At 37.7% G+C, this 279,169-nt stretch overlaps 11 protein-coding genes across 22 annotated transcripts; 4 read left to right on the top strand and 7 right to left on the bottom strand.

The window, feature by feature from the left end:
• Positions 1 to 15,352: 15,352 nt before the first annotated feature.
• Positions 15,353 to 36,992, bottom strand: pdxka (pyridoxal (pyridoxine, vitamin B6) kinase a). The gene is made up of 12 exons (XM_067443389.1): positions 36,884 to 36,992; positions 36,684 to 36,785; positions 36,433 to 36,487; positions 27,371 to 27,475; positions 25,705 to 25,788; positions 23,572 to 23,606; positions 23,309 to 23,394; positions 23,005 to 23,050; positions 18,509 to 18,620; positions 17,336 to 17,472; positions 16,252 to 16,318; positions 15,353 to 16,142 (listed from the first exon to the last, which is right to left on the bottom strand). The coding sequence occupies exons 2-12, from the start codon at positions 36,762 to 36,764 to the stop codon at positions 16,030 to 16,032; spliced, it is 921 nt and encodes a 306-aa protein (XP_067299490.1). The 5' UTR covers positions 36,765 to 36,785; positions 36,884 to 36,992; the 3' UTR covers positions 15,353 to 16,029.
• Positions 36,993 to 39,055: 2,063 nt separating this feature from the next.
• fgf9 (fibroblast growth factor 9) lies at positions 39,056 to 48,589 on the top strand. Its single transcript, XM_067444801.1, has 4 exons — positions 39,056 to 39,291; positions 41,133 to 41,227; positions 47,794 to 47,897; positions 48,401 to 48,589. Exons 1-4 carry the CDS (start codon positions 39,056 to 39,058, stop codon positions 48,587 to 48,589), a joined length of 624 nt encoding a protein of 207 aa, XP_067300902.1.
• tmprss3a (transmembrane serine protease 3a) lies at positions 43,259 to 85,826 on the top strand. 5 transcript variants are annotated; one of them, XM_067443382.1, is made up of 17 exons: positions 43,259 to 43,397; positions 47,528 to 47,657; positions 47,794 to 47,897; positions 48,404 to 48,532; positions 55,107 to 55,264; positions 60,273 to 60,522; positions 60,957 to 61,064; positions 65,814 to 65,927; positions 66,011 to 66,134; positions 68,029 to 68,157; positions 73,198 to 73,244; positions 75,548 to 75,713; positions 75,797 to 75,966; positions 76,178 to 76,273; positions 79,353 to 79,495; positions 85,077 to 85,229; positions 85,697 to 85,826. In XM_067443382.1, the coding sequence occupies exons 5-17, from the start codon at positions 55,160 to 55,162 to the stop codon at positions 85,739 to 85,741; spliced, it is 1,650 nt and encodes a 549-aa protein (XP_067299483.1). In that variant the 5' UTR covers positions 43,259 to 43,397; positions 47,528 to 47,657; positions 47,794 to 47,897; positions 48,404 to 48,532; positions 55,107 to 55,159; the 3' UTR covers positions 85,742 to 85,826. The 5 variants fall into 5 exon arrangements, with proteins under 5 accessions (XP_067299483.1, XP_067299486.1, XP_067299487.1 ...); XM_067443385.1 differs by lacking the exon at positions 43,259 to 43,397 and having other exon boundaries at positions 47,408 to 47,657; positions 60,960 to 61,064; XM_067443386.1 differs by lacking the exon at positions 43,259 to 43,397 and having other exon boundaries at positions 47,408 to 47,657; positions 75,548 to 75,707.
• A 709-nt stretch (positions 85,827 to 86,535) lies between these two features.
• Positions 86,536 to 100,769, bottom strand: pknox1.1 (pbx/knotted 1 homeobox 1.1). Of its 2 annotated transcripts, none has more exons than XM_067443387.1 (11): positions 100,633 to 100,769; positions 98,417 to 98,528; positions 97,376 to 97,506; positions 96,613 to 96,784; positions 96,347 to 96,517; positions 96,135 to 96,249; positions 91,829 to 91,926; positions 91,616 to 91,744; positions 91,450 to 91,526; positions 90,245 to 90,408; positions 86,536 to 87,281 (listed from the first exon to the last, which is right to left on the bottom strand). In XM_067443387.1, the coding sequence occupies exons 2-11, from the start codon at positions 98,468 to 98,470 to the stop codon at positions 87,091 to 87,093; spliced, it is 1,302 nt and encodes a 433-aa protein (XP_067299488.1). In that variant the 5' UTR covers positions 98,471 to 98,528; positions 100,633 to 100,769; the 3' UTR covers positions 86,536 to 87,090. The 2 variants fall into 2 exon arrangements, with proteins under 2 accessions (XP_067299488.1, XP_067299489.1); XM_067443388.1 differs by having other exon boundaries at positions 91,616 to 91,732.
• Positions 100,770 to 101,745: 976 nt separating this feature from the next.
• Positions 101,746 to 111,631, bottom strand: ndufv3 (NADH:ubiquinone oxidoreductase subunit V3). 2 transcript variants are annotated; one of them, XM_067443379.1, is made up of 4 exons: positions 111,521 to 111,631; positions 111,036 to 111,147; positions 105,372 to 106,550; positions 101,746 to 102,030 (listed from the first exon to the last, which is right to left on the bottom strand). In XM_067443379.1, exons 1-4 carry the CDS (start codon positions 111,563 to 111,565, stop codon positions 101,876 to 101,878), a joined length of 1,491 nt encoding a protein of 496 aa, XP_067299480.1. In that variant the 5' UTR covers positions 111,566 to 111,631; the 3' UTR covers positions 101,746 to 101,875. The 2 variants fall into 2 exon arrangements, with proteins under 2 accessions (XP_067299480.1, XP_067299481.1); XM_067443380.1 differs by having other exon boundaries at positions 111,042 to 111,147.
• Positions 111,632 to 112,884: 1,253 nt separating this feature from the next.
• Positions 112,885 to 126,565, bottom strand: si:ch211-140m22.7 (uncharacterized protein LOC570370 homolog). Of its 2 annotated transcripts, XM_067443374.1 has the most exons (8): positions 126,237 to 126,565; positions 125,864 to 125,924; positions 125,149 to 125,248; positions 117,391 to 118,224; positions 117,019 to 117,291; positions 113,628 to 113,691; positions 113,381 to 113,505; positions 112,885 to 113,208 (listed from the first exon to the last, which is right to left on the bottom strand). In XM_067443374.1, exons 2-8 carry the CDS (start codon positions 125,906 to 125,908, stop codon positions 113,180 to 113,182), a joined length of 1,470 nt encoding a protein of 489 aa, XP_067299475.1. In that variant the 5' UTR covers positions 125,909 to 125,924; positions 126,237 to 126,565; the 3' UTR covers positions 112,885 to 113,179. The 2 variants fall into 2 exon arrangements, with proteins under 2 accessions (XP_067299475.1, XP_067299474.1); XM_067443373.1 differs by having other exon boundaries at positions 117,019 to 118,224; positions 126,237 to 126,564.
• Positions 126,566 to 126,616: 51 nt separating this feature from the next.
• wdr4 (WD repeat domain 4) lies at positions 126,617 to 136,298 on the top strand. Its single transcript, XM_067443378.1, has 11 exons — positions 126,617 to 126,769; positions 127,752 to 127,820; positions 127,914 to 128,060; positions 128,726 to 128,882; positions 129,680 to 129,792; positions 129,877 to 129,937; positions 130,040 to 130,141; positions 132,745 to 132,809; positions 132,933 to 133,119; positions 133,202 to 133,274; positions 135,999 to 136,298. The coding sequence occupies exons 1-11, from the start codon at positions 126,687 to 126,689 to the stop codon at positions 136,184 to 136,186; spliced, it is 1,245 nt and encodes a 414-aa protein (XP_067299479.1). The 5' UTR covers positions 126,617 to 126,686; the 3' UTR covers positions 136,187 to 136,298.
• A 235-nt stretch (positions 136,299 to 136,533) lies between these two features.
• pde9aa (phosphodiesterase 9aa) lies at positions 136,534 to 176,859 on the bottom strand. 2 transcript variants are annotated; one of them, XM_067443376.1, is made up of 19 exons: positions 176,633 to 176,859; positions 169,540 to 169,610; positions 168,958 to 169,035; positions 167,191 to 167,234; positions 162,767 to 162,821; positions 162,533 to 162,603; positions 154,755 to 154,839; positions 151,948 to 152,008; positions 148,671 to 148,745; positions 148,227 to 148,313; positions 144,219 to 144,323; positions 143,687 to 143,769; positions 139,175 to 139,331; positions 138,960 to 139,073; positions 138,770 to 138,874; positions 137,262 to 137,390; positions 137,073 to 137,168; positions 136,935 to 136,990; positions 136,534 to 136,669 (listed from the first exon to the last, which is right to left on the bottom strand). In XM_067443376.1, exons 1-18 carry the CDS (start codon positions 176,693 to 176,695, stop codon positions 136,940 to 136,942), a joined length of 1,530 nt encoding a protein of 509 aa, XP_067299477.1. In that variant the 5' UTR covers positions 176,696 to 176,859; the 3' UTR covers positions 136,534 to 136,669; positions 136,935 to 136,939. The 2 variants fall into 2 exon arrangements, with proteins under 2 accessions (XP_067299477.1, XP_067299478.1); XM_067443377.1 differs by lacking the exon at positions 148,671 to 148,745 and adding an exon at positions 148,496 to 148,570.
• Positions 176,860 to 179,852: 2,993 nt separating this feature from the next.
• On the bottom strand, positions 179,853 to 206,269 carry slc37a1 (solute carrier family 37 member 1). Its single transcript, XM_067443367.1, has 20 exons — positions 206,137 to 206,269; positions 205,385 to 205,634; positions 200,515 to 200,596; positions 199,790 to 199,892; positions 199,616 to 199,694; positions 194,966 to 195,101; positions 194,082 to 194,158; positions 193,754 to 193,920; positions 193,600 to 193,652; positions 191,096 to 191,173; positions 190,880 to 191,008; positions 190,711 to 190,801; positions 188,179 to 188,241; positions 187,263 to 187,348; positions 187,094 to 187,142; positions 185,498 to 185,571; positions 185,309 to 185,387; positions 185,095 to 185,192; positions 182,107 to 182,171; positions 179,853 to 181,984 (listed from the first exon to the last, which is right to left on the bottom strand). Exons 2-20 carry the CDS (start codon positions 205,438 to 205,440, stop codon positions 181,969 to 181,971), a joined length of 1,581 nt encoding a protein of 526 aa, XP_067299468.1. The 5' UTR covers positions 205,441 to 205,634; positions 206,137 to 206,269; the 3' UTR covers positions 179,853 to 181,968.
• A 579-nt stretch (positions 206,270 to 206,848) lies between these two features.
• zgc:152951 (uncharacterized protein LOC569013 homolog) lies at positions 206,849 to 249,562 on the top strand. 4 transcript variants are annotated; one of them, XM_067443368.1, is made up of 11 exons: positions 206,849 to 206,953; positions 207,045 to 207,150; positions 208,213 to 208,460; positions 208,580 to 208,682; positions 217,120 to 217,193; positions 217,410 to 217,607; positions 217,697 to 217,834; positions 219,180 to 219,269; positions 219,370 to 219,513; positions 222,824 to 222,907; positions 249,445 to 249,562. In XM_067443368.1, exons 3-11 carry the CDS (start codon positions 208,221 to 208,223, stop codon positions 249,544 to 249,546), a joined length of 1,173 nt encoding a protein of 390 aa, XP_067299469.1. In that variant the 5' UTR covers positions 206,849 to 206,953; positions 207,045 to 207,150; positions 208,213 to 208,220; the 3' UTR covers positions 249,547 to 249,562. The 4 variants fall into 4 exon arrangements, with proteins under 4 accessions (XP_067299469.1, XP_067299471.1, XP_067299472.1 ...); XM_067443370.1 differs by lacking the exon at positions 249,445 to 249,562 and adding an exon at positions 233,137 to 234,481; XM_067443371.1 differs by lacking the exon at positions 249,445 to 249,562 and having other exon boundaries at positions 222,824 to 224,891.
• htr1fa (5-hydroxytryptamine (serotonin) receptor 1Fa) lies at positions 238,143 to 267,461 on the bottom strand. Its single transcript, XM_067443372.1, has 3 exons — positions 267,331 to 267,461; positions 243,230 to 243,357; positions 238,143 to 239,895 (listed from the first exon to the last, which is right to left on the bottom strand). The coding sequence occupies exon 3, from the start codon at positions 239,891 to 239,893 to the stop codon at positions 238,790 to 238,792; it is 1,104 nt and encodes a 367-aa protein (XP_067299473.1). The 5' UTR covers positions 239,894 to 239,895; positions 243,230 to 243,357; positions 267,331 to 267,461; the 3' UTR covers positions 238,143 to 238,789.
• Between the last annotated feature and the right edge of the window lie 11,708 nt (positions 267,462 to 279,169).

Raw genomic sequence — 279,169 nt, 5'->3', positions numbered from 1 at the left:
CTAAATTAACTTAGGCTATTATAGACAGTGGACTAAACGCTACTACAGTTAGCCGTCTCATTATAAAATCTTTTTGTGTGAAGTGAACATATCCCTCGCACTCAATTTTTCATAACTCTCCTGTTTGTATTTAATAAACCAATAAAAACATTTGGGGCGAGGTCGCCGCGTTTGCGCGCTCACAAGGTTTGCAAAAAGTAAACAGGCTAAAACACTCGAGGTTAGAGCCAGAGCAGACGACCGTATGAAGCGTCATTCCGCATAAGATGGGCTTACATTTGGAAATATAATATCTACATTTCAGTGGAAACACATAAGGTGTTGATCGTCTTTCTTTATTATTGTTAGCACTAACTTACCTCGAACTAAAGCGGCGTCTCTTCAGAGTTGTTATTTTCTTAAATGAGCCGCGGCAATGATTCAAATGAGCTCATAACGCTGGACAAATGCTTTTATTTTCAACGCGATCACCTTGTACCCAAACCATTTCGAAACTAATGAGCCATGGTCCTCGGATTACAAACAAGCTCCTCGGCGCCGCGTTTGCGGGACTCGCGCTGTGGGGGATTTTAAAAAAGTGACGTGAGGGGAAGGGAGGCGGCAGCGCTAAGACAGTGTGTGTGTGTGTGTGTGTGTGTGTGTGTGTGTGTGTGTGTGTGTGTGTGTGTGTGTGTGCGCGCGTGAGAGAGAGAGAGAGAGAGCGGGAGTGCGGCTCGCGGCTATGCTCCCAGCGCTTCGCACACACATTGCTCCAGAACCGTTTTCGGAACCGACACTCAGGAATTTCGCGCGGTTCCGGTATTTTTCAAAAATCAGTATCGGTTCTGCATAAGAACCGGTTCTCGGTTCCCAACCCTAGTGAATAATCAAAGACGCGATCAGAGAGAGTCGCCGACGAGTCGCCGACGCCCATGAGATATTCGGCATGCTAAATATCTGGACCTGTCGGTGATTGAAGCTCTGACTGAAAATTACATCGGCGATGACCGACAGCCAAATGAAAGAGTGAGATAGATGGCAGCGGGAGGTTCAGGGAGGAGTAATAGAGCAGAATATCAGTATTTTAATAGATATATTTACAATTCTATCAAACAGAAACAAAGGCCAAACATTTGCACATCCAGCCACAGCAGCAGCACATTACAAAATTATTTATTTACCTCAAACTGTCTTTGCAGAACACAATCCTGGCTCCCTCTGTCTCTCCAACAATTTCTTCCGCCATAATATTTTTTCTTTTTCTCCACAAATCAGCGCGCACACAATTTGAAGCAAACTTTGTGCAGTTTATTATTTTTAATAACAATTCCAAGTCTTGCACGAGAACTCTGGTCTGACGCACGTGTGATCTCGCGTGGTTTACTTGTCACATCGCACGTGTAATTGGGAAACGTAGTTTGCACCGGAGAGAGATGTCGGCGATTCTTCCTCTTGTTCAGTCATGCAGTGTGAACTCCTCTGTCGTCAAACCATCTGGCAGTGTGAACACAGCAGTGACTGAATGATACCCCAGATAGTCATGCAGTGTGAAAAGAGCAGTTACCCGACGAGTTCAAAAATCGTGCAGTCTGAACTAGGCTTTAGATGGGAAACTCTTGAGTTTTGGGTTTTAGGACAGCTGAATTGAGTTAGTTCAATCAACTCTGAGTTGGTTGACTCTGAGTTAAGTGTGTGCACCACGACTATGAAAAGCCATGCTCAGTGAGCTTTGAAATTATGATTCACCATGGCAACAGCACCCAAATAAAAGGGTAATGGAAATCAACATTTGAGTTCTTCTCAGGCCAGCCAAGAGCAAGAAGGCAGAGGCTCGCAAAACACTAGCACCACTGACGGATGAAGAGGGGATTGAGGAAGAATATTAAAATCCAACAGGAAAAACAATAAAGTATTTGTAGGAAATAAAGATGATCAAAGAAATTGTATATCATTTGTGTTTATTTAACAGCTGTTCTGAAACCCAAATTTAAAGAGTTTCCCATGTCAGGGTAAGTTAAAGTTTACCAGGTTAGGTTCACAAAGTAAGTTACCATGGTAACTGACTCTGAGTATAGGTTACCTCTCTTTCAGAAACGTACTTGACTTACCTGATTTCTCAGGTTTGACATACCTCCTATTCTGAAACATATAACCCAGAGTTTCCCTCATTTCAGGGTTACCATAGGCTACTCAAAGTTTTCACTTAACCTCCTTTGTGAAATGTACCTCTGTCATCACATGGCATGCTTTGTGTGTTTCCTGTTCCTTGTCAGTTGTCCTGGTTATTTATTTAATTTCATCATTATGTTCAGGTGTGTGTCTCGTCAACTCCCCTGTTAAGTTCAGTTTGTGAGTGTTTGTCAGGTCTCGTCCTAGGGCTGGGCACCGAACAACGATACTTTTATGGTATCGAACGAAAAACTGACACTATAAGTATCGCAAAATTATCTTTCGGTGCAAAATTTCGGTTCCAAAAGCCAAGCGGCTGTGTCTGTGTGAGCCTGTAGCATACTTGCATGTAAGGACCCAAAGCAGCGGTGATTGGCTGTCCACCACCATGTGACGGGACGATATCTGAAGATACTAGACACAACACAAGTGAAGTAGTTTTTTCTCATGTTCTACCTCGTTGTTTACCTCGTCTCCTCGCCAAAGAGGTCTAAAGTGTTGCTACACTTTATAAAAATGGTAACGAGTCAGCAAAGTGCAACATATGTGATAAGAGGCAACCAATGGCGGGGGTGCACACTAGGCGCTCTGAACTGTGCCCGAGCGCATTTGAGCCCCAAAGCCCGGTTCGTTTGACAAGTGTGAGCGCTCTGTTCCGTGCCCTGGGCTCAAGCGCAGTTCGCATGCAGTGTGAGTACTAACCGTGCCAGAGCACGGAACAGCTGTGCGCTACTGTCATCATTACTATAGCAAACACCAAATTATTACTACTTGGATACACTTTTCAATTAAATCAAGTATTTAGGTTTATAACTGTCCTGGTTATTACCTTATTAATTAACATGAATTGTAGTTTGCGGGTAAAGCTGTAAATTCCTCCATCAAAGTCAGCTGCCTCTGTAATAATCTTCTGATACGGCCCGGTATGTCAAGAGTGAGTGCAGGCCAGCGAGGGAGAAGGGAGGGCAATCATGCTCGGGGAAATACTTGACAGATAAGTGTAATTTCGCTACTTAAACCGAATGCATCCCCATAACGTTGACAGCCACTTTATGTATGTTAGCTTGCATATGGTATCGAAAAGGTATCGTTAGGAACCGGTATCGAAACTGAGATATCGAAATTGGCAACGGATCGGAAGAATTGGAACAATACCCAGCCCTAGTCTCGTTTCTGTTCAGTTGTGTTTTGGATGTGCCTTGTTAGATTAACCTCATTGGAATTAAAGCATGTCTACCCTCTTCATTATCTTGATGTTATTTTTGTGTTTAGTTTTTCCCACACAACCCTTGACACCTGGAAACTTTACTAGATCCACCATGGTCTAAAAAAAGCAAGCTCATTTCATGACACACACACACAAACACAAGATTTTGCTCAACTTAAGCCTGGGCACACTGTGCGATTTTGCCTACGATATTGCTATCTGAGACAAATTTTGCAAATCCTAAAAGATTCCTCTGATCCTAGGCTAAAATCTGACGTCTTTGGTCGTTAGTTTTGACATGTTCACCGGCAGCCGATTAGTGACCGCTGCGATCAAATCTTCTGTGTCAGAAGATTTGGCGCACAATCCTACAATGTGACTTCTCCTATGACGATCGTCAAATATCTCGTTTTTTCAAGACAAACTATGACCAAAACGAGAGCTAGAGATTAGGACATTTCAGTCCCGCTGGTAATGCAGCTCACTGTCACCGAGCGCGTCATTGATTGATGACAAAACTCTGGACAAGTTTTCTTAGGTGCGTCCATTTTTAGCACGCATTGACTATCATACAGTCTGACATTAATGAGAACTGAGATCTTACAGTGTGAAATGGCTTACATCGGGGATCATGTTTGTACAGTCTGTCAAGAAACATTCGCAAAGGATTTTGAAAAATTGCACTGTGTGCAGGGCCCATTAAGGGGTTAGTCACTTAAGCCTGCTTCGTGAGATATGACTCTAGTCTCAGGGTGATTTTATACTAAGTCTGAATTGCAAATGCTATTCAATAACTTTTATTTATTTTTTATTTACATTGTGTTTGTAAAAAAATATATATTTTGTATTAATTTTTACAGCCTAAAAATTACTTGAATATGTCTTGTGGAAACAATTAGTACATTTATTTCCAAAAAAAATTAATTCTGTCCTTAATTACTCAACCTCATGTCGTTCCCAACCCGTAAGACCCTTTGTTAATATTTGAACACATATATTTTTTTTAAATCAAAATATTTTTAATGAAATCCAAAAAATCCTTTCTGACCCCACATAAACAACACGACGACCACTTTCAAGGCCCAGATAGGTAACAAGATAACAAAGAGATTAGTCCATGTCACTCCAGTGTTCAACATTAAAGGATAAGTTCACTTCAAATTTAAAATTTCCTGATAATTTACTCACCCCCATCACATACAAGGTGTTTGTGTCTTTCTTCAGTTGAAAAGATATTTCGTTTTTTTATTTTATTTTTTTAGGAAAACATTCCAGGATTTCTTTCTTTACATAATGGACTTTGATTGCAATCAACCGGTCGAAGGTCCAAATCAATGCAGTTTCTAAGGAATTTGAAGGGCTTCAGAGGCTCTGCACGATCCCAGCTGAGGAATAGAGTGCCGAAGTTATGACGTTACTTTGTAGGCCAAAACGCGGAAGTGAGTTAGCATTTTAGCACTTCCGGTTCCCTCGCTCTAAAGTCTATGGGTTTTTTGAGTAGGTTTTTTCTAAATCTAAACTAGTTCTAACCTGCTTGTGATTTTTTTAAACTTTATTGTGTCTTACAAACGGCGGTTGCTAACAAGTTGCTAAAAGGGACTACATCCTTTGGCCGGGACTTTAGACGTCATCGTGACAAACAGGAAATCTCACCAGCCCGCATTTCATTCACTTTTGAATTCTGTAAGTAAATGTTTAATAAAAATTTTTTTTTTTTTTAAACTAGCCTGCATTTCAGCCTCACGTTCTTAGAAGTTTAACTTTCAGTTAATATACATAAAGTTATATATTTAGTCCTTTCAAATAGTAGTGTTTCCAAATATTGTTGTACACAGGAATCTGTGATATTAGGGTAACTGATTACCAGTTCTTCATTTCTGTGGAGAGACTGTAGTGTTTTGTTTTGTCCCGAGATGGAACCACAAGTCGTCGAATGAAAGCTGCGCTGTTCTACATGTCCAGATTTATAGTGGTTCTCTCCTCGATATGATAAACCGTCTAAGGAATATGACATACGATTGTAAATTGATACGGCTATAGCTTATATGGTTAACTTAGTGCTTCTGAGGTGGTAAAAGCATGTTTTTTTTTTCTGGCGAATTAGCAAATAGTATGCAAACATACAATCAAACAATACAGTGAAAGATTCTTCAAAAGATTCTTTAAAGTCTATTTTGGGCACGATGATCAGGCATAATAGCCTAATCTTAATCACAAAGAAAATAATATTAAGGTTTATATAAACTAACAAAATAATAAACGAATAAATAAAACATTAACAAACAAGAAAACAAATCTCAGAGAGGCACGCATAAACCCAATTAGTTTCTAACATTTTTGGAAAAAACGAGTGGCCAATATTTCTCATGAAGAAGTGGATAAGTGTTCATACACAGCGCAGATCATAATGAGCGAACGTGTTTTTTTAAATAAAGTTTGAGGAAGCTTGATGATGACGTAGATCCGCGACTGTGTGCTGTAGTCCGTTTATAGCCTACCGTTAGCATTTTATATCTGACGGCTTTATTTAGGCTTCAAACGGTATACATTTTGGATTCACTTGTAAAGATTATCTTGATAGACAAAACGTGTAAGGGTCATAACTCTTTGTTGAACACAGATCTTATTTTTTGCGTGCGAATTTCCAAAAGTCTATGGGGAAAATGCATAGGCTTTTGATCGAGGGAACCCATGCGCCGCTAACTTCCGGGTTGGCCTACAAAGTCACGTCATGACTCCGGCACTCTATAGGGTCTTATCTAGTATAAGACCCTATAGAGTTATCAGAATTACCACCCCAAGCGAACGTGCAAAGACTACAAACGTCCAAATCTTCAGCTTCAAAATAGTCAGACATTGTTGTTTTCCCCTTTTTTGCTAAAGGACGTTTGTATTAGTCCTCATGCGCTTTCTAAATACAGGGAGCGGTACTTCTGCCTACGTCTAGTGTGACCTTTCTGATGTGATTACGTAATTACTGGCATGCTGAAACAAGTTAGGTTAAACAGTATTTAAACTTTTTTTTTGTTTATTTATTGACGAATGGTTTTGCTAGATAACACCTTTTATTCCTTGGCTGGGATTGTGCAGAGCCCCTGTCAGCTTCTGAACCCCTTGGAAGCCTTTTGAAACTGCATTGATTTGGACCTGTTTGTTTGAACTGTTTGTTGCCATTGAAGTCCATTATGTGGAGAAAAATCTTGGAATGTTTTCCTCAAAAACCTAATTTTCTTTTCGACTGAAGAAAGACATGAACATCTTGGGTGAGATGTAAATTAACAGGAAATGTTAATTTTGAAGTTAACGAATCCTTTAATGTTATGACGCACTGAGAAAACTTTTTGTGCACAAAAAAAGAAAATGAATAAAAACAATTTTTTTAACAACTTTATTCAACAATGTCTTCTCTTCCCTGTCACTGTCTTACAGGTTTGGAACGACATGAGGGCGAGTAATTAAGTAATTATCTAAAGATGTATCCTAAGACTAAGTTGATAAGGCAATTTTTTTATTTATTTTTTTGAGTGTTTTGAAATTGAATCTGTTTGTTCTTTTGAGTTTTGAGTTCTGTTTGTTCTTTTCCTTTACCAAATATATTTGACCTGCTTGAAGTGTGATTTTTTTTTCTTTTTTTTTTCTGTCCATTTTGTGCAAAACCAAGCTTATTAGCCATGCTTTAATACATGGAAGTTTACATTGAAGTTCACAGTTTGCTTTGTTTTATCTTGTTTTGCAATGCAAGAATTTCCCTTCCGATTTGTCATCCGCCTATAGGTTCTGGAAGTATTTTTCCTATGTGGAATTTATTAAATAGTTATAAGCCATGCAGACTAAACCAGCAGACTTCACTTCCAACCCTGCTTCAACACAACTGCCTGTAACCCTAAACACCTTGATTAACATTAGGTCAGTGTTGCCAACTATTTTCAATTGAAAGTTGCTAAAGCTTGCTCAAAAAGACACTGAATGTCACAAGATATTGAGCCAACTGTTGGGAGTTTACTCCGTTTTCTACTCTAATCTGCTCACATACTGTATTATAAAGTAATTTATAGCCGGATATCCAATAAAGCTGTTCTCATTTACATTTACCCTGAACTTAACCAACAGCTACAAGCTGAATCACAATATTACCAACTTTGATCTGACAAAAAGACAAACGTACAAGACTGTGTTTAATGGTCTTTAATGAGGAAAGAACAACAATCCCATGAAGAAATGTGCATACAGTATATGTGATTATAATTTGACTAAACAAGATGATAAAAAATATATATATACACACACACACATACACACACACAAACTTGTTAAAAGACTGGTGAGGGAAGGATTTAAAGTGAAATCATTGAAGGCTTCAACTGACATGACGGGAGATTCAGATCACACAATACTGACTACAGAAGCAACCATAAGATATTAGATTAAGATGCTGGAAAGTACCTTACTTTTAATATGAAAGTGTAGTGATATTATATTTCAAGCTGCAAGTTCATTTTGAAAACCAGATCTGGCAAGCATTAAGCTACTTGGGTTGTACAACGTCACACACTGTGAATAAATAGATTTTAGTATTGCACTTTACATTTGGAACAAATCTCAAAGTGCTACAGTTAAGATATTTTAAGGATGGTAAAATACTGACAGATTTGATAGTTAAAAGTCATAAGTTCTCCTAAAAAGAAATGTTTTTAGTCTTTTCTTAAAAGTCTCAATAGCTTGAGGTGCCCTCAGATGGTCAGGGAGGGCATTCTAAATCCAAGGAGCGGCAGAACAGAAAGCCTGATCACCCATAGTGCTGAGCTTTGTCTTGGGGAGAAGGAGGCGGTTTGAGTTTGTTCAACGGAGTGATCGAGTTGTAGTTGAAGGTGTGAGTAGTTCTTTTAAATGGGGGGTGCGCAATAGAAGCAACCCACCAGTGCACCTATTTCCATAGATGCACTGGTGGGTTAGAAGGGAGACCTTATATTCAATTCTGGCGGAAACCGGAAGCCAGTGAAGTGAATGGAGAATGGGTGTGATGTGATCGTATTTTCAAACTCTCAACAGAATCCTTGCAGCACTATTCTGAACATACTGCAGTCTCTGCAAGCTTTTGTTAGGGATCCCGATGAGAAGTGCTTTACAGTAATCCCATCTGGAGGAGATTTCTCCATGCCCTCCCTTTCTGGAATAGAAAGTGTATAACTTGCCCTTAGGCAGAGACGTACCTGGCATAAGATCTATAGCACATTGACAGGGACGATGAGGAGGAAGAGAAGCAGCCCGGGACTTACTGAACACTTCCTTCAGGTCAAGGTACTCCATGGGCACGTTAGACAAATTCACCGTCTCCTCCTGTAACACAGAACTAGACAGGAGACACAAGACAAGAGGCATAACACTGATTACTCCAGGTAATCTTTATTGTACTACTTATCTGTATCTTATTCAGAACGAGCAGAAATTTGTGAGAAATATAACGACCATAAGACAAAAGAACCGATACAAAAGCTGTTATGTAGGAACAATAACCTTATGGCAGGAGCCGCGACAGAAAAAGCACAATCTCCACTATGCCTCAAGTGAGACCGTGGGACAGTTAGCTGCATGCTCTGAGAGGAGCGTAGTTGTCATTGAGGTTGGAATGGGATCAACATGTCTTTTATGTACTCAGGAGCCTGATCATGTAATTCTTTGTAAACAAACATTAATACCTTATACTGGAATCTATATTTTACCGGTAACCAGTGAACATATGTGGACATTTTATAAAAATGTCCACATATGTTGTTGACAAATGTAATGGGGTGTACTTGTTTCACATCACTGTAAGTCAAATTTGCACCACTGTAATGATAAGCTTTATATGCGGCGCCAGCAAAGGCCTCTGACTAACAAGCTTTAAACGCAGATGTGATTATTCAGAGCACAAGCAACTGCTTATCAGCAGCCGTTTTAAGATAGTAAATATAGAAACACAAGCAGCTCACCAGATAATGTGTCCTCAAACATCAAGGTCATATGGCAGCTACTAAAACAAACCTTATATATATATATATATATATATATATATATATATATATATATATATATATATATATATATATATATATATATATATAACTGGCAGTTAAATAGTATTGCATTCAAATGTAGAAATTATTTTTTATTTTTTTAAAGTAGCATGACTACCTATTCTGTGTGCTCCTTTCCTTTACTAAATACTGTATGTATAATAAAGTTTCACGTGTTCTCACTTACATAAAATTAATTAGAATAAAGATTATGCGTATTTGGCGTCCTGTCAGGGGGAGGGCTCCGGGCTCAGAATATGGCCCGAGTACCCTTTTCCTTTGTTATGTTAATTTTTTTCTAGGTATTGTTAAACTATTTCTAAGTCAAGTGTATTAGCATTTCTTTAAAGGTGTCATGAACTAGCTTTTTTATATTTTTACACTGTTGTCTGAGCTCAACTTAAGACGTTTGCATGTTTTTTTGAATTTTTGAAAGTGTGTAACTCAGGCCCTGTGTGCTCTAGGACCCTGCAGACACTTTGGGCTGCTTCCAGCATGTATAATTAATTTAATGACACTGGGAAATTGCATTTATATCACTATATATGGTGGTGGGAGGGGGTGGTGGAGGGGGGTAGCAGGGGAGGGGGAGGGGAAGGGGGGAAAAGGGGGGTCATCCCTTCAGACCCATTTGAATAAATCTTGCATACAACATGACACAGACAAACTTCTTTTTTCCACTATTTTCTGTAATTTAGTGGAAACAGCCCAAACTGTCTGCAGGGTCCTAGAGCACACAGGGCCTGAGCTACACACTTTCAAAAAATCTTTCAAAAATGAATTTATGGGGGAAAAAAACAAAAAGCGCCAACTTTTTGGGGGGAGTTATTACAGCTTAGACAACATATACTTACATGTTTTTCACTTTTAGCAGTGTTTGTAACTCTTTGTAACTTCAAAGGGTTTCCTGTAAAATGACACCACCATTTTGAACCTAGACCACTGTGTGTGTGTGTGCATGTGCTTGTGCGTGTATGGGAAGCTTTTCATTTTGGGTAGGCCAAATCCAGGCAGAAATCCCAAAAAAGGGCCCTGAGTGTAAGAGATTAAATAACCATCAAGTTTTCTAAAGTAGAAGCAAATAAAGTGAAATATACATATACTGTGTCTAATTGCATGCTATGACTTCATGTGTTTAAAACGTACAATAAACAGTTTGCCATTTTTTTATTCAAAGAAAACAGGGTTAAAACTGAACAGTCTTGCACTTAAACTGTATAAAGCAATTAAAATGCTCTGTGTTTTGGATTTATTTGTACTTTTACTTTCAATACTTAAGTACATTTAATATGAAAAATACTTTTCATACTTAAGTACAATAAATATCACATACTTTAAAACTTTTACTCAAGTAATATTCTAAACAGTGACTTTAACTTTTACCAAAGTCATTTTCTAGCAAGATATCTATACTTTTACTCAAGTATGGCTCTTGTGTACTTTATACAACCACTGGTTGGAAAGTACCACTTATTATATTGAGGTGGGGTCATATTTCAAGCCTAGGAAAGTACCTAAAGAAAACAATGACCAAGACAAAGAAAGAAGAGTAGATGCAGCAGGATCTAAATGCAAACAGGCCGTTAATTAAAGTAAGTAAGAGCATCCAAAACAGGTTAACTATTGAAATACAAACACAGGGAAACACTGACGTTTGCACAGAGGGTGTTTGCAAAGATAATGAGCAACCAATATGAACTGAAATACAGGGCTATAAAAACATACAGGCAAGGGGAACAAGACACACCCAGGGATACAAAAAAGGGGAACCAATGAGCTACAAAGGCACTACATACTAACACAGGAAACTAAGGCATGAAATATAACACAATAAAAGTAAACACAAAACACAGAAGAATCGTTGAAATTGACATTATTCTTGTATATGGCATTAAGTTAAATCCATAAAGCATTATGTTTTACAACATCAAACTTCACAATGTTTTGACATTTACGTCAAGTGAACACGTTTATGTCAGTTTTCCAGAAGTGGTGGTTTATTATTTAACTCTGCTGTCCTTTTTTGTGTTCAAGATTTACAAGAATTTACAACATGAATCCTTTTTCCAAACCTTTTTTTTTTACCCTGAATTATTATGGCACATGTATAATAAGAGTTTATATTGGGACTATTTTTAACAGGCCTGGTAGGAACTGCTGTGGAGGAGCACAGTAGACATAAACAGAGAGAAGTAGCTCCGGCTGCAATGTTCCTCCGCAAGACGTGCAAAAAGCTATGGACTGCAGCTTAAAAACATATATTTAAAGATTCGTTTTTCTCTCACACACCTATCGTTACACTTTAGAAGACAATGGTTCATTAACATACTATGGATTAACATTGTTTATTATCTGGGGTTTTTGAACCATTAACTTTAAAGAACCAATCCGTAGGATTGTTTTATGTTTTGCCATGAACCAATTATATGCCAGAGGCAATGTATACTGTGTTTTTTATTGGCTATAGCACGTCAGTACAGTTTATGCAAATTAACCATAGAAGGTTCAGTTGTGTGCTTGTGTTGCCAGAGAGTTAACTCTCATTTCACATACCTAAGAGAGTGTAATAAATCTTTATGTTCAAGTACGTTCTGTATGCTGTGCACCCAGGGCCTCCTTGTACACTTCATCAATCGTAATGTTAAAACAACATGGTGTCACAGTGAATGAATTATATAAAAGAATGGATAGCGCTGGAGTTCATGTGTCCACGATGTACTGGGAAGCAACTAATCTGCCAGAAGCATGGCGCAAGTGTAAACAGCATGCAGAGCTGTTCTTCTCCTATGGGTCAGAGAGAAGGGCCGTGATATTTTTAATACAAAGTCGCTGTCTACTGAAGGAGCAAAGATCATAAAGTCAAATTACGACAGATTCGCGTCGTATGTTGAGCCCAAAGCAAAAATGATATTTGCACGTTATAAATTCCATGAAAAAGTGCAGGGAGAGCGCGAAGCCCTTTGAGCAGTTTGTGACAGAGCTGTGTCTACTTGTCAAGGACAGTAATTATGCAATCACTGACGAGATGATCCACGATCACATTGTGTTCGGGATGCATTTACCGAAAGTGAGAGAGAAGCTTTTAAATGTGGGCTGAGCTAACGCTTGAAGAAGCGATAGATATCGCTAGATCTCATAAGTTGGCCCAAGCAGAGTTAAAAACCATTTCATGCAGCATGAGTAGCTACTTCACGTGAAAAAGCAGTGCATGCATAGACTGGGCAAACCCATGGTAAACCCAGCCTGATCTTCCAGCGATTTGATTTCGCACTGCAACTCAGTCTGGAAACCTCTGCAATTATTTCTACTGCGTCTGTTACACTTTTGCCAGGAACCAATCACAGACTGGCTTATCCACCTGGTGCGCTACTGGCGGGTTTAACACGATAACAGATAGAGAAACGATGGGTCGTTGCCTGTTGATAAAGCCTGACCCTGCCAAAGTTGCTGCTGTGAGAGACATGGATCCACCTAAAGGACGACTCGAGATAGTATAATTATGCTAGGTATGATTAATTATCTCTCCAAATTTGCACCTGGCCTCTCTGATGTCAACACGCCACTTCGACAGCTCTTGAAAAAGTAAAGTGAGTTCTTCTGGGATGTCCAGCAGGACAAAGCTTTTACGAAGATAAAAGAGTTTATCACATGGGAGCCAGGCCCAGTCTTAACCTATTTCGATCCTCTCAAAGAGAGCCCAGGTAACAAGTTGTGGTCTCCAAGTACAGACTCGGGGCAGTACTACTGCAGGATGGAAAATCCATTGCATATGCATCAAATTCCAGGCCTGACAAGCCAGACCCACATAAAGATGTTTGGTCTGGAAACTCACCATCGACAGGGCTCAATCCGAGGGGCGGGATAAACGGTTGTCTTTCAAACTCCCTCTGCACGCGATAGGATAGCGCTACAACCAACCAAAGTTGAAGGTGAAACAGAGCTCATTGACAGATTAAACATTCGCCGTATACGGTCGGCAAAACTCCGAACACATCTTCCCTTTTTAAGAATGACTTCAGTGCCGTTCTTTGTTCTTTTCTCAGAGAAAAGCTTAACTCCAGGTCTTCCAGAGTCGCAGTTAGAGCTGATTCGAAAGACTGCCGCCGTTCGCCAGTTTCTGTGTTTACTAGAAGCACGCAATCGCAACGCTGGCGTCATTATGTTAAGCCCTGCCCACCGACTCTATACACGATGTGATTGGCCCGGCAAGAGTTAGCCGTTTACAGCTCAGAAGGGTTGCTAGACGACAGTTGCTAGACGACACTCGCGGGCAGATTAGATTTGCTGCCGCTAGGGTGCATCTAGATTTCTAGGCTATCAAATTCCCTCTCTGAAAGTGAAATCAATTACGCCCAAAATGAGAAAGAACTCTTTGCCATACTAAATAACGACTGATGGGCCATTTTCAAAACAATGTTTCAAACGGTTATGAATCAGCGTATTGATTCATGATTTGGATCGCGTGTCAAACTGCCAAACTGTTGAAATCACATGATATTGGCGATCCGAATCATGAATCAATACACTGATTAATAACCGCTCGAAACATTGTTTTGAATCCGGCCCATTACGGTAAGTAATTAATGAGAGAATTTTCATTTTTGGGTGAACTAACCCTTTAATCTCCTGAGAAAGTACATACGTTGTAGCTAACATCAAACTATCTAGATGTGCACTTCATGATAAAGCACAAGTATATAGTATAAATAGTACCCAAGTATAATAGTCACTTGTGTTTGATGCATACACTCTGGAAGACCAAAGATAATTTCAGTGCATTTGAGCATTCACCAAATGCACTGTATCTGTTGTTGAAGATTTATTAGTGTTTTAAAATGGTATGACTGCCTGTTCTGCTTGCTCCTTTCCTTTACCAAATACTGTATGTTTGACTTCTGTTTGAAGTCATTTTCCTTTGTTCTGTCCATCAAAGTACTTCAAAGCCAAGCGTATTAGCAATGCTTCAATAAATGGAAGTTTACATTTTAACCAGTAACTGAAGGTTGTGTGAATGGCATCAGACTTAAGCTGTGTGTATCTGTAATATTAAACCTCGTCGCCTGTTTGACAACAATGAAATCTTGATTCAGCAACTTGGTTTGTTGTTAGTAAACTCTTTGTAATGTAAACTTTAAATAACATGGAAAAATTGAACTGCTAGCTGGCAGTCCCCCTGCTGTGGATCTCGTCTTTGACTGGATGAAGATTCAGCAGCCTTGAAGTATCCAGTCAATTTAGATATTTTTCTTCTGTATATCTTTAAGTTGTTGTTTTTACCTTTGTATTTTCCATTTTTGTGCCTCACTATCATACATTCTTTCTGATATTTTGTCACTATGCTGTCTAGCAATAGCAGTGATGTAAATGAAAATGATTGACATAATTTGACCAGCAGTGATTGGACATTATGTGACTTGCATCTATCCAATCACTTGCTTATTTTGTTTGTTTGTTTGTTGGGCCAGTGAGGGTCTTTTTTCATTTGCACTGAAGGAAATTTAAAATAAAAAAATAGTCTGGCCACATGTGCGGCCCCTAGACTTCAGCCTGTGTGTTAATCCACACCTGTGCGCAGCGCTGCTTCAAGTCCAACACACATATTGTGTGTGTAAATTCTTAATGTTTTATGTGGAAATGTATTGCTTATTATTTTTAGTATTTTTGATAATATTGATGTTAAAGGTCATTTTGAATTGTATTGTCAATAGCTACGTTTATTTATGTAGCCTATGTATAGTATTAATATGCGTTTATTTGAATTCAATTTCCCTAATGAGTTTTAGTTGGTTTGAACCCTGGCATAAAAAATGTTCATTTATACTATTAATATCGTAAATAAATAAATAAAAAAACATATATTTACACAGTAAGTACAGTATAAATTAAAATGTCTATGTTGCACCACAAGTATATTTAAAATGAAATTCCTGAATACAATGGATGAATATAAATTAGAAGGATTTTATTACAATATAGTCAAAATATGTTAGCAATCATAGCAATTATTGCTAATTATTACAAAGATTTAAAAAATGGTTTAATATTTACTACAGCAGCATTTCAAGGCACCTTCTTTGTCTTAATTAGTCTACATTCCTTTCATTTATATTATTTAATAAACATTTTCCTCAAACTTGGCCTGGCTGGGCTTGTAGAGTCATTCTGATGAAATAATAGGACTAACGGATCAAATAATGTTTAAGTATAACAGACTGAATTAAATCAAATGTTAGGTTAGACAACACTGATATGTTAAATACATTTTCTTAATTTGAATAAATCATTATAAAAGCTTAATTCAGACGGACACATGCAAATTCAAAGTAAAATTCACATTAAAATACTAGTAATTGATGGATAATCACGTGCACATTATGGCTGGAATGTGAACATAATAACATACAGTCACATGTTAGTTGTTGGACGCAATATGCACTATGGAGTACCAGAAGTCACAGTTTCAATTCTAAAAACATTTTTGTTGTTATAAAAGAATATAACACTAAAAATAAGAGTCGTCCAGCATCCACAGCGTGACAGTAAATACTGGCTGTTAAATATACTATGTTAAATGTAATGACATTCACATTGTCTACTAGAGAATGTAAGAGTAAAGCACTACAATACAACCGCATTCAAAACTATGGCAGGATCCTCGATGTCTGCTTTACTCTGGACCATCCGCAACTCGAGCTGAGCAGGACTGGGCTTTCGATCAGGACCGGCCACCTCTGAGAGATGAGCGAAGGTAAGGGATGAGTTACAGGAACATCATCTAGTACGGAACTAATGATTTGCCTAACAAAAAGGTCAGCTACCAAACATATGATACAGTCTTACCTTTTGCATAAGTAATAGTCCTCTTTATGACATGGTGCATGACGGAAGCCGTCTTCTCACAGGCCGTCTGTCAAAAAAACATCAAGGGCTATGGGTTATAATTCAACAACTTTTTCGAAAAGTAGATCTTATTAGTACATTTGTAGAGTGGCCCCAAAGTATTTACAGTTTAAGCAAAAACATGGGTTTTCAATAAAATCTGGCTGCCAATGTGGTAGAAAGGCAAAACAGTTGCCTTCCTTTTTGCTCAGTAGGTTGGAAAAATTCAACACTCATAATGCGATGTGCATGTAAACACACGTTGTGGCTGCTCCTGCTGGATAGGCTTCACCAGAGTCAAATACTGCCTTTGCCTGAGTATAAAATTCTGCTTAGCAAACTTTTAGTCACAATGACAACATATTGTTCCCGGGGCAAGTTTTCAAAGATGTTTGTCCGGGAGTGAGTTTCTTTCGGTTTCCAGTGAAGAATCCACTGTGTTGTAGGCAGTGGCTAAATATGGAGAGAACGCTGTCACAAAAATTTTGAAAATCTGTGTTTGTAGTCAACATGTCAAACAATGACTACGAACACACTGTTTTAGGCCAAATGAAGGGGAGAAAACTGACAGAAACTGTCGTTTCGTCACTTAATTAGGAAGAAAAGGAAACTGTTGTAGTGTTCCATTTTACCATCATGCTGTTTAAAGAGCAGACAACGTGTGGTACAGTTTTCAGTGATAAACCTACTCTTACAAAAACTGTTTTGTTAATAACCTATGTTGATCCGACTGTCCGTGGCAGGATACAAAATTGCGGAAATACAATCTATAGTTTTTACGAAAGCACTGGAGCTTTTTGTTCAACAGATGGACATTTGCTGACAAGTAAACAGGAATTTATCAAACCAGGTAACGGAGAGAAAGAGTAAACATTGTTAATTTACATCTACATTAATGACAATATAAAGCAGGCTGAAAATCTGCAAATTCAGATGGACTTTAATGGACCAAATGCAGCCACTGTATATAATTTGGCATAGCAAACTCCCATTATTCTTACTCTTGAGAACACAACTATAATTAGTGTGCCATTACGTTGTTTACCTTCAGATCATTTGGGTGGTGGTGTGTCCACGCCAGCAGCATCGCAGCAAACAGGTCTCCTGTTCCCACAAACACAGCATCTACCCTGGTGATGTCCATACGGATCTGTTGGGTCACTATGGTACCGTCTGCTCTCACTGAGAAACAACAGGAGTAAATCATTCAACTCACAAACAGCAAGAAACCCTTTGATAGAAAACATTGGTAAACAACCAATAGTAGTTGTACATTTACACATTGTAATGATGTATCCTCATCCCTACTTTTCAGCCACCCTATTTTGTATTTCCTATAGAGTACAACAGTGCTAGCCCACTTTTTCAGCAACATTGGTTTTCAAAAGTATAATTTTTCCCATATGGATTTAAAAAAATCTTGATCAATACATCATAAGCCATAAAACAAACCAGCATGGTGAAACACAACATTACAAACTATTTTAAAATGAGACGAGACAAATTCAAAAGACTGTACTTAAAGGGTTAGTTCACCCAAAAAAATGAAATTGATGTCATTAATGACTCACCCTAATGTCGTTACACACCCGTAAGACCTCATCTCTTCCGCGTTTGTTTTCAAACCTCAAATAAAGATTCAAACGGTTATGATTGATTCATGATTCGGATCGCGTATCAAACTGCTGAAATCACGTCACATTGGCGTGAATGACACAAATCATGAATCAATACGCTGATTCATAACCGTCTTTATTTGAGGTTTGAAAACAAACGCGGAAGAGAAGACCATGCTGAATAAAGTCTTAGTTTTTGTTATTTTTGGACTAAAATGTATTTCCAAAGCTTCAAGAGATTCTAACTAACTAACTGATGTCACATATGGACTACTTCCTCTTCCCCTATAAACAATAAATAAGACTTCAGAACCTGGCTGTGACATGTTCCAGGCAACACAGCATACTTTTTTTTAGCATGCGTGATCACAGATGTGAGTTTATCTTCCTGTTACAACAGCTTCAAAAACAGCTCATCGACTATTTATAAACAGAGAAAAGCTTGCGTGACCTTTGAACACGATATTCAAAATAAGGGCAATTGCAAAACTTCAACTTACTCAACCCAGACGATGATGATGAAAAGTATTAGGCAAGCATTGTAAAAGTTTCATTGCACTGGGCTTTATATTGTGTGGTGGGAATTAAAATAATAATATCACCTCTTTTCTGGCTCCCCAGGGCGACCAGATACTGATCCCCCAGAGGAGAGGGCAGGTCAGAGCTGGTGATGACCACTGTGTCTGGACCCATCGAATGCAGCATGTTCATCACCTGAAATGCAGAACAACAGTTATCCTTTCCATTTCAGTATGGTCTGTAGTTTGTGTTACATTCATTGCAGCTATTACAATTGTAGCTATTGCATTTGAAAATGAAAATTTTGGGGTTTGAGAAAAATTAGCCGTTTTATGTGTCTCCTTTAAATGCAAATAAGCTCCTGCAGTGTATGCTCTCAACTTCAATAGTTGGTGTTGAGCTACCCATACACATTATTTTCTATTTTCTTTTTTGTTGTTGTTGCTTTTGTCAAAAGACACTATTTGTCTTGATATTACATAATTATGAATTAATATAACGTATTCATTTTGTTTTCAGCGATGAAAATACTTATTTTTAAGTCTTTCTGCAGAAATTACATGGGCTGAAGAGTCACAAGTGTTTGTGTTTTATTTGTTGTTTGCGTGTTTTTTATTCAAAGTTTAGTTTTATTTTACTTAAAATCTATTATTTTAATGTATTGTATACATGTCCTTTGTGTTTTCATTCAGAGAAACATGTTTCATTTGTTCAAGGCCTTGTATTAAATAGTTATTTTTATTTGACATTTGAAACTTTGAAATGTCACATTCTGTGTGTCTAAGTATTATTTGTAACAACATAAACATGAAGACAATAATTGAATATACAGTCAAATGGGAAACGCTTTACAACATGTCACATAATGTATTTTTTTGTAAATAAAAATGGTGTATAATTGTAGCCTTTATCCATGAAGTATAAACTACTGTGTTTGAATCCATTTATTGACATTAATGTTTTAAAATTTTACAAATTTGATCATTGTACATCACAATATGCATATTGTATGATTATATAACAAAATCCATGTGAAAACAGCTTCTATTTAACAAAAGAAAATCATGTTGTATAGGCAGCACAACTTTGACTGTTTAAGCCCCGCCTCTGTTCTGAAACTACGGGGCTGCAGCTGGATATATCTTCTCAACTTGAGCACAACCTCCCGACACATGCGCACAGAGAGCTGGATGTCAGTGCATCCGTGAGTAGGCTATAAAACTAGACTAGTTCTCTTTCATGTGTGCAATAATTCACATGTCAAATCAAGTCAACTTATTTAGGACTTTTACAATGACGATTGCTTCAAAGTAGCTACACAGTGCTAAACAGGAAAATATTGCAACAAAATTTGATTCGGCTTGAATATGAAAACAGTTGGTCATGTCTGTGCATGTATGCAGCCAGTAAAGAAATCCTATGTGTATATTAGATCTGTGTAAGGGCAGTACAGTACAGTACTATACAGAAAGTAATATACAGTACCTACTGCTATATCTGCTGTTGACATCAATCAAACAACGAAAGAAATCTGAAAACAGAACATCACTCATTGCCCTTGACTGAATAACTTTTATACATGGCGTTCTTTGTACAGCTCTCTGAGGGCACGGCCTATGCTAATACTGAGGGCACGGCCTATGCTAATATAGTTATGTATATATATATATATATATATATATATGTACGGACTCTCATAAGGATGTTCTGGATGCATTGTAGCTTTTGGATATTTCTGCCAGAAATCCCACTGAAGAGACCGTTGCAGTAGTCCATCCTGGTGGAGATAAAGACATGGACAAGTTTCCCTGCCTCTGGAAGGGTTAGAACGGGACGAAGTTTGGAGATGTTTCGAAGGTAGTGGAGGGAGGTTTTACAAATGGGCTTAATGTGGTCATTGAAGGTCAGCAGGTTTGTGGCTGAAGAGGAGAAAGTGATGACCTGGCCATCAAAGATGAGCTGGGATAAGGGAGAGGAGTGGATCTGATGAGGGGTGCCAACCAGTAGTGCCTCAGTTTTACTGGAGCTCAGCTGGAGGAAGTTACTTCCCATTCATGCCTTAATTTTTATTTTTTATTTTTTATTTAACCTTTATTTTACCAGGAAAGTCCCATTAATCTCCTCAAGACATGTGGTGAGTCGTGACAGAGCTGTGGAGGGGCTCGGGGCAGTTTTGATATAAAGTTGCGTGTCATCAGCATAACAATGAAAAGATTTTCCATGTCTGCTGATGACAGGACAAGGGGAAGCATGTAAAGAATTAATAAGATTGGGCCGAGAACCGACCCCTGCAGAACACCACATGTAATGGGGAGCAGCCTGGACTCACATTCTCCTAATATAACACGCACAGTCCTGCAAGAAAGGTAGGACTGAAACCACTGCAGTGTTGCTCCTGATAGTCCAACTGTGTTGTGGAGGCGGTCCAGGAGGATTGAATGGTCCATGGTGTCAAATGCCGCTGTTAGGTCAAGGAGAATGAGCAGTGATGGTGATCCTGAATCAGCTCTCATAAGAAGGTCATTTGTCACCCTGAGCAGAGCTGTTTCGGTGCTGTGGGCCGAGCGAAAACCTGATTGAAAAATCTCAAATAGGTTGTTGAGATTTAGATGGTTGTGGAGCTGGGAGGCGGCTTTCTTCTCAAGAACCTTTGACAGAAAGGTGAGGTTGGAGATCAGCCTGTAATTAGCCAGGACCTAGACCTGGAAAACTAGACCTCCGGGTCTAGGGTTGGGTCATGGCCAGGGCCTGCGAAATGTGACTTCACTTTGCCAGGAATCTGCAAATGGCTTTTTCTGAGGTACTTAAGGTACTTAAAGGGTAGCTATTATGCAAAATGTAATTTTACATGGTGTTTGCACATAAATCTGTGTTGGCACTGTAATGGTTAAAATCCACCCACTCCATTTTTTTAACCATTATAAATAATAAGTAGCGTTTCTTATTATTTATAAGGGTTAAAAAAATGGAGTGGGTGGATTTTAACCATTACAGTGCCAACACAGATTTATGTGCAAACACCATGTAAAATTACATTTTGCATAATAGGTACCCTTTAAGTCATGTGGCTTCTACTTGTGTGCTGATCATGTAACTAAGGAGGTGTATATTTGCCAGAGTTACTTCCTGTATTTTACAATTGAAGACATACCCTGCATCCCAATTTGAATACTATTCACCCGATATCAAATATTACTAGTCACATACTAATTAGGATGGATAATATGCGCAGTGAAATGTAGGCATAAGCTATATGTGTGTTAAAGGGTTTCTTTTGTGCCCTTTTATGAAGGGTTTTGTTTCTGGGGTATACTAGAATATCCTTTCATGCTTGATTGTAAAAAAAAAAAAAAAAAAATCCAGTTTCAATGAAGCCCGCCCTTCCATAATACAACCTGTGCTGTGATTGGTTAGCTTAGCTGGTGTCAATTTCAAACCAATTCAAGCCTGGTTCAGACTTAAGAATGTTAACAAAAAAAAAAAAAAACTGGATTTCACTGACTTTGCAAGCACAGATTTCACTTTTTTTTTCTTATACATTTTAGATGTTGGTTATACACCTTAATCATGATATTTGTTGGAAAACTATGATAATACAAACAGTAATCGATCACAAAATCATGGATAATTTTCCAAAGGGGTGGTGAGCAGCCTTACAGAAGCGAACGCTTACAAAAGCTACAGTAAACAATGTATCAACACAAAGCTTTGCCCTTTGTTTACATCAAAGCAACTACATAAAAACGATTATTGGAAATGTTATTAGAAAACACAACTACAAATAATAAGACATACTTCAAGTTGTGATCCATAAACAACAGATTGTCCCAACAAAGTGGGAACAGATCTGTTTAAGGAGAAGTTTTTGTGTGTAGCCTGCATTGTACTCTCTTAGATTCTGGAAGCTGTTCTCCATAAAATGTGTAGAACACAGACCAATATTGAAGTTATAAGGAACAGTGTTTAAAATCAATTTTAACAACTATCATGAGCCTTAAGAAGGTCAAACAAATGAGTTTTGGAAACGGGGTGGAAAAAAACAGGTATTCTACCTTTTTTGTGTATTTTATGGACGGAGATTATGCTAATGAGTAACACTGTGACTTCTCAAGGTCCAGAAAAAAAATGAGCCGTTCGTTGTAGTTCTTGCAAAGTGGATTCTTCAATAAAATATCTCCCTTTGTATAAAACATCTTTCCCTCCGCACGCAAAGTTGGCCACATGAACTTTCTGCGATGCTTGTTTTGAAAATGACTTCTGTGTAAGCGACACATAATAGTTATATGTAACTGATTTTATAAAATGTAACCATTAAAAAAAAACTTTGATTGTAATAATAACCTTGATATTTGCCATAATCAACATTATGCCATAAATGATGGCATTTGAACATTAATATTCCTTTAGGCTGTATATTACAGCAACTGTAACAATGCTGTGAGGGGTGACAGCAGATAAAATGTAAGATTCCAGTGCCGTTATTATATCAGCCTTCTAAGAAAGCCACCATTAAGCCAATCAGATTGCTAGATGAGCAGAACTAACGGCTCAGTAAAGAGAACAGCTGATAGAAACTTACTTCAACGGCATCTTTTTCTGTACTTATGCTTCTACCAGTGAGGAGTCTGTGAGAGAAAAAATATTAAATCAAATATTTACATGTGTCGTTGGTTATGACACACCCAATGTCTTGTGGGTAAACCACAGCTGGGGAAGGCAGATACACTTTTTGAATTTGGTTTGAACATTTGTTTTGGGTGGACTAATCACAAATAGTTACAGGACAAACCTTCATGCATACTGATAGCATGTGATCAGACCACATAATCTAGAAGAATTTAGGGCCATTGACTCTTACACACATTGCACAACTGGACACTTACTCTGCTTCAAACTGATTTGGAGTGATTATGTCAGCGACTGGCACTACTTTGTTCCTGTAGATGGGCAGCAGGTTCTCAGGAACATACTAGAAATAAAACAGAAGGTTTTAGAGGTTTTAGTTTTTAGCTTTTAGTTTCCAAAAAGGTCAGCTGTTTGGCAACTTTAAACAAATATGAAGAGTGTTATAAAGATTCATATGTTCTGCTAAATAAGGGGTTACATATTGAATGTGAAAGCATAATGCAGGGAAATGTACGCTCACCATTGCACCGTTATCACCCAGTACCGGATCACACACTTGGTAGACAGGGGAAAAAAACAGTAAAGATAAGCAGAATGAACATAATACACTTTAGGTCAGTGTGGCCTTACAGGCTTTCTGGGTCTGGATTGGATCGTCACTCATGCACACTACATGACATTCTCAAACAATGATATTCTTATTATAGCATGTTTGATTCCGGTGAAATCCCTAGTGATCCATTTAGTGTTATGCTTAGTTCAGACTGCACGATTTTCAGTGTAGGTCACTGCTGTTCACACTGCATGACTGTACAAGAGGAAGAATCGCCGACAACTCTCTCTCTGGTGCTCAAACTACGTTTCCAAATAAACACGCGTGCAAGGTGACAAGTAAACAACGCAAGATCATGTGCGTCAGACTGGAGTTTTTGAGCTAGACTTGGAATTATTAAAAAAATATAAACTGCAGAAAGTTTGCGCTCCAAATTGTCTGCGCATTGATTTGTGGAGAAAAAGAAGAGATTATAGCGGAGGAAATTGTTGGAGAGACAGAGGGAGCAAGGATTGTGTTTTTGCAAAGTGTTTGAGGTAAAGAAATAATTTTGCAATGTGCTGCTGCTGCGGCTGGACGAGCAAATGTTTGGGCTTTCTTTGTAAATATATTAGGGATGGGCATTTTTGTCAATTTTTCATTTCGATCATCGATAGGTCTCAAAAACGAGTAATCGATTAACCGTGGGCGGGGCTTGTGCGGGGGGCGGGGCGTCTCCGCCATGGATATTTGAAACTATTTTAAGACTGTTATGAAAATGTATGCGACAAAAACGAGATGTCCATGCAAATATGAACATATGACTATAAAAAAATAACTTATATTATGATGCATAAATGTCTTAAAGAAAAAGAAACTAAATAGGCCTAACTGTCTCAAATAACCCAGTCAATGATATCGGGCATTGTATTTGAGCTGCAACTGTGAATACACCACCCTGCAGAGCTTTTCTAGAGAATTAATAAACTCAGTCAAACGCATCCTAAATGAGATTATGTGGAAAAGGACACGGATACACAGATGAACTTGACCGCGCTCTGACTCTGGTTGGGGATTTCCTTTATTAACAGCGCGTGCTGATCCACGGGGAGCTAAAGCACGGAGAATACAACATTATATGACAATCATGTTCTCATTGTAATGCTGTGTATGTGACAGATTGGCTGCCGCACATCTTGCTCTGTATTTCATGATCATTCACAGTGTTTCAGGCATCACTGCGCGCTTTAGTTTCACTTTATTTCGTGGTCTGGAAGGCGTGCTGTCTAATGCTAACCAATCAGACCTCAGTTACCGTCCAAAATGCCGCAATAACCAATCCGAAAAATATACAAATTATATACAAATATACAAATTTTTAAAGTCAGGGCGATCATCGTTTTCATGATCGATCGTCGCTGTCACGTTTGAGTAATCGAGTACTCGACCACTGTTGCCCATCCCTAAAATATATCTATTAAAATACTGATATTGTGGTCTATAACTCCTCCCTGAACCTCCTGCTGCCCTGTATCTCACTCTTTCATTGGCTGTCGGTCATCGCCGATATCATTTTTAGTCAGAACACATTTCACACAGCAGGAGTTTGAATCGCCGACAGGTCCAGATATTTAGCCTGCCAAATATCTCTCTGGGGCATCGGTGACTTGGCTGCGATTCTCTCTGATCTCCCTTAGATCATTCACACTGCGTGATTGTCACTCGTGTGCACGAGCATCGATTTGCCTATGATCTCGGGCATTTGTCTGCGATTTCCCAAAACTGTCAGCGAGTCAAAATAGGGGCTAAAATCGGGCAGGGTAAACTCGTCATTAATAAATGAGCTATTTAAACTCCAGACACAGCTAATGCTCCTGCTGCATAAATATACAGAAATAAATCCTATAACCAATCTAGGCAGATAGGTCCTGAAGCAGGACCAAAGTACAATTACCACTGAACCAGATGATTTACATTTTAGGGAAGCAATCTAATTGGCTGCAGGGCCATTATTTAGTAAATATTGAAATTAACACTAAGATTTATTAATATGTAGAAGTATTGTCCTTATTTAGTTAATCTTAACTAATGTTAACAAACAAAACTTTATTATTTACACACCATACACGAGGCTCGGGTTTGCTCTCTTCAGTTCCTGTACAATGTCAACCACCATTTCCAAAAAGGAATCATCCCTAGTGTATCCTGAAAAAAAATAGAAAACATAGATGAAACCAACTGACAAAAAGTGTTCATTTAATATAAATTATGTAATGTAACGTCCATTTACGCAGTATTTCTGAGTCTTGATTACTAGTAAAAGACTATTGATTTCTAAAACCCCACTCTTCAAAGCTATGTCTACCAACACTGCCTAAAATAACTGATAGGGAGAAAGCATTTCTGATTGGATAAAAAAAAAAAACAGAATGATGACACCAGGTCACATGATGACTAGGCGGGACAAATAAAGAAAGGAACTGTCTGGTCTGATGTCTTTATATCTGCTGTGGCTTGAACATTAGTCCATTTGTGGTAAAATTATATTTATATATTATATTCATTATAACGTCATAATCAAATATTACTTATAATACATGTTTTTTTTCTTTTATTAATGTATTTCTTACATTTTTAATTATCAAACGAATTTCAATATTTGTACATTACTTCTAAGCTCTTTATTTGCTAGAGGAAGAATAATCAATCAAATGAATCTACTGCAGCCCTAGACTTAGTGTCCAGTCCTGCCTCCTGTCCTGCAAATCATAATTGAGCAGGGTTGGCAGACATAGCTTTAAAGGTTGGGTTTTAGAAATCAAATTATCAATAAACATGACAGTAATAATAGTTATAAATCAAGTCATGCCACTTTTAATGATTTTGGACATACATAATCTTATTTAAACCAGCCTGGGTTTGTTTGTATTGAATAAAAGCAGACTCAGTTCAGTCACGTGATTGTTGCGGAGCACTGGAAGGCAAAACAGCCATAGAACTGAAACAAAGCCTGTCAATTTTCCATCTTAAAAACAAAAATATGTGAAAAGGACGCAAGTTTTGGGCACTTGTGGTGCATATGCAGTAGTATTTCAATCACTAAAAACAGCGGGACGTTCTAAGAAGCTTAACGTGAAAAACACTTAGGGTGGGCTGCATCAATAGTTAAGCAAAGTTTAGTGCTAATCAAGGATTGGCTGATCTGGGTTTTTATTTTAAACCGAGTTGTGTTGCACCACTTAATTTTAAATAGGTTATGTTGAAAGACCATTAAAATTAAAGAGCTGATTGAGCAGCATAGGCGGAGGGTGAACCGACATCAGGCTAAAATGCTTAGTCGGAGTAACCAAAAAAAAAAAACAACTGATATCAAAAGATCAAATTTAGTTCACACCTTTTTGAAGACACATACCAGGCTATATATAGGCGAGCAGATGAGCGCAGAATACAAACAACAAGTTTTTTTATAATGGGTTTCAACTGAAAGAAAGAAAAAAACTTGTGTTATATTTATATTCTATGTTCATCTGCTTGCCTGTACAAAGTATGCATCCTCAATAAAGTGTATATTAAATTTGGTATTTTATTATCACTGTCACTGACTAAATTATTAATTACACAAACCTGGTCAAAACGACAGGTGGCAACGGAGGAAATGGATTGCCCACCTGTGCATTACCCAAAATTTCCATTTCCATCTAGTTGACCTTGTTTTGCCCTCCAGATGGGCATTCTTAAAAGGTTGTGATGTCACATGAAAACTATGAATAACAGGAAAGATCCAAACCTGTCAAAACATAGTCGTAATGGTTCGTGTTGTTGAGCTTTATCCCCTCGTACAGGACGTGCAATTCATCCGCAGTCATCACTTGCCCTTTCCAGTGTTCATATCCTGGCAAGAGAAATAAGCTTTTAGAGGCCTCATTGAAGCAGCCTAGCCTGTGGCGTAGTCATGTATATAACTGAAACCCATGCTTTAGTGGTAAGGTACAAGAAGCTCTACCAAATTATAAAGGTTCACGCCCTGTCTGGATTACCATAATTATGAGATTGTTAATTATAAAATTATACATTCACATTTTGTAGAACTCGTAATTACAACTTGTTAATGCTGATACTTGCTCAGACAAACAGAATAGTGACATCAAAATGAGTTAAACAGTAAGTTTAGTAACGCACCAAACGCTATTATAGCAAACTAATCACATCAGACCATTCAGTTATATTAATTGCCTAATGCACACAGTACTGCACAAATTATAGTTATCACGAAAGGTTTTCAACGCGTTCAATCTGGACCAGTACAACACAAGGTGGAGGCTATACCGCACCCCATCAGTTAATTGGTTCTATACTGCCACCTTGTGGCGCAGTTGTGTAACTTAGAAAATATGAACTCGTGATCACGACAAAACAACATTTTTTTCTCGAGATCACCAGATAATTAACTCGTGATCACGACAAAACAACTTTTGTTGTCTTGAGATCACAAGATAATTAACTTGTGATCACGACATAACAAGACAAAAAAAAATATTATCCATGGCCGTTCAGGGCTTCCGTAGTTTCCATATAAATGAACAGCTCAAAAAAGCTTTATCTGGATTCACTTACAATTCTGAAGGGAAGAAGAACATTAGGCAATTAAACAAAATAACATGTAATAACATTGTGTTGGATTGAAAACTTTTAATGATTAATCGTGCAGATTAATCTACTTATTATGGTAATTAATTACATTATGGCATGAATGCAATAATCATGGCTAAAGGGTGTTGTCGGCCACGATGCCTATTCAAACATCAAACTCTATTTGTCTTATAAAAGAGTTACTATATATCGAAAACATTAAAGGCTCACATTTAAAGGTCCTGTTCTTCGCGATCCCATCTTTCAAACTTTAGTTAGTGTGTAATGTTGCTGTTAGAGCATAAATAATACCTGTAAAATTATAAAGCTCAAAGTTCAATGCCAAGCGAGATATTTAACAGAAGTTCCCTACAGCGAACGGCCGGTTTGGACTACAGCAGGAAGTGCAGGGATGTAATGACGTCACTAGAACCGTTTGTTGACTAACCCTCTGCCCACAAGAATATGCAAAATAGGGGGCGTGGTCTTGTTGCTCTCCCACGTGGAGAAGAGCACACATTCAGCACGCGCATCTCCCCGTTATGGTAAGAGGCGGGACCTTTCCGGGCAAAGTGCGCTAAGCTGCTGTCCAATTACAACACGGGAAGCGCTGGCCCAATCAGAACTCGTTAAATATTTCTAAAGGAGGGACTTCATAGAACAAGAAAATCATCAGGCCGTTTTTTTACACGCAAAACATGAACTCATGTTATATTGCACACTGTAAACACAATCAAAGCCTCAAAACACATGAAAAACGGGACCTTTAAATTAAAATGTTATCCCTAATAAACATTTAAGACACCTTTACCAATTTAAAGCTGCTGTCCGTAATTATTTTTGGTTAACAAAAAAACAAAAAAAGTATCGCATGTGAGGATGCTGTAGGTGGCGGAACATTTATAGCCTATTCTCACAGCAGCTGGAATAATTACATTTATAATTTTGGGAACCCACACAAACTCCTCAAAACATTAGATTCTTCCGCGCTGAGGGGCCAAGCCGATGCACAACCCACGTAAAAAAGATAACTCCGCAAATAAATGCAATTTCACTGTTCAAATCAAGATGGCGAGAAAAGCCCTATTCGGACGGTAATTGTCTCTCATGTGGACGTCTGTAAAAATATATTTGCATGCCACCTCAGTAAAAAACTTGTGCATTCGGATGGTGATTTATTCATGCTGGAGGAGCGAGTTTAGTGATCCTGGTTCCTGGGAACACTGCTCACATGGTCAGTTGAATGATCGTCTGCTGTAAAAATGTCATATGCTTGGAATAATAAGAATAAAACGTATTTAATTTAATAATAGGAAATTATTAATTATTTAAATCTCTTTTTTAAAAATAGGAAGAACTCATTTAAAAAATGTGGATATGAGCGGAAATAAGTTAATTCAATGCTGCAAATTTAACCTTTATAATGTATACTAATATACTATACTAATACTAATATAATATACTATACTATACTATACTAATAATGCTGTAAAAACGGCTCATTTCAAATGTTTACGTGTTTTTTTTTTCTCTTTTAATCAGAGATAAAAAAAATATTCTTGTAAATAACTTTCCAGCATTTCAGTAATAAAAGTGTAGGCTATAGATCTTTAAAATGCATCCAAATTACAGCGGTGCAATACGGTGCTCTGCAGGGGTCAAAAAGGATATAAACAGTGAATTTTGACGCAATCTCTTCTTGAAAACTCAGGCCCCCTCCACAAGCCCTCCCGGAGCTTTCCCAATCCGATCTTTTTTTCTTCCTCGTTTAAAGAAATATCTGCGTCCACACGAGATTACCGAAACCGACTAAAAACGATGTAGTTTGCATGCCCGGCCAGTGTGTGGCACTGTAATTCTCCCACAGAAATACACTAAAAACGGAGAAGAAGAGTTGTGGCTAGAAGGGGTATAGCAGTGGTAGGAGGTGTGGCAACATCTCACAATAAAATAACAATACATACATTTGCTACTTAACAGATGTGTTTTATTGCCTACACCTACCCCAACCCAAAACATACCCTTACAACAATGCATATACGTTAATTAAATGATGCGATATTGATGTGCGCATGCCCAGTGCCCGTAGTTGTATCCCTTAATGCTTTCACGTGCTGGACGTAGTGTGATGACATCACCTTTTTGCAAAATATACAGATTCGCTTTTCAGATTCATCCACTTTGGGACCCAGTTTCAAAAAATATCGGATTCATGCTTCCAAAACGCCGGATCCGTGTGGATGAAATGCTAATACGGTACAAAATGTATACGTATACAGCTAAACCCGTCTCTGTGTGGACGGGGCCTCAGAGATGTGGAATCGGACGGCCACATAAAATTAAATTACCACACAAGGTATTATGCCCAGGTATTTTTACGTGGATGGTGGGAGAAAAACACTGACATTCTGGATTCGAAGAGCAATAAAATCAGAGAGTAGCCTGTCAATGATGAAAATACCTTACGACCCTATGAGAAACAATTACCGTCCGAATAGGGCTAAAGAGGTCAAAATTACGGACTGCAGCTTTAAGTGTTTGTCCACATTTTGCCTTTATCATCAAATAAAGGCTGATGAAGCCATGAGATTTAAAAAATATATATATTAAAACTAAAACCATGGCATATGACCCAGAAAAAGTTCAGACATGTTTCCGTTTTAACACTACAAAATGTGTCAGTGATATGCTGTGATCACATGATGAAAAAAACTACAAGGAAACCTTCACAGATTAACTGGATAGTGGTAAAATATTAAATAAACACTCAACCGTTTTTAGAAATAGGGCTTATTAAATTGTTCCTTTAACTCTTTAGTTTAGAGACAGGTGACAGTTGAGAGAGGATATCAAATGAGCGGCTCCCCACAGACACACCTGCCCCTTAAACAAACATCTGATCATTGACAGCAATCCAAGCAAACAAATGTTAGACTGTGCAAATGCACGAAGACGTAATACAAAGATAAGCAACGCAAACACAACCAAATACGTGTTACAAGACCGGAGAATGAACATCAGAAGGGCAGGAACTTAAATATTTTATATCTATTCTGCAATGTTTAAACATTTGATGACAGATTATTTCATTTATTTGTCAATTTCTCAGTTGATTTCTTACTGGAATGACTGACTTCTCAAGTGATTATTATGTATTTGCTTCAGTCAAATTGGTGAACAAGTCATGATGGAATTGTTTAGGACATCTGTTTATTTCTTGTGACCATAAGCACATGACTAATCGTGACACTAGATCACATTGTCAGTGCAACAATGCTCAACATTTTATTTGACATTTAATAACAGTCCTGTTTACTGTCCAATCACCAAAATAGAGTTCCCTTCCTCAAGGGCATCATTCATTCTCTCTAACTAACAATATTATCATTTGCATGCTCAACAATAAACCCTTTTTTCTCTTAAATACTGAATGACCCATTCAGTAACTGATTTCAATGCTGCAGTGTTTAAACTGAGTCATATCCCACATTACACAGCCACTAAATAAGGGGATTAGAAACTATTTAGTATTTTTTCACTTCATTCTCACCTTATTTTTCTCTGAAGACTAATAAATTAAATTTATAATAAGATTATTTAAGATTAATTACATTTACTAATAAGAATAAATGAAAGGGTTAGTTCACCCAAAAATTAAAATTCTGTCATTAAAGGGGGGGGGGGGGGGGGGGTGAAACACTCAGTTTCAGTCAATCTCATGTCAATCTTGAGTACCTATAGAGTAGTATTGCATCCTTCATATCTCCGAAAAGTCTTTAGTTTTATTATATTTATAAAAGAAATATGGGCTGTACCGAGTCTTTCCGGAAAAAAAACGAGTGCCTGAAGGCGTATCGTGTGGGCGGAGCTAAAGAATGACGAATGCGCACAAAGCGATGACGTCCTCAAGTGTGGAGAAACCCATGGCTATCGATCCAGAATCAGATTCGGAGGCTGAAATAAATTGAACAGGAGAAACAGCAACAGCAGGACGTCCGTCTCTGTGGTATGTACTGTGTTTAGTGGCCTGTCAACATTTGTGTGTTTACTCGCAGTTTATGAGTCTATCTTATCAGTTTATGGACTATTGTATGCGACTAAACCTTAGCAGTAGCAAGCAAGACTGTTTTGCATGTCAGACTAGAGTAACGTTATATATAGAACAACAATGGAGTAACCGTTAGCGCATTTAAATGACGAAGCACGCGATCGTGTCGTTTACTGATGTTTACTCACGCGACGATAGCCAACAGCACAGACATTTGAAGCGGTTTTACTCACCGGCTGCTTCCAAAGCAGGGCCGAACCTTTAACGCTGGGACCGCTCCGTCAAAAACACACTTCTTTGGTATGATTTGGTGAAGTCCTGTGACAGCAGTGACTGTGGAAATCCACTTTGCGACGCGACTGAAGCGATGTTGTGATGCTTCCCGTCATTTCTGCGTTCAAATCGGTTCAAATGCAGCGCTGCCTTCCCGGAATGCTGTGCTGAAGCGTTGAAGTCGCTTTATGTCACTCATAGGAATAAAGTGGAGCGCGGCGTGGACTATAACGACATAAGTGTTCACGGACGACTGGATCTGCACCTGAGCGAGTGTTTATGGGCGTGCATTTCCTCTCTCGCTCTAGTAACGCTCGCGCACCCTACCGGGAGAAGAGCCCGTACGGTCCATACAAGAACCTTCCGCTCTGTCGACATCAAGCCGACCCATACTCGAAAAAAACTCTCCCAAACTTGTGAGAAACCGGAAGGAGTATTTTTGATACAGAAATACTCCATCAAACGTCCAACATTAGTTTTTGAAACTTTGTCTATGTTTAGGATGGGAATCCAAGTCTTTAACAGTGTAAAAAGCTCAGTATGCATGAAACAGCATAGTGATCAGCATAGACAACACTTTAGTGTCTTTTGTGGGTCTTGAGGGAGGAAATGACATTGCTGCCAATGGAGGCCTTTCTGAGACTGTGTTCCGAAGATGAACAAAGGTCTCACGGTTGGCATGAGAGACGTCTTTAGTGCCTTTATGGGTCTTGAGAGAGGAAATGACATTAGTGTCAATGAAAGCCTTTCTAAGGCCACTTTTCATTTCATTTTCAATTTTTGGTGAACAAACCCTTTAATGTACAAAATACCACACAGCACTCTGTGACCATTTTAAGGAAGAAAGAAAAGGCTTTTTCAAAGAGAACAAAATGCTTTGTGTGAGAAATTAGGTGTGAAGAACTGTAAACTGAGGAGTATGGGGAAAAAAAGTGAAAAGGCAATGAGACCGTAACCCTGAACCGTGGGAGAATTCTGCTCACTACAAGGAGAAGAAAAAGCAGTAGGACGGAAAGAATGTGAACAGCTTGAGCAAAGGGTTAAAAAAACACCCTTATTAGGGATTTTAAAAATTAACTCACAATCTTAATTGTCGATAATAAATGTCAATTAAGCAGAGCCATGCATGTGTGTGCTGCACAATCGTGAAACATTTCAAATGAAGGAAAAGCGTCCCACCGGGACACGAGATTGGGTTCACAATAACGAGACAAGATGAGATTTTTGCACAGTATTTTTAAAGTGCCAGTGACCAGAAGTAGCAGCTGATTTTAATTCAGTGCTGTGACGTATTTTCAAGTGAAACAGAATAACGTGATCAGAGAACTGCTGCTGCATTGTGTGCGACTTGTGCTGGATGAGCAGAGCAGACGTTTACAAAAGTTTACGACTGAAGCGACTGCTATCCAACTAAATGGATTTTTATTTCTATAAAAAAGCCAAACGACAGTGAAGAATGCATGTAATGTAAAATGCCAAATTTAAAGTCACTTTAAATCAGTTGAAAATATGATTCAAATTCTCATCATAAAAACCAAGTGTGCTGGACACGTCTCGAACGCCCCCAGGGGGCTGGTCCCAGGATAGGTTATAAACCCTGCACCCCTCCACGTATTCTAATGGGACGTGAGACAAACTAAACAATCAAATTACACTTCAAATATTTTTTTTCCAAAGATGGTTTCTATCATTTTAGGTAGTTTTTAATCATACTGATGTAAGTTCAAGAGGGTTTTTTTAAAAGGTTTTTTTTTTATAAGTTTGGTTGTAGTTTTTTGATGCTATAAAAACAGGGGTGTGGCATCATGATTGACAGCTGAGATTGACAGCTTCTCTAAACGAAGTAGTCACTGACGCACCAACTAACTTTTTGAGTTCCTCTGCAGGAAACTGTACTAATAGATACTGCAGGAGTGTGGGGCAGATTTTTTATATTGCGGCTCTACTTCTGGCCAGCTCACTTTAGCTTTTACCATAACTTGAAAAACGCTTCTCCATCCCCCCACTAACCACTTCTCCTTTTTTGCAACGGACACCCCATCTGGCTGCTAAAGTCACTGAATAAGCAATGCATTAACATCTTTGCTCCCCTCTGCTGGAATGTGGAATGAGCTGCCCACTCCTTTATTTAAATCCATGTATAGTGAATGTATATGTAAGCTGTACATTCTAAACAAAAAACAACTGACTGCTTGCTATTTTTAAAGCAGATATTAAAATGACTCAATTAAAAATTATAATAAACAAAAACACAAAATGTTAACTTGTATGTGGTATGAAGAACACACATTTACATTCAAGTCAGTGAAGAGTCCCAAGACTCGCTTGTTGTCAGAATATGCAAAGTAGAAATTTTACATGTTAGCATAACCATAAAATGTAAAGTATGTGTTGAGGAAAATGTGTAAGAGGCAGTAAACAGCACAGGAAGTTGACTATCCCTTGGGTGAACTATCCCTTTATATATATATATATATATATATATATATATATATATATATATATATATATATATATATATATATATATATATATATATATATATATATATATATATATATATACATACACACACACTTTCTTGATTCAGTATATTGATTTAATCTGTTAAATTAGTCTCACTCACTAACAAATAAAAATAACTTGTTGCCTTCTAATAACATTACGATATAATCTACAGAAAGAGCGGCTGAATAAACCACTAATACACAAACTGACAGCACATTGTTTGCCAGGTTTATTTAGGTAAGGTTTTATATTTACTTTTTCCAAGTACTGGTTGTGTCTCAATAAAAAAAAGAAGCAAACCACCATCTTGTTTGCATTGCTGAATACAGGCAACATGGAAAAAAGGGAAAAAGGAAAAAAAGCTGGGGAAATCATCATGCTGAGCTTACAGCTTTGCTTCACTGAATGGAAAATAACACTGCCACATGCTGTGAAGCACAAAAGCTAAGCTTTAACCAGTGACGTGATGAAACTTTTACACACCCAGAAGGTTAAACCAGATAAACTTATCCAGATGACATTCATTACATTTTCTTATTCTTTCCTTTAAACATTAACATGTTAAATCATGTTTTAGCAAACCTTTTTATGTGTGATTTAACAACTCTTATGCTGCATTTGATAAAAAAATTCTAAATATTATTACAATATTAAAAATAATAGTTTCCTATTTTAATATACTTTAAAATATAATTTGTTCCTGTGATGGCAAAGCTGTATTTTCAGCTTCCTTACTCCAGTCTTCAGTGTCACATGATCCTTCAGAAATCATTCTGATTTGATAGCATTTTTTAAAAGCCTAATAAATGTTGACATGAATATCTTTGAATTATACTGTAATGTTGAATGCCCATCATTAACAAAATACTTTAGTAGCAGTAGAAGTATCAGTGCTACTGGCCTTCAATCATAAAAAGTTAGCATTTCAACAAATATTTAAAACAAATACTGCCTTTTACATTGTTCCTGCATTCATTTGGAGAGTAACTGTGAAATTATTCAACTAAAAAACTGTTTAAACTTGAGTAGACTACTTTCTAAGTACTACGTAGCCTACTAAGTATATACAATTTTCAAAATCATAAACCATAGCTGCGACAAGTTTTTTTCAGAGAAACCTAGCCAAGGGGAGTCATTAGTAAATGCCTCATCAAAATATAATAATTTGAAGGTCCTTGATTACGTAATGATTTGATGGGAACAATACAACAATGAGGTTGTTGACATTTCAGGCAATTTCCGTCCTGCATTGTGACAATCTATAAATCAAATCACCATAAACTGTTACATGTTTTTAATCATCATTTGTCATTAGCATAGAGCTAGCGTTATATGGTATATCTTGGTGTTTAGTTTGTTCTTTAACTTTCATGACAGCAGCAGCTATTTACCTGTGTGATTGGAGAACTGCACAGAGTTTATAGAGTCCACTTCAAAGCCCAGCACCTATCACAGCAGTGACACATGTTAAGAAAACATGTTTTACATAATGACATGCATTGTAGTGGGAAACTAACGCTGATTTTAATATTGTAACGGCTAGGGGAGCAAATTAGCTTGCAAATGAGGTGCATATCGTTACGTTAAAACATTAACTGACGCTGCAGGCATCTACTGCACTGCAAAATCTACTGTCTCTTACCTGCAATGGGAACGATGCAGATTTGTTTCCCACATATCCTCTGACAACATGACTTTGAACTGACAGAACTCTGCAGTCCATGCTTTATGCTTATGACGTTAGCTTAAATCAAAACACAACTGGCTTTTAATAATATCAAAATGCCACCACCTTAAAGACAATAAAAGCGCTCAACCGCAGAGGATACAATACAAACACACTTCAGTTGACGGACATTCAACAACTTTCTCTGCGCAGTAACGAGTCACGGCTGGGCACTTTTTTTCTTTCAGGCGTTTGCCGGAGACACCTAAGAGAGCTCGCAGAGTGTTGACAAGAACTGACCATGCGCGTCCTTTGGAGATCAAATTATTTGAATGCAGAATTAAAACAAAAACCCTTAAAAAAAACTTGTTTAATAAAGTGTGTTGTGCACATTGCAACGACGATTATCATCACGCGTTTAATAGACTAAATAATTCATAATGTCATAGCATACTTTCTTCTTCAGTATGAGTTTGAAAAGTTGGTCAAACACCACAGGAAGAAAATATTTTAGCCTAAACTACAGTTAAAATAAATTAACGTAAACACGTTGTGTATCAAAAGCGTTCGTAAATTTAAAATATAAAATTTGAAAATAAAAACGCAATTCCTCAAGATAATTAGCTTCATTAATTAATGAATAATTATTTTTTAAAGTTCAGTCATGTATGTGTACAATTTGACGCGTTTGTTGACTGTGGGCACGTACATGAATTATGAATATTTAGTAAGTTGCATTAAAAGAAGATTCACCATCTATTTTCGTGCATGTTACGATCTTAAAGCAGCACTTGGCAACTTTTGCTCTCGGGGTCCCCCTACAGTTGGGAAAAAATAATTTCCTCAACTACTGTCGTAAGCTGTGTCATCCTACAACATGCCATCACGCGTGCATTCGTTGACATGACAACCCTGATAGCCCTGATAGCCCTTGGTGCAGCACTAACAGTTAACCTGAACACTGCAGGAGGAGTTCACATGCAGGTGTTCTTCTGGCGGCACGTGTGAAATGTCTTCATCCCAGGTACAGTCAGTGGCATATGTTTCAGCATGTCATATGAATATAATTTCATGGGTTTTATATTTTCAAACGCCAAATAATCACGATACTCACGTTTACAAGCCAGCGTCATTATAGTAGTCTATTTGTTACCGTTTTACAGAATCTATATGATACTTCAATTCAATGTTTGAGTGGTAGGTAATACACCATAACAAGACAGCATCGGTCGGGCACGCCTCCTTCAGCTCACGCCGACGAGCAAACGCTGGTCCAATGTTGATCCTCGCCCTGCCTTTAATCCCATCACTTTTTCGTTTCCTCTTATTGCTTTCCTCCAACAAAACCTTTTCTTTCTTATTTGTCTGTGCTGCTTCGGACATGACTATATTATCCGACGAACAAAGTTGGGCTCGCACGTCCGAATGTAAGGAAGTGTGGGTGTTGGTGGAAGGGACGTATATGCCATAAAGCAGTCGAATTTTGTAGTTCTTTTTGTTCTCGGGTTACTACCCGAAACCCGAAGTTTAAAAGTACGATTAAAACGATACAGACCCCATCAGGCTATGGCAGACGTGTAATTCAACCTATTGTAAGTCGATGTATCATCACAAGAGTCTTGAAAATATATTATGAAGGTTGAAGCTTTAATGTGTGAATCCATGTTTATGTTTTTTTAAAACATTTTTGATTCACTCAGTCACAATACAGAAGAAATGTAACTTTTTTTTCCGATCAGTCTTTTATTTCGATCAATCTGTAGGCCTATTTTAAAAACTCATATCCCTTTGTAACTTTGTAGTAGGTCTACAGCAAGTTTCCACAATACAACTCAATTCTACAGCTTACGCTTTCCATTTGTATAATAAAACAAATGGTCAGTGCTAATGTTGACAACTTGAGATATGAGGCTTATCATTTTCTTTACCATGATGTAAACATTTTGTGCTTTCAGAGAACAAAGAGAACATACGTCAGCCCCTGCTGTCTGAGGCCTTCGATTCATACACAACGAAACTGTAACATTATCATCACCCACTTTAATCTTGTCTCATTGGAAACATCATCATCACACACTAATCTCACAATCCAGTGGACAATGACAATCCATATTCCCATACAAGAAGCACTCTTGTAAAACAAAGTAATCTTTTGCTGTTTCCTTTGTCTTATATTTTATTTTTTATATGATATATCAGTCCATCCATAAAGGAAATATGTTTACATTATTAGTTTTTGACCAAACTTCTTGCTACCCCATTCCCATCATCCTACTAGCTCTTACTTCCTCCATTTCTGCTGTGGAGGAAGTCTTTACCGGGAAATAGCCAAAGCATGCCCTGTTGCTATGGGTCCACCAGCACCTTGTGTCTCAGTCGTGACTCTATCACCTACAGTGATTTACCGCGCTCCATTTCATGCCTGCTTGCACCTGTATGCCAGCTGCTGTCACCTTTTGATCACTGGACTCGCTGTACTACCATGCTTCCTGTGTGGACACCATAAACTCTTCAGCAAGGCTGTTGATCGGGAGTTACAGAACGTTGCTGGTGCCATACAAAACAGCACTGCTCAGACTTCGAGGTAAACCAACCCAGCAAGCAATAGCCATCATTTCACCACCCAGGTTAACTATAAACCCAATATAGTCCAGCTATGAGTAACTCACTTCAAGCCAAAATAACCTTGAATTTAGTTACATGTTGTTTTTGCCAAAATAATTTGCGATATGTATGATATTACATCATGTAAGAAAGGTCAACAGTGATTACAAGGTGTTTGGTTTGATTTCTTTGACATGTTCATGTTCTAGATCAGTGGTTTTCAAACCTGTCCTGGAGACACCACAGCTCTGCACATTTTGTATGTCCCCCTTATCAGACACTCTTACAGTCTCTACTAACGAACGAGCTGATGAGTTGAATCAGTGATAAATGAGGGAGACACAAAATGTGCAGGCCTGGGGTGTCTCCAGGACAGGTTTAAAAACTACTGTTCTAGATAACTAGTTTGGGCAATGGTTAGACGCCTGTTAAATTTTCACTGACAGCTCAAATTTTGCCTTGTTTTAGCCTAGACGTCAGGGCTGTGTTTGGATGGCTATTAGACGTCTATTAAACGCAAAAACCAGCAGGAAGCTGCTGATCTTCATCTCCAAAATAAATTAATAATTATATAACCAACTCATTTAATGCATGATTATATGGAAGCTTGTTTCTGCCTTGAAAAAAAGCAACTGTCACTTTATCTTTAGCGATTGCGAGTTTATATCTCAATTCTGAGAAGAAACTTGCAATTATCAGGTAAAACCTATAAGATATACATTTTGAACTGCAAGATATACGTAATCTAGCAACTGCAGGAAATAAAGTCAGAGCTAGATGTAAACTCATGATATTGAGAGATAGAAGAAAAAAATATTTTGAGATAAAAAGTTGCACTTATTTTTTTTATGCTGTGGTAGAAACAACAAACAAGCTTGGATATGATGTTCACTTGAGATGCAATAATTATCTCCACATTTATCTTTGCAAAACAGTGATGCTTATACCATAATTGCATGTATTTTTATATTACATTAACCCGTTGACGGTATGATCACACTGGTGTGATCAGTCTTAGCCGGTCCGTGGATCGTACAGTCACACCGGTGTGATTAGAACGTTCAGCGCATCATGTGATCAGCTGCTAAATTCAAATGTACTTTTGCACATTGGCTGGTGCTGTGCCAGAGACGGACGCACTCCGCACAAAACAGTACATTTAGAGTTCGTAAAGCCAGAATATTTTAAACTTACGTGTGAAAAGGTTAACAATAGTAGTTGTATAATTAGTAGTAGTGCATTATAGTTTTAAGTGAACAGAAAATTAGTTTATCACTGCTTTGAGGTCAAGTTAATGAAGTTTAAGTAAAAGAAAGCAATAACACTTTATGCCTGTGTCACTCTACAACATCACAAAGTGAGATGAGATTAGTATGCATGAATGAGGAGATATCGCTCTAGTGATAATACAGAAGATTTTCTTATACGGTCATGTACACAGACGCAAAAGTGTATCTGTGTGGGTTTGTTCGTTTAGTGAAGGTATCAGAGCAGAAGATATATGTATAAAAGATGGAGATAGGACGAGTGGAGGCACACTGACCCTGTTTAGTGTAGTATGTTTACACTGAGTCCAGAACACAATGTTCATCATAGTTTCACATCGGAAGAGGCTCTATATATCAGCAGACAGTCACAGCAGTGGTGATTTCAGGAAATAAACTGGGCCTCAGAGACGCTATCACAGGTGCCACTGCATATCAGGGCCTCACCTGGAGGTCATATGGGTATTTGTGAACCTCATGCCCTTGTCATGGAATTCCACCAGATGTTTTTATGCTTTATGTCAGTTATATTGTCATTTTGTGTACGCTGCAACAGCTCAGAAGAAGAAACTAATTTCTCAGATGATCAGGCAGGCCGCTTGAGACACATGTGGCTGCTCTCAATGAGGGATGCAAAGAGGAGAGAGAAAGGTAAGTGAATTCATGAAGACAAGACACCACGTGTGAATAGAGCAATATATATTAACTAATATCACCATACTTTTTTAAAGTGCTACTGAAGTGGAGATTTCTGGCTTAGTGCATGAGAAAACAGCCTTTAAAGATATGTATTTTAATGGAAATATATAGACATAAGTAGATAAACTATATTTTGGATCTTTATAGTCTGAAAGAAGAACCTCTCTTGGTACATTTGTTCTGTTTTAAAGCAAGGTCTTGTTATAGACATGCATGTAATAAAGTCTAGCAGACAGCTGTCATTTGTTCAACCGTCTAAAATATATCACCTGTGCAGCTCTCCGTAGGTTATTATCATAAAAGGTTTCATAAAGATGCCTACTGTTAGTCTGCTATGGGTAATAAAAAATTCATCAAGTACTGGGATATCTGGCCTGTACACTTACACGCATTATTTATGACACAAAATAAAGTGTCATGTGATATACCGCAATATCTACCTCAGTGTTCACAAACCTTTAGACTCTAAGGCCCCTTATTGTCCAAACAATATTCAAATGCTGCATGACTTTTCCTGTTGATTTACTGGATAAGGTTTAATGTTAAGGATTTAAAATATTACTATTAGTTTGTTTGTCTTATTTTAAATAATTTTATGTCATCTTGAGGTTCCCTTGGAAGTTTGCTGAGGGGCCCTAGTGGGCTCCGTCTCTGAGACCCATGGTCGAAATTCAGGCAAAATGTATGAGATGCGATGCTATGCTTTAAATACAGCCACAGTTAAAGAAAATAAGAGTGCAACACCTTCAGCCTTGACTATATCCACAATACAGCATGGCCTTGAGCGCAGTATCGCTCTTATTAAATTATTTACAGGTGCTATGGTCAAAACGTGCTTTGTCAAAGCTGGTACTGCATTATGTGTTACTATAATCAACAGATGTATTACCAACATAATGGTAGCACTTTATGTTTAAGTAGGTAACACAACATTGACAGTAAACATGCTATACTGTTGCACAAATTGGAAAATGTAGTTGGTCATCTAGGTATTCAGTGCAAAGAGAAATTATCATATAGTGCAGAGCATGCATAACATATACAGACACCTATAGAGGGAATGCACGTGACGTCATCGTCAGCTGGAGCGACTGTGATTACGCCCCGCTGAGTGGCAGAAAGACTGAGAGGCAGCACTGGTTTACAGCGCGAATGCAGCGAAAACACACACTACCAGGCCCGCCGCCAGAAGGGGGGTAGGGGGAGGGTTGGCCACGGATCGCATAGACATCGCTTTTCTGAGCTTGAGATGGACTTGATAATAATGTGTAATTTTCTCACTCAAACTACTGCCACCTGCTGCTGCTTCTGCTTTTAGAGTAAAATAACTGTCCATAACTGCTTGTCTGTGATCTGTAATTCTCTGTAAGAATTCATAATAATTGCATATTATCAGCAAAAAGGATCTAGCAAAAGATCCAGTCTGTATCTATATTTGCACTCGTCAAATGATTACATTTTCAACGTGTTTTCGCCTCGGTGAGTAATGTAGCCATGACATGTTTGTAGACTTCTACAACGGAATTGGCCAATCACAGTTGTTGTATTTGGAATCACTCACCGCTCGAGCATTTGTCCAGGTGCTGAGTTCAGTTAAACATGCGCGTCAATCCTCTGTAAGTGCAGACATTGTGAAAATAAGAGATTCATTGTATACCAACGTCACTGCAGAACTTTGAGAGATTGCGTTTATTGAATGAGTGACAGCTTTTAGTGAATATAAAGTGTATTACCACCCAAAACACTGACCCATCCACATATACATGCGGGATTTACTTGAAAAATGTAATGAATGACAGTTATAAACATTAATGTCGAAATGAGGCTCCTAAAAATGTCAGGAAAACACGATTCCTGGCTGCATTATCCATAGCCTGGATGCCAGCCGAACTTAGCCCCGCCCACAACATTTTTAGGTCGGGCAATTCGAATTGAGTATGACCATGTCAGGCTACATTATCCATGGATCACTGAATCTTTAAGTTGTAAGGATCGTTTGCTCTACTCGTGTTTTCCTCCATTAACTCCAGTCACGTAGCAGCTCTTCTGCCACTCACCCTCGGCTGAGGGGGTGTTATGGCGGGAAAGTGACGTCGATGCATTCCCAGTCTGGGACCATGATGTAAGCAACGCAATACATTTTGGGACTTTAGGTCACGGGAGCCGCTGTCGATACTGTGTTGTATAGGAAATTGATGCTTTTAGTTCTAAAAGTAGAACAAGTTCAGCTAAAAAAAAGTTACAATGGTGAACGCATGTTGTGTCATTAACTGTCATAATCGCACTCACGACCGGCGTGCAAACCGAATCGCAAATTGAGTGCGATTGTTTAGCTTTCCCTCCTGGAAACAGCACATTGGATCTAATTTGTGGACTTTAGGACACAGACACTACATTAGCGAATGTGTAGTAGTGGAGGTAGACGTAAAAACGTATGTTAGATATGTTAAAAACACATTCTAATGGTGTCCGCTTGCTGTGTTATGGACTGCTATAGCCGCTCTCATGAACTGAGGGGGGTTGGGGGGTCTTATTTACCATGTTAAATTATATTTTACGGCGCTATTTTAGTTTGTAGCTAGAGCGCATGTCGCATCATCTAAGCGTCGCGCCTAGCTGCCTCGAGATCTCTCACTGTTTTACAGCTCCTTACATAGAACGATGCAGGAGAGCAGCACACTGCAATCATGGACTTATTTACCACTTATATATTTTATTCTGCTATTTGTGTTTGTAATAAGAGCGTAAGGAAAATTACAACCATCTGCGTCGCGCCAGGCAAAACATAGCGTCACACCTGCCTCGAGATCTCTCACTGTTTTTACAGCTCCAGAACGATGCAGGAGAGCAACACACTGAGATCATGGACTTATTTACCACTTATATATTTTATTCTGCTATTTTTGTTTGTAATAAGAGCTTGTGTCGCGTCATAAGCGTTGCGCCTGTCACAACTTAGCGTTGCGCCTGCCTCGAGATCTCTCACTGTTTTACAGATCCAGAACGGTGCAGGAGAGCAACACACTGCGATCATGGACTTATTTACAAGTTATATATTTTATTCTGCTGTTTTTGTTTGTAATAAGAGCTCGCGTCGCGTCATAAGCTATGCGGCTGCCACAACTCAGCGCCGCGCCTGCCTCGAGATCTCTCACTGTTTTACAGCTCCTTAGGATATTGGAGAGCAACACACTGCGGTCATTTACTTATTTACCACTTAAATATTTTATTCTGCTATTTAATAGCACCTCAATGCATTTAGACATGTAGACATGGTTAAGGTACTCTGCTGAAGTTCAAACTGAGCATCAGAATGGGGAGGAAATGTGATTTAAGTGACTTTGAACATGGCGTGGTTGTTGGTGCCAGACGGGCTGGTCTGAGTATTTCAGAAACTGCTGATTTACTGCGATTTTCACACACAAACATCTTTATGCTTTTCAGAGAGTGGTCTGAAGTAGAGAAAATATCCAGTGAGTTGTGTGGGGGCAAAAAATTGTCTTGGCATCAACAAGACAACATTGTCTTGTTGATGCCAGAGGTCAAAGGAGAATGACCAGACTGGTTCAAGCTGATAGCAAGAAAACAGTAACTCAAATAACCACAAGATACAACAGAATTATAGAAGACTGGAAAAACACTGCCTGGTCTGATGAGTTTGGATTTCTGCTGCAACGTTCAGCAGTCAGAATTTGCTGTAAACAACATGAAAGCATGGATCCATCCTGCCTTGTAACAACGTTTCAGGCTGCTGGTTGTCACAGGGTGTTTTGGTGTTGGTTTCATGTTTTAAGGTTTTCATGTTCACTGTCATGTTTTGTCACGCACTTCCTAGTTTCGTCATGTGGTCTATTGTGATGTGATTCAATGCCCTCGTGTGTTCCTGCCTCCTGTTCCTGTGTCATGTTGTCATCGGTTTATGGGTTGATCATTGTTCACAGGTGTCCCTTGTCTTGTCATTAGCCCTTGTGTATTTAAGCCCTCGTGTTTGCTAAAGTCTTGGTCTGTTAGTGTCAATGTAACCCGCTGTTGGTGAGTGTTTGTTCATGTCAAGTAAAGCTCAGGTTGAGTCAAGTCTTTTGTTTGGTTTTTTTATGTTTATGATTTTGATTTATGTTAACTTTTCAATAAAAGTAACTGAACTTAGGTTCATCCAAACCCTGCCTCCATTAGACATTTGTTACACTGGTAGTGTAATATGAGAGAATTTCTTGCCGCATGTTGTTGTTCTTAGAACTAATAACAACAAAACAACAAAAAATGAATAACAAGTAAAAATATAGAATACTACAAACAATCAACCAACACAGAAAACAGAACAGAAACAGAGCTGATGGTGAACAGAAACAGAGCTGATGGTGAACAGAAACAGAGCTGATGGTGAACAGAAACAGAGCTGATGGTGGACAGAAACAGAGCTGATGGTGGACAGAAAACAGCTGATGGTGGAAGTCTCTGTTAGCTCCGCAGCACACTGTTAGCTCCGCAGCACACTGTGGTCCACTCCATGTTTCAGATTTCTCCCAGCGGCAGTGTCCCGATGACATCGCCGAGGCATGACAGCTGAAGACCAGATGATGGGTCTTCTTCATGATGATTCAAACGATGGGGATCGCTGCAGCACCATGCAGGAGGCAGAACATTCCTCCGGGCACTTCTGTGGACACACCGGGGCCGGCGCAGATGTCCAAGCCGCTCCACGGTCGCAATGCAGGACGGAACAGCGGCGCAGCCGAGAAGCAGAACATCCCAACATCATGCCGGACGCCGACGACGAGAGCCCGGATGATGCTAGCCCGGTGCAAACTTCAGCCACCATGCAGCCCAAGCCCAAGGGAGACCACCAGTGAGCACCCGCGGCGAGAAACATCAAATGTCCTCCAAACCAGAAACCAACCGCAGCAATTCAAACGTAAACATTAGAGAAGCGGTTGAAAACGGCGAAACGACGAACAACGACCTCTCAACGACCTCTCAGTGGCTGCCAGCAATCAGCAACAGTCCCAATTGTAGCTCTGACTGTTAGACTAGTCACAAACATAAGGACATAAAATAAAATGTAAATCTAATAGTACATTAACATGATTTGTTGTGGGTGGAGAAGCGGCGAACAGACAACGCCAGCGTCCTCTCCCCCACGTTGCCTAGCAACTACCTAGATGTACCTACACACAGTCAAAAAAAATTCTGATCACATCTAAATGTTCCGGTTGGCCGAAATGATTTTCTGTGAATTCATGCAATTGGGGCCTGAATTTTTTGTTTTTTTTGTAGAGTGCAGCAATAGTAACAGCAGTGAGGTAGTATGCTATTCCGAACATAGCCAAAATTCATAACTTTACACATTGTTCAAGTTTGTTCAAGTTTGTTATATGCATGACGTTTAATGCAAACATGCTGAAATCATAGAGATTTTCTTTGAGACCATTGACGTGTTCGCAGCATGGCAACAGTGACAAATTCAGTCTGTGACATCCATGCACTGGATCTTCAGCATACAGTATGCACAGCCTAGTAATCAAAGACACAAGGACAGATCTGTGACGCATGCTGATAACATTCCGCTGATAGCAAAAAAATGTGAGCTGCGTGTGTTGGTGTCAGAGTTGTTTCATTGTTTTGTTTTTCTTTCTTTGTTTCCCAGTGTATCTTATCATTTAGTTCACCTGTGGTCTTATTAGTTGACTCGTTAGTCTGTGTGTATTCTCCCGCCATCCATCCTTGTTGATGTTATGTTGTGTAAAGTTCGGAAATCTACCTAGTTTTAAACTGCCTAACAAATCCAACAAGATGAAGCCTATAAATATGTCCCTTGACCGTTTTCTGCATTCCAACACCACCCCCTCTCCCTCCCATCGGCCGGTTCCTATCCCAACCAGAGATATGGTGGGAGTAGCTGCTCTTGGGCCAACATTCCGAGCTCGGGGCTCTCCCCTCGGAAAGCACGGCAAATACACAGACCTTTTATTCTAAATGATTATTTTTGTGAACTCGTGAAAACACTTATTGTGATTCTCCTCCATCTCTGTGCTGCTTACACACGCAACCCCAGACAGTTGGCAGGGGAATAATTTGTACAAAATGATATGCATGTAATGATTACTGGTTTGTTATAACGTTATAATACTTTTATTCTCAATATATGACTAAATAAAAAGAAAACAAATGATCACAAAATATTTAAGAAAAAACATCACTCTCTTGAGTCAGCTGATTTCAGATGTTAATATTTTTGCTCTTTGAATATCCCAGCAGCCGTAGACGAGTCTAATCCAGCCCAAGGTCTCCCCACGCATCAGCTCCTGTATTGCCGTGTTGGGATTGGTTTTCACCTACAGATTCTGACAAACGGCAGTGTGTGGGGCGTTCATGAGCCTTCAGAGTACAGTATGATTTATATGCCTCATAACTCTCAGAGAAAATATAACACATTTGCACATATTTATCTTCTTTAGATTGTACCCATTTCTTTCATTTCTATTCAGTGAGTTTTTCTTCATTCTCTTGTTGTCTTTAAGGCTTGCTGAGAGTGTTTGCTATGAGGCCGGGCATAGTGGGTATCCGTGGTGTGAAGAGTGAGCTGTATTTGTGCATGAACCAGGAAGGAATTGCACATGGAATGGTGAGAAAAGACTTCTCATAATCTTATGTCTACATGAGATAATACACTATAAAAAAAAATTGTTGGTTTAACTTAAAAAAGTAAGTAAACTGGTTGCCTTAAAATTGAGTTCATTGATAATAAAAAATTGAGTTGATACAATGAAGGAAATTGGTTTAACAAATAGAAACTCAAAATATTATTGTATCTGAACCGCATAAAAATGTGATGAATCATAAAAATAGCACAATTTGGCATGTTTCACTGCGTCATCAGAAATAAAAGACACAATTACCCAATATGCTTACAGCATCTTTTAATAATATTTTAATAAAGGTTCAAGTTCTCAAAAATGTTCATTGTATTAACTCAATTTTAAGGCAACCAGTTTAAGGCAAAACATTTTTACAGTGTAGTAATTTAGGCTCTTTGAAAAGTATAATCACATTGCTTTCAAGTGCAACCTGAAAAAATGAAACCTTTACAAAAGTAAACGTAAAATTTAAATATCTTCTTTGTCGTAGAAGAAGTTCTCAAATGAATGCCTGTTTAAAGAGCAGATGGAAGAAAATCACTACAACACATACTCCTCTCTGGGCCACCCTGGGTTTTTCCTGGCTCTGTCACAGCAAGGGAAGCTGAGAAAAGGCAACAAGGTGGGCCGCCACAAGGCCAGCACACACTTCCTTCTTCGCAAACCCTTAACACACTAAGGCCATGTTACACCTGGTATTAAGATGCATTTTGGTCGATCGGATCATAAGTGGACGACACTAAATACAGGTGTAAAAGGGGTTTAAAACTTTTTAAGCTTGTCCGCTTCAACCAGTGGTAGTGAGAAACACATTAACCAAAATGCTTCCATAGTGTAGATGCTCATGTGGCCGAATGTGTTCGAACAGCCACAAAAGACCTGACCTAAAATGTAAACATTATAGGAAGTGTGCTAGCCAGACGGGATTTATCCTTTGTCGCCTGGGAATCCAAGTTTGGTTTAAAGATGAAAATGTACCAAGTACAATGGACTTGCGGAAGTCACTTCAAAGTATTTCTGAGAAATGAAAACTGTGACCTCGCCTATATATAAATAGGCTTTGTAAACCCCAGTGGTGGCTGGGCTAATTATGTGGCTAGTAGTGTGCGCTAGTAAACCCGCTGAAATTATTTATAGAACATGTTAGCACGTCCCTTTTTTTGCACTTTTTTTTGTGTTAACTATTCTGTCAACAAGTGTTATTTTAAAATGTCACCCAAGCTTGGGATGTCATAGAACTTGCCTGGTAAAAGTAGGCTGGGAATTATGCACAAGTCATTTATTTTTAACATACTAAAAAAATGTTTTTACACATACTGACTATACTAATATATTGTTTAATTATTTCAAATTTAAATTGAAAAATGACCTGTGAATGTGACATATTTATTATGAAATGACATCTATTTTTACATAATTATTGTATATAATGAATGTATAAATATTTATGTATGTATTTATTTATTTATTGTCTATCTAATTATATGTTTAAAATTTTAATCTAATGTGGGATATTGATTGCAAGAGACTGGAATGGATTCACTGCTTCTTGTTGGTCAAATTAGAGTACAATGTCATTGTGATATAAAGAAAATTACAAGCCTATATAAATATAAAGTAAATTTACTAAAATTAAATATACTCTATAATGTATATTTAGCATTTTATATACTCTATAAAGTATATTTACTGTATAATGTAAAATGCAAGTGGACTACTGTAATAGCATTACTGTAAGTGTACAGGATTAGTGAGCATTAAACAGACAAATTGTCTGTTTACTAATCTCTGAATGATTAAGGACACGCCATTTCGCCTGCCTCAGCCATTTTAAGGTGACACTTTAGAACACGGTTCACAATAGTGGTCCTTATTACATCAAAAACGTATACAATCTTTTCTCTCTTCCACTGTTTTGCCTCCGTAACACTGCCACCGCACATTCTTACTCCTCTTCATCTTCTCAGCTGTTGAACCGGTTTGTTTCCTTCTTGTTATTCCAATGTCAGAATTTGTTTTGCTTGCCAAATTATGCTTCATGAGATGCACCTGTAAACTTTTTCAGAGAACTGGTGGATCATTGTTTGATCTAGACCTTTACATTTTCCTTTATTAGTGAAATTCAGAATTCACCTCTGCAATTCATCAATTCAGGACACATTTACCAAAAAAAAGTCTAATAGAAATGTCTCTAATACTATGAACTACTTGAGAAATTAGTTGAGGGAACTAATGCCTAGATCAGGGCTATTCAAATCTTACCCTGGAGGGCCAATGCGGTGCAGAGTTTAGCTCCAACCCTAATCAAACACACCTGAACTTGCTAATCAATGTCTCCAGGATCATTAGAAAATCACAGGTGGGTGTGTTTGATCAGGGTTGGAGCTAAACTCTGCAGCGCATTGGCCCTCCAGGGTAAGATTTGAATAGCCCTGGCCTAGATGATTTAAGGGGTAAGACTAGCAGAGAACCAATACATTTTGATCAACATGACATAAGCAATTAATAATGTAGGAAACGGCAGGAAATTCTACATAATCGATTGCATGAATGTACCAAAGGATTTAAAATTTGCTCAAAATAATGAGAAATTGATTTTATGATTTGCAAATGTTACTATGATGTGGAGGATGTACAGGTTTTGAGAATTTCAGGTGTGATCTGAGACTGTTGAGTGCACAAGGTTAATATAACATTCAGCCTGCATATATTCATATCTGTTCATTATTTTTAACCTAAAAAAAGTTGCCATGTCAACTCTCAAACTTAGTTTTTTTTTCTATCAGCATTGTGCTCAGATTTGCATTGTGTTATGCAAATGTAAGTGAGATTTAACCCACAAACAAATGCTGAAAATAAACTCAAACAAATAAGTAATACTATTTTGTTCACTTTTCATTTTTCTGGTCCTGGTCTTTGCAAATTACCCTAAAATATCAATATTAATGTACATTTTCATTTCTTCAGAATTAATCATTATCTTTTCAATTCAGTTCAAATTACTTTATTATTCATCCATAAGTGATTTGTTGATGGAAATGTCTATATATTTTCTTATAAAGGCTCACATATACCCAATAAAAATTACACACATCAAACAAAACAAAACTACTCTAAGAATATGTAAAAGAATAAAAATAAACAAAAACTAAAATACAACATAGCCCACTAATATGACTATTTGGTCTTAGCCTAGAAATCTAGACACACCCAGCAGCCAAACCTAATTTTCAGCCAGGTCGTCTAGAAACTCTCCGTTGGCTTGCGAGCTGGAAAAACTGCCCAGGTCAGAGTTGCTGTGGTTAAAAAAAACACAAAAAAACAAGCTCTTTCGAATCGGCTATGGCCGCGACTCTAGAAGACTTGGAGTTAAGTCATTTTTTAAGAAGGGAAAATGTGTTGTGAGGTTTGCCAACCGGATACAGCAGAAGTTTAATCTATCAAAGAGCTCCGCTTCACCTTCTTCGTTGCTCTGATTGGTTGTAGCGCTATCCTATTGCGTGTAGAGGGACTTTGGAAGACAACCATTTATCCTGCCTCTCAGATTGAGCCCTGCCACCGGTGTGTTCCCAACTTCATCTCTATATGGGTCTGGATTGTCAGGCTAATTTGGACTTATTCAAAATAGAAATTGCAGAAGGACTTCCTGTAAGCTTTCTTTTTGACCAAAGGAGCTCTAAATCGAAAAGAGGGATACAAAGGATGAGTGGAATTAGGGACGATGGAACCTTTTCTTTTTTCTGCTCATTTATACAGGACTAAAAGCTGAATCCAGTAGCGCGGGAAGGGGGGTGCAGCGGGGGCTGCCGCCCCCCTCGTTATAGTATCAGCCCCCTGGTGGGGGGCTGTGGACCAAAATTATATTGTATTTAAAACATGAAATGAAATAAAATAAATTAAAATAGACTGATATAACATAATGTGTTTGATATGGGATTAAAATAATGGGCAGTGAATAAGATATAAACTAATGATTAAAGGGGGTTGAAATGCTGTTTCAAGCATACTGAGCTTTTTACACTGTTAAAGACTTGGATTCCCATCCTAAACATAGACAAAGTTTCAAAAACTAAGTTGGACGTTTGATGGAGTATTTCTGTTTTAAAAATACTCCTTCCGGTTTCTCACAAGTTTTAAAGAGTTTTATTCGAGTATGGGTCGGCTTGACGTCGACAGAGCAGAAGGTCCTTGTATGGGCCGTACAGGCTCTTCTCCCGGAAGGGTGCGCACGCACGTGTGATCAGAGCTAAAGAGCAAACGCACGGCGCCCATAAACACTCGCTCAGGTGCAGATCCAGTCGTCTGTGCAACACTTATGTCGCACAGCACTTCACTTTATTCCTATGGCTGATGTCAAGCGACTTCAACGCTTCAGCACAGCATTCCGGGAAGGCAGCGCTGCATTTGAACCGATTTGAACACAGAAAGGACGAGAAGCGTCACAACATACGCTTCCGTCGCAAAAGAGGATCTCCACGGTCACTGCTGTCACAGGACTTCACAAAATCAACAGTTTACCAAAGAAGTGTGTTTTTGATGGAGCAGTGACGATAAAGGTTCGCGGCCCTGCTTAAGAAGCAGGCGGTAAGTAAAACTGCTTCAAATGTCTGTTGTTGGCTATCGTCACGTGAGTAAACATCAGTAAACGACACAATCGTGTATAATAACGTTAGTTAATTTATCAATGGAGCATGCGATCTATGGTGTGTGTTTAAATACATTTGTTTAGCTGACCACTATAGGTGTCAGTTTGTTTATTGTAAAACCACCCAAACATAAACCAAGCGTTCTCACAAAGCGTGCTTCGTCATTCAAATGCGCTAACGGTTACTCCATTGTTGTTCTATGTATAACGTTACACTAGTCTGACGTGCAAAACCGTTTTGCTTGCTACTGCTAAGGTTTAGTCGCACACAATAGTCCATAAACTGAATCATGTCCTCATAAACTGCGAGTAAACACACACAAATGTTGACAGGCCACTAAATACAGTACATACCACAGAGACGGACGTCCTGCTGTTGCTGTCTCTCCTGTTCAATTTATTTCAGCCTCCGAATCTGATTCTGGATCATATCTGTATTAGTTGAATCTGATTTAGGGTAGGGTTTTCTTCTCCACGCTTGAGGACGATACATCTTTGTGTGCGCTCGTCATTCTTTAACTCGGCCCACACAATAAGCATCCAGCCGCTTGTTTTTTTTCCGGAAAGACTCGGTACAGCCTATGTTTCTTTTATAAATATAATAAAACTAAAGACTTTTCGGAGATATGAAGGATGCAATACTACTCTATAGGTACTCAAGATTGACATGAGTTTGACTGAAACTGAGTGTTTCACCCCCCTTTAATTATTTTAATAATTCCTCAGGAAGTGCTTTCGTCACCCTCACGTCACCTCGCTCACTCTCGTTTGGTCATGGTTAGCAATAAGCAGCAGAAACGCATTTTTAGACTTTTTTTGAGTAAAGTTACTACTAACACCGTTAAGAAAAGTAAAATTAGGAAATCTTCTCAAATAAAGTATTAAAACAACAACGACGCTGACCTTGACACCAACACAAACTCTGTTCAGACATCCACAAGGTTTGTGAGCTGGACGTTAACATGTAGTCTCACCAGTCTGCTGAGGTCGGGACACATGATATTTTACAAACGTGATTATGAATCATTATATCTCCAAACATGCGCACATGATGGACTAAGAGCCCTGGCAGCTGTATATTGTATGTAGCCTATGAACACAAATAAAAATAATGCTTTATGAGTGATGATTAACGTGTGTCTGTGTATGATCCATGGGGTCGGAACCATTGTGTGTCGTGAGGACAAGACTCACCCACTTTTAAGACCAATGATATTGGACCCACTCATTTTTATCGTCGTCACTAATTCAACACATGTCTGTTTACCTAATCGAGAAAAACTTATTAGGTGTTTGACTGCTTTTCCAATCTGATATGTGATGTGAAAAGGGAGTAGAGCGAGTTCGGCAAAAGGCGGATTTGAACCTCTGATCGATTTGCGTCAAAACTTGATGTCATGCGTCTCATGATGTCATGCGTCTCTAAACCCCTACTCTATATTCAGTGAAAATAACTCAGAGATTTCCATAATTTTGTCTGGCGCACTCAATTGTTTAGTAAACCGCAGTATATTTGTATCTAACGTTAGTCCAGCAAAAACAAATTCTGAGACCACCCACAGTTTTGCTTCCGACGCCCATGGTATGATCAGGTTTTAACAAGTAATTAAATTTAACAATAATCTGGGGCGGTGGGTCCATCTGTGCTCTTTGACGGTAAAGGTTGGTTCTACTAAGACACCTGTCTGGTTGCCACCGACAACATAATGACGTGACACATTTTCCGACCCAACTTTCAGCCCCCCCGGAATGAAACGACTTCCAGCGCGCCTGGCTGAATCTGATGATTTTTGATGCCTGTCTGGTTAGTCTTTCTTGTTTTCAGTTGAGAGGAAGTTAAATCAGGATACAGTATTAAAGGTCAACTCCTAACTTATTCAACAAGTGACCGATACACTGCTGTCAAAATATCTTGTCTTACATTAAAGCCCTTCTACCTTCTCAAAATAAATGAGCGCTGTTGAACCTTCTTATAGACATCATTCACATGTTGACTAAAGGATATATCAATCTCAGTGCCCAAATATTTAAAAGCCTCTACCTTTTTCACTGCCTTTCCACCGAGCCTAAGTGGTTCAGACAGAGGATGTAAAGTATAGATGTAAAGTAACCTCCCACAACACAACAACACAACTCCTTGGTTTTTCTATCTCAATTTCAATCGTCCATTTTTAAAGCCCCTCCATCATCCACCTCTGCATTTGATAAGGGCCACAGGCCTCTCTGTAAGCTGAGCTGTATTGATGGAGATGCTGGGACATCCGATCCCGCGACACTACCTCTCAGCACTCCACCGATCAGATGTCCCTCTCTAAAAGAGTCTGTGTCAGTGTGAAATTGGGAGAGTTAAGAAGACAAGAAGAGAACTAAAAATGAACAGATCAACTAAAAGACAAAGTTTCAGGATAATCAGACAACATGGATTGTATCATTATTTCAGGTAAATTGGACACGTTGAACTTCTGTGTGTTGAGTGTTCCGTCCAGCATCGTAATCTGCTTTTTACAATGTGCATATTACTCCTTAATTCTTCTGCTATGTCTTTCTCTAGTCAAATCTAAAATCAACTCTATATGTTTGAGAGCTGTTAACATGAAGTAAGTCATGGCTGATCCAGAGGAATTGGAGTCTACAGCCGGTGTAGATGTTGAGGCTGATGGAAATGGGGAATCCATTCCCTGTGATGAGAACGCACAAACAGATCTTCAGGTAAGATGTTCAGCAGCTCATAATATTTACATGTGCTATTGAGGCTGTAAACATTAGATTGGCCATTTACTTTCGGGAAAAAATGAGCAGTGTTTACTTTGGAACCATTTTCACTTAGAAAGTGCTAGTAAATTTGATTACAGAGAAACAGCAACTAACATTAAATTACATTTTGAAGTAAAAATACTTACATTTTCTTGCAAAACATACTCCCTTCATTCACACCTTCGAGACAGTGCAATATTATTTTAATATCTTTTGAATGATCAAAGTGCAGAAAACTTTGACAACACCAAAAGTTCCCCATTTTGAAAATGTGCAGTTTAGAATTAGCCCCCCCCCCCCCCCCCCCCCCCGGTTGTCCCATCAGAATAGAACCTACTAGTTGAGTAAGGAAATGACATACGAGCATGTGTTATGTGGCTCATATAGATTTGTTGCAGTGCTGTTATTGTTAAATAAAACTATTAACAAGTGTTTAGAAATTCAGAAATTAAGCAGATTCTCTGAAAAAAATCTAATGAGAGTTAGTTAACGTAGTTGCAAAGCTAATTATAGTTAGCAGAATGTGGACCATTAAAGTGAAGTGTTACCAAACTAAATTAAAGATAATATATATATATATATGCCAATCAGGCATAACATTATGACATTATGTCTTAGTATTATGTTGGTCAACCTTTTGCTTACAAAACAGCCCTGACCCATCGAGTCATGGACTCCACTAGACCACTGAAGGTTTGGTGAGGTATCTGGCATCAAGATGTTAGCAACAGATGGTTTAAGTCCTGTAAGTTGCGATTTGTGGCTTCCATGAATCGGACTTGCTTGTTTTGCACATCCCACAGATGCTCGATTGGATTGAGACCTGGGGAATCTGTAGGCCAAGTCCACACCTCAAACTCGTTGAGTTTCTCAATCTATTCCTGAAAGGGAAAAAGGTTGTACATGGTCTGCAGCAATGCTTAGGTAGGTGTTATGTGTCAAAGTAACATCCACATGGATGGCAGGATCCAAGGTTTCCCAGCAGAACATTGCCCTAAGAATCACACTGCCTCTGCTGACTTGCCTTCTTCCCATAGTACATCCTGGGGCCATGTGTTCCCCAGGTAAGCAACCCGGCCATCCACATGACGTTAAAGAAAACGTGATTCATCAGACCAGGCCACATTCTTCCATTGCTCCATAGTCCAGTTCTGATGCTCTCATGCCCATTGTTGGTGCTTTCGGCAATGGATAGGGGTCAGCATGGGTACCCTGACTGGTCTGCATCTATGCAGCCCCGTACACAACAAACTGCGATGCACTGTGTATTCTGACACCTTTCTATCAGAACCAGCATTAACTTTTTGAACAATTTGAGCTACAGTAGCTCGTCTGTTTGATCTGACCACACGGTCCAGCCTTCATTCCTCACATGCATCAAAGAGCCTAGGCCGTCCATGACCCTGTCGCCTGTTCACCACTGTTCATTCCTTGGATCACTTTTAACAGATACGGACTACTGCAGACTGGGAAACCCCACAAGAGCTGCAGTTTTGGAGATGCTCTGACCCAGTCGTCTAGCCATCACAATTTGGCCCTTGTCAAACTCGCTCAAATGCTTACGCTTACCCGTTTTTCCTGCTTTAACACATTAACTTTTAGGACAAAATGTACACTTGCTGCCTAATATATCCCACCCACTAACAAGTGCTGTGATGAAATGATAATCAGTGTTATTTACTTCACCTGTCAATGTACCTGATCGGTGTATATATCAATGTCTTTTCATGTTTCTTGGTCATAGTGTGGGGGATATCTTTTTCCGTATCACTACCCTAAGACTACATAAAGGGGGACAAATTGACCCATCTTTATTTTCTATGGAATTTTGACCCAAACATTATTTTTATGTCAATAATACTATTTATTTTCTCTAAATATTTTATAGATTACTTTAAAAAATATATATATAGAATTTTTTTGCTCTGAGCCAAGAATTTGCCTCAGACACCAACCCTGTTCATGCTAATACTTTATTCATCCTATACATTTTTTTAACAGTCTTGAAGCATTCAAATGTAGAACTGACTCAGACAGTATACAGTTAGCTCCATATGTATTTGGACACAGGCATAATTTTCATACTCTTGGCTCCATATGTCACCAGAATAAAATTAAAATGAAACAACCAAGAGGAATTTGAAGTGCCGACTTTTAGGGGCTCTAATGTAATTGGACAGATGAATATAATCATAAATAAAATGTGTTTATTTTTAATATTTTGTTGACATTTTTTTGCAGACAATGGCTGCCTGAAGTCTGGAACCCATTGACATTACCAAAGACTGGGTTTCCTGCTTTCTATTATTTTCATAGGCTCTAAGTGCAGCTGTCTTCAGTTGTTGTTTCTTCTTGGGTCTTTCTGCCTTTAGTTTTGCCTTCAGCAAGCGAAATGCATGCTCGATCAGGTTGAGATCAGGCGATTGACTGCTATTACAGAATATTACATTTCTTTTCCATAAAAAACTCCTCGGTTGCTTTTGCAGTGTGTTTTGGATCATTGTCCATTTGTTCCATGAAACGCCAGCCAATACTCTTTCCTGCATGTGGCTTATTCTGGGCAGACATTATAATCCATGAGCTGTTCCAAGTCTTTTCCACTTCTCTACTTTTTCTTTCTGTCGTTCTGGTACAGGTTGATCTTAGTTTCATCCGCCTAAAGAATACTTTTCCAGAACTGGTCAGGCCTTTTTAGATGTTTTTTGTGGCAAAGTCTAATCTGGTCTTTTTATTCTTTACGCTTATGAATGATTTGCACCTTGTGGTGATCCCTCTCTATTTGCTCTCGTAAAGTCTTCTGTTGAATGTAGACGTTTACAATGACACGCCTACCTCCTGGAGAGTGTTCTTTATTTGGCTGGATGTTGTGAAAGGGTTTTTCTTTACCATGGAGAGGATCCTGTGATCATCTACCACTGTTGTCTTCCATGGACGTCCAGCCCTTTTTATGTTGCTAAACTCCCCAGAGCATTATTTTATTTCTTAGAATGTACCAAACTGTTGATTTGACCACTCCTAATGTTCCTGCTATCTTTGATAGATTTGTTCAGGATTTGTTTTGTTTTTGAAGACTAATGATGGCCAGTTTGACTTGCATGGTGATCTCTTTTGAACGCATGCTGTGGGTACACAGCAGTAGATTTCAAATCCAAATGCCACACTTAGAATCAACTCCAGACCTTTTGCCTGCTTGATTGATGAATAAATAATGAAGGAATAGCCCACACCTGTCTATGAAACTTTTAATTTAATTGTCCAATTACTTTTGGTCCCTTAAAGGGGGGCTACTCTCAAGAGATGTAATTCCTAAACCCTTCTCCAACCTGAGAATGTGTACTTTCATATCCATTATACAGCTATATATATTAGCTTGAATATTGTGCCTGTGTCCAAATATATATAAACCTAACTACATGTGATTTCAGATATAGTAGATGAGTAAAAAGGCCCAAAGTAAAGAAAAGGGTGTAAACTGCATTAAAAGTTATGCTTAGAAAGGTGCAAATCTTACGTGAAATGTTCTGTCTCTGTTTTAAAAGATTATTTTCACATTTTCTGGAGAGATATGTGGGGAATAAAGGTTCAGCTTAGAATATAATTTAGTTTAGAGTTTGTTTAGAAGTAGAGCTGCATTTTAAAAACAATACATTTAATATTTTTTGATGATAATGATATATTCAAGAAAAGTGGACAAATAGGCATTGAAACATTTCTGTCCATCCATCCATCCATCATCTTCCGCTTATCCGGGGCCGGGTCGCGGGGGCAACAGTCTAAGCAGAGACGCCCAGACTTCCTTCTCTCTGGCCACTTCCTCCGGGGAAACCCCGAGGCGTTCCCAGGCCAGCCGGGAGACATAATCCCTCCAGCGTGTCCTGGGTCTTCCCCGGGGCCTCCTCCCAGTGGGACGTGCCCAGAACACCTCCCTGGGAAGCCGTTCAGGAGGCATCCGAAATAGATGCCCGAGCCACCTCAGCTGGCTCCACTCGATGTGAAGGAGTAACGGCTCTACTCTGAGCTCCTCCCGAGTGACCGAGCTTCTCACCCTATCTCTAAGGGAGCGCCCGGCCACCCTGTGGAGAAAGCTCATTTCAGCCGCCTGTATCCGGGATCTTGTCCTTTCGGTCATGACCCACAGCGCATGACCATAGGTGAGAGTAGGAACATAGATTGACCGGTAAATCGAGAGCTTTGCCTTACGGCTCAGCTCCTTCTTCACCACGACAGATCGGTACATCGCCCGCATTACTGCAGATGCTGCACCGATCCGTCTGTCAATCTCCCGTTCCATCCTTCCCTCACTCGTGAACAAGACCCCAAGATACTTAAACTCCTCAACCTGAAGTGAGCAAGCTACCCTTTTCCGACTGAGACATTTCTGAAAAATTTCTGTATCATCAATTATTTTAATAATTGCATTAATAGAACAGCTATTTTTGTTGGAAGAAAATCATTAATTCAAATATGAGTCATTTCGATCCACTTGATCAAGTGTAGCGTCAATTCTGGCAGGTCACGTTAGTCAAGCTCACATTAGCTGACTATCAGCTGATCGCATCTACCTATAGGAATAAGAAGTCTATCACAGCATGCATATATAAGCTCCTTCAGTATTATCAGCTGCTATTGCGTTTCTCCAGAGCTAATTACCCTCCTCCATCCTCAGCTCCTCCTCTTGTCATTCAGGATTTGATATTCTGATTCCCCAAAAAGTTAAATCAAACTAAAGTCCTGAATTATGTTGCACATTATAATTGCCATTGATGGTATCTGCAATACATTGTTGGTTCTGTTCTGTTTACCCTGGGGCAGCATGGATGCGCAAGGAGTTCTTGTTTTGAACTGTGGATGTATGATAAATAAAATAGGATCTAAGTAAAATATGTAAAAATGATACTGAAGGAATACAGCACAAAGATAAATGAATGCTGGATCACTTTTGAGTCTTCATGCTTCCACACAGGGAGCAGCTGATCAGCTATATCCCGAGAAAATAGAGGTGGTCTCTGTAACTGAGGAAGACATTCCTGCTATGGATCCCCCGGCCCTGCTGAAGGTCAGTCCCCAGGACAGTTCAAATGCCAGTCCTCCACCAGATGACAGCACTGTCAAACCCAGTTTCGAAGTCACTTCCAAAGACCCTCTAACAGAAACCTCCTCAGGCCAGCCCAGCCTTTCATTGCCAGTAACCAAAGTCCAGCCCTTTGTTACAGGTACCAATGTACAGCATCCATTATGGTCAAATCATCAAAATGCTTATATGTGGACTACTTTCTTCTTGATATTGATTTATACTATTTAAATCCAAACTCAATTTCCAGAGTTAATGGCTGAATCTTACATTATCATCCAAAAATGCAGCTAGAATCATTGATCCAAACCATTTCAGTCATCCAATACATCAACCCTAATTGTTAGTTTGTTGAAGTAAGCCATTTGCAGATAGAAAAAATACACAAATGGACACTCTGTTCCTGTAGATCAGCTTATAACACATGATGGCAACATAGAGATTGTGGGTTCAACCTCCAGAGAAAAGTACATACCCATAACATGTATTATTGCTTCGGATAAAGTGTCTGTTAGATGCATAAATATTAATCTCTTTCATGTTAAATATCATCTCATGTAACTGCTAACAATTTAGCAGAGGAGAAAACACTCCGTGGAAGGCTGTTTGCACGCAGGATGGAGATACTGATTGGGGCTTGTGTCCTCCTCACCCTCATTATTGTGCTTGGAATTGGACTAGGCGGTGAGTCTTCATGAAACAAAATCTCTCTTCATTAGCCTTAGCCTATATAGTTGCAGCTTATATTTATAATAGCATTTATTTCTTTGTTTTTGTGTCATCAATTATCAATCGATCAATGTGATTACCTTGAATCTGTCAAGCTGGTTTGCAAATAGGTCTCAACTATTAATTTTGCGAAGCACTAATCTGAAATCTTAAAAGTACACCACTAAGCAACATGTAATATTTGTGCGTTTAAATATGCCAAAATACACAGGGTAGTGCAATAAAAAAACACAATGTCTGGATCCCCAGAGGACTTCATCACACTGATGAACATGATTTCATGATTTCATGTTCATGATTTCAAAAAATTTTGTTGGTCCAGGAACAACATTCCAACAAAACATGAGACAAGCTTACAGTTTATGTCAAGTTTAGGCTTACAACCAGGGTTAGGTGCTTCAGTGTTGTTCAGCTATCATTTCCTTATGATTTTTGGGATAACTTACGGATAGGGTTAGGTTGAAGGGTAAGAATATGTTTCGGATAAATTTCCAGTCAATAATGTTGTTCCAGGATCAACAATGTTGATCAGGGAACATGTCTTACTTGGCAAAGTCACAGTGACTGAGTAACACTGAAAGTAGGGCACTGCGCTCAATGGCTGTGTGGGAAGCAGAGTGTGCCCTGGATTATAACCAAAAAAATTTCCAAAAACAGACTCACCCATATTCTTTACACTTCACAGTATACACGTCACACACAGCAAAAGTACCAAAAAGTATCACAATGGTGTTTTTGACAAAAATCAGTACCATGTAAAACATCTTGGTACATGAACATTCTGGTATCATATGTAGGCTACCATATGATCACATCACTGTCCTATGGTACTGCCACAGCACTCTTTTGCGAGTACTCTACTCCTACATATCCAAACACAGATCTAGCAACCCAACCCTACCCTGTGAAATACCACCAAATTTGTATACTTTATACATGTCAAATCACCTTTATACAATACAGATTGCTTCAAAGCAGCTTTACGGTGATGGTGGCTGAGAGAGCTCAATACACTGCAACTGAGGAATGCACACACAAATAGAAAACACCAGCAAATTAAGAAAGCATCATTAGTTTGACAACGCGTCAACTCAACCAAATACAGAAGCACACTTCAAAAATTCACAACTCAAGCAAATACAGAAACACACTTTAAATACTCACAATCCAACCAAACACAGAAACACGCTTCAAATACTCACAACTCAACCAAATACAGAAACACGCTTTAAATACTCACAACTCAACCAAATACAGAAACTCTCTGCAAATACTCACAACTCAACCAAATACAGAAACTCTCTGCAAATACTCACAACTCAACCAAATACAGAAACACGCTTCAAATACTCACAACTCAACCAAATACAGAAACAGGCTTCAAATACTCACAACTCAACCAAATACAGAAACACGCTTCAAATACTCACAACTCAACCAAATACAGAAACACGCTTCAAATACTCACAACTCAACCAAATACAGAAACTCTCTGCAAATACTCACAACTCAACCAAATACAGAAACACACTTCAAATACTCACAACTCAACCAAATACAGAAACACGCTTTAAATACTCACAACTCAACCAAATACAGAAACTCTCTGCAAATACTCACAACTCAACCAAATACAGAAACTCTCTGCAAATACTCACAACTCAACCAAATACAGAAACACGCTTCAAATACTCACAACTCAACCAAATACAGAAACGCACTTCAAATACTCACAATCCAAAAAAACACTAAAACACACTGCTAATACTCATAATCCAACCAAATACAGAAACATGCTTCAAATACTCACAACTCAACCAAATACAGAAACTCTCTGCAAATGCACACAACTCAACCAAATACAGAAACACACTTCAAATACTCACAATCCAAAAAAACACTAAAACACACTGCTAATACTCATAATCCAACCAAATACAGAAACTCTCTGCAAATGCACACAACTCAACCAAATACAGAAACGCACTTCAAATACTCACAATCCAAAAAAACACTAAAACACACTGCTAATACTCATAATCCAACCAAATACAGAAACACGCTTCAAATACTCACAACTCAACCAAATACAGAAACGCACTTCAAATACTCACAATCCAAAAAAACACTAAAACACACTGCTAATACTCATAATCCAACCAAATACAGAAACACGCTTCAAATACTCACAACTCAACCAAATACAGAAACTCTCTCCAAATACTCACAACTCAACCAAATACAGAAACATGCTGCACATGCTCACAACTCAACCAAATACAGAAATTATCTGCAAATACTCACAACTCAACCACATACAGAAACACACTTCAAATACTCACAATCCAAAAAAACACTAAAACACACTGCTAATACTCATAATCCAACCAAATACAGAAACACGCTTCAAATACTCACAACTCAACCAAATACAGAAACACGCTTCAAATACTCACAACTCAACCAAATACAGAAACTCTCTGCAAATACTCACAACTCAACCAAATACAGAAACACGCTTCAGATACTCACAACTCAACCAAATACAGAAATACGCTTCAAATACTCACAACTCAACCAAATACAGAAACACGCTTCAAATACTCACAACTCAAACAAATACAGAAACACGCTTTAAATACTCACAACTCAACCAAATACAGAAACTCTCTGCAAATACTCACAACTCAACCAAATACAGAAACTCTCTGCAAATACTCACAACTCAACCAAATACAGAAACACGCTTCAAATACTCACAACTCAACCAAATACAGAAACAGGCTTCAAATACTCACAACTCAACCAAATACAGAAACACGCTTCAAATACTCACAACTCAACCAAATACAGAAACTCTCTGCAAATACTCACAACTCAACCAAATACAGAAACACACTTCAAATACTCACAACTCAACCAAATACAGAAATTATCTGCAAATACTCACAGCTCAACCACATACAGAAACGCACTTCAAATACTCACAATCCAAAAAAACACTAAAACACACTGCTAATACTCATAATCCAACCAAATACAGAAACACGCTTCAAATACTCACAACTCAACCAAATACAGAAACTCTCTGCAAATACACACAACTCAACCAAATACAGAAACACGCTTTAAATACTCACAACTCAACCAAATACAGAAACACGCTTCAAATACTCACAACTCAACCAAATACAGAAACACGCTTCAAATACTCACAACTCAACCAAATACAGAAACACGCTTCAAATACTCACAACTCAACCAAATACAGAAACTCTCTGCAAATACTCACAACTCAACCAAATACAGAAACATGCTGCACATGCTCACAACTCAACCAAATACAGAAATTATCTGCAAATACTCAAAACTCAACCACATACAGAAACACACTTCAAATACTCACAATCCAAAAAACACTAAAACACACTGCTAATACTCATAATCCAACCAAATACAGAAACACGCTTCAAATACTCACAACTCAACCAAATACAGAAACACACTTCAAATACTCACAACTCAACCAAATACAGAAACTCTCTGCAAATACTCACAACTCAACCAAATACAGAAACTCTCTGCAAATACTCACAACTCAACCAAATACAGAAACACGCTTCAAATACTCACAACTCAACCAAATACAGAAACAGGCTTCAAATACTCACAACTCAACCAAATACAGAAACATGCTTCAAATACTCACAACTCAACCAAATACAGAAACACGCTGCAAATACTCACAACCCAACTGAATACAGAAGCACGCTTCAAATACTCACAACCCAACCAAATACAGAAACACGCTTCAAATATTCACAACCCAACCAAATACAGAAACACGCTTCAAATACTCACAACTCAACAGAATACAGAAACTCTCTGCAAATACTCACATCGCACATATAATCAGGATGTTAAAATAAACAATAACTCACATTTCAAGTCACTGAAAAGACCACTGTCAAGTAGACATTGCACAATAAGTAGTCCCCGCCAGGTTCGTCACTTGTTGGGGTCTCTTGAAACATTTCTGTTGTTGTCTGTGCTATTTGCAGCGCATTTCTGTATTTGGTCTTGTTGTGAGTATTTGTAGCACGTTTCTGAATGTATTTGAGTTGTCAGTATTTGCAGTGTGTTTCTGTATTTGGTTGCATTGTGAGTATTTGCAGCACATGTGTTGTCAAACTGATGAAGATGTTTTCTTAATTTGCTGGTGTTTTTTCTATTTGCATGTGTTTTCTTCAGTTGCAGGGCATTGAGCTCCCTCGGCCACCGTACATTGAAAATGATTAAATAATGCAAACAGAGTTAATTTCGGCTGTACAGCAGCTCTAGAAGAAAAGTGTCATTTCTTTTGACACTGTAATTTCTCTGAACACACCATTAGCAAAAATGAACCCCAGACACAAATTAATAATTAACAGATTAGACTGGATTAGATTGCACAACCAAGGAACGAAAAACGTTCATAAGATGTCTCCAACTCAGGTTGCGCAATATAATACAGACCGCACTTTATTTATGAGTCAGTGAGCAATGAAATTATTTACTTGCAGTGCATTGTGTCTGTTGTGCACCAATGAACAATAAATGTTTAAAACACAATAACGGCATAGACCTATAATTATCAATTATCCCACAATTAGTGGGCAAGGCTCATTCTAAATATGAATAATCCTCATATTTCCATCGCTTTAGTTGGCATGAGCTGTGCGGGGAAGTTTCGATGTGGCTCCTCTGGGTGTATTAGCAAGTCAGCGCAGTGTGATGGACATGTTGACTGTGAACATGGAGAAGATGAGCTCAGCTGTGGTGAGCACCAGAACACTTATATTAATAATCTGTCCTGTTGTTGAATGTTGCTGTTCATGTCTTTTGTCTATCTGTCTTTGCAGTGCGTCTGAGTGGAAAGAGTTCTGTACTGCAGGTGCTCACTAATGGAGTCTGGAGGACTGTTTGTGCCGAGAACTGGGACTCTGACCTTTCCCTCTCTGCTTGCAAACAGCTCGGCTTTTCAAGGTACACACCCTTTACATCTGTGTCCAATCTTGATCCAGGAGGGCCGCACTGTCCTGCGGAGTTTTGCTCTCTAACCCAAATCAAACAACAGAAACAACTAATCATGGGCTTACTAGAAAACTCCAGGCAGGTGTGTTGGGGTAATTTGGAGCTAATCGTCCAACGGCAGTAGGTTTATATTTAAATAGCATTTATATTTAAATAGCCATAAAAACAGCATTATTGTCCTAATCTTTAGGTGTGGACTCAAGACTTCACCTCTTTTAGGAATTTTTAGATAAATTATGAGCATCAGACTAAAAACTTGTGCTGACTTGTTAGGTAGCACTTGTATGAAGAAAATACAGAAATACCTCATTCTGACTGTAGCTCTTTTTAGCTTTTAAGCTACATCCACCAACACCAAACTCTGCACAGGCCATCTACAGACTTTCACTTTTTTAAAGAGGGCGTATGCTTTTTTTTTTTACATTTTCAACTTTCTTTACTGTCACAATGCTGCTTTTTGAACATCAAAAATGTGTACAAATTTAAAAACTAACTTAGCAAGTGCTAAAAACGTGTTCTGCTGTATATAGTGTGAATGTGTATAGTATGAATCTAATCCAGACGTACTACATTCACCATGTTGTCATTATCATTTGACCTACCAGCATCAGTTGCGTTGCTTCACTGCCTTTCATGTGGCCTCGTGGGATAGTAAAGTGTCCATCATATGCGCACTTCTAAAATCTCGCCAGAAGTAGTAGGTCATTCGGTCACTTTTTGCCTACTCTTTTACTGTGACTACTGTGAATTTGAACATACTTCTTTTGTCACATACTGTTTTTAGCCTACTAAATAGTAAGGAAGTATGAGATTTTTTTCACATAATGCAGATATGGTAAAGGGCGAGACATTAACAAAAACACGCTGGAATCGGTTGACCAGTCACAATGCACTGATCCAGCTGACCATTCGAGCACAGTAATTTTTTCAGAAGGAGGGCCTTCACAGTAGCCTGACAAGCCAGACCCACATCAAGATGTTTGGTCTGAAAACTCACCATAGACAGGGCTCAATCTGAGGGGCGGGATAAACGGTTGTCTTTCAAACTCCCTCTGCACGCGATAGGATAGCGCTACCACCAACCAGAGCAACGAAGGGGAAACAGAGCTTGTTGATAGATTAAACATTCACCATATCCGGTCGGCTAAACCCCGAACACATCTTCCCTTTTTAAGAATGACTTCAGTACCGTTCTTTGGCCCGTCCAGAGTGAGAGGAATACAGCTCAGAAGGGTATTGAGAGTTCCTAGACGACACTTGCGGGCAGATTAAATTTGCTGCCACTAGGGTGCGTCTAGATTTCTAGGCTACCTTCACAGCATTACTGACAGACTTGGAAGAGAGGTGCTGCCAATATGTAAAATATATATACGAAAAATAATGTTTTCAACATTAAAATATTATGGGCCCTGTCATGCACCCAGCACAATGTGACATCAGACGTGATGCAAGTGTTTTTTGCTAGTTTCAGCTAGATGTAGTTATGATTTTCACATCCAGCGCCATTTTTTTCATCATTACACTAGCAAAAGTACATTTGGATATGCTCTAAGTGTACCTGCGCCATGCGCTTTAGACCATGCACTCAGATCGTTAAAATGGGTTCCTAAATCCTATTCTAGTAGACCCCAAAAACAAAATCAATACTTTGTAAAAGGACATAATAGGTCCTCTGTAAACTTTCAGTCTAAACTGTAAAGTTTATCCATTGAAAACTCTCTAAGAACAATCTGATAAAGAGCTTGGGAGACATGGATGTTTGATGCTAGTGCTACATTGTACATTACCGATTTGCAAATGCTATAACATCATGTTTTAAAAGCTGTTTTGTCCCCCTCTCTTTTAGATATGTTGAGTCGAGAGCTCTTCCTCTGTCCTCTATTGATCAGGACTTACAAAGTAACCTGGTGTCAATAAGTTTGAACCACACAAGTACCCAGCAAGCTATCAAGATACATAACATTACTAATTTCAGGTAAACACATCCTCTTCATAATTACGGCAATTGTTTGCAAGGAAGCACCATAATGTTGTATGTCCTAAACTTTGTTAAAGATTCTTGCACAAATCACTTTCAAGCAACATCCAGCAGACTTCAGTTTCAACCCTGCTTCAACACACTGTAATTAAGTGTTCCTGGAGATCTTAATTAGCTCAATTAGATCTTAATTTAGGTGTTTGATTCGGGTTGGAGCTGAATGTTTGACAAAGGTAGAGCTCCAATGCTGCGTTCCACTTAACTATAAGACACGCACTTGCAAACTTCCCCAAGCACTTCTCCTCGGGGGAATCCCCGCAGCCATTTTGAAGTGTGTTCCACTTTGTGAAGTGGACAAGGGAAGTTTATATGGACAAACCCCAGAGTCCTGCACGGGTCCATTTTTGAAGACCCGCCCCCGCCCGTACCCACAAAGTTTCGCACCAGATCTGACCTGTGGCCTGTGAAAATATCAAAATTAAATCCGCACCCGCCCTGACCCGTAAATATTTGGCCCGTTACCCGATCCATGCCCGCAATAAATCACACACGCTAAAATCATTCAAATTAAAATGCTTTATTTTATTTTTTGCACCTCTCTCAATATCAACAGCGTCATGAATGGGCTAATGAAACAGGCTGTGCCTTTAAAGACTCATTGTCAACAATTTCATATACTCCACTCACCAACTTTACTTCATCCATTGCTACTCCTGCAACTATGTAGTGGCTTGGCAGCATCCCATAATGCTACTCCAAAAGCTCATTGGCAGTATCAATGATCTAAACCAACCCCCATGTCTGTCTGATTTTATTTTTTGATGCAGAGATCTGTTTGGTTGCTATGGAATGGCTTGGCACCATCCCATAATGATTCCCCAAAATCCCCCTGTCAGTATGAATGATATTATAAACCAACCCCCATTCCCCTATGACATTCAGATGTGAAGATATCCAGTGTGGCTTTGGGTTGCTAGGGTGCTTGATAATTGGTTGCTAGGGCGTGGCTAGGAAGTGTTGAAGGTGATTTGTGATTGGCCGTTGACGCCCTGAGTCAATCAAATCCACCCTCATGTTTCTATGACACTTCTATCCAAAGATATACCTTTGATCTCTTTCAATGGAAGTCTATGGGATCGGTTGCTAGGGAGCTCTAAATGGTTGCTATGGCGTGGCTTAATAGCATCATCATGATCCTGAGATAGTGATTGGTTGCCTGAGTAGATTGAGCCCACCCCCTTGTGTCTGTGACACTGTGAACCAGAGCTGTGGTCAATACAAAATCCCTATGGGATTTACCATTGTAGGAGAAACGCATGCATTTGATGGGACGACCCTCCCCATTATAAGTCAATGGGGAAATTCGGGCCGCTCCTGCGCCCCAGGGGTACAACTTACACCCCATTTCGATGTATGTTCTGAGAGATCCTGTCAGGCTCTTCAAATGTGGTAATTCACGAGTTTCTACGAAATCCTCGCTCAGAGCTATGAGTGGTCAAAGTTTGCCGCAATGTTAAGTCAATATGATTTTTTGGCTGCTTTTTCGCCCCTGGGGCGAACATCGTACCGCCGATCCCTTAGAAGAGATATAGCACACCATTCCCGATTAGCACGCACGTTTTGACGCCTCATTCGTGGGTCTAGGACAAAAACTGTGGGAGGAGAAGCGCGACAAAATTTTGTGTGGAATACTAATTTTTTCATTGTTCGCCTTCGCTGACTGCAAAACCCGACACTGTGAATTTTGAATGCTTTAGCTCTTCCTAGGGGTGCGCACATGTGGGTGGATCCTGTAGCGAAAGCGGTGGTTGCCATGGTAGCAAGAGAGAGTGACAGTCGCCCAAGCCAATCACTTGTTTCATCCCGAACAAAAATAATGAGCAGTGTTTATTGCAGATTAAAAAGTCTAGTCACTCGATTTTTATACTCTCTTTTTCAGAGTACTTACACTTTGTACACTACATAATTAGTACACTAATTATGTATTGACATATAAAGAAAGTGTAAACAAATTTGGACAAAAGTGTTTTAGATCATTCTTACCTACCCTACCTTTAAGGCATGTCTGTGCAACAGATTAATCAACACTAGTGGGAGGAGTTACAGATCAGCTGCTACCTGGCTGTCATGCCGTGGCCTGCCAGAACTACAATTGCGCTCCATTCAGTCGCTCCAACTACACTGATAGCCACTCTTACATTGAACTTCGATTTGAAAGATGTGTGCTGAGTGTAGACAACAGCAAAGCCGCTCTGATTTAACCTTTCATTTACATAGAAACTACTCATCTGAAAATCCATTGCAAGTAATTTTCTTCAGGGTGTGCTATTCGTTTTTTATAAGGTGTTGTTAGATTCTAAATGCTGTACCATATGAATGAATATCCTGTAATGTACACTCTGATATCCCACGCTTGACTGTTTTATCTGTTTCATCATGTTTGCTCATGCATAAAAGCCATTCACAGCCTTCCTAAGTCCTTGATAAAAAACCTTGTGCCTTCTGTTACAGCTGTTTTTTTTACAGAGCTGTGTGTTTACTTTGTTCTCTACCCATACGGAAATGCAATACATGTGTATATATGAAATATCAATATATGCGATATATGTGATATATAAAGTAAAAACATATATGAAACATATTAGAAATTGGAACAATTCCATATATTGACATATAAATGTATCCCATATATTATAAATGTTTATGAATGTATAATACATATTTTGACATATAGGTCTCATATATGAAATATCCTAATATGCTCATATAGAGGAAAAACATAAATGCACATATATGCACAGCATCAGAAATTCCATATATTGACATATATCTTTAGTCAACATATGTTTAAATTATATATGTGACAAATCACTATCAATGTCAAATGTCATAGGGTCTTAAAATATATACTATGTATAAAACAAATGACATTTAAAATAAAAAATATTTATAATGTTACTTATTGTCAGGTGAGGCAAGAGATGAAGGACTCAAGGGTGCAGAGGTTAATGGGCTTTTTATTAGACTTCAAAAATAAACAATCGAAACAAACAAACCCTGTCATGCTTGTAACTGGCTCATCTTAGTTTTTTATACAACAAGAAAGCCTAAAAAAAACGGGAATTCACTTTTGCCAATAGTTTGTGTTCAAACTAACTGTAAGATTCTAAATGTGGGAGTGGAAATAAATTGTATCTATTTAACCACTGAATGAGATAACATAGTAACAATTAGCACATGGACAGATATCCAAGACAGCATTGTGAATATCGAAGCTTAACACTATAAGTAAAAAAAACAACAACAGTACATCAATTCCAAACTCAAAATACTAGTGATACACAAACAAAAAACAGTACCAAACAATTCAAAATGCCGTAGAAGGAAAAGGATATACAGTCTGCAATGCAAGTCTCTTATATGAGTGTTGTAGAAGGCCCAGTCCAAGCAGGCAATGAAGATATACAATCCTAAATCACAGATAAGGCACTGGCACAATCCAACACAGGTCAGAAGTAGGTATCAGTGCACTCAAGCCCCATAACAGAGTCCTCTGCGAGCTTCTCTGCAAACTTCCAAACACTATGAATTAACATTTTTATGGGTACATCAAAATGTGCATTTGAATAAGATTGTAAAGCATTAGAATGTACAATTCACTTAACTCTCAAACGCAATGTGATTCCAGGCATTTTCACCCATGCTCCATTGCAATGCCTCTCCTCTATGCTACTCGTAACCTTAAAACCCCTTCCTCCCTTTGTTGCCCTCTAGAGGACAGGATGAAAAATGTCATGAGTGTACACGCCATGGCTAATGATGAGCAGAAGCCGCATGCTAAACAAACAACCCTAAACACATGGACAAAAGAGTATATACTGTCCAAGCAAAACTAGATGCTCACGAGACCAAGTGAATGCTCAAACTGTACACTTACAACGGGGAGAAAAACACACATGGAGCTTTTAATGTCCGAAGCCTGAACCAAAACTAAATTAGAATGAAATGCCAGGATTCAAACACCACTATATAAATCCTTATAAAATCCTAAACAAGCATACTGAATGTTTGCATACATTACACTCTAAAAAATGCTGGGTTAAAAACAACCCAAGTTGGGTTGAAAATGCACCGACCCAACAATTGGGTTGTTTTAACCCAATGGTTGAGTTGTTTTAACCCAATGGTTGGGTTAAATGTTGCTTAAGACAACCCAATTGCTGGGTGTATGTTTAAATAAACTTATATATATATAAATTCAACATATATTGTTTGCATATATGGCGTTAACATACAGTACCATATAAAAAGTCAACATATAAATAATTTTAATATATGTATATATAATAATTCTTCTATGGGTATTTCATACATGCTATAAACCTATATCTTCATATATCATGAGAATGGATATATGTGCTAATAATGTATTGCCTTAGATGAAACATATATGACATCACTACTCGGATATAGGGACATATATGTACATATATTACATTTCCGTATGGGTAACCAACAGCTTAAAGCACTCAATGCCCCTTTTAGACTCTTTGAATTAACTCTCTTACAGCTACTATGCTCTTCATTCTTGTTCCCTTTTAAAGCCATACAGAGTATATTAGTATGATCCCACTTAATCTCAATGGGAGATTAATCTCAATAATCTCACTTAATCTCAATGGACTGTTCAATGTGTTAATTTACTCACCTGCAGTAATACAAATCTAATATTCATTTTATAATGAAACACAAATGGAGATGTTTAGATGTGTCCACAATGGCTTTTTCTATTAAATGAAAGCATACAGTGACCAAGGCCTGTCAAACTCCAAAAAAGACAAAAACTATATTCCAGGTCATCAGAAACCATATGCCACATAAATGCCATGCACTGCAGATTTCACATCTTATTCCAAAATAGAATTTCTTGGAAATTCATTCCAAAAAAGAAAAAAAATTGGTTGGGTGAATTAACCTCATTAATAGCATACCATTTCTTAACCATTTATATCATTTTGTTGTCTTTTTTCTCCCCAGTAAAACGCAGTGCAGTCTGGGGAGGGTAACAACGCTTAAATGCATAGGTAAGCAAAATGTTTCACATTGTGCTGATATTAACAAAAATCAACATTTCGGCAATATTGTCAGTAGTGCAGTGATGAATGAAGCACAGCTCACACAGAAGTCACTTTCAAATTAGGCAGCTTTCTTGTTTTTTTAAATTTGCGCAGGGAAATCTTTCACCCTCATACAAATTCTGAACCGCACATTTTACAAATATCATTCAAATGAGGTTCACTTAGGCTAGATGAGACTCCTGACATATTGAAAAGAGTTTCAATTCCTTTACCAAAGTACATTATTTTAAGGCATTCTTTTTCTTCATTAGCTTTAATGCCAATGATGAAAATAATGAAATAATGAGTCAGAAATAATGAGTTCTTTGTGAAAAAAACATCAAAGTTTGGAGGTGTTTTCAGGAATCTATTCTTGTATAAAAAGAATTTCCCAAGAGTAATGTCTTAATTCTGTTTCATCTTTCATAAGTATTCCAAATATTACATTTTCCTTTGTTAATTCTAAGTTATTAATTCAGGTAAATCTTCAAATTTAAGAAATAACCAGTAATGCAAATCCCCCCAGAAGCAATTGGCAAATTAGCAATGATAAAAAAATATGTTCTGTTAACCTCAAAACCAAATCGAAATCTCAAAAATTCTCTGGAAGGATCTACTTCATTAAAGGGGGGGTGAAATGCTGTTTCATGCATACTGAGCTTTTTACACTGTTAAAGACTTGGATTCCCATCCTAAACATAGACAAAGTTTCAAAAACTAATGTTGGACGTTTGATGGAGTATTTCTGTATCAAAAATACTCCTTCCGGTTTCTCACAAGTTTCGGAGAGTTTTTTTCGAGTATGGGTCGGCTTGATGTCGATAGAGCGGAAGGTTCTTGTATGGGCCGTACGGGCTCTTCTCCCGGTAGGGTGCGCGCGCTGCATTTGAACCGATTTGAACGCAGAAATGACGGGAAGCTTCACAACATCGTGGATCTCCATGGTCACTGCTGTCACAGGACTTCACCAAATCATACCAAAGAAGTGTGTTTTTGACGGAGCGGTCCCAGCGATAAAGGTTCAGTCCTACTTTGGAAGCAGCCGGTGATTAAAACCGCTTCAAATGTCTATGCTGTTGTCGCGTGAGTAAACATCAGTAAACGACACGATCGTGTGCTTCGTCATTCAAATGCGCTAACGGTTACTCCATTGTTGTTCTATATATAACGTTACACTAGTCTGACGTGCAAAACCGTTTTGCTTGCTACTGCTAAGGTTTAGTCGCATACAATAGTCCATAAACCGAATCATGTCCTCATAAACTGCGAGTAAACACACAAATGTTGACAGGCCACTAAATACAGTACATACCACAGAGACGGACGTCCTGCTGTTGCTGTTTCTCCTGTTCAATTTATTTCAGCCTGATTCTGGATCATGTATTAGCTGAATCCAATCGAGATTGACTGAAACTGAGTGTTTCACCCCCCCCAGTGCGGATTGTGGTATTGAGAACATTTAGGTTAGTGAGAGAAACGGCATTCACCAAAAGCTTAGAAAAACAAAGGGAAGAGCCAGCTAAACACATGTCTCTTTTCTATCTGCTGTTTATCTCTTTTGAGACAATCATCTGAGCCATAAAAGTTGCATGATTAATTTAAATGTGCAGTGTGCAGTATTTATGATGATCTATTGACAGAAATGCAATGTAATATAAAAAATACATAACTATGTTTTCAGTGTAAACCTTACATAATGAACCGTAATGTTTTTATTACCATAGAATGAGCCGTTTCTATATTATACACCGCGGGCTCCCTTACAGTGAAGTCGGCATTTTGTGCCGTGATGTTTCTACAGTAGACATAAACTGACAATCTTCTCTACAGAGCGCTAGCTACTCTTTGCTGTCTCAAACAATGACATCTTTGTCCTGTGTTGGCCACCGTAGCTTCTCTGTGTGCTTCGAAAGGGAGGGGTGAGTGGCGGGTGGTTGGAATTCGTAACCTCACCACTAGAAGCCGCTAAAATGTACACACTGCACATTTAATGCCCAAAAAACTAAGTAAAAAATAAACCGCCTCAGTATGAAGTGGCAGCAAAGTTAGTAAAAAAAAAAGTCATACATCCAGGCCAATAGGTGACAGTGTTGAGTCAAAATCCACCGGACTTTAAAAAACAAGTGAGAGTCAGTTAAATTAGCAAAACCAAGCAAAATGCATCTATTCATTTTAAAATATTGCCACGTTAAACACTATAAAGTGCACATGTAAATAAACATGGCATATCAGTGTTACATCAGCAAACATTTTATTCTGTTTCCTCATAGCCTGTGGTTCCAGACCTAAGTTCAATGCTCGTATAGTTGGCGGTAACCTGTCCGTTGAGGGCCAGTTCCCCTGGCAGGTGAGCCTACACTTTCAGACAGTGCACCTGTGTGGAGGCTCCATTATATCATCTCGCTGGATACTGACTGCTGCACATTGTGTGTACGAGTGAGTTTATAATGTTCTCACGAGTCAGCATTATCATATTCATCTAGCAACAGGGAAATAACCATAGTCTGATTTCCATACAGGTATGCAATCCCTATGTTTTGGACCGTCTATGTGGGATTGATAGATCAGCCCATGAATGCAGCGCAGTCTCTCGCCGTGGAGAAGATCATTTATCACAGACGCTACAGACCCAAGGGCTTGGACTATGATATTGCTCTGATGAAACTGGTGCAGCCCCTCATCTTTAATGGTACCTTCTACAAAAGAAGCTCTGGAAAGTGATTCTTTTGATGAACCATGTAGGGTGACGTTTCTCTGAGCTAGCTTTTGTACTTGCTGGCGGTTATGCAAATGGTCACTTAATCTTATCCTAATGACCTGCTACAACCTCCCATGCTCCTGTTTTGCATTCTTTGTGACACATGGCTTGTTTGTTAGATTGGTGTCACCTTTTTTCTTAGGTTTTGTGGAGCCTATCTGTCTGCCGAACTTTGGGGAGGAGTTTGAGGATGGTAAAATGTGCTGGATCTCAGGATGGGGCGCCACAGCTGAGGGTGGTAAGTGTGGGAAGCCAATATTGTTATATCTGATTCAGGAAGCTCAAACAAGTCCTGTAAAACCTTTCCAGGTCATTAAACTTAGAAATGCAATTTCACTTGCTTTTAACCAAGCGGCAACCTCCCCCAGTTTCTCTTGAAGCCAATGCAGAAACTACTTAAACTGCAATTCATTGACAGGCTCCAGTAGGGTAGGTGAGCGGAGTGGAGCAGCAGCAATTTCCCCTCCACGCTCTATGCATTCAAGAATCACTCCGCTCCAGCTCCGCTCCGGGTTCACAATTTCCCACTCCCCACTCCACTCCTTGCTCACTGATATCCGAAACACCACTCCATCTTCGCTCCGAGGAAATTTGCGGCTAACTAATAAAGTATTTAAGTAAGCTCTGAAATATCACTATAAAGTTCGGTTTATAACCTTCATTAAATGAAAAAAAATAAAAAAAAAATAGGAGATTAGGAGCCTAGTTCCGCTTCAACATTGTTTATTGTTGAAGTTAATTTATAAAAGTTAAATATCATTGATGCTTTTTGCAGTGCAAATTTTGTTTGGAAGTTTGGAAAGATGAACATAGCCTACGTTTTCATCAATTATTTCATCTACGGATCAATACTAGATTTCTGCTCATTCAAAATCTGATAAAGATAACTGTAAGCAGGTAAGCACTACAAGATTACATGTTTTTGAATGCATTAGAGAGAATGACTACGTGTGTGAATAAGGGCTACCTGTTTAAAATGTGCTTTCACCAGTATGTAAACTTTAACATCCCGCTTGGCCGGCATCATCGCATCAATCTAGTTGTTTACCATGTGATTTCTAAACACTGCGCTTTGCTTATATACACATATTTCTCATGTCTGTGAGGCAAGTAGCCTGCTGAGTTTCAGTTTATTTATGAGACGCGCTTCAGTTCATGAGCAATGAAAGCGATCGCTTCCGCGACCTCACGTCACGAATCACGATAGTCTATTTGCTTCTTATTTATAAAATACATGCAATTGGACGAAGAAACCTTTATTAAAATTAAGAGACAATTTGTACAAAACGAAAGAGAGGCTTTTTACAAAACAAAATTTAATATTAACTGAATATAACCACCAAAATAATTTCTGACCCACTCGCATCTTTGCACTTATCATAATCAGATGAAATTAAGATAATATTATAATATTTAAATATAAATATGAAAGAAAAAAATTGTCATGTCTGAGCTGGATTTGAACTAACATCATTTTACCGGTGAGCGGTTCATGAGCGGATTATTGAGCTGATCACACCGCTCCGCTCATTAGTCATTACAGGCTCGTTCTCGTCAGAACGCCCACGTATTCAAAAATGGTCGGGTTTAAATCGGGCTCGGGCTCATAATTACACTTAATGTGTCGGGCAGGGCCGGTCTCTCGGGTGCACGGGTATGGCTTGATTTTTTGAGCCGATCTAAGCTCTAGTTCTGGCTAAAAAATCAGTTATTATTTGCCGGCCCGTTGGCATGAAGTGTACTCGTGATGGAGCGGTAGTGGAGCGCACTCGGAGGGAGTGAAAACCGCAAAGCTCCGACATATAAAAAATCCACTCCTCCCTCCATTCAAAATGTCGCTACTCCGCTCCTAGTCCACTCCGCTCACATACTCTGGTAGGGAGCAGAATCTCATTGAGCCCCATGTTAAAATGCCTAACTTTACAGCAGGAAAAAAAACATCTTTACAGCCTGGTACAAATGGTGGTTTTGGTCAATATATCTAATTTTGCCCTTCATGACAACTATGAGGGGGGTGAATTTGTTTATAACTTATTCGTTTACATTATGTAAAGCCTTTCTGCATAATTAAGGGCGTGGCCACTTTGAGTGACAAGTGGATTGCCGTTTGTCTGCTGTCTGTTAGTCATCGCATCACCTCAGCTCCACCCACATCCCGCCTCTTGGCCCATTTTCTGTTATCTGGGAGTGACGCGTTGCAATGATGGCAACGGCCAGCTTTTCTCTACTTTACACTTCAAAACTGTTCTTCAGAATCCTATGGGTGATTTCACGGACACTACGTCCATATTTTGTTTACAGTCTATGGTTTCAACTCACCAAAATAGTCAAGACAATGGATTACTTTTTTACAAGACAAGGGATTATTTAGTAAATATTTTAAAACTGATAAACTTGAGTTCAAAGTCCAAAATTTTTCATGACAATTGGAGTTAAAGGGAAAAAATAAGTTCAATAACTTGATAGGACTATTATGTTTTACAATATACAGGGAAGTTACAGGCTGGGGAAGTCTTAACGATAACGTCCAGTGTGTTCAAATTACTTTCGCTGGAGCAATATGGTGATAGATTTTAGAAAAATAGATTTTTGAACTCTACTTCTACAAAATGACGAACAAATAATGTGCATCAGGATCGAAGAACACTCTCTGTCCCCCCGCCTCTCTTCTGAATAGTGATGGACACTTTCGAAACATTCTTCATGAAGTTTTGAAACCTTTACGAATCTTTGGTTTCAAATCAGAAGTCAGAAGGGAACACATATCAAAGTCACGTGATTTCAGTAAGTTCTGAACAACTTCTGAACACCCTTAAATAAAACATTTTCCTGCCTTTAGGTAACCCTTAAATGAACATTACACTTTTTTTAAAAATAGGCTCATTTTCCGACCCCCCCCCCCCCATAGAGTTAAACAGTTGAGTTTTACCAATTTCAAGTTCATTTAGCCAATCTCAGGATCTGGTGGTAGCACTTTTAGAATAGCTTAGCATAGATCATTGAATCTGATTAGAGCTCAAAAATGACCAAAGAGTTTCTATATTTTTCCTATTTACTCTTCTGTAGTTGCATTGCGTACTAGAAAATGAAAAGTTGCGATTTTCTTGACCGATATGGAACTACTCTCTCATTCCTGCTTAATAATCAAGGAAGTTTGCTGCCATACCATGGGGACAGGAAGTGCAACTAACATTGGATTCTTATTTCATGGAATGAATCCTTCGAAGGAAGCATTTTTAAGCTTTTGGACGCAGCCATTGATTTGAGTTTGTAAACGGACTCAGGAGGAGATAAGATGTCTGTGTTCTGTGTTTTAGGAGATGGGAGTGAGGCACTCCTTTCCGCAAGAGTCCCACTCATCTCTAACAAGGTCTGCAGTACCCCGACGGTTTATCAGGGCTATATATCACCAGGCATGATCTGTGCCGGGTACCTGGAGGGGGGGACAGACTCCTGCCAGGTATATCATCTCACCATGGATTGTTATATACTTTAGTGCAATTATACTTCATTTTAATTGTGTCCTTTTAAATACATCCTATTAATTATTAACTCCAACTGTATTTACTTATATAGCTATGGTTAGGGTTTGGTTTAGTTGCATGTAATTATGTAATTTGTACGTGTAACACACACACACACCTAAAGGATTATTAGTAACACCTGTTCAATTTCTCATTAATGCAATTATCTAATCAACCAATCACATGGCAGTTGTTTCAATGCATTTAGGGGTGTGGTCCCGTAAAGACAATCTCCTGAACTCCAAACTGAATGTCAGACTGGGAAAGAAAGGTGATTTAAGCCATTTTGAGCGTGGCATGGTTGTTGGTGCCAGACGGGCCAGTCTGAGTATTTCACAATCTGCTCAGTCACTGGGATTTTCACGCACAACCATTTCTAGGGTTTATAAAGAATGGTGTGAAAAGGGAAAAACATCCAGTATGCGGCAGTCCTGTGGGCGAAAATGCCTTGTTGATGCTAAAGGTCAGAGGAGAATGGGCCGACTGATTCAAGCTGACAGAAGAGCAACTTTGACTGAAATAACCACTCGTTACAACCGAGGTATGCAGCAAAGCATTTGTGAAGCCACAACACGCACAACCTTGAGGCGGATGGGCTACAACAGCGGAAGACCCCACCGGGTACCACTCATCTCCACTACAAATAGGAAAAAGAGGATACAATTTGCATGAGCTCACCAAAATTAGACAGTTGAAGACTGGAAAAATGTTGCCTGGACTGATGAGTCTCGATTTCTGTTGACACATTCAGATAGTAGAGCCAGAATTTGTCGTAAACACAATGGACCTCATTTATCAATCTTGCGTAGAAACTGGTGTATATGTTGGCGTAAGATTATGCTTACACTCCTCTCATCACCTGATTTATGAAGCTGTGCGTACCTCTGCAATCCAGGTGTACGCAATACTTGCCCTTGATAAATGCCGCGGCTGAAAGAGATCGTCATTAAAATAACACGCCCTATATATTCGTCTCCGCCTCCTCCATTTTACGCCATGAACAAACAGAGGACGGCAAAGAAGCGAAACTTCTCCGACGTGGAGATCGGGCGCGCTCAATCATCTCACTAGTCCACTAGTCAGGGCACTGATTAGAACATAAGTCAATGGGCTGACTCCCTGATCAGTGCCCTGATTACTGAACTAGTGAGATGATTGAGACGCGCCCATCGAGACCATCACCAGGGAAGTGGAAAAAAACCCAAAATTGTTTTATTTGGGAATTTAAAGAGTGGGATTAAAGGCACCCACAAAAACAAAATATGGACCTAAATTACGAGTAGCCTACTGTTAATAGTGTGGAGGTTGAGAAGCGCACTCAGCAGTTTAAATAGCTGTTTGGATGATAAATTACCATCACAATGCATTATTTTACAGCACGTTTTGAAACAATTAGCATTTAATTTCGTATCACGGCACATGTATTGGGGTGTACAATAGTGATGATGTGATGTGGATTACCATTAATTCACATTAATAATTACATGACAATTTGTAAAATTCTTCTTCCTATTATTATGATTTTTATTCTTAATGACGCTTGTTATTTAGAAGAAGAATGTCGTTTTTATTGATTTTATTATTATTTAAAAGAAGAAGGTAATTTTTATTATTTTGTCAGTCTGAATTATTTTAGTCCCAGTCCGTGCGCAGCTGCCGGGCCAGACGGGCCTGAAACGTCAGATAAAGCGCACAGGCTCGCGACTGGAGGAATACATATGCCTACAAATCAAATGCTTTGGTAAAGTCACACAAATTAAACATTGACGTTCATGTTGCACAAAAATAAACACTGAATGTTGTTGTTGTGGTTTTTAACAGTGGGTCATAATATAGCTTATCTTGTCAGTGCGTTTTGTGGTGTTAGGAATTGTTTTCCTGCGCATTTTCCCACTAACTCAAACGTGCGTACACCACCTCCTGAGCTGGCGTAGGATTTGAGCGCACCGTACGCCAACGTCCATATTGATAAATCTCAAAGTCACCGTGGTTTTGGGTGTACGCAAGGTGTACGCTGGAAATGTGGTGTATGCACTTTTGATAAATGAGGGCCAATGAGAGCATGGACCCATCATGCCTTTTTACCCCTGTGCAGGCTGGTGGTGGTGGTGTAATGATGTTTTCTTGGCACACTTTAGGCCCCTTAGTGCCAATTGACAATAAGTTCACTGTACTAAAATGGCCTCCATCTTTGGGATGTGGTGGAACGGGAGCTTCGTGCCCTGGATGTGCATCCCACAAATCTCCATTCAACTGCAAGATGCTATCCTATTAATATGGGCCAACATTTCTAAAGAATGTTTTTAGCACCTTGTTGAATCAATGCCATGTAGAATTAAGGCAGTTCTGAAGGCGAAAGGGGGTCAAACACAGTATTAGTATGGTGTTCCTAATAATCGTTTTATATGTGAGTGTACACCCATCAGGCATAACTGACAGGTAAAGTGAATAAGTAAGGGATAATGTACACCCAGCCGGTTGTTATCGCAGAATAAACCCCAACAGAGTGATCAGGACTTGCATCACTCTGAAGGGGTTTATTCTGCGATATCAACCGGCTGGGTGTACATTATCCCTTACTTATTACACGGCTACTAGTCTCAAATAAATAATTATTAGACACAAAATATTGTCTTGAGATTAAATATTTTATTAGCTCTTACGCAAAGCTTCCGCGAAGAAAAACAGTTCCAACCTGCTTTAAGCCTTTATCTATTGCTGAAGATTTGCCATATGCCCTTGCTAAATGTTGAAAATGAATGCTGAAAGGATTAGTTCACCCAAAAATGAAACCAAGCCTATGATTTACTCACTCTCAAGTTATTGTAGGTGTATATGACATTCTTCTTTCAGACAAATACAATCGGAGTTATATTTAAAAAGTCCAGGCTAATGTTAATCCAAGCAGTAGTTGTAGTTGTGTTTGAAGTCCATAAAAAATGCAGCTGTTCATCAAATAACGTGCTCCACACGGCTCTGATGGGTTAATAGAGCCTTCTGATTCGACTCGATGCGTTTGTGTAAGAAAAAATATCTATATTAGAAACGTTATAAAGGAAACCTGCCTTGAAGTCTTCCATTGTAACCCACGGCTGTTTAAGCCACAAGATGGCGCCAGCGTTAAGCATAGAAGTAGTTCCGGTCAAGATAACTCGTATGAGCGGGTGTTATCTGGAAATAACATACCGCTGGAATGCACGATTGACCAATGAGAATCAAGTATTTCACAGAGCTGTGTAATAACACTGATTATCTCTTCATCACAGCACTTGTTAGTGGGTGGGATACATTAGGCCGCTGCAAGTGAACATTTTGTCCTTAAAGTTGATGTTTTAGATGCAGGAAAAATATGCAAGTGTAAGGATTTGAGCGAGTTTGAAAAGGGCCAAATTGTGATGCTAGATGCAGTGGTCAGTATCTATCAAAAGTGGTCCAAGGAAGGACCAGTGGTGAACCGCCGAAGGTGATACACGTGGTGAGCGAAGGCTGACCATGTGTTCCAATCAAACAGACGAGCTACTGCTCAAGAAGTTAATGCTGGTTCTGATAGAAAGATGTCAGAATATGCTTTGCAGTTTGTTGTGTACGGGGCTGCATAGCCGCAGACCAGTCAGGGTGCCCATGCTGACCCAGCCACTGCCGAAAGTGCCAACAATGGGCATGAGCGCATCAGAACTGGACTATGGAGCAATGGAAGAAGGTGGCCTGGTATGATTAATCACGTTTTCTTTTACATCATATGGATGGCCGGGTGTGTGCATCGTTTACCTAGGGAACACATGGCACCATGATGCACTATAGGAAGAAGGCAAATCAGTGGATTCACTGCTTTGGGCAATGTTCTGCTGGGAGCCTTGGGTCCTGCCACAAAGCAATAATGGTTCAGGGATAGTTTGAGGAGCACAACAGGTTTGAGGTGTTGACTTGGCCTCCAAATTCCCCAGATAACAATCCAATCGAGCATCTGTGGGATGTGCTGAACAAACAAGTCTGATCCATGAAGTCCCCACCTCGCAACTGACAGGGCTTAAAGGATCTGCTTCTGCATGTTGGTGCCAGATACCACAGCACACCTTCAGGGGTCTAGTGGAGTCCATGCCTCAACGGGTCAGGGCTGTTTTATCAGGGCGGCAAAATTAGGACCAACACAATATTAGGTCATAATGTTATGCCTGATCAGTGTATGTGACGCTGTAAAATTAAGTGTTACCGTGACAGCATATGCCTGTGCATCAAGTTACATTTAACATTTATATTCTGGATAATTCTTTTTGAAAAAGAAGTATAGAGAGATTATTAGAGAATATAATGGGCTACTTTAAAAGAATATACTTAAGTGCAATCTGAATGTAATGTTTCAGACACTTAACTGCAGGTTATTGCAATTAAATGAAAATGTATCCTAGTTATAATAAATGCATTTAGCTGAACTTTTTATGACAAGTAATTTCATAATTACTGCTATGCACTGCCAAGCATTTAACTAAAGCTTTATTGTAATTCCTACTGAAACTTGTTTTGTGTATTTAAATATATAACATATTTATAATGATTATTTTTCAGTTTAATGCATCTCAAATATATTAGCTTGTAATATCAAATAGCACACTACAGTTACAATTTTTAAATGGAATTTTATAATGTGCTAATCAATGATTGATATATGTGATAATCAACATATCAAAATAAGTGTTTTGTGACATGTGACTTTTTTATTGACTTTCTCCCCCATGACATATTTAGTAATCATCATAAATTAGGTATCATTGGCTTAAGGGTGCACTTTGTAGTATTTTTGCAGTAAAGTATACAAAAAACACTAGGCCGGTGTTATATATTTTGTTCAGTTGAGTATATATATATATATATATATATATATATATATATATATATATATATATATATATATATATAATTAAAAAAACACCCGTAGCAAATTACAAAAACAACAGTAAATAAAAAATAAAATTAACATTAATGACAGACAGGTATTTAATTGGGCTGCTGAATGCATGGATGTAATATTTGTGACACATATCCAGTTATTACCCACCTGTTTACGTAGGCTACACTTAAGCCATAACCGACTGTGTTCATGCGATGGACATTTTGACATCAGTGTGCACGTGTATTTGACTATTCAGGAGCAAGGAGAACTGATCACGCGTACAACAGAGAGCGCTTTTGTTGTGTCATTCATCGCGATTCCGCTTATCTCGCCTTCACTAAGTATACAGAATTGTAGTTGAATTGTAGCCAATTTTGTAATACGACGGTCTTGGCTGTATTCATTTAGAATTATATTCAACCCGCCAAAGTGGCTAGTGGGAGTGTCTGCCATACCCGCCACAGCTGAAATCTACCCGCATTTGGTGGGTATTAATGTCGAGCCCTGTTAATATTACAATATTACTGTGCGAGTAAGCATGAGACGCTAGTTTAAATCAAATATCTGAAGGACATACAGTAAAATGTTTTGGTAATCAAAAACTAATTGTGTGCCCATGCTGGTAATAGGGTGACAGTGGTGGACCACTGGCTTGTGAGGATTCCTCTGTCTGGAAATTGGTGGGGGCCACAAGCTGGGGACAAGGCTGTGCCGAAAGCAACAAACCTGGGGTTTACACACGCATCACACAGTCCCTCACCTGGATACACCTGCAGATGGAGGTCAGGATTGTGATCTTCGTGTCTGTACATTTCTGAGTTTAGCTGTAGGCTACGTGAGACGGCCTCTTTTTCCCCCCTTAAAGCTGCTGTTCGTAACGTGTTGAAGATTAACAAAAATGATATAATGAGAATGTACATGAATCCCTTTCCAAACACTGTTTTTGTCCTACCCTGAAGCATTATGGTACACTTATAGTAAGTGTTTTTATTGGGACTATTTCAGGCCAGACTGGTAGGTATCACGGTGGAGGAGCACAGGTTTGAAAACACGGTTTGGAAAAAGGGTTCTCGTTGTACAGTCTCATTAAATACTTTTTGTAAAAAAAAAAAAGTTACAAACAGCAGCTTTAAATACTTCATTACAAAAAAATGCATGCAGGGCAATTTATCACGTTCACACAAGTAATTCTGGCGAATCAGTGCCATCTTGTGGTTAAATTAAAATTTATTTTTTTCTTTTCATATAGAGAGAAGAAATGCTGAATCCCTCTACTATCAGCTCTGACTATTGACAGCCGTACATAAGGAATCAAGCTGGAAGAAATATTATATTACATGCACTCAAATCTGGAAAAAAATGATTTGGTGTATGTAGTGTTGTACAGTACTTGCTATTGGTTTAAGAAATACATCTGATGTGTCATGAGTACTTAGAAGTGACAATGTACGCATGTCTAATGCAATAAATAGGGACAAAAAGGGACAAAGGCCACATCATTGCAAAAATTATTTTCATAGTTGCAAACCTTTGTAAAGCTTTAATGTTATACTATAGTAGTGTTTACAGGAATTAAATAATTGTTAAAAACAGCACAGTTAACAACATTTAATGTAAAATGGTGACAAAATATTCACACTTGACCTTTATTTGACTTTAATATGGACATTTTATGCCAGCTTCATTTCCAAAGCATCTTTCATAAATTTGATTGATATGGGAAGCTTTGTACACATTTAGATCAAACTATGTTCGCCTATAGAGCAAAAGCAACGAGTCCCTCTGAAACGAAGGAACATCTTCAGCATAAGGACAACGATTACTGGAAGAGACTTCGATTTCACTGATATTCCTCAATTTAGTCAACGTGTCAGGCTTTCTGTGCTTATCAGCATAATAGTTTTACAAAAGAATATGTAAGGCATTTTGTAAGCGAGTGTTAAAACCAATTTACATATTTAAAAATGGTTTATAATCAAACACATTGTTGGTTTTTCTTTCTAAAAAATGCAAGTCATCCCCTGAAAACAGGGCATATGAGTATAGTTTCTGTACATAAATATTCCCTATAAAACACAAACTAAAAAAAAAAAAACAACACTTTTTTTTTATTTTACAACATTCATATATAAAAATAATCTCTTTTCTCCTTAAACTTCGTTGGAGCCTCTCTACAAGCGTGAGCATACTGAAGAAAACATGAACATGCAGTGTGAATAAAACCAGCACAACGACAAACTCTTAAATTCTTGGCATTCAAATGAGTTAATATAGAAAACAAAATCATTACCAAACGTTCACTTAAGAAGCTTAAAATCTTTCCTCAGTGTTCCATTTTTGCAACCTTCTTGAAGTATCTGTATAAAAGTGCACACAGTTGCACGTCGTCTACGCAATAAAAACAGGTGCTTTAATGCAACTCCTCACACACGGCGCCTCTTAGCGACGCTGTGCTCTCTGTAAACTGTTCGTGTGTGTTTGTGTAACGTATAGGCCAACATACAGTACTCTTTTTTTTGTAGTGCACAAGTATCAGCTTTGCTGAAAATCTACGAAGGGACTGGATCTCTTGCAACAAGCGGCAAGTGCAAGTTTTCCGATGTAAATGTAAGCATGCAGTGTGTGACCTGCAATCCGCGTGGCTTAGTCGCTAACATCTAAACCCAGCCCGGTCATGTTGGCAGATGACAAATCTGTGTCGTCTTCATTGCAGCTGTCATCGGTTTCATCCTCGCTGTGATTTCCCATCATGACTTGCTGCATGGCAAGGGTCGCTCCGTCAGATGAAAGTGCCTGGAAGCCATCTACATTCATCCCCACTGTAACCATACTACCTGCACACAATCACAATACACATCCCGCTATCAAAATCCAGTAGGAATCTGCAATATGAGACCAAGAAAATGGAGATTATAGGTTTAAAGGCCGCGACGCACCAAGCTGACGTTAAAGAACTAAGGGCGATGAAAGCTGACTGTAACTAGGTTTCTATGCAAAGTTGCTAATTTAACTTGTTTGCAAAATTGGAATATCGAATAGAACAATTGTGAATTTATTTTCCTTTATTTTACCAGGAAGTCTCATTGATATTAAAATTTATTTTACAAGAAAGACCTGATGAATGAAGCACTGTTTCCATCCAGTGAGTCAGAGAACAAAACTGTCATGAAGTAAAATGGAAGTTTCTGCAGTAGAGAAGCCACTGTATAGTCATTTTCATATATAGTAAATTATTTGTGCACAGACGAAATGCAATAAACAAATTAACTTGGCAGATGATGCCGTTTGGGAATGCAGTAAGACGGTTCTGGGAGGAACCACTTCGACGACGACTTTGTTCAGGCATTTCAGAAGCAGTGCAACAAGATCAGTCCCCTGGTTAGTCCAGTTATAAATGTCACGTCACAGTCAATTGATTTTTTTTTTTCTTCCAAATGATGACAAGTTTTCAACACAAGCCAAGCAAGTTTCCATCAATGCGCATTTTGGGATATTGCATTTAAAAAACGCTTGGATGGAAATGCTGATCATTTTGCCTTTATGTGCATCAGCGTTTCCATCCACAGTTTTTTATGCAATATCCCAAAGTGTGCATTGATAGAAACTTGCTTGGCTTGTGTTGTCGCCTCATGTTGGCTAGTCTCAAGCTGTGCTTGAACACACCAAAAGGACTACAGGCGACTGTCAACTTGAATGTGCGTAAATATCTATTTCAGCAGGTATCAAGTCTATATTCTTGAAACCGAAACTAGGACTGCAGATATATCAACTGTGAACACAGTGGCTCTTCCAGAGCATTTTGAATATCATTCATGCTTATTTTCTTCATTCCAGATGACTTGAGTTATGAAAATATTCTCGCATTAGAATGCTCAGGTGAGATGACATACAATAACAACAGCCTTCTGGCTGTGGCATCCGCTCTTCTTTGCTCGCTTTCATCACTACCTTTTATTCTCGTGCGTCATTTCTTTGCTTTCACTAAGCTGAATCGCTGACCAGAGTCCTCTCTCTAACTGCTGAAGCATGCAGATTTAACATGTTCAGTCAGCCAAAAAGCCCCAAATTGGGTCTGACAACTGCAGAACCACAAAAACTGGGCCAGCCCACGATCAATGACAGCCTGATATTGGCGGATGGCCAACCATTAGCTTGGTGTGTCAGGGCCTTTAAAAGGTTAGTTCACCCAAAAAATTTTATTCTGTCATTAAAGGACAACTCCGGGGAATTTTTAAATTCAAGGTCCTGTTCTTCGCGATCCCATCTTTCAAACTTTAGTTAGTGTGTAATGTTGCTGTTAGAGCATAAATAATACCTGTTATAAAATTATAAAGCTCAAATTTCAATGCCAAGCGAGATATTTAACAGAAGTTCCCTTTCAAAGCCTACAGCGAACGGCCGGTTTGGACTACAGCAGGAAGTGCAGGGATGTAATGACGTCACTAGAACCGTTTGTTGACTAACCCTCCGCCCACAAGAATACGCAAAATAGGGGGCGTGGTCTTGTTGCTCTCCCACATGGAGAAGAGCACACATTCAGTGTGAGAGGCGGGACCTTTCTGGGCAAAGTGCGCTAAGCTGCTGTCCAATCACAACACGGGAAGCGCTGGCCCAATCAGAACTCGTTACATATTTCTAAAGGAGGGACTTCGTTTTTAGGACAGAGGAAACAGCGCTGTACAGATAAGTCAATTGTGTGAAAAATACTGTTTTTTTTTACACGCGAAACATGAACTCATGTTATATTGCACACTGTAAACATAATCAAAGCTTCAAAAACATGAAAAACGGGACCTTTAATCTTGAGCGTTATAGCTTTTTTGAGTACAGTCTATAGAAAAGAAGAAAAAAAACGGATTGGTGCTTGCAACACAGAGTTATTACAGTTAATGTCCAGATGCGTTTAGCCACTTAGCCATTGTTTAAATTCACGCCTTTCCGAATTGTGGCAACAGAATGCGAAAATTTGCAGCGAACACTGACAAGGATGACTACTAGCTTACAGACACAACACAGGGGGGCTGGTTGAAGAAAAATATCATTCCGTGGTCAAAGACGGGTGCAACCACTGTGGAGGTAATGTAAACTTTATTATTTACACACACACAACGCTCTTTCCAACTGGACTTTTTGCCTTTTTTTCCGGCTACAGCTGCGTTCCCACGGGACTTCAGCGCGAGACTACAGCTAGCCGTCTAAAACACTATTTAGGTGAATTTAAGCAATGGCTAAGTGGCTAAAAGCATCTCGTTGTCATGTAAGGGACCTGTTCATGTTGGATAGACATTTTAATTGCATTATAATTGTTTTGTGTTAAGAGGCACAAAGACACCCTTTACGTTTATGCCCCCATAACTGCCGTTTTAGCTGAGTGGGAGCTCTGGGCATTAACTGTAATAGCTCTGTGTTCGGAGCACCAATCCTTTTTTTTTTCTTCTATAGACTGTACTCACAAAGGTATAACGATCAAGATTAACTTAAAATTTCCCCGGAGCTGTCCTTTAATTACTTAATCTCATGTCGTTCTAAACCCGCAAGACCTTCTTTCTGCTTCAGAACAACAAGAATACTTTTCATGTGCAACCCCATCGAAAACATTAAATTCTTTTTTGTCTTTTTGTTTTTGTGCACAAAAAGATGTCTCGTTGTTCCGAAGATGAGTGAAGGTCTTAAAGGTTTGGAATGACATGAAGGTGAGTAATAAATGACAGAATTTTTATTTTTGGGTGAAATAACCCTTTAATTTGGGGCCATGAGATCATGAGTGTTGTAAGAACACATTATTTTGAGAAAGTACCATCTGGCATTGTGAGCTGCTGCTGGGTTCCAGACGAGGCGATGGTGTCGGACCAGAAGCGGTGTAGTGGACGGCTCTGAGCAGTCTTCTTTTTGTTTTTAGATGACTCTGTCGAGTTGGCATCCAGCATCGGCTGCAAGATCCGTCTTCGAGCATTAATAAACCTGCAGGACAGTCCCAGTCAGTATTTTACATTACTTGCTATGCAGGTCACACACGGTTACATCATGAATGAGCAAAACATGAGAAAGATGATATTTGCGATACTGTGTGAAAGCCTGTGTCATAAAACACAATGTATTGTTCAAATGGTAGACAACTTAATAATGCTGCCTTTCTAGGGTAACTCATTTTGCCTAAAAGGCAGTATCAAATATAATCTTAGTGGCGACAATCCCAGAACTCATTGTGTCAGGTGCAATGGAAGAAAAAAAGAATATATATCATGATAATATGAATGACAGAGAGAAGTAGTATTTTCAAGTGGGAAACTCTGGACGATACATGAATTGTAAGTTAGCAAGTTGCATGTGACTTGTCAATTTAAAAAATATAAAACAGATAATGCTTTATAAAATATATAAAACCTAGATATAGAGATTCATGCGTGTTAAGCAAATCTGTAGAAAATTGTAATTAATGATTTTGCAAGCGATTTTAATTTTACATGCTATATTTCAAGTGTATTAAAGTTGTGATATGTGGAACAGCTAATAAACAACAAGGGAATCACTTGACTTCAAAGGTTTACTTTATGTAACAGACAAATTTAGTTTTGGTGTGTGTAAGTAACAGAAATGAATTGACTTTGAATTAAATTGTATTTATTTTGGTATACTGTTAAATATTTTGCTTTTCTTGTGCTATTCATTATGTTTAGGACTTTAATATGTTACATGTCATAATTAATGCCCAAATCGGAGCAGGATGGGGCAGAGGGTGCCATGTGAACAGAACAGAAGTTTTCATTTCTTAAAACAAAATATTGGCTATAAAATGCATCAAAAGAGGTTTATAATTATACAATATTATTTGACAAATCTGTTACGATACACAATGTATTTGTATGATTATGTTATGTGGATAACATATCCTGCAGAGGGTGCCAACGGCCCGGAAATGTTTGCGGTTTGCTTATGTTGTTGATACTGTGTAGACAAATCAACCAGCTAGGTCTACTTTGGGTGATTGCTGGATTAACTTACCAATTGTTGACTTGGAGTAAAGTCAGGTTTGTTTGAATTGCAATTTGCTTTTTCTCTTCTTCAGTGGGATAAGGGTGCTAGATACAGAAGTTGAACAGTAGAGTGTTTAAGAATTTATACAAGGTAAAGAAACAGGTTGACTTTAAACATTGGTTTGCCTACTAACCGCAATGTGCTGGAAGAGCCAGGAGCGCATTACATTGGTAGCCTGTTTGGGGAGAACGCCACGCTTGTTTTTAGGCGAGTTGTCGTCTCCCCCGAAGAAACTCAAGTCCTGATTGAGCTGAAGTTGGAACTACAGTGAGTACAAGCAGTAAATGATCAATGAATCTGCCTGTGATCTGTGTGTAAATGAGAACAGCTAAAGTGTAATGCAAACCTGTGAGTTCTGGATATGTATTGTTCCAGGTGAGATGGCTTGTGTCACCACTTGTCCCTGTGGTGTGACTACAGTCACTGGCTGGTATACTGTATTGCCTGCACAAAAAGGAGAGTGTATTTTCAATCAGAGGAACCATCATTTCAAACAAATAACCACTGATGCCAATTACATTCAAAATGTTCACATGTACGATGCAAAATCTAGTAAAATTGTTGTTTTATTTTGTTAAATAATGAAGGCATATTAGACTATGGCCAAAACTGGTACTGCAATCACTTTCAAACGATTGTAGAATGGTGTATCCCCTCTCCCCCCTGACTCGAGGTTGTCAGATAGTCTGCAGGATCAGCAGGAGCGTTTGTAGATGCAGCTGTGGTAACTAGAGCAGAGCTGGCAACCCGGATGCCCAAACACTACTGACTTTGTGATTAGTCCATAGGTGGAGGGTGGAGCTTCAGGCCAAAACACAACATGTCAACGTCAACATCAACATCAGTTGAGGGCTGCAACAACAACTTTTACATGACAATATCCTGGCCGGACTACTGTTGTCAGTAGTAATATAAGTATTTGAAATTAACATGATTTCTTAATGTCTAGAGACATAGCAGGGCCATTTTATAATTAATTGAAATACATTTCTTACATACAGTTCTTTTAAATAAACAATGTAATGTATGCACCAATAATAAATGTGTACGTTTAAAGAGCATATTGCAGGTTAGAGACGCCAGTGAGTCAGTGTATAGAAAAATAATGTAGGACCTAGATTTTCTTTAAAATATACTTGTAAATACGCTAATAAAACTTTTTGAGTCGTTTTTGCGAAAAAATGTTACTTCCGCATCAAAACATGCGCAAACCGGAAGTGACATAACGAGAGGGAGTGCGGTGACTTTCAACCATATGAAAACAATGGATCACAATGGCATTTCGGACGCTGTGGAAGTTATAAATGTTTATTAATACTCATATGGCAGACCACAGCCATGCAATTATGACACACAATAAGGGACAGGCCAGGATTAGACAGAACAACAATCAGAAGAGAGGATTTGAGTTGTTGTGTGAGGAGAAACAGTGGAAAACAGAGCAGGTGAGAGAGTTGGCTCATAACATTATACACTAACACTGTGGTCAGATTACAATACTTCGCAGATAATTATCATGTATCAGGCAATCGCAAAGCTGCTATTGGTCATCTAGGAGTATTGATACCAATATCAGAAACTAATAATAAGTTCAGACCATCTAGCTTAAGTCACACTCGCTGTCCACATTAGACGTTAAAGCCGGGCGTGGGGCGTAACGTTACCCGGTGCTGTTTTTGCTGTCATACGAGCTCGCAGACGATGTTTTTCTCTCGCGTGGACATTGTGGATGTTCGTATCCTCGTGGCTCGCAGCATGTGAGGAAAAACACAACGAGCCGAGCACGTTTCTCGCACCTCCCTCTCTCACAATATTTTTTAAACATACAAAATCAAAAATTCGGGAGTCGGCTCGATTTTCCCCAGCATGGCTGTCCCCAATTGCCAAATCATGCACAGTAATGTCACAGGCTAGATCTATGAGTATTATTATGCTATAGCTCAGTTGCTGCAACCATACAGTGCATTTTTACACACACACACACATACATACACTCTCTCTCCCTCTCTGGTTGTTTCTGTTGAAAGGGCTGCTCTTCTATGATTTTCAACAAATCATTTGCACACAAGTAATGTTTTCTATCTAAAGCTAGCAGCAACATTGAGTCTCTGTTTTGAGTGTCCAGTCTCTGTTTAACGCAAACGCTCGTGTGTATGTGTTCGCCCGGATCGCCTCAGTTACGGTGCTCAGTTCACGCGGTTTCTCCGAGCTGAGTCTGACAGATCCGTGACCGACCGTCACACTCCGCCGCGGCCAAGCCACAGACAGTATAACGTGTTATTGTGATCCTTTATTCACTCATTCTGAGTTATGGGTTTATTTTGTGCCGATTCACCACCGATAGTGTGAGGATGATGTTTTGAGTATGTATTTGAGTGAACGATGTACATATATATATGATAATCCACGGTGTAAAGTGAACACACACCGCCGCATGTGTCAAAGCAGATGCAGAAGTGAAGTACAGTCTCTGTACTATGTATGTGTGTATATGTGTAATATACTTCACTTCACTTCTGCATCTGCTTTGACACATGCGGCGGTCTATATATATACACGGTCGGTCGCGGATCTGTCAGACGATCAGCTCAGAGAAACCGTGTGAACTGATATAGATATATATATATATATATATATATATATATATATATATATATATATATATATATTACACCATACTAATACTGTATTTGACCCCCTTTCGCCTTCAGAACTGCCTTAATTCTACGTGGCATTGATTCAACAAGGTGCTGAAAGCATTATTTAGAAATGTTGGCCCATATTGATAGGATAGCATCTTGCAGTTGATGGAGATTTGTGGGATGCACATCCAGGGCACGAAGCTCCTGTTCCACCACTTCCCAAACATGCTCTATTGGGTTGAGATCTGGTGACTGTGGGGGCCATTTTAGTACAGTGAACTCATTGTCATGTTTGAGCTTTATGACACGGTGCATTATCCTGCTGGAATTAGCCATCAGAGGATGGGTACATGGTGGTCATTAACAAATGAACATGGTCAGAAACAATGCTCAGGTAGGTCGTGGCATTTAAACAATGCCCAATTGGCACTAAGGGGCCTAAAGTGTGCCAAGAAAACATCCCCACACCATTACACCACCACCACCACCAGCCTACACAGTGGTAACAAGGCATGATGGATCCATGTTCTCATTCTGTTTAAGCCAAATTCTGACCATCTGAATGTGTCAACAGAAATCGAGACTCATCAGTCCAGGCAACATTTTTTGTCCGTCTTCAACGGTCGAATTTTGGTGAGCTCATGCAAATTGTATCCTCTTTTTCCTATTTGTAGTGGAGATGAGTGGTACCCGGTGGGGTCTTCTGCTGTTGTAGCCCATCCGCCTCAAGGTTGTGTGTGTTGTGGCTTCACAAATGCGTTGCTGCATATCTCGATTGTAACGAGAGGTTATTTCAGTCAAAGTTGCTCTTCTATCAGCTTGAATCCATCGGCCCATTCTCTTCTGACCTCAAGCATCAACAAGTCATTTTCGCCCACAAGACTGCCGCATACTAGAAGTTTTTCCCTTTTCACACCATTCTTTATAAACCCTAGAAATGGTTGTGTGTTAAAATTCCAGTAACTGAGCAGATTGTGAAATACTCAGACCGGCCCGACTGGCACCAACAACCATACCACACTCAAAATTATTAAATCACATTTCTTTCTCATTCTGACATTCAGTTTGGAGTTCAGGAGATTGTCTTGACCAGGACCACACCCCTAAATGCATTGAAGCAACTGCCATGTGATTGGTTGATTAGATAATAGCATTAGTGAGAAATTGAACAGGTGTTCCTAATAATCCTTTAGGTGTGTACATACATTATGTTTCATCCTTCTATTTTTATGCACATTTTGGGATATTGCATCAAAAGCTGCTGAATGGAAACGCCAAGATACTAAAAAATTTGCATAAAAACAATAGATAATGCTTTAGGCTTAGGGTACAATTCTCAGTATTAACTAGCTGCTTATTAACATGCATATTTCCAGGATATTGGCTGTTTATTAGTACTTATAGAGCACAAATGAATGTCGCATTCTGCATGACCACATTCTACATCTCTTAATCCCTACAGTTACTACCTTACTAACTATTAATAAACAGAAATGAGCAGTTTATTGAGGTAAAAATCATAGTAAATAGTTAGTGAGAATTGGACCCCAATGTAAAGTGCCCAAAACATATGCGTACGTTTGAGTGAGATAATTGTTTCTGAACTTTTATCCGATAAAAAAAAAAACTATGATGGAAACATATCATATAATCATATTACCAAACCAATTCCCCAAAAAACACGTTGCACAAAGGAACGGAAAAACTGGACTGCCCAGTGGACCAATCTTGTTGCACAACATCTGAAATGCTGTTTTGTTTGTTGTTGTGAAATGCCTGAGAAAAGTCAGTCATCAGTGTTTCAGTATAATTCACTCCCGGATTCTTACATGACTGCATTCACTGGATGGAAATGGATCTGTAAATGCTACATATGCATATGATCTTAACACCATGCAGCTCCTGTTCTGTTCTCCATCAGAAACAAATTACTTCTGGCATGTCTTTTGTCTGAGAAAAAGTGAAAAAAAAGGCTTTCCTACTGAAGTTTGAAACCGAAGAACTATGTACCTGGGACGACTTGTGATGGATTGACTGCTGTCACTGTAACATTTCCTTGTTGAAGACCTGGTGAGGGCATCACAATGCCCTGGGGGCTGAGGGCACCTGAGAAAGAGTTGGCCAACTGCAAAACAATAGATTCATTAATAAAAAAACAACAACAACAAAATCTCCTCAATGTACTTGCTTTGAGTCTATAATAAGAGGGGAAAGGCACTTACCTGGTCATGGACTGGAGAGTATGGGCTGCCTGGTTCTCCACTCAGTAGTGTCTCACTGTTCATCTTGGTCTTAAGGCAGGAAATGTAACGGCTGCAGAAGTCCTTGCACAGGTCACTAACTTTCTCGAGCTCTAACAAATGAATCCTCAACACCTGGATAGCCTTGACCATCTGATAGCAAAAAAACACATTGAAATCAAGATCAAAGCTATAAAGGTAAGGTATACACAGTAATATTAGCTATTTTGACACCATCTCTCTCTTACCAAGTTATCGACATCAGGGTCTTCACTAAAGAAGGCTTTGCCCTCTTTCTCCTGACTGCGGACAAAGTTCTCAATGTCAACATCAAAACTGGCAGATGTCACACAGTCAGAGCCCTGAGTCGACTGCTCACACTTCTCAAACAGCAAAGCCAAGAGAGGGAAAAGGGGATGTCTGTAGTGGAGAAGAATTATGTGTAAGAGACAAAACGGTCAATGGTGGTATTTACATATCCAGCATACATTTGAGTGGGAAACACACTACCGTTCAAACGTTTAGGGTCAGCAAGATTTTAAATGTGTTTGAAAGAAATCTTATGCTCACCAAAGTCACATTTATTTGATCACAAATATTGTAAAAACCGCAATATTGTGAAATATTATTACAATTTAATATAACTAATTTATTGCTGATGCAAAGCTGATTTTTAGGCATCATTACGCCAGTCTTCAGTGTCACATGATCATTCAGAAATCATTCTAATATGCAGATTTTCTGAACTTGCTTATTAGTAACCATGCTTAATATTTTCATGGAACACATGATCATTTTTTTCAGGATTCTTTGATGAATAGAAAGTTTAAAAGAACAGCATTTATTTGTAATCCTTTGTAACATTATTCATGTCTTTACTGTTGACCAAATGAATGTGTCCTTGCTGAATAGTATTTCTTTAAAAAAAAGTAGTTTAAGGGTAGTGTGTATTTATAGAATATACAAGATTTTACTAGAGAGCTTGTGAGTAAATTCAGACAATCATGTCACCTATATATACAGGCTTTATCGAGATCCATTTGTGTTTGTGGTTCAGAGGATACAGGGCTGCCGGAGCTTCCGTTGTTTCCATTGGCAAAGCCCTTTTCAAGGTCACTCTCCGACTGCTCCATTACCTGCATCTAATCCAAGAGGAAACAGAAAATAATGATTTCCTTTCATATACTAGGTCCTAACTATTGTCTTGGCAGTTAGATTTTAGCATTTGTAGCTTAATGTCTCTATAATGCTTCACGATGTACTCACTAACAGATAAGCTTGACTGAAAATGACTATAAAAAAATAATTTAAAATGTTGATTGTCAGCTTCAAGAAGTCAAATGAAGTCTTTAATTTCTATTAATTTTATTTGAGGCTTAACATTTTTGTCAAATTTAAAAACCTGATTTGCGTGCTTTTGTTACTTTCTAGCAAGATCTAATTAAATGTTGACTGTCAACGTCAACTTCAGGTCAAACCAAACATTTACATTTCTATTCATTTTATATGAGGTTTGTGATTTTTACAGTTTAAAACATCCTCCCCTGGTTTCACAGAAAAGGCTTAAGCTAGTCCCAGACTAAAATGCATGTTTGAGCGGTTTTAACTGAAAGAAACTTGCACTGACATATCTTAAAATGTTAGTGCCATTGTTTTGTCTCAAAATATTCACCCGTAATGTTTTTATCGAAGACCTGTCTGTAAAATGCCCTAATTGAAATAGGCCTAATCTTGGTTTTATCTAAGTCCTGTCTGTGAAACCAGACCCATTTGAGATACACACACACATTTTTTTTTTTTAGAACAAAAACTAAATATTGAATGTTTAAAATAAATAAAATATTTTTGGGTTGGCTGGTTGAACTTGACAATTTAGTCAACACTATATTATGTTTAAAGAAAAAGCAAAAAGAAAATGGGCTGTGATTATTCCTGGATGCTGTAGAAAGAGTGTAAATAAATACTGTCAACATTTTAAAAATAACTATTAAGCATTTCTCAAAAAAAAGAAAAAGGAATGGAATATTAGTTTGACACTTGAATCACGTCTACCTGCTGATCTCCCTCTTGATATTTGTCTATGGACACAGACTGGGCAGCCATCATATTCAAAGTGGCCACTGCCAACACTGGGGCATTATACGGGCGGGCAGCAGGAAAGGACCTGAAAGCAACCACATGTAACCTTTTTTCTTTCTTTTTTTAAGTTCTAGACAGAAACAACATTATAGTTTTTAATGAATGTGTAAACCCTTTTAGAATTGATACTGGTCAATTTAAACATATGGCCAAGGTTTTTCTTCTTTCTTATTATATGGAGTTAATTTAAAGGAGAATGCATAATGAAAACTTATAAAAGGAAACATAAATGTGTTGATATTGAAATTAAATGTTTTGTAGAGAGCATGGGGGCCACAAGGGAGTGCTATGGGGCCTGTGGAAAATAAATAAAGGTTAAAAAAACAAAAACAATTCAGAGTTATATCAGGGCCTTATACGACTGACAGGCTACAACGTTTGGAGTAAAAAAAATCCTTATTTGTGTTCTACTGAAAGAACAGTCACCTATATCTTGAATGCCCTGGGTGTAAGCAGGTAAACATCAAATTTGCATTTTTTGTGACCTATCTCTAATAGGAGTTGTGTGCAACAAGTAAACACAGTAGATATTGTAACCAATTAAAAAAAATGTCTTTTGATAAACATCACATTTGTGTTCTCATTTTTTTTATTGCTCAAGTAAAAATATTGAACAGTCTTCTCCTGTTTCCAATTATTATGCCACGCAAAATGAATGGCAGCAAACCTACAAGGTTTACATAAAATAATAAAACAATAAAATAAATTAAGCCCAGCTCAGATGAGAAAAAATATGCAAAAGTAATGTAATGCAATAGTTACAACATAAATTTGCAATGCATTACTTTTAAAAGGAGCTTTGCCCAACACTGTAAAAAATACTATAAAAATAAAGAATACAAATAAGTAATAAAATATTAAAATACAATTAAATAAATACATCTAACAGTAGAGTACAGAAAAGATAATGTATTACTACTAACCATATTTCCCATATATTTGTATACATTTTCCACAGTATTAACTGGGTCTCTATATATGAAAACATTTACAGTAACGTTAGGTGCATTTAAAATTTTAGGATGGGGGCCACTCACACGAGAATGATCATATTTGGTAGCATCTATTAAAAGACTTAAAACCCCTGCTGTAGAGCGCCATTTCATGCTATAAAATAAACATTCACACACCCACTACTAGCACATCTCTGGTGGGCACGAATACTTTATTTATTTTACGTTTCGAGACTTTACGTTGTTGCATGTACCATTTTTAAAGAATCACTTTACCAATATGCATAGCGTTAACGTAAATGCTGTTAATTATCCAGCACAATACCCTGCAAAATTATGCTTAATTCATGTATTGGCAAAGCCATGTAAATCAATCTTAAACAGAACGAATTTGAGGGTTATGTGTATAAACACACATGTATAAACAAGTCTAGCTAAAGCATTGTTGGTGTGAAAAACGAGATGTGCAGCAAAACAGAAAAATTACAGCCAGTCGGCTATGGTCTGTTGCTTTAGCTACTGACTCTTGACCAAACTTTGGAGAACAATAAAACACCGGTCATTGTAGCCGAAACGTTAACATTATTTGGGCTCGTTACAAAACGTAGTAGCGGGAGCTAAAGTAGAAAACGCCATGTTTCTCTCTGTAGCAAACGAACAGAGCTGTTAGCTCGTGCATTAGCACGCTAGCAAACACTGGGAGCGAGTCGCTATAGCAGCAGACAAGGCGCGTGCAGCGAGCGCCAAACCGCAACACCATCTAAGCTACAATGCCTCGCGTTTCGTGCACATGACCGATGTCCTCGATGTGAACGCAGTGTAAAAGCCGTTAAGGTGACATCTATTTGTTGTTAGCTTAAAAACCTACTAGAAGCTATGAAGGTAGGCCGGAGACAGTTGTCTCGCGCTCATCTGGCCTGACTGAGAGCTGCTAAACACGGGCCTTCACTCAGCGCTCGCCCTTGCTAGAATGAAACCTCCTGTCTATTAAAAAGCCGACATTTTTTTTTTACTTTACAGATTTACAGGGCAAGATTGGCTCGACTGTCCCATGCAACTCCCATGAGCCCCTAACAGCGTATGCTCTCTTTCACTCAGCCCCGGGCATTTTTGTGTGTTGCTCGGATTGTTTGATTGATAGGGAACGGAAAAAGACGAGTTTGAGTGACAGCTTACCTGGGTGCCAATCTTCGTCACACTGACAAGCGGCTGCAGCAATCGGGATCCGCATTTGTCGCGCTACGTCATCACGCAAGGGGACGCACGACTTTCAGCTCATGAATATTTGCGCTGAGGGAGGAGAAGTGACGCGAGGCAAGGCGAAGTTCTCGCCCTCAGCGAATATTTTAAACACTCCCCGTTATAGTACAAGAAAAGGGACAGTCTGTACCATTATAGTGCAGTGTAATTGTTTGTTGTACCTAAAATGTCTTTAAATTCCTAAATAAATAAAAAAATGCAGGGTTTTTTTTCTTCTGCAAGGCTGATGTGCATGCAATAAATGGACAGACAGACAGAGACAAACAGAACGATAAATGAGGACAGACAAAACAATAGAGACAGACAAGAAGATATAGAGACAGAGACAGACAAAATGATAGAGACAGACAAATAGACAGACAGAACGATAGAGACACAGACAGAACGATAGACAAAACGATAGTCTCAAACAGATAGACCAAACAAGACTGACAGACAGAACTAGAAACAGACAATGATAGACACAGACAGAGAAGACAGACAGAACGATAGAGACAGACAGAATGGTAGACAGACAAAACAATAGACTCAAACAGATACACAGAACAATAGAGATAGACATCAAACAGACAGAATGATAGACTCAAGATAGACAGAATAATAGACAGAACGATATAGACAGAACTAAACAGACAACGATAGACACAAACAGATAGACAGACCAATAGACAAACAGAACAAGAAACAGACAACAATAGACAGAGACAAGACAGATAGAAATACAGAAAGATACAAACAGACAGACAGTATGAACAAATTATACACACAGAATGAGAGATAGACAAAGACAGACAGAGAAAGATAGAGACAGATGGTTCAATGGGAAGTTGTCTTTTTATAACTTTTTGTATTCATTTGTTCGTTTTAAAGGGTTGTGTGACAAAATAAATCAAATTAATAGTATAATAGTTTTACTTCTCAATTAATAAATCATAAAACATTTCAGAAATGTGTGGAACTGGACCGTGATGGAAATACAGCATTTAAAACAGAGGACAACAACAAAAAAGAACAAACAAACCACTCTGATGAAGTTAAATAATCTGTTTTAATTCCATAATAATAGAATTTTAGCGTAAAGCTTGAGATTATTCAGCAAAATATTTGAAGGACAAAAGAACATGGTTGTGGACAATAATACAGGCCGCACGATGAAGACTCAGTGCCTGCGTGCGGAAGGCTGTGGCAGCCGGTGTTTAGACATCTCTACATCCATATCAGCAAAGGTGTACTCGTTATATTGGTGGTGCTGCAGGTTCTTGTATGTGGTGTTGTCAAAGGTCTCTGGCTCTGGGGCTTTCTCAGGGGCTTGTTCTGTGGAAATTAATAATGTAAGAGATTAAATGCCAGTCACATGGAACTGGGGGGGGGGGGGGGGGCACCAAACAAAGTGCATCTGACAGCTATATAAAGACAAGAAGTTGTTTCAGAAAGAAAAGCCCATGTAATAAGTACAAGCCCAAAGAAAAACGTAAAAAGTAAATACTGAATTTGTTTTAGATTAGAAGATAATCCTGAATGAAGATATTCACACAAGGATGAATCAAAGTAAAAATTAAACTACATGCTAGATCAATTTAAAAGCATCACAGACGGAATAACATCTAAAATAATCAAGGAAGAGCTCTCCCGGTAATTTCTTTACACTTCAAAAGCATTTCTGAGTGAGGATCTTCACACCTTTCATGGTGTTACAATATCACTCCCAATCCTCAAGTGGTCCTTTACACAAAAGGTTGTGAGGGGCCTATAGCTTTTTAGACGTCTGACAGTTTCTTTCACAATAACCTTAATTACATTAAGATACAATTGACCTACAGCTCAATCAAACTGTAACAACAAGAACAGTCAACCAGGTGCTTATAAAAAGAGGATCTTTCCACATTACTCTGTTATTGTGCTACCATAAACATCAATACACACAACACTATAACAACCAAGATAAAGCATAACTGCACACACTGATAGATAAAACATCCCACATTCACATTCAATCTCAACATATGCACTTATTTATAATTTATTGAGCACCGCAGACAAAAACATATGTATATATATATCATGGCCATTAATTAAGAGTTAACTCTCGTTTTAAATCATGGCCAATTTAAACTGATTTGTTCCCTCATTTTGATTTAATTGAATCAAAGGGGGAAAAAAACTATTACTATCCTCAATTTACTATAAGAGAATGAACTCTTAAATCATGGCCATGATATATACGATATATATTCTCCCTGCATGTTGACTTCAGTCTTAACATGCTAAAAAACATTAATATTATCTTTAGCATAACATGATCACATAAACAATATTTAATTCACAAAACAAGAAAATGCATACATCGAGCATAAAATACACATCATATCTGGGAGTGGATATTCATATAGGGGCAGAAAGAGTGTGCTTTACATTGCTCATAAAAAGACATGCATAAAATAATAGGAAGGCACAAAAAAGCAAAAGTTTTTCTTACACTTATGGAGGGGTAAAACATTTTTTTAAGATATGTGTACAATTATGTAAAGTTTGCTTTATCCTAGATGTCCACTGGTGCGGATGAAACCAGTTCAACACCACTGCAGTTTATATAGTTTCAATACAACTTTTCAAACTAGAGCAATTTTTCAAAAGAGCATCTCTAAAACTGCAGCTCTTGTGGGGTTTCCCAGTCTGCAGTGGTCAGTATCTATCAAAAGTGATCCAAGGAAGGAACAGTGGTGAACCGGTGATAGGGTCATGGTTTATTGATGCACGTGAGGAGTGAAGGCTGGCCCATGTGGTCCAAGCAAACAGAAGCGCTACTGTAGCTCAAATGGCTCAAGAAGTTAATGCTGGGTCTGAAAGAAAGGTGTCAGAATACACAGTGCATCGCAGTTTGTAGCGTATGGGGCTGCATAGACGCAGACCAGTCAGGGGGCCCATGCTGACCCCTGTCTACCGCCAAAACAAGTGCCAACAGTGGGCATGTGAGCATCAGAATGGGACTATGGAGCAATGGAAGAAGGTTGCCTGGTCTGATGATTCACATTTTCTTTTACATCGTATGCGTTGCTTACCTGTGAAACACATGGCACCAGGATGCACAATGGGAAGAAGACAAGCCGAGAGGCAGTGTGATGCTTCAGGCAATGTTCTGCTGGAAAAATGTTGGTCCTGCCATCAATGTGGATATAACTTTCACATGTACCACCTACCTAAGAAATGTTGCAGACCATGTGCACCATTTCATGGAAATGGTATTCCCTGGTGGCTGTGGCCGCTTTCAGCCGAATAACGTGCCCTGCCACAAAGCAAAAATGGTTCAGGAACGGATTGAGGAGTACAAAAATGAGTTTGAGGTTTTGACCTGGCTTCCAAATTCCCCAGATCTCAATCCAATCGAGCATCTTCGGGATGTGGTGAACAAACAAGTCCGCCCCACCTTGCAACTTTCAGGACTTAAAGAATCTTCTGCTAACATCTTGGTGCCAGATACCACAGCATACCTTCAGGGGTCTAGTGGAGTCCATGCCTCAACGGGTCAGGGCTGTTTTGGCAGCAAAAGGGCGACCAACACTATATAAGGAAGGTGGTTTTAATGTTATGCCTGATCGGTGTGTATATATAACTTTGAAACCAAATGTATACTTTCAGCATTCAAAAACAATGTAAAAAACATTCATTAACCCAGTCACAGTCCTGTCTCAATGAAAGTGTGAAAACCGCATTTGAAGTAAATGTAATATGTGAAAATCTAATTTAAGTACTGAATCTACCAGAAGCACAAGCTTCGCTCTAATATCAACCCACAATCCACTATGTGAGCCTCAGTTTCCATTGAGAACGCATTGAAAACTTCAATTCAGCTCCTGTCAATCCGTGCCAGTGGACACAATAAATAAGGTGTTGATCATATGGATTATCAGGTGTTAGGTACTTAAAATTATGATTTGTTAATTGAGCCGGGTTGCCTAGCATATTTAATATGAGAAAAAATTCGGCAAAACAGTCAGTGAGTCACAACCATTCTACCCCTCCATTGTCCTTAATATAAAGAGTGTTCACACATAGACATTTTATCAATGATGTTAGTATTGTTAATTCAAGCAGGTGTTCCTATAGTCCTACTGTTAATGAAGAGTCATATCTTTAGGAAAAACTGATCAAATGGATAATACATCAACTTGATGGATGAATGAATGAATGGATGGATGGATGGATGGATGGATGGACAAATAGATGAATGGATGGATGTTGTCATGGATGGATGTGTGAACGACTCCTTAGAGTTAGACTTCTTGATGAAAGCAGAAATCCATAGCTTGATTAAAGTGACTATAATTCATTTGATACATTGTTAATTTCGCTCTAGATCTGCCAGACTACTTTGAGTAACCTCAACATAAGGAACAGTCGGTTTAGGTATAAATAACATATTCTAAAGTAGGCATGCAAAATCATACAAAAGTAAAAAACAAACAAAAAAAACCTAATTCACAAGCAAAAGAAAATTGAAGATCAAAAGTTGTGAAGCCATTTGAGCAAAAGCCTTAGTAAAAGCAATCCCACTGCAGCCATGAAAAGATATTAGTGTTAAATAAATGGTAAGAGAAATGTGTTTCTGTGATGTGATGAATCCAGAGAAAGAAACGGAGTAAGGATGTGCGGTGTACCCTCAGGTGTTTCCACTATCTCCGTCTCAGCCAGAGCCTCAACAGCATCAGCGGTCACAGGTGCAGGGTCTTCCAGCTCTTCTGAAGGGGCTGCCAGTGTTCCTGCCTCAGCTTTGGGTGCAGCCTCAGGAGATACTTCAGAACTAGCATCAACAGCGGTTTCAGCTACTTCTTCAGGCCTGGCTTCTGTAGTGACTTCTGGGACAGCTTCTGCAGAAACTTGGACAGCATCTTCAACTTTGATTACTGGTCCCTCTTCAACTTTGAATTCTGGTTCCTTTTCAACAGCAATCTCCTCCGTAGGAGCCGTTTTAATTTCTGTTGCAGTGTCCACTATCTTGTCAGGAGTGGCAACTATAATAGATTCACTGGAAACTTCAGGAATTGCTTCAGTCGTGGAGGATAATACAGGGGCAGGATCAATAAGGGTCTCCACTGATGTAGCACTTGGTGCAGGAACCTCTTCTGGTGTTGCTTTAGTCACATCTTCAGCACTTTCTTGAGCTTCTCCAAATGAGGCACTTTCAGGCTTTGCTCCCTCAACTTCAGGAACTGCTTCATTCGTGGAGGATAATACAGGGGCAGGATCAATAAGGGTCTCCACTGATCCCACTGGTGTAGCACTTGGTGCAGGAACCTCTTCTGGTGTTGCTTTAGTCACATCTTCAGCACTTTCTTGAGCTTCTCCAAGTGAGGCACTTTCAGACTTTGCTTCCTTATCTGTAACACCCACTTCTTCAATAGTCAGACCAGGAGCTTTATTCTCCTCTGCTACTTTCTCACCAGACTGCGCCGGTGTTTCAGTCTTTGGTTTCTCATCATCCGAATCAGAGTCTGAATCAGAATCACTGGAGGACGAGGAAGAGGTATTTTCTTGATCTTTCTGTACTTCTGCCTTAACATCCGAGGTCTTGCTTCCTTCACTTTCGGAAGTGGCTCCATCAGTTGGTGGGACGTCAGTGGTCTTTGCCTCTTCTACAGCAATTTCAGCTGCTGATGTTTCAACAACAGGACCGTCAGTTGTTGTCTCATTTGCAGTGGCTGTGGAAACCACTTCAGCAGTTTCAGTTTCACCTAAAGCTATGTCTTTGAGAAGAAATCCTGTGGCAGACAGCTTAGAAGGGAAGGCAACAGCGGACTTGTAGGCTAGAAGTGAGGCTCTCTCATCGGCCTCTATGGCTGAGGAAACGGCAAATGGGATAAAATTATATCAGATTGCTTTTTGATTACATTTGAGAAACCCTCCAGTTCAGTGCATCTATTAAACCCAGCAAACACCATAAGACCCCCCTTAAAAAGTGCCTTTTTTAAGGATAGTCAGAACACTCTGCAGCCATCTTGGTAAGCCCTCCCAAGTAACTATTTTCTAACTAGGCAATAGGCATGCAAGTACAGCTCTATTTGAATGTAGAAAGACCAAGTTTGTTTGTTATGTTTCAATTAAGTCTTTCCCCACCAGCGTTTTTAAAAAAAAAGTTGCCAGCCACCACCAGCATTGTTTTGGGGATAATTTTCACAAAATCTTCATGGACCCCATCTGAATCTGAATTATATCATAATATCTGGATTCAGAATGATAATCAGAAAGAGTCCTATATCACATCCTGGGTCAACATTTCATTTAGTAACATTAGGTCGTTTTGATGTATATGCTGTTTAATGTTCATGATCGCATCATTTTACATATGCATCAGCCTACATATGCTACCGCTTGTTTTTTTTGTTTTTTTCACTTGGAGATTATGTACTCTTTCAGAAGATGTGTAATAGTGCCCCCTATCATATAAAAGTGAAAACACGGAAAGCCAGGAAGCGTTCTCATACATTTCTTTTTATAAAATGTTTTTTTTTGGTGTGTGTTGTGTGTTGCTGTATGTATGTGAATACTGCAGTCTATATAAAGAATTGCCTTCAAGGAAAATAAAGTTCAAGCTAATAATGGAAATGTCCGTCAATGGTGGGGAAAGAGTTAAATACATCAAATCGCCAATAAAGTTTTACCAAAATGCAAACTGGGGTTCTTCAGCTGAAACCAGGCTAAAAACAACATTTTCAAGGCTGGGTTCAGCTAATGAGCATACATTCTAGAGCAATACTTTAATTTAAAGACCACATGAGTTTTGTGCTTTTAAGTCTATGTCTGTAAATCTTGAAGCTATCTACTCTACCTTTAAAAGTCTTGGGTCAGTAAGATACTTTTTTTTTTTAAATAGAAAGAAATTAGTGCTTTTAATTGGCCTGGCAGGAGCTAGATATTTTACTTAAAAGTTTTAATTATGGATATTTTTCTTTCAAAAACCCATCAACGTGCTTCAGAAGTCCTTTATTAACCTCCAGTCACACAACAGTGTAGATGTTTTTTCTCATGTTTTCTAACGCATCGTTTTACGACACCAGAGGTCTAAAGTGTGGCTACACTTTATAAAAGTGGATGCCGAGTCACCAAAGTGCAACATATGTGATAAGAGTATTGCACCCAAAGGTGGTGGTGTACTGACACTAGACGCTCTGAACTGTGCCTGAGTGCGCTTGAGCCCCAAAGCCCAGTTCGTTTGGCCGGCCCTGGCCCGCCGAAGAGGAAGAGAGATGAGCCAGACCACGGTTCGATTGCGCTCGAGCGCGGTTCACATGCAGTGTGAGCGCTAACCACGCAAGAGCGTCGTTAATCAATATATATTTAGGTTTATAACAGGCCTAGTTATCACCTTATTGATTAACATGAACTTGCGAGTAAAGCTGTTTATTCCTCCGTCAAAGTCAGCTGCTTCCGTAATAATCTTCTGATACGTGCAGTGCAGTCAAGTGAAAATCGCTGCACGGTATAAATGATAAGTCTATTATGCAGTCTTTTAGAGAAAGCGCCTTCTGTTCTTCTTCAGAACAAAAAGTTGCAGAATGAAGCAAGACAGCGAGAGAGAAGGGAGGGGGGACAATCGTGCTCAGGGGAACACTTGACAGATAAGTGTAATTTCACTACTTAAACCGAATGCATCCCCAACGCATCCCCATAATTACCACTTTATGTTAGCTTGTGCTGCTAGTCGGTTGCATATGGTATCAAAAAATTTTTTTCGTTAGGAACCCGAATCGAAACTGAGGTATCGAAATTGGCACCGGATCAAAATATTTTGGACAATATCCAGCCCTACAGCAGCCATAACATAGAGTAATGCCTTAACATCATGCTATGGTTTAGCATGGTTTCCAGAGATCTGGAGCTGATTCGGGGTAGCTCGGTGGTTTATGACTGTTTTCTCGCGGCGCGCTGTCTTTTAAGGGGCCGTTCACATATCACGTCTTTTGCGCGCTCAAGTTCATTATTTCCAATGTAGGCGCGCGATAAGCGCTCTTATAATGGAAGCGACGCGCTCGTTTTATCCAGGCGCGTACGCACCGCATCGAGTTAAAAACATCTCAACTTTTCAGAATGCCGAAAGCGCAAGAATATCAGACCTGAACCAGGACGTTGGTCACCAGATCACACGGAAACCAGTTAAACCGTAACACCGGAGAGCGCCGAGTGTTTTCCTCTGAGGTGCTCGCGCATCGCCGTTGTGCTGCCGTGGTACACCATATCGGTTTTGCAGAGGGAACAAAGGGCCATTTTATTTGTCCTCTGTTTAAAATATTTCCATACTTTTGATAACAGTGATCTCTGTTTTTGTGATAGAATGCAACTTTCTCCATTCCCTGTATGCAATTACGCGAGATGTATACAAACAGTGTGACGTGTCGACGCATTTCACGCACGTCGACGTATTTTTGTAGTCGACGTAATCGATGACGCCGACGCGTCGTTGCAGCACTAAGCAGATCGATAGTGTACAAAATTACATAGTGTAGCTTTAAGCTCTAAGATGTTCCTAATCACCTCTAAAGAACAGAATGAAATATGGTGCACATTTTGCTTGCCAATAAATAAAGAGTTGTCAATTCATGATACTCTCATCTCTTAAGTTGAATACTTAATATGCATTGTTGTTAAGAAATACTACTACTACTACTACTACATGATTTCTAATTCTATTCATCATGTAGTTGAAGTATTATTTATTGGTGATTGTCCCTAAAACCCTGATCGTAGCACACTTAATTTCAAATAAATGCTGTTCTTTTGAACTTTTTATTCAAAGAATCATGTAAAAAAAAAAACTAAAATATTAAGCAGCACAACTGTTTTCAACATTGTTTCAACATTAAAAAATGTGTTTGTTTTTTGCAGCAAATCAGAATATCAGAATGATCACTGAAGAAATCATGCTGAAAATACAGCTTTGCATCACAGGAACAAATTACATTTTAAAACATATAAAAATAAAAAGATTAATATTTGATATCCTTATGTTATTTTAATATTATTGTAATAATATTTCACAATATTACTGTTTTTACTTTTTGATCATTTTTGCATTTTGATCAAATAAATGTAATAAATGTCTCAGTGAGCATTAGAAGCTGTTCTCAAAAACATTCAATCTTACTGACCCCAAACCTTTGAATGGCAGTAGTGTATATGTTAGTGTACTACTAAAAGATGACAAATCTTTTTCTAAATATGCACATTTGAAATGAACAAATAATGCTGATCCATGAAATATTCTGATACAGGGGTATCTTTAAGGGCATATCCAAATTTTGCAGGTCCAATACAATGCTCTCTTGATTGAGAATGTTCCCTAAATTATAAACTGATTAGCAGCAAATTTAGCTTATGGTACTACCAATTGAAAATATTGAAAGTATTACAAATCTAATCACCTTCAATAGTAAAACATTGAGGAAACCCTTGACCAATGATAATAATTTAAGACATCTTCAGGAGAAATTAGTGTCAAATTTTAAACCATTTAGTATAACTGCAACTGCACAGGCTTACAATTGTACGTCATCACCCATTTAAGACAAAACTAAATGGTGCTTTTGATTTTCTTCCACAGCAATGAACATGCAAATGTCATGGCAGATGCTGTTGAATGTGCTTAAAGGTGCTGCAAGGTTTATTTTTATTTTATTACCACACATACATGTCCCTATTTTAATACCGTAATATTAGTTCTGAGAAATTTGCTAGGGTCTAATAAATTAAATCTTATTATATATGATACATGCTGAACAGACATTTAAAGGGTTTATTGTAATTTAAGTACACAGTATAGAGCTAAATGTGTAAATAAACCTCTGTAACACATTTAAAAATAAATTACTTGTATTTTTCCGACACTATGATGTAGTCAAAAGTTCTAAGCACACTTGTAGTCTTTAAGCCCACTTGAACACTTATAATGCAGGAAATATGTAGTGTAAGTAGACAAGTGGTCAAGTGTAAAGACTGCAAGTGTGGGTATGGGACTGGCCCTAATTATGGAAGATAATGCAAAACAGCTCAAATCACTTACAGTACCTCTAAGCACAAATGGTGATTAAACATATAATCATGCTGTAGACGCATCACATGTGAGATTGGTTATAGTATGTGAACATTAAACAAACAGGGCTGTATTTCCCAAAAGCAATGTAAGCCTAAGTTGATCGTAGAACAACAGCCACCTACTATGGCTAGGTTTAACTATGGCTTATATTGCTTTTGGGAAACACAGCCGAGGACATTCAGGAGAATTCAAACTTGAGATGGGAGATTTATGGGGGGAAAAAGCATGCCCTTACTCTTACTTGAAGCCTTTGCCTTTTTAGGTGTTTTGGGTGGGACATCCCCTTTAGTGCACAGTGCTGCAACAAATGAGGTCCTTGGTGTGCTCCAGCTGTCACGCAGGAGACACTGTATGAACACAGAAAGATATATTATTCTGAAACATTAGATAATTTATCACAACACACACACACACACACACACACACACACACACACACACACACACACACACACACACACACACACACACACACACACACACACACACACATTATATAAACAAACTTTTATGTTAGATGCGATTCATTGATTTGACAGCACTATGTATTTCACTGATATAGCTTAGCTATACATCCGCATACCATTAGGTTATGACGGACACAAGTCCATTTTTATCGTGTCTTTATTAAAATCTCATTCGAAAGGCACGTGATCAATAGAACATTTACAAAGTATCTCTATAATCTCTATAAATATCAGCAAGATTAGTCTAGTATTACCTTGACAGATCCGAGTCGACCTAACCTGAGGAGGGAAGTCGCCATCTTTGTTCTCCTGTTATTATTGTCCGTGTGGAAAATGAAATTCACGACTCGGTTCTCGTCATCAATCGTTTCCTAAAAATGTTATTTTTTATTTGAAAAGCCTGGAATAATAAAATCTTTCATTATTTTAAATAATAAAATGTAAAATTATTTAGCGTATTTTTCCTTGTCATTCCTGGTATTTGGTGCGTTTTGGGCATCATACAATTTAGAAAACTAAAACAAATAATACTTTTTGTGTGTGCGTAATCATGATACGAGGACGTAAATCATTTGAAAATAATTTTAGGCAAGCTTGGGTAAATAAATGTAACCCTTTATTAAGCAAAATCAATGAAATAGTAGATCAAAATGTCCACTGTTATGAGGAGGGGGTACTTTAAAATACTTGATGATTCTAATTTACGGGTGTACATTTTCTTAAACTCTATAAAAACTAAACTTTCATATATTTTACATTCATTGCACACCAACTGAAATATTTCAGGTCTTTTGTTTTAATACAGATGATTTTGGCATACAACTCATGAAAACCCAAAATTCCTATCTCAAAAAATTAGCACATTTCATCCGACCAATAAAAGAAAAGTGTTTTTAACACAAAAAAAGTCAACCTTCAAATAATTATGTTCAGTTATGCACTCAAAACTTGGTCGGGAATCCTTTTGCAGAAATGACTGCTTCAGTGCGGCGTGGCATGGAGGCGATCAGCCTGTGGCACTGCTGAGGTGTTATGGAGGCCCAGGATACTTCGATAGCGGCCTTAAGCTCATCCAGAGTGTTGGGTCTTGCGTCTCTCAACTTCCTGATAGCTAGCTGCATTGACCCTGCCCTTGATAAAACACAGTGGACCAACACCAGCAGCTGACAAGGCACCCCAGACCATCACTGACTGTGGGTATTTGACACTGGACTTCAGGCATTTTGGCATTTCCTTCTCCCCTGTCTTCCTCCAGAATCTGGCTCCTTGATTTCCGAATGAAATGCAAAATTTTCTTTCATCCGAAAAAAGTACTTTGGACCAATGAGCAACGGTCCCGTGTTGCTTCTCTGTAGCCCAAAAGTGGCTTGACCTGGGGAATGCGGCACCTGTAGCCCATTTCCTGCACACACCTGTGCACGGTGGCTCTGGATGTTTCTACTCCAGACTCAGTCCACTGCTTCCGCAGGTCCCCAGGTCTGTTTTGCAGTAAATGCAGCATAACATAATAATAATACAAGATCTATGATGAAATATTACCATATTTTATACCATTGCACACAATTTTAAATTATTCAAATAATAAAAATTAAAAAAGCATGCAGACCAGACAGAAGTTGTGTTGGCTCAGTTTATTCAGCTCTTTCCCCAGATACTTAAACTCACTGACAAGCATTATGGAAAGCGATTTATTTCACAGCTGAGAAATGTTCTCTTCCACATGTGCGTTTATAGAACATGAAACAGGTAGCGTTTTCCATTAGACAAGAATTTTTGAAAAATAGCTATTTAGTATTTAGAGTCTCACAAAATTAAAAATCTCACAAAAAGTTCACTTTTACAGATGAAAGACAAGCCATTGAAAGACATCTTCCACAAAATTGGACTGAGGCACAGGAGAGGAAAACAGACGTTTACTTGGACACGTCATCAAATTTAGGCTCTGTAAAAACAAAACAGGATATAATGTTAGTTAGAAAATTCTACTGTAGGACAATTTCAGTAACAATCAAACAAAACTACATACTGTGATGAAATAGCATTGTGTGAACCACTGTAATGGAGTTTTGAAACTGACATAATTTATAAGGCACATAGACTTCATGTTAACACACCAGGAAAGTTGAATTCTGGGAAGGAAGTCAGATCACCACCACCGTACAATCGCTGCAGTTTGGCTATTTCCTCAGCAAGAGCCTTCTGATACTCTGGACCAGCATCAACTAGACCACCAGCGGCACTGGGAAAACATGAAAAGCAATTATACACTTTATTATAAAGTAGGATCTACCACAATATTAGATCAGTAAAAACACTCTTGAAAAAGACGATTGAGAGAAATGATAGTAAAACACAATGTACCCGCTTTGTGTGGAGTATGCACGGATTGAATCTAGGAAAAGTTTCTGAATGGGGTCCAATCCAGCTGACAATAACAGGAAACACATCAATTAATAAAAGCTTATATCTCTGAATTACAAACTTGGATGCCAGAATCCTTGCTATTTTGTACACAAAAAATAATAATAATAATAATTCAGTTGTCGTTAACCCTCATGCATGAGAAGAGTGCCTGGCGTGAAGGCTAGAGCTAATGAACTAAAGAGAACCGAGAAAAGGAGCAGATCAGGCGGTGAGTAACTAGGACAGAGCTTGCATCTACTGAAAGTGAAACGGAAGCATTTCATCTCATGAGAGTGATGAGACATTGTGTAACAAATGCCCATCAAACATACCGATTATTAATTCAAGCAGTTGTCAATGTCATACATTCTCAATTTTGCATGTCGTAGTAAATGGACGCTTCCATTCCACATACAGCAAACAGTGCAAACTCAATCTCACTCAATGCACCATACACCACATTGGGAAAGTGGGTAAGGAACAGTGGGCATTTCATATTTAACTTTGACATATAAACCACAATACACAGGAAAAGATAAGAGGATATTTAACCAGTTACTGATATCATGCGACCCCCTGGGAAGAAAAGTGAGACAGTGACAAAGAAAGTGTGCTTGGGTGAGAAGAGAGCAACAGGAAAGAAAGATGAGGTTAAAGTACATTTACATGTTACCATACTCGTACTGTTAAAAAAAACTCAAAGTAGTCAAAAGCATACAAGTGCATCATGTGTGGCGACAGTGCCGCTGTGGTAACTTTAACATTACTAACATTAACAAGAAAGAAAATACAACATTTGTTTTGACAAAGTGACATTTTCCATTAACATTAATAAAGCATGACAAATGTAGCTTTATCTATACATATGGGATAGGACAAAGAGGGGGAAACATCAGATTTATTTGTAAATAATAGGGCTGTCAATTAAATCAACATCTGAATTGAATTACATGATATGCTGATTAATGAACATAATACAAATGATTGTTCAAGACTAGGTACTGAATAAAGTGGATAAATTACATTTCTATATCATCCATCTCTTGCATCCTGTAACAAGTCCATCCCTCAAGCCCTAAAATTAAAAAAAATGTGGATCTAGAAGCTTATGTCATTTCATTTTTATATTTTTTAATGCAATTTTTTCCATATATATATTTTTTCATGTAGAGTCAGTGTGCGGGCTTAACATGATGACGGCAGAGTTGTGACGGTTCTAAACGCCTTTAGCACGACTCTGGAAAACTGAGAAAAGAACAAAGAACGGTACTAAAGTAATTCTTTAAAAAGGAAGACAGATACAGCAAAAGTTTAATCTATCAACTAGCTCCGCTTCATCTTTTTCATTACTCTGGTTAGTTGTAACGCTATCCTATTGCGTGCAGCGGTAACCTATTGAGCTCTGCCAATGTTGTGCTCATAACCCAAATTCATCTTGATGAGGGTCTGGCTTGTGAGGCTATATAGATGGCCTTATAGCTCTGTATTGGGCAAATGCACTCTTTCACTGGGTCCTAAAGTCCTTCCACTTCTACATGGATTCAGATACACATGTAGACATTATAAAATAATTTTTGGTTTTATTAAGAATTTTAATCATTTTAGTTTAGTTAATAATTTTAATAATTAATAATTTTAGTTTTGATTTTGAGCATTATTTTATGGTTTTCTATATATACACGGATGCATTCCATTCATTTATTTAAGGGAGTCTAATTGAACCGCTAAGGAATGATTTGTTAATTTTTTTTATTACAATCACAAAATCCTCGAATTCAGTAAAAAAATTGTGTATTCGAGGTCTTGGACCACCCTGATTTTCTTCTTTAAATGAGTTTCGGGTCAAAATGACCCAAGGGAAGGATAAACTTAAAACTATATTCAGGAGCAATCTATTTTGTCTGTTTGCCCGTTGGACCATACGTGCTATTTTTTAATGGTTGGTCTATGTAAATGTGCTAAACAAATGGGTCTTGTGCTGTTTCTTGCTGTTTTTTAGCACCTTGCGCCATTGGAGTCTCAACTTGTTTAATTTTTTTTATTCCACAAGTTAAGAACTAAATGTACTAAATTAATGTTAAATTGATAGCCGATAAATTATTAGAACTTCAAACAATCAATCAACTTTATTTATACAGCGCTTTTACAATGGCGATAGAATTAAATAAGACCTAATTAATAAAATTGTATTTATATAACTTCCAACTTGATTTGTATAACTTCAACTTGATTAAATGTGACATCACATGTTTGTAACAAATAAATGTACTAAATTACTGTTAAATTGATAGCCCTAGTAAATACATTTACATTTGAGGAGCACTGGGTCAAAAACACATGGACTTAAAATGCGAGGACTAAATGAAGATAAACGATATCAATGAGAGAAGGAATGGATGAGAGGAGCAGTAAACAAGAGGACAAAACATTGAACAATGAATAAGAACATAAACAAAAGAAGAGACCAAAACAGATGTGTAGAAGAAAAATGATAACTAGGTAGCAGTCAGTGAAAGTATGCAGTGAAGAACATGCACTGCATAACATTAAGAGTCAAAAAGGTACAAACAAACATATATAATGAATACATGCGTAACGACAAATGACGGATGGGGAGGCTGGCTATGTTCATGGACTGAAAACCAGGGATTAATATAGACTTAAAATACACCAACAAAAGTTTTCAGGACAAATGGAGTCCCGTCTCTGCCCCAGCTCAGAAAATGAATATAGCCCTGGGTGAGTAACGCGAGTCTATGTTTCTGCTGTGATGTTGCTGCCATTAGGGGTGTAACAGTTTCTAAAGGTACAGTTTATATCATGCTTCTGGTGTTACAGTTTAGTACAGTAAATAAGAATAAAAAAAATACACTAGTATTGGTGTCACATCACATACTACACCATGTACCACACCACGAAGGTACTAGCTCCGATTATTCAAATCAATGATTGGCTCACCCTATATGATTTTACGGTAAACTGCAATTACAATTCACATATATTGTTTATAATTTCAGAGGTGTTCTTAAGCGAGACTAATGTATTCAAAAAATATACAAATTAAATACTGAACTGTAGGTGTTTTATAAACCGTTTCACCCCTAAAAGCTTTTTACATGTATGTTATGCACTAACTCCTATGCAATGACATTAGCTAAATGACACACTGTAATGTAATTATAACTAATAATAGGGTAAAAACCTATATTGTGATTACATCTTTACCATTAACATTACAAATGAGTATGTGTAAAGCCCATAACCGAAAAATAAATAAATACAATAAAATCTGTCAGAAATTCCTGTTTCCCAAAATATGAAAGGGGGTTATAGGGGATATGGTGTGTACCCTCAGGCGTCTCCACAACTTCTGCTGGAACTTCAGTAGCATCTGTGATCACAGGGGCAGAATCTACCAGCTCTTCAAGAGGAGCTGCCTCTGCAACCGGCTCAATAGGGGCAGCTTCAACTTCAGGGGTAACAGTTTCAGCTGCAGGGGCAGCGGCCTCAACTTCAGGGGCAGCGGCTTCAGGGGCAACGGTTTCAGCTGCAGGGGCAGCGGCTTCAACTTCAGGGGCAACAGTTTCAGCTGCAGGGGCAGCGGCTTCAACTTCAGGGGCAACAGTTTCAGCTGCAGGAGCAGCGGCTTCAACTTCAGGGGCAACAGTTTCAGCTGCAGGAGCAGCGGCTTCAACTTCAGGGGCAGTGGCTTCAGGGGCAATGGTTTCAGCTGCAGGAGCAGCGGCTTCAACTTCAGGGGCAACAGCTTCAGCAGGTGCAACAATTTCAGCTGCAGGAGCAGCGGATTCAACTTCAGGGGCAGTAGCTTCAGCAGGTGCAACAATTTCAGCTGCAGGGGCAGCGGCTTCAACATCAGAGGCAGCGGCTTCAGCTGCAAGGGCAACAGTTTCAGCTACAGGCGCCGCGGCTTCAACTTCAGGGGCAGCGGCTTCAACAGCAGGGGCAGCGGCTTCAACAGCAGGGGCAGCGGCTTCAACAGCAGGGGCAGCGGCTTCAACAGCAGGGGCAGCGGCTTCAACAGCAGGGGCAGCGGCTTCAACTGAAGGGGCAGCGGCTTCAACTGAAGGGGCAGCGGCTTCAACTGAAGGGGCAGCGGCTTCAACAGCAGGGGCAGCGGCTTCAACAGCAGGGGCAGCGGCTTCAACTGGAGGGGCAGCGGCTTCAACTGGAGGGGCAGCAGCTTCAGCAGGTGCAACAATTTCAGCTGCAGGGGCAGCGGCTTCAACTACAGGGGCAGGGACTTCAACAGCAGGGGCAGCGGCTTCAACTACAGGTGAAACCGTTTCAGCTGCAAGGGCAGCGGCTTCCACTGCAGGAGCTTCAGCTGCAGGGGCAGCGGCTTCAGCAAGTGCTTCTGTTGCAGCAGGGACTGCAGTGACAGTTACAACTGGTTCAGGTGCAGAGGCAGGAGCAGATGTAGCTTCTGTAGAGGCAGCAGCAACTGAAGCTGCAACTTCCTTCTTGGGGAATTCCACATATGATTTGTGCTGGACAAGTTTTTCTATATCGAAGTATGTTTTTGGTGCTGCTTTTTCTAGGATGGAGGGGGAAGGAGGTCAAACATAAAAATGTAATAATTTGATTCATCACATGCATCATCAGGTGGTGACCGTGATGTTTTCACTCAGCAAAATAACTTACCCAGTTTCTTCAGCAATAGAGACAGATGAGCATCTACTGAGGTGGTCGAGTTTGAACACCTTATAACCTGACTCAAGTAAGTCAAATCTTAACTACAGCTAATAAAAAAGGGCCCTTTGACAGAAAAAGTAACCTAAATATTTCACTTTCAGTAAAGCCTTTAAATAAATATTCTGTAACCCATTAAGGGTGCTTTCGCACTAGCACTTATGGTGTGCACCTGGGTTCAATTGACACCAGAGTTTGGTTCGGTTGGATGATGAAATTCCAAACTTGGGGGCACACCCACGAACTGTACCAGAGTACACATAAAAAGGGTGGTCTGGGGTAAGGTTCATGCGAACCCCGGTACGGTTTGCTGCAGATATTAATGCAATACTAAATTGCAGAACTGAACCGCCACTGATGATGTATGATTTGATAAAACCGTATTTGTGTGCATCTCACTCACTTTCCTGACAAGTGTAACTGATGCACTGCAAACAGAGAATGTATATCTATTTCTGCTTGACTTCAGCAAATGGAGTACTGCATTCTTTAGAACATTTGCAGTACATTCACACAGACACAAGTGCTGTTATGAGATGATACACTATATTGCCTATATATACTATATATTTTAGGACACCTGCCTTTATATGCACATTAAAGGGGGGGTGAAACACTCAGTTTCAGTCAATCTCATGTCAATCTTGAGTACCTATAGAGTAGTATTGCATCCTTCATATCTCCGAAAAGTCTTTAGTTTTATCATATTTATAAAAGAAATATGGGCTGTACCGAGTCTTTCCGGAAAAAACCGAGCGCCTGGAGGCGTATCGTGTGGGCGGAGCTAAAGAATGACGAATGTGCATGTGCACAAAGCGGTGATGTCCTCAAGCGTGGAGAAACCCATCGCTATCTCAGCTAATACAGATAATGATCCACAATCAAATCTGAGGCTGAAATAAATTGAACAGGAGAAACGGCAACAGCAGGACGTCCGTCTCTGTGGTATGTACTGTATTTAGGGGCCTTTGTGTGTCTTTACGCGCAGTTTATGAGGACATGATTTGGTTTATGGACTATTGTATGTGACTAGACCTAAGAGGTAGCAAGCAAAACGGTTTTGCACGTCAGAGTCAGAATAGTGTAACGTTATACAGAACAACAAAGGAGTAACCGTTAGCGCATTTGAATGACGAAGCACGCGATCGTATCGTTTACTGATGTTTACTCATGCGACGGTAGCCAATAGCAGAGACATTTGAAGTTGATTTACTCACTGGCTGCTTCCAAGGACTGAACCTTTATCGCTGGGACCGCTCTGTCAAAAACACACTTCTTTGGTATGATTTGGTGAAGTCCTGTGACAGCAGTGACCGTGGAAATCCACTTTGCGACGCGACTGAAGCGATGCCTTGAAGCTTCCCGTAATTTCTGCGTTCAAATCGGTTCAAATGCAGCGCTGCCTTCCCGGAATGCTGTGCTGAAGCGTTGAAGTCGCTCGACGTCACCCATAGGAATAAATTGGAGCGCGGCGTGACAGAAGTGTTGCACGGACGACTGGATCTGCATCTGAGAGACTGTTCACGGCGTGCATTTCCTCTCTCTCCCTCTAGTTACGCGCGCGCGCACCCTACCGGGAGAAGAGCCCGTACAGCCCATACAAGGACCTTCCGATCTATTTAACGTCAAGTAGACCCATACTCGAAAAAAACGATAAATTCTCGTTATAATGCGTACGCGCTATGCGTAATGCTGTGCATGCGTATTGCAGACCGGGCTTCTGGGTGCTGCACGCACTGTTGTTTACAGTCAGTGTCTGACAGGCTTGGAGGATCGGAGTGAAGTGGAGCGAGAAAAATGAGCGATAGAGTAGAAAACTCAGCGCTCACGACCAACTCGGAGGACACAGATATCGATGACAAGATAGTTTACTCAACTTCAGTGGTTTGGAGATATTTTGGCGATCCCATCCGACATAAAACAGAGCGACGTGCGTGGACTGCTTATCATAAATTCACGTTCACCACACAGAATTTAATTATTAAATTATCGTTATTCTTCAAAGTTCTTCCATATAAAATTGAGCCCAACACAGCGGTAAATCTGCACAGCAGGCTTATTACCTTGTTAGTTGTAGTGGGTGACTTGCAAGCTAACGTTACCAAACTATAATCACTAGAACATCGGACTTGTACATCGCTATCATAATTGTTTGTCTTTGGTGATGTATTAATGACTCAGCATCGCCTGTATCAAAAGAGAAAATTTCATCCGATGTTTAAAATGAATAAAATAGACTTGACAGCCCTTATTGGAGAGCCACAAATACTGAACTTTGCTCTCGCACGACCGGCCCACTGTCGGTGAGGTGTGTGTGTCGGTGAGATGGGCGTGCGAGAGTGAGAGATGCACGGCGGACCAATCCACTGTGAGGCAATAGAGGGGGGACTCAAAATGTTTCTTAACTTAAAACGTTGTTTTATTTGTCCGTTTGCATTTTTAATGTTTTACTACTTACACGATTAAGTAGCCTACTGATATTATTGATATACAGTGTAGAGTAAAAAATGCTTACTACAATTAATATTTTAATAAATAAATTACTTCAGTTTTAATAAATTGTTCACCTGTTGGGAAGTGTTTGTCATGTTTTGACAATAAAGGATAGTTTAAAACCACAGTTAACTGTCTGTTTTCTACATCTTTCACTCAGGAGCAAAAATATGCCTTTAAATTTTAAAGATATAAAGATTTTACATTTATTGTGATATTTATCGATATCGACTGATATGGAAAATTATATCGTGATATTTTTTTTTGGGCCATATCGCCCAGCCCTAATCACATCCCATTCTTAATGTGGAGTTGGCCCACCCTTTGCAGCTTCAACTCTTCTGGGAAGGCTTTCCACAAAGTTTAGAAGTGTGTTTATGAGATTTTTTGGCCATTCTTCTAGAAGTGCATTTGTGAGGACAGGCACTGATGTTGGACGAGAAGTTTGGAGGTCTGTAGATTTTGACTGTGCAGAAAGTTGGTGACTTCTGTGCACTGTGCGCCTTAGCATGCGCTGACCCCGCTCTGTGATTTTACGCGGCCTACTACTTTGTGGCCGAGTTGCTGTTATTCCCAATTGCTTTCACTTTGTTATAATATCACTAACAGTTGACTGTGGAATATTTCGCAAATGTACTTATTGCACAGGTGGCAACCTATCATGGATTGCACTCATAAATTCCCAAGAAACAGCGGTAAACAGCTGCTGTTTTGATGGCGCAAATGCACTGCATTTCGGACCCAAATAATATAATGTGAACCCAATCCAGCAGGGGCAGGGTGAGGGGGAAGCAACCAAACTCAGGTTTAAACCAGGCAATGGAATCAAGTGATAAAGCACCCTTAATAAAAATGTGTGAATATATTTTTGATAATAATAATTTCAATAGAAAAATTCACATTACACACAAGTTAAAATGCAACAGATTAAATAATTATTCCATACTTAAGCTAAAAGCCTATATTCATAACAGTGTTAAGTTAGAATGTTATTTAAAGTAGCGCCAAGAAACAGTGCTGATTCAGATGACAGAACTGTTAATACAATATATGGGAATTTGTGGCCAAACTATCAAATTGTGGTACCAGAATATTTGATTAAATATATATAATAAAGTAATATTAATAAATTAGTATTCATATTTAGTATTTAGCATATTAAGTTTGTCATTTAAAAAAACTACTTTGTAATATTTATGCAATGTTCATTACAAAATATGTTTTGTTCAGCTTTTTTCCAACAAGAAATCACTTGTTGGATTTTTGGCTTCACCAGATTGTCTTGCATGAAAGCCACTCCTTCTGCTCATGCATTGCATTCTTTACCTCTAAATGTCAAGGTGACATATATAGGAAGATAGGACACCCACATATAGCACTAAGCATGTGAATATCTGATGGCACAACACATCGCAAGCCCCTTTTCAAGCCATTTGCCACTTCTAATGTCAGAGGAAAATTGAGTATAGTAATCATTATGGATCATTGGTCATAATGTTATCCTGAAGAACTCCACATGACCAGTTTTACTTGTTTAAAATTGCCCACAGAGAAAACAATGCAAGAGTTAAATTATAACCAATATCTCAGCCTTGCAAAGTCATATTTGTGTTTTCTTGAGTGTAATACATTTGCCAGTTTATTAACAAAATAGATGTGGGTCCGTTTTAAAAAAAAATTATTAAAAGACTTGTTTCTTACTTAAAGCTACACTGTGTAACTTTTTTTAATTTATTCTTAGCTAAAATCAATCAGTTCTTTCAAAAATATATGTGCTCATTAATGTATATTTACTTCTTTTAAAGGGGGGGGGGGGACACTCATGTTTCAGTCAATCTCATGTCAATCTTGAGTACCTATAGAGTAGTATTGCATCCTTCATATCTCCGAAAATCCTTAGTTTTATTATATTTATAAAAGAAATATAGGCTGTACCGAGTCTTTCCAGAAAAAAACGAGCGCCTGGAGGCGTATCGTGGGCGGAGTTAAAGAATGACGAGCGCACAGCTACTGCACGAGAGCTTCTGAAAGCTGACATCCTCCAGCGTGGAGATGAAAACGTTACCCTAAATAAACCATGGCTATCAATCAGATTCAACTAATACATATATGATCCAGAATCAGATCTGGAGGCTGAAATAAATTGAACAGGAGAAGCAACAACAGCAGGACGTCCGTCTCTGTGGTATGTACTGTATTTAGTGGCCTGGCCTGTCAACATTTGTGTGTGTTTACTCACAGTTTATGAGGACATGATTCGGTTTATTGACTATTGTATGCGATTAAACCTTAGCAGTAGCAAGCAAAACGGTTTTGCACGTCAGACTAGTGTAACGTTATACATAGAACAACAATGGAGTAACTGTTAGTGCATTTGAATGACGAAGCACGCTTTGTGAGAACGCTTGGTTTATGTTTGGGTGGTTTTCCAATAAACAAACTGACACCTATATTGGTCAGCTAAACAAATGTATTTAAACACAAACCATAAATCACATGCTCCATTGATAAATTAACTAACATTATACACGATCGTGTTGTTTACTGATGTTTACTTAAGCAACGATAGCCGACAACAGACATTGAAGCAGTTTTACTCACTGCCTGTTTCCAAAGCAGGACCGTGAACCTTTATCGTTGGAACCGCTCCGTCAAAAACACACTTCTTTGGTAAGTTAACTGTTGATTTCGTGAAGTCCTGACAGCAGTGACCGTGGAGATCCACTTTTGCGACCGAAGCAATGTTGTGATGCTACCCGTCATTTATGCGTTCAAATCGTTTCAAATGCAGCGCTGCCTTCCCGGAATGCTGTGCTGAAGCGTTGAAGTTGCTTGATGTCACCCATAGGAATAAAGTGGAGCGCGGCGCGACAGAAGTGTTGCACGGACGACTGGATCTGCTGCACCTTGAGAGCAGTGTTTATGGGCGGCGTGCATCTAGTCATGCGCGCGCGCACCTTTCCGGGAGAAGAGTCCGTACAGCCCATACAAGGACCTTCCGCTCTATCGACGTCAAGCCGACCCATACTCGAAAAAAACTCTCCTAAACTTGTGAGAAACCGGAAGGAGTATTTTTGACACAGAAATACTCCATCAAACGTCCAACTTAGTTTTTGAAACTTTGTCTATGTTTAGGATGGGAATCCAAGTCTTTAACAGTGTAAAAAGCTCAGTATGCATGAAACAGCATTTCACCCCCCCTTTAAGTAATAATGTATTCTCGTAAGTTTATAATATGATATTGAAAATACATACGGGTGAGGAGTTCGAATGCTGGTCGCCATGTTGCCCCTCCATCTTGAAAGTACATTAGCCAAAGAGGGACATACCCGTAAATTCAAGCTTCGCCTTTTGCATTTTAACACTCGATGGCACCGTGTCGAATGTGAAGAGGGGGATTGCCGTGTTAATCTTCGACTAAATCGGCCACCGTAGGAGTTAAAACGAAATCAGAATTGAGAGGAACAGAAACTATTATTCACTGGATGGTCATATAGTTTTTCACCACTAGATGAGGAAAAATAACACACAGTGTAGCTTTAAAATTCATTTCCATTTCAAAACCCGTCAAATTCATTTATTTTCTGGTATCAGTTCATGCCTCTAGAAATACAATGATTTATGCATCAAAACATATGCACATATGCTTGCACAAAAAAAATTATGCTGGTACCACATTTTGATCTGTAATCGATATTAAGGATATTCTGGTTCATATGCTATTTGTAAACTAAAAAACATGTGACCGCTAAACTGTACAAATTACTGTTCTTTACAGACTTTCAAATTAAAATTGAATTTCTTTTTATGCATTTAATTCATCATAATAGCAAGATTTGAATTGAGGCCTGATTACCCCGTTAGGGTTTGTTTTGGAACAGGTGACTGTATATGAATTTTAAACTGATAATAGTTAATAATAATAACTGTGAATTATGCAGAATAGAAAATGTGAGCGCCAACATGTTTGATAATGAAGTATTATAATAAAAGCATGTTAATGGAGTCAGCTTGTTTAAATTAGAAAATGTGCGCAAATAAAAATAATGCCAATAATATTATGGTACGGTCTCAACATTTTTGTCCATGACATTACTCCTACATGACAGTTATAGAGAGGGGAACAAAACACACCCCAGAAGGTTCAGAAACAACAGCTGAGGTCAGAGGACACATCCCCTGAACCGCATGTTGAGATCTGAAATACAGAGCCCTCCCCCTCCAAATGAACATGATATATCCAAAAACGTGTGACATAAATATAAGAAATATTTACCTTTATTGAATTTTTTGATCTTCTTGCCATCCCCAGATTTTGAGCTGAAAGCTACAGCAGGAGCTCTTCTGATGGAACTCCAGCCCTCCGTCTGCAGACACTAGGAACATAAAACACACAACATAGACAAACACAACACACACAGAGAATCCCTATGAATAACCACAACCATTCTAGGTGCATTATACAACTACAGCGGTTTCCCAAATCTTTGCTGTGGTGTCAAAAGACATGTGTCAGCAAAAAGTACACAGTGTTCTCAAGGAAAGTCTGTGAAGTTGACCAACACTTTTCGTTTTTTACCCCAGTGGACATTCAAACATACACGATAGGAATTTATGTACATTTTCTAAAAACGACAACATAGAAAAGAACCATAAAATAATAATCAATTAATTGAAACCACTATATCAGACTATTTTACCTGCAGTGTTCTGCTGCATGCTCTATACCGTGAAACTTGCATGCACTTTTTACTACTAGGAATATTTTCATGTAAATATCTTCGTACATGTAAATACAGGACAATAGAATGTATTCATGCGGCGATCAGTGGATTAAATGCTTCAGTGAGCTGCGTTAGCTTGTGTTCACAATTAAACGCACTCAGAACACTTCCCACAATTTCACATACAAAAAACGAGTTATAAATACGAGCAATGCACTATAATATACGTGCATATTTTTTAATAAGTATCGAAAAACGACGTGTTACCCTGAGAGATCCGAGTCGTCCTACCCTGAGCAAAGAGGCTGCCATCTTTCCTGCAGAAACCCTATGGAGAAAAACAGCTGCATGAATCAACGTGATTGTAAATATTTAACGTCGCCAATTCAAAGTTCGTGCAACTGTTGTTTAGAACCCAATGAAACTGTTTCTTCATAATATGCACGAAATCAGAGCTGTTATTTATATAGTAGTAGCACAGACATAGGAAATGCAATAGCTCACATTCACATTGATCATGTTTGCTATGCACATCCTAAACAACATACAACAAATAAAATATATGAGAAGGACCTTACTTAGATGAAATATTTTGTGTGTTTTGTGAAGGTTGTGTGGCACTTGGATAAAGTAAAGTTACCTGACTGTGACAAATCTTCAAATCAAAGCTCCGGGTTAAGGAATCTTCGCAAACAAACGACAGCAACTAAACTCAAAAAAGACCGCAATAAAATATGAAGTGTGAAGAACAAGAAGTATGCTGCATGTCCTGAACTGAAGCACACCAAAGTATTAAAGTAACGTTACCGCCCTTTCATAACGAACACACCCCCCTCTTAAACATTACAAATACAATTATTTTAATCATGTCTAGAGCAAAATAGGTGCTGTTTTTCGATTCTAACTATGTAAAATGTAAAGTAAAATGAAACACCAAATCATATTGTTTTAATAACACAAGTGTTATTAGTAGTGTCATTGACATTTCTCGGTACACTCGTAATGGCGGATTCGCCATGCCAGATTCCGGCTCGTTTATGTTGATGACGTATTAAACGCGCGACTGTCATTTCGCACGTGAGCAACAATCATGGCTGTAGTATGTTCAAAAGCAGATTGGTTTGTTTCAAGCTGTTCTACAACTTTAGTAGCTATAAACCTTAAACAGTCTGGGTGAGTAGCTGTATTTTAGACTGTCAGCTATCTACTCATTTCAGCTCTTTATTTTGGATATGATGATAACAAGCAGGATTTCTGCAACGCTCAGAACATCCATCACTAAATGATTCAACTAACGTTACATGATCAACATCCTTTTCATTGACTGTTACCTGATATTTTGTATATATCAGTACTTTGTGATGCAAAGTTTTCCCAAAATGTCTTTTATTCTGTTTTGCATCATCAAATTGCACAATTTCCGTGGTTTATAATATTTGTGTTTATATAGTGTCGGCCACAAGTTTGGAAACAGCTATTTTTAATGTTTTGAAGTATGCCCATCAAGCTTGCATTTATTTAATACATTAAAGACATTAATATTGTGAAATATTACAATTTAAATGAATGGCTTTCTATTTTTATATACTTTTAAAATATATATTTTTCTGTGATGCAAAGCTATTTTTTTATTATCCATAAATCCAGTCTTCAGTGTCACTTGATCCCTCATAAATTATTCTAATATAATGATTTATTAACAATGTTGCAAACAGTATAATTTTAGTTAATATTTTTTGAAAACTCTGGTACTTTTTATTTATTTATTATTTTTTAATTTAATTTATTTATTTATTTTTTTACAATATAAATCTTTGCTATCACTTTTTTTAAATCAGTTTAATACATCTTTGCTGAATAAAACTATTAAAAAGAAAGACTAGTCCATACATATCAAGAAAAAAAATGAATGAGGGATTGCAGTCATACTGATATCAGTGCTGCAGCATGATTATGTGCTATTAAATACGTTTACCGGTATAAATATCCAATGTTTTTATATCTATTATATAAGAGGTGTTCATCATTGATATTGTATCATTATATATTTTTGATCTCTATAATCTTTGTTTGCTCCTTGTACTTGATTTTGGTTTCTTTTATTTTGTACTGCAAAAAAGTAATGTTAATTTCCTTTTTTATTTTCTTGTGATAGAGAGCCATTTGTGTTTGACTGTGCCAAAGCTGAGAAAAAACCAAAGGAAGCTGATGCTGATGATAAAAGGTAACTGTAATATTTCTGTTATGTGAGTTCTTTATTGAACTTCATAATTTGATAATGCAAAAGTATCTTAAAATGTGTATTTGTGTATTGCAGTGTTGGAGATGGCCCAGAGGAGAAGGACAGTGACAGGATTCTTGCATTTGCTGTCTCCACCTCTGGGAAGCATGTAGCGCTCACAGATGACCGCAAACGTCTCGTTCTCTTCTGTACTGAGCCCTCGTGGCAGTGCATTAGTACACGGTAACAGCGCACACTCATTCCTGAGGTTTGCAAAGAAATAGTTTACCTAAAAGATTAAATGTACTCGTCATCACTCATATAATTCCAAACGTGTGTGATTGAAGAATATCTTGAAAACTCTTGGGTATCGTCTCCACTGCCTGAAATTAGTCAACAGTAATTCCAGTCTTACTTCCTGCACTAGGCCTGTGTTGGTTTGTAACACATTTGCTTAACGCCAGCCTATGGTCTTCATTTACTGCCTGTGAACAATCTTTTCTTTGACCCTCAAACACTGTAGTTGTAGCTGAGGCCTGGAAGAGTTTTATTCATGTTGTTGACATCTTAAGAAGACCCTGTTGTCTGTGTGAAATCAAATCCACTTTGCATGCACTTCCAAGTGAGTAGACCAATCTCAACAGACTGGACCATCTGACCAACTAGAGCAGGCTAGGCTCCCAGAAAGGAGGGGTTTAGGGTGACACATTATCAAACCATTTCAGACACTGTGAATGTGGAAAAGAGGTGATGCTGTAATGTATATATATTTTTAAAACCTTAGATGCATGTTAACCTATCAAATGAGACATCAGAAACAAAATTAGGAACCTAACAGCATAATAGGGGCACTTTAATGCTAATTTCTCTGTCAGGCTTTATGTAAGTCTATGGTTGTTTTATTGTAGGTGGGTTGTGCGGCGATGCACCTCTCTTGTATTTACTCAGGCTGAGGATGAAGTCTTTGTGGCTGATAAGTCTGGGGATGCATATTCATTCTCTGTTCTGGAGCCACAAAAACCAGGAGAGCTGAAGCTGGGACATCTCTCTATGTTACTGGATGTGGTATGTTTTACACAAACACAGCAATGTATATATATACAGGGGCGTAGCCATCTTTTCAGGAGTGAGGGGGACAGAAATGTCGTAATACCAAGTTTTTTTTGGGGTGGGGGGGGGGAACCGATATCATTTATCGCATCTCTTGCTTTTACTTCAGTAAGTTATCAAAAACTCTGCTGAACTATAACCTCTAATATCTATAATATTTTTCTCCTATATTTTATGCCAATTTTATGATTGGTTTACTACAAGCACTTGTGCATTAAGTCTCCATAGATCCATAGATTTTATGCAAAATAAAAAAAAATATATATATTCTGATGTAAACCAGCTGTTCTCTATGTGAATAAATAGTAAAGTGTGATTTATTCCTGGGTATCAAAGCTGAATTTATCATCATTACTCCAGTCTTCAGAGTCACGTGATCCTTCACTAATCATTCTCATATGAGGATCTGATGATCAAGAAACATTTATGATTATTATCTGTGTTGAAAACAGTTGTGCTGCTTAAAAATGTTGTGGAAACCATGATAAATTTTATTTTTCAGGATTCTTTGATAAAAGAATATATATTTATTCCTTGAATAAAAAGTTCAATTGACAGCTTTTATTTGCATTTATTAAATAAATTATCTTTTATAATATTAAAAATATCACTTGAGATCAATTTAATGCATCTCTGATCAATAAAAGTATTAATTTCTCTCTTTTAATTTTACCACGAATGTTTAGATGGTTTCCACAAATATTAGATAATGTGGGTTTAATGTTTCAATCTATTTGCATTTTCCTCTACAGACTCTCTCTCCAGATGATAAATACATCATAACAGCAGACCGAGACGAGAAGATCAGAGTGAGCTTCCGGCGGTCACCCTACAACATTCAGGCTTTCTGTCTAGGGCACAGAGAGTAAGTGTGGACCGTGGGATGCAAGTGATGTTACGCCTCATATGTTGTTCGCACTTGTTCAGACATGTTTGTTTTCTCATGCAGATTTGTCAGTGCATTGCTTGTGCCTGCTGGGCATCCTGACTGGCTTCTCTCTGGTTCAGGAGTAGGTGTTTTCCAGTTTACTTTTTCTTTACTGTTCTGCTGGGATATATAATTATAAGGGCTTATATAAGACTCTTAATTCTTGGCATGGTTGTATTCACAGGATGGAACAGTGAAAGTTTGGCATTATGAGACTGGCCGACGGTTACACAGCATTGACTTGAGGCAGCTTGGCCTTGACTCTGAAAACTCAGACACAGAAAAGGTGCAGTCTATGTGTTTTTAATCAGCCATTCATACAGACATCACTCTCAGGCCACACACAAAAAACCCTAATAACTGAATTAGTTTATTTTTAATATGTAAAGTTCAAAATATTGTAATGGCAATATTAAACAGAGGTGGTGAATTCAGCAGGTGAAATAAAAAAGAAAGAAAGCACTGCAAGATTATTTTAATATGGATGTATTCTCACAATTGGTCTCTCATTCATGAAACTTTCGCAAGTAAAATGAGTAATTTGCAGGTAAAATTGACCTTTACCTTGTGTCCAGGAACGCTGTGGAACCTTGTAAACTTCTTTCTCAGGTTTGGCTCATGTATTTAGCATAAATGCTAAAGAGACTAATTGGCCATATGCCTAGCAATAAATATTCAATTATTGTGTGTCCACCGAAGCATTTTAGCCAGCTAAAAAACACCTGGTGCTCTTCTGAAAACGGCCAGCTAGAGGCGCTTGAAAGAGCTTAGCAAGCACAGCGTTTTTCTTGCTGAGATACTTTGATAGCTATTATAAAGAATACCATGGCAGTAATGTTACTAGTATCTCATTTTGAAGAATATTGATGAATATAAAAATGCAGCTAAAAGCTAGACTGGGCCCAGCCTGATCTGCCGGCGATTTGATTTTGCCCTGCAGCTCAGGCTGGAAACCTGTTCTTATTTCTATCCTGCTTCCAAATTTGCAGGAACCAAATTTGGCGGGTTTAACACAATGACGGATAGAAAAGCGATGGATCATTGGTCTATCAAATTGTGTACAGAGTCATTTGAATAATGCTAATTCATCACGCCTCTTCTGCAGTAGAAAATACAGAGCAGACTCCCCAGACCAATGTTAATGGCAGTCTTAAATTGAGCTTGGTCTGGTGATAGTCAGAAAAGTAAAAAGAAGTTTAACTTCTCCATTGTTGTTCAGTCAGTGTACAAGTAGGATGGTTGGTCTGTGTAATATTTGTCCCGCCCCTCTTCCACTGGCAGACGGTCGGGTAAAAAGTGATGAGCTTTGAAAGTTGAACAGTAAAAAACATATGTAATGAAAAAAACACTCACAAAGTATTGTTATGGTACATAGTGCATCAAAATGCAATGTCATCAGTTTGCTTAAATTAGAACACAGAACGTTCAAATGTTTTACGCACCATTCACACGTGGTTGGAAGCAGGGGTACATTTCTTTCGCACCATCTAACAGTTTAAAAATACAAACATTTTCGTGAATTCAAAAATTTACGTCAGAGTGGCTTTGCGAACGGTTTACACACAAATTTAATCTGATCATGTTTCATGATTGAGTGTGTGACACCACAATATGAAGGATAACGTTTGAAGAAAAAAAGACGCATTTTCAGGACACATTGTGTATATTTAAGGAATTCAAACACTTATGATAAAGACTTTTAAACAGTGAAAATGCATTTAAAAAAACCTAATTTAATCAGTAATTGAATTCATATATTGCATCATATATTAATTTATATTTGAATATGATCAGAGTATCATGATTTTAACTACATGAAGATACATCAACATTGTAAAGCATTGTAATGTAATATTTTTTTTAAAGAGATACTTCACCGCTGGGAAGATGAATGTGTATTTAAATTGGGTCATTTATGTAGTAGAAATGTGAAATAATTTTTGAATTTGGTGCCTTCTAGACTGAAAAAAAAAACAGAAAATGTATTTTTGGCTCATATGGATGAAAGACAACAACTCCCAGAATGCACTTGCTTCGCTGCCCTACGAGGCCACTCCCACCGGTTACATCATGCCCACTTTCCCGCCGTCGTTTAGATTTTTATAGTAACAAATTCATTTTGTTCAGTTAGAGAAGATAATTGAAAACTGAACGTGTCTGTTCAATACAGCAGAAGGAGTCAGAGTTCATTCATCACGAGAGCAAGGAGCTGACAAACAAGATGTTCGCGGAAGATTTGGTTTCAAAGTGAAATGTAAAAGCGCCTATTTGTGAGTTTGTCATTGTACTGTTTTGTTGTTGTTTTTTTCATTAAGAATAATAAGCTAATGAACCCACAATTCAACCCCAAAATTTAACACACCCCGGAATTGGCGCAAATTCAAAACGGCCGCACAGTCATTCGTCACGCGTGTCCAGTCTGGTGCGTTTTCAGTAAATGCCTATGGAAGCTTAAATTTCATAGAAAATCATTGAAAACACTTACGTTGCTCTGACCGCTCCGTTATGAGCACAATCATTCGAATATACTACTGGGTTTCTACTGATACAAAGCCAAATGCTAAATCACTGAAGTAAGCCTTTAATGATATGATTGAATGTTTATATAAATTACATCTACCTTTTTATAGCCATTCCTAAAACCCTAGAAATAATTAATTAAATGTATATGCATTACAACTCTAAGTAATATTTTAGATATAGATCTATTTTAGAACTATATTATAAAATGGGGGGCCTTCAAATTTTTTGGGGGACAATTTTGAGTTTAGCACCAGTGGTATAAAGTGTTTATTTCCATTCAAATCCAGCTGTATCTTTTGTAATTGTGGCTGATCTCTAAAGAAAGCCTTTGGCACTGTGACTATATATATATATCTGTGTTTTTAGAGGTTTGCTGTCAGCAGGATCATCAGCTCACCAGATGGGCGACACATAGCTGTCCAGTGTGAGAGGTTTGTTTCTTTAAATCAGATTTCTTTTCTGATCAGCCTTTTAACGGGATTCTGTGAGAATCTCAGTGACAACAACAGTACTCCCCACAAGTTTAACGGGTCATATCATATCCATCTGTGTAGATTCCCCTCAGTTCAGCTCTTCGTGGTGGAGTCTGGGACAGAGGGCAAACTGAACCCTGCCGAGACTCTCGCTCTTCCTCTTGCCCCCTGGGACGTGACCTTTGATTCACAAAGCCAACTGTGGGTCTTACTGGAGAGTGAAGAGTTGAATGTGCTGCTGTACCGACACTCTGAGCAGCACTGGAAGGTCTAAACATGCTCTACTGTGACTGTCTTTCCATGTACTGAAGTCCACTCTGCTCTTAATAACTGCTTGTGCTTGTTTATAGCCGTGCGACTCGGAGACGCCTGAATTGAGGAGGGTCACTGAAGCATTACGGACTCAGTGGAATGTCTTTCAAGGTAGGAATCAGCAAATATGATCATGAAAAACCACTATCTGTAATGAAGGGGTCATATCAAGGAGAGCAAATTTAAGGGCCATTTACACAACACTGATTACAAGTAGATGTGCGAAGTAGTGATGCGATATATCACTAATGAATATGCGCGATATTGTTATAGTGGGCACTTCAAAATATCGTAAATAATAATTTATTTACAATTATTACATTTTTTATAATGCACTCAAGAATACTTTGCCCATCAACCGTATAAATGCACAGCACACCTGTAATCTGCGTCAAAGGGACACGCGCTCAGATGTAAATGAGAAGCACATGAACGAGTGAAGGAGACACGCTGAATGAAGTGCGTGCTCAGTGACAGCAGAGGGCGCTGATGAACTGCAGAATGCAGCAGTTACCCCGGAAACCCCGCAAACAAAAGCAAGTGCTAGTGACGTTTTTAAAACAGCCATTCGTTTTTTGTGTGTTGTTCATCACAGCACCAAATACTTAATAGGCTATTCATTTTCAAACTTAAACATTTTATGTTTTAATCTGGACTACAACATGCCCTAATGATTAGATTTTTTTTTTGATTTATTGTTCAGTAAAACTTTGAGACATACAACTTCATTAGTTAACATGTTAATTCATTATTACCAAACTGACAATTAAAAATACTTATAAAGAATAAATTATTCTAAGTAATGTTAATATCTTAGTTACTGTTTAATAACATTAAAATCAAAATCAAAAGAACTTTTTTTTTTAATGGACCTAAGATAAAGCTAACAATGATCAGTATTTCTTAACTAACATTAACAAAAACATTATACTTTCTGTAACAAATGTAGCTGTTGCTCAATCTTAGTTAATGCATTAAATAACGAGACCTTATTGTAATTTGTTACTTGTTGTTCTTTATAGCCTAATTCTTTTGCACTTTAATCTGTTTGAAAATTGTACATTTACAGCTTTGAATACAGCGCTGTATATATTTTTGGTGCATTGTATTATTGTATTTAAACATTGTTATTTTTGTTATTACAAAAATAGTTCTTAAAGCTGTTATGCTATGACAACACTTTTTTTGCAACTTATTTCAATATCATGATAATATCGTATACCATGATAAAAGCTTCAGCAATTAATCACAACATGTAAAATTGATATCGGCACATGTCTGATTCCAAGTAAAGACGGAAATCTTTGTATGCGTTTTGCCCATTAATTTTACATGAAAACGGCATTTTGGGGGCCTGAAAATGCAAGCTTTTGAAAACGGGTTTTGGAGTGCAAGTTTTTTTTTTAAATTGTACCCATATTGTCTCAGTGTAAACTACAAAAATGTGAATTTGTGACAATGGTGAAGTCATGCGCATGCATATTATGTGTTGTCTATATTATGCATATTGCATATTAGGCGCATACTGTTTCTTTACAAAGTGACATCACCAACTACTGGCCTGGCATGAATAATACAGCGTTTTTAGGCGTTTTCACGGATCCGTGTGAATGGGGATCGTTTTGGCTTTGTGGCCTGTATGCAAAAATCAGTTTTTAGTATATTGTTGTCATGTAAACACACTCTTACCCTTAATCTTTTGAGGTTCCAAGAGTTGAGTGCTATGAAGACAAGCTTTCAAATATCAAAACTTCTTCCCAAGTCAATTCATTTGAAATTAAGCTGCAAAAAGACACCAGTTCTATTTTCATAAACTCGACACCTGTCTGTCATACGAAAAATTTGAATTGGAATAATAAGGGTAAAAAATGTCAAATTTCCTCTTGTATAATGTATAATGTGACCTCTTTAACCTTGTGAAGCCTAACATCAAATAATATATATATTTTTTTGTAAATATTTTTTTAACCTTTAGGCAAGAATCTAAAAGAAAATCTTAAAAAGGAAAAAAAAGTCTGCATATGCGTTTTGTTTTAATGGTTTTATAGCATATTTGATACATCAGGATTATATGGTCCATATAATCAATGTTGGGCAAGTTACTGGAAATGTGTAATTAGTTACAGTTGCTAGTTACTTCTTTTAAAAGTAATTGAATAACTTTACCAATTACTGTATATCAAAAGTAATTAGTCACTAGGGAAAGTAACTTAAGTTATTTTTATGACTGTTTTTTAAATGTGAATATGAACATTATTGAACAGTCAAACACAATAAACATAATTTTTATTGTCATTATCAGGGCAACAGGCCTTTAAATCAAGCATTAGTACGGTGTTTAGTGTCCACCAGCAGCAGCAGCAACGAGCGTTCCTTCAGCGCAGCTGGGAGAGTTATGGCCTTTTTATACCTGCTCAGCATCCGATTGTGAAAAGACCAGAACTATCTGGTTGTTTAAACCACATATGTAAATTTTACTCCTGGCAAATTACTCCTGGCGTGTTACCTAATATAGTGAGAATATGGAGTTCACAGTCGAGAAGGAACTTTTTTGTTTGTTGTAAAAAAAAATGCAGTTTTGTACAGATGTTATTTATATTGCCAAAAAGTAATTTTTTTAATGATTGTAATGCAAATCACTGTATAACTATTTGCATAAAATTCATATAAATATCAGTTGTCACTCTATGGGCCCTATTATAATGATCTGATGGCATGACGCAGGTGCACTTAGGGCATGTCTGAATCCACTTTTGCTAGTTTAACGACAGAAAAAACAGTCTGTGCACAAGGTAATGTGGTTAATGTAACTTTTCTCTTGTCCTCTCTTCACAGGGTCAGTGGGACTGGAGAGTCAGTTTAAGCACCTGTATAAAGTGAATTTCGACAACATGGCGTCATATTTGCAAAAGAAACAGGAAAGGCTAGAACAGGAGAATAAGAGGAGATCAGCGGCAAACAGCTCTAAACCCAATAAAAAAAGTAAAACGGAGAGCGACCCTGTGCCTCAAAACGCCAGCTGAGAGAACATCTTTTTTAATTTCTGCTTTTTGTGATATAAACGGGTCATTTTGTTATTTCACAAAGACTATATGCTTTTTTTATGCATTCAGTAAAGCCTTTCCATTTAAACTACTATGGTCTCTGTCTGAAGGGTAAGTTGCTGTTATGCTTTGGCCACTAGAGTGCACTATACTTTCAGGCAGACTCATCTGTGGACAGGAATGAACACAATGTTATAACAGAAGGCAGTTAAAAACAACAACAATTGTGGCTTCAGTTTTTTTTTTTAAGTTAGACTTTTATTTTTCTGAGTAAAAGTGACTAAAAATCTGTACATCCTGTATAATGTTTATACTTTTACAAAACCAAATAAAAACGACACACATGGTTCATAGCCGAGCTGTACACGATTCAATTCCCTGAAAGATGCTTTGGATTCTCTGAGCAGATGGCCAAGATTTCACTCATTTCCCACATTTTACTGCCGCTGAGGAAGATTCCAGCTGAAACAAACAAAGACAGGGTAGGTTTTGCTGTAAACATAACACAAATAAAAACGGTAGCACTTTATTTTGCAGTCCTTTTCCGCATGTAAATACTGTTTAGCAATTATAATAACTGGGCTATAACTAGGTGCTAACCCTGAACCTAACCTTGCATTTCCAGTACTTACTTGGGTAACTACACTGTAAGTATACTCATACTGTAAAATAAATTGAAACCATAGCACTGATACATTTAAGTAGCGTGCAGTATTTCGACATTGACCTTCCTCATTTCTTTTTTCCTCCCATTGTTAAATTTTCACTTTTCTTTTTCTGCACCTATGGAAAAAAAAAACAGGGATAGTAAGATGTAAATAGCTAATGATAGTTTAAAACGCACACAATCATGCTCTTTGCTGACCTCATTCATGGCGTCGTCGATCTGTTTAAGCTCCTCGTATCTGTCCCGGGACTCTCGTAAGGGCTGTACCATTACCTCCTCAATCTGAGGAAACAACTGGAACACGAAGAGGACAAACAATATTGCAACTAAGTATCTGATTTCAGTCTGCAGGTTTCAAAATGTACTTTTGGGTCCTAATCAATTCACCTTCATCACTGTCTCAAACATGGGGATCAGGACAAACTTGATGAAGCCGATCTGAGCAGTAGGCTTGGTCACTTTTTCTCTGTCCATGAAAGGAGCGACAGGTAAACCCTCTGCCTTCTCTCGATCACTCTGAGAGAGAGAACAACACAATTCTGATGAAGAGCACGAGCCCTCCAATCACATCAACGAGTTTAACGAAACTCTGATGAAAGTTATCCAGGGATAATGCCATGATGTGTGTGTGTGCTTGTGCTTGTGACTCTTCAGCTCCACCCACTGTTTTCAGAAAAAATTGGTACAGCGTATCAGCTTATTGTCTCCTCGAGTCTCCACCAATCAGCTGGTGTGTGTGGTGAGCGTTCTGGCGTAATATGGCTGCCGTCGCATTATCCAGGTGGGTGCTGCACATTGGTGGTGGTTGAGGAGATTCCCCCTTCTATTGTAAAGCGCTTTGAGTGCCTAGAAAAGCGCTGTATAAACGTAACAAATTATATAAAAATTTTTATAAATATAACTTTTCGGAGATATATCAAGGATGCAAAACTACTCGATAGCGCCTCAAGATTGACTGAAACTGATGTATCCTTTAAGGTTTTTGAAACGTCTCAAGATTATTATTTGATAAAATACAGTGAAAACAGTAATAAAATATTATAATTTATATGAACAATTAATACATTTATGAAAAATGTAATTTATTCCTGTGATGGCAAAGCTGAATTTTCAGCATCTTCAGTGTCACATGAGTTAATATGATGATTTGATGCTCCAGAATATTTTTATCATCAACAAAAACAATTAAGTATACAGAAAATAATATGAAAATAATTGTTTGTCGCAATTATTAAAACCCTGCCCTCTTTTTAATATTCCGTTTCACTTGGAAATATGTCACAGTACTGAACGCACTTGCTACTTCCGGTTTACTAGGACTTGAAGTAAAAAACTTTTTTTTAGAACTTTCACTTGTAACGGAGTAATTTTTGACCAGGAGTACTTTTAATCAAGTAATAGAGTTAGTAATTCGTCCACTTCTGAAACACAGTCAGTTATGTTTTGAAGTGAACGTAAACAGATGAGAAAGAAAATGCATGTGGAACAGTATAATGGAGCTATGCATCAGGTCTTAAAGAGACAGCAGCCTAATATACCTGCTGCCAAATTGTGAGATAATATCAAAAATATCTATATGGCATTTTTTCCTCATGGTATCAATGTCAAAATTGTAGCCAGTGAAAATGCTTAGTGGCTAGTAACTTTGCAAAACCACTACCCACAGTGGCTGGCGAGCAAATAAGTTCCTGTCAAGCCGACATGCAGGCATTTTAAATATAAGTCAAATTTAAGAAGATGTATGTGCATAAGTGTATTGTACCAAAGAAATAATTTAAATGTTAGTACATAGTAGTTAAAGGCCACAAGTAGGTCACAAACAACACTGATTTAAAGTAAATGCTTTATTATTCTTGTTTTGTTGTAGCTTATTGTAATGATGTAAATTTATTAACCTGCATGAAGTATTCCTCCAGCAAACAGTCCACCCACGGCTCAGCGACTTCCATTGGCCGGACTTCATTAGAGATGTCACAGCACTTTATCAACACCATCTTTAGCTGTCACACAGAGATTAATTAGCTCATCACAGCACTTTTTGTGTAGGTGGATATTAATACTGTAAAATGGGTTAAGAAAGCTCACACAAGTAACATGCTCCTCATTAGTGAAGTCAAAGTTATCCACTTTCTGTTTGAAAGAGTCCAGAATCTCTCCATGTCGGGCCATGTCTGTGGCCAGTATCAGGGTGATGGTTCCCTGTCCGAGAAATAACAGACAGAATCATTATACATTGCTCAAAGACAAATGTATTAACATATGTGTGTGCTGAAAGCTTAGCTTTAAGGCCCGAGGCACACCTGACGAATCTGTTTGAAGGCTTCAGGATCAAAGTTGGCAAAGATGTTGCAGTCTGGCTGAGAGAATATTTGGAAGGCCACAGCGCAGTGATGGTTCTCCAGAGGAGAGATGTCATTGTACCTCACGGCCAGCTCTGTGCGCGCATTAATCTGATACCTGGAAAAGAGAGAAGATCGTGTTGTGTACAAGGTCCAAAAACACTCGACAGGTGCCAAATGCAAACACAAATTATACTTGCTTTTTCTGTCCAAGTGGCAGAAAAATGTGGAACACAATGGGCCCTGTTTAATGATATGAGTGTATTATGATATGACACAGGTCCAAATCCACTTTTGCTAGTTTAACAACAGAAAAAACGGCCGGCACACCAGGTGCATGGTCCAAAAGAGTTGTACCTAGTCTCTTAATGAGTTATGGATGTTTTTTGGGCGCAATGTGCAATAAACCAATCAGTGTCTCATCTCCCATTCCCTTTAAAAGCCAGTTGCACTTGCACCATGGCGTATTCACTGTTTACATGGGGGAATTTATGAGCGGAAAGACTGAACGCTTCTCCAGAGAGGAATCCTTTTATTTTTAATATTTTAAAAAATGTTGTGTACTGGTGCGCATCCCTGTGTGTAAACGCGTGTTGGTGTGCATCCCTTTGTGTTGTGCACCCGCCTATAGGCGCACATTACTAAAAAAACAGCATTATTGACTGTTTTTGATGGTCAATGGCGCAGTCGTTTTCAGTCGCCTCAAAATAACAAGTCACCAACAATACGCCTGAACACAACTCGTTTTCAGACCAGCACTCCCATTGGTGCCAAGATGGCCGCGAATGCATTTGCTATTTAAACAACACGCCGCTGTACGTGAAAATGAGAACTGCGTTATTTACAAGAATAATCTTTCATGACCGCTCAAAAGAGAAAGAGAAGAAAAACCTGTACATATTTGAAATGAGCTGGTTTTACTGCAGTAATTAACATTATATAGGTTCAATTTGCAGCATTGTATTAACTTATTTCCGCTCATTTACAAATTTTTCAAATGACATTTTTTTAACAGGCGATCTAAATAATTTATAATTTCCTATTATTAAATTAAATATGATTTTATTCTTTTTGTTCCAAACATATGACATTTTTACATTAGACGATCATTCGACTGACCACGTGGAGCCAGGATCACTAAACTCGCTCCTCCACCATGAATAAATCACCATCCGAATTCATGAGTTTTATTACTGAGGTGGCTTGCAAATGTATTTTTACAGATGTCCACAGGAGAAACAATTACCGTCCAAATAGGGCTTTACTCTGAAATGATTGACTTTAGTAGATTGCAATGTATCCATTGTTACCGCAAATCTGTGTCAGGTTTGTAAAGGACTTAAGTCCAGTTTTGAGTAGAGCAACTGAGATTTTAGAGCTCCGCCTAACGCTTGGCATTAGTTCAAGTGTACTTAGACTGTGAAGGCCAATAAAGGCAATTTCCATTTAGGGTAACAGAATGTTGACCGATCAACTTAAAGAGCCTCACCTCTGTTTAATGTAAAGTTACTCTAGCTATGGGTACATGGGAAACCATGGCATGACCAAACCAAAACTACTTTTAGAGAAAGTATTGGTCGGCTTATATCTGAGGTAGTGGTCATGACCTCTGACTAGAGATAACGTTACTTTTTTCAAGTGTAAACAAATCTATGGGGACTAAATACAATACTTTTAGAGTGAGTGAGCATAAAAGCAACCCTCTAAAGAGTGTTGTCAATTACCTTTATCTAAATCACCAAGACTGGCGAGTTTGTGAATGTGGGCCCGCATTTAGAAAGGACGGGTACGAGGACCCTGTGTGATTCTTAGAACTGAATGAACAAGTTCAATTAAAGTAAAGAGTTAATTTGCATAAACAGATGTCTAGATGAATTAAAATTATCATATACATTTGTCAATAATGAATGGGCATTCTAACCGAAGTTCGAGGTTGTGATAAAACTGAGTCAAATAAAGGTCTAATTGGAATTGAATTACTTTGCCACGCTGAAAAGACAGAATGCGCACAAACCTCCGTTGGGCCGATTGAGCGGGCCTTACAGTACACTTGTTTTCATTTATGTATAATAAATCTTCTTTCGCATTACATGCCACCACCATCATTCCAAATTTGATCATAATCTCAATGTAACCTCTTCCAACCCTAGACCAAAGAAAGAGGTCGTAACATTAGGGTGAACTACCCAGTACCCCTTTAATTTGAAATTAAAAATCCCTAAATTATCCCAATTCTAGCAACACAAATATGTGCAAACGTTTGGGGTTGGTATGATTGTTGATTGATGTCTTATGCTCATCAAGGCTGCATTTATTTGATCAAAAATACAATTAAAACAGTACTATTGTGAAATATTATCAAATGGCAAAATTATCAATTATATATTGTGATTATATATGAAAATGTATCATATTAAATACATTAATTGGGTGTGTTGAAAGTGCTACTCTGTGCGTTCGATCGGTGTCTACTATGAGACACTTGTTCACACTGCAGTAAACTAGATTAAAATTAGCTATGGTAAAACATGGTAACGAGATTTAAACAATAAGACTAACTGTGTTGAGCTAGATAACAATGATTCATTTTCTGTTGATGAATGTATCCAAACAGTTGCTCACATGTCTAATAAAACATATATTAAAGTGTCTTTGGTGTTTTCATGATTTCTATAAAATAAAACTGGAAATCAAGGGTAACGCGGGTATGATGCAAGCCTGCAGTCTCCCTCTAATTTACTGAAGCTTTCCCGCCTCGATTGCCCCCCGGTGACCGGTCCCAGTATAGCCGCCCCTCTGTGTTTTCTAATGGACGCGAGGCAAACTAAACAATAAAATTACACTTCAAATATTTTTTCCCCAAAGTTAGTTTATGTCATTGAAGGCAGTTATCATCACGATGATTTCATTTCAAGTGTTCGTTTTTAAAATAAGTTTAGTTTTAGTTAGTTATCTGACGCTTTAAAAATGGGGGGTGTGACGTCATGTCTTCTCTGAGTGAAGTTGTCACTGAGGCACTAACGGAATTTTTTCGGAATTTTTGGGAGCAGATTGGTGCTTTAGCTTTAATTTCTACATTTCCATAACTGTTTATTTCACACCAACATAATTAATTGTTCTGCATCTGCGTGAGTGTGGGCGGGCTTTTGATATCGCAACTGTACTTCCTGCTCTACTTCCTGCGCTCTACTGCGCAACTCCGGTCCCGAAATCGCTACTGCGCAGACTCGGTCCCAAGATGTCAGCGCCGTACACCCCCGCCTGAAAGCTTCAAATATGGCAAGCGGAAACGGATGATGTCGAGTCGTCCATATTTTTTTACGGTCTATGGTATGATGTCATTGGTAGGCGTTAAAAATGCATATTTTTTGGGATTAAAACATTCTTGGGAGATAATGTAAGTACACAAGTCAACAAAATATCTAACATAATTTGTGTGTTTTTTTTGTGTGTATTTGTGTGTATATTTTAATTTTTAATTTTAAAAATTATTTTAAAAAGATTTTAATATGCTGATTTGCTGCTCAAGATTTTTTTAATTATTATTATCAATGTTGAAAACAGTTGTGCTGCTTAAAGGGTTACTTCAGCGATTAGCATATGGCTTTGTAACAGTAGAAACACTGGAGTATATTCAAATGATCATGCTCCCCCCTCTCATATCCCCCTGAGACGAGAGATTTACGCAATTTATTTCTGGAAAAATTACTCCGGTGAAACAAATATCATCAATTTGCGTCATCTGTAAAATGCTTGGCCAGACGCTAAAGACTACAGCCAGCAGAGGGAGCTATTTCCGCACTCGCACATGGGGGATGGGGTCTCACTCACAGCTCAGCTAGCAGATGTGGGCATTCATGGAAACGGTGTGGCCGGCGGAGTAAAGTGAGTATTTTATCTTAAGTTAATTCCTATGAAAGTTAATCTTCCAAAGGCAAGAACTGAAACGCGCCAGACTGAACATGCGCTGAGAACTTACTGTCGCGAGCGTGGACGTGTTTACCTCAGCTCTCAGAGCTCATTCACGATGTGTGTAAAACTCCTGCTGCGTTTGTGACACTTTCTCAGCGGCTAAATCACATTATATTGAACAGACACGTTCAGTTTTTAATTGTAGTGTCTGTTCTGTAACTGAACTATGATTCAGTAGTGGTGGCTTTGGGAGTAAAGTAATTTCACATTTCTACTACATTAATGACCCAGTTTAAATGCAGATTCATCTTCCCAGCGCTGAAATACCCCTTTAATATTTTAGTGAAAACCAGAAATTTTCAGGATTCTCTGATGAATGAAAAGTTCAAAAGAACAGCATTAATTTGGACTAGAAATCTTTTGTAATAATATTATGAATGTCGTCACTTTTGATCAATTTTATGCATCCTCATTTAAGAAAAGTCTTAATTTCAAAGGGTGGTAAACATGTTTTACGACGGGTAATAAATTCCAATGGTTATAAATGATTGAGGCTCTTACGTGTTGTTGTATCCGGGATGATCCAGGTCGTGACACACAGCTGCTGTCATCAAAATAAGAATATCTACTTGTGTGAACTTTTCCTGAAAAGCACAGAACCACAGCAGACTTAGACTGGCAGTGATCCCTCGGCCATGTATCTCAGCTCTCCTACACTGGTAAACTAGAGTAAGTAATCAGCCCTCTAATAGCTCAGCCTGTAATAGCTTGGATAATTAATCCAATGGCCTCTTAATACACATCCATGGCAACAGCAGCACAGAGAGAAGAGTGAGAGGTTGAAAGCATCTTCATAGCAGCAGAATTGCTTTTACACCCCCATACATCACTCATTTATCACTTTGCTATCTTTCAGTCTCTTTCATTCACCTCCCACTTCTCTTTAATCTACCTCTGCTGCTCGAACTTTCCTGAGCAAAAGAAACGGGTGGCTGCAGAGCATATAAAAGATGTATTTGAAACATAATTAAACAATTACTACAAAAATATATACTATTGTAAGACATAATGCAACATTACAAAGTGCCTGTACCTGTAGGCTGCAGAGGTAGATCATGCTGTACATCATCTGAGTGACGCAGAAGCAGTGGCGGAAATTATGAAAAGGATTGTTCCTGTAATTGTCATGGATGCAAAGCTGAAAGTGGAAAAAGCGGACTTTATTTTCATTATTACACTTTATCGGAAGAAGATCAAATTTTCTGTAAAGCACTAAAATCACTGTACAATCACTAAAACGCTGCTTTGAAATAATGTGTAATAAATACATACAAGGGAGTGCAGAATTATTAGGCAAATTAGTATTTTGACCACATCATCCTCGTTATGCAAGTTGTCTTACTCCAAGCTGTATAGGCTGGAAAGCCTACTACCAATTAAGCATATTAGGTGATGTGCATCTCTGTAATGAGAAGGGGTGTGGTCTAATGACATCAACACCCTATATCAGGTGTGCATAATTATTAGGCAACTTCCTTTCCTTTGGCAAAATGGGTCAAAAGAAGGACTTGACAGGCTCAGAAAAGTCAAAAATAGTGAAATATATTGCAGAGGGATGCAGCAGTCTTAAAATAGCCAAGCTTCTGAAGCGTGATCATCGAACAATCAAGCGTTTCATTCAAAATAGTCAACAGGGTCGCAAGAAGCGTGTGGAAAAACCAAGGCGCAAAATAACTGCCCGTGAACTGAGAAAAGTCAAGCGTGCAGCTGCCAAGATGCCACTTGCCACCAGTTTGGCCATATTTCAGTGCTGCAACATCACTGGAGTGCCCAAAAGCACAAGGTGTGCAATACTCAGAGACATGGCCAAGGTAAGAAAGGCAGAAAGTCGACCACCACTGAACAAGACACACAAGCTGAAACGTCAAGACTGGGCCAAGAAATATCTCAAGACTGATTTTTCTAAGGTTTTATGGACTGATGAAATGAGAGTGAGTCTTGATGGGCCAGATGGATGGGCCCGTGGCTGGATTGGTAAAGGGCAGAGAGCTCCGGTCCGACTCAGACGCCAGCAAAGTGGAGGTGGAGTACTGGTTTGGGCTGGTATCATCAAAGATGAGCTTGTGGGGCCTTTTCGGGTTGCGGATGGAGTCAAGCTCAACTCCCAGTCCTACTGCCAGTTTCTGGAAGACACCTTCTTCAAGCAGTGGTACAGGAAGAAGTCTGCATCCTTCAAGAAAAACATGATTTTCATGCAGGACAATGCTCCATCACACGCGTCCAAGTACTCCACAGCGTGGCTGGCAAGAAAGGGTATAAAAGAAGAAAATCTAATTATATGGCCTCCGTGTTGACCTGATCTGAACCCCATTGAGAACCTGTGGTCCATCATCAAATGTGCGATTTACAAGGAGGGAAAACAGTACACCTCTCTGAACAGTGTCTGGGAGGCTGTGGTTGCTGCTGCACGCAATGTTGATGGTGAACAGATCAAAACACTGACAGAATCCATGGATGGCAGGCTTTTGAGTGCCCTTGCAAAGAAAGGTGGCTATATTGGTCACTGATTTGTTTTTGTTTGGTTTTTGAATGTCAGAAATGTATATTTGTGAATGTTGAGATGTTATATTGGTTTCACTTGTAAAAAATAAATAATTGAAATGGGTATAAATTTGTTTTTTGTTAAGTTGCCTAATAATTATGCACTGTAATAGTCACCTGCACACACAGATATCCCCCTAAAATAGCTAAAACTAAAAACTAAAACTTCCAAAAATATTCAGCTTTGATATTAATGAGTTTTTCTGTGTTCATTGAGAACATGGTTGTTGTTCAATAATAAAATTAATCCTCAAAAATACAACTTGCCTAATAATTCTGCACTCCCTGTATACAATATATACATTTGACTTGAACTGATTTATATTTGATTGAATTACAGCTTGCCTAGAGGCCTGTAGTTTAGTTTCATTGTGTTTGGGTTGTTTCTACGCACCTGTTTCTGCTCAGTTAATTACTCTCATTGTATTTAAGCCCTCAGTTTCCCTCAATGGGAAATGAGTAAATCAAATTGTCCTGCAACACTGACAGTAACTGTACAAGGCGGCATTGCCAAAGACAAACTTTTGGAAAACGAAATTTGGTAACTAAGAAGATTTAAAAACGGCTTTTAAAACCTCATATTTACCATTAATGTCACTGGATAACCACCAATAAACACGATAACATCCCTATTTGAATTCCCCCAAAATAATCAGGTTTATTTTATGAAGAAGTACAAACTGTAACTGTCAGTCTCAGACGTTGCCCCATCCCAGGGTCAGAAATGTACTTTTCCAATAGGAAGCCCTTTGTAATTGATTTTCAGGGGCATTTTTTTTTTACCTTCACATTTACCTATTCTGGCGACACAGATAAAACAAGAACCATTTATGAATTATTTAAATGTTTTTTAATTATTTTAATGACTTCACAATCTTATCATAATGACTAAATTAGAAATCTGCACTTTGTTATTTATGATGGTACAATTCACAAGTTCAATCAGAATTCAGTCAGAGAGCACGCACACTGAACTGAACTCTTTGTTTCAGTGATGAATAATCTGAATGCTTCTGATTGGCCATCACATTTATAAGCTCAACAGAAATGTGTGATTGGTTATAATGCTCAACGCTGCAAAACTAAATCTGATGTGAATGCCACGGACTGATGGATTGAATGGACTTTAAGTATTGTTTTTTTTTTTTTAACCAATTATCACTTAAACATACACCGATCAGACATAACATTATGACCACTGACAGGTGAAGTGAATAAAACTGAGTATCTCTTCATCACGGCAGCAAGTGACAATTTTGTCCTTAAAGTTGATGTGTTAAAAGCAGGAAAGATGAGCAAGTTTCAGAATTTGAGTGAGTTTGACAAGGGCCAAATTGTCATTGCTAGACGCCTCGATCAAAGCATCTCCAAAACTGCAGCTCTTGTGGGGTGTTCCCGGTATGCAGTGGTCAATATCTATTAAAAGTGGTCCATGGAAGGTACAGTGGTGAACTGGCGACAGGGTCATGGGTGGCCAAGGCTCATTGATGCACATGGGGAGCGAAGGGTGGCCCGTGTGGTTTGATCAAACAGATGAGCTACTGTAGCTCAAATTGCTTAAGAAGTTAATGTTGGTTTTGATAGAATACACAGTGAATCGCAGTTTGTTGCGGATGAGGCTGCATAGACGCAGACCAGTCAGGGTGCCCATGCTGACCCCTGTCCACCGCCGAAAGCAGAACTGGCCAAAGGAGCAATGGAAGAAGGTGGCCTGGTCTGATAAATCACCTTTTTTTACATCACGTGGATGGCCGGGTGCGTGTGTTTCGCTTACCTGGGGAACACATGGCACCAGAAAATGGTATTCCCCAGTGGCTGTGGCCTCTTTCAGCAGGTTAATGCGCCCTGCGAAAAAGCAAAAATAGTTGAGGAATGGTTTGAGGAGCACAAACGAGTTTGAGGTGTTGACTTGGCCTCCAAATACCCCGGAACTGAGACCAATCGAGCATCTGGGATGTGCTAAACAAACGAGTCCAATCCATGGAGGCCCCACCTTGCCACTTACAGGACTTAAAGGATTCGCTGCTAACATCTTGGTGCCAGATACCACAGCACACCTTCAGGGGTCTAATGGATTCCATGCCTCGATGGGTCAGGGCTGTTTTGGCAGCAAAAGGGGGACCAACAAAATATTAGTAAGGAAATAGAATATTAGGAATCATAATGTTATGCCTGATCATTGTATATTCTATTATAGGAAAATTTTGAAACAAATTTCCATGACATTTCAAAATATTCGGGTTTTTTTCCAAACCTTTTCCAGGCCTTTAAATTAATTTTAAAATTCCATAACTTTTCCAGGTTTATCTTGACCATACTATTACTACACAGCATCTGAAAAGGCAGATAAAATTGGCAAAAAAATTTTTATTGAAGAACCTCTTTTGACTTGGCACAATGACCCACAAATCACATTTTCTTTGGAAAAAGTCAAATAAAAAGTTATAATAAAAAACAAATAATAATAATTTAATAATTATCTAAGAGTATGTTTTCTTACCAGCCATCTTTTCAGCGTGATGGGGTTAATATTAAAGTCCTTTACCAGCCCGAGGTCATGGTACATATGCTCCAGACAACTCAGCATCTTAAAGCACAAAACATTGATGATAGCCTCTTCTGCATTGCAACAAATGTGGCTGTCACACGTTTGTCAGTCATGTCAGTCATTCTGACCATGTGTCTATCATACATCGTGTGCATCGTCATTGGTACATCAACTTCTGTAGAGTTTTGATATTCTGCCTCTTTCGTTTGGCCGATCCTCACCTCGTTAGGTTCCCATTGCCACACATCGAAGAGCGGCTGCCTCAAAGCTTCTACTGTCCCCTGTGAGAGATGGTACTACACAGGCCCCACAAACACAAGCAACAGATGCAGAAGAGAGGAAACAAGGGGAGCGAAAAGAGGAGAAAGACAGAACAGTGGCGTGTTAGACTCTTACCTCGTTGGACTCCCACAGCCAGACGTCGAAGGCGGGTTTTCTGAGGGCATCTATGGTTTGCTGGGAGAGCATGTACTGCAAGCGACAGAGCTCCCAGTTAACCCCCGATTACCAACGCCTGGCTGTGGCCATTGTGTACAGTGCATTCACATCTATTACTATCATACTCACTTTACTCCAAAATAAGAATGAATTCTGTCATTATTTACTCATTCATGTCATTAAAAATGCTCTTTTTTTAAATAAAATCTCGACAAACCTTTTTACCATATCTAATGGAGCCTTATACGACATGCAGAAAAAAAAGAAAAAATTATATGGGGCCATGAATTAACAATTCAGTCCCACAATTTACTAATACAACAGCACAATATAATAATTCGATCCCTCGACGATATATATATTTTTGTCATGTGCCAGGCTCTGTAATATCCCAATAAAAATTACATAAAACATTTTATGTAAATGCGGATAAGATTTGTTAATGACTTCAATAATGATTTTTTCTTTTTTACCCATTTTAAAATGTATTTTAAATAGAAAACATATCTTAAATTGTAATCATATTTCACAGTATTACTGTATTTATGATCAAATAATTGTGGCCTTGGTTAGCAGAACTAGAACTAAACTAGAACTAGAACTGCTGGACAAGAATATATTTTTGTTTAATATTTTTAAATATATATATATATATATATATATATATATATATATATATATATATATATATATATATATATATATATATATATATATATATATATATCACTCACTGCTCTTGATTGAATAGTTTGTGTAAGTTTAATAAGGATTAATCTTTTATTTAAACAGTGAAACATGCAATTATTTTACATTTGATTACTTTATTCATTTTCTCTACCTAAAAACTAATGTTAGACCTACCTGAAAAACCTAAAAAAAGCATTGTTTATTTTATTAGCATCTTTGCGCAATAGTATTTATTTGTGCTGCTGCTTGTATTTAAATTATATGTTCTTATTTTCTTTATTTTTATTTGACAGTAGTCCTTTTTTCCCTGAACATAGTAAATACAGAACATTAATGAAACTGTGAACCTAAAACCGTGATACAAACCGAAACGAAACCGAAATCTGTAGCGTTACACCCCTAGTGCAACGTATGCGAGATGGTAGCACACACATTCTGAAAGCCTTCAACAGAATTCAGATGAGCTATTTTAATCTAGATTAATCTAAAAAACAATCTATGCCCACCTCTAATATATATATATATATATATATATATATATATATATATATATATATATATATATATATATATATATATATATATATGTATATATATATATATATATATATATATATATATATATATATATATATATATATATGTGTATATATATATATATATTAATATATATATATATATATATATATATATATATATATATATATATATATATATATATATATATGTTCAAAATAATAGCAGTACAATGTGACTAACCAGAATAATCAAGGTTTTTCGTATATTTTTTTATTGCTACGTGGCAAACAAGTTACCAGTAGGTTCAGTAGATTCTCAGAAAACAAATGAGACCCAGCATTCATGATATGCACGCTCTTAAGGCTGTGCAATTGGGCAATTAGTTGAATTAGTTGAAAGGGGTGTGTTCAAAAAAATAGCAGTGTGGCATTCAATCACTGAGGTCATCAATTTTGTGAAGAAACAGGTGTGAATCAGGTGGCCCCTATTTAAGGATGAAGCCAACACTTGTTGAACATGCATTTGAAAGCTGAGGAAAATGGGTCGTTCAAGACATTGTTCAGAAGAACAGCGTACTTTGATTAAAAAGTTGATTAGAGAGGGGAAAACCTATAAAGAGGTGCAAAAAATGATAGGCTGTTCAGCTAAAATGATCTCCAATGCCTTAAAATGGAGAGCAAAACCAGAGAGACGTGGAAGAAAATGGAAGACAACCATCAAAATGGATAGAAGAATAACAAGAATGGCAAAGGCTCAGCCAATGATCACCTCCAGGATGATCAAAGACAGTCTGGAGTTACCTGTAAGTACTGTGACAGTTAGAAGACGTCTGTGTGAAGCTAATCTATTTTCAAGAATCCCCCGCAAAGTCCCTCTGTTAAAAAAAAGGCATGTGCAGAAGAGGTTACAATTTGCCAAAGAACACAACTGGCCTAAAGAGAAATGGAGGAACATTTTGTGGACTGATGAGAGTAAAATTGTTCTTTTTGGGTCCAAGGGCCACAGGCAGTTTGTGAGACGACCCCCAAACTCTGAATTCAAGCCACAGTACACAGTGAAGACAGTGAAGCATGGAGGTGCAAGCATCATGATATGGGCATGTTTCTCCTACTATGGTGTTGGGCCTATTTATCGCATACCAGGGATCATGGATCAGTTTGCATATGTTAAAATACTTGAAGAGGTCATGTTGCCCTATGCTGAAGAGGACATGCCCTTGAAACGGTTGTTTCAACAAGACAATGACCCAAAACACACTAGTAAACGGGCAAAGTCTTGGTTCCAAACCAACAAAATTAATGTTATGGAGTGGCCAGCCCAATCTACAGACCTTAATCCAATTGAGAACTTGTGGGGTGATATCAAAAATGCTGTTTCTGAAGCAAAACCAAGAAATGTGAATGAATTGTGGAATGTTGTTAAAGAATCATGGAGTGGAATAACAGCTGAGAGGTGCCACAAGTTGGTTGACTCCATGCCACACAGATGTCAAGCAGTTTAAAAAAACTGTGGTCATACAACTAAATATTAGTTTAGTGATTCACAGGATTGCTAAATCCCAGAAAAAAAAAATGTTTGTACAAAATAGTTTTGAGTTTGTACAGTCAAAGGTAGACACTGCTATTTTTTTGAACACACCCCTTTCAACTAATTGCCCAATTGCACAGCCTTAAGAGCGTGCATATCATGAATGCTGGGTCTTGTTTGTTTTCTGACAATCTACTGAACCTACTGGTAACTTGTTTGCCACGTAGCAATAAAAAATATACTAAAAACCTTGATTATTCTGGTTAGTCACATTGTACTGCTATTATTTTGAACAAGACTATATATATATAAAAAAATATATATATATTTTTTAATTTTTTTTTATAATTTTTTTATTTTTGTCAACTATTCCTTCAAAACTTTTTTAACTTGTCCTTTAATGGTGCTATGTATGCTGACTTATATCAATTTATTTAAGCACACTAAGCATATCAAATAATGGAAAATTACAAACACAAGCTCACATCTGCCATTTTACCTTTGGGTATGAAGGCACATCTCTGCGCGGAGTTAATTTCTTGCTGTCATCTAGGAAACTGCTGTAAAATTAAAAAGGCAGACGGGGGCTTAGTTGCTTTAGACCAGAACATGCTGTGTTTTTTAATTTTAACAACCACGTCAACATCTTGAGAATATGCAGGTATCTTTGATGCGTCTAGAATCTGATCCTTCACTAATAAGAGAGCATGTGAGAGCCATGTCAGCTCATTAAGACACAGAAGGGAATAGACCTGACTTTGTCTGTTAGTAACAAGAGCTGACTAAGACAAGTCCTGGGCTGCATGTTTCTTAATTCTCTTCTCATTAAAGTTAGCAGTACCGACAGTGCTATGAATAGCCTGCTAGATATACATACATTTGTAATGTCATTGTTTTGGAGCACACTAGCTCATAGATAACCTTAAAGGGTTAGTTCACCCAAAAATGAAATTTATCTTCGGAACACAGTTTAAGATATTTAATATTTAGTCTGAGAGCGTATGCAAGTGTATGCACACTATACTGTCCATGTCCAGAAAGTGAATAAAAACATCATCAAAGTAGTCCATATGTGACATCAGTTAGTTAGTTAAAATCTCTTGAAGCATCGAAAATACATTTTGGTCCAAAAATAACAAAAACTACGACTTTATTCAGCATTGTCTTCTCTTCCGCGTTTGTTTTCAATCCTCAAATAAAGATTCAAGCGGTTATGAATCAGTGGATTGGTTTATGATTCGATCGCGTGTCAAACTGCTGAAATCACGTGACATTGGCAATCCAAATCATGAATCAATACGCTGATTCATTACCATTTGAATCTTTATTAGAGGATTGAAACAAAATGGGAAGAGAAGACAATGCTGAATAAAGTCGTAGTTTTTGTAGTCACACACGGAATACTTTGATGATGTTTTTATTCCCTTTCTGGACATGGGCAGTATAGTATAGTGTGCCTAAAATATCTTATACTGTGTTCAGAAGATGACTACTGTCTTACGGGTGAGGAACGACATTAGGGTGAGTTATTAATGACATAAATTTCATTTTTGGGTGAAATAACCCTTTAAGGATAACATTCTTACTAAAAGTTTTAAAAACTAAAAGTTTTAAAAAAATAGCTATCCGATCATGAAAAGACAAGGTGTAAATGCCATCAGAGACGCATTTGAGACGGATTTAAATCCTATCATTTAAACTACTTCAGGGGTAGTAACCTTAAGGATAACATTCCTGATGAAACAGAACAGGTCTAAAAAAATGCATCTGATTGATAAAGCCACATATGTACATTTTACTCCTCCCAACAATGATAAAAAATAAACGTGTGAGAGTGTGTTATGGGCTATACAATATGTTATTATGTTATTGCCAGATATGACAGCGCTACTGCAGCACGCATCGCCACAGACGAGTATCTCTTCATCAAGCCAACACACACAAACTACCGCAAATAAAACTGAAAGTCGCAGATACAAGACACAAGACGCAGACACAAAATTATCTTCATTAAAAGTCAAGAAACTGATCTTAGCAGTGCTGTTGCACATTCAAAACAATTTAGATTAATTTTGTCCACTTTAACAATAAAATCAAAACTGACTAAAATGTTTAATGCTTGTTCCTGGCCTTATTTTCATGTTTTGCGGATATCACCAAACAGCTCTTACTTTTTACGTCCACCCTTCCAACCTCCACCTGATTTAATGTAGTCTCAATCAAATCAGAACATCAGATTACAGATGTAGGAAGTACTTATATGTAGTAACTTTATATGTAGTTGCACTTGTCTTTAAAATAGGGTTTAAAGGGTTAGTTCACCCAAAAATAAAAATTAGCCCATGATTTTCTCCCCCTCAAGCCATCCTAGGTGTATATGACATTCTTCTTCCAGAACACCCCTCTTGCAGTTCAAAATGCTTACTCTATGTCAGACGAGCGTAACTGGTGTTCAGTGAAAGGCGACAGAAGGCCTTTATTAACCCCCTGGATGCGTGTGGAGCCATTTTTTGATGGATATACAAAAACAGAGCAACATTTACTGCCATTATAAAGCTTGGAAGCGCCAGGACATTTTTAAAGCTACACTATGTGATATTTTCCCCCATCTAGCGGTGAAAAGGTATATGACCATCCAGTGAATAATAGTTTCTGTTCCTCTCAATTCTGATTTACGGTGGTAGATTTAGTGCAAGATTAACATGGCAATCCCCCTCTTCACATTCGACACGGTGCCATCGAGTGTTAAAACGCAAAAGGCGAAGCTTGAATTTACGGGTATGTCCCTCTTTGGCTAATGTACTTTCAAGATGGAGGAGCAACATGGCGACCAGCATTCGAACCCCTCACCCGTATGTATTTTCAATATCATATTATAAACTTACGAGAATACTTTATTACTTGAAAGAAGTAAATATACATTAATGAGCACATATATTTTTGAAAGAACTAAGTGTTTTTAGCTAAGAATAAACTAAAAAAGTTATATGGTGTAGCTTTAATATAACTCAGATTGTATTCATCTGAAATATATTTTTGAAGTGAATTTCTAAATGTACTGCTTAAAGTACTGACTAAAATATACTTTAAAGTCATTTATATTAAAACTTGTATATTATTATATTTTATTAAATATATTTGAAGTTACAAATTTGTATAGATGAATTATCGAATTACACACTACAGTTAAAATGGGAACAAAGCACTACTAATATACTAATATTTCCGTTTAATCCAAGCATTTCAGTTTAGTTCAGAAATAGCCTTCCGTGTTTCATCTCCAGAAAAAGCAATAAGGTCACTGACCTGTTGTTCCTGGAGGCCATCTCCTCCCGCAGCTTCTTGATGTCACTGCGACATTTCTCGATCTCCACCACCTTCATTCCCTCCACTGAAGGACACATAATGCATAGGATTATGACACATAAATGATGCCTTTACATATTTAAAGTGAGCCCAACAGGAAGAAAGTATGAAAATGAGCTAGTGAACATGGCCATGAGCCACACCAGAGGTTTTCATACACATACACACACCGCTGAGCTACAAAAAGAACATTTGACAACTGTCACTGTCTGGCACGTTTCCCTCCATTGTCCAAAAAAAATGCTACTGGTCTAAAGTACAAGCAGTTCACCTTTACCATCTATATAACAGCTGTTTTAATTTACTCCTCAAAACCTTGGTTTGAGAATGAGTGTCACACAACATTTCTATGTCGGCATCTGTCTAATTTGGTTGCTTCAACCAAATAACAGATGATTTGCTGAAAAATCACTGCATAGTTTGATTAGATGCAAGACCTCTGGACTCACATTGTATAACTGAATTAGTGTAATCATGCTCATAATATAATGTCTGGACTTCCTGCTACTATTCTGTTTATAGAGAGCGCACAGTAATAAATCACCTCAAATTACATGAGGCTGGTGAAGTGTTCAAACTGATGAAGAGGTCAGGGTCCATCGCCTTGGTGACTCATTACATCATGGCTGTATTTGGATTTCTATGGACACAGCTGTGCTGCAATGGAATGAATCCTGGTCTCTGGCATCATTACTGAAACAACTAGCACGCAAATATTGTCACTGTCAAAGATGATGCATTGGGTGGCCACCGAACTGACTCTTTTGTTTTGAATCATTGTTCAACGTAGGTACAGATTCCCTGATAGAGTGGTGAGGGATGACGTATTGTTAGAGGCCAAAACCCGGAAATGATTTAGTTTAGCACTTAATTGCGGCTCTACCGTCCTGAGGTCAATAGGTTTCTGGCTAAATGCCTGAAATAAGGTCAGTGGTGAAGTGGTGAAGTTCAAGATATTTTCACAATATTTTTTCTACGACACAAATACACTATTGACACCCTCTTGTGATTGTTTTTAACGCTTTTACGTATCTTGAAAAAGGTGGTTTCTAACACGTGGTTAAATGGAGCTACAGCCCAGCAAGCAATTTTGCTTTTAAAAGAGTCTAATGGCCGTCCAAACACGGATGTCTAGGCTAAAACAAGGTAAAATTTGGGCTGTCAGTGAAAATCATTTAAACATCTAACCATAGTCCAATAATATACTAGTCATCTAGAACATGAACATGTCAAAGAAATGACACCAAACACCTTGTAATCACTGTTGACTTTGCTTACATGATAGAATATCATACAGCTCGCAAGTTATTTTGGCAAAAACGACATGAAACCAAATTCAAGGATCTAAGTGGGTTACTCATAGCCGGATTATATTGGGTCTATAGTTAACCAAGAAGGTGAAATGACGGCTATTGCTTGCTGGAAGAGGTTGTCAAGGATATTAAACGTCATCAGCCATTTTTTGTCAAGTGAACCAGTGTGATGCTAACATGCGGGTTAGCCTACAAAAACATGTCACTAGCAACACCAATGCCATGAGCAAGAACGGATGTAACATATATCTATACCTGCCAAATGTAAATGTAACATTTTTTCAATGTTGAAGTACCTTATCCTATTCCAGCATAACTTACAGAGACAGCTCTTAGAACGGTATTTGTAAAAATGTTAACACTGCATTCTTGAAACAGCACTGTTTGATTGATCCTACATCCCATTCAGCTCAACACAGCAACATCAGCCTAACCAATGGCGTGAGTTTGTAGCCATTTTACCAACCAGTGGTAGTGTTAGAAAACAATCAGCAATGTTGCGATTCAGTTCAACGGTACTAGTTGCACACTAGCTCCTTCACTTTTAAAAATGTCCTAAGTAGATGTGAAATCTAGCACAGCCAGCACAATATAACATCTGATAGCAAATAAAGGAAGGACAATTACGGAAAAAACCTCCGCTTTCTAAAGAAATTCATAGAGACATGCAAATGTTTAACCAAATTTGTACTCATGACATGATGACGGAATATGTTTGCTTAATGTTGCTGGATGTTACTGCCACTTGTAATTAGAAAACAATTAGGAATTTAATGAAAAGGGATGCATTAAATTGAAGGGACAGTAAAGACATTTATAATGTTATATAAATACTGTTGTTGTTGTTTTCTTTCGATTTTTCAGAAAATCCTGTAAAAATACAATGGTTTCCACAGAAATAATAAGCAGCACAACTGTTTTCAACTTTGATATGGACAATAAATGTTTCGTATGCACTAAATCAGCATAGGATTTCTCAAGGATAATGAAAATGGTAACTGAAGACTGGAGTAATTATGCTGGAAGGTTAGTATACTGTCTATTAACACGGATGTCATCATAAAATCAATACAACAATCAAGTCAAGCAATTTTTTAAAAATCCTTCTGTTTATGAGAATCCTTGCACCTTAGTGTTCTTATAGGAACAAAAGGAGCAAAGAAACATCAAACTGTGAACTGGTTTGTTATGTTAATTTACCGGTTCTGTTGGTAAACAGCAGCACCCTGCTCGCTGCACTTCAGCTGGGTACAATGCCTTCTAAAATATACAGTGTGAAAGGCTAATGAATAACTTTCCTTTCCAAACACAGTCCAAAAGACTAGAAGTACCTTGTACACGACACGTGGAGAGGCGTGCACACGATTATTATTAATTGCTTATAATAATGTGCCCTTTCGGTTGATTTCAAAAATATAAAATTAAATCTACACCAAATAATGTAAAGTAATTAATATTGTCCACATAGATTCATATGAAAGTGAATACACAGAACTAAGTAGATGAGTGGATAGTGTAATAGGTAAACTATGAGTAATAGGTAAGCTATGAGCTGGAGAGATCCCATAATATAAATACAGCAGTGTTAGCATTCACCGAGACACTTCATCCCAAGATGAAAAGAGTTTGCCAAGTGTAGTGTAATGAAAACTTCAGATGAGTTAGAGGCACAAAACACATCAACAGGAAGTCCAAGAGGTGGATCTCATTAAACTTGTGAAGAACATGTCCAGAGGCCTATACCATTCAGTTAGTTTAGGTGGCTAGCCAGGTATGTTTAAAAGTCAGTTTAAGTTTCAGTTCAACCCTGGGTTTAAGGCACCATGAAATTTTAGGCACTTGCACTCCACTGCTAACCTGCTTCGTCTTATTTGAAACCAAAATTGAAAAAAAGAAGAAAAAAACATAAAAATTGATTAAGTTTTAAAAACATAAATTACCGTATTGTTCCAGATACAACCTTTTTTTTTTTTTTTTTTTTTTTTTAAGAGGGACCTTTTGGAAAAGCTTTTTGACATGAAAATGACATGAAAATGACATGACATGAATTTTTGACATGAAAATGACATGAAGATAATTTTCATTTGGCATATTTTTCATATTTTAGGTTTAATTTATATTGAAAATATGGTAAATGTTAGTAAAATGTAGCCATATAACGATACATCAATGTATACATTTGGTTCATATCCAGTTTTGGAGCCACGGTTCGGTTCGTTCTGTTTGCTGGAGTAAGGGTTCATGGCAGGGCACCAGCAATAATAACACTAGACTCACTTTTGACTTATCACTTTTCACTAACTTATTAACTTTATACATTTCTAACATTAAAAATGTTTTCTTTAGAGCATATAGCGTACCTGAGTGAACTAAAATGAAATAATCTGCTCATTTTACCATTTCCCATAATGTTTAATAAAAAAAAAAAGTATTATTATTTAATAAAAATGTATGACACACACAAGTAATGTCCCACTTTAGCTTACTTAACAAATACACAAATTGTATGAATATGACTTATACTGATGAATAAATAGGCCTATAATGGTAAAGCTATTAAATAGCAGTTTTTGTTATTACTATAAAGTAGCCACCCCACTAATTTAAAGCAGCACTAGGTAACTTTTCAACCTTCATAATATATTTTCAAGACTCTTGTGATGATACATCGACTTACAATAGGTTGAATGACACGTCTGCCATAGCCTGATGGGGTCTGTATCGTTTTTAATCGTACTTTTAAACTTCGGGTTTCGGGTAGTAACCCGAGAACAAAAAGAACTACAAAATTCGACTGCTTTAAGGCACATACGTCACTTCCACCAACACCCACACTTCCTTACATTCGGACGTGCGAGCCCAACTTTGTTCGTCGGATAATATAGTCATGTCCGAAGCAGCACAGACAAATAAAAAAGAAAAGGTTTTGTTGGAGGAAAGCAATAAGAGGAAACGAAAAAGTGATGGGATTAAAGGCAGGACGAGGATCAACATTGGACCAGCGTTTGCTCGTCGGCGTGAGCTGAAGGAGGCGTGCCCGACCGATGCTGTCATGCTTGTTGTGGTGATTACCTACCACTCAAACATTGAACTGAAGTATCATATAGATTCTGTAAAACGGTAACCAATAGACTACTATAATGACGCTGGCTTGTAAATGTGAGCATCGTGATTATTTGGCGTTTGAAAAAAATAAAACCCATGAAATTATATTCATATGACATGCTGAAACATGCCACTGACTGTAACTTTACCTTAGATGAAGACATTTCACACGCGACGCCAGAAGAACACCTGCATGTGAACTCCTCCTGCAGTGTTCAGGGGAACTGTTAGTGCTGCACCGACCCGCGGGACGCTTTTATGACGTTATTTGGCCCGCCCCGCACCACTGTATATATTTTTACAACCCGCCCCGCACCCGCGACCATTAAATAGACAAACGGGGTCCGCGGGTTATGAGACGACCGACGCATCACTAGTTCAGGGCTATCGGGGTTGTCATGTCAACAAATGCACGCGCGATGGCATCCCCTGTTGTAGGATGACAGATCTTACGACAGTAGTTGAGGACATTATTTTTTCCAAACTGTAGGGGGACCCCGAGAGCAAAAGTTGCCAAGTGCTGCTTTAAAAATATAGAAAATAACAAAGTAAAAATAAAGTTGCATTTTGGGGTTATGAAAACAACAGTTATCATGGTGAATACACAATACCAACACAAACTCTTAAAAAAAGAGGAAAACTGCTCCTGATGGACAGAAAACCTGCCAGCTAACAAAAGTCGAACCAGTTACGTGATTTATAGGTACTTTGCTTTTATTTCATGACTTACAAACTGACATAATGTTGCTTTAGTATTATAATATTAAATAGTTACTATTAAAATAGTTTTTTTGTGCTTTATGAAGTGATAATTGAAGAGTGTGCGCTACGAGCACAGTTTAATGGCTGACAGGACAGGAAAACGATTTTCTGACGTGAGAGATTTTTTTAACAGGCAACGAAAATGACGATGTTGCTGGCAATCCAAGGTAGTATTTAGTCAACCTGACATCAACAAAACTGGCTCTCTTTGTCCTTCCACCAATGCAGCTTGAGCGATCGGCCAAGTCACGTGACATGCACTTGGAAGACAAAAGTTAGTGTATATCTAGTAAATAATATTATTATAATAATATTTTGAAAAAGTGCACTAATTACTATTTAATCAAATGTCAGACAAGAAAAAATAAAATAAAGTGAGAGCTGGGCTGTTACAAGTGCTGAGCAACTTGTTCTGCAGCGTAATGCTTATCTATTATGCAGCATCATTCTTAAGGTGTGTGTCCATTGTCGAGGAGTGTGCAGGGCAGAGCGAATGTCTTCAGTTCATTGCTACAGAAGTTGAGCCTCATGCTCGTGCATGTGCGTGCCGTGAAGCTAAACTTCCATAAGAATGAACTGAAGACGACCGCTTTGCACACATTGTATTTCTTGGCGGCTTAATGAATCTATCTTAATGAATCACTACTGCGTTTATCAGTCACTTGTTTTACACGTTTTGACACTCCCTATTGTTGCAGGTGTATTATTAACATGTGAAAGTCTAGACCCTGAATATAAGACAACAAATAAGATCAATACGATCTGTAACAATGCAATACTAGCAAATATATAATTAAAAAACACATAAGTGTGCTGCACCTTTCCTGTCGGATTCAATATAGAAGGCACAGCATTGTGTTTTAATCTCAATATGTCTACAAATCCAGTGTGGACATGTGTCTTGTCTACAAACAATTATCTTGCTATCTTCGGCATGTTTATTCCTCGTTTAGGCTACAGAAGCAGCGTACACATCTATCTGTAGAGGCGGCGTTTCCCCTTCTAATACGTCATTGATTTGAGAGCCTCGTTTTCTGGGCCTGGTGTCTATAAAAGCTACTAACAATGAAGTTTTCAGCTCTAAAACTTACAGGATATTCTTATATTACCATGACCTTTTATATATCAAAGGCTCAAGGGAAAGTTGATTTCTCAATTCATCATCTATTTAAAGCATAAAAATATTTAAAAAATCTGCATAAAATACATATCATAGGACTATCATTAGTCTTAAAAATGTTTATAAATTATGAATGATTAAAATAAGGTGTTAATCTTAGCCATAAATAATTTCTTCAGTTTTCATTCATTTTAAAATTTTAACTTATGATAATAATAGTGATAATAATTTATTGTTTAATACCATATACAGTGAAACCGTAAAACCAGGATATTTTCTGACATGATTATCACACCATGAATAATAATACAATTACAACCCTAGTCACAATTCAACAACAACAACAAAATAGTTAATAAATAAATAAATAAATCATATTTTGCATAAGGAATGGAGGCCTTTTTTGAATAACAACAATATTTCCATGACAATTAGGCACATTGCTAACAGTAAAACAACCAAACAAAAGCACTGGCAGCATAAAATGTAAAATAAAATATGTACCGTTAATATCTACAGTATTTTTACTGTGTGTGTGTGTGTGTGTGTGTGTATGTGTGTGTGTCTGTGTGTGTGTGTGTGTGTGTGTGTGTGTGTGTGTGTGTGTGTGTGTGTGTGTGTGTGTGACCTGGACATGTTTTTGTGTGATGCACCCAATTCCTGTGTCCGAATATGCATACTTCTTCGTATGTTAGTATGATTTATTTACGATTTTGTTTAATTATACGAGTAGTATGTCAGAAGACGTAGTATTAATAAAACAGTAGGCGAACATTTCCCGGATTACTTACTTCTGGCAAGATTTGTATGGACAAATTTGAATGGATTCGCGATTGGCAGTGAAGTGACCAAACTCAAGCCTTAAGTCACACATAGTACGTCCGAATTTCATTTATAATACACACAGAACATACTTTTTAAACAATTGTGAAGTAAGTTTCAATCCACCTACAAGTATGTGGTTTTGGATGCAGTGTTTGGAGTGTTCTGGATTCTGTTTGACTTTAACAACAATGGCAATAATGTGGCAAAAACATCTGATCTGTTAAAGACAAGTTCATGGCATAGATAGTGAACTGTGTCAACTACAGCATCATCTGCTCCAGTGTTACATCTATAGGGTATAGTGCACAATAAATAGCCATCTTTGGCTATTTGAGTTATAAATCAGTTATGGTCTAGAAGGCTTCTTATATAAATCGAACTTAAAGCATATCTACTTCCTCATATCTGCATTGGGTACACCAGAACATTATAACATTATAATGCACTGCTGTTGTTGAAAAGCACTACAGACTGACTGTGAGCAGATTTTATCGTGTCTTCTTTGTCAAGTTCAGCCCTTTCATTTTAGCATGCCCTCTGTCCATTAGCAAAACACTGGACAACATATTGGGTGAAAACAGTTTAAAACTCACACTCCACTCTCTTCTCCAGCATGGCTAGGCGATTCGTCACCTCAGTCTTCAGTTCGTTGATTTTAAATGCCCTTGGGGAGAACAGCGAGGCAGACCGGTGTAGATGGAGAGAAATGTACAAAGATCATTTATCCTTGAAATAACAAAACGATTCAAAATTCAATCAAATGAAGGTCATCATGAATTAGCTGAGAAATGTAATATAAAATACAATAGCAGAGATGGGGATAATACCTGGAGAACTGCTCTGCCACCTGGGTCAGAACATTCTGGAAAAGCTCCTCTTTATCTGAGAGATGAGAAAATAATCCATATCCATAATCATGGCCAAACAATGGTGTATGATGTATTTCACAATTTGATATAGCTGTGTTTTCTTCATTGTACAATATGTACAATGAATGAAGCATTCTGCAACAAACAGTAAATACTATAAATATATTCCTGTCATTCTCACCTGCTCTTCTATCAGAGAAACTATGACTTCTTACTCAAGGCTTGACACTTAGTCATAATTATACAGAGTGAGATTTGATATATAAACCGATCAGGCATAACATTATCTCCTAATACTGTGTTGGTTCGACCATGAGTCGAATTTGTTTGTTCAGCACATCCCACAGATGCTTGATTGGATTGAGAACTGGGGAATTTGGAGGCCAATTTAACACCTCAACCATTTTTGCTTTGTGGCAGGGCGCATTATTCTGCTAAAAAGATTATTCTGCTAAAAAGCTTATTCTTACCACCAGGGAAAAATGTTTCCATAAAAGGATGTACATGGTTTGCAACAATGCTAAGGTAGTTGGTACGTGTCAAAGTAATATCCACATGGATGGCAGGATCCAAGGTTTCCCATTAAAACATTGCCCAAAGCATCACACTGGATCCACCTTCTTCCCATAGTGCATCCTGGTGCCATGTGTTCCCCTGGTAAGTGGCACACACGCACCCGGCCATCCAAAGAATGTAAAAGAAAACGTGATTCATCAGACCTGGCTACCTTCTTCCATTGCTGATGTTATGCTGATGTCCAGTTATGATGGCACTGCTGGTGCTTTCGGTGGTGGACAGGGGTCAGCATGGGCACCCTGACTGGTCTATGTCTATCTATGCAGCCCCATACTCAACAAACTGCGATGCACTGTGTATTCTGACACCTTTCTATCAGAACCAGCATTAACTTTTTGAGCAATTTGATCATTTGATTGTTTGATAGGTCCACACGGGCCAGCCTTCACTCTCACGTGCATCAATAAGCCTTAGCCGCCAATGACCCAGTCGCCGTTTCACCACTGTTCCTTCCTTGGACCACTTTTGATAAATACTGACCAGATCGAGAACACCCCACAAGAACTGTAGTTTGTTGGAAATGTCATCTAGCCATCAAAATTTGTCTCTTGTCAAACTCGCTCAAATCCTTACACTTGCGCATTTTTCCTGCTTCTAACACATCAACTTTGAGGACAAAATGTTCACTTGCTGCCTAATATAGCCCACCTACTAACAAGTGCTGTGATGAAGAGATAATCAGTATGCACTTTGATATTTTGTTTAATATAAAGTGCATTATAAATAAAATGTATTATTATTATTATTATTTATTATCATTATAATCAGTATTATTTACGTCACCTCCAGTTGGTCATAATGTTATGCCTGATTGGTGTACATACATTCACACTTTCAAATGTAGCTCCACTCATTGTCTGGGCCAAAGAAAAGAAACTGGCTGGGAAACAATTATTAGCTGGCTGTCATTGCCAAGGTTTGGCTGGGAAAAGGCATAAGGATAAGGTCACTGATTAGAAAGATTGGAAAGAAGGATGCTGATTTAAAGAAGGCAGACTGAGATGGCGAATGGGAACATGGTTTGTGCAACATTAGCAACACATTATTAGCTGTTTGATAACGTGGTCAAGAAAAAGGCTAATCATATTAATTATCCTTATGTGTCTGGCGCGTACAGCGTTTACTACAGTAAAGTTGTCTGAGTGGATCTCTGAGCTGGTGTGTGTGAGTGGAGGCGGATTTAATTTGTATAGTCATGTCAAGTCAAGTCAACTATATTTATATAGCGCTTTTTACAATGACGATTGTTTCAAAGCAGCTTCACAGTGTTAGCATGAAAATAATGCAACAGAAAATTATATGGCACAGCTGCTCTGGAGAAAACGGTGATGTCATCCATTTCATTTCAATTATCATATAGTGACAATGTGGGCAGATCAGTGATATAGTTATCACTGATTTAGTTTAGTAATTCAATTTATTTGGATATTTAGCTTAAATTTTAGTGTCCCCAACTGAGCAAGCCAAGCTAAAGGCGACAGTGTCAAGGAACCAAAACTCCATCAGGGCATGATGGAGAAAAATAAACCTTGGGAGAAACCAGACTCAGTCGGGGTGCCAGTTCTCCTCTGGCCTATTAACACACAGTGTATGTGTATGATTATTATTCTGCCAACCTTACAGGTCAGAAGTCTTATTGGATCTGAATAATCGAAAGATCGAGGCAGCAACACCGGAGAAGGGTTTATTGAGGATGACGTGTCGATTAAAAAATTATTAAATAGTAATATTCTAATGCTGCGTTCACATCGCACGCGAATGACGCGAATAAATCACGCTATTCGCGCGAAGTTGGACGCGTGAACAATTTGAATCCATTCGCTTCATTCGCGCATGAAATTTGCTTCATTCGCGTGTGACATTCACTACACAACAGACGCGAATTCGCGTCATGGGAGGGGGTTCTTCCAGGCAACGGCAGTCGGCAGAAAGACTATCCGAGTTAAGGCTGCTCTCACCAGGGTTGATGAGCACTGAGCTCCTGTGATCGCCTGGGTCTCACACCTCCGAAAACACCAGATCAAATTTTCAAATAGGAGCTCTCTTAATAAATAAATCACATATTTGAGCTTTAAACAACTACATTCTCACCTGAAAAACTATTAAAAGTACATTTTGTGACACTACAGTAGTATTTTTAAATTACTCTGGCCTCGGGGTTTCCCCTATGGGTTTCCCATCCGTCAATTTACCACGTGACAGCAGTAAGCAGGCTCCTCATTGGTTAACGCGGCGCGAATATCCGCCGAATATCCGCCAAATATCCGCGTTCAAAACGCTCAATTCACGTGATCATTGTTGCGTCATTGGCGCGAATCGCGCCGCAGAATGCCTATTCGCGTCTCTGCATTGACTTAACATGTAAATCACTCGCGCGAATCGCGTCATTCGTGTGCGGTCTGAACGCAGCATAAGGATCCGAGTCATCACGCCGGAGACGCATATTCATGGGTCCGCGTATACTATTTTGACCAAGGGTGTATGGTTACATTCAAGCTATTTTAAAGGAGCAGTGTGTGAATTTTAGCGTCATCTAGCAGTGAGGTTGTGAACTGCATCACCAATAGCAAACCCATAGAGAAGCTATGGGGGCAGACAGAGGACAAAAATGTTGTCGTTGGAGAGAGTGACTAGCGCTCTGTAGAGAAGTTTGTCCGTTTAGGGCTACTGTAGAAACATGATGGCGCAATATCGCGATTTCACTGTAAGGGGACCTGCGTTGTATGTAGATAGAAACGGCTCATGCTAAGGTAATAAAAACATAAAGGTTCATTATGTAAGGTCTTTATACACCACTGAAAACTTAGTTATATATATATATATATATATATATATATATATATATATATATATATATATATATATATATATATATATATATATATATATATATATATATATTATATTGCATTTCTGTCAATAGATCCTCATAAATATTACACACTGCACCTTTAAGGCATGGACAAAACCTGTTTAAATAGCCTGTGTAATTTTAGTGATCAAAGATTAGTTTTAAGGGATACAATTATTGACTACAGGGGAACTTTATATTTTCAGGACATGTTCTGCACACTTTGGCATCATATTGACAAAATTGCATTTAACATACAATTAGGTATCCGAAAACATTACATTCAGTCCGCACTTAAGTATATTATTTCCACTCATTTTTTTCTTCCCCGATAATAAACAACTGAAAGAGTGTGCTCTAATACTGCAGATTTTCACAAAATAGTCCATTCATATATAAAATGTGCATACTATGCACAATATGCATATAGTGCAGAAACAGTATCATGGTAGTAAAAAATACCCACAGTATTTGTGCATAACTGATGGGATATTGAAAAACAAAGCAGAAAAACTACATGGCGTTGACAATAAATCTGCTGAGAAATAGCCTTGGAATGTAGATGAATCAGAGAATCTGTCCATAAAAAGGGATTTGTATATCTGAGTTTGCTTTGAAATTAATAAAAAGTTATAATCACTTCTCTGCTCATGATAACACAGATAGACTGAAAAGACTGCAGTCCACCCCCGCTGCAGGAGTGTTCCCACAATGATAAATGGAGTCGCTCTTGTGCTCACAAGCAGCTTTCCACACACTCCATTTATGGAGATTTGAGAACATATGAGTGATCACTCTTGAGCTCTTTCGGTCTTCATAAAACAAACTCCATTTTCCCATTTCAATCGGAATGTAAACACTATCAGTGAAAGCGCAGTGTTGAACATGTGATTCATACATACATAAACATTTAGGCTGTCAAATGACATAACATGCAAAAAATCTGACAACTTACCTGCAAGTTGTCCGCCAGTTATGGGCACCACTTTGTACGGCGACCTTCAAAAACACATTAGGGCACACAAAAGCAGTTACAAAGGAGTTGGTGCCACACTAAAACATTAACAAGTTACTCCTCACGAGATGCCATTTTCTGTAGTATTACTATCCAAGATGTCTGCTCCTAAAGCCGCCCATTGTGATTGTGACTGGTGAATGGACACACTTAGACTCTCAAAGAGTGACTTCCCCTTTATCTTCAACTGGCCGCCATCCATTGTTTGTCTAGCATGTAGGGCAGATTTCCATGTAACCAACAGATAAGGCACACACAGTGGGCTACTTTACTGGGCGTCTCACCTCTGAATGTTTAAACTGCGTCTTTATGTTTTATCTGTGTCCATTTTTCCCCTTAGTGTGTCTGCAAAGTGGTGTTAGATTGAATAATTGGTTTTATAATATACCACCAAAAAGTTTAGCTATTTCAGAAGAAAATTTATTTGACTGAAGATCACTTTTCAGAACTAACCTGTGGAAAAAAGGTCCATATTAGAGGTCGACCGATAGTGGATTTTACCGATACTGATAGCTAGGTTGGACCTCGCTTGCCGATAACCGATTAATCGACCGATAGTTTTTAAAAAGATAATAGATTAAAATATGATAATAATACATAAAATAACAGGTAAAAAAGCAGTGTTGAACTTTATTACAAGAAATTTAAAAAAGTACTGAACCATGAAAATGTGATTAATTTCATATGTAAATATGAAAATATTACAATGAGTTCTAACAGAAAAAAAATTCTACAGAAAATAACTAAAACATTAAAGTATTACAAATAAATGTTTCTTAAGCTATAACCTAGAAACATGAATGTAAATGTCAGGTAACAGACTGCCATTTGTTAACAAGGATTTATTTATTTAGCTTACATGAACTAAATGCAATATGTAAATGTACATTTTGCAGCATGTATTAATATTCGATCAATACAATTCTACCTTAATCATTCATGTTGGTTCATAGTGCATAAAAAAATGTTAACAGATAAAACTAACAATGAATAATACTTCTACAGCATTTATTAACCTTACTTAATGTTACAAATCGAATATTATTGTATTATATTAAGTGTTATCGGTTTTCGGTTCTTATCAAAATAACAACATGTATTGACGTCTAATGCGTTTATATTTCTGTTGGATGCATGATACAGTTTCTCACATCAAAAAGTTTCTCAGTAACATCGTTTTAAATGCTTGAGGTAACCGTTGCTGCTAATATTAGCGTCCTGTCAGCCTCGATGACAAAGTACATACTGCTGTTCTTCCCCTGCTAAAGCATCTAGTCAACAAATCAATTACTTTATAATGATTTGGCCAACATACACTGAAGTATTCTGTATTCATACCGTTTCTCTGTTGGTGTTTTAAACGCGCATCAGATGTGTCAGCGCGCTCTGTGCAGCGTGAGCTGTGAAGCGCGGAGCCTTCACGTGTCCTCACGTGTTAATGTATACAATCAGTGATAGTTTTTTATTTGGCCTCTAGAGGCCGCTCTCGCGCTATATAATGACAGCAGCCTTCTCAGCCGCTCCCGCAAGGGATGCAAACGGGAAAAACTATTGGTATTGATTTTTTGCCGATAACCGATTGTTCCACCAATCAGCAATCGGTGCCGATTAATCAGCAAATCCGATGAATCGGTCGACCTCTAGTCCATATAAAAAAAGTAATACAATAAAATGAACAAATATATCAATGTATATATATATATATACCTCTCCGAGTTGTTTGGCATTGTGGGGTCGATGGAGACCATTGCTCCTGTTGAGTCCAGAAGGGAAATGGTTGTGTTCCTGTCAGCAGCAGACACATTTTCTAAATATGGGAGCACTTCAAAAGTGGGAACACTTTAACTGCACACACACACACACACACACACACACACACACACACACACACACACACACACACACACACACACACACACACACACACACACACACACACACACACACACACACACACACACACACACACACACACACGTCTGGTTCACTATCTTTGTGGGACTCTCCATAGACGTAATGATTTTTTTGCTGTACAAACTGTATATTCTGTCCCCTTAGACTAACCCTGCCCCTTAACCCCATCACACAAAACTTTCTTCATTTACATACTTTCAATTTGTATGATTTATAAGCTCGTTTTCTCATGGGGACCTCAATTTAGGGCCCCAAAGTGACATGAGTTCCCATTAGTCAGTGTGCATTCAGGTTGAAGTCCCTATCGGGATAGAAAAACATCTGTACACACACACACGCACACACACACACACACACACACACAAAATACTGTACCTGGCGAGCCCTGTGGCAGTGCAGAATAACTCCTTTATATCACACGGGCTGCAGAAACGGCTGAAAACCACCTAAAAGAAACACAACGTCTGTTCATTGTTGTAAATTTATACACCACTGTATAAAAATAAATAAATAAACGTCTTCATGCTATGTTAAAGATTAAAAAGATCTGATTATGGGCTTAGTTTTAAACACAATTAATATTCAGTATTAAATATATATTTAGAATATTATCAATTTAACTGCGCTGAAGTTTTGCAATTTTTTTGCAAAAAAGTCAACTGCAATTCTGACTGCAAATCAACCCTGAACTCACTTCATATTTGATGAATTTTAGATCAGCAAGTTATTTTTCTGTTTATTAACATGAAGCTACTTTGAAATTTCATATGTATAAAGGACTATATAAATACTTTTTTTTCTCCAAAAAGTGAAAATTGTCATTACCTTCAAACATCATAGTAATGACATTTTTTACTTACACGTTAACTCAATTCATATGGAATTTAATGATACCTAATAAAGCTATTTTCAGACCGCGATGTCAAAATCATAAAATTGATAAATGTTTTTATTTTCAAATAGTCTCTCTGCTGTCATGGCAGAAATATGCTGCCCACAATTTTTAATCATCATTCAAAGAATAGTATCATTCCAAGAAAACCAAATATAAAGTATTCTGCAAATTTTCTAAAATGCATGGCATGATGGTAATGAAAGCAGTATTAAGGACAGCAGTTTGTTGTCATAAAAATATTACAAATGGTAGACATAAATGCAAAATGAATTGAAAATATTGTTTTTACACTCGTTCAAAGAACAATTTCCCATATTTTAACACTTTTTATAGAGAATTGTATACATTCTGGGTGGGCGGCAAGCTCAAATAGCAGAAATCTTTCAAAATTATAGAGATAATAATACTAATAATAGTTTAACAGATTTTTTTTTTTCTTCTTTAAAAACTATAATGAGTGCCTTTTTTGTTTTTGTTAATAACCTATGGGGTACAATCAAAGTGACTATGAGTATCTTCCTGGTTTCTATGCATGATGCTGACCATTACAGATTTATTAATTATTTGAGACTAATAAAGCCAAGGCCAAGTGCTGTCATCCGTCATTCGCATGTAATGTCAGTCCTGATCCTGAGCACTCTGACCCAATTACAACACAACAGGGCAGCAAAAACAGGTGACATACACAAAAACAAAGAACAAGACAAAGAAGGGGATGCAGCTGACAGACCAAAGAAAGGGAAAAAAGAGAGAGAGAATGAAAATAAGACTTAGAGCTCGAAAGACAGATGAGAATGAGCAGAAGAGTGGGAGAAAGGGAGAGAAAGGGAATTGTTCCTAATACAATTGCAGGTTCTAAGTTCAAAGATATGAGAAATACGAATTAGTGTCTAAAAAAAGAGCTTCTAATGGAGCACTTTGTCAAAGATGAAACATAAAACCCACAACTAACAGCCTTGGAGAATAGAGACAATAAAATGATGTACCACCAATCACAGAGCAAAAATAAATCAGCCATTTTAGCTTAATTTTAGCAGCGGAGAGTAGTTTCTATAGCCTCTTCGAGGGACTGTGAGATTTTAGAAAAAGGCCTGAAGATATACAGTTGCACTCGACTAAAAAAAAATACACGATCTTTTGCCACTTCTCCTGTATTACACAATGTCGTGTGTGTGCAGTGGAGTGGATACACACAGATCTGCTCATTAAAAGGTCCTTTTGTTTTTCATTGTGTTCTAGGCTTTTATATGTTGATTATTTTGTTCTTGTGCCAAAGCTGAACAATGGCAAGCAGATGCACATTTGTAACTAATAGAACAAAACCACGATTTTACTCTAATGTATGCAAAACACACTCATTTGTAGGAATTATTTGGTCACAGCTCATTTTTTTTTTTTACTTCTATTACCTTTTCACCTAATTCATTCTAATGCAGGGATGTCCAATCCTGCTCATAGAGGGCCACTGTCCTCCAAAGTTCAGCTCAAACCCCAAAACACCTGAACACACCTGAACCAGCAAATCAAGGCCTTACTAGGCATACTAGAAACGTCCAGGAAGGTGTGTTGAGGCAAGTTGGAGCTAAATTCTGCAGAACAATTTAAAGAACTCCTGTGGTGAAAATCAAGTTTTTAATGTTTTTTATATGTGCTATTTTTGATATACTTTAAGCAAACCATGAGAAAATTCATGTCAACATCATTGCTAAGTATTTTCTCCTTAACAGCAGTGAAAAAAGACACGGTTTAGAAATCACAGATGTTTTTTCATCACTAACAGTGTAACCAATCACGTCAATGTGCTGGCGGGATTTAGCATATCATTAACTATGCTGTGAAGCAGGGGAGTCTCAAAAGAAGCCATACCGGTATATTTTTCTGTTGATATGAAAAATCGGGTACATTTAGCAAAATAGCCTAGTAAGTTGCAATGTGAGGCTTCCATTGATCGGACTTGTTTGTTCAGCACATCCCACAGATGCTCGATTGGATTGAAACAGGAGTCAGCATGGGTACCCGACTGGTCTGCGTCTATGCAGCCCCATACACAACAAACTGAGATGCACTGTGTATTCTAGCACCTTTCTATCAGAACCAGCATTAACTTCTTGAGCCATTTGAGCTACAGTAGCTCAGTTTGATCGAACCACACGGGCCAGCCTTCAGATGTGTTCCTGGATCAACATCCTTTGTCGTTCCCCACGTGTACCCTTGAGCCTTGGCCGCCCATGAGCCTGTCGCCGTTTCACCGCTGTTCCTTCCTTGGATCACTTTTGACAGATACTCGGGAACACCCCAGAAGAGCTGCAGTTTTGGAGATGCTCCGACCCAGTCGTCTAGCCATTACAATATGTCTCTTGTCAAACTCGCTCAAATCCTTACACTTGCCCATTTTTTCCTGCTTCTAACACATCAACTTTGAGGACAAAATGTTCACTTGCTGCCTAATTTATCCCACCCACTAACAAGTGCTGTGATGAAAAGATAATCCGTGTTATTCACTCCACCTGTCAGGGTTCATAATGTTATGCCTGATCAGTGTATATTACAATGTTTTCATGATCTTTATATTTGATGGTGACATGAAGGAACATGGTTTGTGTAACATTAGCAACACATTAGTAGCTGTTTGATAACAGTCAAGAAAAAGGCTAATCAAATTAAATACCGTTATGTGTCCAGCATGTAGAGAGCCATACATAAAACACATTACCATTCTGATACATCAATTTGTACAGTCCCTGACAAAAGTCTTGTCGCTTTTCTATTTTTTATCTATTTTCTAGAAATACCTGATATTAACCTGACTTTTAATTAATTCATTGGTGTTAGAAATAGCTCATATGAAAAGCTAAAACGCTCCCAAATGATGTTTAATGCACTGAAATAAATAATTTTCACAGAAAAAATATTTATCATTTAATCAAGACAGAAAGGTTAAATTTTGGCAAGACAAAAGTTTTATCGCCTATACAGAAATTGAACAAATTTACAGCAAATACAAAAATATGTCAGCAAATAAAGTTGTAGTGCTGTGAGATCAAAATTTAATATCTTGTATGACTTCCATGAGCTTGAAGGACTGAATCCATGCGGTTTGGCAAGGATTCATACAATTTATTGATGAAGTCATCAGGAATAGCAAAGAAAGCAGTCTTGCATGCCTCCCAGAGTTCATCAATATTCTTTGGTTTCGTCTTCCATGCGTCCTCTTTCATCCTACCCCACATATGCTCAATGATGTTCATGTCTGGTGACTGGGCTGGCCAATCCTGGAGCATCTTGATCTTCTTTGCCTTGAGGAACTTTGATGTGGAGATGGAAGTATGTGATGGAGCACCGTCCTGCTGCAGAATTTGGCCTCTTTTATGGTTGGGAATAAGAGGTAGCTAAGATTTCTTGGTATTTTAGACTATTGATGTTGCCTTCCACCCTGCAGATCTCTCGCACACCCCCATACTGGATGTAACCCCAGACCATGATTTTTCCGCCACCAAACTTCACTGTTTTCCGGGTGAATCTCGGATCCATTCGGGCACTAGTAGGTCTCCTGCAATATTTGTGGCGACTGTGGTGTAATTCAACAGAAGATTCATCTGAAAAATCCACCTTCTGCCACTTTTCCTGCGTCCATCCTTTTAGCAGGCTGTGGGCCTTGGTAAATGCCACACGGTTTTTCAATTGTCTATGGTTTAGTGCTGGCTTCTGGGCACTGATTCGACCATGGAGGCCATTGAGACAGAATCCGACAAACTGTTCTGGTTGACACAGGGACTTCAGATGACCAGGTCTCGTGGAGCTCTGCTGCAGTGGAAAATGGGCTGGCCTTGGATTTTCGAGCCAACAAACGGTCCTCTCGAGCAGTTGTCTTGTGGGGTCTGCCTGACCTGGGCTTGTCAAAAACGTCTCCAGTCTCTTCAAATCTTTTTTTTATCCTCTGTACTTGACGCTGAAACCCATTGAAGGTGACTGCCACATCAGCAGTGGATCTGGTCTTCAGCCTCATGATAATCAAAACTTTAGTCTCTGGGTGAATCTTAGGCATGTTTGCAGAGGTCTAGTTGCAGTTGATGTGAAGGTCTAGCGTACTGGGGTTCTTTTTATACACACTTGAGACCTAATTGATCCATTATTAGTCACAGGTGAAGCTCATATGACAAGGTGACAACACTTATGTCTTTGCAAAAATGTCATTTCTTTGCCATTTCTTGTAAAAAAAAATCTTGATTAGAAATATATTTCAGCGGCACTTTAGGTCAATTTGTACACAAGCGACAAGACTTTTGTCAGGGACTGTATATGAGCCTGTATAATTCACTCTTCCACGTCTTCTTAATCAGTTTCTGGTTGAAGCTGAATTAAACCAGTTTTCCACTTGACTTGTCATAATTTTTTTCTGGATTCTATTTGAATGGATTAGTTATAATCAAAAAGCAACTAGTTATATTCAAAAAAACAACTTTTATTTTGACATGTTGCCATTAAGACCTTTGATTTCATGTGTTTATGATGATGATAGTTTTGCTTAAAATGAAACAGTAAACTGCTGATGAAGTGACTATCAGAACGACTCTGGAGAAAAATGTCATGCAAAATTGTCCTCGTTTCTGTATAGCAAGGCGGCAGAGGCTGAAAACATACGAGCGTCACGTGTGCTTCAGTGTGTGTGTGGTAAATCAATAAATGAAGCCATTCATTTACACAGAGAAATGCGAAACATGTAGGATCAATAATGAAATAGTCTTTAGCAGTTTAATATTTACAGATAATAGTCTATATCGCGATTTGATTTAGTGTACTGAGTCTTACCTGCTTTTTATTTATTTATTCATCAAAAAATTTACCTCATGAAATTCCGCGGTTATAAAGTAAAATCCGGTTTTGCTGTTTTTACAAACGTTTTTTTTTTTTTACTGTTTTTAAAAGTTTTCACAGTAAAAAAAAAAAATCAGTAAAAGTTTTATGACTGGATTTTACGATTCTGTCCTACAGGGGGACTTTAAGGTAGAAGGCCAATTGGATGTTGGTAGATTAAGATTGCTCAAGTAGATTGGTATTTTACATCTGACTTAATGAAACATAGATTGTAAAATAATAAAGGCATCCTGTAATACCTGAAACATAGTTTATGTATTTTTACAGTGAACTTCTGGCACCCACAGAAATATTTCCTATTCAATAGGATAATTTACAGTGCAATTACAAGGCGTAGTAGTTAAGAAACTTAATATAAAGTATGGCCAACAAACAGCAGTCAGAAAGATAACAACTCACTGTCACTTGGATACCTGTAAATTAACTGATAATATACTCACCATGCCAAATGTATTTAATTAGAAACATTATTAAAGGAAATCAGACCAGCTGTACAACCTGTTGACAGAATTAAGACCAACTCATGAGAACATGACATACTAGCTGAGTTTTATAACGTGACAAAGCAGGAGGGTGCTCGGTGTGTAAAAACTAATAAAATGTTTTATGAAGGCAAACAGGAGACATTTAAAAAAGGGGTGGAAGAAAGAGTGGAAGAGGAAATGTACAGTTCATACAGATCAGTGAAAATGAGGAAAAATGATTTATATAGACTATAAATCTTCAAACACTGTTATAGATGGACAGTAAATTCAAAAACAGAAAACCGTACGTGACATCAATAATCTCCAAAGAGCCATATAGTCAAATCAGTCTGCAAATGTCCGTTTTCCATTTTGAAAAGGTGAGTTTTCAAGAAAATTTCTTTAAGATTTTAAACATTGTTTAAGCAAGATTCTTTAAACGCAAAATTGCACATGTATATTTAATAATATGCAAGGATGTTTAAAAGTAAGAGCATTGACAGTTTCCCAATTCATTTAGCAGGACACAAAGAGTTGTTCATTAAAAAGATCATTTAAAATTCTTCTGAAAATGTAAATGTTGAATTAAATTTTCTCTAGATCACAAATATCCATTTTCAATAATCAGTTGTTTCAGGGTTCAATATTTATTTTAAAAAAATTCTACTAATAAACCTAACAAAATAAAAGATTAAAAGTGATTAAATAATTAAAAAGAGGCTTGCCCTTAAAAGATTCATATAACATGGAGTAGTTAGCCTATATAAATTACTTTAAAGTAGTTTAAGTTATATTCTGACATTTTATATATATATATATATATATATATATATATATATATATATATATATATATATATATATATATATATATATTTATATAGTATTTTAGTGTATAGTATTTGTATAGTATCTTTTAGTTTTTTTCTGACATTTTATGAAATTGGATATATAATAGCTGCACAAAATGTATGTATAGCCTAATAGTTTGTCAAAAGAGAATGGGGGGGGGGGGGGATCTAAATTCTAAAACCAGTTTTAAAGCAATCATTATATAATGTTGATATGTTTACCCATATCATGTTTATTAATTCGCAATAAACAAGATCCAACAGATAATAAAATAGCTTTTAACTTTCTAAAACCAGTCCGGTAGGTAATGTTGTGCTGCCTCTATTCCCCCAACACAATGCCATGCATGTAGTGAGAGTTTGCGCGTCACTCGAGCGTTTTACCTTCTGAATCCGTCCATCCACGTCCAGGTATATCATCCGATACGCCGAAGACGCGCTGCCCATCTCGTTCCACTCTCGCTCCGTGCGCTCCCCTGGTCTACCGGCTTCCTTTCGGTGCTAATATAAAGTTCTGCTTGTTTCTTTGAAATGGAAGAGATTTAATAACGCAGAGACCGTGTTGCTCATTGCCACTGATCTCTCAACTCATCGCGCCCCCTTCACTCCCACTAGTGCACGCGCAAAAAGAGAAGAAACGCACGCGCGCTCTCCTTATGATCTCCATAGTAACCGAGCCATACAAGGACGCGCGAGGATGCAGTGTGAAGGGGTCATGCATATTATATTGGATGAATTTATATATATATATATATATATATATATATATATATATATATATATATATATATATATATATATATATATATATATATATATATATATATATATATATATATATATATTCAGGTAGGAATTTATATATATTCATATATAAATTCAGGTAGCTACTATATATATATATATATATATATATATATATATATATGTGTGTGTGTGTGTGTGTGTGTGTGCATATATATATATATATATATATATATATATATATATATATATATATATATATATATATATATATATATATATATATATATATATATATATATATATATATATATATATATATATATATATATATATATATATATATATATATATATTCAGGTAGGAATTTATATATATTCATATATAAATTCAGGTAGCTACTATATATATATATATATATATATATATATATATATATATATATATATATATATATATATATGTGTGTGTGTGTGTGTGTGTGTGTGTGTGTGTGTGTATATATATATATATATATATATATATATATATATATAGCCTATATATATAATATTTTTTTAAATATATAATATATATGAAAAAATGTCATTTTTGAAGAGAACATAAATGTGAAAGAAAATTATACTTAAGCAGATCTGGCTAAGACTGCCAATGTATTTGTAGAGGCATACCTATTTATGAAAATGCACTTAGGTAAATCTAAAATAATGACTTTCAGAGGTTTCGGGTCGGATTTCGCGGGAAATTGCATGCCGCTATGTAGCTAGCTACTATGTGATAAGTTGCTCTGACAGTGGGTAGCTGAAACCTTTTGTCATAATTAACGAATGAAAAAACGAGCAATGGCTCATTCAAAACGCCAAGCATCCGTGCGTGGAATCACCGTTGTAAAAACAAAACATCCATCCGAATCCGCTCCGATGTTCATCGGTGACTCGAAGACCATTCATCCGCACAGAGGAGCAGAGCCGAAGCGCAACCAAAACAAGGTTCTTCCGCAGAAGAAACACGCAAGCAGTTTTTATTTTATTTTATTTATTTATTTATTTATTTTTATTTACGTCAATGCTGAGTGCCAAATTAGTTTTTTTTTCTTCTGTGCACTCAAAATAAACGATTAGTCCTTGTAAATTTTTGTGTTTTACTAAATAAATATTTTTTCTTTATTAACTATCAATATCATTTCGTACTTAAAAAATAAAAGCACAAAATTAATTCTCCACATCCTTAAATTAAAATGCATTTTTTTAAAAAAGAAATTAATTTTAAAACTAAAAGGTAAAGTGGGAATAACCTAATGTGAGAACTGCTGATCCACGTGATGGCAGAATAAAGAATTCATGAAGGTGAGTCTGCGTTGTGGGCAGTGAGGTGGCAAAATGAACAGATGGGGTTCAGCGCTGTAGTCATTCAGGGGAAGCGTGTGATTCCCTGTGGCAAATCAAATGAATCATCTGTTAAACTGTAATGACCCGAGCATGCTCATTATGCTCCATTATATGCATGTGTGAATTCACACACCATGGAATACTTATCCTTCCAAACTGTATCTGCTTTGTTGTCATTGACCTGTCTGTGTATGTGTGCGCTGATGTGTCACCTGCATATGAACACTCAAAGCACTCAATGACTAGCACTGACCTCTTAAGAGGAGGCTGGTGTCTGTGTGGCTGTATGATATCTTATTATAGAGCTAGAGCGCCACTGGCCATTTATTTTATGTAAAAAGAAGCTTCCACTCTTCCTTGATTTTGTGGCCATTCATCCAGAGCATTTGTGAGGTCAGAAACGGATGTTGAATGAGAAGGCCTGGCTCATATTCTCTTTTTCAGTTCATCCTAAAGGTGTCTGATGGGGTTGAGGTCAGGGCTCTGTTACGGACAGTCAAGTTTTTCTTTGTGCACTGGGGCACAGTCCTGCTGGGATAGAAAAGGACCTTCCCCAAAGCATTGTAGCACTGTTCAAAGTCCTTAGTATGTTAAAGCATTAAGATTTTCTTTCACTTGAAGGGGTCTAGCCAATCCCTGAAAAACAGCCCCATAACATTATCCTTCCTCCACCAAACTTTACAGTTGGCACAATGCAGTCAGACAGGTCATGTTCAACTGGTATCTGCCAAACCCAGACTCGTCCATCAGACTTCCAGACAGAGAAGAGGGATTTGTCACTCCAGAGTACTTAGCTCTAGAGTCTAGTGCCGGCGCGCTTTACACCACTCCATCCGTCGCTTGCCGCTGTACTTGGTGACGTGAGGCTCGCATGAAGCTGCTCAGCCATTGAAACTAAGAACTATATGTACTCATTGTGAATACGCAGGCCACAAGAAGTAATTCGTTTTTTTTTTTTTGGCTCACTTTTACTCGGGACATGCTAGGTTGCAACATAGAATTCCATTCATTATGCTAAGCTAAGCTAGTGATGACCCTGCCAAACTAAAACAATGCATGCACTGAGACCAAAATAACCACATATCTAAATGTAAGAAAGAAGTTGAATAAACCCTATTTCTAAAAACGGTGGAGTGTTCCTTTAAGATTTTATTGGTCATGTCAATCACGGTAATTAACACCTACACCTAAACCTACCCGTCATTGTTGCCTTAACCAATGAAATTAACTGCAGCCTTCAGGGCAGGATTTCCGCTGAATGTACATCAGTTGAACATTCATTGTTGCAGTGCATTATGGGATTGAATAAGTGCACTCTATAACATCCACTATGGTTTTGGACATCACTACAAATGTCAGTCAGCCCTCAAAATGTGTCCTATATGGGGAGGTGCTTGATGGGTGGCTAGGTGCTTGATGGGTCTGATTAAAACACCTGAATTCAAGAATTTAGTGGGTCCCAATACTTTTGTTTTTGTCTTGTGTCTGCTTTATTCAAAATGCCCTATTTGTACACACAGCAACATAGTACAGACAATTCCCAAACCTCTATTTGTTCCACAGGATTCTGTAAAGTAGCTGACAATAACTTAAAAACAAACACTCCAAAGACATATCCCTTTACAAAAAAGCAAATAGAAAAAAGGCACAATGTATTTTCTCATTACACAAAGGTACTACCCATAAATTATACAGATACATTCAATCACCTAGAGTGTCGTCCTATAAGGGCAAATGCACACGGTGCTAAATGTATGATTATGTAAGTGGTCCACAGCTTTATAGAAAACATCTACATGTGCCTCTAGCGCTGCAGAACGACACAATCCCACAGTAACCTGAACATTCAAATACACACTTTAAATATTTATAGCTGCAGAGGCAGGTGCGGGTCCTAAATGCGCACATACAATTACAGTCAAGGAGACTTTTGGTTCGCTCACACTGATTTATATTATACAGTCTGAGCTTGCTGTGAACATTTTGAAACCTGGCAATAGAAGTGCTTTTAAAAATCTAACACTTTATCCTACAGAGAAAACGAAACAAAATGTTGATATATCTTGTAATATTAAACATCCTTCATAATGACTTAAAACATAATGATTCATTAAGTCACAGGCCAGCAGTGAAAGTCTCTAACACAAGGGGTGTCCAAACTCGGTCCTGGACGGCCACTGTCCTGCAGATTTAGCTCCAATTTTTTTCATCACACCTGTCTGGAAGTTTCTAGAATGCCTAATAAGACCTTGATTAGCTGGTTCAGGCGTGTTTACTTGGGGTTAGAGCTGAACTTTGATTGGATAAAGTTCAAAGGATTGGACTGGACCCCCAAAGGATTGGACACCCCTCTCTAACACCAAAAAATAAATAAATATAAAATAAATAAAAGAAAATAATTTGTCATATGGCTGAATCACCTAGTGGATCCCCTATACAAACACAGGATAAAAACCTTTAACGTCACCACAGTAAGACACAGAAAACTACAGAACCTCTTAAGGGACATGGCGATAAAAAAAAGTGACATGGAAGGAAACATTTGGAGAAACTTTGCGTTCTCTTGCGAAACTTTTGAGATCTTCGCGAGGGAACGCAATGGTTTCTAAGAGGAAGGCAGGCCTTTCGCAAACGAATGCAAAGTTTCTAGAGGGAAGGCAAAAATTGTGAGAGAGCACATAGGCAGAGATATATTTTTTCCTCCCATCCCATATTCTATTCTGTAGAAACTGTCCATATATATATACACACTATATATATACACACACTATATGTGTGTGTATATATATATATATACACACACACTATATATGTATTTAAAAAAGTGTCAACGACTAACAAGATTGGCTTTGGTTCATAGAAAGGCAGATGAGAACAATAATATATTATAGATTTAGCACATATATATACACATACATAAACTAATAATAAGCTATACTCTCTATAGGTCTAGTTTATGAGGCACATGCAGAACCAATTTTGTTGTAAATATTTCTTAAACCATTCTTACATAAATTGTCGTGTTCAATTCAATGTGACAATTCATGCAAGAATGGACTTATGAGCTGTTTACAGGGACATTTGTTCTGCGTGTTCAATGAAGGCGCTGTGTGCCCGGCGGGGGTCTAGAAGAAGAAATTATACTGCATTCATTTTTAAAAAACCTCTTGTTATCAACAAAAGGAGGCTACTTTTGGTTGTGCAATTGTGCATTATTTAACTGGAGGGAATTTTAAGCTTGATCTCACACTGAGTCATAGTCATGTTCAGTTGTTTGGAGACAAATGCAAGCAGAGCTGCAGGTCCAGACTGTATGTCAATGATGATCTCGAGGAAAAAAAATATTCTATAAGAAGATTTTTCTTCAAAGTTGCTTTGCTGTCACTCTAAACCGCTGATTTTTTCATATGGAAAAGGGTATAAAAAGTGTCTTTGTTTAGTCCATTGTCTAAACCAGAGGACTGAGCACAGGTTTCAGTCAAGTTTTGGTCCAGGGTAGGAAGTGGTCAGATAACAACTGGTGAGAGATGAACATGTGCATCCAGTGCTGCCCTTCACGGTTCCTCTCGCTCAGTTAGTGCAAAGTACTCAATGTTCCTTCATTCTAAAATACACAGGGGAAGACTTGTGTTATTAAAACTGAAATAATCACAGATAGGAAGTTGTCTGACTGGTAATTGATTTGGTACTGTAATTTTAAGAAAAAAAGCTCAAAACAGCACTCACTCGACAGCTACTCCCGGCCGGTTCCTATTAGAGCGAAGCTCCTTCCTCACAAGCCTCAGCAAAAGCTGAAGAACGGAACAACAATTAGGGTTGTCAAAAGAAAGTTGATATGAAATTTTTTTTAAAACACGGTACCAGTCTTTCTACAATATCAATAGTATCAAGTACCAGGTTAATCAGCACAGCTTTCAAACGCTTTTATCGGTGTTTGTGTAAGCGCTCTGTGAAGAGCGTCAAAGGTTTCTATTTACAACATGTTTTTGCAGCGTTGAGTATTGTAGCCAATTACTGACAGGTTTGTTGAGCGTGTGAATGCATTGGCTAATCAGAGGCATTTAAGATTCTACTCAATACGCCAGAGTTCATTCAGAATAAGCTCTGCATGCTCAAATCATTTTGTTATAGCCGTCAAAGTATAAAGACAATTTAAAGAAAGATTCATTGTGTAGTGTAGACAGATCACCAATTCATATTTTGAATACAATTTTATTTTTCACACTGCTAACAAGCATATTAAAAGGGTTTAGTTCACCCAAAAATGAAAATTATTTCATTAATTACTCACCCTCATGCCATTGGACACCCCTAAGACCTTCGTTCATCTTCAGAAGACAAATGAAGATATTTTTGTTGAAAGCTGGTGGCTGAGAAAGGCTTCAGAAAGGCCTCCATTGGCATTCAGTACATTCCCACTCACAAGACCCATAAAGGCACTAAACACATCGATACAAAGTCCATCTCACTACAGTGGCTGTACCATCATTTTACAATGTGACGAAAATTGTTTTTGTGCGCAAAAAAAATCTAGATATTGACTTTATCTGCCAAGTTATTGTCTTCCGTGTAGGTCTCGGACGTGAACTCACGTGATAGCGGTGCTCCTCCTCTTCCGGGTCATGTATCTGAACGGCGGATCTGCGTCATATTCTCGCGCATGCGTCGAGTTTACATCAATAACTTGGCGGATAAAGTCGTTATTTTGATCTTTGTGCACACAATAACTATTTTCGTCACATTGTAAAATGATTGTACAGCCACTGTAGTGAGATGGACTTTGTAGCGATGTGTTTAGTGCCTTTATGGGTCTTGTGAGTGGGAATGTACTGAATGCCAATGGAGGCCTTTCTGAAGCCTTTCTCAGCCACCAGCTTTCAACAAAAATATCTTAATTTGTGTTCTGAAGATGAACGAAGGTCTTACGGGTGTCCAACGACATTAGGGTGAGTAATTAATGAAGTAATTGAAATTTTTGGGTGAACTAACCCTTTAAAATGAGGTACTGATTCTGAAACGGCGATGTTTGACAATGGAAGGGATAAAAAAATTTAATGTCAGAATAGATTTTTGTGTGTGCAGGAATGAAAGTACGATAGACCTGCTCTATTTTTCCTGTTACCTGTAGTGTTTCTTTGATTTTCATTTTATTACTAACTTTTTTATTTAGATTTTTTTAATTGCAACGTTTAAGTAAACAATATTTGAAGGCTACATGCTAATATTTTAATGTTATTTACATAGACTTAAATAGCATTAAAAATAAGCTAATTTAATTTAATATATTTAATTTTCAAATAGTTAAATAAAAAAATTATAATTACAAAAGTTTTTGCTATGGTACCAAATCTGGTACTGGGATTTGAAAATGTGAAATTTGACTGGTATTTAAACTACCGATATATTGGTACCATGACAACCAAATATTGTTTATTGTATATTTATTTTTTGGATGACAAAACTGTATTTAAATTCTTTCACTTGTTGTAACCAGTACAATTTAAGTATTTTTTATTTTATTTATTATTATTATTTTTATTTTTTTTATAAAGAATGTTTTTTTTTTTATCAAATGGTACAAAACTTGGTAAAGGTTTCGGCACTCGCTATGTATGTCGGGGGGAAAAAAGGTTAAATGGTCCTGAATAAAAATAGTCACACTTGTACTAATCCAAAAATGACTGGACTGAAAATGAATGGAAAACAAATTTCATCTAGTGAAAACGTTTGGTACTGCGCCCAAACAAAATTTTACTGAAAGCAAATTTTTTTCATATAACTTTCAAATTTGGGACACAGCTTTAGATGTATGGCTAGTTTCGATTAATGGCTTTGATTTTCTGTTTTAGAGTTAACATTTTAAAAAATAAATACATTTTATATAAAAATATTATTTTTGTGCATTTTTCATAACAATAAACACAAAATTCAAAAACTTTTTTTAAATTTATTTATATATTTTTATTTCACTTTAGCAATAATCTACCCAGTGTCTTCTTAAAAAAGGGACAGAACTCTGAAGTCTGTTTCAAAGCATTCAAGATTTATGACATTTCATTTTCATGCTTGTGCCATAAAGTAAATGTATTGTGGCGTAAAGCAAGGCGGGGCCGAGGGGCGAGGGCCGACACCTGCACCACACACCATTCTCGAGGCCTAGAGAAGCTGCCACTTACTTTCAATTTGTTGTTGTCTATTCTATGGTAATTTTGTTAATAAACTTACGCTTGCCTGTTCCTGCCACCTCCTCCACTGAGTCTTGAACTTTTTTTTACATGCATACAGTAAATATACATACTAAATAATAATAGAATATAATAATAATATCATCCTGCCGACTCATTTAAAGACCCAGGGTTTGAAAAAATGTGAACTAGGGGGGACTCAGCAAACTTTTAGGGAGGCCTCAGTAAATAATACAATTCTTACAATTTTGTTATAGTAATATTAATTAAAAAATAAATAAATAAATAAATTAAAAAAGCACAAAATAAAACTGACATCATATAGTGTGTGGAACCAGAATACTTGACATGTACATGGGGCATATATACTACTTTTAAGCTATTTTTTTCTATTCTTTCAGGAGCTTGATAGACATGTTTCAAATAGTAGTTTCATACAGATTCCTCAAAAATGTAGCTCTAAAAATAACAGTAATGAACGAGCTTTCAAAAAATCTGGCAAATGTAGTTATCTTTTATTTAGACTCACCAAAAGTGCTAAAAAGTCTGCAGTCATGAGCATGTAAAAGACTTGATCCCAGCCTTGCGCTGACAACAGCCCCGCCAGCAAAGGGCCCACAGCGGCACCTGCAGAGGATGAAAGGCGCAAGAGTGACCTCTCTCTGCTCTACACGAGACAGCTTCACAATAAAACATGAATATGAACTGAGGGCCTGGAGGTGTGATCGTTATAAGGCTCTCACCAACAGATCCAGTGCCGTCTATAATAGCTGTAACTGTAGAGAGAGCCCTGGCATTGCCCTTCAGACTCTTGTGTGTGCCCTATAGAATTAAATCAAATAATCCATCAGAGAAAAACAGCATCTGACACATGAATAAGCAAAAAATTATGCAAGTCATAAAAGCCATTTTTGATCTACACACACACTCACCAAGTCAGCAGAGACAGCCGTTGTGATGAGAGCATACGGCCCGTTGACTAAACCACCGCACACCAGCAGCATACCTGCCGTATCAGATAACATACAAACATCAGAACCATGCAATAACACACCAGAAAATGTGTAGAGAATAGGTCATTTTACAGAACAAATGGCTTTTTCATTATGAAAAGATGCATTTAAATTACATTGTATCCATTTTAATATATATCGGACTCGGAGTATAACAGGGCTAAAAGTTAAGGCTTTATTACATAACCCTTCTGCTCAATGTCATGAAACAAGCTGCTAGTGAGAAAGAGGATTTAAAGGGATAGTACACCCCAAAACGAAAATGATCCCATATTTTACTCAAGCCATCTTAGGTGTATATAACCTTCTTCTTTCAATCAAAACGTATTCAGGATTAAAAAAATATACTGGCTCTTCAAAGCGTTATAATGGGTGTGTAAATAGAGCCTGATCATTCAGTCCCATTACAAAGCTTGGAAGTTGGAAAATAAATGGCTGAAAGAAGAAAGTCTTAAACACATTGGATGGCTTTTAGTAAAATATGGGATCATTTTCTTTTTTGGGTCAACTACCCCTTTAAATGCTAATTTTCTACAAAAAAAAAAAAAAAAACCTATCCATTTCATGCATGAATTGTTTACTATAAAATATCTCAGCAACAAGGTTTTGAAATGTTATTATAAACAAATAAATACAAATATGAATAAATGTATTTCTTGAGCAGCAAATAATCATATCAGAATGATTTCTGAAGGATCATGTGACACTGAAGACTGGAGTAACGATGCTGAAATTCAGCTTTGCCATCACAGGAATAAATTACATTTTAAAATATATTCAAATAGAAAACAGTTATTTTAAGCTAATACGTTTTTATCCTGTTGCTAGCTAATTTAATCGTGTTCTTATCATGTTAACATTTTAGTACATGTTAGCATTTCTTATTTCCTTGCTGGCATAATTTAGCATGCAGCTAGCATTAACATTATTTAAACAAAAATAATAATAAGCATGATCCTAGCATATTTTAACACATTCTTAGCATGTTTTAGCACATTGCTAGCATGTTTGAGCATGGATAGACAGCTTACATGATTAAATACTCTTCTAAGCTTAAATAAAAAAAACAAAGTCATTGTATGAAGTTGATTCTATGAGAATTTGGAAATGTCCGGAAGTCTAATATATGGGATTTTTTAAAGTTGGATCAAACAGACTGAAGATCTGACCATAATTTGGTGGTTGTAGTTTTAAAGCTCTAGGAGGAGATACTGTTTACAATGTAGTCTCAGAAAAAGCAGCAGCAGCTTAAATAGTAGATCAGGTGTTGGCTGTCAATCCAACATTATAATATAACAGAATATTACAACAAAACATTAAAAAAAACAATACTGACACCAAACTTTTGAATGGTAGTGCATAGATACAAATTTGTCTAAAGGTTTTATATTTACTACCTTATATAATATAATAACACATAGCACAGCTGGCATCAGCTATCATCTGTTAATCTCATAAATCAAAGCAACAGGGGTCAAACGCTCTTATTTAACTCTGAAGGATTTGATGTCTTACCAATAGTGGGACCCAAGCCAAACTGACTGATCATAGAGAAGCCGTAGAGCTATATAAAAAAAATGAATACAAAAAACACGAACCACTGTCAATGGTGAGAGAAATGAGATGCAACAAAGAGCCTTTAAATGGACAGGCTCCTCTGTATTTGATCAACTGAATGACATACTGTGGGCGCTGCCAGGAGAAGCATCACAGCACAAGTGGTGGCCCTCTTTCCCATCTTATCAGAGATCACCCCAGCCAGGATCCCTCCTACACACACACAAACACATAAACACTTAGTGGCTAATTTCCATAGTATTGCTGTGTAAACATGGGGTAGACAAACATGTTTGACTGCTACGTAAGGGTTTCACATGACGTTCAAAAAATGCGTCATTCTACTTTAAAAAAAAAAAAGATTTTTCAGTTCCATACCCTCTGTGTGAATAGCCAAATGCAAAAGTTTGGGCTCAATAAGATTTTTTACATGTTTTTGAAAGAAGACTCACCAAGGCTTCGATTTTTTTGTTAACCAAAAATACAGTGACCAGGAATATTGTGAAATATTATTACAACTAATAATTAAAACTTTTTCATTTTTCAGTATACAAGTGTCACATGTTCCTTCAGAAATCATTCTAATACGCTGATTTGATGCTCAAGAAACATTTCTTATTATTATCAATATTGAAAAAGGTGGTTCAGGATTGTTTGATGAATAGAAAGTTTAAAAGAACAGCATTTATTTGAAATATATATATATTTCATTATCATATAAACAATATAAATGTCTTTACTGTGACTTTATAAAGATCAAGATCTTTATAAAGATAAAGATCTTACTAACCCCAAAACCTTAAACGGTACTGTTGATAATGGTAGATGTATTAGCATAATTAGCAGTGGGCAGGACCGTTTAAAAAAGACTTGTCCCAAATAAGTCAAGAATAGGAAGACCTTGTTAGGTCTGTTAGGGGTGCTGTTAAGACACTTCACAATTTGTCGTATTGATAAAGAAAGCAACAGATAAGAGCATACCAGCTACTAATACCTACTCCAATTACTAAACAAACAGAAAAAGGAACAAAAACTTTACATACCAACAATGCCACCCACATCAAATAGAGTTGAAAGGTCTCCGGCTTTCTTAGCATCCAGGTGAGCTGAAAAACAGGATGTACAAGTATTGATGTATTAGCATTTTAGCACTTACGAGTCCATTGTCCTGAAGTCAATGGGTTATTTGAATGGGGTTTTAGGTAAAATGACTGAAATAAGGTCTGTGGTTAACACATGTGGTTAACATATCATACATCCGCCGCAATGTGACGCCAAGCCCGACACAAGTGTTTTTTGCTAGTTTCAGCCCGACGCAGTTATAATTTTCATATCCAGCTCCACATTGTTTAAATAGCAAATGCACTTGTGCCCATCTGTTTGCCCATGGGCATGCTGGTCTGAAAACAAGGTGTGTTCAGGCTCATCGTTGGGGAGTTGCTACTGTAAATGTGTTATCTAAAGGGCGTGTTAGTAATATGTGCCTATTGGCGGGGTGCACGAAACGCTTACACTCTGCAAATTACACACACAGGGATGCGCAGCAGCACACAAACATTTATAAAATAAATGGATTCCTAGAAGCTTTCAGTCTTTCCGCTCGCAAATTCCACCATGTAAATAACAAAGGCGCCATAGTGCAAGCGCAACTGCCATTTAAAGGGAATGGGAGATCAGACTCTGATTGGTTTATAGCACATTACGCCCAAAACAAACCCATGACTCATTAAAAGACTGGGTACAACCTAGGGCTGGGCGATATGGAGCAAAAAATATATCTCGATATACGATATATATCTCGATATACGATATATATCTCGATATCTTTACAGGAAAAATAACCCCCTAAAAACTACAGCCAGAACAAATATGCCAAATACCACAAAAACTTTTTTTTTTTTAAATTGAAGTGCAAAGAGGTAGTCAAGTGCTTTTGCAACATTTAAAAAAAACTCCCTGATTACATAAATAATAATAATATAACTGTAAAAGAAAATAAATAATATTGCCTTCTTTTCATTTATTTCATGCTTTCAAAAGATGAATCAAAGACTCCCTTATTTACAGTTAACAGTAAAACAGTAAGCATTTTGCAGAAAGATGGGGGCATGACTGAGATATAAATAAACTGATTTTGTCATAACACCATTTCCTGTTAAATTTGTATCAAAATTCAAAGTGATGTTTGTCATGAGTTTGACCAAATTCAAACTCATCATGCAGATCATGCAGGCTACACATGAGCTGAATTTCAGTTCTTTTCCAGTTACAGAACGAAATATGAATGTCAGAAGGTAGGCTATATGATAATATGATACAGTACAACTTACAGAAGAGCACTGTGTCTCAGGACACCCGGGATGTCGCGTTTTTCCCTCTTGGTTAAAACGTGAATAGACCTATTAATCATAATCCCGTGATAAAGCTGACAAAATAATAATAGTAATGATATTGCAATACTTTTTAAATGTTTTCAAATGATATGCGACCATTTTGACATTTTAACCGAAAACTATGCGATCAGTTAGACACAGATCATAAACTGGCATGATTGCGACCGCGTCTCGCACCAGTAGTGTCAATCACCTGACTGTGGGTGAAACGTGCGATTTGAACTATGATGAACATTAATATTTCTTTATGAATTTTAGCAAGCAGTTGTGTTAGAAGGAAAACATGGTCTCTAAACTGAGTCCTGAACAACGTGCGGGCTTGTCAACATGATAACTAATCCTCACCTGGTTGTGGAAGCAGCCGTGTTCAATGAGACAACATGCGAGGGGAGGGGGAACAAAGCAAGAGTTGGGAGGCGCGCGAGGCTCCGCGAGCACAACACAGAGAAGGCAAACAAGCAAAGTGGCGGAATCAGAATTAAATATAAACAATATATCGATATATACGATATGTCCAAATCCATATCGAGCTGAAAAAATATCTCGATATATTTTAAATATCGAGATATCGCCCACCCCTAGTACAACCCTTTTTATACTGACCCATTTTAAACTAGCAAAAGTGGATTTAGACACACCTGGGCACCTGCGCTTCAGATCATGCGCTCAGATCGATAAAATAGGGCCCAAAGTCTTTTACTTGTTTGGTGATTGCTAAAAAGTGTCTAAATAAAAAGTACTACAGCGTTTGTCGGGGACATTTAACATCATCACACCGAACAGGTAAACTCATCTACTCACTAGTCCACCTTAAAAGCAAAGTTGTGTTTATAACTGCGCTTTTGCAAACCATTCTAAACTTGAACTTTTAGAGAAAATTGCTTCAAATAAAGACTAAAAGAGTGGTCGTATGCTTTAGTGAACTTTGTTTATAGCCTATGTTTAGCTTTTTCAAAATTGATAAAGGTTGTGTTCATTTGTAAAGATTATCATGATGAGCAAAACTTTTGTTGAGGGTGATGCTAACTTATGAGTTGGCCTACAAAATTACATCACCACAGCAGCAGTCAACTAACCACCATCTCAAAATGTGCAAATATATACACAAAAAGCATCGGAACACAGGAACCTGTGTTACTAGTTTAGAAGCACAGACATAAATAGAACAGAACAGTGAGTTACCTGCTTTAGTGATGTAGAGAGGCAGCCAGAAGAGGAAGGTATAACTGACCAACTTGGCAAACAGCAGGCAAAGAGAGAACTCCACCACTCCCTGCAAACACAGCAGGAGAAACTTCAGTGATGCTGTAACACACGCTGACTGATAGACAGACGGATGGGCAGCACTCACAGGAATGCGTAAAGCTCCCATGAAGCTGATGGGCGACGGTTCTGCCTCACTCTTCACCACCACCACCTGCTGCACGGGAACACACACGCCAATGCTCTCCTGCCCCAGAAGAAGCTCTGTGTCCCAGCTCTAACAAACAGGAGGATCGGACAATAAAATATTACAAGTAATACTTGACACAGAAAAATGCACATCGAGGCAGTGAGGTGGACTAACCTGTGCTTTAGCTGCTGGCGTGTACTGCAAGTAAAGGTCTTTATGTCCATTAACACCATTCCAGCTTTTATGAAGCTTCTGAGAAAAAAATATAGTTACAAGTTCAGTGTCACATTTACAAAGAGAACAAAACCTAAAGACAACAAACATAGACTAGGTGTATTCTGGATATATTCAATATAAAAAAATATTTTGTATCAATATAATAACACAAGTCACATGGGTAATATAATTGGCATGTCATGTTGTCTACAAAGAATGTATATATTAGGGCAGACAAGCAATACATTCTAAATTCTAATATTGAGAAAAATCACTTTTAAAGTTGTCCAAATTAAGTACTTAACAAGTAATAATAATATATATTTGATATATTTACGGTAGGAAATTTACAAAATATATTTTCTTAATATTCTAATAATTTTTGAAAAATCTATATTTTTGACCCATACAAATGTATTGTTTTCTATTGGCAAAAATATATCTGTGCGACATATGATATATATATATGTGTATATATATATATATATATATATATATATATATATATATATATATATACATATATATATATATATATATATATATATATATATATATATGTATATATATATATATATATTATATATACATATATATATATATATATATATATATATATATATATATATATATATATATATATATATATATATATATATATATATACATATACATATACATATATACATATATATATATATATATATATATATATATATATATACACACACATATATACACACATATATATATATATATATATATATATAAATAAATAAATCACAAAGTTGATTAAAAGGGTTGATTAAAAGATTCAAAGTTGATTAAAAGATTCTATTTATCAAAATAATTAATATTTGCATACATTTCTAATCAGTGCATCTGTGATAGTATCATTGACCCAATTCCCTCTTACAGCGCGTTTTCTTTTGTTTTGTACTCTCGAGGGTTAGACAAAAGTACTCTCGTATAATACCTCCTAAATTGTTATTAATTAATCGCTATGAATATGTAAGAATCCTTTAGAAAGAAACCAAGAGGCATTAGGGTAAACAATGACACAGAAACAAGAATTATGCAGCTGCAAGCATCGAAGTGTTTGAAGTTGCACTTGAATTTGATTAATTCCTCCTCCACAGACAAAATGAGGAAAAAAGGCGTCAATCTACATTTCCTCTTGCCGTCACCCCCTCCCTCCATCCCTAATGTCTCTGTTACTCCTGATTTACCACTCCCCCTGAATCACAATCATCTGATGAAGCGTTTCAGAAACGTGAACTCTCCGTGCTCAAACAGCACCTCGCGCTCCTCTGAGACTCGCAGGTGTACGCATCACATGGCCGTTGTCATAGCGACTGCTGTTGAGCATTAATGCGTCGTGTTATCTAACCAACTTTGCCTCAGACTGCTGGGAAAAGACATTAACTTATGTAAAGATGACACAGATATTGTCTGTTTGACTCTCTGCTAGCCTTTCTTCAGACCAGTAGCAACAGCATCTGAATCAAATTAAGTTTCTATTTTTTACCAAATATGGAATCTGATATTTACAAGCTTAATATAAACCACATCCGCTGATTGTTTAGGAATGAGATTTGATAAATCTCTCTTTCCCCAAACTGAACATTCAGCATCATTACTAATATTTAAAATGATAAATATTAGATTAAAATAAAAATTCTGGGCTGAAATGAAACCAAAACTTCAGGATGCATGGAACTAAACAAATGATTAATCAATAAATAGATCAAATTTGTTTAATAATTGACATTCAAATAGTAAAAACGGAGACGTGCACGTGCAAACATTTAAAATGTACATAAGGTAGTTTTTATATCAACATTTTAATTTTAACTTTTTTTTTTTAGCCTAGTTGTTAGTGAAATTTAAACTAGTTAACTGTAACTTGTTTTTATGACAGATTTATTAAAACATTAAAATATAATGTAATGTATATGCATAATATGTAATACAGTGCATATATTTAGCATCCTCTAAATCCTCTTTTCTGGAATTATTATTAGTTATTTTTTCTAACTAACTAATGAGTTTACAGACATTGAATAGGCTGAGGTAAATGTAATGGTAAATGACATTGTAAAGCCTGATTTAATTGATAAGCTGTTTTATTGACATCTTTCCCTGGTTGAAACACTGATTGAGGGATTACGAGACAGGATTCATTTCAGTAAGTTGTAATGTATCTTTCAATATACATTCTAGTATTCCCCCATGTTTACTTAATAGAATTTTGGTTCCTTGCCACCGTCGCCTTTGGCTTTTGGCTTGCTCAGTTGGGGACACTTGAATTTCATCTATATTACTGATCTGCCCGCATTGACACTATATGATAATTGAACTAAGCTGGATAACATCATTGTTTTCAATAAAAACAAAAACAAAACAAAAAAACAACATTTAAATCACACTCCATAATGAAACTAAATAAATGGTGGACTAACCTGATTGCTTGGAGCTGAGCTCTGGGCACTGGCGGTCTTCAGATCATTAGGGTCTGGAGATACAGAAGCATTCACATCAGCCATTTTAAATAGTGCTTTATAACAAATTTGCACCCCGACACACATAAATAAACCAGAGGTCATATTTACTTACGCTCTATTAGAAAGAAGAAGCAGATGACCCCCATGATAGCGATGATAACTCCAGGGACGATGAAGGACAGACCCCAGTTAGAGGAGACATAATATCCAGCAATCAAAGAACCTAGAATGTTGCCCACCGATGTGTGAGAGTTCCACAGACCCATGATGAGGCCTCTCCTGATACCGCAACAAAACCAAACACATTATATAACGTCTATTTTGGTGGTAATAAGAGATCTGATAAGATCCGGATAAGCCTTCCATCATCTGCATCTGAGATATATGAAAACTCAGCAAGCTCATGTTTAGACAGATTTATTGAGTGTAAAGTTTCTTACCTGCCCTTGCCAAACCAGTTACCAATGCAAGCCACAACACTTGGCCAACCAGTGGTCTGAACCAATCCATTGGCCACCTACAGAGAAAAAAATAGGAGGGAATGCTGAATGAAAACTGATCGACTGAGTCTGGTTTCTCCCAAGGTTTATTTTTCTCCATCATGCCCTGATGGATTTTTGGTTCCTTGCCACTGTTGCCTTTGGCTTGGCTTGCTCAGTTGGGTAAACTAAAATTATGATCTAAGTTATTCAACTAATTATACAAATAATGATGATGAATTAAAATAAGCTGATAACATCACTGTTTTCTCCAGAACGACTGTACAGCCAAATCTAATTTTGTTGCATTATTGTCCTGTGTAACACTGAAAAGCTACTTTGAGACAATCGTCATTGTAAAAGCGCTATATAAATAAAGTTGATTGATTGATTGATTAAAGCAATAGAAAGTGTGGTTATGTTGTTTACATACACTACCATTCAATGTCTGGGGTCAGATGTGTTTTTTTTTTTTTTAAGAAATAAACACCTCTATTCAACAAGGATGCATTCATTTGAACAAAAGAGACAGTACATTTTTTTTTTTAAATAAAATGTTAAAATAATATTTCAAACAAATGATGCTTGTTTAAACTTTCTATTAATTAAAGAATCCTGAAAAAATGAATCACAGTTTCTTTATAAGCAAATCAGCTTCTGAAAGATCATGTGACATTGAAGACTGGAATTTTTTTTCCATAACTGGTATAAATTCTATTTTTTAAATGCATTAAAATATGAAATAGTAATTTCACATTGTAATACATCTTTACAATATTACTGCTTTTACTGTATTTTAGATCAAATAAATCCATCCTTGGTGACTTCTCAAGTATGACACCTACCTGAACAAATATATAGAAGCCAAGGCTATGGATGTCGTAGATGTATCCCAGTCCAAACATACAGGTGAAAAGACCACTGGTCAACATGCCCACAGTCAGGTACAGGCGAATGGGCAAACGCTCTCCAATGATTCCACTGAAAAGATTTAAGTGTCATGACTTAAACTGCTCAAGATAAGACCAAAGACCAATGTTGCTGGAATAGTTCAGAGTGTTTTAAATAATAGCATTTTTACATTTAAACTTGAGTCGCAACATTATGGTACGTCATTCCAAAATGCTTCAGTAAATGTGTTAAGTATTAAAATATTTTAGTAAAAATAAACACTGATACATATTGCTGTTTATTACTATTTAATTATATTGGTGCATATAAATGAAAATTAATCAAATTCTTCTTTAAAGGTGCAATACGCGATTTCTAAGCCTAAATGTCAGCCCGAGCACCACAACATGCGTGTAACCAATCAGCAGTAGGGGGCGTGTCCACTCATGATGGGGGAGGAGAGAGGGGGATTTGAGGAAAGACCTTAGAAAGAGAGATGGCTGAGAGACATTACATTAGACAAAAGGTCAGGGCCCGTATTTATCCTTCTTAAGGGCCCGTATTTAAGCTTCTTAAGTGCCATTATAGTCTTTAGTGCTGAGAATTCATGAAATTTACTCCTACTTTCAAACTTAAGTGTAAAAGCAAATTATCAAATTTCTCAAAGCTAAGAATCCGTCTTAATCTTCCAGTTATTAAAGACAGCTCGAGAGGTGGTTAGGAGTTGCCAGTAAGGGCTTGTGATGGCACTGAGGGGACAGATACGTGCACACATTTTTAGAAGAGGAAGAATGTTTTTGAAATGTTTGACAGTGAGCAGTTAATCAAACAGTATCGTTTGGACAGAGCAGGCATCATCTTTGTCAGTGCTGGATAATGTTGGACTGAACTTGCCTTTTATAACATTCTGCTGTTCGACTAATTCAGCAAGCAGTAGCGATCGCTTCTTCCTCCCGCCAGTTTGGTTTTCTTTTGGAATCCATGGTGGCTGATTATATCATGAAGTCTAGGCTATAGGCAGGTCAGTTAACAGCACACCAGTTTAAAATGTTTAATTATGACATGGTGGAAAACGTGATTATCTTTCACTTCAAATGTGTATATTATAATGTATTGTCTTGAAAAATGTTTATTGTCATATGTGTGTTGAATGTAAACTCCTCTTAGGAATTCCACCTTTCAATGTAAATTTATCTGAGAATATTCTTAAATAAGGACATCTGTTCAGTGATTGGTTCATACCTATGACATCATTCAAAATCACTGTTTGTGGCACCGCAAAGTGTCCTGAATCTACACTTAAGATTTAGTCCTACACTTTACTTAAAGTATGATTGGGATGCTTGATAACTCACTTTTAAGCACAGCATTAAGCCAAGAATTTTTTTACTCTTAGGTCAATTCTTAGTGGTGTTCTTGTGAGTAATTCTAAGATGCTTGATAAATACGGGCCCAGAGGAATATCACTGGAAAAAAAGGGATATTATCAGGGAAGAGCTTGAGTACTTGCGTAAATACAAGAAAAGCTCAGGAGCGTGCACCCTAGCTTGCTAGGGGTGACTCTGAATAGTTGAAGATTTGATGAATCGATATGCGGAGCCGTATTCGGACCACCGATCTCAGTCGAATCTTCGCAGGTGTTATGAAACGAGGATCATACCATTTTGGCAACATAGGGGTGCTCAATATTTTAAAGATGTGGTGCGGCGCTGAGCTTCACGTCCGGTCCCGCCGCGCCTTTAAAATTCGAACACATTGTTTTCAATGAGTGTACACACACCGGTGGCGGCATTCGGGGGCTGTCCGCGGCAACTCAGGAAGTTGTTTAAAATCCTGCCGTGTCACAGAGGGCCACTTCAAGGTTTTATATTAAATTTATATTATATTTCCCTCAAATCAAAGAAATGTACATACTGATTTCACCCTGTGCTACAAGATACCCCCATCGTGCAGCTCTTCTGTCAGAAGTCGATTCAAAATTGAGCTTGCGCATATAATGTGCGCGTCTTGTGTGAGATACCCGAGACGCGGTGCTGATCTTTGCGTCTGGTGTACGACCCCCTTTAGGCCTTATGGAATTTCTATAGGTTTATTTATCAAAATGTTATTTTATATATTTGTGTGATGTTCTGTATTTCGATCGCGGCTTTAACATAAAAGATCAAAAAAGTTTTATGAATGTTTATCCACCACATTAGACATTGTCAGTTCGTCTGTCGGTTGGCAGTTTTGGTTGCTTTATGAAAAGTTGTTGCTGTGTGCAATGTGTAAAAGAAAATAAAAATAGTTTTACCCTGCTGCTGACTAGTGTCGTGCCCCTCCCAACCCATTCAAACACACATAAGCCCCGTTTCCACCACAGGAACTTTACCCAGGAACCAGGAACTTTGGGTGGTACTTGGTGTGTTTAGACCGCAGGAACCAGGGTCTAAAAGAAGTTCCGGGTAAATATTTCCCCCTCCAAACGGCCCTGCTCGCGAGGTAGTACTTTTTCAAAGTTCAGGAACTTTCGAGGGCGGGACTTGGGCGCTGAACATGCTGATTGGTTTAGCTCACACAGCATTTTATTTCAACCGGCATTTTTAAAAGTCTTTTGCGAGGTTCGGTCTACGTTCACTAAATATCAGTCTTGCTGTCTGTCTGATGGCGCGCGTTCGTCTCAGCCATCTCACGTGCAATCTCCGTAATAGCTGATAATAATATACATTGTCATTTTAAATCTAGCTTTACAAGCTTTCTGAATATGCTGCATGCTGCTGAATCTGCATATTAGTGCTCTTTTCTGTCGTTGTTAATTACCTCTTTAGTAAACCTATACATAACCAGCAAAAGCAGCACAGCTTGAATCTCTTCCACACTCGTTATTCATTTTTTTTCACCATGTAAACGACCTGACCGATTACTTTTAAGTGCGGGCCGCGCTCATGTTGACAAGAGAGGAAAGTTAATTTTTCTGAGGGGTTAACTTTTTATTTCGTAAGTTATGAAGATAATGTTGGAGTAATGACACAGCGTGTATTGCCCCAGGCAGTTTTTACTTTAACTGCGCCTGACAGAAGATTTTTTTTTCTTTGTGAGATTATTACTACACTTTACAACAAATAAATAGCTATATAATACTGTATTAGTCCTGGTGGCCGTTAAGAGTTGCTATGGCTACAGTTAACACACTCCAGCTGCTGGAGAAAACAGCGGTGGCATTTTTGATGCGGCAGACAAACTGCATGTGACAAAATGATTGCGATTGAAAGTCATCACATGTAAACACCAGATCGGTTTAGATAATGTCTCATGTAAACAGTCCACTAAATCTTTCAAATCGGTACACACAAAAATGATTACTGTCCTTCACTGATTTGGAGGAGCAGTCGCGCGCAGTCCTACATCACCAGACTAATTTGCCTAATCTTCTCAGAACTTTAGATGGCGGTGGAAACGCAGACAGTTGCAGGTCTGGGGGGGAGAAAAGTTCCTGTAAAAAAGTTCCTGGTACAAATTGTTCCTGGTAATTTTGGTGGAAACGGGGCTATAGAGACAGAGCGTATTTAGGCCACGCCCACACCAAGGGGGAAAACATTCCAACTCTCTCCTTTGACTTTGTATTGCATGAGGCTGCCTCCTTGTCATTTCTGACTTATTACAAAAAACAGAACAATGTCTAAAAGCTGATATGTGACATGGTGTGGGGCAAACAAGCTAAAAAAACAAGTTTTTATAAGCCTACACCCCTAAAAACGAGTGTTTAAGGTGACAAAAGTGGATACAGGCAATACGATGTGAAGCATCAGCAGGAAGAATGGATCAGTTTTGGGATCCTGACACTCAGTATGTCTCAGTATGTCTACGTGTGTAGTAAACATTTTGTCAAATATCCAAAAGTCAGTTTTATATATTATATTTCCTGTCGCTGATCACGTTCCCCTCCAGTGGGCATAGTTTTCAGGGAAATATAACATGTCGCGCACTTTCTCTATTGCATGTATGCATTTTTATGTCTTTAAACGCTCGTTTTTGGGGTTCGCAGCGTATTGGTTCTGGGTTTGTTGAGGCCGCTGCCCGCAATACAAAGTCAATGTTGGTTTGTTTTCCCCCGGTGGGTGTGGCTTTCAGATGATGATGCATGTCGCTCTGTCTCTATAGATGATCCGATTATCAGTCAGATTATCATAAAAATTCTACAATTCTGATTCGAATATGTAAATCCTTAGTCGGGGACATCCCTACCGAGTAACAGCCGAGCTCAGTATTTTGACTAACAATTCTGGATGAGAACTGAGCAGAGCTGGACAATGACATCACTATTTTCTCCAGAAACATCTTCACACACAGTTGCTGAACCAAACTGAATTTTTCAGTTGAAACGAACTGATTTCAGCTGAAAAATAAATGTTTACTATTGTCTTTTTAGAGCTGCTTTACAGCAGAATTGAATTTTGTTTGCATCATTTGATCATTATTTACCAGTTTACCAATGTAAAGCTGGTTTTAAACTATCTGTATTGTGTAAAGCGCTATAGAAATAAAAGTGCCTTGACAGAATTTGGATTTTTACTTCAGATTTCTAAAACTAGATTTCCACATTTTCATTTTATATATGTTCTTACCTGAGATACATGCCGATGGCATAAGCAAACAGGAAAGAATAATCCATTGCTCCGAGCAACTGCTTATAGTTGTTTCTGTCTATGAGGATAGAAACAGAGATGCCGAAAATTGTATGTACCGACTGAAAATGACAGAAACAGATTTTGCTTGTATATAATGTAATATAATGTTACCGAATGGTTTCCAGCTGCAGTCCTGTCCTGGGTGAAGTCTAGGCAGCTGGATGCTCTCTGTCTGGACTTCCATGATTTGAGAGCAGTTCTTATGCAGCTCACTCTATAAAGACACATACACAACACAACATGAACTCATCTCTGACAGTAGATGCAGCTGACCTGGACATGACAGCATTTTAAGGCTGACTACAGGAAGTTCAACACGGTTAGATGGCTGCGTGCCATACACTTCTGGATTTAGTTAATATATTATGACAGAAAATGGCAAAGCCCTTCGAGTTCCAGTAAGCTCAAGGACTACTGATAACAGCTTGTGATCGTGCCATTTCTGAGCAATCTAAAGTTGTCTAGATGCTATCTTATGCAAGGATGATAAAATCTGTGAATATATATATATATATATATATATATATATATATATATATATATATATATATATATATATATATAAACACACACACACGTGTGTATAGTAATGACATAGTAATATAGTTATTTTTTATTTGTTGCAATTTTTATTTGTGTCAATTCATTGCCTTTGTATTATTTAGCAGAAGGATATCTCTTTCTGTTTCCTCACATTCAAATTCAAACTGCAACCTCACAACACTTTGGTTTCAATATGCAACCTATAAATGATTCTACATGCAGTGAATGTGCATGTTTCCTCCAGCACGTGTTCTTTTAAAGGGTTTGTTTAATGTGACAGGGGTTTGTGCTACCTTGACAATGCTGATGGGCTTCCTGGATAGATGGAAGCTTGTGTAGAGCAGGAAAGTGAGTGTAAACGTGAAGGCCCTGTACCTGCATATAGAGAACACAGCAAAGGTCAATAAGGACAAGGACAAGGAAACAGGAAATATTTTACAGTGAAATTTCCTCTTTTTGTGCTCTGCAACAGCTCAGACGATGAGATTTGAGACTGACTGCATCCCAGAAAAAGCACAAATACAAATACTGAACAGATGCAGCTGACATTAAATTGTGAGTGGCTAATGACATTCCCACCCACTGTTCAGTTACGCAAACAAATGTTAAACTAGCAAACAAATCAGAAGTTAAAGGGAGACTGTCTTCAAACTATTGCTTAATGTCAAGCTAAGAAGGGCAAAGCAACCAAGTCTTTCATCAGTTGGAGCTCTATTACCATAAAATACCATTTTAGCCTTTCTTAGATCAGGTTTAGACTTACAGCCTTTTTTGATAGGTTCATCACCCAAAGAAAACTTGATTCAGAGGACTTGAAATATAGTACTTTTATTTAGATTTTAGTCATTTCTGGAGCTTGACAGATGTGGTTACTATAAACTGTTGCTGTATGGAGAAGAGATTCTTCGGATTCAATATTTCGATAGTCCGCTTCAGATATTAATTAATGTCAACTAACTGACTCGTCTCATTAATTTGCAACTACATGCAAAGTTACTTACAGTCAGTAGAATGTCAATTGGGGAGCATCACAATAAAGTGTTAGCAGTCTACTAATACTCTAATGAGAGTTAGAGGACATGTAGTTGCAAAGTTACTTATAGTCATAATAATTAGTTACATTTATATAGCGCTTTTCTGTGTACTCAAAGCGCTTTACATAGAAGTGGGGGAATCTCCTCAAACCCCAGCCAATGTGCAGCATCCACCTAGATGAGGTGACGGCAGCAATATTGTGCCAGAACGCCCACCACACACCAGCTGATTGGTGGAGAGGAGACAGAGTGATGAAGCCAATCAGGATATGGGGATGATTAGGAAGTCATGATGGACATAGGTCAATGGACAAATTTGACCAGGATGCCAGGGTTTACACCCCTACTCTTTTTCCGAAAGACATCCTGGGATTTTTAACGACCACAGAGTCAGAACCTCAGTTTAACGTCTCATCTGAAGGACGGTGCTCTTTGACGATGTTGCATAATTAAATGATTAAACTGATTAACATGGCCTATTTCTCTGGATTGAAACATTCTTGGAACCATTTGGGATAAAACTACACAAGTTAACAAAATATAATCTTCGTCCGTCGCTAACTCAGTTAGCTGGATTTGATTGTTGACAATTTGGTATGATCTTGGATTGATTGGTTCATCAACACTCATTCTGGACTTAATGTCATAGCAACAGGTCCATATGCTTAAAGGGTTAGTTCACTCAAAAAATGAAATTTATGTCATTAATGACTCACCCTAATGTTATTCCACACCCATAAGACCTCCGTTCATCTATCGGGGTACATATTTGGAACCCTTAAAAGGTTCTATTTAGAAGTATAGTTGAATATACTCCAAAGACCCTTTTATGCTAAAAGGGTTCTATAATGACAAGAAAGAACCCTTTTGGCACTTAACAAGGGTTCTATATAGAATACTGCCAAAACAAAAAACAAAAAAATGCATTTCTTATCAAAGAAAAAAATGCATTTCTTGTCTTATCAAAAACTCTTATTTTTGAGCTATTTTTTCCCAAAATAAGAATTACTTTTGCTTGTCTAGTAAATACTTCTTGTTTTAAAAATGTTTAGGTGTTTGGACTAGACACAAGACAAAAATACTTAGTAAGAAAAGCATTTTTTGCAGTGAACCTTTTAGGGGTTTCGAACTACCTAGCGCCGATAGAACCTTGTAAGGTTCTATATAGAACCTTTTCTTCTAAGAGTGTATGCAAGTGTCTGTCCATGTCCAGAAAGTGAATAAAAACATCATCAAAGTAGTCCATATGTGACATCAGTTAGTTATTTAGAATCTCTTGAAGCATTGAAAATACATATTGGTCGAAAAATAAAAACTACGACAAAAACATTCAGCATTGTCTTCTCTTCCGCGTTTGTTTTCAATCCTCAAATAAAGATTCAAACGGTCATGAATCAGCGTATTGATTCATGATTCGGATCGCCAATCATGAATCAATACGCTGATTCATAACCGTTTGAATCTTAATTTGAGGATTGAAAACAAATGCGGAAGAGAAGACAATGCTGAATAAAGTCTTAGTTTTTGTTATTTTTCTTAAACATCTTAAACTGTTTTTCTTGAACATCTTAACTGTGTTCTGAAGATGAACGGAGGTCTTATGGGTGTGGAACAACATTAGAGTAAGTCATCAATGAGATAAATTTCATTTGTGGGTGAACTAACCCTTTAAACCTGCTCGAAAGCAGGCGTACGCATTTCATGTAAACAGGATTAGATTGTATCTTGAGGTGATATTTAAAATCTGGCCCAGCCACTGCTACTTTATTAATTCAGTTCATTACTGAGCCAGGGGCAATAATAACTTTAAATAATACTAATATAAAAGTTTATTTGAAAAGAATATTATAATGTTGTGTAATAAGTGTATAATACTATAGACAGAGTCACTTGATTGAGAGATTTATTTGTGATGGAATCATTTCTTTATAATTTTATTGGAGTCTTACACACATGCTGTAACGTTACTCTGAGCTGTGCATTAATTTGAGTGCTGACGGACATTACGGGATGGCTTGAACCAGTGCAAGAGATGCAGAGAACCTGATCTTAACCCTTAAGAAACTTTAATTAATGCTGTCATGTAACAAATCTACTTCAAATTGATAAAAAAATGTAATGTAATGAATTGAATTGCTATAATGTAATGAATTGCTAATTACAACACTGAAATAAAAATGTAAAGAGTGTACAAATACTATCAAATCATAAATGTAATAACAATCACTATATTGACTATAACATCGCTGTTGGTGTATGAATTAGTGAATATAAGTCATGCAAAAATGTAGAGCGCTTTGGATGGCCATAGGTTCTGTTGAAAGCGTTATATAAATGCAGTCCATTTACCATAATTGGGAATAATGTAAAAAAAACATTTATCTGTTATAACTTTTGGTCGGTTGGCTGTTATAAAGGTCCAGAATTCGTGTTTTTTATTTTGTTTTTATTTGTCCAGTTTTTTGCCAGGTGACTTTTTTAATTATATGACGTTATTACGTTGCTGTCTTGACGCCAGCCAATCGCTGCTCTACTGTTCGTGGTTTTGAGTACCGATGCATCCGCCCTCTTCGGTAAACACAAGAGCACGCAGTAATCTTAAAATAACTTAATCCAGATATTTTAATCCAATCCGCAAATTTGTTTGAAGAACCAAATTAGCCAGAGCTCAGTTATCACGATTAGAAGATCTGGGATCTGTCAAATCATCACAGATGTTTTAAGTGAGGTACGAAGAATGGACCCCGGCTGGTTTTTGGACATTTTAATTCTAAAACCTTAAATATTATGCCTTTAATACAGCAATCTACTTAACAAAATCAGCTTTTTCCCTTTAACTGTACTGGTAATCACCATAATAAAACAAAAATAAGAAGAAATAGCACTATTTATATAAATATAATCATGATATGTGTCACACAGGGAGTTTTGGGAATGTCCTTTTACTATTTTTTGCACAAACAGCTCTGGAATGTAAAGAAACCTGGTCTAGCCTGTGTCGCATTTATAAGTCACTAAACCGGATTTTTCACAATCAGTCCTAAAGTGGTGTTGATGACGCAGGTATGGAACAAGGGTGAGACGTGATCAAATACAGAGAGGTGTGTATGTACATACATGCAATGCAACTACTATGATCAACAGAAAACTGACTGACGCAGTACTGATGCTTATATTAATGGATGCATTACAATGGATACATACAGGATACATTAGAGTTCTACTCAACTCTATTGTATTCATATCCGCTATATTAATGTCTGTCTAGCAGGCCCAGAGAGAATCTCCAGATTCTTCTCATATTTTTGTGAGGAAAATGGTGGAATTGTGCAGAATGGATACTAAATCTTGTGAAACTTAAATACACTATGAAATCAAATGTGACTATTCTTATTTATTAGAAATGATTTATCCATGCACATCTTTTTTTTTTCTTTTTTGTTAATTCATCATGAATCTTCATCTTTTAACAAAAAAACAGAGACATCTCTTCTCATCTGTGAGGACATGAGTTTGACCAATAGCAAACCACAACTTTCCAATCAATCCCTGAAGAAAAAAATAAGTCCTGCCAAACATTTTTGCTTGTTTGAGAAGCCATTTCACTCGGATATATGTCAAAAAGGATATTGTATGCGTTCAAAATAGAAAGAATTAACCAGTTTGTTCTCAGGTGCATAGAATAAAACAAGTTGTCAACTAAATTGCCAAAATTGTCCGCACACTAAAAAACATACAATTAGACCAAAGCAAGAGTCTATCAAAAAGATATATTTTAATTTAACATTTCCCAAGTGAAAAAAGTGCAAAAATGTAAAAAAGAAAGAAAAAAAGAAAGGGAAAGAAAAAATTACACAAAAACTTGACCGATCCATCTCTTATCTCAATACAGAAGGGGTTTGCGATGGTTAGCGTTAGATATTTCAGCTCAAAATTCCCAAAAGCCTCCCTTTGCAATAATTTTTTGTCACAATAGAAAAATGTGTAGTAAGCGTATTAAGCAAACATGCAAAGACTGGTACGCGTGTAGTATTATAGTGACAGATGTTCCATCTCTGTGAAAAAACGGGGCTTGCTAAGCATCAATCTTTAACGCACATGCAAATATTGATAAAAGAGACAAACTCACCACTGGTCCCTATTGAAGGATGCCAGGAAGCGGATGCCAGGGGGGACTGGTGCCATGCTTGTGTATATGTGTATGTGTGTGTGAGTGAGTGAGTGTAATACAGCTGCTTAGAAAATCTCATAAAGGTGTTAGGCAGGATGCCTGTATATATATATGGTCACAAGATCCATTTCTGAGCAAAGGGACCTTGTGATGTGATCAGGAAGACACAAGAACCCATTATGAAGAGTCGCGTCCGTAGTTTTATGTCCTAAAAATAGACAAATGAAGAAAGCATGAAAGACTGAAAGAAAAGGAGCCGTTTTCCTGAAAGAGAAGTGAACAATCTATCACTTCGTTAAACAATAACAAGTTCATTCACAGCATGTTCAACACTTTCGTCTTGAGGAAATTATAGTGTCTAAACTGCCAAAGCTCATAAATGACGCGCCTGATAACATGGTTTGGTACTGTAACGTTACAGCCAGAACCAGCGTCTATAACAGAACGAGAGCAAAACCCTTTTATTCTGAGCTAAACTATAACTACACCAAGGTCATAAACATTCAATAACATTCAAATAAGAGTCTGAATATACTAACGTTACATTAAGTTACTACGTCTGATCTCTCGCATTCTCTCTTACGTTAACTGTTATAGGTCGTTGAAAGAATCGGATGTGATTGATAACATGACGAGAGACCATTTGATATAGATATAAAAGCGCATATAATATATATAATTCAAAACGGAAAGAGCTCTGGAGGTCTTACCGCGTCAACCGACTGCCTGTCCAGCGTTCTTTGGCGACCGTCCCGTTCAGTTCCTCGTTCAGTCCGGTGTGATGATGACGCAAACAAGAGCAGCGTGAACCACGAGACGACGACAGACTTCTAAAAGACTAAACTAAAATATTTCAAAATAAAAGACTTTATCTATGCAGTACAACTCAACCATTTAAATTAAATGTGTTATTTACAAAAATAAATACATTGAAAAAAAGTCCATGAAATAATGCTACTCAATAACCGATATACATAAAAATCTATCATCTACAATCTATAAAATAAACCATATTAGATAAACAATAAATAAAATACAAATTATGATTATAAATAATTAACAAAATAATATATATATATATATATATATATATATATATATATATATATATATATATATATATATATATATATATATATATATATATATATATATATATATATATGTTATTATTTTGTACACACACACACACACACACACACACACACACACACACACACACACACACACATACTTGTGCTGCCTTTTATGATGGGGGTCTCTCACACAGGGATGATCATATTTGAGGGTCCTATATATAAAAGATTGAAAACCCCTGGCGTAGATAATATAATATAATATAATATAATATAATATAATATAATATAATATAATATAATATAATATAATATAATTGACTATTATAAGACTCATTGACGGGCCCTGTGGCTTGTTTTTGCTGCTGCCTTCACGTTGCTTTGAGGATGATGCCCCCTCTGCTATTCTGTTATCTTCTTCTCTACTCAGCTTTTTGAGAATCATGCAGCTGTAGGTGAATGTATTTGTGTGGGTCATTATAAATAGCATTAAAGCGCGCCGTGACATTGCATAACAATGTTCAATCGTTTACTCACTACAGCCAGTCAAAATTAGCCTACTCAGCAAACCCGGTTACCTGTCAGCGGTGTACAAAGTCAAAGTCTTGACGGTGGCCGATATCCGAGGAAAAGCGGCGAATAGAAAAGGTAACGTCCAGAAAACCGCTGGCTGGTTAGGTTTGTATATTTAGCTTCAGCAATGTTATTGTGTCGGCCTCATCATTAGTTCTGGGAAAGTGCAGAATGCGCTGTTATTGCTATTTATGCTTATAGATATTTCTATTATTTTTTTCTAAACGTTTACCACAGTTTCCTTTAAAATGCACAGCCACCGTTACTGTTGCTAGGGATAGTTCGACAGCAACCACTGTCGTCACGTTAAAATGGTTTAAAAGTATGTGGAATGTAATAAAAAAAAATGCTTTTACAGCACATTAAGGTATTTATCTGGCTTAATATGGTAAGTTTTTGTAAAATAATATTTTGGCAGTAAGGGGGAGGCTTATAAAACACACACACACACACACACACACACACACACACACACACACACACACACACACACACACACACACACACACACACACACACACACACACACACACCTATCATTCTAAGGAGGTCCAAAATAAAAGCGGCTCATATTTTGGCAAATTTTTTGGATGTTTGCTATTTTTGCAATTACCAACATGCCTCAAAAAGTAGTAAACCTGTAAGTTGTATACATTTTTTCTCCTCCAAAAGTTTAAGTACTAAAATGACTTTAATAAAAATATAGTAAATCTACGTAGAAATATATATATATATTTTAAACTACCGGTAATAAAATGACAAAATCACTGAGCAAATGACTAAAACTGAAATTATAACAAAAGATTCACTATAATGAAAACCTGGCTGAATAGACAGCTAAATGTGGCTTTCTATAGAAATATTGTGATATATCATTACTTTGAATTCTTTTTTGCCACGATAATCAGCCTGATGTGAAATTTTTGCAATTAAAATGAGTTTATTAATTTATTAGCTAGTTTGTTTTAAATAATAATCGTAATGCAAGATTTTGCCTCTAATGCTTTAAAAACAGTAATTTTCAACAACTAGTCAGGGAAGTGACAAGTCACCAAATCTTCTTTTTGGTATTGTTTAGGGAATTCATGCATGGCAATTTTCTAATTTTGGGATCATTGCTTTACTCTGAGCTTTCAGGTGCTGTGATGGTGGAGGACAGGTCCATCATGAAGGGACGGGTAACAGTGTACTCAGTGCCAGGCTGTCCACGCTGCATACAGGCCAAAGCTACTCTGCGTACATTAGGAGTGCCTGTGTGTGATGTGGATGTGAACAAACATGGAGAAATAAGGGCGCGAGTGAAGGAGCTCACGGGTCACAGTTCCGTACCCCAGATATTCTTCAATAACCTTTACGTTGGAAACAACGAGGAACTCCACAATCTGGTGAGATAAGAAACCATAACTGATGTGTGATTTCACTATTGACTAACCCCTGGCTTGATATTTGCTTCTAGGAAATAAGACTGAAGTTTACGAAAATGTTTTTTGTATTATGTTCTTAGAATCCTGAGCGCCTGAAACGTCTTGTCCTATCGGTAAGAGAGGAACCTGTGCCACTGGACGCTCCACCTGTGCCTGTGGAAAATAGCATTGAGATTGATGGAGGTTAGTGCTGAATAGGGCTTTTCACACTGCACTTAACCCCGGGTCATTCTAAACCCTGCTTTTAACCCCTTATTGTGGTGCCAAACCTGTGCAGTGTGAAATCATGTGGTGATAGAATGTTACGATTAGGGTTAGGTATCGTTGATATCATAAGTTGATATCACAAAAGTTGAAGTTCCCATGAAGTTTTGTTTAGGCATTGTACTACAAATAGCCACCGTGTGTCATTAAAATTCCATAGTTTTTTTTTTTTAATGCAATGTCAAATGTATATAATTTTTGTGTAAATATCACAAAACAGTTTGCAGATATAGAACCGTGAGACTCAGACCTTTCAGACGATATGCGTTTTGTCAAGATTAGAAAAGGTTTTTATTATGAAGTAGTTCAATAAATATGAAACATGACGACGCCACTTGGAGAGGAGCCCGCTAGAATAATTTAGAGCACCGTTTCCATGGTAAGGCAAGATTTCAAAACGGTTTGCACAGGATGAATCTTGAGTTCGTAAGCTTTCGAATGATATATAGTTTGTCAACATTAGATTTGGATAAATATAGGATATAATTGTTTTAAACATGCAGTGGCAAATGGGCCCACCGGTGGGCCAGTGACACTTAAGGGTTAAGCAATCCTTGTTGCATTATATGTCAATGGTGACAGTTGAAAAAACTTCTTCACCTGGACTGACTGGGTGTGGGTAGATAGCTTCAGCAATCTCTTTTAACACAAGAACTTGAACAATGGTTCAAAACACTGAAGGAATTTATTTGGGTGTATCATTAATTATCATCTCACCACAAACAGGTTAGTTTTGACTAGGACAAGTCCGAAGCGCACAAAATCTTTGTGGGACTAGTTGTGACTTTCTGTGGAACCTGTAAAACCTTGCTGCTGCCCTGTCAATGATGCCTAAACAGGTTAAAAAGCATTGTATGTCGAAAACAAACTGGCATTTCTAAAGATCTAAAAGGATTTCAAGTGATCTTTAAAGAAAATCAAGCTATTATCTAGAACTAACCCATACATGGCCTTAGAACACAATGTAACTATACACATCACAACATGTAAATAGGAAAATGTTGGAGTTATTTTGTCATTTATTGACCAGTAGGCTAGATAGAGCCGTTTATTTCCAGTGTTTCTGCTAAGCTAGGCTAGCGGTGGGTGCGTCAGACAGAGTTATGGCACGCATGGAGATGAGTGTTATGTGTGGACTAGGGATGCCACAATTCTTAATATAATGTTGAACCGTTCGGGTCGGTACAGCACACATGGTTCAGTACGTGCTTGTGGATTGCGTTTTTTCCGGTTTTGCATTTAATTTATTATTTCAATTTCTCAACGTTTGAAATATTTTTCTCCGTTTATTTCGGCTCTATTTGAGTGTGCTTGTGAGTCTACGCGCTGCTATGAGCAAATATTCGATCATATGCACTAAAGCTGCGTTTTAAAGCCTTGCAAATTAAACATTTAATTCATGTTTTACATGGGTTGAGCGCGCGCGCCTGTCAAACACGTAATTACTGGACTTATTGTAGTAGTCTTACTGTGCTAATACTGTCAAATACACACAAGGTTAACATTAACTCAGTCGGTTATGTCTAAAGTCAAAGTAAAATCGCTTGTGTCTGAATATGAGATGCAAGCAGGACTTAGCAGCAGCCTAATGGTTGTGAACACTTGTCCTTAAAGGGACAGTTCACCTCTAAAATTATGTTAATAAAACAACTAAAAACAAAGAGAAAAATCACTCACTGCTCTTGAATAAAGTATAGCTTTCAATAAATGTATATTGCATATTGAAGTTGTTATTGAAGAATGCAGTTTTCATTTTAGTCTACATTTATTCATTCAATTTCTTACTTAAATACTACTGTACATCTCTGAGCTGTATGTGTATATATATATATATATATATATATATATATATATATATATATATATATTTACTTTATATGATTTTAAATTATGTAATATACCCAGAATGTGTACAAGCAGGGCCGGCTCTAGCTCTTTGGTTGCCCTAGGCGAGATGGAGTTTTGCCCCCATAATCCCCATCAATTCAATCTAATAATCAGGTTGATAAGTAATTAAACGTGTGGCTGAGGGGGCGCCCTTTGTTGATCATGTTTAATAAACATTATGTTGTATTTCGCTTGTTCCGATTCTATGCTTAATGGGAAGTAATGGGCGGCACTAGAGTGTGCTCGCGCCTCTAACACAATTGTTGCCCTAGGCAACCGCCTAGCTCGCCTATAGCAAATGCCGGCCCTGTGTACAAGTTTTTTTTTTTTAAAGTTGAGTTAAGTTCAAGTAAGGTTTTTCAAGTCTTGTAAGTAATATGTTATTAAAATAAAAAAATGTATTACAATAAAAACATTTTCTTCTTAACCTCTTTCTGCTCCTATCGCCTAAGAATAGAATAGCAAAAAAAAAAAAAGAAAACTGAACCTGAAAACTGTGGTTTAAAACCGAGGTGTGTATTTAACCGTGGACTAACTGTATTGTTGCATCCCTAGTGTGGACTAATCTAACTCTGGGGGATACGGCGTATAAGCTAAAGTCCCAAAAAGTCGGTGTTTTCCTTTAAACTCTCTTATTTTAGTTAAATGCCAAACATTTCTTGATATAAATAAATATTTAAATACAATAATAATATAAAGATATATGCACTTATAAAATGACTATAACTTAAAACTAAAATTAAAATTAAAATATAAAAATAAAAATAAAAGCTGATGAAAATATGAATAAATCCTATTACAGTATATAATACTAATACTAAAAACACTTCTGTCTAGTGACTACTAGCAGCAGCTCTCACCCATAGACTGTAAAAAAATATGGACGTAGTGTCCGTGACGTCACCCATAGGATTCTGATAAGCCGTTAGGATTCTGAGAAGCTTAAAGTATGGGAGAGCTGGACGTCGCCATCTTGTGAGCGAGTCAACGCGTGTCACTCCCGGATAACAGAAAATGGGCAAAAAGGCGGGATGTGCGCGGAGCTGAGGTGACGCAATGACTATAGACGGCAGATAAATGGCTATCCACTTGTAACCACGCCCTTAATTATGCAGAACTTTAAGGCTTTATATAAAGTAAATGAATGAGTTATAAAAAAATTCACCCCCCTCAGAGTTGTCATGAAGATCAAAATTAGCCTTATAAGCCAAAACCACAATTTGTTCCAGGCTGTAAACATGTTTTTTTCTGCTTTAAAGTTGAGAATTTTAACATGGGGCTCAATGAGATTCTGCTCCCTTCTGGAGCCTGTCCCTAGAGGCCAGTTGAGGAATTGCAGTTTACATTACTTCCGTATTGGCTTCAAGAGAAATCGCGGGAGGTTGCCGCTTGCTCTCACCCTGTAGCTCAAGACTGGTTGGGGACCCTAGTGATGGGGACACTATACTGTCAACAAGCACTGTCCTTTAGATGAGACGTTTAAACCAGGGTCCTGACTCTCTGTGTTCATTTAAAAAGAGTTGGGGTGTAACCCTGGCCTCCTGGCCTGATTTGCCCATTGGCCTTTGTCCTCCTAATCATCCCCATATACACTAATCAGGCATAACATTATGACAGGTGTTAATAACACTGATTATCTCTTCATCACTGTACCTGTTAGTGGGTGGGCTATATTAGGCAACAAGTGAACATCTCATCCTCAAAGTTGATGTGTTAGAAGCAGGAAAAATAGGCAAGTGTAAGGATTTGACAAGGGTCAAATTGTGATGGCAGACAACTGGGTCAGATCATCTCCAAAACTGTAGCTCTTGTGGGGTGTTCCCGGTCTGCAGTGGTCACTATCTGTCAAAAGTGGTTCAAATAAGGAACAGTGGTAAACCAGCGACAAGGACATGGGCGACCAAGGCTTATTGATGCACATGGGGAGCGAAGGCTGGCCCGTGTAATTCGAACAAACAGACGAGCTACTGTAGCTCAAAATGCTCAAGAACTTAATTCTGGTTTTGATATACACAATGCATCGCAGTTTGTTGCGTAGTTTGTTGCAGTCAGGGTGCCCATGCTGACCCCTGTCCACCGCCGAAAGTGTCAACAGTGGGCACGGGAGCATCAGAACTGGACCACAGACCAATGTAAGAAGGTGGCCTGGTCTAATGATTCAGATTTTACTTTATATCTCGTGGATGTCCAGGTGTGTGTGCATCACTTATCTGTGGAACACATGGCACTAGGATGCACAATGGGAAGAAGGCAAGCCGGCAGAGGCAGTGTGATGCTTTGAGCAATGTTCTTCCGGGAAACCTTAGGTAAACCTTCTGCCGCAGTATGGCTGCCGTCACATCATCCAGGTGGATGTTGCACATTGACGGTGGTTGAGGAGATCTCAAGCCCCCAGTCCCCAGCCCCCAACCCCTCTTCCATATGTTAAGCACTTATTATATGTTAAGCACAATTATTACTATTTTTTACTATAATTGGGGGGGGGGGGGGGGGGACATTTGTAGTCTTAGTAGACAGGATGTTAGTCAAACGTCAGACTCAGACATGTCTTGCTTACCTTCATATAGCATTTTTCAGCTTTCAGACACGCACCCTAATCTCTTCTAGAATAGTAATGGCGAGTTCCCATCCACAGACATATTTGTGTTTACTGTGAAAAACAGTGAAAGGTTTATTGAACTGTGTTATTGCAGTTGGTGTTGGCTCTTCTAGAATGTTCTGACTCGACTCGCACTCGCTTGCAATTTGTAGACAGGAAGGAAGCAGGTAAAACTGCCCGGAGTTTAATAGTGAGACTCTATTAGTGAGCCAATAGACTCACAATAAATAGTCTGGTCCATGGTGCCTTCTCTCATATGGGCTTTTTATAGCTTATTCTAGCTGCTAAAGTTTCATCTTTCTCTTTGGCAACCCTATCTTTCTGTACTCTTAAATGTGCTCATCTAAATTCTGCATGCGTCATGAAGCTCAATGATTCTTTAATCATTTCTGAGTCGGGTTCATTTCCAGTCTAGCAGCATCTGAACTGTTTATTGACTGGTTAAAATGTTAGTTGCCTGCTTGACTGTTATTATTAAAGGGATTGTAAGGCAAAACTGTACTGATGTTCCTCAATCATTCTGTGTGATTTTAGGAGCTCAGTATTAAACTGCACTTAACTAAGCCTTTAACATACAAACTCCATTGTTATTTTTAATATAATAACAATAAATATTATTTATAAATGGTTTGATAAAATATATTATTTATCTATTTTTATTTGAGTCTTAGGCATGCTATCTATTTTTAGTTTTTGTAATTAGGCCTTGATTATTTAAATTGAATAATCAAGATTACGGTTACAGGTGCGTCAATGAATTAATCATGAAAAGTGTCAGTTACAGTATTGCATTAAAGTCTATGCATGTGGCATCAAAATGTGCTACTAAAGTGGAACATTTTTTGCAGATGCTGAGCATTGTAGCATGCCTGTGTACAAACACAATGTTAATCAGATTTAATGTATGTACAAAAGTTTGCAGTCTGTAAGATTATTTAAAGTTTTTTTTTAAAGTATCCTATGCTATTTAAAGCACACCACATTTATTTTGATCAAAAAGTAGAGTAGAAACAGTAATATTGTGAAATATTATCACAAATTTGAATATAATTGAACATTTTCAGCATCATTATGTTCTGATGATGCAGGAGTTGTAACTATGGCAGCTGAGAAGGCCATTCTCTGTGTTCTTTTTCAAGAATTTTCTGAGCCTGATGAAATCGATATAAATGCGTGTTTAATTCTACAAAATACGCCGATGTTACAGTCACTGCCCTTGCCGTCCAGAATAGAAGCGAACATCCCAATCAAGTGAAAGGATCTGTGGAAACTGTGGTTTATATACATGTTGCTGCTGATTGGGCTGACATATTTGACACACCCACCCAATGAGAGAAAAGGGATCTCAAACCCTTTGTACAACGTTTCCAGGAAACATGACGTTCAACCAGAAAACATAGCAAAATGCTGTGCACCGGTTTGAGCTTCAGATATCTTTCAGGAAACAGAAAATAACAGGCAGCAGGCAGAGATGCAGGATCCAAATGCAGGAGTTTTTAATGAAACTAAGCAATCAAACATAAATCAGGAACAAAATAACACTGAGAAAAATGCTAAAGAAAACATGGGGAACAGAGAACACCTGCATAACATTAAAAAACGACTGACAGAAAACAACTGAACCAATAGGGTATACAAGGGAAACAAGGTTAACAAGATTACAAGGTGAGTGGTTAATGGGAAACACCTGGGGAAAAACTACAAAGAGCTACAAAATTCCACAGGAAACAGGACACTGAAAAGAACACAGTAGCTGTGTCTCATTTCGTAAAATTTCTAAGGCTGCGTCCTCCGGAGGACACGTCCTGTGTAGGATGCAGTATACGGAGTGTCCTCAATCAGAATTAAACAAGACGTCCTTTGTAGGACACACCGGCAGGAAGTATCACGTTGCTATTGCAACACGTTCAGCCTCATTGCGCTCTCACGCCAGTTATATGAATGAAAATTATTTATAACTTGAAAATGACTATGAAATGTTTCTTGTCTTGACCGTAATGTACTGTTCTAAACGTTTAAAATGCACTAAACAGTTTTAATCCTGTTTAGCACAACTATCTGTTTGAGGAAATAGAGCAAAAAACAAAAAAAACAAAGCTTGAACTACTTAATTTAACCACCACACCTACGCTGGCATGTATATCTGGCGGTGGTGCCGTTTTATAATATAAAAAAAAATAAAAATAATAATATAATATATATATATATAATATAATATAAAAAATAAGACGGTTATTAACGGCGACGCAAAGAATTGTGGGTTATCTCCAGCCGTGAAGGCTACACCTCATGCACACTCCAAATTCCTGTGAAAGAAGGACGCATTCGAAGGTCGCATTTGGAGTGTCCTACTCACTTTTTTGAAATGAGACGGGCCTTATGACGTATGCAGCCTTCGAATTCGACCTCCGGAGGACGCAGCCTTCCGAAATGAGACGCAGCTAGAGGGTGTGTCACAATCAGCTTCCTGGTTCAGTAGTCAGGGCACTGATCCGGACATAAGTCAATGGGCTGACTGCTGAACTAGGGAGCTGATTGAGACGCACCCAGAGACAATGCACAGATAAACTTGAACATAAGTCCCACAGAGTGCTAGACACAGAAACATATGTGACAAAATCAGTTTAATATGCCATGCTTAACATTTCTTATCAGTATCATCAATGTTGATAAAAGTTATGCTGCTTAATATTTTTGTGAAAACCATGATATACCCCCCCCCCCCCCCCCCCAGGATTCTTTGATAAATAGAAAGATTGAAAGAACATATTTTATTGGAAATAGAAGTATTTTGTAACCTTATACATGTATTTTCTTTTACTTTTGATTAGTTTAATGCACCCTTGCTGAATAAGCGTTTTTTTTCTGAGAAATTGTCGACCCAAACTGGTTGAGAAATTATGTTATAGTCGTGTAGCCCTATAAATAAAATGTTTTAAGAAATCTACAATTGAAATGATATCATTGGATTGTTCAGCATTCACAGACAACAATGATTCTTAATATTTGCATTCAATTGGTCCCCTTTCTTAAATCTATTTTCATTATTTTATTGATTAGTCTTGCCGCCACAACAGCAAACCGACTTTGATGCTACAACGTTAAAGGGATAGTTCACCCAAAAATGAAATTGTTGTTGATAGTGCATCCAAGATGTAGGTGTGTTTGTTTCTTCTCCATCTCTTCCATCTCGGTTAGGAGTACCCAAATTTAGAATTAGGCAGATAGAAATCTATTTATCACCATGTTATCTTTATTTATTTTATTTTTTTAAATCTCTTTACAACTTCTTCTTATGCATATGTTATCACAATTGCCATTGTGTATGAAATGTTCTATATAAATAAACCTGCCTTGCCTTGTCTTGCCTTGTATAATGCACGTCAATGGGGTATATTTCTATGAGAGTAAAAAACTCACTTGACATACGAATCCATATTAAACCCTGTGGCTCGTGTCGACACATTGATGTCTTAAGACACGAAACGATCAGTTACTGCGAGAAACCGGACTGTATTTATGGTATTTTTTTACCTCATATCAGACGAATCTCATCCAGTATTCCAAATGCCATTACTTCCGCCAAAGAAGGTCAAAATAACGGTGCATTTGTGTTCTACTGAAGAAACAAACAAACCTACATCTTGGATGCCCTAGGGGTATGCAGATAAACAACACTTTTAGTTTTGGGTGGACTATCCCTTTAACTTTTCTTTTCTTATCTTACATGTTTTGGCATTTCCTTCAGGAAACTCAAATCTAGTTTATATATATTATATAAAAGTATATATATACTATGGCCTATTAGCTTTTGTGTTTGGTGGTTTCAGTCATTTTTATTCTCTTTTTTGTGATACTTGCCCTAAGCAGCATGGGAGCTCTCGGAGGCACTGAGGAATCTGATCCTGAAACTGTACTCTGATCACCTCTCTGAAGATGGCAAGGTAACACACTGTTTTCACCATCTCATCACAGGCTGCATATCAAATAGCTGCAAGACCGTGTTAAATGGATTCGTCACAGACATGAACACTACATGCACTCAGACATTTGATGTTTGTGGTAGATGAACAACCTATAAGCAAGTGCTCCGCCACACTATGTTTTAAATAAGAAAGGTATGTGTCATTGTAACCGTCTGGGTCTCCACTTTTGACCAGACAGTTGATTACAAGGCCATGTCCCGGAGCCTGTACTTCGAGCGGTACTGTGATCTAGCTGTCCAGCTTCAGCGCGTGGAGCTGCTGTCCTTGAGCCGTGAAGAGAAACTGGCCTTCTTTATCAACATCTACAATGCCCTCGTCATCCACGGGAACCTGCGTCTGGGCTTTCCCAAAAACATATGGCAAAGGTATCGGGTAAGAGAAGTGGAGAAAAAATGGATTGTGAAGTGAAAAAAAAAATGAAATGCTTTCAGTGCTTTTATTTTTGTTGTCTTGTTTTCCAGTTCTTCAACTATGTGAGCTACTTCATTGGTGGTGAGGTGTTCACACTGCAGGATATTGAAAATGGAGTGCTTCGAGGAAATCGAAAAGGTGTGGCACAAATCATGAAGCCCTTTTCCAAGGACGACCCTCGACTGCAGGTATCCCAGGAAGATGTTGAGCAGTTTGTTCATTATAAGCTAATTTCTCAATATAATATGACTGTTAATATGATTAGCGTTGTTGTATTTCTCATTGGTAGGTTTCAAGGGACAATTCTAATTTTGTTAATAAAGGATGAACAGAAGAAAAACATCCATATTTAAAACTTGAAGCAGGTGTATTTGGAAATATTAGGATTTGCTTTATTAAAATTACATTACAACAGATATTAGGGCTGTCAAAAGACAGATAAAAATAATGAAATCGTTTTTAAGATTTAAAAACAATTAAGTGTAATTTCTTTGTAATTAAAGACCTAACCCAGTGATTCGCAACCATTTTTGACTTCCTATCTAAGCTGATATGTTTCTTGGAGGAATGCAAACGCGAAAGAACCCAAAAGCATTGACTTTTCCTCCTATCTCATAATTTTTTTCAACACCATATGGTGGTGCTTATGTGGGGCTCCCTAGATATGTACATCTGGTGCTTCTGTTGTCATAAAAATAAATACATTTAAAAAATATATTATTTCAGTTTAATGTTGTACATCTTTCTTTCTTTCTTTCTTTCTTTCTTTCTTTCTTTCTTTCTTTCTTTCTTTCTTTCTTTCTTTCATCTTTCTTTCTTTCTTTCTTTCTTTCTTTCTTTCTTTCTTTCTTTCTTTCTTTCTTTCTTTCTATTATTTTTTATATATTTTTGCATTTTGATTAAAGGGATAGGTCACCCAAAATTTTTAATTCTGTCATCATTTACTCACCCTCAAGTTGTTCCAAACCTGTATGAGTTTCCTTGTTCTGCTGAACACGAAATATATATTTTGAAGAATGTCTGTAACAAAGCAGAGAGAACAACCATTCATTACAATAATATTTTAGTGAATGGTTGTTCTATCTTTTTTTGTGTGTGTTCTGTTCTATTCTACCATTTTTGGGTGAACTATCCCTTTAATATATAACTACATTTAAACCATTTTATGATTTATTGCCCCCCAATGAAAATAAAATGAATACTTTTATTCAGCAATGATGTAAATTGATCAAAAGTGACAGTAAAGGCATTTATAACGTTACAAAATATTTATTATTCAAATAAATGGTGTTCTTTTGAACTTTCTAGTTATCAAAGTATATTAATTAAATGTATGTAATTTCACAATATTGATGTTTTCACTGTATTTTTAATCAAATAAATGCAGCATGAGAGACTTTTTCAAAAACAGAAAAAAAAAATCTTACTGACCTCAGAACAGTGGTTTACTGAAACTGGGGGGACAAAACATGCGAGAAAGCAATGCATCTGAGAATGCTATTAACAGTAGTAATGTGTGTCTTCATCCATTAGGTGGCGCTCCCCAACGTTGAGCCTCTCATTCATTTTGCACTGAACTGTGGTGCAAAGGGCTGTCCTCCAATTAAGACATACACACCACAGGTTATTACCCTAAGTATTCTCATTTACAGTACGCTCTATAAATACATTCTGACAGTGTATAAAAAAATTGGTATTTAAATCTAATCATGTCTCTCATCAGGACATTGATGGTCAGTTGCGTACTGCGGCGGAAGCGTTCTTGGAGAATGACGACAGCTGCGTGATTGACAGCGCTGGACTAGAGGTGAAACTCAGCCAAATCTTTAAGTGGTACAAGGAAGACTTTGGAGGCACTGATGAGAAGGTATTACCAAAATAAATCATCACTCTCGATTCATGTACATTTTGTTGTTTAATTTAAAGCGATATTTCACCTGGAAATCTTTTATTTACATCATGGAATGACTTTCTTTCTTCTGTGTAACACTTAATGGAATATTTTTTAGCAGAATTTGCAAGCTGCTCATTTCCATATAGTTCCAGTGATTGTGGAGTTTTGTTTTTGTGTTTGTCTGTAAAGACGACCTATTATTCCCTTTCACAAAGTCTTGATTTTGTTTTGGAGGTCTACTAGAATGTTTTTTTTAATGTTTAAATGCTCAAAAAAAAACATTATTTTCACATATGTGACCAGTCAATTACGCCAGGAGGTGTCAACAAGTGAGTGTTTAAAATGGTGTTTGTCATTAAAGCATTTATTTTAAAGATTTATTCACAAACGCTGATTCATCCAATAACGTCACAAGTATTGATGAATAAGACATTGACCACCCCATTTAAATTATAATTGTTTCCATTCAAATTCATTTATCTTTTAAATGGACTTAAGCAATGATCATCTTGTCAGAAGCAGTCATTTAGTTTGCATGTTTTTTATTTAGTTCTTTCTTCAGAATTTTGGGAGAATCGTCATCTCCATTTTACACAAGAAAACAGTGGTTCACAATTTATCCAGAATCATGCAATGTTCTATGCAAATCTATAACAACAAGTTTTAACACACCACTAATCTAACTTAACCAGGCTTCGTACCTTTATTCGCACATTCCTTGAGTGGGAATTATTGAAACAAGAAATTTTGTGATGTGTAGCCTAGAAATCTAGACATACCCTAGTGGCAGCAAATCTAATTTGCAGCCAGGGTAGTCTAGCAACTGGTAGTTGGCTTGCAAGCTGGAAAAACCAAACTCTGGTCAGGCCAATCACATTGTGTATAGAGTCAGTGTGCGGGTTTAGCATAATGACGGCAGAGTTGCAGAGGTTCCGCGTGCTACTTGAAAACAAAGAAGCTGGCGAATAGCGGTCTTTCGAATCTGCTGTGGCCACGACTCTGGAAGACTTGGAGTTAAAGGTGCACTATGTAGCAGAGTCCTGCACGGGTCCATTTTTGGAGACCCGCCCCCCGCCCGTACCCGCAAGGTTTAGCACCAGATCCGACCCGTGACCCGTGAAAATATCAAAATTAAATCCGTACCCGCCCAGACCCGTTAATATTTGGCCCGTTACCCGACCCGTGCCCGCGATAAATCAAACACGCTAAAACATTCAAATTAAAATGCTTTATTTTTTATCCTGCACCTCTCTCAACATCAACCGCGTCATGAATGGGCTAATGAAACAGTCAAAAGTGCCTTTAAAGACTCATTGTCAAGTTTGTCAACTCATATAGCTAACGTTACTCCACTCACCAACTTTACTTTTACTTCATCCATTGCTACTCCTGCAACGCTCGCCCCATCTGCATCAACAAAAGTTTCAATGTCGCAGTGGTGGTGACGTGATGGTTCAAATGGCATATCGTTGTTGCGTGTAGGCCTATGTGCAATGGTAATTTGGACATAGAAATTGTAATAGCCTACAATATGTTCGATGGGGGAAGAAGGAGCCGGGAACCGGCGAACATTTAAAAGACTTTAACCAAACAAAACGAAAGTAACGTGGGCAGCCCCTCATGCTCATGGACATCTGCCAAGCACACACAATAAAACGTAAACACAACTCAACGTCAAATCCAGGTCTGGTGATCTCTCGTCCTTATGTTTCCGAGCTCCCTCAGAGGACTCGAGACCGGTGTGGCTCGCAGGTGACGCTCATTCACAATCACGCCCTGGTCTCGCGCTCTCTCTCTCGCTTTCTCTCTCTCTCTCTCTCTCTCTCTCTCTCTCTCTCTCTCTCTCTCTCTCTCTCTCTCTCTCTCTCTCGTTCACTTTGCCACAGAAATATTGCACATATTTTTCATCCGCCCATCCGCGCTTCTACCCGCCCGCACAGAGTTAATTATCCGCCCGCATCCCCGCCCGTGAATTTTATAAATGTCACAATCCACCCGTTTTAGCCACTTTTATGCAGGTACCCGCGGGACCCGTTGCAGGACTCTGCTATGTAGTATTTTTTCAGTAAAATATATTTAAAAAATCACTAGGCCAGTATCATATATTTTGTTCAGTTGAGTACTTACAATATCCCAAATGTTTCCAGCTATTTGTAAATTGAGAGAAAATTGCTATTTTAACCAAGGACCCAGGACGTGTCAGCATTGTGTTTGATGGAGTCGCCTGTCAATTGCACCATATCTGCGCTACCCTCGGTTTTATTCTGCAGATGCTCTTTTCTCTTAGCAGTGTGAATATGTCACAGCAACGCAGAGCGAACGCACAGAGTAATGTCATAACGTCATTTTAAACACCCTTAAATGTATCTATAATGATTAACAGAGCTGCTTTACCTTATACTCATGAAAAGCGGAAATAGTGTGCACACCCGGCGACTGGGTCCCGTCCTGTCCCATCATATTAAAAGTCCCAGTGTTCGCGAGCAGTGTGTTTGTATAACAATCGCTCCAGCAGCCGTGCTCAGCTCCACAACACTCGGTCCTGCTCTGCTTTACACTACAGTAACGTTAATAACCGCATCCATGAACATGATTTCTGCCCGAGTCCTAATTTCCACCAGCTGTGAGGTGAAGACCACATCTCCCAAGATGCTGCACTCAAACTTGGCGTCATCAAACTACACCTTTGTTTTGAATAGGCGCCCTCCAGTGGATGGAAAGTTGCATAGTGCACCTTTAAGCTTTTCTTTGAGAAAAGAACAAAGAATGGCACTGAAGTCATTCTTAAGAAAAGATTTGTTCAGAGTTTTACCGACCAGATACGGTGAAAGTTTCATCTATTAACTAGCCTTCGTTCTAGTTCACCTCACGTCAAACCGTTCACCTTCGTTGCTCTGGTTAGTGTAGCGCTATCCTATCGCGTACAGAGGGAGTTTGAAAGACAACCGTTTATCCCGCCCCTCGAATTGAGCCCTGTCAATGGTGAGTTTCCTGACCAAACATCTTGATATGGGGCTGGCATATGTGATGTGTACATTTCCAGAAGAAAACTGAAGACTACAATCAATGCGTTTGAGCAAGTTCAGAAACGGTTCTTACTCATATAGAGAATAACTTCCTTTGGAGTGACTTTATGCTTTGTAGATTTTTGTTGTGCTTTGTAGAGCATGACCTCTTTGTGCTCAAACAGCAACATTACTCACTAAAGAAAGTTGAATGTGTAAAAAAGGATAATAGGTCCTCTTTACAGATAAACTCGTTCAGCTTATCTTTTCTTTTTCAGCTGCTGAACTGGGTGTTTGATCATATGGGAGCATCAGAGAAGAAGAGGAATCTACAGTCTCTGCTGTCAGCAGGAAAGGTCAAAGTGAGCTATCTGCCCTATGACTGGTCTATAAACAGCACAGACTGAACTAAACCACATTCTCATGCACATGATCACTCTATCACTGACTCATTGTGGGCACCGTGTTTCTATTGAACACACGCAGCAGAGACAAATGCACAGCGATTCAGAACAAAACTGTACCTTGAAACAATAACTATGCATTTAGATCCCTTTACCTTGTTCCTTCACCTTCCAAAGGGCAATGTGTAACTGTAGCCGAATATTTCTAACAAAATTTTTTACCTATAATTTTCAAAATTGCATTGCGGCATTTTGCACTGATTATTATGCAGTTCTATGTTTTATATATTCTACTACAAAGATGTCTTTTTAAACAGATATAATTTTATTTTATTTATTTACATTATCATATGTTTGTATTAATGTACTTTTATTTATTTGACATATATTTAATTTAGAGTTTCTAGCAACACTATGAAAAGTAAAAAAAATAACTCATGAATAATAATTAAAAAAAAAAAACTTTGCACAGACTGAGCAATGGTGCATATTGCTTATAATATAACATTTTTCACTAAATGACCTCAAGGAACAATATTTAAACATTTTATATATATGCACCCATTTAACAATGAACCGTAAGCAACAGTAATATTTACCTACATACATTTTTACAAAAAATATTTTAAAAATATGAAAGATTTGCATTGGTACTTCAAGGAATGTTTCAAGTAGATGGTGCATATTAAGAGATGCACTTATACAAATATATATAAAAAATATATATATATATCTATATCTGTCAATTCAACATTTCACCTAAAAAAAGAACATTTTTGTTTTCATTTACTCACACATATTTGTCGAACCCTACACTATTTTCATTTCGTCTATTAAACAAAAGGGAAAGTGAATTGAAATGTAACTTATATTCATCCACAAAGGGAAAAAAACGTCATAAAAGTGTTCAATATATATCTACAAAAAGCCATATGATATTTGTATAAGGATTAGACCCAAATTATTTACTGGTGTTTTTAATTTATGAGTGCTGTTCACTCTTTTATATGTGGACATGTTTGTCCTTGAAAGATCTGAAGGGAAATGCAGAGGTCTTGGAAGATTCTGAGGCATGGATTTGTTTGTGGATCTTTAATGCTGTTTGTACTTTTGACACTTTGACTCTGTCTGAATGATAGATGTACACATATCAGTTTATCTGAAATGATACCAGCCAGTAGCATTGAGTACTTTTTGTAATGCATGAAGTGTTAATCGATCAATTATTAAAAGAACATCAGGGCTGATGGAAACTCATAACTGGTTTCTCATAAACAGGGCCTGTTTCTTCTGATGCAATTCGTGCCTGATTTGATCATGGCTTAACAAGAATCCCCATAATATTTTTTTATAGAAAATGAGATCCAGCAGAAACTTTCTGGAAATCGATTCTCCATCTGTCTTGCTTAAGGCAGTGGAAATCGTATAAACTTGCAAGCCTTTTTTGAGTCTGTGAGCAGCAACACAGAAAAATGGCATTTTTAATAGATATAGATTTACTGTGATGCACTATAGGCATGTCATTTATTGCATGTGATACTATAAGAATAGTATTGCAAGGGCTGATACTATCAGATGCACGAGTAAAATGAGGTCCGGTTTCTCCTTCAGCCAGTGCCTTTTCACCTCTGCATGAGACTAATATACTCGTATAACTTCACTTGACTGCACATCCCATTGCTTCAGGAAATCAGTTCATTTGAAACTTTCATCTGCAAGCAGAGAGATTCATGAATCATAGGTCATCCTTGAAAGAAAGTCCCAGTTACCTCATCCTTCTCTCTTTCACTGTAAGGAAATCAATGCAGTGCATTTACCCTGAACAAAGATTAGGCTTCATTCGTATGCATGGAAATGATTTATATATTTGAATCTAGAGCAATACTGAAATACTGTCTTTTATAAATACATTACAATGATAAAATAAAGTATATTCAATAGACATTTAATGTGCCCTCATTTTTGTTGAAATGAAAAGTGGATGGCAGACTAACACCGAGTTCACTGCCTGAATTTAGCCCTGATTTTCACTCGCCGACAGGTTTTGCGCGAGTCCGTGCAAATAACAAACATATCGACCCATTTGAATTCTGCACAGAATGCTGCATTTCAAAGCGATATGGAGGAGATTCTGATGATAAACGGTTAGAGGAAACTGGCTTTACCAAACAGAAAATTCCGCTCTAGTCCAACTGTATAATAACGAAACGCTATTGGCTGTTTCAAAAAAGGGGAGGAGCTGCAAACAGCTGTAGCCGTTTCAGCGGAAATTACATCAGCACATTGAATAATGCGGCGCGTTTCAAGGCACTTCAGTCTCAGAGAAAAGCTTAACTCCAAGTCTTCCAGAGTCACGGTCAAAGCTGATTCGAAAGACCGCCGTTCTCCAGCCTCTGTGTTTACTAGAAGCACGCAAGCGCAACTCTGCTGTCATTATGTTAAGCCCCGCCCACCGACTCTATACACGATGTGATTGACCTGACCAGAGTTTGGTTTTTACAGCTCAGACGTGTATTGAGAGTTGCTACATGATACTCGTCGCAGATTATATTGGCTATAGGCTAGGGGTTTAAATGATAAAGGGAAAAATGATCCAATAGATGAGGAATGTTGATAACTAATAAACAAACTAAAAAAAAAAAAAAAAAATTGGAGCAAATGACTTCTCTGGAGATGTTCCACCAGAAGAAGCGCTTATTAGCTGGTGAATACCGTTTTATACTATATCAATTATAGGAATGATTGTCTACAGGCAATCACACCCTCAGAGACCAAAAGAAGACGGTCGTAACACACGGAGGGGGCGAAAGCCGCGAGGCCGGTGGCGTGATTGCAAATGAGCATCACCTGTGCGTCACACCGATCTCTCACGGAGGAGCTACGGAAGCATAAAAAGAGGAGCGAAGACCGTGAAGGACGAGAGAGGACCAAGCCTAGGTTTTACATTGTGTTTTGTTTTGGTTTTGGTTACGTGTGTGTGGCTTTACTTTCAATTTGTGTTTATTATTTATTAAAGCTGTTGAACATTTTCCAGTTCCCGTCTCACTCTTCCCTGAACAAAGAACTGTAATTAAATACATTATATTGCCAAAAGTATTGGGACACCCCTCCAAATCATCGAATGCATGTGTTTCAATCACTTCCATGGCCACAGGTGTATAAAATCAAGCATTAGGCATGCAGACGCTTCTACAAACATTTGTGAAGGAATGGCTCGCTCTCAGGAGCTCAGTGAATTCAAGCGTGGTACCGTGATAGATTGCCACCTGTGCAATAAGACCATTCATGAAATTTCCTCAATACTACAATATCTTCGGCATAATGTTTTTCATATGCAGTCCAAGGTAATATTAATACATTTAGTTTGCTTACTTTTGTACAGTAGACAATTTTGGGTCACCATCTGATTTCCAAATGTACAAACTGGGTTCTGAAGGAAACCCATTTGAAAGTCACTGACTGGTCTAATAGACCTGTTGCAGTCTGTGTAATATGCATAATATTCAGAGGGAGGCAGTGTTGCTTTATCCTGGACGTCACTAGACCAAGTAAAGCATGCAATTGGAAAAATATCTTGACTTTCTTAGTACTTAGTTTGTCTCTTTTTTGCTTTAGTGCTAGCAGTACTTAAGCCACAAGTTTGTGTTTAACCTGGTGATCATGTTCTTCAGCATGACTTGAGATGATTCAGAACACATCTTAAGCTTCAATCGAAGCAAGAAATGAGTCACAATCAGATTTGCCTATTTGATTAGTGACTTTTAGTGCACTTTTAAACTTAATACGTTTTTATAAATAACACTTAAACTCAGTTCCGTGTTTAAAATCCCAGATTTCCAATGTAGTCTCAGATTTTTGGACACTAAATTCCGGCTATCAGTCATGACTGTCATGCATACACAGTTCAGACAGTCTGTCTTAAAAATACCACTGTCACACCATCTTGCAGAACGTCATTAGACTGTTGAAAAGCTTTTTGCAGCGCTGTTTGTGTTCATGACAGCGAGTCTGGCGAGAATCGAATTTTTCAGCCCACCAGCCGCACCACTGTCGCTTCTCACGATACGTGTCCAATCGCACAACTTATCAACCTCAGTTTATGAGCTCGTCTTGCCACATTGCATGTGCACAGACATGATATATAAATCTAGAAGATTCCAATGCCTGTTGTTGTTAAATACTGAGCAAAAGCCTGAGTGATGTAAACAAGATATTGAAGATAACTGAAGCCTTTTAAAAACCACATAGGATGCAAATTTTACATGTAGTGGATGGTGAACCAGTGTTTTGAAAAGCAATATGCACGTCATACTCTTTTCTTTTCTTTTTTTGTCTTTGCTTTTTTAGTTTTACCTTTTGTCTTTTCATAAAAAAGACACCACTCAAAATGTCATTCATCCAAATGCCAAGAGTCTAACGCTGGGAAGTCAATGGGTTCAACATGGATGGACCTGAGGCACAGCAAGACGTGTACAACAACTGTTTTGGGTCTTATAGAAAAACATATTTGCTTTTATCTGAATTCAGCCGAAGTTCCCCTGGTGATTTTTTTTCTAATAGGCTCAACCGTATTTGGCTTAAGAAATGTATGACTGAGTCATAAAGAGAGGGGAGGAGGGTAGAGTACAGCAGAGTACAGCAGAGTACAGTAAACCTCAATTAGCTAATTTCGTTCTGAGAAAACAAAGGTGGTACTATGTTCTTGAACTTTGCATTTCCATTTGCATTTAGAGCACACTGGCTTGAGGAAAACGTGTTCGCAGTGCAAGCAGTGACATTTTAGGTATTTATTTTTTATATTTGCTTTCCTCTTTCTGCATGAAATATTTTGAAGTCTTAATGCTCAAGAGGTGTTGATAATGATCAAGGCACACCTTTAGAATGGTTGGGGAAGTTGTAACCTTATTATAGCCCTATTTCCCCTGAAATTACCTGGAACATACCCCCCCTCGGCATCAAATTTAAGGCCTTCCTGCTTAGATCTCTCCCGCACTGGAAAGCTTTTCTAATATTTCCGCTGGTCCTGAAGAGACCAATTTTCAGTGATATTCCTCTGACCTTTCCTCTTTTGTAATTTTTTTTGTCTTTTTTTAATTTATTTTTTTATACATAATACATACAGTGTGGGGTACAAAAAAAAAAAAAAAAATATATATATATATATATATATATATATATATATATATATATATATATATATATATATATAAATAGACAACTGCTAAATAATAGGTAATAAAAACAAAACAAAAACAGACAAACAAACACAAAAGGTAGTGAAAAGAAACCGCTTGTACTTAGGATATGTATTTAGGGAGTAGTTAGATGTCATTTTAAATCGAAACTTGTAAATTGTTCCCCCCCCCCCCCCCCCCATCTCCCACATCTCTCTTCTCACACAACAAGACCAATTGGTGTTAGTCTGATTACCCCATTAATTATTGTATGTCTACAGTCCTTCTTCAAATCTCCCTCTTGTTCACTCTCTACTTTCCATCATGAGTGGACACTCCCCCTACCGCTGATTGGCTACACGTGTGTTGTGGTGCTCGGTCTGATCCACTTTCAAAAGAGTTTTTCAGAAATCCCTTACTGCACCTTTAACATCCCTATTGCAATACAATACTGCACAGTACAGCTATGCCCGCCCACATATTTTGCTATTGCAAATATAGAAATGTACACATTTATCCCATTTGCTGATAATGATAATGTTTATTTAGTTTATTTAGCAATCCTTTGGTCTGAACCACTTTAGGCTTACATACTCATTTTGTAATTATGTCAGTTTTTGTGTAGTAGTTTGTATGGTCACACTTTAGATTCGGGTCCAATTCTCACTATAAACTAACTATTAATCTATGACTTTTGCCTCAATGCACTCATAATTACTGCTTATTAATAGTTAGTAATGTAGTTGTTATGTTTGGGTATTGGGTAGGATTTAGGGATGTAGAATAAGTGCTTTAAGTACTAATAAACAGCCACTATCCTAGTAATATGCAGGCTAATCAGCAACTAGTTAATAGTGTGAATTGGACCCTGAAGTGTTTTTATTTATTGTTTTAGTATTAATTTTAATACATCAAGTTAATTTAACTGAAAATAAGAAATGTTGCCTTGGCAACTAGCTGAAAAATACAGTTAGGAATTTGTTCCCATGATTTATTAATTTGTTCCTTCGTTTTAGTAAATTTAGTAAAATGTACTAAATGTTGTTACAAGGGAATGAATTATTATAGATTTATTAAGTGCCCTGTTGTGGTCTTAAAGTTTCCTAATTTAGTTTTAGAGGTCTCCTACAACAGGTTCACATGCATCAAAGGTCAAAAAACACTTTAATTGTATAATTCTCATAATATACATTACACATCACCACATTTCTCAAAGACTAAAACGACTAGGCAGAAGTTTCAATCTCTTAATCCCTCCTTTCCGCAAGCTGCTCTGCTCTGATTGGCCAGATGGCCCAGTCTGTTGTGATTGGTCTACTCGTATACAGCGTGCGTCCGAAAGGAAACGCTCATTACCATATCTGAACTTCAGCTCCGGAGGCTTCCTCAGTCTGATTGTACACACTGTAAATACAGTAACAATGGCGTCAATTTTACCCTATCAATTCGAGCGCGAGTCTAGCGATGAAACATTGGAAGGAACCTCCATCGCAAGGAGGACTTGAGCAGGACGTTTCTCAGTGATAGGCTACTCAGTTTGCGGTTTTTATTATGAGATGTTGCAACTGTAAATCCTCATCATAAGCATTAACAAGTGTATGCCCATCAACAAACCCATGTTTATATTTCTAATTTATTGCCGTGTACGTGCAGGGACTGTATCAATAACAGCGCATACATTAGCCCAGCACTAATATGAATGACTGAGTGTAATATTAATCTTTCTCCACCCTTTACCTTTACTCAGAGTATTAAGAACTACAGACAATCTGCTCAGAAATGTATAAAATGAATGCTGAGGTATGATAGAGAATCCGCAGCCCATTGTCATGAAGTTTAATGTATTTTGTTAACAAAGAACCAAGGTCTCCATTTTCTAAAAACTACTGCAGGGTTTCTCAGTAATGCATGATGAATATGTGCTCTGCCAACATTCTCATGGTGATTCGGAAGTAATTGGTGGCAAATTGGTATAAATTCACACAAACTCGTTCTTACAATCCGCCCCAGTGAATATGTTTATGGTTATGTTTAGGGCTGAACCTTCATGCTTAATTTTTCAACAAAAAAGAATGTTTTCCTTTTCGACTTACATCATACAAATTCATTCGAAATCACCACGTCATAAATATTTATGTTTTCTTGTGAGATCAGGTTGGTGCAGTAAAATATTTTACATCGTTATACAATTACAAACCCTGTGGCTCTCTCTGATATTATTTCTAAGCAATGAAATGTACAAATTATTGTAATGTGATGTTTTATAGGATAACGTTTTTTTTCTCTCAAAAAAAGTGTTAAAATATTCAACTCTAGGGTTACAGCAGCTTCACGCACACTCACACACTCTCACGTATGAAAAATAAATGGCCCTAATTAGGACACAGCTGCCTAACACATTCCTCTCCTGTGAATAATTAAAATAACCACCATGTTTCTACGTAAAACACACAGATAAGGGCTCATTATTTAGGGAGAACAATAGGAAAATGTAGAGCATTCCTGATATAAAAAAGTCAAATAAATGTATTATATTTTTGGACAAGGTAGCCAACATGACAATAACCAAATGTCCAATGTCCCAGTCGGCAGTATTATTATCAGGAGTTATCGGGAAGTAAACGCGACATCACAACAACCTAGCACATTAAGAGCTTTGAGTAACACTAACCAATATGGGAGGGCGGCACAAAAGAGCCATTTCTCAGACAGAACCAAGGGGAACAAACATTAACAGTGACCTAACTGCAATGGGGGAAGAGATAGTACGGTCAGATGTGACTGAGATAGAGCTTGTTAATCCTGGAATCAAAGTCGTATTTGCAAATCTGACACTTCCTACACCTCAAAGAGCACAAAGTTCATTGTGAAGTATGGTGGTGGTGGCAGCACCATGCTGTGAGGCTGCTTTTCATCAGTCGGGACTGGGCATCTTGTTAAAATAAAAGGGAAATGGATGGTGCAGAATACAGAAAAGCTCTGCAAGAGAAACACTGCTGAAAACCAAAGCTTATGAAGAAGTTATTTTCGCAAGACACTGGTTCTGAACACAAAATGAACTCTAGAGTAGCTTAAGATCGAGTAGCTAAATCGATGTTATATCTATCTATCTATCTATCTATCTATCTATCTATCTATCTATCTATCTATCTATCTATCTATCTGTCTGTCTGTCTGTCTGTCTGTCTGTCTGTCTGTCTGTCTGTCTGTCTGTCTGTCTGTCTGGCTGTCTGTCTGTCTGTCTGTCTGTCTGTCTGTCTGTCTGTCTGTCTGTCTGTCTGTCTGTCTGTCTGTCTGGCTGTCTGTCAAGAAAAATTTCAAACATGTTAGCAATTTGTTAAAAATGAAACATGCTAGCAATGTCTTACACACACACACACACACACACACACACACACACACACACACACACACACACACACACACACACACACACACACACACACACACACACACACACACACACACACACACACACACACACACACACACACACACACATATATTCTGTTTCCATGTTTTATGGGGACTTTCCATACACGTAATGGTTTTTATACTGTAAACTATATTATATTCCCCTTGACTGCCGAGGACTGTCACAGGAAACATTCTGCATTTTTACATTTTAAAATAACATCACTTACTATGATTTTAAGATGTTTTCCTCATGGGGACCAAAAATGTCCCCACAAGGACAAGGATTTCGGACATTACCATCTTTGTATGGACATTTTTCCCCATAATGTAGGCCTTGTAGGCCTCCATTGACACTAATCTCATTTCCTCTCTCAAGACCCATAAAAGGCACTAAAGACGTCGTTACAAAGCCCATCTCACTACAGTGATTCTACAATCATTTTATGAAACGACAAGAATAGTTTTTGTGCACAATTAACAAACTCAATAACGACTTATATAGTGATGGGCCGATTTCAAAACAAAGATTTGAACGTTTATGAATCGCCGTATTTTTCATGATTCGGATCGCCAATGTCACGTGATTTCAGCAGTTTGACACGCGATCCGAATCATGAATCGATACGCTGATTCATTACCGTTTGAATCTTTGTTTTGAAATCTGCTCATCATTATAAGTCATTATTTAGTTTGTTTATTTGCATATTTATATATTGCATATATAATTTGCATATTTGTTTTAGGGTTTTTTTTTTTTGCACACAAAAACTATTCTTGTGGCTTCATGAAATGATTGTAAAGCCGTTGTAGTGAGATGGGCTTTGTAACGACGTCTTTAGTGCCTTTATGGGTCTTGAGAGGAAATGACATTGGTGCCAATGAAGGCCTTTCTGAGCCGTCAGATTTCAACAAAAATATCTTCATTTGTGTTCCAAAAATGAACAAAGGTCTTGCGGGTGTCGAACGATATTAGGGTAAATAATGAGGGTAAGTTCACCATTTTTGGGTGAACTAACCCTTTAAACATGTTAAAACATTAGCAACGTGTTACAATGTGTTAAAATGCTAGCAACTTAAAACATGCTACCAATGCGTTTAAATATGCCAATAACTTCCTAAAACATGTTAGCTAGAACATCTCAACATTTTATTGACTTGAGATGTAGTTTTAGTTAATGATATAACCCTGCTCTGTATTTAATCAAATACTCCTTTTGATAAAAGAGATTCACTTAAATTGTTTTTACGTCTTTGTTATTAGATAACATTAATACACCAACAAAACAGAATCCACAATTAAGATGTAAATAAGGGTGTCAAATGTGATTTGGGGACTTCTGGGAATACTTTTGAATGATGATTCAAACAAAACGGTGAATCAGTTTAATGAACCTGCCAGTTGAAATGAGCTGTCTAAACAAAGCAGTTTTCTAAAACGATCTATGCTGTGAATTGGGGTCATTTAGTGTGACATAAAAACAGCAATGTAGAGTCTGAATATTTATGAATATGATCTGAATATTACTGTATTCAAGTACATTGCATTGTATTGTTTTTAGTGGAATTATTACACAATGATATTTTTATTTTCAAAAGACATTTCATGAAGATACAGAGGTAAAAGGGGACAACAGGATGTTATGGCATCAGTTTTAATGGAATACAAGAAAAAAGTGAGTATAAAAACGTATAAAATCATTTAACATTTCATGCTACAACATTTGCTGAAAACCTCCTGACATTTGTTTAAAGTATTGAGTCAACAATTTTCAGATTTTCAGACTGAAAGGTACACTTTTTAGGTGACAGTTACATGTTGCACATACTTACTATATTAATAACAGTTAATTATGCATAATTACAACTAATTAACCCTATAGTAAGTACATGTAGTTAATTGAAATTATTGTGTAATTACACTGTAACAACATCCCTTTAAAATAAGTGTAACCGGTTAAATTTGTCCTTTTTTATAATTATAATTTGTTATAATTTGGGATCTGGAGTGTCACATTATATAATCATCAGTACAGTCAATATATGTTGTATGTTGTGCAACACATTTATTAACATGAACAACAGATAGGTACACTATGAGAATCAGTACAAATATTTAGTAGGCTACCTCTTGGGCCATTATCACATCATCAGTTTCTATAGATTTTATATGAATTACTTTAGTGAAACTAAGTTCTCTGTTCACATCTTTGGTCTCACCAACTTCAGGAAACACACAAGTCTTATCAGATAAAACATACAGTAACAAAGAAATAAACAAATGCACAACATGTTTGCCTAACAAATTTATCTCAGATGCCCAAAAGCATAAAGTATCTAATAATAAACAATTCCATTGTTTGTGTAATATACAGTACCAGTGAAAAGTCTGGACAAGTCATCAAAGCTATAAAATAATGGTTTATTATTGGGTTAAACGTGTCCAAATGTTTTACTGGTAGTATAACTCTAATTGTATGCATGTGTTTTCATCTACATATATTACATGTCATATACAGTGCCTTGTGAAAGTATTCGGCCCCCTTGAACTTTGCGAACTTTTGCAACATTTCAGGCTTCAAACATAAAGATATGAAACTGTAATTTTTTGTGAAGAATCAACAACAAGTGGGACACAATCATGAAGTGGAATGAAATTTATTAAATATTTCAAACTTTTTTAACAAATCAAAAACTGGAAAATTGGGCTTGCAAAATTATTCGGCCCCCTTAAGTTAATACTTTGTAGCGCCACCTTTTGCTGCGATTACAGCTGTAAGTCGCTTGGGGTATGTCTCTATCAGTTTTGCACATCGAGAGACTGAATTTTTTGCCCATTCCTCCTTGCAGAGCAGCTCAAGCTCAGTGAGGTTGGATGGAGAGCGTTTGTGAACAGCAGTTTTCAGTTCTTTCCACAGATTCTCGATTGGATTCAGGTCTGGACTTTGACTTGGCCATTCTAACACCTGGATATGTTTGTTTTTGAACCATTCCATTGTAGATTTTGCTTTATGTTTTGGATCATTGTCTTGTTGGAAGACAAATCTCCGTCTCAGTCTCAGGTCTTTTGCAGACTCCATCAGGGTTTCTTCCAGAATGGTCCTGTATTTGGCTCCATCCATCTTCCCATCAATAACCATCTTCCCTGTCCCTGCTAAAGAAAAGCAGGCCCAAACCATGATGCTGCCACCACCATGTTTGACAGTGGGGATGGTGTGTTCAGGCTGATGAGCTGTGTTGCTTTTACGTCAAACATAACATTTTGCAATGTTATATATGTATATATGTATGTATATATATATATATATGTATATGTGTGTATATATGTATATGTATATATATGTATATGTGTGTATGTGTGTGTGTATATTTTTTTTTTTTCCTGTCTCTCTCAGTCTCTCTCTCTCTCGCTCTGTCTCGCTCTCGCTCTCTCTCTCTCTCTCTCTCTCTCTCTCTCTCTCTCTCTCTCTCTCTCTTTCTCTCTCGCACACACGCACACTGAATGACCAGGTGTCTGTAATTAGATCAATTAATGGCTGGTTAGAAATGAGCTTGAGATGTTGTTTGTTATACACACCCTGACGAAGGCATGTAAAGCCGCAACGCGTAGGTGTCTCTGTCACCAATTTTTTAAATGTTTAAGCCATGAAAAAATAAAGGCTTTTTAACTATCTCAATATACCCATCGAGTGCCTTGGACTACTTTTGCATTTAAACTTAATTATCCTACACAACCAAAGAGCACCGAGATCTTACACCCTGTGCAGCACTTCCTGCATTCCTTTGCATTGATAACATTTTGCAATGTTGCCAAAAAGTTCAATTTTGGTTTCATCTGACCAGAGCACCTTCTTCCACATGTTTGGTGTGTCTCCCAGGTGGCTTGTGGCAAACTTTAAACAACACTTTTTATGGATATCTTTAAGAATTGGCTTTCTTCTTGCCACTCTTCCATAAAGGCCAGATTTGTGCAGTATACGACTGATTGTTGTCCTATGGATAGAGTCTCCCACCTCAGCTGTAGATCTCTGCAGTTCATCCAGAGTGATCATGGGCCTCTTGGCTGCATCTCTGATCAGTCTTCTCCTTGTATGAGCTGAAAGTTTAGAGGGATGGCCTGGTCTTGGTAGATTTGCAGTGGTCTGATACTCCTTCCATTTCAATATTATCACTTGCACAGTGCTCCTTGGGATGTTTAAAGCTTGGGAAATCTTTTTGTATCCAAATCCGGCTTTAAACTTCTCCACAACATATCTCGGACCTGCCTGGTGTGTTCCTTGTTCTTCATGATGAGTTTTTGATTTGTTAAAAAAGTTTAAAATATCGAATAAATTTCATTCCACTTCATGATTGTGTCCCACTTGTTGTTGATTCTTCACAAAAAATTACAGTTTTATATCTTTATGTTTGAAGCCTGAAATGTGGCAAAAGGTCGCAAAGTTCAAGGGGGCCGAATACTTTCGGAAGGCACTGTATATTTTCTAAACTTTGTCAGATTTCACAAATTCATGGCTTAATATTATTTATGCTGATGGGCTGTAAACTGAATTCGGTAACACTTTACAATAAGGGTCCATTTGTTTTTGTATTATTACTAAGAATTAAAATACTTCTAAAGCATTTATTAATGTTAATTTAAAATGTACTAATAAAATTAAAACCAAAAGTTATGTTAATTTGATTGGCCTGAGTTTTACAATGAATGAATGTACATGTATCAACTAACATTAACAATCATTAATACATTCTGTAACAAATGTATTGCTCATTGTTGGTTAATTTACTAACTAATCTCAACTATTATTGTAAAGTGACCTTATTGTAAAGCGTTGCCCTGAATTTCTTCATCGTATGAAAAATAGCATGATTTGCACACACCAGATTGAAAGTTTGTTTGAAATGTACAATGTTAAGTCCCACAAAAATATAGTTCAGCTCTAACTAGCCTAGTTGCATATATAGATTTCTATTTAAATATAAGACATTCGTGAAAATTTATGAAAAGTGACATTCACTTTTCTGCCTCACAGAATACTTTCATATTCCACTTGAATTTTTTTTTGTACTTTTGTTTAATTTTAGTTCATTAAAATTAGTTAATTCAACACAATTCTTCAATACTTCTATTAATATTATTTAATTTCAGCTCATTTTATCTGTCAATTTAAATGACATGGAATCAATTTGAATTGGAACTGCATGAATAATATTAATTAGCCTTTTTTTCCATCTGTAATCCGTTCATGTAGTTCAGTACTCTAATAAATGCCTAAATTAAATCTGTTCATCATATAAAGCGATTGAGTCTCTTCAAATATTTGGACTTAACCGCTTAATTCATATGGATTAGTTTAACAATTTCTTTATGAATTTCTTTGAAGCGTCAAAGTGGTAGTTAACGCTCTCATATTTCATCAAAAAGATCTTCATTTGTGTTCTGAAGATGAACGAAAGTCTTAAGAGGTTTGGAATGACATAAGGGCGAATAATTAGAAGAATTTTCATTTTTGGTTGAACTAACCCTTTAAGCAATGAGAACAGTTTGGCCCCAAGGTGGAAAAGTGGCATATATGCTTCTAACCACAGCCCGAGAGTTGTAGAAGTTTGAATATTTTTGGCTGGAACTATGGTTTTGGGAAAAGCCAAATCATTCAGCTATGTTGGTAACGTCAGAACTTGCAACCATAGCTGGCTAACAACGCTTTTGAGAAATGCACCCCAGGCATGTTCATTTTCATTGCATCTAGAAACAAAATAACTTGTTATGACAAGACTAGAACAAATTCATTCAAACTATTTTTGTTGTTGTTGTTAGACGGCCCGAAAACAGGGCACATTATCGTGAGAGCACAATTCCAAAAAAGCACAGATGGGAGTGGGAAGATCTGACCTTGATCTACTGATGACGCATACATTAAAGAACACAGACACAGCCAGATCATTTTCATAATGACCAACACAATCTACCAAGAGCAGCACAAATTAGCCTCTGGTTTAAAACATGCTCTTTTGGGAGCGGTAAATAATAGCGCAAATACCAGTAAATTTGTGAACGCAAACCTTAGTAAATCACGTTGCATGATTCGTTTAAATACTCTCCTCCCGTAATGTTTGCGTCTGAAAGGGAAACTCCTACAAATGCATATGCAATAAGGTCAGTTGCAAATAGAAATCTGTCCACGCGCAAATTTTTCACTGCACGTCTTTAGTAAATCCTAATGGGTATGCATTGGCATAAGCTGTTAGTTAATCTGGCCCACAATCGAATTGTCTCAACAACAACAACAAACAAAATAGATTTCATTTCAAAGGCAATTTAATTGTGCGGATCATTCCTCAATATAATTAAAAGGTTATTTCACCCCGAAATGCAAATTCTGTCATCACTTACCCTCTTGTCGTTCGACACCCATTAGATCTTTGTTCATCTTCGAAGCACAAATAAAGATTTTTGTTGAAATCTGATGGCTCAGAAAGGCCTCCATTGGCAGCAAAGACATTTCCTCTCTTTAGACCCATAAAAGGCAATAAAGACGTTGTTACAAAGTCCATCTCCCTACAGTGGCTCTAAAATAATATTATCAAGCGATGAGAATAGTTTTTTGTGCGCAAAAAAATGTAAATACTTTATTTAACTTTATTCTTGTCTTCTGTGTGGGCCTCTGACGTGAACTCCCGAAGCACCATGAGTCACGACGTATTCGGGAGAATATGACAGAGCCGGCGGAAACGAGGAATTTTGTTTACAAGCAAGCTGTTGAATTCTACAATGATTGTGCTTTAGGTCTTTGCGTAGTGCTCAAAATGGTTCTCAGGTGTGCATTTCCTGGATGCCAGAACACAACTCTACGTCATATTCTCGCGCATGTGTTGTTGTGCTTTGTGAGTTTACGTCAGAGGCCCACACGGAAGACAAGAATAAAGTTATGTATTTTTAGATGTTTTTTGCTCACAAAAACTATACTTGTCGCTTCATAAAATGATTGTAGAACCACTGTAGTGAGATGGACTTTGTAACGACGTCTTTATGGGTCTTGAGAGAGGAAAAGCCATTGGTGTCAATGGAAGCTTTTCTGAGCCATCGGATTCCAACAAAAATATCTTCATTTGTGTTCGGAAGATGAACAAAGATATTACGGGTGTCGAACGACATGAACCTAAGTTATTAATGACAGAATTTTCATTTTGGGGTGAACTAACCCTTTAAGTTCTTCCAACTTTGAGTGTAATAGTTTCAGTTCACGTAACTCCTTCATTGGCGTTGGAAATAATTCTTGCATTTGATTAACTTCTGAAAAGCCCTTTTGAAATCCTCATTGAAGATGGTGTAAATCAGGGGGTTGATGAGAGAGTTCAGATATCCCAGCCAAGTCAGAAAGTTAGTCATTTCAACTGAGAGAGCGCAGGACGAACAGATGTTAACAATCACCTCATGGATGAAGAACGGCAGCCAGCAGATGACAAAAGCCCCTAGTATGAGTCCGAGAGTGGTGGCGGCCTTCTTTTCGCGCGTACTCGAGATGCGATGTCTCCTGACGGACCGCTCTCTGCAAGACTGAGTCTTTGGGCTTTTCGCAGCAATGCGCACTCTGTCGCCTTCGGTCGAGGGTTCGGACACGGATTTCTCCGGGGGGCTCAAGGTGTCCGGGCTCGTCGGCTCCCTGTCGCTGCACTTGGGAAGCATGTGTCCGTTCATCTCCGGCTTGTTGAGGCAACTGGCCCCTCTCTTTTGGTAAAGATTCTTTGCTGCTCGGTAGATCTTGTAGTAAAGAATGAGAATGAGTATTAGCGGGATGTAAAAAGCCCCGAATGTGGAGTAAATGGTAAAGACGACGCTGTCATGCTTAATGATGCAGTCGTTGTCCTGTTGTTGTCTCCACAGCATTGGCGGCAGAGAGACGACTATGGCAAGGAGCCACACCACGATGATCATGACGGCGGCCCGTAGAGATGTCCTCTTCCTTGAGTACTCCACGGCGTTTGTAATAGCACGGTACCGGTCCACGGCGATGGCCGCCAGGTGCAGAATGGAGCATGTGCAGCAGGTTATGTCCACACTTAACCAGATGTTGCACATGACTTGACCCATGACCCACGTCTCCTTCACTATGTAGACAATGCTGAAGGGCATGACTAATATGGCCACCAAAAGGTCTGTCACCGCTAGAGAGCAGATGAGATAGTTTGCGGGATGGTGCAGCTTGCGTGTGACGATGATGGCTGTGATGACCAAGCAGTTCATCGCCGTGGTCAGTACGGCCAGAAGCGACAGCGTGAGGGAGAGAAGAATCACGCCCCATGTGTTTTTGCTGGGACCGTCTGCAGAGCTAGGTTCATACGTGGTGTTCGATTCCATGCCTAAGACAGAATACAGGCAGAATCACTCAGACGGGACAAAACATCTGCTGATGTGCCTAGTTGTAGCATAAATGAGTGTTTGAGCATTGCAAGGCAAGCTTATTTATATACCTCATTTCAAACCAATGGTAATTCTAAGTGCTTTACATAAGAGGAATTAAAATAATCCAAATAAATAAAACTGAAGAAAAAAGCTCTAAAACTTTTGGAATAAAAAAGGACACAAAAATAAAATACAATGCAATCAAGTTCTCATTCAGTAAATGCACAGCTAAGTTGAGTTTGGATTTGAAAGTGGCTACTGTTGGAGCACATCTGATCTCTCCTGGAAGCTGGTTCCAGCTGCGGCTCGCATAATGACTAAAAACAGACTCTCCTTGCTTTGAGTGAACTTCTAGCAGGTGTGATCCTAATGATCTGAGTCATTTGTAAGGAGTCCAATACAATAATCCACCCTGCTGGTAATGAAAGCATGAGCAAGTTTCTTTATAGGTAGCTTTCGCACCGGGTAGTTATAGTTATAGGATCAGGGTGGGAAATTAACTTTTTTGCCCACAAGCCACACTGGCTGGTAAATGCCCAATTTTACCAGCTACTTATATTTTTTACCAGCCACTTTTTCCAGAATTCAAATTTATAAAAGAAAGTGCATTAGCATAGTATGGGGTGAATTCGGGTTGATTGGGGCACTTTTCCCCAGTCATTTCAATGGCCGAAACTGTCAGAATCATGAAATGAGTTACTCGACAAAAGTGCATTTGCATTATTGTTAACATAATTCTTTGACAAAAGCTGTCCAATCCGTTACAATTTACATTTACATTTATGCATTTGGCAGACGCTTTTATCCAAAGCGACTTACATTGCATTCAAGGTACATTTTTGTCAATTCTTGCTTTCCCTGGGAATCGAACCCATGACCTTGGTGTTGACGAAAATAGACAAGACTAAAATGTAAAAACTAATCATAAAAAATGATAAAATCTCTCATTTTCGTCTACAATCGTATCTACTGTTTCATCATGAGAGAAAATATTCAGCAGTTACGACCTTCAAAATATTCTGAATGAGTTTGCGCTGTTGCTCAAGTGCAAGTCTCCTTAACCCTCCTGTGGCACGAAACAACATGGAGCAAGATAAGCATACACACACATCATTTAGAGAAATCAGACTGAATAGAAACAAACGTGACTCTCGTTGTTTTCTATAAGGTATATGATAAGAAATAATAGAAAGAAAGAAATAATACTAATAATATAACCTCCTGATGTGAATATTGTGTACAGGTTGTCATGACAACCTTGTGTGAGGGGCTGCTGAGTCAGTGCTGACCACAGATAACATATCTGTGGTGCTGAGGGCTCGCGCTCATCACAGGAACGCACGCAGAGTAATACGTTTCATAACATCTCATAAGCTAATGCTAATTTTAGGCATTAGCTGTAAATCAGCCAGTTAGCTATGGTGTTGTGGCACATTATGCAGGTTATATATATTTTATGTAACTTATTTATGACCGTATGGGCCTTCATAGCATAATAAAAATGTATTTAATTAGGCATAAAAGCAAATTAAATGCAAGTTTAACAATTACATGTAGTAAGTCATATTCATTTTTATAATGCCTTATACATTATAGATTGTTTCAAAGTAGTTTCAACGGTAAACAGGAAAATAACTGTTATTTGAAACAATTTCCGATAGTTTGACAACAGTGTAATTCAGTTTAGTGAGCCAATGTCAATGTTGATTCAAAATTCATTTCAACAACAGTTCAATGTAAATATCGTTACTGTTCTGATCAATTTAATGCGTTCTTGGATTAAATTGATAATTTTTATTGATTTTGAATATAATTATTAATTTCTTTAAATAAATAAAAACTATTGACCCCAAACTTTTGAAAGGCAGTGGTTAAGATAAAGTTGAGATTTACTGTATACTCAGTAAGTATGAGATTTACTGTATACTGTAAATACTGTATAGGAGATTTGTATACATGCCAAAATATATAAGAATGTATTGTAAAAATGCTAATATTAATTTGTTACTAAAATTATAATATTATATAATATTGTTGAGACAAAAGTAGAGTGTATTAGTATTAATTCCCTGACTAATCTTGGATTTTAGGTAGTTATTATTTACATATTTAATGAGTTATTGGTTTATGTTGTTAATATTTTATTAGATAAAAAAATCATTATAATATTTCTTTTAATAAAATTATTAATTTCTTTAAAAAAAAAACTATTGACCCTTAACTTTTGAAAGGCAGTGTTTAAGATAAAGTAGAGATTTACTGTCGACTCATTTTTATACACGCCAAAATATATACAAATTTACTGTAAAAATGCTAACATTAATATGTTACTAAAATTATAATATAATATTGTAGAGAAAAAAATTATTAGTGCATTAGTATTTATTCCTTGATTAATCCTGGATTTTAGATAGTTATTATTTACATAGTTAATGAATTAATGATTTATTATGTTGATAATATCTTATTCGATTTTATTTGTTTTTTAATAGATCGTATTTATTAGATTGCATAATCATTTATAATAGTTAATAATAATAATAATAATTAGTATTATTATATTTATTATTATTATTAATAATAATAATAATAATAATAATTATTATTATTATTATTGTTATTATTATCATTTATGTCAAATATATCAAATGTAATTTTTTTTATCAAAAGAACTTAAAAAACAAGATAAACTATCATGTACAGTGCTTTTCAAAGCTACTTCTGTTAACAGATTCAAAGGCCTCTTATTGGATCAGTGAAGGCGGATGTCATAATGCGACTACACATTATTTGACAGGTTTACAACCTACTAGATAAAACTTGCCTTATGATTATATACTAATGGTGCAATTCAATTAAGTACAGTTATTTTCAAACTAGTTACTACGTTTTAAAAGCATCACAGCAAGACACACCTTATTTTACCACTTATTTACTGTGGCTTCACACATCTTTTTTACATTATAACTTGTTTCACTCAGCATGCAATCACAAATGTCTTTTAATGACTCACCAGCTCCTAGGTTCTCACTTTGAATCAATCTAACAACCGTCTGACTCCCTTCTTAAACCACCAAGTTTTCAGAAATGAACCCAGAGAACTGTTACAGTGCTATGCGAGTCATATAACAAGACACATTTATAGGGGCATTTATGGGCATTAAATAATGTGGACATTTCCAGATTGTGGCCTCTTGCAATCAGTTTTTTTTTTCTTTCACTGGGGAACACTTCCGAGTTTACCTCGTTTGCTCTATTGAAATATCATACATGACTGTTCACTGTCCATACCTGTAGAAGTGCTGCTTATTCATCTGATTGCTTCTGTCTATGCGCATTAAAGGAGCTGCATGTCATCACAGCATTGTGTTCGGAGATCTTGACCATGGTGGTACATCATAGCATTTGCCACAAAGCATCTGAAAGGGATGAAGATCAAAGAGTGGTAAGTTTGTCAGATTGTCCTTGCAGAGCAGGAGAGGGAATAGATGGTGTGTTGTGACTACCGCTGAGACCATTGATAAAAGACTAATATAATTTCCTCTTAAGCGGATCTGAAACGCTGTCTTTCAAAAAGGAAATTGGACTTGAGAAGCCACATAGGCCGACAAAAGAGCTCATAGGGTGCTGTTTTTTTGTTTTGTTTTTTGTCCTCCCAGCTCATTTTCATTATATTACATTTCATTTTATAAGTATTTATGTCTATCCCTTGAACCTGTGTTGGGTTTGATGTATTTTATATACGTCAAACATATAGAGCATAGCATATACAGTGTATACTGTATAACAACAATGAGGATAAAAGAGTGAGTAATAAAAATCATTGCACTAAAGCGCACTTTATTACATGCACATCACAGTGTGTCTGCATGTGTATTAGAACTGGATGTGAGAATATGGTTGTCATAGAGACTCATGGGGACAGGCTTTCAGAGGGAAAGGCCAGAGCTATAGAACAAAAATTGATTTTCAACTCTCTACAAGCTCTTTCTCTGTCAGTCTATTTGTCTAATGTTATCTTCTATCTGGTAACATTGTCAAAGAATGAAATTTCATAACTGTTTCAGGTCATGCATTTAACTTCATTTGAACTGTGAACAATCAGCAAAACCTACGCCTATGAATGCAATAATAAGCATTTTCAAAAACTGGGTAGAATGCGATGGCATTTATTTTACTCACCCTTCAACCATCAAACATTAAACAGAAATTTTAAAAGTGTAAAAGCATTTACAAATTATTACAGCAAATCACCAATCATCAGACCAAGCTCAATATTTTAAGATTGAACATTGGTCTGGGGAGTCTGCTCTGTATTTTCTACTGCACAAGAGGCGCGATCAACGGGCATATTTCAAATGACTCTACGCAAGTGGATAGTCCTTCAAACAATCAGATCACAAGAGGCGCGATCAACGGGCATATTTCAAATGACTCTACGCAAGTGGATAGTCCTTCAAACAATCAGATCACAAGAGGCGCGATCAACGGGCATATTTCAAATGACTCTACGCAAGTGGATAGTCCTTCAAACAATCAGATCACAAGAGGCGCGATCATAGCCTAGAAAACTCGACGCATCCTAGCGGCAGCAAATCGAAACCGGCCGCGAGTGTAGTCTAGCAACTCTCAAAACATTTCTGAGCTGTAAAAACCAAACTCTGGTCAGGCCAATCACATCGTGTATAGAGTCGATGGGCGGGGCTTAACATAATAACGGCAGAATTGCGCTTGTGTGCTGCTAGTAAACACAGGAGTTGGCGAACGGCGGTCTTTCGATTTGACTTTGGCCGCGACTCTGGAAGACATGGAGTTGAGCTTTTCTCTGAGAAAAGAACAAAGAGTGGCACTGAAGTCATTCTTAAAAAGGGAAGATGTGTTCGGAGTTTAGCCGACCGGATACGGCGAATGTTTAATCAGTCAGCGAGCTCTGCTTCACCTTCATTGCTCTTGGTGGTTGTAGCGCTATCCTATCGTGTGCAGAGGGAGTTTGAAAGACAACCGTTTATCCCGCCCCTCAGATTGAGCCCTGTCTATGGTGAGTTTCCAGACCAAACATCTTGATGTGGGTCTGGCTTGTCAAGCTACCAATCAGACCACAAGAGGCATGATCAACGGACATAGTTCAAATTACTCTGTCTGAAATTGGATAGTCATTCAACCAATCAGACCATAAGAGACGTGATCAATGAGCATAATTCAAATGACTCTCTACGCAAGTGGATAGTCCTTCAACCAATCAGACCAAAAGTGGCAGGAAATTTCTAAATTATGATTATTTATGTAAAATTCATACTAACATTATAAGTACACCCCAGGAAACACTCTTAGAACAATAAAACAATGCAGTTCATGGCTCCTTTAAACCAGCCGTGTGAAAACAATCCTGGAAAGAGACAAGGATTTGGGGAGAAAAACGTATTATTATTCATGGGAATTATTCATGGGATATATATCATAAATTAAATCGGCAGAGCACACCACAAATGTGCAGTATATGATGTAATTTTTTATAGTGTTACAGCAGAATACAAAGGAAAAAAAAAAGAGAAGATAATCAGGAGGAAAAGAATGCAGCGACTGAAAGAGGTCTTGCTTGTCACATTAAAGTTACTATTCTAGCATGTCGTGTGGTGTCGAGCTCCCGGATGATCTTCTCACAAGGGACCCAGCATGTCATTCGGCACTCCCGGGGCTTCTTTTATAAAATGATGCATAGAAACCAACTTAAATTTGATCTTACATTTAATTCTCAAATGTGTTTACATACAGAAAAAATGCATATGCCTCTCTTTCACATGTGAAATATATAAATCGCAATTGATCTTAAACTTGCGCTCAGCTAAATTGTTTCAGTTCTCTGCTTTGTAAACAAGGTCTAATTAAAGGGATAGTTCACCCAAAAATGAAAATTAGCCCATGATTTACTCATCCTAGGTGTATATTACTTCTTTCAGACGAATAAAATCAGAGTTATATTATAAAAGTCCTGGCTAATCCAAGCTTTATAATGGCAATGCTTGTTGCTCTGTTTTTGAAGTCCTTAAAAATGCCCCTGTCCATCATATCCACAAAAGTGTTGAAAGTGCCTCTCACAGTTCAAAATGCTTACACTATGTCTGAGGACCGTAACTGGTAGCATAAGTATTTTGAACTGCAGAGGCACTTTCAACACTTTTTCCATTAGTTAAATACGGAAGGCGATCAGCCGGAACTTTACTTTATATGGATATTTTTCTTACACAAACTCATCGATTCGCTTAAGAAGGCCTTTATTAACCCCCGGAGCCGTGTGGAGCACGTTATTTGATGAACGGGCATTTTTATGGACTTCAAAAACAGAGCAACAATCACTGCCATTATAAAGTTTGGATTGCCCAGGACTTTTTTTAATATAACTATAATTTTATTTGTCTAAAAGAAGAATGTTAAATACACTTAAGGGTGAGTAAATCATGGGGTAATTTTCATTTTTGGGTGAACTAACCCTTTAATGTAATTTACATAAAAGAGCACCAGTCATCGTCCAAATCCTTTTATTTAGAATGGCGAGCTGTAAGAATAGCTTAGATTTCCAAAACCCTGCATTACCAAGAGGAAAAGTTTCCATGTCAAAGAAAGCATTTGACTTGAATTTTAGTTTAAAGATATATGACTTTTGAATTTTAAGATGGGGGTCCATCACACAAGGATGATCATACTTGTGGGTGTATGGCATATACAAAATGGAAAACCCCTTTAATAAAGCAGACGTCAGGCTCTCAACAGAAGATTTTGTTAATTCTACCAGCTAATAGAGTTATTTAACTCAATGACACACTGCCACATTGTTAAATTGCTTATATTGATCAGACGACACTCTTCATTGATGAGAAAAGTTTCTTTTGAGAGTCTTTAAATACCTCATGGCGTCACAAGGTGAGCACAGTTTTCAGTTTCACAGCTCAAAGCTCACGGACAGTATCTCCTATTGAAACATTTAGGCATATCAGGTAATTACTCACATGATATTTACGCAGAACAATTCAATTCATAGACTCCTGTGGTGCATGTGCATATGGCAGCCAAGCAACTGCAATTGAGATGAATAGGATTGCTAATGGGTTGTCTCTCCAGCTATTTTCCCCAGCTATAGTGGGAGAGATATGCTCATACTAAACAGCATTTTATTTGACAAGATGCCTCTGAATGCAATATACATTATTCATAAGAAAAAGACTGCAACATCTAAATGTGTAAATTAACATTTGCATTACTAAACAGAAGATGACCTCAAAACCAATAGATACCAAAAGCTGCAAAACTCCAATTCTGATAGTGATAGGATCAATACAAATACAAAGCTGCTTTAAAAAGAAAAATTATATGTAGGCCTATATATATTTTGGTAACCTTTTGATATCTAAATTTATTCCAACTGACTTTTCAAGCATTTTTACCTCATCTGTATGAATGCAAATCTCTGCTTTTGTGCTTCATAACTTAGTTGTTTCTCTACAGAACAGACTTTCTTTCACTTTCTGCTGTTCACTGTCTCACCCCACATGCTCTCTGCTCGCTCTTGTGTAGAGATTCTCTTGGGTACGCCGACATTGTCAGAAAAAATATAAAAAGGCATTAGAACATCATTGAAGAATGTTGCAATATTTATGTTGAGGACCTTCCTGAAAATAACTTTTACATTTTAAAACTTATTCCGGAAACCAACCGATGCACTGTTCTGTGAAATATTGTACAAATATTCAGTTTAGTGACAGCATGTCATGTATTATTATGAGGTGGCTTTTTGGTGTTTTTATATTAACTAATGTTAACACAAACTAAAATCTATTTTGTACTTTAAAATGCACTGGTAACAAATGTACTATGGGTGGTAAAACAAAAGTACATCATAATATGTCTTTGTGATTCAACATGACTAATAAAATATATAAACAGTTTCACCAAATGAAACACTTTCAGAGTGCCGAGTGTAATCTGACTGTCATTTCATGGACTAAATGAACTGCTGACCAAAAATGCTGTTTCACAAAATAACAAAAGCCAGATGCATGTTGATCAACTAATTTCATGGACGAAATACGTATCTCATTTTTTAAATGCTGAATCATTTATTGTCCTGTTAAATCTGATAGGCAACCTTTCTAATGCTGCAGTTTTTACAGCCTAGATTTTTTTTTTCAGTTATCAGGTTTGATGCACCAGGTCACAAACACTCAACGCGTTTAATATTGAGAGGAAAGTTCATCACCATCTACTGTAAATGAGGCATTTTTCAGTAATCACTGTTCAGTGGCCATGCCATAATTATTCAGAAGATGTACTGGAGAGCACTTGTTAATTGCTATAAAACAAGTCCACAAACCTTTAGATAAGAGAGGATGCTAATTAAAAAAACATAAATTATAAATCACACATAAGTATAATTAAAAAACAAACATCTGGGACAAAAAAAGAGAAGATAAAGACATGTAAATAACATGACACAGTCAGCTCTTTATCATCCGAGAAATATTAATCACCTTCCCGCTAATAGTACTGCAGTCCTTATACATGCATTGGTTACATCTCATATTGACTACTGTAATACTCTTCTCAGTGCTGTTTCACAGAAACTTCTTAACAAACTTCAAACAGTCCTGACTACCATGGGATGTAGAGCTTTTATCTGTACTGTATTGCACATTACATAAGCAATAGTCTTTCAAATTTGTAAATCCCCTCTTAAAAGTAATCTTTTAGATCAATTTAATCAATCAATCCATCAACTTTATCTAGCGCTTTTACAATGACGATTGTCTCAAAGCAGCTTCACAGTGTTAAACAGGACAATATTGAAAAAAAAAAAAAAATGATTTGGCTGTACAGTCGCTCTGGAGAAAACAGTGATGTTATCAGCTTATTTTATTGTAATGCTCTACTGGGTGGTTGCCCTGCTCACTTAATAAACAAACTCCAACTGGTCCAAAAAACGCAGCAGCTCGAGTTCTTACTAGAACCAGGAAGTACGATCATATTAGTCCAGTTCTGTCAACACTGCACTGGCTCCCTATTAAACATCGCATACATTTTAAAATCTTACTTATACAAAGCACTAAAGGGTTTAGCTCCCCAGTACTTAAGCGAGCTCTTAACGCATTATACTCCATCACGTCTATTGCGGTCTCAAAACTCTGGCCAGTTGATAATACCTAGAATATCTAAATCAACTGCAGGCGGTCGATCCTTTTCCTATTTAGCACTAAACTCTGGAACAGTCTTCCTAGCATTGTTCAGGAAGCAGACACACTCTGTGAGTTTAAATCTAGACTAAAAACACATCTCTTTACTATGGCATACACATAGAACATTTTTATCTTTCATTATTCAAATCAATTGACTGATTGTTAGGCTGCATTAACTAGGTCAGCCGGAACCGGGAACACTTCCCATAACACCTGATGTACTCGTTACATCATAAGAAGAGTGGCATCTACGCTAATGTTAGTCTCTCTGTTTATCCCGAGGTTACTGCAGTCGGCCGGATCCAGGCCGTGTCTGGATCGGATGGTGGACCTGCGTCAGTGGTCAATGGACATGACCAGCTCATCCTGGAGTGTCTCCTCTGAATTTCCCTCACCTGCACGTCATCCTCAATAAACCTGTCGCCGGCACAACGACTCTGATCATTCAAGTATTCATATTCTTGTTTAATCGACGCGCCATCCTAAATAAAATGGTCTATTGCGTGATACCCAAAAATTTTGACTATTCCGATCTAATACATTTTCTGACCTGTAAGGTTGCCAGAATAATAATCAAACACTGTTTGTTAATAGGCCAGAGGAGAACTGGCACCCCGACTGCGTCTGGTTTCTCCCAAGGTTTATTTTTCTCCATCATGCCCTGATGGAATTTTGGTTCCTTGGCACTGTCGCCTTTAGCTTGGCTTGCTCAGTTAAAATTATGATCTAACTTATACAAATAAAATGTATTTATTAGGTCTTATTTAATTATAAACTATAATACTAATCTGCCAACATTGTCGTTATTAATGTATTAATTATTCTTTGATCATGTATTTTTGTATCTGCAAGGTTTCCTTTAGTGTCTTGAAAGGTGCCCATAAATAAAATGTATTTATTTTATTTATTTCTCCAATAATTAAATGATACACTGTTAACCAGAATAAGTTGGAAAAACTCAAAAAAAGAAAAGAAAAAAAGAATTTGGTTACACAATGCTTTGGTAGCATTAGCATAGATACATTTAACACATATCTGTTCTCAAACTATGCTCATGCTCCACCAACCTACAAAAAAACAACATAACAGAAACTCTTCTAAACTATGTTGGGATCTCAATTTGTCGGTCAATTCCGACGTAAGCCAAATGTGGCCTACTGAAAGGGAACCATAAACACTACTAAATCTCCCACTGAACATTAATTTTGCACTAAATTGTGCTGCCCCTTTTGCGTGTCATGGCAAAGCATGCTGGGAAATAGAAATCTAAATTAAAAGAGTTTTGAGAACTCAAAAGAAAAAGAAAGTTCTAAACACTCAAAAAGATAATTTGTCTGAACTAATTTGTTTAATTTGAGTTGGCTCGACTCAAAACAATTCATTATTTTGAGTGTTAAGATTTACGGTGTAGGAATATGTGTAAACAAGGATGTAATGAATTAAAATGTAACATAGATATTAGATATCGGACATGAAACGTTCAGGGCTGCATTTCCCGATAACATTGTCTCTTAGCGCACTACGAAGACTCTAAAAGTATAACTTAACTGAAGGTATACCATTTCTATTCGTGCTCTCCGAACTATACCTTAGGAGGTTGCTTTTTTCGTATGCGAAAAAAATGATGTTCTTTATAAAAGAAGCACTTAAAAAATAGTTGAACTTCCATTTATCACACAACATTGCAACTCAATTTTACATAATTCTGAAATGAGTGCACAAACCAGCTATCTCATGCTCAACCGCATCATTAGTAAACCCCACTACACTAACCGGCAGTTTGGAAGAGTCTTTTATATTATTACAATATATTTTCCATAGTGTCTTGATTTACTCCACAACCAGGGATGACTGCCCAGCAGCTGCATCACATTACTGTGTAAATAACACATTTCTGTTATTGGATGGCCTACTCAATAAAAACGCAACACGCAAAACATATAATCAGCTGCTACTATGGCGGAGAAAAAAGAAAGACGGAGGAGAGCCGCCAGCAGCTGATTTCAGGGCTGAGGGGGTAGCTCCAGTTTGTCTTGACAAAGTTGGTCCAACATTTAAAAGCTGCTGAATTTGCTGTCGTGGCTGGCAACATTTATTTTTAGTAGCAGCTCCTGACATGGTAGCCAGGGGACTAAAGTTTTCACGTATAAAATAGTGCACATACACTAAATGGCTCCACGGACGGCAACGTCTTTAATTTAGCACAACTGTCGCTGTCTCGCTGCCATAGTTTGACCAAACTCCCCTTCAGAACCATTCCCATTAAATAGGCTCCTAAGCCTCTCCTGTCTAATGGTTTGCCAGCTGATGTACCTTTGGATAATATCATTAAAAAGCTAACAACCATTAGAGTAATGACAATTTTTTTATGACAATTTTAATCCTTGCATAAAAAAAACACAAAAAATAAATCAATAAATAAATAGCCTATTTGAACACTGGGTGTATATATTACAACTTCGGAATTATATTCGTATTGAATGACATATAAAGAAGCTTTTTTCAAAGTGGTGGGCCACTAGTGGAATAAACTGTCAATAGTGATTAGTTAAAGAGTGGTCCAGAACAACCTTACAAAAGTATGACTTACAGAAGGTATTCTTAACTAAGATCGTTTTGGGAAACACATATTAACGTAAAGGGATACCTTGAGGTATAACTTAAGAATGACGTAGTGTAAAGAAGGTTTAGGGAAATCCAGCCCTGAACTTTGAAGTTGTTTAAAACACATATAAAGTCCCAGTGACCCAGAAGCTGCAACTGGAAGCTGATTTTATTTCAGTGCTGTGATGTATTTCCAAGTGAACCTGACTATAGAATAGAGAGCAGGGTTTTATTTCAGCGCTCCTCCTCTCTATCTTGTGCTTAAAGCAGACTAACGGCTGGAGGTGAGTGGTTAAGGATATTCAAACCGTCAAATGGCATCATCCGAATGGGAACACCATTCCAGACCGGAAGTTTCTTTTTCAGATTTTGATTAAAGATTACAATGGAAAACATTACTCTTTGTTGAATGGGTTCTCTTAGAAAAAGTTGCTCCCCAAATATTTTCAAATTCAAACCACACAATATATGCCATTCAGTGTTTTTATTGTTAACTAAAACTATAACTGTTGATATTTGTTCTTGTTGTTGTAATTAAGCAAAAAAATAATAATAAATAGTATTAGATATTAGCTTAAAACATATCACACAAAAATCCTTAATGCTGCCTGAACTAACTGAAATAAATAAGTTGAAGTACTAAAAGTAAAATAAAATAAATTAAAGTGATCACACAAAGACATAACAAAATGACTAAAACTTAAACTTAAAATAAATCCTGAAAATATAACAGCTAAATAATACTAAATAACAAAGATGCCATACAACCTATCAAACTAAATGTCATTTACAGTATTTCAAATTAAGACAACACTAAAAGTTAAATGAGTATTAAATTATACTTATACGTAGATATCCAAATGAAGATAAAAGTATTGTGAAAGTTTAGGTGGATCATGTCCATAATTAATGTGATGAGGAGAAATACTTCATAAATGCTCTAAAAATTACATTGACAGCCCCCCAAAAAATCCACTGCTAATATATCACCGGAAATACAAAACAAAAACAAACATGCAAAGTGCATTGGTAAAATGTTTGCGAATAATAAAATGACAATTTTCAGCTGGCTTGGTTGAAAAAAACAACTGATAAATAGCAAGTTAAGGCTGAAAAACATGCTCATCAAATCTGCTTGAATGACAAATACTTCATTAAACAGCTGGCGGTACCCACAGGCAAATCAGTCTATTATTCTGAGCAATTCAGCAAAGCAGACTTTTATGCAACACACATCAATATTTGATATGAACTGTATAAACTCTAACATTTCTAAGATGTTAAACTCTGACTGAAACTCATTATGACGCGATGCACCTGTTGACGTCTAAGCAATCCAGAAAGAGCTCTAATTGCATTTTGAGTGAGGAGCCTCTCAGCACAGGGTTTGAAAATGACATGCTTGATGAGAGTGCTTAATACGTACTTCCTCTTCACAGCAGGTACTAATGAAAAAAGATAGCAGTGCCACTTGGCGTGATATAACAAGTGATGTCATCAGAGCCAGGGCAATATCGAACTTGACAGAACTGAGAATGATTATTACCTAAAGTGTATGAATGATGAGTGAGAGAATTGGGGTGTATGTGAGAAGGATGAACTCAGAAACTGATAAAGAAGATTTGAAAACTGGCTTCAATGGCATACTTCATTTCTGCTTTCAATTACAAGCTACATTCTGGTTCTTGCTATGATGAGCACGGCAAAAATCAGCAGTCAGGATGAAGATCTGAATGTGTCATCTATTTGAATGAAATGGAAATGACACTGAAAATGTGTTCTACAAGCAGAAAGATTGAGGCTTTGTTTTCAAGGACAAATTCTGTAGGAAGCAGCACAAATATGAAGTACCCTGAGCATTGTTGCTTTATAATTTCCTCCACCACTTGAGAGGGACAAAATGCTGCTTCTTTCTTGAATATCTTTGTTGTGGAAGATAAAGCAGCATGACCTTCATTAAAAACATAATTCTTTCGTTATTTACTCACCCTCTTGTCATTTTAAACTGGTATTACTTTTTTCTTCCTGTGGAAAAGAAATGCTGTATAATGCTCGCCACTTATTTCCATTTTTCCAAGTTAATGAGGATCTAGTAAAATAACATACACAGTCTATACGCTACGACTCACACACTATATTAAATAACACTATATAATACTTCTGAAGTCCTATAATGGAGTTCTGTGAGGATCAGACCAAAATGTAGCTCTCATCCGCATAACAACAATACAATCGTCAATGGCGATTATTATTACTTTTAACATTACACGGGGGAAGCTGACAGACACGACACAGTGCTTTATCTCTCACTGCAAAGATTGAAAAAAAAACCTCTTACATCTTACCTTCTGTTAGACACTCTGGTTTAAGCTTTCGCTTGCTAGCCATTTTTAGTACAACTTCTCAACATTTCTTCTGTTTGGTGCAAATGGCTAATTTGCATACGTGCATACGACTAGCCCAAAAATAGAACACATTTGTGAATAAATGATTTGAATTCTGAATGCTACACATGGTGAAAAATATTTTAGTGGCCAATAGTGATAATAATTTATTAATTTTTTTGACAATTTGAGACCCTCTTCCAATTGTACTTTTGAGACTTTCAGAGGGTCTCATGGGTTAATCGGTGGATCTAAATTGGTTCTACCGCACATATTTTTGCTTACGTTTTTATATTAGAAACTAAAATATACAATATTGGCATATTTTAGGGGTGTAATGATACCCTCATGTCACGATTCGATGCATACAGAGGGGCAAAAAAGTATTTAGTCAGCCCCCAATTGTGCAAGTTCTCCCACTTAAAAAGATAAGAGAGGCCTGTAATTTTCATCATAGGTACACTTCAACTATGAGAGACAGAAAGAGTAACAAAATCCAGAAAATAACATTGTCTGGTTTTAAAATAATTTATTTGCCAATTATGGTGGAAAATAAGTATTTGGTCACCTACAAAAAAAGCAAGACTTCTGTCTCTCACAGACCTGTAACAACTTATTTAAAAGGATCCTTTGTCCTCCACTGTATTAATGGCAGCTATTTGAACTTGTTATCAGTATAAAAGACACCTGTCCACAACCTCAAACACTCCAAACTCCACTATGGCCAAGACCAAAGGGCTGTCAAAGGACACCAGAAACAAAATTGTAGACCTGCACCAGGCTGGGAAGACTGAATCTGCAATAGGTAAGCAGCTTGGTGTAAAGAAATCAAATGTGCCCCCTGCTTAAGCCAGTACATGTCTGGGCACATCTGAAGTTTGCTAGAGAGCATTTGGATGAGCCAGAAGAGGATTGAGAGAATGTCATATGGTCAGATGAAATCAAAATATAACTTTTTGGTAAAAACTCAACTTGTTGTGTTTGAAGGAGAAAGAATGCTGAGTTGTACCATACCTACTGTTAAGCATGGGGGTGGAAATATCATGCTTTGGGGCTGTTTTTCTGCAAAGGGACCAGGATGACTGATCCGTGTAAAGGAAAGAATGAATGTCAATAGTGATAAGTGGTCCAGACCAACCTTACAAAAGTATGACTTACAGAAGGTATTCCTAACTAAGATCGTTTTGGGAAACACATGACGTAGTGTAAAGAAGGTTTAGGGAAATCCAGCCCTGTACTTTGAAGTTGTTTAAAACACATATAAAGTCCCAGTGACCCAGAAGCTGCAACTGATTTTATTTCAGTGCTGTGATGTATTTCCAAGTGAAACTGAATATAGAATAGAGAGCAGGGTTTTAATTCAGTGCTCCTCCTCTCTATCTTGTGCTTATAGCAGACTAACGGCTGGAGGCGAGTGGTTAAGGATATTCAAACGGTGTCATCCGAAAGGGAACACCATTCCAGACCGGAAGTTTCTTTTTCAGATTTTGATTAAAGATTACCATGGAAAACATTAGTTTTTCTTCTGTGTATTATCTTGCACAGATGAGTTGTTAACTGTAATTTGTGCTAAAAAAAAAAAAAAAAGTAAATAAGATTGGCCTAATATTTATGGTACCATTTGCAGTCTGTGAATACTGGGATAGCCAGTAGATTTTTTAATGAAAATATTACCATTGCATTTCCTTCATATTTTTCAGCTCAGAAAAACTGATCACTTTCTTGAATGGGTTCTCTTAGAAAAAGTTGCTCCTCAAATATTTTCAAATTCAAACCACACAATATATGCCATTCAGTGTTTTTATTGTTAACTAAAACTAAAACTATAAATTTTAGGGACCAGGATGACTGATCCGTGTAAAGGAAAGAATGAATGGGGCCATGAATCGTGAGATTTTGAGTAAAAACAGCTTCCATCAGCAAGGGCACTTAAGATGAAACGTGGCTGGGTCTTTCAGCATGACAATGATCCCAAACAAACTGCCCGGGCAACGAGGAGTGGCTTCGTAAGAAGCATTTCAAGGTCCTGGAGTGGTCTAGCCAGTCTCCCGATCTCAACACCATAGAAAATTATTTCAAATCTGCGACAGCGACAGCCTCAAAACATCACTGCTCTAGAGAGCTGCAAGGAGGAATGGGCTCTGAACTACCAGCATGTGTGTAGAAACCTTGTGGCGATTTACAGAAAATGTTTGACCTCTGTCATTGCCAACAAAGGATATTTAACATCTCAAAGTATTGAGATGACCTTTTGTTATTGACACAATACTTATATTTCCAATTTGCAAATAAATTCTTTCAAAATCAGATGATTTTCTGGATTTTTTCCTTCTCATTCTCTCTCTCATAGTTGAAGTGTACCTATGATAAAAATTACAGGACACTCTCATCTTTTTAAGTCTGAGAACTTGGTGGCTGACTAAATACTTTTTTTGCCCTGCTATATCAATGTACTGAATTCACAGTACAATATTATTGCGACACACCAAGATACACTCAACTAAATGATTACTAGGAACACCATACTAATACTGTATTTGACCCAATTTCGCCTTCAGAATTGCCTTAATTCTACATTATATTGATTCAACAAGGTGCTGAAAGCATTCTTTAGAAATGTTGGCCCATATTGATAGGATAGCATCTTGCAGTTGATGGAGATTTGTGGGATGCACATCCAGGGCACGAAGCTCCTGTTCCACCACATCCCAAAGATGCTCTATTGGGCTGAGATCTGGTGACTGTGGGGGCCATTTTAGTACAGTGAACTCAATGTCATGTTCAAGAAATCAATTTGAAATGATTCAAGCTTTGTGACATGGTGCATTATCCTGCTGGAAGTAGCCATCAGAGGATGGGTAGATGCTGGTCATAAAGGGGTGAACATGTTCAGAAACAATGCTCAGGTAGGCCGTGGCATTTAAACAATGCCCAGTTTAAAACAACTAAGGAGCTTAACATGTGCCAAGAAAACATCCCCCACACCAGTACACCACCACCCCCAGCCTGCACAGTGGTAACAAGGCATGATGGGTCCATGTTCTCCTTCTGTTTACGCCAAATTCTGACTCTACCATCTGAATGTCTCAACAGAAATCAAGACTCATTAGACCAGGCAACATTTTTCCAGTCTTCAACTGTCCAATTTTGGTGAGCTTGTGCAAACTGTAGCCTCTTTTTCCTATTTGTAGTGGAGATGAGTGGTACCTGGCGGGGTCTTCTGCTGTTGTAGCCCATCCGCCTCAAGGTTGTGCGTGTTGTGGCTTGACAAATTCTTTGCTGCATACCTCGGTTGTAACGAGTGGTTATATCAGTCAAAGTTGCTCTTCTATCAGCTTGAATCAGTCTGCCCATTCTCCTTTGACCTCTAGCATCAACATAGCATTTTTTTACCCACAGGACTGCCGCATACTGGATGTTTTTCTCTTTTCACACCATTGTTTATAAACCCTAGAAATGATTGCAGATTGTGAAATACTCAGACCAATGATGACACCAGAACACAAATATTCATGATTATGAAACTGAAAATTAATTTAGACGAATATGCTCAGCTCGCACTCTGCCACTGACTACATATATTTAAAATAATGTTTTTTTCCCCACTTTTTACTTTTTAAGATATTTGGCATCAGGACCTAGTGTTGTAGTCAAGATCACCTAATCCGAGAAAAACAATGTAATGGGTTGAGACCAAGGCAAGACCAAGACCAAGGCAGAGCAAGACCAAAACCAGACCAGCACTCCTTAAATTCCTCATAAGATCCACATTACTGCTAGCCTAGAAATCTAGACGCACCCTAGCGGCAGCAAATTTAATTTGCCCGCAAGTGTGGTCTAGCAACTCTCAATTCCTATCGGAGCTGTATTCCTTAGAATCTGGACGGCCCAATCACATCGTGTATAGAGTCGGCGGGCGGGGCCATAATGACGACGGCCGAGTTGCGTTTGCGTGCTTCTAGTAACACAGAAACTGGCGAACGGCAGCGGTCTTTCGAATCAGCTCTGCCCGCGCCTCCGGAAGACTTGGAGTTAAGCTTTCCTCTGAGAAAAGAACAAAGAGCGGCACTGAAGTCATTCTTAAAAAGGGAAGATGTGTTCGGAGTTTAGCCGACCGGATACGGTGAATGTTTAATCAGTCAGTGAGCTCCCCTTCACCGTCGTTGCTCCGGTTGGTGTAGCGCTATCCTATCGCGTGCAGAGGGAGTTTGAAAGACAACCGTTTATCCCGCCCCTCGGATTGAGCCCTGTCTATGGTGAGTTTCCAGACCAAACATCTTGATGTGGGTCTGGCTTGTCAGGCTACATTACTGCTTGAGAAATTACTTATTTTTAATCAATAAATATAATTAGAATAAGACACCACATAGAGGTGTTACCAACTAAATTAATCTTTCCACTGCAGTGGTACAGAAGATACAGAAGATGGTAAATGAAAGCTTTAGCATAAGTTCTGCCGGGAAGACCTAATTGGTACGTCACTTCAACTTCTATCTATCCAATCACATTCTAATACTTGGGTATAAAAGATCGGTACTTACTCATGTTTGAGTTTGCAGATGCTGAAGCTCCAATTCACCACCTCCAATCCTTTCCTACTTCACCCCACCACCACCACCAGGATGGTCCCTTCCATACCTCAAGGGGGGGTCGGCTGCGCCTCTGCCTTCGTCTTCAGGCAGGATATGCAGAGTCCGTACCCTCTGATTGCACTACGGACGGGGCCAATGCCAAAGTACTTTATTGCTTGCTGGGTTGTTAACAAATGGATAATTGTCACAGTATTTATTCTCCCAAGTCTTTCTGGCAGAAATTACAAATACATAATTTGAGGACAATGTTCTAATATATATATATATATATATATATATATATATATATATATATATATATTTTATAAAAGCAATATCATGTTTGCTGTCATGCTCAAATGTGTGAAAACAGCTCTCTTTCTCTTGTGATATTGTTTAATTATCTCACATTATAATATGAAAATCCAGATCTCATACAAGTACCTTTTTGCAACAATATATTGAATTGTGTGAGCATTTGTATTCATTTTGGTGAAATTTTGAAACAATCCCTCATTAACCGGCACAATAAGTAAATCAAATTAGAAATAAGTTATTGATTGCATCTGAAGCAGTAAGTTTTACATAAATAAATCAGACAATGCACTGGCAGTTTAGTAATACCCCAGCAGTTTTGGTCTTGACTTGTCTTGAAGCAAAACTCTGAGACTGAGACAAGACAGAGAACAAATGTGGTTGAGGCCGAGACAAGACTAAGACCTTCAAAAAAGAGAGGAGTGTGCGCTGCTTTTTACAAGGCTTTAAACACAAGCAAATGAAGCACTGTCCGATCGCCTGTCACATGCTCTGAAAGGTCATTTAAACAAGAATGAACGTGGTGGCGATCGGGTGATCATACATAGACTGACTGTGTGAAAATGTGTTGAGTGTTAAAACAAATGTGCCTCATATATAAATAGCCTATATGTAGTATTGGCCACAGGTCTAGGCAGAAATGCAAAGACAGGTAAATACAATTCTCAAACTAAGGTTTAATGAAAAAGAATACTCAGGTGATTAACACAGGCAGGATTGCAACATACTCTATACATTGACCTACATAAACAAGACCAGACACAGAATGAAGGAAACTAAATAGCAAACAGAAGTGAGTAAATTGACAAGACACAGCTGACACAGAATGAACTCATAATGAAGGTTACCATAGAAACTGATGAGTGGCAGGAAACAAACTCTGTAAACTTGTTTTTTTACTATACACTATACTTTTATACAATGACATTTATACTTTATACTTTTACTTTTACTATACTCCACAATACATATTGTTGCATTTTTGTATCTTGATATATTTTGACACTATATATTGTTACACCCCTAGCATATTTTATCTACAGCATCTAAAATGTAAATAATTTATGCAAGAACAACTTTACAGACATCCAAATGTTTATGAACAATTATTTAATCCATTTTTTTTTTCACTCGATAATGTCCACTATGGTTCCGGAAACAATTACAAATAGTGCCTCATTTAAGGATATAGCAGGCAATTTCAAACACAGCCATGGTTTTCTTTGTCACTGTTTTGCCTGTTTTCTAGGTTTCTCAGTTCTGGCTTCCGTGTAACGTTATGTTATGTGTAGTGCGTTTGATAAATATTAATGTTCATTAACAGCTCTATTTGTTCATTCTGCGTCATGCATCATCTTTATTTGGATCGTCTACAGATTACCATGACAAATACACTTTAAAATTCTGTAACCTTTTAATCATCACATATAACATTAATTTAGACAATTACAACAAAAAAATACAATTACCCATTTTATCCTGGTCGTTTAATCTAAATATTCAGGTATGATTTTTTAAAAGTCTTTATTCAACAATCTGTGTCTCCGTCCTCAGTGATGACCATGCAAAACTATTATAAACCTCCAAGATGGACTACTTTGGTGGAGCTTATTGCCATTTTTGGAATAAATTATTTAGATTACACTTGTATTTTTGTAAAACAACAACAAAACAAAACTTGCATTTCTGTTATATTTTTCTTTATGCTGTATGTATTTTTAAGAAAAGGGATTTTATGGTATATTGCAACTGGGATTGTCATTCGTCATTGTACCTTTCTCTTTTTTGTTTTTATGTTGTTGAAAAGTTGTTATGTATGATGTTTTTGGATCTCAATAGCCTAGATATGGAAAAGAGTGGCCAGTCATTCTCCAACATTTCTCTCAAGTGTTTGTAATGACACGAGGACGAGTACATGACAGTATTGCCATGTTGGATGAACCATCCTTTAATGACTGCTGCACATCTTCAGCATTGTTTTGATTGAAGTGATTGCATTACCCTCGAATGCAGCGCCAGAGATGGGAGAAAAATAGTTGACCTGCCATTCTTTGTGTCAAAGAAATAACTATTAAAGGGTCTCCTCTTGAATGAAGTCCCTGTTTCTTTGTTAGTGTGATGTCCAAACCTAAGCTGAGGCACTTAAAAACGCCATTAACATTACTCAAAGAGATGCCTGGAGATTGTATGTTATTTCTGTTACATCCGTTTCTCAGAAGACTCTTCACAATAAAATATGCTTCCTGTTGTCATTTATGATGCCATCCATGGGGAAGGTGCATGGACAATAAGATATTAAACAGGCCCATTTATTTGGATCAAAGTGATGCAAAGCAGGTTGAGGGCATTACGTCTTCTATGCAAACATGCCCTGCGCTAAGAGAATGGACATGGCTGTTACCCTGTTACTGTCTTGTCACAATGGCTGTTTCTGGAATACCTTTGATACTATATCTAAGGACACAAGCCAACAATTTGTCCTGTTGCACAGATAAAAGCACAGTTTCAAAGATGTCTCTGGGGAGTCACTTCATTGATTTTAGCCTCTGCAATTCCTACACCTAGAGATGTGAAACCAACCAGATATATCTCTGTGCAGTGTGAAAAAAGTGGCATTAATCCTCGCTGATGTTTAATCTCTATCTTCTTAAAGATCAGATAACATTGGATAAGATTACATGAGATCAGACAACAACCTAACATTAGCTGTATTTGCTTTCTGTTATAACAGTGGCAAACTACATTTTCTCTGGCCTTGAAAGTATTTATCCTATATGTATTTTCTTGATTGGCATTAAAAAAACGTGTCAATAAAGAATGCACAAACTAAATCATTATCAACTTTGATTTAGAATGTTCATACTACGGAAGCTTATTGCATTCACTTAAGAAGAAAAAAATCTACTCTGTTTTTCTGAATTAATGACTTAATTATCTCAGAATTATGAGATCATTTTTCATGAATACATTTTTTTGCTCTGTTTTTCTGAATTAATTACTTAATTATCTCAGAATTATGAGATCATTTTTCATGAATACATTTTTTTGCTCTGTTTTTCTGAATTAATTACATAATTATCTCAGAATTATGAGATCATTTTTCATGAATACATTTTTTTTTGCTCTGTTTTTCTGAATTAATGACTTATTTTTTTCTTGAAAAAAAAAATGTGTTCTGTTTTTCTGAATTAATGAGATCCGTCAAAATCCAGCCAAGAGCTCAATTTTAGCTGGATTGCATGGAAGTAAACATGTCCCGCCTTTCAAGTTTAATCCAGATTTATTTTACTTTGGGTATGAGACATTGTCTTTAAGTAATAAAAATTGTATTGTTTTTAGTGCGTCAACTTTTTTTCAACTTCTTTATTGTTTTTGTGCAGACACCTCAAGACAGCAGAAAAGAACATTCTGATCTGCTTGACATTGCTACTGCGCTCCATGGGGATCCAGTATTTTCAACAATTGCCTGATTGTCTCTTGTGTCACCACGTAGCCAGCCTGAATGCATTTCAGATGCATCATCTTAACACGATCACATAGTAATGTGTATCAATAGTACGACTGTGAAACCGTGTCTAATGTATATTGTCTGGAATGTATACTGAGATAATGCACGTGCTACACAGTCTTTCGCGTGCATATGATACGCACTTTATGGCGTGCATATGACATGCTCTTGGGTAGGTTGGGGATGGTGGGGTAAGGCAAGGCAAGGCAAGATTATTTATATAGCACATTTCATACACAATGGCAATTCAAAGTGCTTTACATAGAAAGGAATTAAAATAGGGATAAAAAATGCATAAGAAAAAGAATACGATGTAAAGATAATTAAAAATAATAAAATGATGGTGGGGATTTCGTATGTATAATATGCCATAAAGTGCGTATCATAAGCACGTGAAAAACTGTGTACCATATGCACACCAAAACTCATTTTAGCGTATACATTCCACAAGATTGCACACTTATTTATACTACTATTTATACGCATTTTCATGAGATCGGCCTCGCAAAGCATACCATATCTGATATAGAGAAACAGGCAAATTCTTGAGGTGTCTGCACAAATTTGACGCACTAAAAACAATACGATTTATATTACATAAAGACAGCAGCAATGTTTCAAACCCAAAGTAAAATAAAACTGGATTAAACTTGAAAGGCGGGACATGTTTAATTCCATGCAATCCAGCTAAAAGCAGGATTTTGAGGGATCTCATTAATTCAGAAAAACAGAACAAAAACTTTTTATTCATTATAAAATGATCTCATAATTTTGAGATAATTAAGTCATTAATTCAGAAAAACAGTACAAAATATTTTTTTCAAGAAAAAATTAAGTCATTAATTCAGAAAAACAGAGCAAAACAAATTTATTCATGAAAAATGATCTCATAATTCTGAGATTAAGTCATTAATTCAGAAAAACAGAGCAAAAAAATATTCATGTAAAATGATCTCATAATTCTGAGATAATTAAGTCATTAATTCAGAAAAACAGAGCAAAAAAAATTATTCATGTAAAATGATCTCATAATTCTGAGATAATTAAGTCATTTATTCAGAAAAACAGAGTACATTTTTTTTTTCCTCAAGTGAATGCAATAATCTTCCGTATAAAACAGTGGATTTTTATGTTTAAAAAGTCCCTTGACACACACAGTCACTTAACATCATGACAAACTTAAAGGAATAGTTCACATAAAAAACATGTTTTTCCAATTATTACTCACCCCCAGGCCATCAAAGATCTACATGACTTTCTTTCTTTAGCCAAATGATCGTTTCACTAGAGAAGACCCTTATTCATCAGCTGTGGTCGTGTTAAGCATTTTGAAGCTGCCTAAATATGAATTTTAGACCCTCAATGATTTGGTAAATAGGGCTTTTCACACTTGAAGTAGTTAACCCTGGGTCATTCTAACCCCTGGGTAAACAGAATCCTAGGTTATCGTCACATTTCACACTGCTCGTGATTAACCCAGAATTAACTATTTATTCTGAGTATTCATGAGGTGAAATTTCACACTGTGTACATTCCTAAACCCAGGCTTAAAACCCTGAATAAACCTGGACAGAGGCAGCATGTGACCGTTTTTTGTTGTTGTTGTTATGAATACAAGGTCTCTTCTTCACTGCAATTGTCACATATTACATCGCCGTTTGCCATTTTCCTATCAAACATAAGAAACAACTTATACATTACACAGTTTTTCCATGACTGCCCAAAACATGTGAATAAGGCACGCGATTGGTTGTTGGTTGCTAAGCATCTAGTTGTAACATTCTAAGGCCACGATCACACAGAACGCGTTTTTGCAGCCAGAGGCGCCTTTTTTTTAATGTATTTCAGTTAGCAGAGAGCATTATGCACGCTGCTTATGCACCCTGAGCGTCCTTGCGTTTAAACCGCTTGCTGCGCCTCGCGTTTTTGAAGGAAGGCTCCGAGCGCATGAAGTGTGATCAGGACTGTCCACATTTGGCACTACAATGCAGTTACACTGCAAAACTGGAGGTTCATAAACCCAGGTAAAAAAGTGGTGCTAAACCTCCTTTTAAATTAGAAGTGTGAAACGTTTCTTTACCCAGGGTTAAAAGCAAGGTTAAGAAAGTTGGTAATCTAGGGTTAAGCACAGTGTGAAAAGCCCTATTGACTTAGCCTAAAAAATCTAGACGCACCCTAGCGGCAGCAAATCTAATCTGACACGAGTGTCTTCCAGCAACTCTTCATAGACTTGTGAGCTGGAAAAACCTAACTCTGGTCAGGCCAATCACATCGTGTACAGAGTCGGTGGGCGGGCTTAACACAGTGACGGCAGAGTTGCCATGGTTCCGCCTGCTATTTGTAAACAAAGAAGCCGGCTTTGGCTGTGACGGCACTGAACAGCACTGAAATCATTCTTATGGAGGGAAGCTTGACGACCGCATAAGGCAAAAGTTTAATTATCAACTAGCTCCGGTTCACCTTCGTTGCTCTGGTTGGTTGTAGCGCTATCCAGTTGTGTGCAGAGGGAGTTTAAAAGACAACCGTTTATCCCGCCGCTCGGATTGAGCCCTGTCAATGGTGAGTTTCCAGACCAAACATCTTGATGTGGGTCTGGCTTGTCAGGCTATTATTGACTTTGCATTAGATGTAAAAATAGATGGAGAATAACCCCCCCGAGTGTTTTCATCAAAAAACTTAATTTCTCTTTGGCTGAAGAAAAAAAGTCATATACATCTTGGATGGCCTGAGGGTAGGTGAGTAAATGATGATCATGAAATGTTCATTTTTGGGTGAACTATTCCCAATAACAAAAAAAGCTTTACAACACCCACTATTATTGCTCAGATAGATAATTATTTCCATCAAGAGGTGAATACAGTTTTGGTCAAGATCTTGTATTGGTAATGCAAGAGTCAAACACGCAATAAAATCTCCTCCAGCACATCCCAAAGACTTTCACTGAATTTAATATCTGGACTCAGAGGTGCCAATTCATGTGTGAAAATGACTCTTCATGTTCCCTCCCAACCATTCTTTCACAGTTTGAGCATGATGAATCGTGACATTGTCATCCTGGAATATGGCATGATGTGTCTCATGGTTGTTTAAGAAATTAAAAGCTACACACTCCATCAAAATAACTGTTGCCAAACATATAGCACGCTAGATGATCACTGCAATAATGATCCAAGCATTTGCCTATTTAAATCCAAACAATGACGGGCAGTGTATATTAAAAAAAAAACTTTTTTATATAACCTGGAGGTATAACCTGTATATAACCCAATATATTTTAAATTTAGAACAATATTCATATTGATAATTTAAAAATTGTTCACTGTGAGGAAAAAAAAAAAAATGCCAGGATGATTCCAAGAGACGCCACACACTTCAGTAGTCTAAACACATGACTGCATCCAAGTCTTCTTAATACAGAAACTCAGACTGGTGTGAAATGACAAGACAAAGTCCATAAGCTCCTCTCACTCTAAACCTATCCTGACAAATGTTCTTGAGTGGAGAGTTGCTAGTGCATAACACAGTGTCTGTTATTGTTGACAAATGACTCTTGCACAACATATGTTATTGTGCCTCACTGTCACTGGATGAAGCCAAGGATTTTTCTTTTCTCTAAAACAATGGGGAGATAGGATCCTGAGGTAGCTTTTCATCAATCATTTGCATGTCATGTAATGGAGAACAAAGAACACATGATAAAGTATCAAGTGAGCTGTTAATATGCTGATGAAAGAAAACGATATTTGTCAATAACCAGTTTCTTTCTGGTATAAATGTGATGCAACATCCAAAAAATTATATTTTAGACACCAACAGCTGTATAAAATGAAATGATGCACACTGTGATCTTAACTGTTGAGAGGGAGGCTTTCTTCTGGATTCTGAGGAAAGCCATCAATCATTTGCATGTCATGGAAGAGAAAAATTACAAAGTATCAAGTGATCATCCAGTATGCTAATGAATGCTAAGGATATTTGCCCATAACCGTCCAATATGCTAATGAAATTGCGTGGAAATTTAGACATGATTATAAATAACACAACTCATGTGATCAGAAAAACACACTATGGATTTCAGTGTTCATTATTCACTACACAGTCAGTAATGTTAGTCTCTCATCAGTCAAAATTATTTGTCAAAATAATATTAGTAATTATGCACAGATGTGTATGGTAAAAATTGTGAACCTTGGTTATTTTAAAATAATTAAAATAATATTTTTTGTCTCTTTCTGTGCACTACTACTGCTAATGATATACCTTTTCTGTTATCAGTGCTTTATGTTGCCAAATGTAGGTTTGTATCCGTTTTAATAATACTGAGACAATCAGGGTTCAATAATGCATAGATATTCATGAATGAGATGATTTTTTCTGTGATATCTGTAATCCAGTAATAATGATACAGATTCACCCTCACAAATATGTGGGTATGCTTTAAATCATAAAAACTCTATTGACTCAAATGGAGAATTTGGTAATTACAGACTTAATCTGATAAAAAATTACGTTTATGAAACTCTTTCGTTCGCACGAGATACGAGACCACACACACAACATATTGCAAGATAACTAAACATCACCGTTAACCGCATCGTTTTTAACTGAAAGCAGACATGCCCATTTCGAGTCTGAAAGTATTCACTTGGCAGCAAGCCATTTACCAGGCGACATGCAAACTTGATGTAACTTTAAAGGCACGAATAAACCATCGCAGTGTCAGAGCAACTTCCAGAAACCTTTTCTTTAAACACCAAAATATTTTAAAAATCAAATAATGACTTACACTGTGAAGTGATGTGTTGAGATGAAGGCATTCCACTAGAAGGCTCCCGCTGGAATGTGATGTTTCTCTTCATGAGACAGATGACTGTGTTTCACACAGGTACGCACGAGAGCGCTCGTGCTCATACTGACATTGAACCAGGACCGACTAGGCGCCGTGCGCGCGCAATCTCCGACGCACGTGGACAGTCACAGTCGTATAAATGAGCCACAAGACGGAGTGACAGCTTTGATACATGTCATTGTAGCTGGTAATCACCATCTATTATGCATCAATTACACCGTATGTAATCTCTCTCTCTCTCTCTCTCTCTCTCTCTCTCTCTCTCTCTCTCTCTCTCTCTCTCTCTCTCTCTCTCTCTCTCTCTCTCTCTCTCTCAAGATTCATGTGGATTTATTGGTGATCTTTAAATAAGCTTTTTTTAAAAAAAAAAAAAATAATAATACTAGCTTATATAAACGCACATATATGCACACATTATATAAATAAAACATATGCAGTTTGAAATATGAAGTAGGCTAAAACCATCTGGAGTCCAGCTCTACAATAAAAATCAATGTCTTACCACATAGTCCAGGGCTAGAAAAAATCAGCTCATTGTTTAACTAAATTTGTAAGGATTTTCAGAAATGTTTGCACCACTCAAAGACATAATGGTTACTTGATTTTATACCTGATAGCCCTAAACCTACCCATCACATGAAAACGTTCTGCATTTTTAGATTTTCAAAAGAACTCATCCTGTAAATAATCCAGAAGTCCCCGTGAGTCTGTGTGCATTCAGGTTGAAGTTCACCGTTGAAGTCATGTTGTTTTCATGTTTTTGGGGACATCTTTTCATAGACACAATGATTATTTTATACTGAACAAACTGTATTTCCTAACCTTAAACCCATCACAGAAAACCTTCTGCATATTTAAATTTCCCAAAAAACATTACTTAGTATGATTCATAAGCTGTTTTCCTCACAGGGGACCAAAAATGTCATTTCCATCTTTGAGGAGACATTTTTTCCTCATATGCAGTCTACACACACACACACACACACACACACACACACACACACACACACACACACACACACACACACACACACACACACACACACACACACACACACACACACACACACACACACACACACACACACACACACACACACACACACACTAACCTGAAACCTATCCCAAAACCTACCCATCAAAGAAAACTTTCAGCATTTTTCCATTATAAGACATAACTTAGTATGATTTAAGAAATTTTCTTCATGGGAACAAGGAGGAAGATTTATGGGTTTGCCCTCCTTGTAGGGACATAACTTAGGGTTTACCTGAATCTGAACACACACACACACACACACACAACCACCCACCCACCCACCCACACACACACACACACACACACACACACACACACACACACACACACACACACACACACACACACACACACACACACACACACACACACACACACACACAGCGAGAGAGAGAGAGAGAGAGAGAGAGAGAGAGAGAGAGAGAGAGAAGAAGAAGTGTGCGAGAGTCAGAGCAACCGTTGTAGTTTTTTTTTTGTTTATTTTTCAGCAGTGAAGACATTTGCAGAGAAGAAAGATAGAAGAGACTTATACATGGTAAGGTCTGTAGAGTTTTTAAATTTGCACCACCTCCTTGATTCTGGAGTGAGCCTTGATTCTGGCAGTGATGTTCACAGAGAACATCAGACAACCAGGGGGCAGAGGGGGTGGTGCGGGCTTGTCTGGATGAAAGAGGGCAAAAGTTGTCTAAGCATGTTAGAGTGGTGAAAAGAATGTCAGTAGCACTGTTAGTGTCCAGTACTGAGAACAGGTGGAGGAAGTGAAGATGAAACCATAGTGGATAGGTGAGAAGGAGAGAGTGAGGTTGTGCCAAAACACACACACACACACACACACACACACACACACACACACACACACACACACACACACGCACGTTTGTTTTTGTAAAAAGTGGGGACATTCCATAGGCGTAGTGGTTTTTATACTGTACAAACCATATTTTCTATCCCCTTACCCTGCCCCTGCCCCTAAACCTACCCATCACAGGACACATTCTGCATTTTTACTGTCTAAAAAAACCCTCTATTTATAATTTATAAGCATTTTGAAAAGTGGGGACATGGCCAATGTCCTCATATGCCACCCTCTCCTTGTAATACCTATGTCATACCTATGTCATTATACACATTTGTGTCCTCATATGTCACAAAACACGCCGACACACACACACACACACACACACACACACACACACACACACACACACACACACACACACACACACACACACACACACACACACACACGCGCACAAACACACACACACACACACACACACACACACACACACACACACACACACACACACACACACACACAAGCAACAAACACACGTATAGGTAAGAAATCAACATCAGCAAACATACGTTTTGTAGTCACCCTTTTAATGGCTTATTACATCTTTACATTAATACATCTGTAGTGCCTTACTAATAACACTTTTTTTGTGTGTTTGTAATGAAATGAAATAGTCGAAATGGATCTTTAAGTGTTTGAAAGGTTAGGAGTTAGGATACAGAATAATGCAAATAATACAGGAATTATAATATATAATTTTATTATTTAATTTTTCCCAGAGGTAAATACAATTTTAGTTACATTTTAAAAGCAAAAGCAGTCATAATTTAGTTAACATGACCACTGATTTTTTCAGCCTTGATTTTTTTTTATACCCCCCCAGAGATTTCGGGATTAAAAAAGATATGTAAGATACAATGTGTTTCCGAAGTAAAATTAATTTTTTTTATGTCAAAAGATCAAGGAAAATTTAATATCTTGTGATATCTCTTTTTATTTAATTTAAGATAAGTTTGCCTCTATGAATGCTTTGAAATTTAATGATTTGATATTTAAAAAAGCATGTGTGTGTTCTGAATAAAGTACATTTGTTTCTAAAGTTAAAAAGAAAGTTAAAAGAAAGTGTTTCAATGAGAAGAGCTGTAATTTACTTGCAAAGTAACACAGTTCCTTTTCACATCTTAAAGGTCACCGCTTTTTCAAATTAAACTATGTTATTCCCTTAACTAAAACGAGTTGATACATCCCTCTGTCGTCTCAGTGTGTGCATTTGATCTCTCTGACGCGCGGTGACGATCTGATCGTGACGATCAGACGATCTGATCTGCATTTAGTTTAGCCCGCTAAGCCCAGTTCATTCACTATGGTACCAAACAGAGATCAAGTTAGAAGCAGCCAAACACCTCCACGTTTTCCCTATTTAAATACAGTTACACCAATAGTTCAATGATCAAGTATGATGACATAAAATAAAACGTGATTAAAAAGGAGCAACGTGTAAGTTCTTCTTGGAAGGCTTTCTACAAGGTTTAGGAGTAGATTTATTGTAATATTTGACCATTCTTCTTGAAGCACATTTGTGAGGTCAGGCACTGATGTTGGATGAGATGGCTTGGCTTGCAGTCTCCGCTATAAATCATATTAAAGGTGTTCATATGAGGCCAGTCAAGTTTCTCCACACCAAACTCACTCATCCAAGTCTTTATGGACCTTGCTTTGTGCACTGGTGCGCAGTCATATTGAAACAGGAAGGGGCCGTCCACAAACTGTTCCCACAATGTTGGGAGTATGAAATTGTACAAAATGACTTAGTATGCTGAAGCATTAAGAGTTCCTTTCACTGGAGGTCAAGTCCAACCCCTGAAAAACAACCCAGCACCGTAATCACCCCTCCAAAAAACCAAACCCGTGGCCATGAGAGTGATTGGAACACCTGAATTCAATGATTTGGAGGGGTGTCCCAATACTTTTGGCAATACAGTGTATATTGCATATGTTTCCATTCAAGCATATAGAATATGTGAGTAAACTAGAAGCTGCATCTTTCAACAGCCAAGGTACCTTTCAGAAAATAGAGAAAAAGCGAAAACTGAAGGTTTGGGCATTTAATTAGAGAAGCAGTAGATGCTGAAAAGGTCATACTGTCACTGTCAGTGACCTTTGACTTTCTTTTTGCATGCAACAGTAAGGCCCTTTTCATGAGTAAATTGGTCTCATCCTCCCTCTTTAGTTTGTGGTAAACTGTAAAATGTCTCCAATTAAATCGGCAACTTCCAAAAACATTCACAGAATCACTCTCCTTGTCTCGCTGAGTTAGCGTTCCCTCCCTCTCCATGACCGTTTGACCTTTGCCTGTTTTGCTTACCTCTAATACAAGCTCAGTACAGAATTGTGTGATACAAAGGCGAAGCTACATGTTATGAAGTCAGAATTGCATGATAGAAAGTTCATTTCCGTGTTATAAAGTCAGAATTACACGATATAAAAGCGCAGTCGCATATAAAATCTGAATTGTGAGATATAAACTTGCATTTGCAAGTTACTAAGTCATAATTGCGTGATGTAAAGTTACAATTGCGTGTTATAAAGTTAAAATTGTGAGATTTAAAGGTGCTATGGGCTATGCCAAAGAACTCTAAATATCATACTTGCTGGGCTATCAATAAATTTGTTAATTTTTGCAATTCATCTGGCTTCCGAATCTTTCTGGTAGAAATTGACTTTATAACTCGCAAGTGCAAGTTTATATCTCACAATTCTGAGAAATTAAGTCAGAAATACGAGATATAAGCTTGCAATTGCTAGAAAAAGTCAGAATTGTGGAAAAAAAAAAATCACAATTATCTTTTAAATGGTTTTATTCTGGTGGAAAGGGCTTCTACATAACCACCAAACAACGGGGGGACATTCTCAATCATTAGGCGTGGCAAATGTGGCACATATTAGATTGTCCACTCGGTTACTTATGACAAAGTTTTCAAAAATTGTAATTGTTTAGTGGTCTTCCACAGTGGTCTAACCGCTATGTAATCACTGTCCAAATTACTAAGACCAATCAAATCAAAGAAGGTGGGATTTGCTGTTCACCAAAGTTACTATGAATTCCAGCGCAACACTTCAGCTTTAAAGATCCCACTGAAGTGCCTTGAAATACGCAGCATTATTCGGTGTGTTGATGTACATTCCACATAAACAGGAAGACAGGGCAGAACATGTCAAACAGCTCCTCCTCTTCTTTAATAATAGCCAATAGTGTTTTGTTTATATCACAGCTCGGCCAGAGCCGCTGAGTTTCTTCCTAATCTCTAACAGTTTCTCCTCCTAATCTTCTCCAGTTCACTTTAAAATATAGCATTCTATGCGGAATTAAATTCAAAGTGCGATACATTTTGTGGTCTCACGTGTCTTTGGACTGGAGCATGACTCTCTCTGTCTGTGTGTGTGTGTGTGTGTGTGTGTGTGTGTGTGTGTGTGTGTGTGTGTGTGTGTGTGTGTGCGTGCCGTGCGTGCGTGCATGCGTGCGTGCCTGCGTGCGTGTGTGTGTGTGTGTGCGTGTGTGTGTTTTTAGTGATGGAACATCTGACCTCTTTTGTTAATAAAAAATAAATAAATCACATTTTAACAGAACAGATGGTAGTTAAACCAACACATTAAATAATCATAGCATCCTTCACCAAGAATTCTCAAAGGGAAAAGTCACTGAATGCTTATTCTTGCACCACCCTGAACGTCTTTTTGCATGAGGGTGAATGATATCAGAAAGACAGAATTCGAAATTTTAATACCAAAGGTTTACCCCTTAAACATAGAAATTGGCAAGACAAGAGTGACATTTTGATGATGTAGGATAAAAGTTGCTATAGATGTTTTAAAGTTCATTATTAAAGTGACTTCTTGTAAATAAATATTCAGAGTTACTTACTGTAGTTGTGTGTCTGTTAGTGTGTTCTAACCAAAGCCACATCATACTAGTAACAGAAAACATTCTATGCTTGATCAAGGAGGTTACTTCTGTGTTTCAGCCACCTGCTGGTGGCTCCGTTTCAATAAAGTGCTAATACAGAAGCATGTGTTATGCAGCTAGCCGCAGACACGTTTTGATCATATCTCTTTCTCTTATTGTTTTTGTCAGGTATTGAGGCATTTTTAGGCCCAGAATTCGGGAATACTTTCTCCCTCTGAAGTCAGTTCTTTCATCTTTACCAAGCCTTTAGTTTTGTGACATCTATTCGGAACTGTTGCATAGTGCAGTAGACGCATGCAAATCATCCTATCGCTGAACAATGGGCACATTTTCTCTGTTAGCATATGCTGAGAAACTGTTCTCCTGGCGGCACGCAGTCTCTGCAATAGGGTTTGAGTGAGGGGAAAATTACTGTTTTTGATATAAGGGTTTAAGAAATAATTCTTTGGACGTTGGAAAATCAATTGTTTTGGCTGCTGCAGAAAAAGCCCCCCCAAAAGTCACATTAAATATAGATTTGTTTGAAGTGTTTTCCTGATGTAAAAATGCTTTTTCCATCTTAATATGTAGAGACAAATTTGTGTTGAACATTGATTTGAAAAGGCGCTATTTTGTGGTGCTATTAAAATATTGCTTTTTATGTTCTGTTTGTTGCATTCCGACCAGCCAACAGCAGCAATACTGGGTGCTTCTCAAACACAAGACTGTCCAAAATGGAATATTCACTATATTGTAGTCTATGCAAAAATCAGTAGTATGTCAGTAGTTAGGTTCGAATATAGGCGAGACAGCTGATTTATTTCCCTTGAGATTTGGGGAAGTGCGCATTCAATGGACACTTTACTATCCCATGAGGCCACGGGCGAGGATTTATGAATGGCAGTAAAGTGACACAACAGATGCCTGTAGGCCATGTGACAGACATGACGGATGTAGTACATCCCTTCATTCAGACTACATGCATTCATAATGTAAAGATCATACTTTTTTACAGTCACAAAGTAAATTTAAATGTAGTACATACTCAGACAGTATCCATTTTCAGATGCACCTTGTCCTTCCTAATTCAGTCCTCTTAGAGGCTTCTATAGGCTAGATTCCTCCTTAGCATTAAACACTAGAAGGATTGTCTAATGAATCCATGTGGCTAGGTTTCCGCCATGTTAGTCATTGTGCTATTTACAAATTAAGAAGAAAAAATACTTTTTGACCCCCTTGGCACTTTACATTTAGGGGTCTTCGTATTGTTGTCGTATTCATGTTGTATTGCAAAACATTTTGCTGCATTGATGGATACGTTGGATACGTGTAAGGGGACAGGTTAGATTTAAGGGTGGGTAAGGGAAGGGGGTAATGCTTTATTTTACACTATCCTTGATACACACATTACATGTGCTTGCAATAGTAATAACAGTAAATGATGCATAATTACATTCAACTAATCCTAAACTAAACACTATTCCTACCCTAATCCTATAGTAAGTGCATGTAATTGTTATTTCTCAGTAGGCTACTTCAAATAAAGTGTAACTGGGAAGGGTAAAAGTGAAATTACAGAAATGAATTACTGCTGTAATTACAGTAAAAACATGTATGTGCACAATAAGTGCAGTGTATCAAATTTTTAATTTAAATGTTAGTCATGGCCGGCGTTTGGTATAGGCGAGCTATAGGCGGTTGCCTAGGGCGACAATTTTGTTGGGGGTGCGAGCGCGCTCTAGTGCTCCCCATTCCCATTAAGCATAGAATCGGAAAGCGAAATACAACATAATGTTTATTAAACATGATCATCATAGGGCCTCAGCCACACATTTAATTACTTATCAACCTGATTATTATTAGATTAAATTGATGGTGATAATTAATTATTGGTTCAGTTGGGTCAGGCAAATGCTCATCCCTTCATCAAAAATGAGGCGTCTAAACCCGCGGGTGCACAGGGACGCAGTATATTCTGTATAGTTCCCTTTCAGGAATTATGTGTGTGTGTGTGTGTGTGTGTGTGTGTGTGTGTGTGTGTGTGTGTGTGTGTGTGTGTGTGTGTGTGTGTGTGAGCCTGTTTATGTGGTTTACGAGGACACAAATTTATATAACTACATGGGTATAACACTGGTATTACACTATAAATGTGGTTTATGAGGACATATCAAATGTCCTCATAATTCAAATGGCCTTAAAAACATACTAAATGATGTTTTTTGAGAAAGTAAAAATGCAGAATGTTTCCTGTGATGGGTAGGTTTAGGGGCAGGGGCAGTGTAAGGGGATAGAAAATACGGTTTGTACGGTTTAAAAACCATTACGCCTATGGAGAGTCCCTGTAAACCACATAGACCAACATGTGTGTGTGTGTGTGTGTGTGTGTGTGTGTGTGTGTGTGTGTGTGTGTGTGTGTGTGTGTGTGTGTGTGTGTGTGTGTGTGTGTGTGTGTGTGTGTGTGTGTGTGTGTGTTTAGAGGGTATAGTAACTCCAGTTTATGGGTCATAATTTGCTCGTGTCCTTACAGGTGCTAAAGAGTGTCCTTGCACAATTTATGGAGTTGATATTTGGTAAATAACCTTGAACATTCTTTTTTAGCATTTGTGTATGAACAATTTATTACAGTTGATCCTTCAAGTCCTAGTTTACTAGTCCTAGTTAAGTGTTGGAGTGACTATGAAAGCATTTTTGTTTGTTTATCCACTGTTTGAGTCATAATTAGTTAAATATCCTCTTGTTTTTTTTTTGTGTGTGTGGCATTTTTGTGTGTGCAATTTACTATAAAAGCATTTATGTTTGTATAGTTTAATAAATACTTAATTTAAGTATGGGGGGGGGGGGGGGGGGGAATCCATCAGGGGTTTTCAAACCAAGGAACCCCGAATAGGATAATTTTTTTATGAGGGACCCCCTTCCTAAAACTCATATATTTATATGTATGAAAAAACATTTAAACTATTAAATAGAACATATTGTTTCCAAACTTAAATTGGCTATACTTCCTATAAAATGATTAAACCTGAAGAAGAACATTCTCAGTTAAAAAATTATTTGAATAAGCAGCTTTCACAATAAATACATACTGTCTTAGGAATACTGCCTTGCAACCCCAGTAAGTAAGATAAATGGGACTATAGTAAGAAAAAATCACTAGAAAAAGAAAAAAAAATCAAACATACAATTCTGGAAAGTGTATATGGCAAGAAAGGAGAGAAACATTTAGAAATGTTCGATAGACTTTAAGCAGTTTTGAAAACCCCTGGCCTAGGGCAACCAAAGAGCTAGAGCCCTGATGTTAGTAACACTTAAAGACAAAATAACGTGGAACTAAACATTTAGCCTATAATTAACTGACTTTCTATCATTGCAATGCAGTGTCATAAGCAGTGATTTTTTTCAAAATGTGTGCAAAGAATTGTGAGTGATTGGAGGAATGCGAAGGATACAAATGAAGTATTCTTCAAAATATGCAGAATGAAGTCCATGAAATTGCTTTTCAAGGATCCTTCACAGTGAGACAGCCCGATCAGCGGTGGGAAATGCAACCTTACTGTGATGCACCCTTTGATTCAACCAGTGGTGTGAGATGAGTCTGGGGCAGGCCTATTTGCCTGACCAAAACCTGTTTGAGGAGAGTTAATGGGTTCGACTTCATTCGGCTCAGCACAGACTGATTAGCGTATGATATGAAGCAATGCATTATGGTTAGAAATTATTTCCGATTTGTGAAAATATCTTGACCTATTATGAGCTTCTTTGATTTTAACTTTTTGCTGTCTGGGCATGAAAAAGGTCTTTAAAGTTACAAAGCCCAGTTTTACTTAATTTTGATGATCTCTTTAACACATTCTGTTGACTATGGCTGAATCCAAAATCACCACCTATATACCCTCAAATATAGGGCATTATTTGAAGGGGTAGCCATTTGTAGTGGTGTCCTGAAACCATAGTGGATGTTTTTGAGTGCACTCATTCAATCCCACATTGCACCGCGATAACCGCGAGTACAGCCGATGTACACTCAATGGCTGTCCAAATTTACTCACTTGATTTCAGTGTACTTATGTAGGGAACAGTGAATGAGGGTTTAGGGGGTGATTTCGGGTTCAGTCTATAAGTAACGTTGCACGGTGCACCTGCATGTCACAGTGTTTCTCAACTCCAGTTCACGGGACCTACAGTTCTGCCCAATTTGTATGTCTCCCTTATATAATACACATTATTTAGATAATCAGCTCATTAGAGAGAGCTCTGTGACCTGTTTAAGATAAGAGAGACATACAAAATGTGCAGAGTAATGGGAGCGAGGACTATAGTTGAGAAACACTGTGAGAATTAGTAGGGTATTATAGTCAGTATAGATGTCTATTGGAGATAAAGATATCACAATAAAGTGTTAGCAGTGTACTAATACTCTAAATGAGAGTTCGTTAAGATGTAGTTGCAAAGTTACTTATAGAGAACAGAATGTGTTTCTGAATGCCTTGAAACACCTTGGTTGTTGAGTTTTATTCTGGGAACGTACATATCACAGTATTCCTCACACACAAAAATAGGGGCTGAGGCCAAGTTGAGTTGTGTTAGTACTAAGTTGAAACTTGCGGTTATGGTAAGGGTCCTGACATTTCCAAAACGCTGATCCAGTTGACCAATCAGAGCAGACTGCTTTTCAGAAGGAGGTGCTTCATAGAGTCTGGAACTAAACATAACAGACGAGATAAAGGGGACACCAATAAAGAATATGTGAAAAAATATGATTTTTGAACATTCAATCATGAAAACCTCTTCCAGCAGATACAAAAAACAATCAAGACTTTGTACAATTGCATAATATGGCCTCTATAATAAAATCTCATTACGTTAACTTACCATTTAACATTACATAAACAACAAGTGACCTGTGGAATTAAACTGCATTAAATAACAATTTCCTCGTCTGTTTTAGTTTTTAATTATGTTTATGCCTTCATGTCTTTTATTTTGATATTTGTTAGTGGTGTCATGTGATTCTCTTTTCCCTCATGTGGTTTCTTTGGCACATGTGTTATGTTTTCATACCCTGCGTCCCAATTCGCATACTATCCATCCTAAATAGTATTCGAAAATAGAATTAGTATGTCCCAAATCGTAGTATGTTGAAAAGAGTATTCCAAAGATTCCCGGATGGTTTACTATTTCCGGTCCGAATTCACAGTATGGATCGATGGGCACTCTAACGGCTGATATTGCCCACAACCCATTGCGAGTTGGACGAGGATTCGATTAGAACTACAAACGCGGATAAAAAGCGTTAATAAACTACAAACATGACGGATGTGCGAGTTCGACGGATAAGTGGAGAAGTTTAGATAAAGGGGTTTGAGTGACCAACTGTCAATATTTAACCTGACAAAAATATATGTATTCAGTGTTGTCCACATTATATTTCACATGCAGCAGCATTGAGAACTTTGGTAATGACACGTTTGGCCATTAACTTTTAAATGCATCATTATATTTAAACTGCAAACACATGAGGAGAGTCTCTGACCACAAAGACACACACACGGCAGATCAACGAGCGGCTACATTTCTCTCCGATACGGTAGGAGTTTAAACTGAATGTGGAGGATTTGATCTGTGACGAATCTGACGATGATTGACAGGGCAGATAAACGGTGACGGGATGCACGTAACTAAGCGACAGAGTCCGTTAAAGATGGCGAAGTAGTATGTCCCGAAGCTTGCATACTTTTCTGCTACACACTCAAAAGTATATACTTTTTCTTCACAAAAAGAGTACATACTTTTAGGACGTAGTATAAGTAGGCGAATTGGGACGCAGCAATAGTTTTTTTTCTTGTCAGGTGATTCTCACTTCGGTCTTGTCATGATTATCCACAGATGTATCTTGTTACATGTAGTTAGTGTAGACTATGTAGACTATGTAAAGACTATGTAGTTAGTCTTTGTGTATATAGCTCTCCTGTTCCCTCATGTCTCTTGTCTAGCTTTGTTC

The sequence above is a fragment of the Pseudorasbora parva genome, chromosome 5, assembly GCF_024679245.1.
Source record: "Pseudorasbora parva isolate DD20220531a chromosome 5, ASM2467924v1, whole genome shotgun sequence".
Lineage (NCBI taxonomy): Eukaryota > Metazoa > Chordata > Actinopteri > Cypriniformes > Gobionidae > Pseudorasbora > Pseudorasbora parva.
The sequence above is the reverse complement of the archived record's forward strand: the minus strand, read 5'-3'. Positions and strand labels throughout refer to the sequence as shown.

Excerpts from the sequence above, each read along its gene's own strand:
- pdxka (XM_067443389.1), bottom strand. The coding sequence starts at position 36,764 with ATGGACTGCAGAGTTCTGTCAGTTCAAAGTCATGTTGTCAGAGGATAT. Across the intron at positions 36,488-36,683 it reads CTGCATCGTTCCCATTGCAG|GTGCTGGGCTTTGAAGTGGA; the intron begins GTAAGAGACAGT and ends CTGCTGTGATAG. Across the intron at positions 23,051-23,308 it reads CCAAATCAGTTTGAAGCAGA|ACTCCTCACTGGTAGAAGCA; the intron begins GTAAGTGTCCAG and ends TTTCTCTCACAG.
- fgf9 (XM_067444801.1), top strand. The coding sequence starts at position 39,056 with ATGGGTCCACCAGCACCTTGTGTCTCAGTCGTGACTCTATCACCTACA. Across the intron at positions 39,292-41,132 it reads AGCACTGCTCAGACTTCGAG|CTCAGAAGAAGAAACTAATT; the intron begins GTAAACCAACCC and ends ACGCTGCAACAG. Across the intron at positions 41,228-47,793 it reads TGCAAAGAGGAGAGAGAAAG|GCTTGCTGAGAGTGTTTGCT; the intron begins GTAAGTGAATTC and ends GTTGTCTTTAAG.
- tmprss3a (XM_067443382.1), top strand. The coding sequence starts at position 55,160 with ATGGCTGATCCAGAGGAATTGGAGTCTACAGCCGGTGTAGATGTTGAG. Across the intron at positions 60,523-60,956 it reads AGTCCAGCCCTTTGTTACAG|CAGAGGAGAAAACACTCCGT; the intron begins GTACCAATGTAC and ends CTAACAATTTAG. Across the intron at positions 65,928-66,010 it reads AGAAGATGAGCTCAGCTGTG|TGCGTCTGAGTGGAAAGAGT; the intron begins GTGAGCACCAGA and ends CTGTCTTTGCAG.
- pknox1.1 (XM_067443387.1), bottom strand. The coding sequence starts at position 98,470 with ATGATGGCTGCCCAGTCTGTGTCCATAGACAAATATCAAGAGGGAGAT. Across the intron at positions 91,745-91,828 it reads TACATATCCAGAACTCACAG|TTCCAACTTCAGCTCAATCA; the intron begins GTTTGCATTACA and ends TACTCACTGTAG. Across the intron at positions 87,282-90,244 it reads GCAGCTCACAATGCCAGATG|GTAGTATGGTTACAGTGGGG; the intron begins GTACTTTCTCAA and ends GATTGTGTGCAG.
- ndufv3 (XM_067443379.1), bottom strand. The coding sequence starts at position 111,565 with ATGGCGACTTCCCTCCTCAGGTTAGGTCGACTCGGATCTGTCAAG. Across the intron at positions 111,148-111,520 it reads GTCGACTCGGATCTGTCAAG|TGTCTCCTGCGTGACAGCTG; the intron begins GTAATACTAGAC and ends GTGTTCATACAG. Across the intron at positions 106,551-111,035 it reads GGCAAAGGCTTCAAGTAAGA|CCATAGAGGCCGATGAGAGA; the intron begins GTAAGGGCATGC and ends CCGTTTCCTCAG.
- si:ch211-140m22.7 (XM_067443373.1), bottom strand. The coding sequence starts at position 125,908 with ATGGCAGCCTCTTTGCTCAGGGTAGGACGACTCGGATCTCTCAGG. Across the intron at positions 125,249-125,863 it reads GACGACTCGGATCTCTCAGG|TGTCTGCAGACGGAGGGCTG; the intron begins GTAACACGTCGT and ends TTATGTTCCTAG. Across the intron at positions 113,209-113,380 it reads CCCAGAATTCAACTTTCCTG|AGCCTAAATTTGATGACGTG; the intron begins GTGTGTTAACAT and ends TTGTTTTTACAG.
- wdr4 (XM_067443378.1), top strand. The coding sequence starts at position 126,687 with ATGGCTGTAGTATGTTCAAAAGCAGATTGGTTTGTTTCAAGCTGTTCT. Across the intron at positions 128,883-129,679 it reads TCTCTATGTTACTGGATGTG|ACTCTCTCTCCAGATGATAA; the intron begins GTATGTTTTACA and ends TTTCCTCTACAG. Across the intron at positions 129,938-130,039 it reads GGCTTCTCTCTGGTTCAGGA|GATGGAACAGTGAAAGTTTG; the intron begins GTAGGTGTTTTC and ends TTGTATTCACAG.
- pde9aa (XM_067443376.1), bottom strand. The coding sequence starts at position 176,695 with ATGGGCAGCGCGTCTTCGGCGTATCGGATGATATACCTGGACGTGGAT. Across the intron at positions 169,611-176,632 it reads TGGATGGACGGATTCAGAAG|GTGGTTTTCAGCCGTTTCTG; the intron begins GTAAAACGCTCG and ends TGTTTCTTTTAG. Across the intron at positions 167,235-168,957 it reads ATGCCAAACAACTCGGAGAG|GTCGCCGTACAAAGTGGTGC; the intron begins GTATATATATAT and ends GTGTTTTTGAAG.
- slc37a1 (XM_067443367.1), bottom strand. The coding sequence starts at position 205,440 with ATGGCACCAGTCCCCCCTGGCATCCGCTTCCTGGCATCCTTCAATAGG. Across the intron at positions 191,174-193,599 it reads GCTCAGCTCCAAGCAATCAG|AAGCTTCATAAAAGCTGGAA; the intron begins GTTAGTCCACCA and ends TTTTTTTCTCAG. Across the intron at positions 187,143-187,262 it reads TTCTCCTGGCAGCGCCCACA|CTCTACGGCTTCTCTATGAT; the intron begins GTATGTCATTCA and ends TTTTTTATATAG.
- zgc:152951 (XM_067443368.1), top strand. The coding sequence starts at position 208,221 with ATGGTGGAGGACAGGTCCATCATGAAGGGACGGGTAACAGTGTACTCA. Across the intron at positions 208,683-217,119 it reads TAGCATTGAGATTGATGGAG|CATGGGAGCTCTCGGAGGCA; the intron begins GTTAGTGCTGAA and ends TGCCCTAAGCAG. Across the intron at positions 217,194-217,409 it reads ACCTCTCTGAAGATGGCAAG|ACAGTTGATTACAAGGCCAT; the intron begins GTAACACACTGT and ends ACTTTTGACCAG.
- htr1fa (XM_067443372.1), bottom strand. The coding sequence starts at position 239,893 with ATGGAATCGAACACCACGTATGAACCTAGCTCTGCAGACGGTCCCAGC.